The 288,358-nt window shown below is 39.8% G+C and overlaps 1 protein-coding gene across 2 annotated transcripts; it reads left to right on the plus strand.

Annotated features, from left to right (window-relative positions):
- Positions 1 to 31,294: 31,294 nt before the first annotated feature.
- LOC133423643 (cadherin-18) lies at positions 31,295 to 192,762 on the plus strand. 2 transcript variants are annotated; one of them, XM_061713908.1, is made up of 12 exons: positions 31,295 to 31,462; positions 71,054 to 71,622; positions 96,146 to 96,440; positions 101,054 to 101,173; positions 122,184 to 122,351; positions 124,036 to 124,223; positions 125,816 to 126,072; positions 143,982 to 144,118; positions 152,413 to 152,534; positions 158,425 to 158,542; positions 176,025 to 176,276; positions 191,943 to 192,762. In XM_061713908.1, the coding sequence occupies exons 2-12, from the start codon at positions 71,389 to 71,391 to the stop codon at positions 192,446 to 192,448; spliced, it is 2,397 nt and encodes a 798-aa protein (XP_061569892.1). In that variant the 5' UTR covers positions 31,295 to 31,462; positions 71,054 to 71,388; the 3' UTR covers positions 192,449 to 192,762. The 2 variants fall into 2 exon arrangements, with proteins under 2 accessions (XP_061569892.1, XP_061569894.1); XM_061713910.1 differs by having other exon boundaries at positions 125,819 to 126,072.
- The last annotated feature ends 95,596 nt before the right edge of the window (positions 192,763 to 288,358 follow it).

The raw sequence follows: 288,358 nt of genomic DNA on the forward strand, positions 1-288,358 counted from the left end.
TTTATATATATATATATATATATATATATATATATATATATATATATATATATATATATATATATCGCTAAAATTTAACTCTTGTCATCGAAAAGAGATGAATAAATCATGTTAGCTCAGTTTGCCCTTCACATAGAAAGCTTGCCTGTGTAGAAGTGTTGTGAAATAACCTTTTCCCCAAACCGTGGCTATGACCTGAAGAAATCCAGTCCCGCCTACATGGTAACCTGGGGGGTAACGACCTCTTCCTTTGTAGGGCAGCATGTTTCCCAGCACCTGTGGTGCATAAGACCATGCAGGGATATAAGCATTGATCTGGTTGCATGTAAATGCATCTGACACAGGAGTTCACAACCAAGACACTGTAAATAAACATGAACTGTTTGTCCTTGTAGACAACCTTCAGTTTGTCAACCTTCAGTTTGTAAGTGTGAGATTTGGGACCTGAATTTCTTAGAAAAAAAAAAAAAAAGGGGTCAGGGACATGCATTCAATATGATCCTTAGGTTACATGTGGATCCTGAGTATTTCTGACAGAGTGAGGAGACATAACAACCTTCTTGAACCCACTTGCCTGAAAGAGCTTTTGCATCGACTGAGATGCAAGGCCATTTATTTGACCTCAAACCTTTGCATCAACTTCATGTCAAAATTCTCTTTTGTTTGTTGGTGTTTAAACTGACACACGGTCTTGTGGGTTTATCTGGAATCATTTACAGAACATTCATACAATTTGATTTGATTTGATTTATTTATTTGCACAACATGAAAACGGTACAAAGTTAAAATGAATATAAAAGCATGAAAATATGTGCAGGTGAGAAAGGAAGCCCTAAATGGGCTTATTCAAAGTTCTCACCAAGATAATACATTACATTATAATAACAGCAAGTACAAAAACAGCGTTCAGATAAGATGAATACAATCATGTGAACAAGAAAGTAACATTTCAACTGTGAACCTTAAGGACATAAGATCAATCCATACCAGGTTATATAATTAGAGTATTCAAAATATTTGGTAAAATCCACTTTTGATGTGAGTTATTACAATGTGTAGCATACATCCTAAAAAGGAAATTACAAGGAAATGCAATACCTTTATTCCCTTCTTTTTCAGGAGCTTTGTCAGATCAGTCGGATGATCATTTGGCTTCTTTTGCAGCCAGAGGGTTTGTACACCTTGTCAGTCAGTTTGTGCGATGTCCTTGTTCAGTTACGATGCATTCGGCTTTTTTCAAGTGTCTTCATTATGCACAAACAACTCCACTTTAGTCTGGGCTGTCCAAAGTGCTTTGTTCCTGAAGTCTTGTTATTCAAGGTGTAAATGTGCAAAACCAAATCTAAACCATCTGAATTGTGCTTAGTTTTTTCCTTAATGTATTGTATTGAACTAAACCGATCAAATTACTCGAGTCAAAAATGTTCTATATAAAGTGAGGAGGTGTGGTCAACACCCATGTACAGGTTTTCAGGAAGCTTGACACACATTTTAAAATTGAATGCATCCAGAGCCAGGGTTTTTTCCAATCAAAGTAGAGATTTTTCTCCAATTTGTATTATAAAAGGTAAGTAGAGGACCGTTTTTCTAAAGATTTTTAGGCTTCAGGTGTAGAAAACCCAACTGCAGGAGATCAGGAGGTTATTTATTATAAAGGTCAAACCATCACATGAAGCAGGATATGCCCCCACTCACCCCAAAAAAATCTAGAACAAAAGCTCAAACAAAACTGAAAAAAAGGAAAGGAATGAAGAGCACAAGGAAACAGTCTTGACGTATTCATGACAAGGCAGCAAAACAGAAGGACTGGGAAAATAAAAAAAAGGATAATTAATAGGCGACTGGGTCTGATATGACACAGGCGTGACCAATCAACGTAAAACATACATAACACAGTAGAACTGCAACGAAAGGAATACAAGGGGAAATAAAATAATTTAACAGAAGAATTAAAAAAAAATAATCAAGAAAATGTACGTAAAGTCAGTCGTGGTTTAGTGGACATGTGGTCCGAGTATTGTCCAGTCTGACCCTAGGGTGAACTTGCTGGGAAATCCAATCCTCTTGAGTGTTGTCCACTTCTGTATAATCTTTCCCTCTGCAGAATGATAAACAAATGGCTTGGTTTTGGTCTTAAAAACATTTTTTAGATTATAGGCAGCACCTTTTTCTTCTCTACCATCATCGCTGATGTCTTGCTTCCTTGACATTATGTTAATACACACCTAAATGCTTTTTGCACAGAGGTGATGACCCTTGCTGGCGATCAATTAACCAAATACGTGTGATTATCTGTACTTTGCTCCTGGTAACGCTCTTTATTTTTTCAACGCTATACATGACTGTTACATTTTGTTCAGTCAACAATGATGTTGTTTAATAAATCATGTTTTCTGGTCCATATGAAGTGGTGACCAGATGATTCCTTATATGTCCCGATACATAAAACTTCACAACTGAAAGAGCGTGTACTTCGGTCTTCACGTGTAAATCCACAGGTGGACCAACCAAGAGGACAAGTGTCAGTGTCAGTAACCTGATTTACTGAGACTGTTTGTCAGGATAGGTGAGAAGCTTATCCCACCGGATTCTTGCCGCCGTTCTGAAGCATGCTGGCTGAAGGCTGTATTTAGCAGCAGACGCTGACATGCTTGACCTCAACCAGTGAGACAGAAGCTGGATTACCTGGTGATACCATCCTGATTCTCTAATCCCAGATCTGTCTCGCAAAGATTAGTGCTCAGGAAATCAATCACATGCCGGGCTGACAAGTGACACGCCTTAACTGCCCACACAGCAGCCCCTCCTCCACTTTTCTTTCTTGAACTTCTCTGCGACTAACTCTTAGTAAATAGCTGCTGGAGTTTTAAGGCCTTTAAAATATTCATTGAGCTATTTCCAGCTTACCCAAACAGTGGTCTCATTAGAAAATGATTTATCCCACAAGCAGGAAAGGGGGGAAGTTGTTTGTGGACCTCCATCAGAATGAGAACACAGCGTGCGTGTCAATTTTTTTTCCCAATCTTCATCAAGTTTACCTATAATTCTAATTATTAAATGACATAAAAGCTCAAGTGCTGAAATGAAACTACTCTTTTCAGTGTGCCTGGGTCCGTGACCTCAACCAGACGGCTAATATCAGCTTTTCCCTGAGCAGCTTAAGAACACTGAAAGGTGCTTTCACACCTCAGATCATGGGCTCTGGGCTGAATCACGTCATAAGCTAATTAATATCAAACATTATTAAACTTGATTTGGTTCATTTTGACACAAAAAGAGAAAAATCACCCACACTGCATTTTACACAGCTATCTACACCACGGTATCAAAAAACTATGGATACAACAAGAACAATAAAAAAACAGGAAGAAAATCTGTGTTGTGGAATATATCAGTACGATCCTTGCCTTATGTTATAAGCCAAAGCCAAACATACTGAATGTAAATTTCCTGTTTTACTACTTAATATTACTTGTATTTCCTTTACCACTCTTGCTACATATTTCCCTTTGATGATGATTCGTGGCTGTGAATGGAGGGGAATGTTTTAACACGCTGGCGTCTCAGACTTCTGATTGTTCCAACACTCCATTACTCCAACAATTTCCCATTGCTCCAACATCCTGTGGTCCAAACAGACTACCGCAAACTAGTTTCTCTCACCTGCAGCTCTCACTTCATGTATTTATTTATTTTTACATATTGATGGAATGCCTCCTGATAAAATCACCACAAATATGCAAGTTATTCACCCACACATCTTGAAAGGTCTTTGCACAGCGCCAGTTGTGATTTTGCAACATATGTCTAATGTAGATAGTTGTATGTTGTTTTCAATGATGCAGGGGATATTTCTTAAATATTTGGCCAAAAAGAACACATACTTATAAAGAAATGTGTGACTATTTTCTTCTTCAGGATATTCAGCAAGGCAAGCTGAGGTCATCAAGGAAATAGAGCCAGGCCCCTCTGAATTGTTCGGACCAATGGGATGTCGGGTTGTGGGCTTTGTATATTCACAATAACAGACTGTCCTACCAGTGGTATAGCGGATCAATGAGCATTTCTTAGACTGCTAAGTGTTTGCAGTAAAGGGATGTTTGAACAAGGACATGGCACCCTCAAGTCATCAAAGGCTCAGAAATGAAACAGAACAGGATTTTGTGTGCATTAATCATCATACAGAACTCTCTCTTATACGATTTAGCTCAGTTTAATCAGTACTTCAAGTCATGTGACACACTTTTGGTCCTGGTTTTATTTAATTGATGCTAGAGTTCAACATCTGATTTGAATAAAGAACATTTGCTTTGGTCCCTGCACCCAAATGCAGTTACTGTGTTCACACCTGACAAAATGTACCGCATGGGGACACAAGTTTGTATTGAGTGGACTTAAACTTGTAGGTATGAAATAACTGGTGAGTTGGATCATTTTAAAACAATGTATAATATATCTTAAATTCAGTTTGATGTTCTTGAGCTCAGGACAAGATCGTAATGGTTTATGTGTTATGTTTCCAGGTGTGGTTGAGGAATTAGAGGTATTTTTGCTTTTGCACACCAGTAATACAGTGAGAGTCAACACTTAATCGTATGTTTGTATGAAGATATATGCTTAGTTTTGTTAACATTTTCTCAGAAACCTCAGCTTTACAAGACTTTAGAGTCTGCTTTAGTGTAATAAAACATGTATGCCATGTCCAAAACAACACAGTCTTCCTCTACAATGTATAATATAGTTGCACTGATCCACAGTGAAAAATGTTGCACTTTCACAGACAAGAGTTGGAAAAAGTTGGAAAAACCGCTTCACTTTCTGGGTCTGAGATCTTTCAATACCCGTGTCGCCCTTTGCAAACTGATGTTGCATTATGTAAACCATGAGAAAAGTGATATCGCACAATAACATGCTCAAAAGCACTTAAAGAAAAGTGATATCGCACAATAACATGCTCAAAAGCACTTACAAGGAGACATGAGGGAGTGGAAGGTGGCTTTAACATTTGTCATGCCGCAAAACCAAGCCCAGGTCACTTTCCACCAAATGTTATCCAAGGACTTTTCCACCTGAATGTCTCTTGTAAGTGGTTAACAATACATGGTGTGTGTTAAATTTTAATAGTCATTAAATATTCATAAAAACGCGGTTACACTGTGACACTGAGTTCCACGGATGTTGCTCTTTACAAAACAGCAGGCCAAGTGAAGCATTACCTTCTCTGAACCTTTACTGGGACTCTACAGTCTTTTGGACATTTGGACAAACGTACCCAAGGCACGTTTCCTTGTGAGACTGGGCTGTTTAAGGACATGCTGTGTGGAAGCACAGAATCTGTAGCTGCACCTGCATACAGATGAAGATGTGAGCAGTATCACTCCTCAGTGAGAGCACTTCCTGGCTCCAAGATTTTTCTTAAAAAATATATATTTATTCTACACTTATTTTTTTATTTTGTTGCTGCCAAATTAAACCTGATTTACATAGCAATTCTGATGTAAATAGTATGTATAATGATCTTTTTAGGTCATATCTGCTTTGATCCAGAGTTCCTCTAAAAATTTACCAAAACAGAGTAACAGATTCTTCTTCTTCGTCGACAGAAAAATGCTCTTTTCTCTGTTTGGTGTAAGAGCACAGAAAAATGCTCTTTTCTCTGTATTTGGTGTAAATGCTGGCTGACATATCAGTGTCTGATCTGGTGAGTGCCCTTGCAAATTGAATCTGCAGTCCATCTGGCCCTACATTTCCTGATAACGTTGTGCTTAACAAACTCTGCTCCTCTTCGCTGGCCAGCAAAGCCAGTTCTCCCACTGAGCTCCCTGGTTAAATTCCTCCGTTTGTGGTGTTTTAATGAGATCGTTGGCACAAGGCGGCTGATTTGCAGTTCTCTCTGTATTCTGACAAAGACACACTGAATGGCTTGAAATCGGTGGTGATTGTCATGACTATCATGGGTTTTCCTAACCTCTATTATTTTAGTAATCAATATATTTCCCTTTTAATGTGTTTTTTTCAGAGCATTTATTATCTTTGTTTAGTATCACTTTAAAGCAGCACTATGTAACTTTTCCACCTTAATATAATATTTCTAGAGTCATTGTGATGGTACATGTAAGAGAATAAGATAAATGTAAAATTGTGCAGGGCTGATCCGCAAAACATTCAGTTATTCACAGGTTATAAAGTATTTTTTTATTTTGTCAGTAAGTATGTTGGACTACTAATTTATGACGAAGTCCCTCTAAAAAACGTGACAGGAAAAAGGTGCAGTAGAACAAAACCAGAGCGTATATTGTAATTTGGGGCGTATTATCTCGCTGAAACAGGACTAATAAAACCAAGTTGAAATTAGTGATTTTCAACTTCGTCATATTATATTGTTTAGCCAAAAATAGATACATTACCTCTTCGCTATCCATCCTGCAAACGGCCGCTGAAAACAGAAAAGTAGTTTTGAAAGTCCGTCCCGTCTTTTCTCATTTATTATCAAAACAAATGCACGTGACGGGGACAGGAGTTTTCCGGCAGTACGCGCTGGTGCTCATGGGAAATGTAGTGTTCTTTCTTGTAAAGCACTACCGCTTTTTGTCCAAAGGAGCCGCCAAACTCAACAAAAGCTGAAAGTTACATTGTGCTGCTTTAAGCATACCACCATCTGTTTATCATTAATGTTGTACATCAGAATACAGGTTCATCTCCAAAGCAGGGTATGACTTTGTCTGACCCTTTAGGATCTCACTGTTACAGAGTCCGGGTTTACTGTCGTCTCACTATCCCTTATGCTCCCATGCAGTACGTTTAAAACTCACTGAAAACTACAAAAAATCTAAGCCAACTTAGCCAATGAGCAAGTCTGTAGAAATCTACTGTTACTTGCCCCAATTAATGTGAGAAATATTAATAAATCATACAAAAACAAAACATATCAGTGCCTGTGTTCTTTGTTATATTAAATCATACTTTGTACCAGCTCTGGTGACTGAGCATTAACCATGACTCTGCACTGACATGTCCAAAATCTCCCCCTACTAAATTATGTAGTGCAGAAGTTCAGGGTTATTGTGTAGAAGAGTTCATTGTAAGTAACACTATAAGCTGTATTTTTGTCAGTGTTGTATAAATAGAAGAAATGTATTGGATCCACGTTCACTAATGTAGTGACCATTGATTGTACCGTACATACAATACATCACGGGATACATTGCACTGTATAGGATAGAACATTTTTTACCACATATTCTAACAGCACATCAAAATGTTGACCATACCTAGAGCTTCAAATGAGAAAAGCCATCTTTCAGACAAGACCCACATGACTTAGCATTGACCGTGACTTAAACCTGCATCCTGGAACACTGCGCTCCAGCTCAGCTTTAGTTTTGTTCTGTCCTAAGTAAGACTTCAGGGAGCATTTCCTCATCTGGATTTGTGAGATTATGAGTTTGTTCAGAAGGTTTCGAGATCACATGAAAATCTTAGGGTGATCTGCTTGTTTAAACATTTATTTTTCACCATTTTCAGTTTTTTCTGTTATCATTCATATAATAAAGGGAAGTGGTATTAAGTATTAAGTGTACTTTTTGACTTATAAAATGAACCTCTTCTTGTATGTGGCTGAACACGGATTAATGTAATTTCAATGTACATGCTTTGAAATGAACATAACTCTCAATTCAATGCTTGCATATGACTCCCTGTCCGCTTGGTCTGTCACGTGCAAATTGTCATTAGCAGAGCAGAGTGGATGTTACTTCTGAAATGAAAAGTTGTTCCATAAAAAAAAATATATTACAATAAATAATATTTTGGATCCATTCACATGCACACAACACACATTCACCGCCTTTGTATGAATAAAAAAAACAATTTTTGCAGACGTTTTTCACTGTTCAAAATGGTTATGGCTTTGTGATTAAAAGAAAAGCTGATGAATCATATTACTTACTTACTTAGTTAGGCCCGTCGCTCCCAGTGGAGCATAGGCCACCGACGACTCTTTTCCATTTAACAACATTTTGGGCTGTCCTTTCTGCCTCCCCCCCAGCTGATTCCATGGCTCTTGAGTTCTGCTTCAGTGTCCCGTCTCCAGCTGTTTTTGGGCCGTCCTCTCTTTCTCTTCCCCTGGGGGTTCCAAGTCAGGCCCTGGCGTGTAGTAGTAGCTGCCGGTTTCCTCAGGGTGTGTCCGATCCATCCCCACTTTCGCATCAGTATTTGTTTCTCTACTGGCTCCTGTCTTCCCCTCTGCCACAGTTCCTCGTTTCTGATTTTGTCTGGCCACCTGATTCTGAAGATGCGCCTCAGACAGCAGTTGATGAAGGTTTGAATCTTCTGCAACATCCTTTTTGGACGTTGATGAATCATATGGTGTGTGTTTTAATGGCATGAAAACATTCTCGCTGGTAACAGCAACAGTTACTCTAACAGTACCAGTATCCAAAAGTATTACAATTTCCGTTGGGTAAATCTAAACAAAGAGTGGATACAAAACTTAACTCAAATTTTACACAGTACATGATCTCAGTTATTCGGGACCAACAGTTTAAAAGGTTAAACATCAAACTCAAAGAAAATTCACTTGTAGATTCCTGAGGCTGAAAGAAGAAAATTAGCCTGTGACTAAAATCTTGTATATTTAGTCTTTTATAATGTTCATCATGCCAACTTTAGTTATAAAAGCACTTTAAAAACAGCATAAACTGACCATGATGCTGAACCGAACCATATAAACCATATAAACCAGTATCCAGGTCCTCAGTCCCCACAGCCTCGCATATTTTAGATGATATTCCTCTGCTCCAAGCGACCTGATTAAAATGATTGGGGCACCATCAGCTTCTCATCAAGGTCTGCATGTATGTCGATGACTGTTAGTTTGAGCCTGAGGTGTTGAATCAGGGAAATGTAGGAGCTGAAGACCTGGATTGAAGAACACTGAGGCCCCATTTACACATAGCCGGGTATTTACAAAAACGGATATTTTTTGAAAAATTCCATCGTTTACACGAACCCGCATAAATATGCTGTTAAGGGGTGCTATGAGCAGCCAAACCTGCAGGGGGCAGTGTAACGAGAAGCGTAAAGTCATGCTAGCCAATCAAGGTCCTGGAAAAAAATGTCAACAAATGACACGTGTGAAGCCTGAATAATATGGTTCCGCGTTAAATCGACGGCGTAGCCTACGTACGGTGCGCGTTGCCGCATACCCTACGGCGTAGGCTCTGGGTTGGTGTAACGCGGAACCATAAATCAGCCTGGACTGCCAGTTACTTCCAAGACGGAACGAGAGTCTTTTGTTTGGAGTGACAGAGAAGTGGAGTTACTTCTAAGTGTGACTTTAGAATATAAAACAGGTAAAATACAAGAAAATATTGACGGTGGCCAAACAAATTGTAAACACAGGTCGCGCACATGACGCTGGTGACGTTTCTGTTGCATAATGTGACGTTCTGAAGCCTAAATCTCCGTTTTCCTCTGTTTAGACGCAAACGTGAAAACGGAGTTTTTGAAAATCTCCACTTTGGCCGGAGTTTTCAGAAATTATCTCTCCGTTTTCGTGTAAATGGGGCCTGAGATGGAGTGATATAGCTTCAAGACCTGTCTATCACAAATGGACAAATAATAATACATAGGTTTTATCTAGTGCTTTTCTAGGTAAATTTTAATCTAGGTACCCAAAGGCGGTCGTATTATTCATTCCCTCCTTACATATGTAGCCTGAACTACCCCCGAGGCTCAGGTTCATGTGGAGGTCGGAAGGAGGAGCACTTTAATGCTAAACATTAACTGTCAAGCTAAAGGCCAGGGATTTGGTCCTATCCCAAACAATCCCTTCAAAGTGACTCGTCAACTTTGGTTTAAGTCAGTTTAGAGGGATTTATGCATTAAAAATTACTTATAGTTTGGTTTAATGCAAAGCATTATGTGTTCCTGATGCCTTAAAGCAATGTAATAATGAACTGTATCACATGGCTTTGAAACAATGTGGAAAAAAGCCCTAAGACCAGAAGACTGATTAGCACAGAGTCACTTTGCTCCGAATGTGAAACTGCAAAGCTGTTAAGAGTTTTCCAAGCTGATTCATATTAGAGTTTTGCCCCTGTTTGCTTTGGTCTGAGATCGTAATGATCTAGTACAAGATGAGATTGATTGTATGTCCAGCACCTTTAAATATACACTTTTATATGCTAAAGGACCTCGACACTGAGAAACACGGACGCCGATGTTCTAATTTTAAAATTGAATCTGCTCATATTCATTGGTCATTTCTGTTCAGGGTCATTACTGTTTCCTGTTCAGGGTCATTAGTCATTCCTGTTAAGGGTCATGGGTGCAGTAGCCTCAAAACCAGCATGCACTGGACAAAGGTTTAAGAAACTGCTACACAAACACATGTCTCTGTTTTTGGGTAGGGGACTGTTCCTGTATAAGCTTGTACAAGTGCATTTAATTAATACAGCGTTTCGTCATGGCAGAGCTGCTCAGTTGGTGTAAATAATCTAATAATCTAATTACTCAAGCCTGTTTTTCAACCAAATTTAATGTGGGAAACGTTGTAAATGAATTAATTGAAATAGAAATGGCAAAGACTTTTGTTTCATGATTCATAACAATCACGGGTGAAAAAAAGTAATATTCATGGAAAGATATGTCATTTTCAATCAAAATAATATATTTGATACTTTCTCTCTGTTTATTGATGAAGCAACAACATTTCAGTAACATTTCTTATTAACTCTTTAAACTACATCTGTAACTGCTACTACCTTGTAAGCCTTCCCTCCCTGTGGCCCTGTAGTCTTTGAGAGTAGACAGTTTGAGTGGCACAGGTGTCTCCACACTGCTCCCTCTTCAAGTGAATGACATGCGACAGCGTTGATTTCCACTGAACAGTTTTGGTTCAGGCTTCAGGCACCTTTCAACTCGTCTCGTCTACTGCAAATCCATTTCAGACACTTAGGTGGTATTGCTGAAGCAAACGTGCTTGTCACTTCATGTCTTATCAAACGCTTTTGACTCAGCATAATGGGCGATAAGCTGTTGAAGCCGCAACAGAAATGTGTCTTGCATGAATGCTTATGATGCATTTGAAATAACCATCTGAGAGCATATTGAAGATACCCATAATGATCCTTTGGACTTCAAGGCAAAAAAAGTCTTATTCTCATTGGTCCACTGACTATACACTATTTAACACGTGAGTTACAGGAACAAATGTAAATTCCCCTAACACAAAACTTTATATTAATATTATTTGTTGCATACAATGCAGAAGATGTCATTAAAGTGTCATATATTTAAATGAGTAGTTCTCTGAAAAAGAGAAGTTTGTTGGCACAAGAATGGAACGTTTACTGCAGTCACGTGGAAATTGTGCAAATATTGCATATATACAACTAAACTAAAACCGCTAAACCACGTGGCTAAACAATTCTTCAAATGTCCTGCCAAAACATGGGGTTTCTCCAATGTACACTCAAGAAGTTTACAATTTTATTGACTGCACTAAAGAATTTGGCACACATATTATATATAACAAAAGTTCCAACTAAAAAGAATGGACAGCCACTTGACTAACTTAAAGATATGCAAAAACAAAGCATTCAATTTCTTTGTCATTACTGTACAAAAAGGTTATGGTCATGTAGTATTGTAAAGTATGGTCTATGCTTCTACTAAGTGACAACATACTGTATGTCTGCTGTAGAAGGAAACTGTACTCCTTAAGGTCCACTGTGTTGTGACATGCACCTCCAAAGAAAGGTTACTGTGTGTCGGGTATTCAGGGACAACAAATGTGATTAGACCACTTCATAGCAAGACATTTCCGTCTATGTATTTCCCAACTACAAAATTTTCTTTATAGCTTGCAGCACTCTTGTCCCACCTGGCTTGAAATGTCAGTAAAAATGACAGTACTACACCCAGTGACAGAACTTTGATAATACAAAACTATCAGTGCTTTAAGAATCCAAACACCCTTAGGTGATATTCATTGACAAACTGTGTATACACCCACGTATTGCTCCATATAAATATGAATGATTTTTTTCTGTCATTCTTCCTTAAATATGTTCCTGAATGGCTTTCCACTACATGAGGAAAGTCTGACCAACATCATTCAAAACTTTTCCCTCTCAGCCTTCTTGAAACTTCCCCTTCCCGTAATGTTGAGCTAAAAAGACCATGCTTTTCTATATAAATCATTATGGACAAGAAAGTAATTGCAATTTCAACTGGCAATGAGGTACACAAATCAACTTTATAGAATCACCAGTAAAATCTGATTGAAAACAGCTCCAAAGGTTGGGTGACATTACCAACAAATTAGGTTTTACAAAGGTCTTTTCTTCCCACTGTGGTACTATGGCTCAAATCATAGTGTCCTAATGTAATGAATATCAAATGGTTGGCAACCCAACGCTTCACTACATGATATCTCTCCTTTTTTCCTTCATGTTTATTCAAATTGACTTTCCCATTGAAAGTCTGTCTGCACCATGCCACCACATAGCTAAAAACTGCTCTAAAGCTCAGCTGTGCCTATGCACTTGCACCGCAACATAACTTATGTGTACAAGTTCAGAAGATAATTGGCTTCTTTGGGGAGATTCTCTGGATTATATAAGTTTAAAGGCAGGGTGAGCTTTTTTTAGATGACTTCACGTCAGAATATAGCAAGCTACCCACTCCCTCCCCTCCCTCCGGTGCTCCCTGTGAAAACAAGGTTCATCATGAAACGTGCACAAGCACAAACCCTTTCTCCAGCTCTGTTTTCATTGAGTTTATGGAGCCTGGGCTGTATATGGGAAAAAAAGTGTAATCATGAGACGGCAGCTCGTAAACAGTGAGGAGATTATCACTTTTGGTTTGACAAAAATTGCCCTGAGTAAGAGGTCACATGGAATTGCTTACCCCTCCCTTAAATGTGACAGCAGCATATGGTGGTGGTTCATATGAAGGTTACAGTTGGTGGTGTTATACCATGAGATGAGGTTTTTTTTTTTGCATAAAAGAGAAAAAAATGGAAAAGGTATGTCCTGAGGAAAAGACGTTTTTCATTTCTTTCAATTGTCCGTCTGATTAGCTGGAACTGACCCGTGCTAGACAGTGAAAGACAGATGGTTCACCCAATCACATGCCAAGCTGTAGTTTTTGAGAGTGGCTGACTTGTTTCCAAACAGTTTTCAGTGGCAACGTCCCAGATGGTTCTGTCTGTTTAATAAACCATCTGGGATGTAAGGCTAGCGGGGATGGTTTATTTGGTCATGAATGCCCGACTCTGTTTTGTGTACTGGGTTGCCCAATCCATGACCTTATGTTCATCCAACGATAAAAAAAAGTCGTGTGAAGTTCATTCAGCTTCTATTATAAAGCTTTACAGTGTGTATCCGGGCATCAGCTGGTCTTTGTAGATTACAAAATTACAGATTACAAAAAGTAAATAAATAGATAAGATAAAATACAACTTCAAAAGAAAACAGAATATGTCATATTACACTTTTTCACTTTATACTTTACAAAATAATGAGTAAATATAGTAGGTAGGTGCTGCGACTCAAACAACCTTCAGTAACTGAACATCAGCAGGTGTGAGCACATCTCTAATAGCAGAGTTTGGTTTATTGCATCCATGTTTGTTGACACAGTTGAAGCAGTTGTTACTGCCCACCTATGGGACGGGGCATGCAATGATTAATACGGGATATGTGACCCAATAATGTTGAAATAGCTGAATTGGATATTGAATGATGAAAAAGACTCATGAGAATGTGGGGAAAAATGAATTTTGGTTATGGTTTCCCCAACAGGTCACAATCTCTGATCTGATCTTAATCTACCTCTTCTTCCACTATTAATGTGAACGTTACATTCAGTAAAGAAAAGCAAGAGACGTTATTATTTCTATGCTATCATCTTAAGTGCTTTATCTTTGTCTATTATTCCCATTTTATGCCAAATGAATGCAGACCACCAGTCAAGAACAAGAAGTTCACAGAGTTTTTCCACATTTCCATGATCTGCTGCAGTTTAATAACAGCAGTTTTGTACATAAACAGTGTATCAGTGTATATGAAAAATGCAGGTATTGATATCAGAACTAAGACTGAAACAGGAGGCTTTGGAAGTTTCTGGTGATGAAGCCATTTACACTGAATTTGGAGTCCATAATTTCCACAGGGTGAAATATTATTCATAAGAGGAAAACATTCGAGGCAGCTGGCCATCTTGCCAGGAGTGGATACTCAGTAAGTTCACCACTAGCTTGAGATAATGCATGCTCAGAAAAATTGCAATAAATGAATAAGCAAACAAGAGCTCCAGCTCAGTGTCTACAGGCTTCACTGAGTATGAGCACAAACAATTCCAAAGAAACAAAATTTGCCAGGGTTGTTTGGAAGGGTTGCCAAGAGAAAACCTCCCAGCCTATGAACATCCTGCATTTGAAAAAACTGCAAGACTGAAATAATGTCCTTTGCACAGATGACGGCCCCCAATTCAGCAGAATTGGTTGAAACCAGACACTGCTCAAACGTGGCAGAAATTGGGTCATTCAACAGGACAACAATCCCAAGCATAACGGTAACACCTTAACAGGATGTTTAATGATAAAGATCTTAAGAGGGTTGTGCATGAATGAAAGCCTGCAGACATCAATAAAGAGACGCTACGCTGTAAAGAACGAGTGGGCTAAAAGACAAAGGCTATCAACTATCCCCCCATCTTTACTGGCTTCCTGTTGTAGGTAGGTAGGTAGGTAGGTAGGTAGGTAAATAGGTAGGTAGGTAGGTAGGTAGGTAGGTAGGTAGACAGGCAGACAGACAGACAGACAAACAGACAGATGCACCAGTTGTTAACCATTATTTGCCATGTAGTCGCTCATCCAGCTACGATCACGGCTGATTCAGTACCCTGTGGTCTCCGTCCCTGCATTGATATTAATTTATAAGTTCTGACTTGGATTCATCTAGATCTGCAAAAGGCGGATGTAATATTGATCACAACATTTATTCAACGGGCAGAGTGATTCACGAGCAGATGACAAATAACATTGTTAAAGAAAAAGCACTTTTGCTGGTATTCAAATTTAGGGAGCCATTTCATTTTCATTTGGAGCAGTCAGAAATGTCAATAACAACAATGTCTCTATGGTATTAAGTGAAGAAAGGGGTATCATGGAGGAAAAACGGGATGCTCTGGTTTTGTGTTTTTGTGTGAGTGTATTACTAAGGGTCCCACACTTGTTAGGTAGCATGTTAGGTATTACACAATTAACTTATAGCAGTACCATTATAGTTTTACCTACTAACGTTTTCAGGCACTTACTGATTTGAAGCTACAAGTGTCTTGGCACCAACAATCCTGTCATTGTGTGGATGTTTTGTACACTGGTATCCAGAGTACCCACAAGTACCCAGATGACACACTCACAATGGGCAGGATGGTCGGTGGGGATGTCTGGATCATGAACTCGTTATGTTCATCATCTTGTCCAAGAGTGAAAGTGTTGGGGCACTCATTTGTCAGGTTTTCAGTCAAAAAGAGGACAGGCGTTCATCTTCGATGCATACGCTGGTACAACTCCAATTTAATCTTCCATAACAATAAAGAAATTAGACGCATGACACTGAAAAGTCTAATCTTGGTGACGCAGGCAAAGAAGAAAGATGCAATTGTTTGAGTTAGGGAGAAGGAGGTTGTTGTCGGAGTAAAACATAGTTTATGTAAGTAGTGTGATCTATGCTTCTTTGAAGCAGCTATACATGTAACCTACAGGACCAGCATCATAGTTGCCTCTACACAGCGCTGCAGGTTCTTCTTTGTGGTGCAAAGCTTCCTCTTGTTCACTCCCTTGATGTACCTCAGACAAGGGAACATAGCAAATGACGCATGGGTTATGTGACATAGACAATAAATATTAAAATGATTAAGGAAAGGTAGCAGGTGGGAAATGCCACCAAGCAGACAGGTCAGGCAGTACATGTACATATCAGGCTACGGCATATGCTATAGCGCAGGGCATATAGTGTAGAAGAAGAACCGGACAAACCCCTTATGACGTCTGCCACCGGTTTTCTGAAGAGTGTTTTTAAAGCCCTGTGGGCAGAATAAGACCCTGAAGCTGATTAAACCAGACCGACTGTAGCACAATAACTGCAAGTTAGTTATTTTTCGCTTGGCGGACTTAGCTTATGCTAGCTTAGGATGCTAATTAATGTTACTTTACCTTCATTCTGATCCAAAATGTCTAATAATGCATGCCCATCTACTGAGTGCTGCCAGAGCTGAAACAAGGACTAGCTGCATCTTTATCCACAGCTCACAAGTCAAAACAGTGCAGGTTGCTAGGTATTAAAATGATCCCAGCATTGATTATGCCAACTGTTGTTCAAAAAAACCATACTGCTCACTACGCTGTTCCCATGGGAACCCCGGGACCTTTCTGTAGCATGAGCTCCTAGCTCCTGCCTTCTTACCCCACGCCGGCCCCTGAATGTCTCACCAGCCTGCCCAGGCCCGACGCCGCCCCTCATGAACCCTTTTTAACCCGTGTCCTCTGAATATGTAATTCCTGAATCAAGCTCTCATTAGTTGTTGTGGTACCAGAGATGAGATATCCGTGCATGTGAAGACACAAAGTTTTGGGGCACTGCCAGGGGCAGAGGAGACAGTGTTGGAGAATTTCCAAGATTAATCTCCAAAATGTGTGGTTTTTGGCCTGTTGTTGCACCTATATCTTGGCTGTAAATGCCCCATCTTTCACTCTCACATTTTCCTGATTGAAAAAAAATGAGCCGCCGTCGGCCTGCAGAGTCACATGAACATGCTTCGAAGAGCTGCACATTTCTCATGGTGTGTAGTTCACTATGTGCAATATTAAATCATATATTCACAGCTATATTTTAGTCAGAGGCTGAGAAGGTTTTTTTCTTAAATCTTAAGTGAGAGTTTTAGGTCAAATATAACTATTAGATTTCTCACTTTGAGTGGGAAAATAAAGCAAAATTCCAAACATTTTTCAAGGAGAAATCAATATTCGGCCTGTTCACACGACCCAGCAATGATTAAAGTAATAGTTGCATCCTACTTTGATGGGTAAGACATTAATAAAACCATAGAGAGAAGCTTTGTATATAACGTTTTGACAATAATGTACGAAGAAAGCTTATTGGGAAGATGGACCCTTTCAGAAAATACAGTGTTCCCATGAGGGAGTAATATCTCCTCCCCAGCATGTGCTTTCATAAAGCATTATGATGTTCTACAATCTGAAGATGGTGCCATTCCTCAACTTTCTCTTCCACAAGTCCATAAAGTCTCAGAGTGAATACTGCTTTATTAAGTCAGTGCTGAATAAAACACTGAAAAAAATGCTGATAAAAAAATGAAGTTTTGATGGGGTTGTTCCTGTGGGACTAGGATGCCAGTGGGAACTGTTCAGTGTCCTCTTCAACGATGGTGTTTGCGATGTTACCGCAGTGGGAGAAGGGAGCTTCAGTGGGAGGGAGACGCTGGCCTGGCTGCAGCTCGTGGAGGAAGCAGGGTTCGCCGAGCAGCTAGTGCCCCCGAGTCACGTCATAAAGTTTGTAATACAGCCAGTTCCTGCTCCTCGAACTCCTGTTGCTGCTCCTGATGCTGGCTAACTTCAGTGGGGTGGCTTTAAATGAACTGCAAAGTAGTTCACAAAACGGATCATTTCGGTTTTGTGAACATAAACTTTATTCTTTTAAAAAGGTGAAAAAGTCACCGATAGGAAGCCTGAGGGGTTCAGTGGTGGAGTTGCAAAATGTAATTCCCATTCATCCCGGAACATCTTGCATTTTACTGAGCATTTTTCCGTTTTCAGACATTTCTTTCAATTCCACTTGCGCTTTGAGTATCTTTAGGAGTATAAAACACCAGGAATAAAAAGGTAAGGGTTTGAAAAACATAATCGCTGAGGTTGAGAGGGATTTCCTTCCAACCTCCCCCGCTACACTGTTACAGATCTCCACGTTTTGACTTTCACCACCATCATCATCTGCAAAATACCCAAACATGCTGCACAAAAGGAACTTTCAAGTGAAATGCATTCCTTTCGAATCCATGCTTTCCGTCATGAAAGGGTTGTGAGACGGTGTTCCTATCAGTAAGAAGAGGAAACATTTCCTTTCCGAGATCAAGCTTTCAGGATGGTCCATGTGCAGAAGACCTACAGATGAAATCGGAGTACTGTGTACCACCAGATGCTTCGTCTTTCTGCACTTCAATTAATTGGTCAAAACAAATTGGATACAGATGTTCATCTATTTTCATGCATTTTATTTACCCCTACATTTCATATTTAAAAGAGCCATAAAAAAAATTCAGAGGCAAATTATTTAATAAACATTTTCTCATTCTGAAATCGTCTCCACTTAAAATGAGACATATTCCACAGATTATAACCGTATGTCTCAGTCTCTTTCAAGTTCTTCCATTCCTGCGATTTGGACATGACTCGTGCCACCCTCGGTGAGCAGATGTGTAGCAGAAGCATCCCCTAATTGTCACTGACAATGGCAGTGTCATAACACGCAGATTTGAGTTTGGCAGGACTTGAAAACCTCCTCCACCAAGAGAAATTAAAATGGAACAGGGGGAGGACAGGAAGGGCTTTTCAGGAATATTCGCTTTACGCGTTAAGGGTGAACTCATCAAGAAAAGCTTTTTTTGTTTCCAAGGATGAAATGAGGTTTATTCAAAACCACCTAATGCATGAATGCTTCTGGTATCATGTGCTCTAGTGCATGAATGTGTTTAGCTTGCTGTGCAGCATGGGAGGTATGGCAGGTTTTGTCAGTGAGGTGTATCATCCTCTTTTCCTCTAAAAAAAGAGATAAGCATTGATGAATACCACCATTTACTTGAATTATATCACTGCAAATGCAACGCCGGGGTGTTTACTGTCCCAGCGCTTTGCATTACAAGACACAGTAGGTGATGTAATTCACGATGCCCCCCTCTCATAACTCACCCCGTACATTCTTCCTTGCCTCGCTTCCTCCCTTCATGTCTCCCCACCGGAGATGTGAGTGGAAAAGGAAAGGGAGGGATGAGGGAAGATGAGTTGTAGGAGGCATTTAGACAAAAAATAAGACACTGCTACCATGGAGATGTCATTATAAACTGACACACAACATGTGGCGCAGCTGCATCATCTGTCTTTGGTTTCGTGGCTGCCAGCATTTTATGATCTCTGTCAGCAGAGCATCGCAGTTTCATGACAACTTGCAGATTTACTTTTAAGTTAGTTCATAACGTAGCATGAAAGAAATATAGAAAATAGTTCAAAAACTGACTCAAGAGATTCTTTTTTGTCTGAATCAGTCCAACATATGGATGCTTTTGTTTTATTGCTGATTTTTCTCCTGTCATGTATAGGCAGTTATGAAAACAGCCCAAGATTCTCCAACAGAGAGACATTACTCTATTTTCTTACATCCAAATAATGATTCAAATAAGTTAGCGGGAGCTTGACATTGTTTCCCGGTCCTTGGTGGTTTGAGCACATGTGTTACCCGTCAGCTTTGTCAATGTCAGCTGTATTTAGCACATATAAAAGGCTTTTGACCACCCAAAGTGCTTTACAGTAACAACATTATCATCAATAAAAACAATAAACATTAAAACAAGACAAATAAAGCTGCTCAGCCAAAAGCCAAGGTGAACAAATGGGTTTTAAGACGCGTTTTAAAAATGGACAGCTTATTGGCAGACCGCACCGAGAAGGGAAACATGTTCCACAGTGCGACGGCCAAAAGCTGGATCTCCTCTGGTCCTTATGAGGGATGGAGGAACGTCCAGGACCATCTGGTCGCTGACCCAAGGGCTCTGGAGGGTTGGTGCACCTTAACAAGGTCAGATAAATGATCTGGGGCCAGTCCATTTACAGACTTCAAAACAAATTTAAGGATCTTAAAATCAATCCGGAAGCCAGTGAAGTGAGGAAAGAGGCAGCGTTTTGCGTTTCTTTGTCCCAGTTATGAGACGAGCTCCCGTGTTGTGAACAAGCTGCGGTTGAGTTCAAACTGGCCGATGATGTACAGGGACTCGCAGTTATCCAAGCGCATGGGTAGCTTTCGCCAGATCAACGCGTCTAAGTTAAGGTTTGACTTTGACTAGAAGCCGTAAGAAACCTGTGAATAAACTTAATTGAACTGAATTGGTGTTCAAGTGAAGTGAAGATTCCTCCACAAAGATGTAGAAACTGATAACAAAAGGAAAACAACAGATTCAACTTATTGCTGTTAAATGTGACTCTTATTTTTCACATGACGCTTCTCCATTTCACCTTCTGCTCGCCGCTGCTCACTTTGGCAGCAGATGAGATCCCCTCATTCAAAGCTGCTGAGTCTATAAATGCTGTCTGGCCTCCAAAATGTTACACATACTGTACAGACACCTGTGTCTCCCTTTACAAATTGTAACATCAGTGCATTTATATTTACAGTAAACAGTTAGAGAAGTGGATTTTATGTTTTTAATAAAATGCCTGTAGGATGGATGGACAGTGGGGTGGCACCGTGGGCTGCCAAACAAGAAAACTCTAAGACCCAGCATGGGCACTGTCTCATCTCTCAGGTTAACGTTTTGTTGTGGTGGTTTAGGGTTAGAGTCATGCAAACATGATAACGGTTATATATTGTGGTTTGTAGTCAAAAACGACATGGTTGAGAAGCTTTAATATTAATCCATCCATGGTAGAAGTTGAAGCATCAGATTTCATGAACTGTGAACAGACAGCTCATCAGTTCATTTCTGTGCCTTTGAACAAATATAGATGAAAACATATGTGTAATGAATAATCACTTGTCTGGATTGTCTGGATTGAGTATGAGAGTGACTGATTTGTTTATTAGTTGTCTTGTTTGCCCATTTTGTAAGTATTTCTGCCTGTTACTCCTGGCTGTCTTTGTTTTTTCCATCAGAACCGCTGGGATATTTCATGTCCAAACTGGTTTGGTACAGTATTTCTCCGACTTGTCGCTGTGTGAGCTGGATTTGAATAGCTGCCTCTAAACTACCTGATGTGGAAACAGTCTCTTCACATAATTAAGTAAAATACACAGAATCTTAACTGGGAATGTGAAACCCATGAGCGTTTCCGTTACGACAAAGATTCATGCATTAAAACTGTTGACAAATAAATGAAAAAGCAATATCCTTCCAAAGATCAATGCATTGTTTGGAGGATTTAGTCAATCCCTTAGCCTCTCACTGGAAGTTTTTTGTACAGCCTGCTCTGTGGCTCTGCACACTGTTGTGCATCAGACAGCAGCTTTTGAGAGGCAGCATATTCGTCACGGCGACGTTTGATGCAAGCTAATGAGGAAACAATGCAGATTTGTCAGTTAAAACAAAGATTCGGTTGATTCCTGAGCAGCAATTTGTTTTGCGTAGGTAAGAGCTCCTGACGAGGAATGCTCCGAGTGTTCGCCGCAGAGAGGAAGAGGAGTAGCTACATGGATTTTTAATGGCGGGGCGGCGTGCAACCTTGATGCTCGTCAGCCATATATAAATTAGACGCGTTGCAAGAGGCAAACAAATTCCCAGTCCTCCCCCGGTGATGTGTGTCTCCCGGCTCTAGCGTAGCCTGCTGCCTCTGCCATTTGTTTGTGTCCACAGCAGCGCCCGTGCACACTCACACTCACCCACACCAGCAGCTTGAAATGAGATTCACTCAAGTGCATAATCCCTCAGTTCTGCTTCGCTGTGATTAATTGACCAAATATCTCTTATATATGGATGGTCCACAGAAGCCGGTTTCATAATTAAAAAGGAGAAAAAAAAAAAAGAAAAGCTGCCGCACAACAATGTCCTCGCAAGTTAATCGCTTGCAATCTTGTCCAAGGAGGACATTGTAATCTCGGAGTATCGTTAGAGGCTCTTCACCAATTAGCCCCACTGGCAAAATGATTTACTGACATGTCATTAAAAAACCGTCAGGGAAATGGACATCATGCAGAGAAATGGCCCTGTAGATCAATATCTGAATAAGCTCTGAAGCACTGTGCAGCTTGTCGTTTATTTAGTTTCACAGTCAAGAAAGTTCTCTAAGGTCTCATTAGTGAAATCATGCACTTCATATCAGTGTCGAGCAGCTTTACAGGCTTCTGTTTTATCACAGATTTACATTATTGGGGCTGTTTATGCTACATGCTTTACCTAGAGCTGAAGGTGCCAAAGCCAGACTGAAATTAAAAGCTGTGTTTGATGATAAACAGTGCAGAAAGAAAAACTTTTTTTCCCCCTGAAGCGCCAGTTTCAGGCATTTGACAGGATGCCAACTATCATGCAGCCACAGAGGTTGTCAGGTGTTTGCGCGAGGTCGTGTCTTCTGTTTATACAAGATGCTCCCAGTGTGACACGAGCGCGTTTATTTATGCAACACCTCTCAATGATACCTGGAAAACCTTTGATCGCCTTGACGTGCAGTGAGGAGAATAATAACGGAGCTCCGGACTACCTGAATATGTGACTTAAAGGAGTAAATAAACCGGTCGATCTGTAATTTCCAGCATGTGCAGCTTTCAACAGGCAGCTGACGGAGGGAATTGTATACAATTAGAGTTTCCAGCGGATTCGGGGAAGACAGAGGAGAACCTTGTTGATTTCTAAAAGTTGACACGATTTCCTGAAGTCTTAATGAAATTGCTGTGACATGCTTTGGTAAACATGCCACAGAAGATACAGAAAAAAAAGCTTCTTTTAAAGTATATTTTACTCCTGTGGTACGAGCAGCACTCACTCTTCAGAAAACCTGTAGGTGACATCACAGGGGGGTTGTCCAGTCCTACTTGTACAGTCTATGCCAGAAAATGCACATGCGAGTGTCTGGAAATGGTTGTGCATGAGCATGGGCGTGCTGATACCACATATATTGCACTTTTTGTGCTGAAACCTTGATTTTACGATGCAGAATTAACTAGTGTCGGGACAGTATTATAAATTGACATAAATGCTGCAGGAACCGGGCAGACCTCTGGGTTGGTGTTTGAATTTGAATCCATTTACTTGCTATAATGTCAGTGAAACTACTGTAGACATGACTTATCTAAGCTGTGTACTGATACCGCATAATTTCATGGGAAAAGTATCAAATTTGGCCTGAATATAAGGCTCTTTTTCTTGCATTTCAGAGCTGAGAGTGAACATACCTGTCTACGGTTTCAAGGAGAGTCGTTACTTTGTTTAACATACTGAGCACATCCACTTTAGAGGGCTTTACATGCTGTGTGCCAGCTCTGGATGTGGACCAGACACAGTTGTGTTGGCAGGGAGAACTAGGCTTGGATGAGAGTTAAAGCTGCAGGCAGTGTGCTGAGGAGTTGCTGACGCCTTCGAGACCCCTGTCTCTCCATGTTCACTTCCTCCTTACGCTCATCCTGCCGCTTGCCTCCTCATCTCTAAAGCCTAATTTGTCTCCTCAGCAAGCACGCTCTTTAGTTTAAAGACCTGCAGCCCCGTCTTCCTTGTCCCCATGTCCATGACGCATCGGCCTCCCGTTCTCCTCATCTCTCCGCCGCGGCCTAATTGATGGCTGAGCACTAACAAGTTGCCCTCCCTCAGTCTCACCATCGTGTCCTGGTCCCCGGTGGCCTCAATCTCTCACTCTTGTGCTCAGACTCTACTTCCACTCGTCCATTTCGCCGCCATGTTCATTATTCATTTAGTTTCCCTTTGGACGGCGAGAGAGCAAAAGCCTAGCTGTATTCGTAAGCAGACTCAACAGCTGGCCCAAGGGTACCTGTGTGACGTGAATCCACTTTCAGAGGAGCAGGAGGGAGGGAGCAGTGACAGACTGACAGGAGGGGAAAAAAACGGAAAATTACAATAATTATTTTAAAAAAAGCCCTGGCAATGTGATGAAGAAGAGTTTCAAAACAGACTAATGAGGCTTTGAAAGCAGAAAAGTGTGTGCAAGCTGAGAAGTGCTGGCTAGTGAGAGTGACTCTGTTCTGAAGCCAAAAAAAGGATTGTCACCACAGTAGGAAGTGACAGGATTCACAGAACCAGGTATGGACCCGTGTTGCCTGGCAGCCGACGGTTTGAAACAAATCTTGTCTTATTGTGTTTTTCTTTCATGTATTATCATTATTCTTTTCTTTGAATATTTTAATAATCGCTGTAAATTTGATGATGAAAGGTTGAGTAAAGCTTAATCAATGGCTGCGCTTGTCCTCCTGATATTTGCTGCAACAGAACACTGAACATCACAATTGCTCATCGTGTGATCAATACCAAGTGTTCATCCACCGAGAGTCATTATTTGACTATAATTTCATATTGACTCTCAATAGCTGTTGAACTTTTTACCGTGCACATCTGGTGTTTCTCCTTTCAGTTTTATACGCAATACGATCAAATAAATGCCATCTCAGAACTTAACCTACTTTAGTAATAAATTGCCATGGTAAAAGCCTCTCTGCCAGACATTTCATTAACCCAGTTGCCAGAGCTAAATGACTGGAATTTGTCCTTTCTAAAAAAGCATGCACTTATTTAATTTCAATGGGGTTTTTTTCCAGCAAACTCTCTTCTGCAGCATTTACAAATACAAGCCCTTTCCAGTGCCAGCCTGTGCCTTATTAGGATCCAGCAAATGCATTCGCATATGAGAGGGGAGGAGTGGAGGGAATGAGTTGTCAGATCCAGATTTGACTTGATTGTGTCCGTTTTTCTATTACTTTCATCTTGAACAGTGTGTTTCTATGACTCCCATCTTACTTTTATTGCTATTCACTTCTCAGTAAGGTTAAAGCGCCCAAAAGACTTAAAATGAGAAGACATTTAATCTGATGTGCTAACAAGGAGGACATTGCCAAAGGCATTTGTACCAAGTATGCACTACCCAGTTACTGCTAACCAAATACAGCTGATTAATTCATCATTAAGCACATTCAAAATAAATGAAATAAGTTGTATTTTGTTTTATTACTGAAACACTTGGATGTGTTGATGGTGAGCAAAAAAGACCTCCGTAATGATGACGGGTTGTGGAGTGATTGTTTAGCCCAAGGTCAGGCAGTACAATGCTCAGAAAAAATGTAACAAAGACGCAAAAACCTCAAAGATATATCTCAGACTTTGCAGACATCAGTTAGCATGTTAAAGTTTGTTGGAAAACGACTGAACAGCTAAGGTTTGTTGATGGAGAACATGGCAGCACAGCTGAGAGTCGCAAAACTACATAAATTCTGGGACTATGAGGTCCTGAGATGTAGCTTACTGAAGTTCTGGATGTCCTTTTGGACTGGCCAAAGTGGAGATGTCTGGACATAATGCAGGCCCACCTACAGTGCATATGGTTCCAAAACACAGCATATCAGCACAAATGCATCTTCCCAACTGTCAAGCACGGTGGTGGAGGGATGGTGATTTGGGGTTTTGCAGCCACATGGATTATTCAAGCCTTAAGTTTCCCTGTACAGTATATCAGAGTACTGTAGAGTCAAACGTGAGGCCGTCTGTCTAACTTACATCCGGTTTTGAGGAGAGTGCTCTGTTTGTGGGGAACGCTCTACCAAATTTCACCATACAAATTTAATGAGGTGATTCTTATGTACAGTGACAATAAAGGCTCATTCTATTCTAAAGCAGCTAGAAGCTTTGCAATGGGACAATGATCCAAGCAAATCTGAAACAGAATGACTAAAAAAAACAAGGAATATACCGTATTTTCTGGACTATAAGCCACTACTTTTTTCATAGTATAAAACGTGCGGTTTATACAAAGGTGCCGCTATTCTGTGGATTTTTCTTCCACCTCGAGGCGCTCTAACCGGAATTAGAATCAAAACTAAGACAAAATAAATGCAAAGAAGAATACGCTACTTCTTTAGCAGATAGAAGTAGGTAAAAGCAGATTTCAAACAGATAAATAGATAAATAAATACCGGTTATTTTCTCTTGGTTCTGTCCCGTTTTAATCTGCAAAGTTGCTGCCATGTTAAAAGACACTGTTAGGAAAGGATCTATTTAGGTACAAACATGTACATCATTTACAGTTCAAAATCGTTCTGTACATGTCGTAAATATCTAATCTAACAACATAAATATCTGCGGCTTGCATATCTTTTTTTTTTTAAATAGAGCGGGTGCGGCTTATATGCAGGTGCGGCTTATAGTCCAGAAAATATGGTATATATTTCAAGGTGTTGCAGTGACCTCAACACCTCAACCCAAGTGGAATGATGCTCCTGAGAGGGCTGTGCATAAATTAATGGCTTGAAAAGCTCAATGAACTGAAGTCCCGTTGTAAAGAGAAGTGAGCCACAGGTCTTCCACTGTGATCCGGGGTACAGATAACAAACAGGAAATTACTATATCAAGTTATTGATGCTAAAAGTGGTTCTACAAGCTGCATTTAGTTATTCACACTGTTTATTCCTTTTGCCTTGTTTGTTTTTGTTAAATTTATACTGACATGGTTTAATATGCACTTGAAGTTATACTGACCTGATTCTGAGACTTGATGAGAACAAAATCTGTTGTTATATTGTTATATCTGTAAAACCTTACAGCGGAAGAAGGGATGGACTCTCTTTTTGACATGGTTTAATGGTATCTACAACTATTTCTCTGTAGTTACACATTATTCGCATATCAGAGACAATGTGAGGTTCAATTTCTTACCCAGGAAAGTGCGGGGGGAGCTGGGAAATTAACCGTCGACCTTGCAGCTATAGAAAGACCACTTTAGCTGCTGATTCACGGCCACCAGCGACTTCAGCTCAACACATGGAGGAAGAGCAATCGTCCACAAGTATATCCCCTGTCAGATTCAGCCTAAATTTCAGTAATTTATCCAGAAAATGATACCTTGGAGTTTGATAGGTATTTTTTCTTTTCGTTATCTTGTAAATCTTGTCAGAATTCAGGTTAGAAAAGAGTATGGCTTGGCTTAAAATAACCCCTTTCAAAAATGTAACGCAGGTGAGTTTTATTCAGAAACAGTTTTGTTTTGTCTGACTTTCCTTTGTATTTAGAGATGTTTAAGTCCCAAAAGTGTTGAAAAACAAAACGAGAAGAGGATGTGAACTTCTCCAGGTAGCGTTTCTAAGTGTGAGTCTGCATGTTCAATCCTCAGTCAGATCATGGCCAGACAGCCATCATCTAAAAGCCTCCGGGGGACGGAGCCGGTGACGGGCTGTCAGGGAGACGACATGTGCAGACATTTGAGAAGGAAAGTGTTTCCACGGATGCGTGTAGTTGCAAATACGGTTTTGAATTTCACAACACACCTCAAAGCAATAAAACTCCAGATTCAAAACAAGATGTTTTCCTTTATTGAAAGTCGCAGGGCATTACTCCTGGATCTCCAGGTGAAAAATCATTGATTCATACATTTAAAGGGGACCTATTATGGCATCTAATACCTATTTTAAACAGGCCTTGAATGTCTTAAAAACAAGCTTTTGATTTTTTTTGCTAAATAAATTAGAAATTCAGCCTCTGAGCCATGTCTTTATCATCCCGGTCTCTAACCTCATTATCTATGCAGGAGTCTGAGTGGGCGGGGCTATGATAATGACGCACTGTGCTGATTGGCTGCCTGAATGATGCGATACACCGCTACGAAAAAAATGGCGGAAGCTCCGGCCGGCGGAGTTAGTTGTGGGCGTGGTTTCACGCATCGGAGGCCGACCTATGTAAATTGCATTTTGGTTACGTAACGACAGGAGCAGAATCTGAACAGCTCGTAGAAGCAACATGACACTGGACGGCTCATCCGGGCGGCTGTACAGACACTGCAGAATATAGTTGCTTTCCTCCTTCTCTGAGTTGGCAGGCTGAGGGGAGACCACTTTATATATGTTAAAGCAAGAAAAAACGTGTTTTTTATAATAGGTCCCCTTTAAGTTTACAAACTGCTAGGAGACACAAGGTAAACTTTGTCATATTATGTTAATTCACTAATTGAATATGTCCAGTTTAAATATGTTACAAGGTTAAGTCCACAGTCTATAATCGTAAAGTTTTGTCGTGCAAATCATTTCTGATAGATTCCGGCTAGATGGCACTCCTTGCAGGATGTTTCCTGAAAAGGCTAAAAAGGTGTTCACACTTCTCTGCCCAGTCAAAGCTCACATTTTTCATCTGGGGCTTGGCAAAGAAAAGCAAATTAAACTTCATGAATCTCCATACTTCCACTGCTTAGATGTTGACCTCACTGTCTTCTGAACTCGCTGGAGTAATTGGTGGCTGTGCTGATCGGTTGCTGATAGCAAAGCTGAGTTTCCGGGTGATGAAAGTGGCGCTCAGCTGTTAGCGACCCAAAGATCCCAAGCAGGAACCTAAAAGATACTTAATGTTTTTAAAAAGGTCATATTCTTAGAGCCTGCCTTCTTCTTCTGCCTTTAAAAGTGAAATCCTGATTTTCATCTTCATTAAATGTGAGAAATGTAGCTGTCATTGCTGCAAGCTCATGTGCTTACATGCAGATGGACTCAGGACCCCCCCGTGGATTCAAGAATGACTTTGACTGAGGAGCAAAATAACAGACAGAGACAGTCATTATTTTTATTTGAACTTGAAATTACTGAAGCATAAACATCTCCTCGCTTTTGAAATACCATAAAGTGGAGTTCCTTACCTTCCTAAAGGCTTTGTTAACAACATCCGCTCCTGTGTTCTGTGTTTTCCTAGTAAGCAAGGCTTGCTGTAAATATTTCACAAAATCACCTTTGTCATGTGTTTCACTGCTATTGTTAGGCAGATAAATACTAAAATAGTTTTATGCTATTTTGTCAGAACTATCAACACACAAAGAGAGAAGTTAAATAAATAAAAACTGTAAAGACCTTGAAAATGAATAAAAGCAGCATCACGTTTAGTCTGGAGCTTCAAAAGTTCTGAATGATTTCCTGCTCAGGATTAGATGCAGAGTCTTATCCTGCATTTAAACATAAAACTACATTTCAACATAAAAACCTAGAACTTAATTGTGCACTGTTGTGCTGCCATAATTGTATTTGCAGGAGAAGAATGTTTGCCACAAGAGAGGAAAAACAAAATGTTTTCTAAAAATCAAAAGCCAAATAATTTCACAAAACCTTTAAAAGGCACACTATGTAACAATACCACTCAAGACCAGCGGGGGCAGGGGTGAAAAATGCATCAGCTAGTCTCCAGCATGTACAATGAAGCAAACCTCCTTCAGCTGCTTCACGTTTGACTATAGACCCTAGACCAACCCGTTCCCAGAACCCCTTGCTGCAATGTGTTATTATAATTAACAGTGCAACAAGCCTCATGATCTTTAAAATAAGTATGATTATGTTCTTTGATGTTCATCACAGCTCAGAAGTTCAATGAAAGTGATGGCTGTGAGCCATTCGGCATCATATACTGCAATGCAGCTGTAACGCCTCGTATTCTGCATACATGTATGGTGTAATATAATTCTAATGAATAGAAATACATAAAAAGTCACACCCCCCTTCAGTGATCACAGATATACAAGCTAGCTGTGGATACTATCACTGCTTTGGAACTGGGCCCTAGTGGACACTTGATGACCTTCGGAAGTAAAAACTGAATATTGACCCGTGAATGGGACCAACTGATACCACAGGGCTCGCCAGAGCATCCCCACTCATCGTGGCATAAAACTGATTCTACACACTCGCAATCTCTTTGTTGATTTTTAAATATCATAACGTGCAAATCCTACGTATGGTAGCTTTAGAAAGTAAATTCAAGTAAACTCGTATTTCAAGGCATTTATCTATTTGAAGATTTGAAGATTTTATTTCGAACATGCATGTTAAAAAAAAAAAAGAATACAAAAAAGTAAAAAAAATAATAAACAAATACATATATATGTGTTTGTAGACAGAAGGCAAGACAGCACTTGGGCAGACCTCACGGATCCACCAACATGTTCGAAACGGAGTAGGATTGAAGTAAACACTTATTGAGTCCTAGTCCTGAATCTTACATACATTCTTACATATAACCAGAGTTTCAATAAGCTTACTTATAAAACATGCATAACCAAACACCCCTACTTCAATAACTATTCAATATAGTGATATAATACTCAATTATATGTACACTGATAAAAAATATTGTGCTTGATCTACTTAAAAAAATAAGTCAACTTTTTGCATGAGATTATTATGTAGATCAATAAAAACTAATCTTTGTATAAACTACTTAATTTTGTGTATGTAAATAATACATTTTGCAAGTACAGTCAAATTAATTGTGTTAAGTTTACTTTGTTTATCAAAATTAAGTTGACTTTACTTGCAAATGAATTTTGTACATACTAAAAATTAAGTAGTTTATACAAAGACTTGATCTACATAAAAATCTCATGCAAAAAAGTTGCCTTAATTTTTTTTTTTAGGTAGATCAAGCAAGATATTTTTTACTGTGGTGTTCTACTTAAACAAATAAAGCATGTTTCATCTAAACGTTGGTCAATCTGCTCAATAGATTAAAATTGTTCAAGGAAAGGTAAATACAACAAGATCATTGCTTGTTGTTTGTGTGTAAATGAAAAGATTGCCTGGGATTACATAAATACTGCTTGTTAAGGAAAAAAATGCACAATGTCTTGTTTTTTGAACATATGCAGATTAAGTTCAAAACTAGATGTATTCATGTAAAGCAACAAACTTAATTTTTAATTGTTAATATCACAGATTTAAACATGTTATATTTACATGCGCTTAGATTTATTTTTTTCAGTGTACATTCTTACATATAACCAGAGTTTCAATAAGCTTACACACATAACCAAGCACCCTTACTTAATTATTGTTCAATATAGTGATAAAATACTCAATTTATATGTATATATAAATATAATCAAAAACAAAACAAATCAAAGCAAACAAAAGAAAACTAAACCAACGCCCAGCATGTAGTTGTGCTTCTATATCTATAGCTGCTGCTTCTCCATTGCAGGTGTTTTGTATTCAATGGGACACTCTGGCAGGGGGGAGGGGGGGGTGCATATATGTGTGTGTAGGAAAACGAGAATGGGATAACATATCACTTCCTGATCACTATCTTATATAATCACGTGTTAACAGAGAAAGACAGGAGCAGAGGATGAGAGGGAGATAAGGAGAGAGGTGGAGGTATGGAGGAGGGAAGGGGGGGGAGGTATGGAGGAGGTATGGAGGAGGGTCCGAGCGCCGCGGTCACTGACTGACGGGGGATCCGACCAATGAGGCGCCTCTGCCGGCCGGAGCCGCCGCAGTAGCCGGGTGGGAGGAGAGGGAAGCCGGGGAGAGAGAGATGCGCACTGGCTCTGGAGAGAGAGGGAGAGAGACGGATCTCCTGGAGCCGCGCGGAGAAGCTTCGCCCCGGAGAGGATGGCAGGGGCTGGAGGAACCTGAGAGACACGGAATCTAAATCTAAACCAGCTCTGTTGTCGCCCTCCGTCAGCTGTCATGCGCGTCCAGGAGGGGCAGGAGAGCAGGTAAGAAGAGGGGATAAATGTATAACTTTGCCCTGCTTATTGGCTTTCCTTGTGTTAACCTGCTGCAAGTTCCCGTTTGCGTCTGTGCGCGTGTTGAACTTGGACTGGACCGTCTGGGGCGCAAGGAACTTGCGCCCCAGACGGTCCAGTCCAAGTTCAACACGGCAATCCGGCGCTTCCAAGCGGCGACTTTGGCCGTGCGCTCCCGTGCGTTGTTGCGCACGGCGCCTCGGCGGAGTTGGGAGTGATGGGAGTGATGGGAGTGATGGGAGTGACGGACAGCGCTGGGTAACGGAGTGGGAGTTTGTGGCGACCCGATCCTCCCGATGCCGCACCAGGGGAAGCTCGGAAATGTACGCGCACTGCAGGAAAACAGCAGTCCAGTCACTGACTGCAGCCCTTTTTTCTGCAAATCGGTGTCTCTCCCCCGTCTCTCCGGGCTCCCTCTGTAGATGGACAGCCAGTGGAAAGTCTGGTTTTTTTTTTTTTGTTCTTGAACGAATGCCTCATGTCATCTGAATTCCTCTGAAACACTGGGACAGTTGTCTGCGTGTGTGTGTGTGTGTGTGTGTGTGTGTGTGTGTGTGTGGGTGTGTGTTTGCTGGGTGTGTGTGGGTGTACGTGCGTACGTTTGTGGACAGATCTAAAGCAAGTGCCACTTTCCTCAGCTGTCCCCGTTAATGTTGCATTGATTGGGTTCCGCTCAGCACAGGCACATTGGTATGGCTGACTGTAGTTTCAATTACACATTTAAAGGTTCTCGCAGTCCCAGACTCTCAAGGAAAAAGAGGTGCATTGGAATCCAATAGCATGAGGGATTTAAGGAGGATGGGGTAGGATTTTTGGCAGAATGTACAAACAACTGGGCTGCCACTTGTCTAAATACTACAGAACATATGCTGATCTTCTTTACATGTAGTACTGCAAAAACATTGGGAAAAAGGTGCATTTTCTTCCCATCAATAAGGCCTTATGGCATCTGTAGCAGTTCCTACTCAGTAATAACAGTTACGGCCTTACCCATATGGGCTGGATGAGGACAACAACAAATGAGCCTATCATCTTCATTACTGGTGCATCTGTTGGCTATTTGTTAGATAATTAGTTAATATATAACACGTCAAATAAATATAAAAATAATGTTTAGAATGCTCATTATAAAGAAAAGATAATAAAATAAGCAAAACTTTGAATTGATGAGTTTTTTTCACCCATTTGGACACAATAATACAATATTGGCTGTACAGCCTGAGATGACAACAATATCGGTAAATAATGGCAAAACTTAACAAAAATGAAGGCATAGAATGTACAGTAAGCTGGTAAGAGGCAGCCAGGTGCAGGTAATCACCAGCTCTTAATTAACTGATCATCAGCAGGTGTCCAGCAAAGCATTGAGGATAGCTGCCTATCTTCCCATGAGGGGATGTTCCAGAAAACTTTACTCCAGGTAAATGCAATGCCCAGGTGTGTTTTGTATGGAAGAGTTTCCATGTTCTATATTAACCAGGGGTAGGCAACCCTGGTCCTCGAGTGCCACGTTCCTGCATGTCTTAGATGCTACCCTGCTTCAGCACACCGTGATACAAGTAGCTGTGTCATCAATAGAGTTGTCCAGACCTTGATGATAAGCTAATGAGGACCGTTAATTAGAATCAGGTGTGTTGAAGCCGGGAAACATCTAAGGCCCCATTTACACGTAGCAAAAACTGTGATGTTTTCATGCGTTTTGGCCGTTCGTTTACACGAAAACGAAGCTCAAAGTCACCAAAAACGATCAGTTCTGAAAACTCCGGCCAAAGTGGAGATTTGCAAAAATCCCGTCTTCACGTTTGCTTGTAAACAAAGATAAATGGTCATTTAGGCTTCAGAACGTCACATTATCCGACAGAAACGTCACCAGCGTCATGTGTGCGACCTGTGTTTACAATTTGTTTGGCCACCATCAATATTTTCTTGTATTTTACCTGTTTTATATTCTAAAGTAACTCGCTTCTCTGCAACTCCAAACGAAAGAGTCTTGGAAGTAGCTGGAAGTCACACGTGTCATTTGTTGACGTTTTTTTCCAGGATTCCAATTGGCTAGCATGACCTTATCTTCTCGTTACACTGCCCCCTGTAGGTTTGGCTGCTCATAGCACCTTAACAGCGTATTTATGCTGGTTTGTGTAAATTATATTTTTCAAAACGTAGAGGGGGAAATATCCGTTTTTGTAAATACCCGGCTATGTGTAAATGTGGCCAAAAACATGCAGGACAGTGGCCGTCAAGGACCAGGACTGCATACCCCTGATATAGACAGAAGAGGTCACAGTAACGCTGAGGTTTACAAAAGCCAACATTTACACAGAAACACGTCATACCAACCATCAAACACGGCGGTGGAGGGATGACCATTTGGGGTTGTTTTGCAGCCACATAAACGAGAACACGACCATAAAGTCCTCTGTATACTGGAGTATTCTGGAGGGAAATTTAAGGCCATCTGTCGGACAGCTAAAACCTGGTTGAAACTGGGTCATGCCACAGTACACTGAGCAGAAGCAAGGCAGCAAATCTATATCATCGTAAAAAGAATCAAGGTTGTGTTCAAGTTCAGACCTCACTGCAACTGCTTTTTGGAGACTGTGCATACATGTCAAGCTACTGCTCCTAAAGGTAGATCTACATGCAACTCAGTCAGGGGTGTACTTTGTATTTACTTTAATTATTTTCTTTTTGACTTTGTTTCTGTTAAATACATAGTACTGTGAAAAGGATACAAGTTATTCATCTGAGGTGGTTTTTTTAGCCTAACACTATGACCTGCTGCAGTAAGATGGATTGTATTATCCTTTTCCAGACAAAAAAAATACAGGATTAATAGAGGGGGTAACTTATACACTGGTCTCTATTTTCAATGAGCTCCACAGAGTTTCTCATGAAAATTTTGAATTTACCATCACAGCTACAGAAAGTATTAAGTCATCCATGTTAAATTGAAAACCAGCCTCTGGTAGCTTTTTAAAAGCTGTCTTGCCATCATCCCTCCCATGGATGCTGTTAAAAGCTAAATGAGACAGCTGACTTACTCTGGTTCTAAGGATGTTTAAGATCTTGCTGCCTGATTTTGAGATGCACTGGTCAGCTGCCCAATTTAGTCTGGCAAGTGGAACATACTCTAATAGCAGCTCACAGTTGAAGCGTAAGAGGAGAAGGTGTAGATGGACACTATGCTGTGACTGCAATGGATGATTTTATATTAATTAATTTGACTGCACGTTTATTAATTAAACAACTTTTTGGTTTTGGAATCAGATGGGTAGTGAGGCAGAAAGAGGCCTTGAAAATACTCAGCAATCTTACCAAAGGGAAAAGAAATATAAAATGGATTGCTTTTATAATAAGGCTCCAGTTCACCACAAATGTCAACTCTATGCACTTTACAGAGAAAGTAGACAAGTTAAATTCAAGTGCTTTCAAATACAGTCCAAGTCACTCCAATATCACTCCAGTTTTAAGTTCATCCCACTTTGATTTAAACTTGTTATTTCAGTTGCATTATAAGATAGTTTAGCACCATCCAATTCATTAAAACTTTGAAATTCTAATAAAAAAAAAAGTTGTTTTACTAAGAAAACCACTGGATGGCATTTAACTTTCACTTTGATTGAGTTATGCTTCATGAGCATACACAGTGAGGACGAACCCTCTTTTGGCAGCATGAGACAACAGAACTGGGTTCAGAAAGGGTGTTGATCTTGACCAGTTTGGGCGTGAGAATACTGAACAAAGACACTGACAACCACAAAAAACACTGGATGACAGATACCAAAAATGGTAAAACAAAGTTAGGGACAACATTAATGCTATATATCTGTAAAAAGGTATAACAAGAGCACTGTGAGAAAAGTTCCCAGTGCATCCAGCTGCGTAAATGAAAGAAAATTGCAGAGGGTCTCCAGGGTCTCCCCAATGTTTTCTGCAGCGCTTTGAGACAGAAAGCTGGTAATTTCATACTATGATGTAGCCAAACGAATGCAGACCTAGACACATGTTTGTTTGTTGTTGTTTTATGTGAATTAAAGAAGGACAAATACTGCTCAAGACATAAAATATTATAAAATGGTAGTACTGGATGTCAGTATGTCATGCAGAGTAGCTTTTCTAAAGTTCAAAGGCGATAATTTACCATTTTAGAAACAACAAATTCAAACTAATCCAGGCCTTCATGTCTTTTAGACTTACCTGCACTCCAACTAACTGTTTTCATCAGGCTTCATGGACAAGTATAGTTCAGTATCATCTGCATAACAACGGATATTTATGTTGTGCTGTGTAATAATATCACCTTACAAGAATGTATATAAAGTGAAAAGCATCAACATTTGTACAGAAACCTTAACACCATGGATAACTGATTTTTTGTTTATGTTAATGTGTTTACATGAAAGAAAAAATAAATAAATTAGAGATAAATATGAATTAAACAATAAAAGGTCAAATGTGACTTAAAATAACCCGACAGAATAATAATTTACCCAGGGAAAATCAGATCATAGCTTCCTTCTTCCATTGTTGATTTGTAGAAAAAGATGCATAAAACCATTACAGACACAGACTACCACCTGTTTTGCACCTACGATGAACTGCAGATGTTCTGAAATGACACAGAGACCCCATTGACATTCTTTGTTGATACAGTGTCGTGCACATTGTGTAAATTAGTGCGTGTTTGTGTAGTCTCATAGATTCATGCCTGACAAGGTTTCAGGGTTAATTGCCTCATTATTAATGTCATTGAAGACAGCAGTTCAGTGTAGAATTTGTTTATTCTGCAAGCTTACCTCAGTCTTTCAATTAAAAGCTGTATGTGATGCAGGTATTTTTGATAATCGCATGGAGACTTAACTGTTAATCTCTCAAATCCATGTTTGACACAAACACAAAGATTACCCGAAGGCTTGTGTTAAATGAAGTGTGAACAAAATTGTGCATGTTTCTGTCAACACATTACACTTCGCTCACAGCAGAGCAGACATCTTAAATGTTGCTTATAGCCCAGCCTGGCTGGAATTTGCAGCAGCACAAAATTGTTGTGTGTCAGCAGATGCAGTTTTAGGTCACACATTTGATTCAATTCCAAGAAAAATACAGCCAACTGACTTCGGCCTCTTTGCTTCCAGCTACCAGCACAGACCATTGCTAATTTCTGTTTGCATGTCTTTCAAGCGTCAGTTGTAAATTTCCAAACATAAATGTCCAAGACTTTGTAACTGCTCATTGAATCCACTGTTTGTTTTCACCTGTAAAAAGTAATAACCATGTTGTTCTGGTAGAATTGGAAATTCAAACTTTCATTAATTAACGATAATTAATACTATTTCTTTTTTTTATTAAACAAAAATGTAGGCTGAAATAATCATATGGGCAATACCAAGTACAGTGATCATAGAAGGTGTGCCGTCGTGTATAAAAGCAGATGTTTTTGGAAGTTTTCGGATCAGTTGATAATGTGAAATAGAAAAGACATAAGGAAGCATCTTAGAGAAGAAACCATAGGTGCACACAAGTTTCAAAATAATTAAAACCATATAAAACCATTTCCAAAATGGAAAAAAAAAGATTAACAGTCAGAGAAGGCATTCATAGCTTTTAAAGTGAAGTTAGTAGTGAAGTGGAATTTGTTTGGAAGGGTTGTCAGCAGAATAAATAGGAGTTTTTTTTCCTTTTTTTCTGGATTTAATGCCCAAGACCAAAAATCAAACAATATTTCAGCAAAAGTACCTCATCCCCAATGTCAAGCACAGCAGTGGTAAAGTAGACCTTTGGGGTTGTTTTTTCAGTCAGAGGACATGGACACCTTGCAGTTATCAAGTCCACTATACTCCTCTGCATGTTGCATGTGTATTGTACAGTCAAATTTAAGGCTATAGTCTCGGTAGCTTAAGCTTGGTCCAAAGTTTGGTTCATGCTACAGGATAATAAAATACACCAGCAAACCTTTCTGAAAATGAAAGAGAAAATGTACAACATGAGGTTTTAAAGTGCCGAATATGAGTCTGTGCAAAGTTGACCTAGGATGTGCGTTAATGTAACGCATAAGATCAGGAATGGAGTCTTTCAGTTAAAATAACGTAGAGTGGGGTGGGGGGGCAGTCCGTGGTAGATGGGGGAGAGGGGGGTCTGGGGCCTTGTTGATGAGGCCAGCTCCAGTCGGGAAAAAACTGTTTTTGTGGCGTGAGGTTTTGGTCCTGATGGACCGCAGCCTCCTGCCAGAGGGAAGAGTCTGGAATAGATTGTGTCCGGGGTGGGAGGGATCTGCTGCAATCTTCCCTGCACGCTTCAGGGTCCTGGAGGCGTGCAGGTCCTGGAGAGATGGAAGGTTGCAGCCAATCACCTTCTCTGCAGAGCGGATGACACGCTGCAGCTGCTCCTGTCCTTAACAGTGGCAGCAGCGTACCAGACGGTGATGGAGGAGGTGAGGATGGACTCAATGATGGCAGTGTAGAACTGCACCATCATTTTCTTTGGCAGGTTGAATTTCTTCAGCTGCCGCAGGAAGTACATCCTCTGCTGTGCTTTTTTGATGAGGGAGGTGATGTTCAGCTCCCACTTGAGGTCCTGGGTTATGATGGTCCCCAGGAAGCGGAAGGAGTCCACAGTGTCTGCTGGGGAGTCACACAAGTGGATGGGTGCCGGCGGGGCTGTGTTCTTCTTGTAGTCCACAATCATCTCCACGGTCTTTAGAGCGTTGAGCTCTAGGTTGTTCCGACCGCACCAGGTCACCAACCATGTTTACAGCATCGTCTACAGACCTGGCGGCTCTGTAGGCGAACTGCAGGGGATCCAGTAGTGGGTCGGTGATTTTCTTGAGGTGTGGCAGCACAAGGCGCTCAAAAGATTTCATTACCACAGAGGTCAGGGCGACGGGTCTGTAGTCGTTAAGTCCTGTGGTCCTTGTTTTTTTGGGGACAGGTATGATGGTGGAGGTTTTGAAGCAGGCAGGCACGTGGCATGTCTCCAGAGAGGTGTTGAAGATGTCCGTGAACACCGGAGACAGCTGATCGGCACAGTGCTTCAGGGTGGATGGGGGGACAGAGTCCGGTCCTGCTGCTTTGTGGGGGTTTACTCTTTTAAATATCTTGTTAACGTCCCTCTCCAGGATAGAGAGGGGCGTCGCTGTGGTGTGGGGGGATGAGGCTGGGGCCTCTGGGGTGTGAAGTGGTGGAGAAGCTCCAGCCCCTGATGGGGACTATATCTGACGTATTCACATTACAGGCTACTGATTGGTCGGGGGGCGGGGCCGTCAGATGTTTGAATCAGGAAGCGGGAGTCAGCGCGAGAGCGACTCGCGGCTCGCAGCGATTTTATTATAAAGCGCAATTAAAAAAGGGATGTAGACGGGCTGTTTTTTTCTCAGCCGCTCGCGGCTCCAGCTGATTTCTCATCTGCGCCGACATGAACAAAGGGCTTGCGCAATCGCGGACGTCACAGCCGCTTCACCCCAACCTGCCCACGTCTCACCTGGCTGTGGAAAAACAAACAAGGACAAAACGGGTGGACCTGGATGAGGCGTGACGAGCCGTGTCGGGCTGAATAGGTACTAGTGGAAAAGCGCCATTGGTCTTTCAAACCAACAGTAGAACTCGTTCAGGTCGTTGGCTAGGCGTCGGTCGTTGATGGACGGGGAGGCCCTTCCAAACTGAGCTGGCATTGTTTTCTGAGAAGTGTTGTTAAAGTTTCTCAGAGTACAGTCGTTTAGCTACTCCCACCTCCTTGCTAAACATGTACTTTGCCTTTTTGAGTACAATTGAATCAACGGGATGCCTAGTAGAGTACAATTGAATCAACGGGATGCCTAGTATGTTGTATTTGCCTAATATAATGATATTAATAAAAGTCAAATTATTATATATATATATATTTTTTTTACAGAAAACACAAAAGTAAAAGACTGACAGAAAATCCACTAATTATGGAACTACCGTAATCATCCTAAAGTAATCACAACCGTTTTTGTTTATCCTCTGAAAACCCTGGAGACATCAGGCTTGTGTTGGAAGCTCACAAAAAAAAACAAAGAACTACATCAATCCTTCTGAATAAACTGTCTTTACATGGTGCCAAAACCATCTAAAAGCAAACAAGGTGCATCCAGGTTTCATGGTCCATGTGGAAATGGCTCACCCCTGGTGGCTACTATAAGACCAATATATTTCCAATCACATCTCCAGAAAACTATGAGAATACCGTATTACTTTTCAGACAGCACAGTCAAAAGCCTTTTTCTAAAGATGAATCATGCTTTCCTTCAAACATGGTCAGCTAGGGAACTAAAGTGGTCATTGACTGGCTCTGTCAGCCAGCTTGGACATACAATATACAGGTTTCATTCCACTTAGAATGACATCTAAGGACTTATGTTGACGAGACTTGTCAGTGATGCCATCTTTCATCTAAATCCAGATGTGACAAGTTGAAATAATCCCCTGCTTCAAATGCAGTAGTGTGATGTTATTGTGTGGCTTACGGAGATAAATGATGCATGGACTTTTGGCGCTACATTTCTTAGACATGCTACCCTGATGGGAATGTGTGCTGCACTCAGACAAAAATGAGTTCTCAAATCGAGCATCAAATGTGCACTAAACTTGGCACTTTAGATTGCTGGCAGGAGCAGCAGTAATTCATTTGGAATTAGTTGGAGAGGAAGCAGATAGCTAGGACAGAACAGCTGACGGAGGGGAAAAGGAGCACCACCTAGGAAGAGTTACATTATCTTCCAATGGGCACAGCCGTCGTTTTGACATTTTTTTCATGTAAAGTGACTCCGTTGCATTTCATATACAGTTTTTCTCATCGGCTGCCTGGTAGCAGCTGCTAGTGTGAGTATGATTTGGGATATAGTCAGTTTTTCTGTTATCGTTTTGCAATGTCAGAGGAGAATGAATTTGGAACACCTTCTTTGCCTTTCCATTAACTCGTCAAGATTTATTTGCGCTCATATGGGGTTTTCTGTAGTTTTTATGCCATGTCACCACACATTTCCTGTATAACTTATTCCAGTGTTACACTTTAATTGCGGAGCCAATCCCACTCATTACCATGTCAACAAGAAAAGCTGATATTGCAGATATGTGCTGAATAAGCTCCCCAGTAAAAATCACTCCATAGTGTCAACATAATGCTTATGCTAGGCAGTTAGCTCAGTCCAACAGCTCATGTGCCAAGTCTTCTCCACCTGCCATCTCAAAAAAATAAAGTGGCACTGGATAAAGCACAGATGTAATTAGTTGCTGATGTGATACCTTCATTTTTTGACAAATCTGTGTATTTCTGATGTTACTATTCAAACAATTAATCTTTTGCGCTGTAGAACGTCAAACTATTATTTGACTTATTTGGCTGCAATTATTTTTACAACCCTTTTAATGCTGCTGCTCAGCAGTCATTGCTTCTCTAAGACCATTGCTTATGTCTTTTCCTCTTGGCATTGTGTTAACACATACATTAATTATCCAGATAAGCTTTTGAATGTTTGCTTTTATGAAGGTCTTCAACCTCCTGATAATGATTTCATCAGTGGATGATGACTAGCAGCACCTGGCTGCAACTTATCCTATGGAAGCAGTGAGGGTGGTACTTAGTATCATTTCCTTGTTGTTGTTGTTATTTTTATTATATGATTTTTTTAATGACAATGGCGTTGTGAAAAAGCTGTATTTTGGTGTTTGTCTGCAGGTTGTATTTTTCTAATAAAGTTGGCACAAAAAGTAAGGCAATTGGTGTTTGGTAGGTCATTTTTTTGTTGTTACCATGCTTCTTGGCAATTAATCTTATACTGCTGGAAAGCCTGTTTATTTCCCTTTTAAATGGTAACACATTTGTCAGGAACATGCATTTGTGGGATGTGCAGCAGAGCTGAGTATGTGGGTTGCACCCGTGAAAAAATTACCAAATCTTCTCTGCCAATGCCAAACAGCTTATTTTGCTGTTGCTATTTACTCTTATTTTGAGCTTCTGGTACCCAGTTGCTGCCAATCAGGTGCCAGTCAAGCACCTGTACATGTGGGGGAACAAAAACGAGGCTCATCATTATTGGGGGCAATCTCACTGCAGAGAGAGATGGAGATGGGATTGTGCAACCAGTGGCAATCCTGTATCTGCACAGTCTGGGACCAAACTCTATCCTCCGAGATGACGACACTCACCCCCACAGAGCGGGATTTATCAGAGACGCCCTCCAGAGGGGAGAGGATGGCGTGGCCTGCCAGCAGTCCTGACCTCAACCCACTGAACACTTGTGGATCAGTTTGGGCGTTTGTCCGTGCCAGAGTGACCAACACAACCACGTTGGCTGACTGGAGAATGGGATGCCATCCCACAGCAGTGTGAGACCAGAAGGAGGAGGAGGTGCCAGGCTGTTGTGGCTGCGTATGGTTCCTCCACACCACTCAGGCTTCTGCTTGTTAAATACATACATTTTTAAAAACTGACAATATGTTTTTGTTTCTTTAAACTTCAAATCATCCAATCCACCAAACACCAAACACCAGTCAAAGTTGTTTGGCATTGGCAGAGAAGACTTGGAACATTTTTCCCAGGTGCAACCCACACACTCAGCTCTGCTGCTCATCGCACAAATGTATGTTCCTGACAAATGTCTCACCATTTAAAAAGGGAAATAAGCAGGCTTTCCTATATAATATATATTAGGTATGAGATTTATTGCCCGGAAACAATGTTACAAACACAATTTCCTTAGTTTCGTCAAACAGACTTTCTCACAAACATATACAAGAAAAACAATGTAGGGTTATAAAAGGGGGTACTGACATTTGCACAACTGTATCATTGTAACTGTTGTCATAATTTAAACAGTGAGGCATCTTCATGGAGGTGATTATGAGATGAAATAATGTCTAAAGTAGACCTTTTCATCGGTTGAATCTCATGCAAATGTGATGAATCATCATTTTAAGATGTTTTCTCTGTAACTGTTGCAGCTGGGCTTTTTTGAATAGCCACCTTTCCGACAATGAGTAACACAAGCTTGCATGCATGAAAGAAACTAGAGAATGGTATCTGCCGCATGAATAAATCAATTTCTTTTTCAACAAAACTAGTCCTTCTTTCCTCTTAAACTTGGAAGAAGACAAGAAGTCAATCAGCACAACAAAGCCACACTCACTTGGTCAATACTATTAAGAAGAGAAAGCACCAGAACTTAGAGCTATAACTCATTTTTTTTGGCCCGTTGCCATCCAGCATATGCTTTTTTTTTAGTTCCATTACTTACAGCGGGCCACAGAACAGTATGCAGCATGCTGACATTATTGCACTATGGGTTTCTTGAGTATGGGTGAGAGCAACATTAGAATGATTCATCTCCTACTCTCTCTGTCAGTGACGAATGGCCGACAAAGCATTTCCTTTAAGAGCCCTCAGCACTAAAAAAGGAAGTTTGATCGTGGGCAAGCATCCACAGTGGGCTGTTTCGTTATGGCTTTGTGCTTCTGACCTCGAGAACACACAAATTGCAAACTTGTTTACAGTACTTTAAATAAAACCTTGAAAACACTTTTAAAGGTTTGCAATCCTTCATATCTGTGAACAGCTTGCTCTTTGGGGACATTTTCATCAATGAATATTACATTTTAGTGGAAGACTTGGAGATTCTGTTCTCAAAATTTGTAAAACTTGGTCTAAGTTGCAGTCACAGCGCTCTGCTGCTTTCACAAAACCTCTTTTTGCCTCTCAACAAAAGTTGGCAACACATTTCCATTAAGGATTGCATTGAATGAAGGGCTCGTCTTTTGCAGAGACTTTTCTTGAGGCTCATTTGGCATATTGCTGTAGATGGGAATTGTATTAAAATACAAAACCGAAAGCGAGCTTAAGAAAGCAGTTTCTTTTAGATGAGAAAAATTGCAGTGCATTTGGATGTAAACGAGAGTATTCTGTCTGCATATTTGTTTGGTGTGTTATTGGAAGAATGACTTTGCAGACTACAACAACAGAGCCTTGATTGCCAATATGCAGTATGAATAGTTAATGCACTACTAGGGGGTTTGGATTTTCATCTCACATTTGTGAGTGTTTGCTTAGAGACTTTCCCGTTTTTTAAATAGCTCTAAAGAATGAACTGTCATTATGTAATCAATGCATGCTTCTGCCTGGGATCCTGAGGGGCTGCCTCCAAGTATTTTATTTTAATTTTTCTTAAAAGTGTTGGTGTGATAGGTATGATTTTTGGTTTGTCTGTGTTTCGCCTTCTATTGGAAAGCTGTCATTTATTAACCTGGTTGCTTCTAGTATGGCCTTTCCCCCCAATCAGATTTACATTCTGTGCTGCAGGCATTTCATTTACACGTTTGCACTCACAAATCACACAGAACTGGGGCCTGTTTCCAAAAAGGACTTTCAACAAACTCAGAGTCGAAAAACTAACTCGGAATCAACAAACGTAACGGAAAAGTTCCAGGATAGATGTTCAGAGTTGGTTCAGTCAACTTTGAGCATGTTGACTCTGAGTTACCGCCACTATAAAAAGCTATCATCAATGGCGTTCCGATACTGTGATTCACCAAGCCAACGCATGGTAAGATGAGGGAGTCCTCATATTTCAGCCAGTGGAACTGAATATACAGTATAAGGTTAGTCATAATGAAACAGCATATATTCAGGCAAAAGAGCAACACAGCTGCAGTGAAAGGTAGGAGAGAATACTACAGAGGGAGTGAATGTGTGGGCGAATTAAAATATTTAACGACTGTTTTGCATGAATACAAATTAATGTAAATGTACTTATCAATATTCACTATCAAGTAGGTGCAATCCTGGGAGCAAAGTTAAAAAACATTAAAGCGGTCAAAGTTTAAGTAGGCTATAAAAAAATATTTTAGATGAGTAATTCAAATATACAGTATAACACAAAAAAAACACTGGGGAGGAACGGAAAACATTAGAAGATAAAATCATTCCAAGAGCCTAATGGGAAATATGAGTGCAGTCAATACATCCAGGCACCACGGTAAATCCTGAAGGGAAATTTCTTTACTCGCACAACGAAAGCAGGATACTAATTATTTCTTTTTTTTTTTTTTACAACTTTCCCCGAAACTATGGGGTGAGCATGTAGGTGATTGAGTGAGTAGTATGTATGTGTGCAAGGTGAAATCAAGGCTCTACCTGAACTGCAACTAGAGTGGAGGAGGGAGGGCACAACCCCGCCACCCGAGAGACCAGAAGCCGACAGGGAAGAAACCCGAACCCAGGCCACCAGCCGAACCCACGGAGTGCCAGAAGAAGAAACCCCTCACCAGCGAGGCCCGCCCCCTCCCAGCGGCGACAGGGGGAAGCCCCGGGCGGAGCCCCCATGACCAGGGGAGGAGGCAGCCAGGAAACCCACAGTGATGGACCAGGACCCAGCCGAGCACCAGCCACCCGGCATGGGCCGATCGCAGGGCCAAGAGGTCCACGCCCTCCAGGGCCACAACCCCCACCCGGCGAGAGGCCAGCCCACCCGGAGAGACGGGGCCACCCCGATGAAAGCAGGAACCCCAGAGCCAAAGGTTGAGGGGTGCAAGGGTGAGGGGAAGCGGAGACGGGCCCAGAGAGAGGGAACCCCCCAACAAGGAGCCACCCAGACAAGCCCAACAGCAAAGAGTCCCAGTTTCAAATCTCCCCCTGGATGCCTGGCACAGCCCTGACGCCAAATAGAAATGTATGTTTGTGTGTGTGTTAGTTAGTGTATGTGTAAAAAGGAAAAAAAAGTAATAATAATTTGAATGAGGCTGGTTTGTCCGTTTGTGAGTGGGACCCCTAGAATAGGCTACGTTCAGTATCCACAGTATCATTAAGAAAAGGGACATTTGCAGATGAACAATGGTTTATACAATTAATAACCCAATGTATTTGTGTGAAGGATGAACATATGTGATATTTGTGATGCACAGAAGGACAAATGCAACATGATCGTTCAGACGTCTCCATAATGCACGTTATAAGATGGATTGTCTGATTAAACTGAGCTTGTTTCAGCTTCATGAAAGGAAGAGACAGAAAGTAACTGGGTATGTTGAAGTAAACCTGCTCTGGACCAGCTTTACTTGGCAATCAGTTACCGCGGTAACAGATCAGAGGTTGAGATACCTAGGTTTCTGAACTTTCGTGGGCGAGGTAAAGTAGCATCGCTTTGCGAGTTCAGGTTCAACGTATTCAGCGTTTTAACATAACCAGCTTTGTGAAACGGACCCCGGAGGCGTAGACATTCGGCATCATGCTGTAAATAGTGAACAGTTTTCTATTTAAAGCATATCAATAGACAAAGTTTGGATTAACCTTAACTATACGAAGAATGACAATGTTCCTACGGTGTGAATTCATCCATCCTTGAGCAGAAGTACAACTAGACTTGAGAGCCCCTGCACTTTCAGCCCCGGAGATATCGGAGTGGGATACGGAGTCCAACTCAAAAGCCATGTAGTATCCTGACAGAGCGGAAAGGCGAGTCACGTCAGGTAGTTGTCAGTGTCACAGTGCAAAGAGAAACCCTGATGTGTGGCACTGATAAAGCATTAGTGTTCTCCATGCCTGCCAGACCCGCTCACCCTTCACGCACATCGCTGGGATGTTAATTGGACCATGCCGATGCTTTATGAGAGGGAGAGTGAGAGGAGGCGGAGGGGGTGATGGACAGGGCTTCCATACTGATTTGCAGATCTGCGGTGGATGAGGGGCGAGCCGCGAGGGGTTGTCTGCTGAAGTTAAGGCGACAAATAGAATTTTAATACTGCTTGAATATTTCAGCAAAAGAAGAGATCCAACAGCGAGTTTTATAAACAAGCAAAGGTTGACCTGAATATGCTGAAATTTAAATTCCTGCAGTCCAGCCAGAGGGTTTACATGTGGAATTAAACGCGTTTGGATCCGTGCATTTCAGCCTTTCAGATCATCCGGCTCTTTATTTTGATGCCTTTACACTTTACATAAGGAAATATGGTTCCATTCATTCACTCGACCCCATTACTGCTGTTGTTGTTTGAGTTCCCCTTGGTTGTGTTGTGTGTAATCAGATTGTGTTTCCTACAATTGTGATTGAACCATTAACTTTACAACGTCTTAAAACTGCATCACCCAATGGGCTTTACTCGGGTGTTGTTTCCAAACCGTCAGATCGCATTCCAAAGATTCAAATTGCTCCCCGTGTGTTAGAAAGCAGAAACAAGCCAGCAACCCTCTGCCAAAAACCTGATTCTGAAGTCCCCATAAAAATCTTCTTCCATTTCACTCTGTTATGTGGGCCATGTTTAAGTGTAGATGAAGTCCAAGCAGTCAAACAAGGACAGAACGTCTTTTTAAGTTACTGTGTTCCTTACGTCATTTTAGAGTCTTTTTTAATTCTTAAACTTTGGAGATTTATCCTGATTTACCAATTTAGCTGTTCCTGATTCATCAGTTTCACCAAGTCTGTAATCAGGCCGATTATTAATGATTATTCTTTCCCTAATTAAGCAGAAGGTCTCGCTGATTGAAGGTCGGTTAAGCAATACTGCCTGCTTTTAAACCCACAACACGTTTCGGGGGAATGGTCACCAGATATCAGCAAAGCAAAATTAGGATTATAAAATTGATAATCAGCTAAACTGATTTCCTAAAAACTGGCATTTGTATCAGCCATGGAAAATTACTAAAGATAAAAACATGTCCGTTTTATTGTTTCTTTGAAGAATTAAGTAGAAGTAGGAATTAAATAGAAACATTTCCCAGTTCCACAGTGTTTTGCATTATTCAGTTTGACAGTCTCACACTTTGTTGCCGCTGCCTCCTGTTTAATTCAAATACATTTATTGTAAATACTTTTAGATGTAAAAGTACTTCCAGCCAAACCTATTGACTTTCCAAGAACTCTCTCTCGTGACATTGGTTTGCTATCTCTCCACAGTCCAGAACGTACTAAACTGCGGGGTTAATGAATTGATTTAATAAATCACATTCAACAATACAATAATATACACCTAATACAATAATTATACACAATAATTATACACCTGAAGACATGAGCATCAGCTCTTGTAGGTATGTTTTCTATCTTCTGAAAAGTCTTTGAATAATGAAGAAATTAATCTTTTGATCCATGAACGAGTGCAGCTTTTGTAGCAGGGATTATCTAGAGGGTAGCATTGATCAGATCTCTCTGGAGAGAAGTCCAAAACGGCAGCTGCACTGAGGACAATAGATTCAACATACCTTGATATATTGGATTTTGTATGAGTCACAAGCAAAACCTTTTTTTTTTCCTTTGGTCAAGTCCATATATTTTCCAGAAGTTTCTAAGGCATCAAAAATCCCAACACAGCAAAAAAACTTGTCTTTTGTTTCCGTTTAACTCGGACTGAGGTTTTGTGTTCTACTTAGTTTAAGCTTGCAGGAAACCGTGACATCAAAGAAGCGGTTCAGAGTGGAAGTAACCAGCTCTGTGGCGTTTATAGCTGCCCAAAATCACATCAGCCTACATGGCTGTACCTCAGAAGTGGGAAGTATAAAGTAAGATTCAGTTTTAGGAGAGGCATTGAGAGGGGAGTGTCTGACTCTGCCCCCTAAAACCATCTAATTTGAACAGAGCGTTGAAGGCATGGTTAAAAAGGCAGCTTTGGTACTGTCTCTCTGGTATTTTTACAGACACATGTCCATCAGTTTCAATTCTACGGAAGAGTATTAGGGCCACTTAAAAAAATAAAAAGAATTCTGAGAAAAAAGTCAGAATTCTGAGAAAAAAGTCAGAATTCTGACTTTAATCTCAGAATTCTGAGAAAAAAGTCAGAATTCTGAGAAAAAAAGTCAGAATTCTGAGAAAAAAAGTCAGAATTCTGACTTTAATCTCAGAATTCTGACTTTTTTTTTTTTTTTTTTTTTTTACTTTTTTTTTTTTTTTTTTTGGGGCAGCACGGTGGCTTAGTGGTTAGCACTGTTGCCTCACAGCAAGAAGGCCCCCGGTTCGACTCCCAGGCCCGGCAGGGGCCTTTCTGTGTGGAGTTTGCATGTTCTCCCCGTGCTTGCGTGGGTTCTCTCCGGGTACTCCGGCTTCCTCCCACAGTCCAAAAACATGCACGCTAGGTTAATTGGTGATTCTAAATTGCCCGTAGGTGTGAGCGTGAGTGTGGTTGTGAGCATGGTTTGTGTGTTTATATGTGGCCCTGTGATGGACTGGTGACCTGTCCAGGGTGTAACCCCTGCCTCTCACCTGAAATGAGCTGGGATAAGCTCCAGCAGACCCCCGTGACCCCGCAAGGGATAAAGCGGGTATAGATAATGGATGGATTCTGACTTTTTTCTCAGAATTCTGAGATTAAAGTCAGAATTCTGACTTTTTTCTCAGAATTCTGACTTTTTTCTCAGAATTAATATTATTTTTTTTTAGTGGCCTAGACTTTTTTCTCAGAATTCTGAGATTAAAGTCAAAATTCTGAGAAAAAAGTCAGAATTCTGACTTTTTTCTCAGAATTCTGAGAAAAAAGAATTCTCAGAATTTGTTTTTTTTAGTGGCCTAGAATTCTGACTTTTTTCCCAGAATTCTGAGATTAAAGTCAGAATTCTGACTTTTTTCTCAGAATTTTTTTTATTTTTTTTAAGTGGCCCTAATACTCTTCCGTACAATTCAATGGAGTATTGGATTATATGTAGAAAATGTCTTGCTGGAGTAATTGAACAAAATTAAATCTTAAGCAGTGTCCTAAAAGCTCCCTGCCAGCAAGGGGGTCGCATGAATGATTTAAGTTGCTTTGAAAAATTACCAAAATCCAAATAACGTGCATATAGTCAATGTAAAACATCTGTTTAAGATCTCTTATCAATCCCATGAATTAACATAGTGCCTAAGTCAGTCTGTAGCATAAGACAGAAACTACTTAACCCGACTGTCATAGATTTAACAGTGCTGAAACCCTTGTACTGAACAAAAGCAAGAAAAAAGAGCAGACACAGCCAATTGAACTGCCTACTTCACTTCACTAATCTTTCTTCTATTGTCTCTGTTGCACGCATGGCCAACTTGTTCTTTGTTTTGACGATGAGGTTACATATTTGTCTGTTGCAGCTTCTAAAACCCCCCACGAGTGTCAAAAGGCTCTTGAAAAGCAGTGCAGCAAGCATCTCCGAAACCCCCAAATCTCCAGCACTTTATCCACTCATGTGGGAATCCACCTGGCAGCAAAAAAAGCAAGCTTATCTCTGTATGAAATGCTAATGTGAATAGCCTCAGCCCTACTTTGCGGATGAGAGCACAAAGGCTTTCTCCTTGTTGTAAAACCCACCTGCTCTGCGTGTTTTAGCATGTGTGAAACGGTGAACGCTGCCAAGCCCCAATAGCCTCAGCCTGAATTTAGACTTCCCAAACACAAGGAGGACCAAGTGCTGCAGGTGATATGAATATATTACCAACCCAAATCCACCTTGTGCCTTTGTCTTTTGTTGTGTTTGGCAGAGACAGACCCAAATCCCAGCACCGTGACATTCATTCAAGCAATGCTGAAATGTGTAATGCACTGATTAGTGTATTGATAGAAAATTTGCCAACCATTATATCACTGATTAATCAGTCCCCTATGAATCTAGTTCAACACGTGCTGCTTTAAAGTTTGATTAGCTTGTGTGATTCTATTTTACTGCAAAAGGACTATGCATTTGGGTTCACTTTGTAAACAAATGAAGGTTATTTAGCCATTAATTATTTTTGTGTGTTGTGTTGCTTCCTTTGTGTTCAATCTAAGCCTTTCTTTATGATACACAGAGCAATTTTCTGCCGTGTGGATGCTTTAAAAAGGTCTCTATGGCACATTGCTGTCACATTTTCCTGAGGCATTAATTAAATGTATGGCATGTTTTGCCACAGAGACACAGTCTCACTGTCTTTTAAATCATGTACTCATCGCTGTTTATAGCATCTAGTTTGTAAAGTTTGAGTCAAATTATTTCCGACTGCAATGCAAAAATAAATGACACCCAGAATAGATGTACTTCCTTGTTTCTTGAAAAAGTTTCTTAGGCTGCTGTACAGTCAGTACGTTTACATGCAGCAGTTCAATCGGATTTCTGATCGTATAAGACATCGTTCGGACTTTTAAACTGCATCTAAACACCTCAATCCGATCTACTTCCGACCTATTTCGGACATTTAATGATCCGATGGCAACACCTAGATAACTCGTTCACAGTCGGAATTTTAACGCCATGTATACGGAGACATCGGATATTGCAGTCTGCGCATGCTCGAGAATTTCCTCTGGGGCATTCAACCGGAAGGGAAAGGAGACGGCACGTTAATAGTTGTTTAAACACCTTTAAAAAGATTGCGAAAGAGATGGCAGAAGCGGCTTCATCAGGACACCGGAGCAGATCAAAATAAAGTAGAAAAACATACGGAGGGCGTACATTGGCGCCAAACAAAACAACAGTCAACCGGGTCGTCTGGATGTCTTTATCTGATACGATCAGAAATCCGATCTCTTTGATGCATGTAAACGTACTGACTGACATACAACCACACAAGACTTGACTCACCAGATTTTACTTTCAGGAGTGTAAATAGGTTTCCTTAAAGCCACAGGTTACTGAACATTGCGGTGGTGTTTCTAATGTGGGATCCCTTCACAAGCATTAGGCATATAGTGATGTTAGCCTCCTGTTATCACATGGTCTAACATCTAAATGAAGTACACTTTATTGTTACACTTTATCTAAAAACTACTTTAACTGTGTAGGCCTAAGCTCAGCTCCACTGAGGTCTGCAGTAGAGGATGGTGGATTTCCTGTTCCGCTTTCTGCCACTGTTTCTGAAAGGGACATTTCATGTTTACTGTGCTTGGTTATTTATGCCATTAACTAGATATTTAAATTATTATCAGCATCAATATTATCAATAATAACTGCTAAGTAGCCGATTCATTTTTTATTTAGCATGCTTCAAAATGATTAGCTAGAGTTACAAAGAGCAGTTTATTCAGGCTTCAAATAAGAAACTCAGGTCAACCCCAAACTATGATTGACAAGTTTGAATTGTTAATGTGTTGTGTCATACAGAGCAGTGTACGATAATGACCCCAGTATAAGACAATCCTGAATAGGGATGCAAATTATTGATTAATTCATTAATCATTAGATGGTTGATCTTGTCAATGGTCAGAGACAATTTTTCAATAAAATGTCCTTGTTTCAGTAGGGTCTATAAGAATACAAAGTAAGTATAGCTTATATACTGAATAAAAATGTATGCATTCCTAAATAAATGATTTATTTTGGTAGTAGCGATAGACAATGGCATTTATGTAGTTTTGTCATGATTCAAAGACTGTAGCAGGGCACAAATGTAGGAGTAGAGGCATCAGGAACGGTTTAAAGTAATTCAGTGACACAAAAGGCACTGCAATGCAGGAAGACCAAGAGAAGAAACCAAGAACCCAGAAACCCACATGGAAAATGAAAAGTACACATATAGAATAAAACAGTACAGACCAGCAGAAAGGAAGGGAAAGATAAGAGGAGATTTACTCACGTACTGACGAGACACAGGTGCATACAATCAGGACATAATTATAACTAAAACACAAGGACACAGATTTTCAAAATAAAACAGGAACAAACATAAACCAAAACCATGACAAGTTTAATGAAATAACTATAAAAATTAAATAAGATATGTAAGCTACTTTAATATGAAAATAAATTGTGGAGTGGCTCATCTGTTGCATTTGAAACATGAACTTAACCAAAGAAATTCTGAATAGAAAGCCAAACAGAATAAGTTGCGTTTCCATAACACTTCTTCGCAAATGTAAAGCAAAACACTGAATTTGTGACAAAGTTACTGCTGTGGGGGGTCAGCGTTATTAATTAATGTGACCGCTAGTACCACTGCTGCGAAAATAGTCAACTGAGGATGAAGGCAGTGGATTATCATTCAAATGAATGAAAATAAAATCCTAAACTAACACAACAACAGGTTGTTTTTCATGTGGGATATGAGTCTTAAAGTGGGATTTGAAGAAGTACAGAGGCCTTGGGGAGGAGAGTACCAGAGTCTTGGGGCAGGGTGGCTGAAAACTTTACACCCCATAATGCACTTGCTCCATCTGGCACGGCTGTGTGCTATTTAGGTGGTGACTTAAACTTGTTGAGCTGCTGTACTTAACGTAGCACCACATAATGTACACAGCTTCTTTGCCATAACTAATTAATTTGAAATGGTACCACACTACACTTTGTTTTGACCGCTTCATTTAAGCGAGCTGGGTTTCTTCTTCTGGGCTTGGTGTGAGAATTTCGTGCTGCATTTAAGCCTAGGCGCTCTCTACTGGTGACACCAATAGTGGAAAAGGCAATTAACTGACAATTGATTTCAGCTAATCGAGCAATTAATCTTAGTTGATAAAGTGCTTATATCCCTAATTCTGAATGTTGGAATATTTTTAAAATGCTGCCTATTGATATAGAAAGAAGAGAAGTAGGTAAATTGCGGTAAAACATCACTGCAATGAAACGTTGAGACACATTGGCATTACTTGTCCAATAAATATTAGAGGACCCATCTTTTTCAAACTTTTTTTCTAGGGATAAAATACCATCTTATATTTGGGTCAATACAGTACTACAACCATCGTAGTCCATCTCTCATCATGTGCACTGAGCATACCTGTACTTTAAAAAAAATAAAAAAATATTGTCCTCTGGTGGCTGGATTTTTTTCGTTGAAAGATAAATGTTTGCTGTGCAGCTCAGATTGTAAAGCAGTAGAATTGGCTGACTTGCATCAGACTCGTTCCTGAGGCCTCCCAGAACGAATGGACTATTTTGCATCATTTAAAAGAAATGAGAGGGTCCAAGTATTCTCAGAAAGTCTTCATTTTATGATATCAACCTTAATATTGATCTAAATCTACCGTTTTGAGGTTATTTTCATGTGTATACCATTGTTACTTTTTGTTTTGTCTTTTTCATTAATTACTTATTTTATTAGAACAAATATTCAAAACTTTTCTAAGGCCTTTTGGCCCCTCACGCTTGTGGCCCTTGTACACCATTGCCCGTCTTAAAAACAGGCCTTCCAAGCTCATAAGCGATTCAACATTGACCTACGGAGTCAGTGTGAACGTGTGTGGTATTTTCTTGTTTTGACGTGGCCCGGCAATTGGCCTGACCTGTGTGGGCAGACATACCCCCACCTTTCACCTGAAGACCCTGGTTAGAATGAAGGGAGTACAGATAATGGATGGATAGAAATGTTGTCACTTTTAAATGAGAAAAAAAACCCAGTTTTGATCAAACCCACTTCCTTTTCTACCATAAGCGCAGCACGTATTAGCCTTCAGAGCTAATTGACAGCTACTCATACAGAGGACCAGCATGGCTTTCAGTGATTGGACCCTGCCTGAGGCCTGTATAGGGAACCCCAGCATGAGACTGGGGCTGGAAACAAGTAGACAAAGCTGTCTTGAACATGCATTTTTTATGTGGTGTCAAATGTCAAACTTTTTTTTTTTTTTGTTAAAAATGTGCTGTAGTCTAAACTGTCCTTTACCAATACTGTACATACAGAAAACTGCTTGGACTAGAACTGTTTAAAATCAGCTTGTCTTTTTTTAATTGTATCCATTAGCTCTACATAGACCAAGTACATACATACACCAAGCTAATTAACATCTCATGATGTTACACGAACAACCGATGATGTTTCTCAAACAATATAGAAGCTGCTGATTTAAGAAGAGGAGGATGGTTGCTACATTTCTGAATGGGAAAAATAACTATTTTAAGTTAAATATAGCAAAACATGTAAATTTGCTTATGCTTTATTATATGTCCTTCAACTCCACTCTTTAAAGGGAAATGTATTCTATTCTTTTCCCAGTTAGTTTAGCTCAAAGACTGTTTTCAGAGAAAAACCTGCAAATCAAAGCAGCCTAGGATGCTTAGTTCCACCTGTACTGATTATACCTCATTACATACACAACTTGATATGATTGTAATAATGCAAGAGTCTTTGCGGGTTTGTTTTGCTGTATGTTTGCGATAGTGAAGAACCATGAGTGCCATTTCTCTCAGTGGCATATTAAGACATATAATCATGACACTGTCTTGGGTTTATGCCGTTGAGAACTTTCACGTTCTAAAAGCGGGCTCACATTATCATATTGAGATCTGTTGCAGCCCGTAACATGTGCCCCCCAAAAAACCCAAAACAAGCATATATTTGGTGACTGCAGTTTATATATACTGCTACTAAGTTTTGATTAACAGAATAAAGATACTTAAGGAAAGCCATTAGAAGGACTGGTTGATACGAGCCAAAATATCACTATATGAGTTGGAATTATGTCATGTTGTGCTGCACTCCTGGGAAGTCTGCCTCTTTTTTCAAAACTGTGTATATCTTATATCAACACGCCAGAGATGCTTCACATAGCCCTAATTGAATAAAACGATAGGATGGGATAAACTGTCCAGGGTGCTCCCCTGCCTTTTGCCCAAAAGCAGACACGCACAAGACAAAAAAGACAAAAAGAAAACTCATAACCATTTATCAGCCTCTGTTAATAACTGCCTTTGAAACCTTTAGTATCATTATAGTCCTATTAGTAGACAAAAACTCAATGTTATACTCTTATTCATCAGCAAATGAATGAGCTAATTATTCTGTAGAGAATATTTATTCACTGGTTGACACTATCATATAGTAAGACTACTTGTTACACTTTCTCAAATGTGAAGTTGTATTGCTTGTCACTTTTTTGTGTTTCTCTCTTCCATTCATATTTGTAGATGGTTTTATTAGCATTCATTTAACGACTTTATTTTGACTGTCACAAAAGCAATTTGTGTCAAGTGTTTTGTTTTGTTCAAATTTGAGCTTCATTGGTGAGATCATCAGCACCTTAAATCAGCAGTGATAGTTGTCAGATGAGTTGTCGCCCTCCATACCGGCATATTTCCGTCCTCTGTGTCGTCTCCACGGCCACTCCTGTGAATGTTGGGCAGCAGCGCTGCACCCGGTGTGGAGAGAGAGAGAGATGATGCAAGTTAAAAAAAAACTGTGTTATCTTTTTCCCTTGCAGTGGCCAGCAGATGGGAGCTGTCTGCTCCATCCTGGCACTCCCGCCGGATGATGAGAGCCCAAGAATCCAGCCATTAAACACACAACAGATGGGGAATTTTCAGTCTTCTACCAAGTTCTCATTAGCCAGCCAAACGAACATATAGTGGGGTTGAGGAGCGTAGGCATGTTTTCTAATTTGACACCAGGAAAAAAAGCCAAAAGAAAAAACAGTAACAACAGCTACAACAACGAAAAAAAAAAAGAGTTTGCTGAGGTAATTAAAACTGTTAAATTAGAACATAAACAGAGGGAGATGAAAACATCAGACGCTTCCTGCTCTAATTTTTCCGTCCTTTTTGCTGTCGAGCTGTGTGATTTGCGGTGGCTGGAGGTAATCAAAGCTGTGGGGTTAGTACAGATGGCGTTTTGAGGCTCGTGTACTGGAAGGACAAGTTGCTGTTGACTTTGAGAGAGCTGGAGGGAGGAGATGACTGACACCAACGTCCTCACACGAGTTGATGGGAGCCATTACTGCAATGGGTCTAATTACCTTCATACTTAATCTGTGATTAAAAACCTGCTGCTTATTTTTGTTTCAAAAGGACTCACGCGTTGAAAAAAAGAGTTTGGCATTTGCATTTCTATGTTGTTGCATGTGGAGTTCAGGGCAAGAAACACATAGAATGCACAAAATATGTGATTAATTGCAATTACGTTGTTTTTCTTCTCACTCTGACACACAACGCTTAAGCTGCATTTATACGTGGTAGTTTTCATATTTTTTCCACAGGTCACAACTTTGTTTTAAATGCTACTTAGACTGTTTTGATGTCTGCAGCCTGAAAGATTAATCACTGCCAGAAGAAAGAGAGAGAGGGTTCTCCAATCTTCAGATCTTGATATGATAGGAAGACAGGGTTCAGGAATTGATATGCATAGAGCCGTCTCATGATTATTAGATGATCTTGAAGATGTTTCGTGCCAACCTGTGTTTGGTTATTTAATGTGATTAAAGTCATATTTTTGCAGGTATTGGAATATGAGCTCAAGATAACTTGGGGAGGAAAATTCTAAAAAATTGCTTCTGTAAAACTGTTGTGTTTTGGTGGTAGCTGCAACTGTATATTTAGGGTTTGGTTTAGTATTTGTCTTTTATTTGCTTGCTTCTCATACAGACTTACTGGCTGTGGTGACGAGAGAGCTGGGCTTAAAGCACTCTGTGGTCAAACCTTGTGGGTAGTTAAAAAAAGAACAGAGATTGCAAATACAAGTAGCTAAAATGTGTCCTCCATATGGACTGGACTGTCCCTTATAGTACGAAGTTCAGTTACCTTGGCAGCTGCTTGTCAACATTGAGATAAGCCAATTTTATTGGTCCAGGCATTGGAGGCTTCACTGATGAGGTGTTTCATTGTTCGTGGCTAACTTGGAGAAGGCTCACCAGACCCAGGACATTGTGAAGAAATTATAGCTGGCCAGAGAACGTCTCAGTGTCTGCCTGAAAGAGCAGGAGAAGGTCGCCATAGAGAGGGAGGTCTGGGCCTTTCTGTTAGGCTGCTCCCCCTGCAACCCAAACCCAAATAAAAGGTTAATGTATGTATGTATGGAGTTTTGCTTTTAGTTTCATTCTTGTTTTGTCAACTCAAGCCAGATCGCAATGTCTTAAAATATGTTTGATTGACTGCAGAAACATAAAACTTGGGGTTGAGAATGAAAGTGTACCTGCAGTCATCTGTTGAGCCAACAGGATCAGAGCCAGTCACTCAAAGACCTGTTTAGACCTTCCATTAACACATGTCCTAAGAAATCGGAACACAAGTGGCCAGCTTTTAGCATGTCTTTACAACTGGCATTAAAATGTGTCATCAGTTCGATCTGACTTTCCACTCTATACGCAAATGAAGACACACATCAATTCTGCTTGTAAACACTACATGCATTGTTTATTTTAAAGTCCAGAGGCAGTGTTTGTCAAATATTAACAAGCTGTCTTCTGAGGTGTCTATCAATTGTTGCTTTTTGGCATCTTCTTTCACTTCTGTGGTTGGTTGATTTAAATGTTTAGTTTTTTTTCCCCTCATTTGATTTCAGCAGCTATCTCCCTGGTAATTTATGAAGTGTTCTTGTAGCAAGGCTAGTGCTACAGGGGTCTCTCGACAGGACAGAGGACACAGGGTTTAGTGCAGGAACTCCTTCATTCAATCACACCGCCACACGTGCACCAGCAGAACCTTCTCCCAGCAGCCCTCTTGCTGGTGTGCAGCCACTTCTTATGTAGCCAGGCAGGGTGGAGAGGTTGATTGGGCACAGGTGTGCCCAATCGGCTGAGTGGCTGCTCCTCCACCCTGCCCTACAGTTCTCAAATAACGTTCCCCTCAAGGTGTGCCCCTGAAAAATCTCAGTTTTGAGAGCTAGGTAGCCCTTCCCTTCCACCTACCCCTCTATTACAAAGTGAATTGGGACACAACTATTGGCGCTTTTGCATTAGTACCACCTTAGCTCGGCTCGTCGCGGCTCGTCGCGGCTCTTCCCGTTTGTCCCCGTCTGTTTTCGCACTGCCAGGGGAGAAGTGGGCAGGTTGGGGTGAAGCTGCTGTGACGTACTCGATTGCGCAACCGCTTTGTTCATGTCGGCGCTGATGAGAAATCAGCTGGAGCCGCGAGTGGCTAAGAGTAAAACAGCCCGTCTACATCCCTTTTTTAATTCTCTCGTCAGTCACCAGGTTTATGAACATCTGCACCTCAGAGTTGGATCACCAAACAGACGTTTTGCGCTTTATAATTAAATCGCCGCGAGCCGCGGGTCGCTCTCGCTCTGACTCCCGCTTCATGATTCAAACGTCTGACGGCCCCGCCCCCCGACCAATCAGAGGCGCGGAGGGTGGTGACGGCCCCGCCCCCCGACCAATCGGTGGCGAGGAGGGTGGTGACCTCAGAAATAGTCCCGGCTCAGCCCGCTATAGAACCTCGCTGAAATGGTTACAGAAAAAAGTATCGACTTGGAGCGGCTCTACCCGTCTCAGCCCTAGTGCGAAAGCGCAAAATGGGGCCGTGGCGGGTAGAACCGAGGAGAAGCGATACTAGTGCAAAAGCGGCATATTTCTACATGCAAATACAGGAAATAGAGAGGAAGAGCTAAGTAGTAGGGGCTGAGTTGAGTTTGACCCAAAGAAGCTAAACCTTCTCCTCCAATCTTTTCTTCTCAGACCACATTCAGAGGTGGTTTTAATAGTAATATGGTCCTGACTCTCATTAAATGACTATAGTTATTGAATTGAAATTCTTTCACCACAAATCCAATGTCCAGTGTCTCCAGAGTCCTTTGCCAACGTTGGATTTACAGAGTGGTGGGTCACAAACAGTAACCATGATGACCTGTGAAACTACAGTACCTGGACAGATAGTATGGTCAAAGTTCAACAGCACAAACTTCAACATTCGGTCACAGATAAGCTGAATTTTTTTTTCAGCTGCTCCATTCGTCCTCTGCATCCCCGATGTGTTTTCCTGCGTAGCTCTGCTGGGATCTTTGCTGGTCTGTCTGCTAGGCCGGCCGGCGTCAGCTCGATCTACTGTTCTGAAGTAAACAATCGGATCGGCATGGACTAGTCGCGCTACGATACAGGTTGTAGTAGAATCACAGCGAGCATTATGTGGGAGCATTGAGTATAGTGCCAAAGCTTTGCGTCCATCTTTCAGTTTGTGATAATACCTGTTTTTCTTTTATCTGGTTTTGCATATTCTAACTAATCTAGTACAAAATGAAAAGTGAAGCTTGTGAAACATATTGTTGCACATCATAAAAAAACAACTGTTATTGTGGTTTGGACAGATTGAAAAGATGTTTGTTTAAAGTCTGGTTCCATGATAATGTTCATGTGTCAGTGAATGTAATTTGGGATTTTGCAGACACGTTATTAGGGCCACTTACCATCCATTCTGTTACTCACAGCTGGCAGTGTTTCATTTTCTGCAGTGTGACCGACGCTGTGTTTGTTGGCATGTAGAATGGAGAAGTGAGATCTGATCAGCACAGGTCATTTGAGCCGCATGCAGGGACGCATTCTGATGCTCAACTGGCGTGTACTTGTTAGTTCATGCGTGATGTGTGTTAAAGCCGGATTTGAACAGATCCTTCATTGAGACTTGGTGGTGCTGACAAACCCATGAAAAGATCATAGATCTTACAAATGTTAGCTTAAACCAGATGGGAAATGCACTTAGAGCTACTTCGTGTAGAAGAATTAACCATCTAAACAGAACATTCAGTTTAAATTCCTTTTGTTTTTTTTAGTAAGATGACATTGTGGAAGTGCTGCGGTCTGCTGAGCTAAAAGTCTAAATTTCTGGCATTTTTCTCCAAGCTGTTTGTTTACTTTGCATTTGTGGTCCCTCCAGGGTACGCCACATATTCAGAGTACTGAAGCTGATCAAACTAATCTCCTTTCTTTCACTAAGAATGAGCTAGGTCACAATAACACCCAAATGTTTCACACAGCGCTGGTATTTCGAGATCAATCAAAATTTCCAGCTCTTATTCATTCAAGTATTATAATTTGCCAGTGAAGCAGCAAAAGATGTGTTATGCACCATTAAGTATAATAACAAATATCTATAATGATTGGCGAAAAGGCAGTTTTGGACCAATAGTATCTATACAGTAATGGAAGGTTAACTGAACTAAATATGAAATAAAACATTACATTTATCCATTAAAAAGGTGCTAGGTGATGCCTAACAATTTGGCAAGAACAAGATGAATGTTGGCACTGCGATGGCGACCTCTCTGTGGTGCATCCCTGCCTTTTGTCTGAGGGCAGCTGGGGAAGGCACAGCAGACCTCTGTTACCCTCAGTACGGAGATGAAGCCATAGATGTATGGATGAATGATGGGTGAATTGTAAAAAGGTTTTCTCCTTCTGCTAAACGCAGCAAACTAGCACGTTATCGGCTGAAAGATATGACGTAAGAGAATACAATGGTGTGACAAACATTCATAGCAATCGAAAGAACAGCTAAAAAACGGCAAAAACATTACTTCTTTTTCTACAGATAATCTTTGGTGTTTCACGATCATAAATTATTTCCGGTGCAAAGAACGACTTTCTTCTAATCCCATAACATAGCTTTCTCAATTTGCGGTGAGACGTAGCAATGGCCAGGTTGGGTAACCCCCCTTGGCACTCCATCCCGTGATGTTTTACACTTATGTTGCCCTGACGGCAGAAGTAATCTAGCCTGTGTTACCTTTGACAGCACATAGTGTATTCATACAAGCTAACCGCAAACCGAGGATGAATAAGCTTTTTCTCATGTTTTTGAGAAGGTAAAAGGACATTTTCTCTCCAACAGTAATATGACCACCATGGCATCAGTCATCAGTCCCTTCTGTTCTTTCTATTTTTGACATTAAGGAAATGCCACACCAGTACTAACTCTTGTTTTACTTTTTGCTAATTCCAGTGTTTTTTTTTGTACTTCCTCTGTTCAAGTACAGATGTTCAATCCTTATCAGTTTTTAGTGCCTTCTTGGTCATTGGCAGAGGTGGACAGAGTACTCGACCCCAGTACTTGAGTAAGAGTACAAATACTACTGGTCAAAATTTACTCCGTTACAAGTAAAAGTAGCTCAGTCAAAATATTACTCAAGTAAGAGTAGAAAAGTACTTGCTTTTAAAGGTACTTAAGTATCCAAAAGTAAATGCTTTTAAATTTACTTTAAGTAAAAGTAAGAGTAAGAGTAAGAGTAAATTTCTTATTTTCCACATTAATAAATTACATTATATTTTTTCTAAATTAATTTAAGGATCTTTTAACTCTTGTTTCTGAGAATTAACTCTTTGAAACCAGCTGCACTGATGTGCTGCTTTTAGAACCACAATGTTATATAAAACCTGAAGAAGAAAAAAGAGCAGACCTGAAAGTAACGAGTACTTTTCAGCCTTCCTAGAAATTTACTCGAGTAAAAGTAAAAATATTTTTCTTGGAAATGTATTCAAGTAAGAGTAATAAGTACCAAAGAAATCTAATACTCAAGTAAAGTACAAATCCTCTGGATATGTACTTAAGTACAGTACTCAAGTAAATTTACTCCGTTACTGTCCACCACTGGTCATTGGGTTCATTCTACCAACAGCAGTAGCCCTTTCACTACCACTTGCAACATTGGTCACATGACCTGACTATACATGAAAGGCATTCACCTTGATTAGCATGGATAAACAGAAAGGCCATCTAGTTTCCCTCAGGCCGAGTAAAATATTTGCAGTTTTCACAGTGCCCTACCTTCCAGAAATGGCAAATATTTTTCTCTCAGAATCAAACAATAAATCTGATTTTAACCAATAAAAAGAAATATACTCCTTGAATCGATCACTTACTCCGACTTCACAAATGCTAATCAAAACTTACCTGAAATTTTTGTGAAATGTAACTTGCATAGAACAAAATATACCCAAAATGACTGTGTGGTATGAAACAATGAAATATTACACCTCAGTTTGGTTTGAAGAAAAGCATCACTCAGAGAACTATGTATTTCAGCCGCAGAGACACGACATGTCCTACACTGCAAAAACAGCCCTGCTTGAAATTAGCATAATATTTAAATTTTTTCTTATTATGAGCAAAAATATCTTAGCCAATGGAGTAAGACAGATTTTCTTGACTAGAACTCTTAAAGCCAGCAAAATAGTCTGAAAACAGTCTTGTTTTTTCTTGAAACAAGGTTTTTTAACTTTCTAAGAAATTAGTTTTGCAGTGTATAGAACAAAGCTGATATCAACTTGCCACTGATCACATGCTTGAGCAAAGAAGTTAAAATCCAAAGTGACTAACCTTTACACGAGCATGTTAAATGGATAAAGTCCACCTGTAGAACATCCTGTTTTTGATATGTACTGAAGATTTCTGGAAAATAAACTGAAGACAGTGTTTGTAGCAAGTCCTTCTCACTGATGACAAAATGCATCCTGATATTGAAAGCTGTAACTTTAACTGTAACTTTAAAGTAGCAGATTCTGTCCTTTTTCCTCTTGGGACATATTTTACTCGTGATTCGGAGAACAGAGTTTTGTAACAGACCAGACCACTCTCTATCCGCCGGTGCGGAATACATCTCTAAACTCACTGTCCATTACAGCATATGTTTAAACGTGTTTCTGGAGAGTGCTTTCTGCTTCAGCAGAAACCACAGGAACATTAAATAAATTCATGTCCGTGCCTTAGGAACATTTCACAGTAGCATTTAAGTTTGATTTCACATAAACACACATTGCAATGCAACTATTTCTTCCCCTCTTGCTGCCGTTTGTGGTTTCACGTACTCACTTCAGCCCTCTTGTTTACTTGTTTGGCTCCGTCAAACATCGCTGGAGACCATCAGCAACATAAACGCCTCATAAATGGTTTGAAAATGCTTGTTTGTTTTTTTAGGGTGAGCTGAAATAAGTCAAGAGGCTCTTTGGCTGTGGTCATCTCTTTCTCCAGCAGGTCATTTTTGTTCTGAGGATGGAACTGTGTTTTGACCCGCCTCTCCACTGTTTGGTGTTTGACATCAACAGAAAGCTGAAACTGTGAAATCGAATGCGGTGAACGAGCTCTCAACAGGAGGGCAAAACATCAACTATTATCGGAAGGCAACATGAGCTTATTCTTCTTTCAACAAGACTGAATTGTTTTTTTCAACATTTATCCCTTTCTTGTTGTCTGCCATTTTATTTTATCTATCATCCTCATAAAGACTTTCATTTCTTGCAATAACGGGTACCTTGGCGCCTCCTAAGAACTCATTAAATTTAAGTTGTTTACATGGCAAGTGAAATCCTTGTGGTTGTGGTTGCATAAAAAGATAAGGACAGATCGGAGCCATTACTGTTTGTCTAATGGTTCCCACCAGTTGGATAGACCATCTTTGAGTGAGGCGTTGGGGTGGGGAGATAGAGAAAGAGGTAGAAATACGATCTTGGAACAGAGTTTTTGGGGAAAATGTGAACACTGTTTTAAAAGTGTGCATACCCATTATATGGACAGATATAGATTGATCAGGTTTTGGGCTGTTTTAGATGCTGTTAAAGATACTCTGGCTTTAAGATACACCAATTTCACTTTTGTTTGCAAATTTCCATTTCGGATATCATATTCAAAAACATTTATTGTTATACTGGGTGAAATGGTCCTTCCATCCCGAGACTAGCCAGTGAATAATGTGTTCAGAAAAAGGAAAGAAAAAAATCCGACCTCTCTGACAGCTTTAATCCAAAAACTCTGACCAATCTGTTTTTTGCGCACCAAATGGCACGGATTGGTCAGAGGACCAGAGAATTGGCAGGGGGGAAAGAACCAATCAGATACCTTCATTTTAAGTCCCGCCCACGCCCCCCTCTGTCCCATGCGCGCACTCGTCACGTCGAAAATCTTGCTGGAAAACTTCACACACTCGAGTCACGTTTGCTGAAGAATGGTGCAGAAAATGAGAAAACGCAGCCAAAAATACCACCTCCCCAGTATGGGGGTCCGTGGGGATGGAGGCGTCTCCATCCCGGCGAGGGCGGAGAGCGCCGGTGCGGGTGGCGGTACGGGTGGCGGTGCGCTGCGGTACCGTGCAGGCTCTGTTGCCACGGCTACGGCGTAGCCTACGGCGTAGGGTACGCGGCGGCGCGCACAATTCTGCGTTGGTGCGGAACCATAAATCAGCCTTCAGTGTTGGCTCTGTGCTGTTCTGAACTTCTCTTGCTCATTTTGCTGGGACGTCCGGTCCCTCCGCAGAGACACAACTTTTGCGGTATGCGTTCATTGTTGTGTCTAAAAATGTTGCGCAGTGCCCACCCAATCAGAAACGGTACAGATATTCTGTGATATTTTTTTATATTTATAAAAAAATAGAATTATAAAAAAATAAAGGATCCCCATAACTTTGATTGGGTGGGCAGGACGCACGTTTGGGTGGGCACAGCCCACCCCTACCCCCCTCTAAAACCGGCCTCGCTTACAGGTGAATGAGACATGGGGTAGTTTTGTTGAAAATGTGCTGTCCAAAATGTCCTGGAAAACTCGACTCCTGCCAATGCGCGTTCCCCAAAGTTTGTGGGGGCGTGGCTTTGGACGGAGCGGAGCTTAGAGGGGGTGCCACTTTCAAATCTTGCTAGCTCTCCAACATTACAGACTATACCTTTAATTAACAAAGTAAGATGGCAGAAGCTGTCGGCTGTGTGCTCTGATAGCTTTGGTCTCACCCTCTCAATGTTTGTTAGCTTCATAACACTGAGCATGCTCAGCAGGTTGATGCTATTTTAAGTGTTGGATTAAGTTTGTTGTCTCAAATGTTTTTGTTCTTGTACTCAAAAACACTAGTACACTAGTACTAAATTATTGTTTTAGCCTCACAGGCAGTACGTCACTATTTTGTCATTTTTGGATATTTCAGTACTGTAGCCGTTGAGCTAATAAATGTACTGCCTTCTCTCAATAAATACAGTATTTTGCAAGGCTCTGCATTTGATGCACTTACGAAACGCAACAAATATCAGTCAGTAACAGTCGATATTATCTACCACTATTGACCGATATCAGTCTGGGGTGATCAAACAACTGGACAATTCTGATTACCAGCCAATTAATCGGTGCATCTCTGTTTTGTCATATTGCAGTATGATGGAGGAAAGTGAAAGCTTCGTGATAGTGAAAGCTTCACTAAACGTTTATAACTAAATGGCTCTCAGTAAAATGCATCAAAACTGAAGCAAATTTGTAATATGTGCATGCCCCTTAGCAGTTAACAAAGACGTGTAAGGAAAACGAACTAATACACAACAAAACTTTTTAGAATAATAAAAGAATATTTACATCCTTCACTGCTATCACATATGACTTATATTTAAGGGTTTCCCTTTCCACTGATTTCTCGTCAAACTCATTTAAATACAGACTTTATTGCCAGTGACACATTTAAAGGGTAATTATATATACACACTGAAATAAAAGAAACAGAAAATAGGATAAAAAAGTTGCAAGGGAGAATTAAGCGAGTCAGTTAATTCATCTAATAGCAGTGGTGGTCGAGCCTCCCACAAGCTTGAACTCAATAATTTTACACTCGCTCTTGAAGTGCGAGCCACGTGGGAGCCAGAGGCTCCAAGCAGCCGCCTGGCAGCGCTTCCTGCCGGGGATTCCCCCGGCCTCCATCCCACAGCGAGAGAGCTGCTGCGGGTGGTCGGTTGTCTCTGCAGCTTCTCCACCTCCCCAGTTAGACGGGATGCTGAGGAAGAGGTCCAGTTCTGCAGTGAACATCCACCTTTGAACTGTGCTCTGAACACAGCTCTCCATTATGCTGCAGAAACGTCTGTGCTGTTGGAAGATAAAATGGCCTCACTCTCTGAGGATGGAGACAATGAGTGTGAGGAACATCTGGGCTTTTTTTCTCAAGATTCAGAAATGATTGCCGTTTCTTTCTTGCCCCCATTTTCTATCATTACTTTCTTTAGTCTCTTCGCCACCTCTGCCATGATGTCCTCTGTAGCTCTGTGAGCTAGTTTCATCGTGGATGCTGCGATATGCAACTGTCACAACACACGACCCGGACAGGAGTCGGGTCGGCACTCCAGCTGGTTTCTGTGGCGATTGGAGACCCTGAGAGCTAGATGACACTTCCTAAAATAAATCTGATATTCCTTAAAATTAAATTGAAACACATATTTTAGTGTGAAAACAACAACAAAAGAAATCTCCTGATTTAAGGCATTAAGCAGTGAAATGTTTCAATTGTCATTTTGTCCCATTCTTCTTGAAAACATGTCTTAAGGCACTTTTCTTGTTTTTCAAAACTTCCTGCACATTCTCTGCTGGGGACACATCAGAGCTGCATCCTCTGTGGTGAAAAATGCATGGACGTCCCTTGAAAGCACGTCATCTTAAAAACGGCACATGTTGATGTAAAATCTCAGTGTGTTATTCTGCGCTCATGCTGCCGTTGCACAAGCTTTTCCAAAGGCACCAATAAAACAGTACAATCACAGAAACTGGCTTTCGGACGTGTGACTGACAACAGTTTGGATGGTTTCTTTCAGTTTCAGTTTTATTTACTGACATCAACACACAAATCCATCTGTATAATATGTTCATAATACCTCTGTGTATATTTTGCTCACTCACCTGGATATACATGTATGTACCAATATTGCACTTGTTTGGTTTCACATGTACATATGTTCCCATCTGTTAATGCCGTAAATCCTACTTGGACATACCTTATATGTACCACATTATTAATGCTCATGCACTAACTGCAGACTGCACTTCTGGTTATGCTGAACTACTTTCCGTTGCTCTGTACCTGCACATGGGTCATGACAATAGAGTTGAATCTAATCTAATCTAATCTAATTTTGGATCCAAAGCACACTGAGTTTTTTCCTCCCAAATAATCATATTAATATAATAATATTGAGTCATCCGTCACAGAATGTGCTCCTCCTGTCTGATGGTCCATCTCAGATGCCGCAGAGCAGGGGAGAGACGACTTTGTTCTGCACACTTTTATTGTGACTGGCGACTGCCGTTACCAAACCGTGTTCTGTCATTACGGTCTTCTTTAATTTGTGCCGCCAAGTCCAGAAATGTTAGCTCCAAAGCTAACCGCTCCCTCTTGCACCGTAAATTTTTAGTTTTCATTGGTAAATGTACGTTTTTGTTGTGGCGCTTAATTCATCACACGTTTGTTGGTAAATGTTTCATTGCCTGTCTCCTCTTTTTTTTAAGGATCTTTATTTCATGGATGCTGTTTTTTGTGGCAAATCATCATGCTTGTCATCTGTTGTCATCACATGTGTTGCAGCCCTTAAATTGCCCCCCAATTTTTTTTTTTTATGTTTTTTTTTATTGGCTTTGTCTCGAACACAACAAAACCCAATCAAATTAAAAGCATCAAAATATATTAAAAAAAAGCAAAACAATTTAACAATCTCATTCGAAAATAAAACACACAGCAAAACAATGTGTTCGAGAGGGAACAGGAGGAAGCAGAATGCTTATTTAGTCCTGTCCCTTCCTCACAATATCATATCATATATAACCTATAAAAATTAAAAATTAAAATAATGAAAAATGAAATGAAAAATGAAATAAAGCTGAGAAGAAAAAACATAAAAACTCTTGAGTTCATACTGATTCCAAGGAAATAAAAGCCAAAGTAAATGTAGCATTCATTTTTCTTAATTTGCTTCATCCACGTCATCCCAACATTTTCTGATCTGGTGTTGTAATTTAAAGAAAAGAAAAAAGAAGACCATCACCGAGCGTGTCCTTCAAAATAGTGACAGTAGAATTAGGATCTTCATAACTAAAATATTAATTAGGCGGAATACAGTAATCAAGCTGTGGAAGAATAACTACGCCATCAAAAAATAAAAAATTTAATGAGCATATGAATGTATTATTCTTGTACACATCCTGCCAAAAAAAATCTGTTGCTGCCACTGTGCATAACCCATCCTGTTAAACTGTGCACATTTCCAAACCAGCCGTGGGCAGAGGCCTGCTCAGTACAATATCATCATCATAAAAAGCGAGAAATTATTTTCGTTGACAGAGCCAGATGCTGTTGATTTCATGGCTCCCTGAAATGTATTTTGCTTCGAATCAGCATGATAATCAGACAATTAGGAAACTGATTGAAGAGAGCCCCGGGAGGCTAAAGTGAAACCACTGGAAAAGATATTTTCATTCTGGAAAGTGAAAGTATGCAATGGAAAAGGTTTTTCAATGTTTTTGTATTGTATTATTAAATCAGGAAAAGGAACCTGGAGGAAAATGATCTGAAGCAAAACCACTCCACCATCATAATTCTCTGGGGATCATGATATCCTGTTGTCAGTCGGCAAAACGGAGCAGGGAAAGCAGAATTTGGGCGTAGCTCTACCTATGTAGATGAGAGCCGTCTCTCAGAATTACACGTTTAGTACGTGGCTGAGTATTTATCCTCCGCTGCTTTAATCCGAGTCAGTGTGGAACAGACTTCCGTTTTCCTCTCCCTGCCGCGGCTGGCAGTCGGTATTACCTCGTACAACCGCTGCAGAACATAACCAACAACCAGGAGCTCATTCACTTCTACTGCATATCATTTGCTGGAAGATATCCCAAACACGGGGATTAGTCAATGGTTTTTGAGAACATCTTTATCCATATGCATGTAAAAATATTCATCTCCATTAAAAAAAAAAACTAATTCAGTGATTATTCATCAAAGTATGTGACAGTCAAGTTGCATTAGTGCCTCTTTTAAGCATTCCTCTCTTATGCTGTCACATTCATTGTAATAGATAGGCGGTAGCAGACTTTGAAGTCTGTCAGCTCCTATATACAGTTAAATATCACATACATGTATTTATCCTCTTAATAATCCCTCAAAAAGCTGCTATTCTGCTGCAGCACTTGAATGGTAGAGTAACCATCTGCTGTGAGGAAGCTATTTAGGACTGTGGTTCATCCTATTAATGGTAGGAGGCACAAGCCTCTCTTTTTCTTTGCAACCCCTTTCAGAGTGTTGACTCAAATGTCTCTCAGAGGTTCCTTTGTGAAAAAGGGACTTTTTTTTCCATTTTTTCCCCATGTATTAAAGTGCTATAACTATTTAATGATTATGAAGCACTTTGGTGGAATCATTTAGAAAATAAAAACCTCCATGTGCATGCGTGTACCTTCTCTCTCTGATGTGTGGACCTCCGTCATTGTTGCATACTCTTTTGTCCATTCCCAGTGGTTACATAGTGTGGATTTAGTCTAGTATTTTTACCTGCAGGTCCTGTATCCTGGGACCAAACTTCAATAGATGATTGGACTTCCTCAGTTTGTCATCAATGTCTGCACAAGTCTGTTGATGACCCTATACTTTGCGCCAGGTCTGACAAACCAGGGAAAAATCCAAAAACATGCAGGGGATGGAGTCCCGAGGACCAGGGTCAGCTTCATAGCCACTTATCTTCTGTCTGGGGTTGCAGGCGCCTGTTGAAGCCTGTCCTGGCTTTGGGGGAAAGCTCCAAGTACACACTTTGCCAGTCCATCTCAGGGCCATATTACCCTGATTTGTGTAAAAGTGCATAAGGCGCATGTAAAACCATATAGCTCGATAAACGAGCAAGACATTTACAATAACATGTGATTAAATATCAATATATACCATAGAAATGTATTGGATAGTTGAAATAAATACAAAAAATCTACATGTATAAATGTTGGAATGAATAAAGATGTACATTATCTAACCCTTCAAATTAATTGAGAACAATAATGTTTTATCTGGACAAGATAAGTGCTCCAATACCAAGAATCTAAAAGGTTTTAAAACTGAATATTTGATTTGATGAGTTTAGTTTTTTTCTGCATTTCTGGCACTTTGATTTCAGTCTTTTAAGCCAAGGGACCCTCAGGCTCATTTTTAAGGAAGCAACTTATAATATTTGACAGTTGTTTTGCCTCTCAACACACAAAGCTTGCCAAGCGTATATTTAAACTGAAATCACTTTTCCAAGGTTATGTAAAGATTTGCCCAATGTTTTTACAACTATATGAACCCTCCTGTTTTCTTCTTATTTTTTTCTTTGTTAAGGCATCAAATGGAACATGTCACATAAAAGTAGGTTTAAAACAACTGCAAGTCAAAAATGAATCAAAAAGATAAATACAACTCAGCACTGATTTCATGCTTCAATAGTTCCTAAATGACATCACTAACTTTATATTCCACATTTGGATGAGACAGTTTTTTCTCCCTCACACCTTAAATTGCAACTGTAATGCACACATTCTTTTAAAGGGACTGCAAGGGTTCACAGAGCTCTGCTTGAATTTAAAAACGTTAACAGTGCTTCCAAGGAGTCATTTTTACTTGCAGTACTGTACATAACATATATTTTGATGTAATAACATACAAAAAAAAAAAAACACTTTTTTTTTATTCCCCTGCTTTCTGAAAACCACCTTCGGCCATACATCTTAGGGACTTCATCTCAGTCCTTATCTCGGTAAATGCATTTCTTTTTCCTTCACACACTTATTATTCACCATCCGCGAGGCACAATCTAAGCCCTGTAGTGTGCCTGAGTTGTGTTGAAGCATCCAAAACCAAGCTTTTCACCTATCCTTAATGAACTCAAGCCATCCTTTGTGTCACAGGGCTAATGCTGCGCAGCTGTGATTCATGTCTCAGACCTCGCAGGGCAGCGCCAGTCACCAAGCAACCCTGACCTTCGAGGGATGGATAACCTTTAATAGCAGTGTTACTCCAAAAGTAGACAATATGTATTTTAATCATCTGCATGATGGGGAAAAAAAATATGGTTGGAATATTGTAGTGAGATTTCACGATGCCTTTGCACTTTATTACAGTCAGCCTTTTTGAAGTACATGTCCTCATCTAGAAGGATTTATGAGTTGCAATTTAATTGCAGGGAATTAGTGAACATTTAGCCTCTAATATCCATCAAATTAATCTCCAACTCTGCTTCTCTTTTCCTCTGCTCTCTCCTGCAGGACTTCCAGAATGGCTTCCGGGATTAACCTCTGGTCTTGGTAGAACTACCCAGAAGTTCACGTCTGTTTGCACAGCATCTCAGCCTCTGGGAAATTCCATAATGTAAATGCAACTGGCCCCTTTTTTTAATTTAGGCTTAGCACCATGAACCATAAAGGATCTCCCAGGACCGTTTCTGCCACAGTTTGGATTTGATTCAGCTTTTTTCTTTTTCGCTGGGACCGTTTCACGGGTCTGCAGCGGTGGCCTTTGGTGGCAGCTGCTGCAGCAGCGGCCGAAGGTGGACCTTGGTGCCTTGGAACACAGGGATACTTTCACAAAAGCACACACCATCATGAGGATATCCACCACCACTTGTCTCTGTCCATTTTTGGTCTGCCTCTGCTTCATCCAGAGGTGCTACGGGACGAGCCACCATGTCCCCACCAAAGTGCCCTCCAAGATCAACCAGACCAAACTGGCCAACGGGGAGACAGAGGTGCACCACAGGCCCAAGCGGGGCTGGATCTGGAACCAATTCTTTGTTTTAGAAGAACAAATGGGACCAGATGCACAATATGTGGGAAAGGTAAGAATGTATTAAACTGACCGAAACTGTTAATGTCACAGTTCAGTCATCCAGCCATCAGTCATTTTTCATTGATCCTACCTATGCCTCACTCAGCCTGTCAGCCACACCCACCACATCACTTCACTCTACTCACCTGTGCACACACCTTTGCCAAATTGTTCATTGCCATGCAAGGCTTTCCAGTGTTCTCCTGTCTCTCTTTCCGGTACCAACCTAGCCTGTCCCTGATTCCCTGTTTTGTCTGCATGCTGGTAATTTGACCTAGCCTTCTGTCCCTGACCAAGAGCTTTGCCTCTCCTTTCCTCATTCCTGTTTGCCGGTTTCTAAACCGTTTGCCTGTCTGCCAGAGTCTAAGGGAAAAGGTTGAACTTTTTGCCACTGTCTTCTGAGTCCTTTGTACTGCGATTAGGTCCAATCACCACCTGTTACAGTACAATCTGGCCAGACAGGACCACGCTCACCACAGACTAGGTTTGACAGGATTGAGAACGCGCTCATGCAACATCAGCAGAGAATAGAGGAGGCTTATGCCAAATGAGCTGCAGAGGCCAATGCCTTTGCAGTCCTCTCCACCCAGTTGCGTCAGCTGATGTCCACTTGCCTTCCTGCAGTTCCAGTCCCCACACCGGAACCTACTCCTGCATCTCAGCTACAACCCAGGATGATCTCCGAGTGGGAACCCGTGAGCGCTATGATGGAAATCCTGAACTCTGCGGTTCATTCCTGACCTCCTGTTCCTTACTCTTCAGCCATAGACGTTCGCCACTGAAGCCAGGGTGGCATACGTAACCGGCAACCTGACCAAGGGAGCCCTATTCTGGGGAAAAGCATAATGGGTGAAGTGGACTCCCGCCTGTGCATCATTCCAGGCCTTTTCTGAAAAACTACTCAAGGATTTCGGGTTGGGCGCTTCTGGATGCCGTCTGTGATCTGCTCTCCCTGCGCCAAGGGAATCAGTCAGTGGCTGACTTGTCCATCGACTTCCGGACCAGGGCCCGTCAGAACGACTGGAACTCTGTGCGCTGCTTTTCTGCATGGTCTGTCAGACTACATCAAGGATGAACCTTCTTATCCCTTTGGCTTACCGATAGACTATCTGTTAAAAAAAAAACACTATATATTTTATATCAAAAATGCATATATATATATATATATATATATATATATATATATATATATATATATATATATATATATATATATATATATATATATATATATATATATATATATATATATGCTTTAGGTTCCAACATGGTACAACAACATGGTATTAACCATTAATATATGTGCAGTAAAGGGAAAAAAAAGTGACTTTATAAAGACAATTTTTTGTTTTATATCAATCTTTTGATCTTCCACAATGTAATGAATTTATAGGAAAAAACCAAGTTGAGGGCTTTTATCAGCAATTTTTAGGTGAGATAAAAAAAGACATTAGATTAATTACAGATCTTAATCTCTCAATTTCTTTTTTTTTTTTAATCGCTTGACAGTTGTAGTCCTTCTACGTTTTCTGCTGGCCCACATTACAGGAGGACACCCGGGAGTATGTCAGAGCTTGCCAGACCTGCAACCAGAACAAATCATTGTACCAAGCTCCTTCAGGCGTCCTGCAGCCTTTCCCGGTGCCACATCACCACTGGTCCCACATTTCAGTGGACTTTGTGACAGGCCTGCCACCATCGGATGGGAAGTTGGCTATTCTTACCACTGTGGACCGCTTCTCAAAGATGGCCGGTTTTGTGTCTTTGCCCATGCTCATCTAAAGAGACCAGCTCCTCCTATTGACGTGGTCTCGGAGAGAGGGCCCCAGTTTTCATCAGTGTTTTGGCGAGAGTTTTGCAGCCTCTTGGGAGCCACCGCCAGTTTGTCAGCCGGGTACCACCCTCAATCTAATGGCCAAACTGAAAGGATCAACCAAGAAATGGGGACAGCCCCATCCTCTTGGTCCCAGCATCTATTGTGGGTGGAATATGCCCACAACACCCTGACCGGCTCTGCCACCGATTTTTCTCCTTTCCTGTGTGCCTACGGTTATCAGTCTCTTCCCAGCCCTGGAAGGGGAAACGTCTTGCCCTTCGGTTCAAGCCTTCATTCATCCCGGTCGTCGGACCTGGGCCCGTGCTAGAGCCTCCCTCGTGAAGGCGGCAGAGCGATACTCCTCAGCAGCCAACCGCTGTTGCCTCTCAAGTTCCAGAGTACCAGGTGAGCCGGAGGGTTTGGCTCTCCACCCGTGACCTTCCTCTGCATGTGGAATCCAACAAGCTGGCTCCCAAGTTTGTTGGGCCCTTAGCCAACGAGAAGTTCATCAGCCCTGTGGCAGTCCGGCTTAAGCTCCCTTGGTCTATGCAGGTGTACCCGTCATTCCATGTGTCCAAGGTCAAGCCGGTCAGCGAGAGCCCGCTGGTACCTGCTGCTCCACCCCTACCCACCCCTCACTTCATTGAAGGGGGACTCATCTATGCTGTGAACAGATTCCCTGATTCATCTGCCTCCTGGTAATTTGGCCTAGCCTTTCGTCCCTGGCCAAGAACCTCTCCTGATTCCTGTTTGCCAGTTTCTGAACCGTTTGCCTGTCTGCCAGGGTCTAAGTAAATCATTGAACTTTTTACAACTATCTTCTGAGTCATTTATACTGCAATTGGTTCCATACACCACCCGTTACAGTTAAAAGGATTCTTTTCATCCCAGGGAACTTGCTTTTCAACAGCTTACTTAGCACTTTCCTTTCTCCTCTTGTTTATTGAGGAATAGTTTACAAAAGAACAAGCTGTTCTGCTGTTGTGGAGTACAGGTTGGCTTTCTTTCCCTTTTTTTTTTAAACCTTCTGATGTGGAAATTCAGGTCTCATTATGACTGTATGTGTATGTGCATGTGCTATTTCCCCTGACATCATTGCTATAAAGGCCGCTCCTCTGCGATACTGTCCAAAAATGTTTTATTCTCTGTAATTAAGAAGTGCCTCTCAGCATGTCTGCCACTTTGGGAAGCCAGCTATTCAGCAGTGGATTAAGTCTGAAATTGAGAATTGCCCTCTCCATAAAGCTATCTTTGAACAAAAATATTCGATTTGGTCTCGCTCTGTAAAATAAACCCAGATCTGATCTTCTAGAGTAGGATAAACCACCACATTTAGAAACTGGACACCAACACAACTGGGACCATGTACGCCAGGGGGCTTCGTCTCATAACCACATCTCTTTGGATGCAACAGACGTATTGTTTCAGAATGAATGGTGCTCCTCAAATGAAAAAGATACTGTAGTAGCGGGTGTCCTACCCACTTGTGCAGGGTACAACGCAGTACAGTTCTTGGCTGTTGGTGGTGACTTTTCTTTTAGCTCCACACAAAGCCATGGGGAGTTGGTTAAGTCCTCCGCTAGCAGATTGCATGCCCTTATCTCCTGAAATGTGAAAATGTGTTTCTCCACTGCAGTGATCATTATTCTAGTCACTCAGGCACTGACTAATCCTCAACTGCACTCAGAGAAAGAGAATGGGAAAGGCAGAACGGTCCTCTGACTACACATATGTCTGTATTCAAACAAGCATTTGACGGGAAAAAAGAAAGAAAAGAGGGATGATACGCTTGGACAAAAGTTGAGAGAAAAACACAACAGCAAACAGTACCTTCCACTCCAAATCTGTGCTTATTGAATTAAAGTGAGGTTTTAGTTGCACGTCAAATTATGAGTCTGACAGAGGGATGATTTTAAGTGGGTCTCATTTGCTGCAAAGACTAAATGTGATTTTCCACAATGCAACTTCTTGTATTGATGAGGCATTGTAGCCTGGCCAGCCAACTGAGTTTAAGTTTGATTTCCAGAGAGGAAACTGCCTTTGGACACCACTGGATAGGCATGAAACCTATTAGAGAAATGTGAATTATGCGGAGCATCGACCAAACTAATGTTGATAAAATCATGGTAAATGACGAGTAGGAACACTGGAGAAAGGCTATTGGTCCGGTACATTCAGTACCAATGGAATTGGTTGTCACTGTGTAGGTTACCAGACACATTTTTTCAAAGGGGGTGTGGCTTCATGTCCTGAAAAAGGTTTTTGCACAATATTAAAAGCAGTTAGTAGCCTCAGTTTCATGGGGCATTAACTGCATGAAAAAAAAATGTGGTTATTCTTACATTTAAATTGTTCCTCTGCTTTGAAGTTAATGTTTGTCAGCTACGGTGGCTGTTCCGAGCCACGACTACCTCAAGGGTTTAGTTTTTTCCATGTGTGTTTTCTGCATGTCAATGTGTGTGTGATGAGTGCAGCTGATGAAAGAAAAATAAACAGCTAATCCTGGATGATAATAAAGCACTGAGAAGACACATAAACATTATTAAGGAATCAATTTGACATGCATATTTAAAGTGATGAGGTCTCCAGATGGTAAGCACAAAGAAACATTTAATTATGTGGGTTGGGACCAGCGTGCAGTGTCCTAATGTGTCCAGGAGACAGAATGACCCTTAATTAGACGAAAACAGCAGAGGCAAAGGAGGATTAATGCACTTGGCACGTACTGTGCTGTATTGTTTTCCATTTTTATTTATTTTTGCCTTTGCTTGATTAAAAACTCCGGACATTAGTGAGCAGCAAATCTAACATCGGCAACGATCTAGATGATAATTGGGTCGGCAGAAGATGTAAAGTTTGAAACAGACACTCTGTGATAGGATAAAACTGTAAAATGTGCACAAACGAGTCAGCTTGACTCTTTGTCAACAAGAGAAATTATCAAGCATCAACTGAGACAAGCTGGACATCTTGTTAGTACTTTTTACCGATACTCTCACATGGAAGAAAGTAACTTTTTTTAAAGAATAGAAGCGGACAGTCTGTCAAGAACATTTTAATCCCACTAAGGTATTCCATAATCCCTAGTGACACCTTTCTGGGGGGGCAGATGCATTTAGAAATGACAGCTTTGTGCGTGACTGAAACACAAATGGTTGCTGGGGGACGGGGGTTGTCCAGATACTAGACAGGAGACACCCCATTCTCCCAGTGGGAGGTGGGAATGTCTTCATGTCAGTCAGCCCAGCGTGGTGCTTTGAAGTTGTCAGACAGATTGGATGGTAATTTCAGAATTTGATGAAAATCCGTGGCCATCAGGCTGCTGCTGAAACATACAGAAAAACAGTGTTACTGTATGTGACAAAATGGGTGCTTGAGCCCAAACTGGGAAGATAGCCTTTGTCTTTTCTTGCATTTGTTTGCAGTCTGAAGGGCCAACTTGAACAAAACGGTGCATGGATGTTTTATTCATATTTCTAAAAATGAATTGTGCTGTGACAGAATCAGGCAACAGTCTTTTTACAGTACAAAATTCAACTGGAAGAAAAGGAAAAAAAAAGCCTTTTACTCGTTTTGAAATGTTTGCAACAGCTCCCTGCATATGAGAATGTTATCAGTCCAATATGATTATATACACACACACACACACACACACACATACATACATATACATATATGTATTTTTTTAATTATCAATTTAAGTGTTAGACGAAATAACTCGAGTTGCAGCAATCAATTGGTCAGTTCTCTCCATTATCTGTTTGCATATCATCTGTTTGGATATCACCTGATTAAAACCACAGCTGGCGAGCCGGTCGTTGACTAATTAGCTCACACGGCCATCTCCCATTTACTTCACGGAGCGTGAAAGGTGCAGGCAGAACATGGTTGACCAAGTCTGGTACTGCAAGCCCTCGGTGGCATCAGCAGCTTCACACCATCCTATGAAAAGCTGAACGATGTCCATTATCCTCCATGACTGCCCACATTTCCTGCATCTTTAGTGGCCAATCATAGCAGACTATGCTGCCTCCTGCACTTCCTCTAGTGTATTCCAGTAAAATATGTTCATCCCTGAACAGAAAAAGTTGATTGTCTGTAAACATTTATATTTTTTTTATTATTCATTTGGGGTTGACAAATGTTTGCAAAAAAACAGAACTGACTAATTTGATGTATCGTTGCAGCAATAAACGTGAGCAGGAAAAGCACAGTGTTTAATCCACCTTGCTGAGCATGCCCAGTGCTGTCTAAGTGGCTGAAAAAGCCGTTAAAGCACACAGCCTGCTCCGTGCTGTTGATTTTAGTTCCCAGGAAGAAAATCTGAATGGCTCAGCAACTTGGACCTTTAGGAACATTTTAAATAACCAGAAAAAAAGCAGTTAATTGAGCCATTTCTTTAAAGGTCTGATCTGCCAATACCGATTTTGGCTGACACCAATTTCCTTTCTTCGCATCAACTAAATACTTTAACTTCATCAACAGCGAGCGCTAGCTACTAGATTTATGTTTAGCCTCTCCCCTTTTTATGTTTCTTTTTTAAATGTTACACAGGGTGATGTTTGAAGTGCGGGATTGAGTCTTAAATATCTCAGCTGTTGCTTAACTGAATCATTATTATTTTCAACCTTCAGATCGCTGAAATAACTTTCTTTATTGATGAATACATGATTTCCAGTGACTGTGTCACCATGACTTATCGATGGCCTCGTTTTTAACAGCTTTCTTTTTTCTGAGGACCAAATTGTCACTGGAATTGTAAATAAATACAAAATGTGTTAGAAGGTAATCTAATCCTTTTTATACTACACTAGATTTAGCAGACAAAAGTGCCTTACAACAGAAATAATTCTATACATGAATTTGTACATTTTCATTTTTATTGAAAATTACATTATTTAATGGTGCATTTTGTAATTCTTTTTTAAAAGTAAAAAAAAAAAGAAAATACTTGACTAAATCATTGAAATAATTCTTGATTAATTCGCTATCAGATTTCATAAATCTATATTTTTATTTCCCAATTCATTAATGATATAAATAATACTTTAACACCGTTCCAGCGACGCTCTTCTATACTGTATCTTTAGGATAGTAAATACAACACACATTGATGCCTTTACAAGCTTCATCCTATAACACAGAAACACTTCATGTCTCTTCACAAGAACACAGACCGGCCTCGTCCTCTCCTCCCACGAGGCGTTTGCAGTCGACACTGTTCTCCCACATTCTTCCTCAGTGGTGAAACAGGTCACCAGCGGCCACAAGGGCAGAGTCGTGCTTCTCTACATTCAAGAAGGTGTTGAAAACTCCTCTTCCAACAACTCTTCTGTCGTGAACTGCACTCTCCCTTTCCCTTCCCCAGCTGCACCTGGATGTCGTCTTACGGCACTTAGCTGCACTTATCTAAACCGTTTTATCTGCACCTACTTTGTGATCTGCTATGTTACTGTCGCTGTATTTCTCTGCTGAAGGTTGCGATGGATAAAAGCATCTGCTAAAACTGTTTAGATGAACAGAGAACCATGTCTGTGAGGTTAATTGGCGGTAGAGAGGTTAGTGGACTCTTCTAAAGGTGCACTTGCAACCCAATATGAGCTGTGCATCAACCTCATCTGTGACAGTGTTATAAAAAGTTTGTTTGAGCTATGGGGGGAAATAATACAAAAAGATGATTTCAGATTGCTCATTTGGTGTGGATGTCCACTTAAAATGCAAGAATATTGTCACAATTTGGAGACTGTAGCCGGACCCAAATGTAAGAGAGGAGGCGTCAGGAATGGATGAAAAAAGTAATTTATTAAATAAAAAGCGCTGCAAGGCACATACCAGAGAACAAGCCAAAATGAACTATACTTGGAACTCAAAATAAATCAAATACCCAGAAACCCACACGGAAGACCAAACAAGGAGACACCAAGGGAGCAAGGATGGCAAAGCAACAAGAACCAGACAGTACAGACCAGCCGGGAGGAAAGGGAAAGACAAGACAAGACTACATTTGCTGCAGGACTGATGGGACACAGGTCCAAACAATCAGGCCAGATGGGAACTGGGGAAGTCAAACTAATAACTAAAACGCAAGGATACAGACTTTCAAAATAACACAAGGACAAAAGTAAACCCAAAACCAAGACAAATATTGCACGTTTGACTGAACTACAGGACTGAATGTATAAGCTTGCATAGACAATAAAGCAACACCACATCAACATTTTATTACTTTTTGAAGTTGGTGACTTCATAAACTAATACTTATTGTGAAGGAATTGGCGACAGAGGCCGGGGACAGGTTTTCAGCTGGAATCAAATCTTCAAATCTTACTGTCCACCAACTCTTCAGGGAAATATCTCTTCAAGGAAAGAGCTGACAGACGCTGGACTTATTTCACCACTAACTTAGTATATCTGTTTTGTTTACAATGTGTTTTTGCTGAAGTCAGCCTGCTGCATCTGCAAATGATGCCGATGAAGAACCGGAACAATGAGGGGAATGATGCGGTAGAGCTTCACAGAGGAGGTGAACAGCAAAGAGGCAACTTATTCTCTGTGTTGTCAAAATAGCAGTTCCCATAATACACTAATGAAATACGAATAACACAAATATAAAATATATTGAGCGATACAGCCGTGAACAATTGATGGCCACCAAAAGTCTAATGCATTTGTAGCATCGTTGCAGCAGCTATATTTATTGTGCGGACACATAAAACCAAGAAAGGTCAATACATCAACCTCAACATTGTTTGAGGCCATTTCAAATCAACAGTCTTTGTTTGGACGGTCTCATCAATATGTGATTTGTTCACAGTGCATCTGCATTCACTTCATAAAAGAAGCTGAGCACTTTAACTGATTCAAAAGCTGCAGAGAAAATGGCATATTTGCTGTCTTTGAAGGCATGCATCATTTTCAGAGTGCCTTCCTCTGTTTTTTCTTGGAGGGAATGTTCAGTATCACCACAATTTAGACTCTTGAGATCCTTTTCTTCCCCTTAGTGTCTTGGTTGAAACGTCCTAAAGCTGATCTGCTGACAGTTTTACTTCCATCTCATTCAAATATTATATTTTAGCAGCAGTTGGAGGCAGAGCCACTATACATTAATGTCAAGAGATGCTTCCAGACCTCTAATAATCTCATTACCGTGCATCAAGAAGCCAACCATCCTGCGAGGAAGACAACAACTCATTCTGCTTCTCCCAGCAGATGTCAAAATAAAGGACAACTATTAGGGCGGATCTCGGTGATGTGCATCGGCGGCATGTATTCAGCATGCCCCTCATCACTTCCTCTTGATGTATGGTCATTAGGCGGGCGTTCCATCATCACGGTTTACTGTGACTGTTACAAATCAATCACAGAGAACGGGGCCGCTCAGGGGAGCTGATTGGGAGGGAGCGCGGCCAAAATGTGGTGATAATCAGACAATCAAGCACACCCGCATGAGACGTGATTAAGTCCTAAGAGTGTAGAGTCGAGATTTAATCAAAAACAAACCCACCCAACCCCACCCCCCTTAAAATATGAAGTCAAGCCTCTGAATCATCAAGAAAAAGAATCACTCCTCCGTCGCTTTTCTCGTCTACCAATGTGGACGCCATTGGAGTAAAAGCTTCGCCGCCCGACGCTCACCTTCAACTCTCATTTAGGAATTCATGCAAACCTTAGGAAGAAGGTTTGCGTTCAGCATCAAAAGCATTGAGATTTCGGAAAACACATGAAGGAAATGTCACAATGTTCATCTGGTGCTCTTCTGATCACAAGAAATGGCATCAAACAAGAGCACACAGTTGACACAGATTAGCCTCGCAGTCATCCCTGTAGCCCGGCTGCATCTGGGTCATAAAGTAAGACGGAACTGAGGACGTGTGCAGGTTTAACTGCTGGAAAATTAATTTGAAATCATCACAGGATAAATCAGAACAAATGTTGCCAACTTAATTACCCATTTTATGTAAATCCTGCTCGATCTCCGTCTCTCGCAGGAGAATATGAAGCTAGCGTTCATTTTTTTTTTTCCCCTGTCTTTTTCTAGACTCTTCTTAATGAGTGGACATATGAGTGTTACAGCAGCAGCCTTTCAAGCAAGTACAAAGCAAAGAGGCTAAGCGAGGCACATACATTATGTGGATCTGTAAGCTGAATTCAGCTAAGTCATTACAAAGGGCATTTACCAGTAATGCAGTCCAACAACCAGCATTCATTATGGGGATCTGTACAATGAAACAGGACAAACCCGGTGCAGATGAGAGGTAAAGGGGTATAATCCATCAAGGTTGAGCTGCATAGCAACTGATATTATATGTGGATGGCGCCCAGTAAACCATATCACCCTGAGTACTATCGAATTAGCACGGTTTTTGTCTCGTCTTCTGCCCTGTTGCCACAAAGTCGATATTTCCCATTCTTCATTTAAGATCACAGTGAGACTTCAAGTGTCTTGATGCAACCAAAAGGAGCTGTTTTGTCTGTTTAAATTGTATCCACTTCTGCACCTTTTCACCGTTTACCGCAGATGCAGGGGGATGAATTGCTCAGCAGACAAATGATCAGGAAAGGTATAACTGGCACTGTGCTGATATATAAAATAAAATAAAATTTTGCAACAATAGATCTTGTTTTGCTGGCGCATGAACAGAGACTCGTGTATCTGCTGCAGTTGGAGACTGTTTGTGCCTGTTCTCTGGTGAATGTTTGTCAGACATTGTGTTGTATTTTTCTGATTCGTTGGCGATGAGAAAGCTGCATTAGTAAGCGGCAGAAGTTATTGGTAATAGAATCAATTTTACCTGATACTGATGCTCTGATCTGGATTAAAAGAGTGGTGGAAAGTCTCAGGTTGGAAAACACTTCACTGTTAAAACAAGTCAGTGGCTGATTTACCCACAGTTAATAGTTAGAGTAACTTTTAAAATAAATTCGCATGGGATGTGGTTCTGGTTGTACTGAATTAATTCCTATGCTGTCACATAGTAATGCATAGGTATTTTGTTGCCACGGTAACAAGCCCCACATGAATGAATAAAGTCATTCTTGACAGTAATTTTCTTTAAATCACAGCTTCATGAAATGTCAATATGTTGTAGTCCACAGCGGGGCGAGTCGTGGAACATTTGAATGATGTCTCTGCGATAACTTGTTGCCTAGCAACAAACGTCCAAAGTCAAATTGACATTTTTTAAATATTTAAAGTTCAAAATCTAAAAAAATTTAAAAATGAACAAAATGAGGTTGTACGGTCCTTAAGTCCAAATCGGCCCGTGTGTTTGAACGTTTGAATGATGTCTCTACGATAAAGTATGGCAGAGCAAAAAATACCATTTCTTCCACTGGCCTTTCCACGGTAACACTTTTGAATGAGAAAAGTAATAGCCATCGAGGCACGATGGAGACGCACGCACTGATGTATCCCATGCCTGGGTGCACATTGCGGTTTGGGATCGCATTGACGGATGAAAAAAAGTGCGGACGAAGAAAAAGGATTCCTTTTATGGATACTAATTTATTGCCTGCATTTTTCAGTTGTTTCCTCGTTTTTTCTGGCGTGTTTCTTTTTTGGGGGATTTTTTTCTTCCATATTAGAGCGGAGTCAAGCTATATACCAGTTTTTGGAAACTTAAGCTTGCTAGCAAAATGCTACAAAATGCTAGCAAAATGGTTCTTTGGGCCATTTTGCACAATTGCAATATGGGCCTGCCACTACTTGGCATGCCCATAAAAGGGGAAAAACAACGGAGGTTGTTAACATTGATGAAATATTTATCTTTTAAGCAGGAAATGAAAGGAATGGAAGTGAAAAGCACAGAAACAAGGCAAGGACGTTTAGTTGTGTTGTACATTTCATACGACAAAAAGACATTAAGATTTAAAGGATTAGGGAAAAATTAATTAAATGAGCAAAAACGAAAAAATGCAGATTAAAATGTCAAAAATTGTGAGTTTTGGAGATTTTGTACTCAGTGCCAAATTTATTATGATTATCACTGCAAATCCAGGTTCATTTTCTTCAAAAGCCAGGAGGTTAAAAGGACCAAAATCCTCAAGGAGTGACCTTTTTGGATAAGCTATATCTCAAGAAATGTCCTTCGTTTGCTGCTATGCTGTCATAAGTCTGTACCAACTGTCAGATAAATATATACTGCCAATAGATGCAAAATGAGAAAGTGGCTGCCTCCCGGATCAGTATGACAGTTGCAGGGAAGCAGTCGGCTCATTCGGCCTCTGCTGAGGGCAGAGTACATACCCAGTCTGAGCTAATAGTGGCGACCTGAAGGCACTGTTCGCCAAGTTCAAACAGTCTTGTTTTCAAGAAAATCACCTGGAGTACACTCACAAAGTTGAAATGACTTTGGTTCGATTTTAGGGGAACTTGTGCTCAACATTTTTTTCAGAAGCTTTCAAGCTATTTATTCTGATGTCGCCACAAATGCATATTCCAGTCTGACTCAAAACTGTTCTAGTTCATGTCGTCCTGCTCCCTAGCCAAGGTTTATACTCATAGCCATTTAGTAATAGATGATTTCACATCAGAGTATTCTTCTAAGCTTTTATTTATCAGTGTGCCACACTGTGCTTTAAGAATTGTCATTTGTGACAGTGAATGAGTGACATCTTTATGTCAGTATGTACCTTTATTAACAACACAACAAATATCAAGCCTTTGTTTATTTTACAGAAGAGAGCAGTAAGGATCATACATAAAAAGCAGGCAAGAGAACACACCAATGGACTTTTCATTAATGCAGGATTAATTAAACTTAAAGACATTGTTGAGTTACAGACTTTATTAGTTATGTTCAAGGCAAAAGCAGAATATTGCCTGAAAATATACAACGTTTTTTTGTTTTTAGTTCAGAAGATAAGAACCATAGGAGGAAATTTGATTTTAAACATCCGTTTGCACGCACCACTTTAAAACAAATGTGTATTTCAGTATGTGGTGTAAAATTATGGAACTCCTTGGCAGCTGATTTGAAGGATTGTAGAAATATTCACCAGTTCAAAAAATTGTACAAAGACCATACAATTAGACAATATGAATTTAACAGGTAAAATATATTTTGTTGTTTCTGTTTTTATATTGTTGGTGAGTTAGTGTGTATGTTTTCTGTTTTTTGTTTTTTCATTATTCCTTTTTTTGGTATTATATAAGTATTGATTGTTGAACAGACGGACAGACCATCTTTATATGAATTGTTTTATTTTTTTTTTTGAGAAAGGGGCTTGGCATATAAGGCTTTCTTCTTCTTGCCCCTTTTCCATCATGGAATGGAACATATGTGAACTATTCCCATGATATGGAATAAATAAAAAAATGAAAAATGAAATGAAATGAAATTAACAATACAGCTCAATTATTTCGTTTTTTAGAGATACATTTTGAATGTGCTTCTTTTTCTTCCCTCAAATATCATCCCTTCTTGTTGTGGGCAACTGTCAACCGGCAGTTGACGACCGGTAGGAACAGTAAAATGTCCGGGTGTGAGTACCAATTACCATCTGAGCGCAAACAATTTAAGTCTAAGTACACAGAGCTGGAGCGGCAGGAACACATGGCCGTCATTTGGGTTGGTATATGACAGGAATTTTAAAAAGGCATTCCCTTAGGGCTTTGAGTGCTTTCACTGTGATGTTTTCGGGCTTCTGACGGCGCTGATTGCTCTTAACTCCTCAGAAATGCATTTCCCACTGCAAGCCATATGTTAGTCCTTTCACTAGTCTTTAATAAAGTCAGTCATTGTAAAGAAAGATAAACACAATCCGTTGTTTTGATGCCCTGTGGATGAAATGGATTTCTCAAAGTCTTTGTTGAGAGATGACAATTGTGCCGTCTCAGAGGTTATATATCACCGCCACCATAAAACCCGCAGCTTCTCTGATCAGCTTGTGTGAAAGATTCAGACACATTGCCATGTATTATTTACTGCAAGGCTTTTACACTGCAATGATTTTCTGTCTTCTACTGTAGAATCGTCCTGATTACACTTCTGCTGATTTAAACTAACTTTGCAGCTGTCTGCATTGTCTGCACAGAAAATCCTATGGATTTTCTTCTTTTGGAACGAATCAAAAGAAAACTGCAGAATATTACTGAAAAAAATAATTCATGGAAGGCGTTGTCTAAAATATAAATGATTCCTTCAATATTGAACAAAAACAGTGAGTAATCTATCCTTTATTTAATCTAGCTAGCTGTACATCATAAATAAATAGTTTTTCACTCTTCTTTTAACAATTCTGAATGAACTAAAAGTAATTTATAAATTCGGTTTCTGTCTTTAACTGAAAAATATGTTTTTTCTTCTCAATTTGGAGAAAAAAAACAAACATCTAAAGACCATAGCATGAGAGCTATTCCGTTATATGTTTCTCCTATGTTGTATTTTCAATGAATTTGTGTTTGTTTTGCATCATTAGTTCAGTCTGTCTTATTGTTTCAGTCTATTTGAGTTGCAGCTATATGTAGCTATATGCTTTTATTTTGAAAGGTGGTGGGCAATTAGGGCACAGCTGATGTTACTTAATTGATCAGAGCACAGTGGGAAGTCGGTGGGAATCAGGGACGGATTATGGTTTTAAACAGCTTCAGTATCAGCCTTAGGACAGAATCAGAGCCAACATTTTAACATCTTGCTGTATTGTTTCGGAAGAGGTTTATTAAATGCCACAAAACGTCATTGCCTGTCTGGACAATCGCCACATTCCGTCCTGTGGTTCTTATCCCATCTGCGTTAGAAACACTTCCCTGGTGCCTCTCAGTGGCCGTTTGAATTAGTTTGTTGGAGACAAATAGCCGCTACACATAGTTTTCACAAACTTCTCTAACTATAACTTCAGTCTTACAGACTCGTTTTCAGACAAGTCTGGGTCATGATTGCTGTGGAGTTCCCCTGAAAGGACCAGTACAGGACTGTCTCAGAAAATTAGAATATTGTGATAAAGTTCTTTATTTTCTGTAATGCAATTAAAAAAACAAAAATGTCATACATTCTGGATTCATTACAAGTCAACTGAAATATTGCAAACCTTTTATTATTTTAATATTGCTGATTATGGCTTACAGTTTAAGATTAAGATTCCCAGAATATTCAAATTTTTTGAGATAGGATATTTGAGTTTTCTTAAGCTGTAAGCCATGATCAGCAATATTAAAATAATAAAAGGCTTGCAATATTTCACTTGATTTGTAATGAATCCAGAATGTATGACATTTTTGCATTACAGAAAATAAAGGACTTTATCACAATATTCTAATTTTCTGAGACAGTCCTGTATGAGTCAGATGAAGGCAGGCTCCACCAGCCCCCTGTATGAAAACAGCTCTTGAATGAAGTGTACTCTCTTTTTACCATGTTCACACTGCCAGGCCAAATCAGATTTATGTATTTATTTTCAGCAAATCCAGATTATATAGATGGATTTTCAGACGTCTAAACAGCCAAAAACATCACCAAATGCAATATTGTCCCAAATCATATTCAAAGCCCTGAAGGATGTGGTTTCAAATGTGATTTTTGCAGATGGATTTCAGTCTAAATGGTCTGTCCACTCAAATCGGATTTCAAACAATCTTTCACATCATTTACGATCCAACACAAACGATGACATCTACTGCCGTGACAGAAGTGAAGGGTAAAACCTCCATGAGCTGGCCTTCGCCGTGATTAGTTAATAGCGAACCCACCGGAACCAGACACCCTGCTGGACTGTCGTAGCATCAGTCCCTCGATGATTCCTGTAAGCCAAGATATGGACCTGCGGTAACTTGTAATAACCACAGAGGACGTCTGAGATTTGAAACCCGTCCCAGTACGCCATGTGTGTTATTTGTAAAGTAAAAGTTCCACTGTCATCACTGTCAGTGATGTGCGGACCAGAATCTTAAAAAATAAAAATCCTCTCATTGCCTTTTTCTTTCCCGGTGTAATTGTGGCAGTTGCGATCCATCGTGAAATATTATACCACAACGTCAGCCTATATCCACCTCAGATAGTGTAAAGATCTGATATTTTTAGATAATAATTGCTTAAGTCTAGAGGCGTACCTAATTGTTTAATTCGTATTTTAGCCTATTGGTATACAAACCAAAAAATGCAAGTAAAGTGGGGGAGCACTTTATCTATCCCTTTCAGGGTGTCTAATGGTGTCAGACAGGGGGGGATTTTATCACCTGCCCTTTTTAATTTATATATGGACGGCCTGTCAAAGCAGCTGAGTGGCTGCAGCACAGGTTGTATGATTGGAGATAAGTTGATAAATCATTTTATGTACGCTGATGACCTCACCATACTTTCCCCCTGTAGTAGTGGGCTCCAACAGCTGCTCAATATATGCTCCAACTACGGCATAGATTTTAATATTACTTTTAATGCTAAGAAGAGCATGGTCTTAATCTGTAGAACAAAGGGTGATCTGGAACTCACGTTTCCTTCTTTTTACCTGTCTGGTCAGCCTATGTGTGTCTCTAAAAATACAAAATATCTTGGGCATATTATTACTGATACCCTAGAGGACGACGAAGATATGTCAAGACAGAGGAGACTGCTTTACGTTCAAGCAAATATGCTTGTTCGTAAATTCCACCATTGCACTCCGGATGTCAAGGTGAATCTGTTTAGAAGCTACTGCACCCCTCTATACACAGCCCCACTGTGGGTGAAGTTCAAGAAAGAAAGCCTACGTAAACTGCAAGTAGCGTACAATGACTGTCTTCGCATACTGCTAAACAAGCCGAGGAGCACCAGAGCCAGCCAGCTCTTTGTGACTCTGGGTCTCACCACCTTCATGGCTCTGTTAAGGAACCTCACATACAAGTTCATGTGCAGACTGGACCGCTCATTGAACTGCCTAATCAATCAAATGACAGACCCTGGGCTGAGTGCAATAAGGTTCACATCCTCCATCAGAGGACACTGGCTGGAGTGCCTCTCATGAGACTGTGTTTCTTTGTTTTTTTTTTGTTTTTTTGTTTTTTTTTGCCTTTTTCTCTTACCTTTTATACATGTTTTTATATTTGATGTAGTGTATGTTGTTGTCTTTATACCCTGTGGGACATTTGAGCCTGTAATAAAGTTTATATATATATATATATAATAAACTTTGAGCTTCACACAGACACGAGTTAAATAAGTGTACTTTCTCGGTTCTTTTGTTCTTGGGAATTGAGAAACGGCCACGAGGTCCAGATCAGCAGAACAACGACATGGAGACTTGTTTGGCTGCATCACGCAGTGAAACCTTTTTTATCTTTCATCAGGCTCAAGGCCTCTCTGACAGCACAAAACCTTTAGGACTTTAACGAAAGCTCCGGTTACGTTTAAGTTTACTGTTACCATGGCAACTTTTTGATTTTGTCACTTCTCAAAATGTCACGTGTCATCACTGAAATATAACTCTTGACTGTCGGATCAGATGCTTTTAAATCAATGTTCAAATGTAATGTTTAATACAAGGTAATGTTTTCAAAAAATGCGAGGCCTCGATGTCACCTCCAGGATCAACGTCTGTAAATTACAGTAAAACACAGACTTTGCTTATCCAGTGCAAATGCACCGAAGTAGATAGAGATGTCGGTGTGTAATCTGAGAATCACTGCAGGTCCAGAACTAGTTTTAGTCCAGTGTGAATGAACTGTGGTGGGTCTCGAGTGCCCAAGTAGAGCGCAGACAGACCAACTCAGAGACGGTTTAACTTCTCAAGTTTATTTTTTCTCCACCCAGGAACCGACGATACAGCAGCATTTTCAGTCACATCAGCTTTTCCCCCTAAATCCAAACCCTGTCACTTATATACACAAGTCTCTCAAACAACTAAACCATTCTATACAACATGGGTCCAAAACTAGTCAACTGTGTATGGTCCAATTAATTTACAACTTCATATGCGTATTAACTAACTAAAGAGTAAAAAATATTCTTAAAATGTCTCAAAAGAAAAATCAAACTGAGAAACACAAATACCTACTGAAAAAGAAGATCCCTCAAATTAGAAACTGTGAAGCTAAAATGTAATGTGAGGGATGAAGTGACAAGTGATGAGAACAACAGATCACCCACTTGGTCACAGTGAATAGTACGTTTGAATCTAATCGATCCAACCTTTTTGTTTTCTCTGTTTTGTCTGATAAATGCTGTGACTCCATCAAGAACATCATATTTAGATTACTAAAACTCTGATTTGGGCAGTGTGAGCACATGCAGCGGAAATCAAATGAAGAATTCCAGTATAAATGACTTATTTAAAGGAATTAAAGAGACCCTATGTTAGCTTTTTAAATGTTTCCTACCATCAAGAAGTAGACTACCTTTATTTACTAACAAATGACTGATAGCAGAAACATATGTCATTGAGAAATGCAATGAAGCTATTAAAGTGAGTTGTAAGTTCTAGAAAAGACGAATTAGTTCATAATTATAGATTAAGCTGTCTCATCCTGTTTAAACCACATTTGTACATATTTTTTAAAATCTTTAACTACAGTGCTATTAAACAAAGAAAATAAGAAAGCAGAAAGGGTTTGATGATACTTTATTACATGAACCTTGTTGGGATTGTGAGCTTCTGTTTTGAATCACATTGACGGGACTGGGAGAACTCCATCACAGCCTGCTGAGGAAAGGTCCTGTCAGAAACTTTGGAGAGTTATGCTTCTATTATGTTAAGAAAACAAAAGTAACTCATTTATTATTTATGAATGAACCATACTTACGCTACTCTTACTCAAACAAAATTATTCAAGCATACCTTTTTGAAGTTCTACTTTGTAGGTCGTTTCAGGGCACATTTCTAACATGAGAGGGAGAATTTACAACTAAATATTACGAAGCTCTTGGTGGTATTTATAGGAATTTTAACTATACACATGCTTATGATCAGTGGTATCTCAAAAGGTCAGAATCACATTAATGATTTAAAATTGAAATGTACTGTGTGGCTCACATGCTGCTAAATGCTGCACACGTCTGTGATGACATGTCACTGTGGGCCATCACAGATTGTTTTGGAGGCTCAAGCACGATGGTGAAGACCGACTCCTGTCAAGCAGGAAACTCGGCCCGCTTTTAAACATTCGGCAGTGATAATGTTTCACTTTCAGCCTGAAACTTCTGCACTTTCAGCCTGTGATGTTTGCGTATCACAACCTGTTGGCACTTTTATCACCCATATATCTTAGAAGCCGATAGTCACCAGATGCATCATTGCTTCACTTTTTGCACTGCATGATTTATTGGCTCTTGCAAAGGAAGTCAATGGCTAAATTAGCTCTTTGACCGGAGGCAAAATTACATTTATGAGGTGGAGAGGAGGGTTAAGGTTCCGCTGGACAGAAGTTGATATATATGCTCAAAGATGATGTAGGAGTGGACTGCTGTGAAGTAATAACTACAATTTTCTGCATTTAAATCATGAATTTATTGATAAGAATTGATTATTTAAGAGTATCCAGCAGTAAAATACAGTATTTCTAACTGTATTTCTCTTACACATAATTTAAAGAAAGGAGTCATGAACCAAACTATATCCACAAGTTATTACGCTCCACATATAATGCCACTCATCAGCAAATCGGTTATCTAGTTTTTCTGTTTTACACTATTTAGATTGTGTTTCATATAAATGAGATCCAGTAATTACTGAACTACTCGATTCCTCAGGTTTATTGAATGCTTACAGACTTGATATTTTCAAAGGAACGGACGGACATTCCTGCTAACTTTCTGATTGGATGGGAAATGCATTTCATAGATCAGGTTTTGATTCAATGAGTAATAAATATGTCCATCATCTGCTGTCCGTTTATGTAAATGCTTGGACATTTTAAACTACTATTGGGGAATTCCTTCTTGTTTTAATGTACGCTGGTATTGCTGTAATCATACTAATTAAATTAACTTTTTTACAGCAAATTTGTCTGAATGTACTTATTATATTGGATTTATGGTGGCCAAAAAAAAGAATCGATATATGGTTCACATCGACAGTCAGAGTAGTTTTCAACCACACCTTCAAACTCATTTCATTCACTGGAGGTTCAGCTAACTTTTGCCGAGGTAACTAGCCTAGTGTGTTGGACTTTCTTCCAACGCTGATCGTTTAATAGGTGTGATCCTGTGATATATTCATGCAGAAAAGCAGGCACTTCTTACTGTTCACATGTTTTTTTTGCTATTACTGAATTGTTGGATCTAACAGCAGATGTGTCTTATATAGATTTACCAGAACAATGTTAATATTGTCATTAATTGTATGAGAAATCCCAGAAAAAAACACACACAAACATGCAATGAGGCTTTCTCAATACTGGCTATAGACTAATACTCTTGGTGCATGGGATAGTAGCCTATGATGATGAATGCCCTCTATATTTAGCTTACTGTGAGAGAAGAGCAGTGTCCCACTTCTGATAAGGCTTTGATACTTCCCAACACAGAGTTGTAGCTGTGAGGTGAGTTATTAACATTGCGCTCATTTGAAAAACACTATCACATAAGCTACAAAAATAAGGCATGATAATGTTTATGACTCATAAATTCAATTTATATCTGAACCTTGATGAATCCCACTTTGCCGTGTTATAGCCAGCAGACCTAATATCAGGTGCTTGTTATGTTCCATCAGTTTTAAGTGCTTTTGCCCGTACAGATGCAACGGCATGGCACGCTTCGTAGTAATTCAGCTGTAATGTTTCTTTGAGAGCCTCATTGCCTCAGCACGCATTCCCCTTGATGGGTTGTGGTGATACAAATTTAGACTATGCACTTCTCGGTGCTGAGTATTCTACTTCTTTGTAGCCAAATGCTTTTGATTATGTCCATGCATCCCCCTGATCTTAAAGGAATACTCAAGCATTTTGAGTTTCTTTGTCATCAACTCCAGAGTTTGATCAAATGGTCTATACACCACCAGCTCATCTTAGCATAGTTACTTAAAGTGATTACTACACTGAGCCTAATAGACTAAGTAAAGATTCAAATAAATCAAATATGTTCTTATGTACATGTTGTGACATGTACATTTTCCTTGTGTAGAAATAGCTGCAGCTGCATCACTGGATGCTCAGAGGAGAGAACATATACCCTCATATCAAACCAATTCCCCAAATGCTCTTTTAAAAGTAGCCTACACCAGTTTGGGAGAAGTCTGTCCCTTTCAAGGCCAAATGTCACGTAAAAAGTAAAAAGTCTGTGTCATCTTCGGCTTGGAAAGCTCTGCCTCTTCTACCCCCAGTGCAAATGTTACACCTGTAGACTCATCTCTGGCTCAGTAAATGAGTCAGCTACGGCTGTAACGCTGATTTATTACTTCAAAATTGAAGCCATTTAACGTAGATACAAAATGTCGAAGCATAACATTTTGAATCATTGTTTTTATTTTGTTATTTTCTTTCACTCTACATCTTGGATATTGGTAAAAACTTTCAGTACTCACATAGACGTGGCTATCATGTTATCTATGCTTTTTGTCTGAATGTAAACTATTGTAGGAGAAAGAGAAACTCATTATCTCCAAACTCAGTATGATTTATTTATTCAATGCAAAAATGTGTATCTGAAGTTCTCCAGCGACTTGAATAAATCTTGTTTGAAACGAGACTGTGGTGTGCTTTGGAATTCAAAGTTGTTTTCATGGCTCATAGCTGGAGCATCTACAAATATGAAATAGAAAAATGCCACCAGTATGCAGCTAAGAATTCACAAACTTCAAAAATGGACTTTTCTGTAATACTCAACTGTGACATTTCCCCTGGGAAAGAAGAGAAAAAAAGCCCCAAAAATGTGTTTCCTAAAATGTTTTATTCATGTGTAGAAATGAAATTGTTTAAAATGATGAAGTTGGGCGCATTGTGAAATGTATTTATACATATTCAAACTGTAACCCAGCTGAGTTATTGGCATGAAAGTCTTAATCCTCTTGGTATCAATTATGACTGAACCAATGGGTTGGTTCCCACTTAGTTCTCTGAGTTCCGATCAGAAAAAAGGCAAGGCTCTTCCATCTTTAACCATCTTGTAAGGATTTCCTCCAAACCTTTAATCTCCAAAGATGCATTTCTTCAGGGACGCTTGAGTATAGTTAAGCCTGCAAGAGGAATATTGAATAATGTGATGTCTGAGTTAGATATTGGCGTTTTCTGAGAGTGGAGTCGAGCCGAAAGACCACCGTTGGAGAGAAGTGCAGTCCAAAGCTTTGGACTTGTATCACTTTATCCAAATATGCCTGCCTTTGAGATTCCTTCTTAAAAATGACATGCTTAAATTAAAATGACTATATCTCAGCAACTGCATGTCTGCACTTGTCTCTGTGCATTAATGTTGTTATGTAATGTTGCTATAACCTGAATTCTCAAATGCTGGAATCAATGCAGCTGGGGGCTCATCTCGGTTTTCAGTAGAAAACTCCATCCTCTTGTTCAACATGTTTATTTAAAGGGGACCTATTATGGTATCTAATACCTATTTTAAACAGACCTTGAATGTCTTAAAAACAAGCTTTTGATTGTTTTTGCTAAATAAATGAGACATTCAGCCTCTGAGCCATGTCTTAATCTTCCTATTCTCTAACCTCATTATCTATGCGGGATTCTGAGTGGGCGGGGCTATGATAATGAGGCTCTGTGCTGATTGGCTGCCTGAATGACGCGATACACCACTACGGAAAAATGGCGGAAGCTCCAGCCGGTGGAGTTAGTTGTGGACGTGGTTTCACGCATCGGAGGCCAACCGATGTAAATCGCGCCCCTTGTTATGTAACGATGGGAGCAGAATCTGAACGGCTCGTAGATCCACATCACACTGGATCTTCCGGGCGGCTGTACAGACACTGCAGAATTTGGTTACTTTCCTCCTTCTCTGAGTTGGCAGGCTGAGGGGAGACCACTTTATATATGTTAAAGCAAGAGAAAACATGTTTTTCATAATAGGTCCCCTTTAAGTGCAATTGTCCTTTATTGTCTTAAAGCCACTCTATGCATCTGTATATCTTCTGACCACATGGGGGCAGTATATAAAAAGAAGGCCATACATCAGCCTCTGTGTCCAGTCATCATCATTCACTTTCTTGTGAAATGGGTTTGGCACCCTTCTTGTTAAGGCTTTTCCACCAGTAGCGAAAGTACCCATCCAGTCACTCTGGAACAGGCAGATTTTCTATTTTCCTGTTACAGAAAATAGCTTTAAGGATATAGATCTGACTATTATAAACCAACAAATAATCTCTTTATTAAATATAATACTCTAAAAGTCCATGATATAGCCGAGCAGAAACCCGCTATGACCTGAGGGGGAAACTTATGTTTGAGATGACTACAGCAAGAACTAATATTATATTATATTATATATATATATTATATTATATATATATTATATTAGAAACAATATTAAAAAGAGATGTACATCAATTAAGGCTAGAGAAATTTGGAATAGTTGTGACAACAACCTAAAAATGTGCAGTTCTATCTTCAAGTTTAAGGAAATGTTTAAAGAAAATACTGTAAATAAATATAAAACACTATAATTATAAAGTATATTATCAAAAACATTCTAGAATGTGAAACGTAATTTTATATTTTGTCTTACTTATGTCTTCTTTATGTATTGTTTGTTTCCACGGAGTAAAGTTAATGTCTCAGATTTAAGCTGATCATAAGATAAAAAGGGTAGGCACTATAATCTACGGCTTCAGCCTACAGCTTTTCGGCAAAAGAAATGTTTATTTTACCTTTTCATCTTGTTTTGTAAAAAAGTGTGTACAAGCTGAAATAAAAGATGAATTCATTCATTCATTCATTCATTCATTCATTCATTCATTCATTCATTCATTCATTCATTCATTCATTCATTCATTCAAGTGTCCAAAAGCCACTATTCAAATAACCAAGATGGCTTCCTATGTGGTTGTTGCTGTCCCGGTTGTCCCGCTCTGCTCTTGTTACTCGACTCGTTACTCAGATTGGTCGTATTGCTACACAACGGCCTCCTAGGGGCAGGGAGTGCCTGTTATTCTGGAAATCAGATTCAAATGAAGGGGAACCAATCAAATAATTAGTATGGTTGGCCAGGCTGCACATAAAACACAACTAAGTGAAGTGTAACTCCAGTAGTACAGAGTGGTTTCAGAAGATGTGCTGGACTGTCAACACCCTCGTTTGTTAACACTAAGATCTATCTATCTAGATCTATTTGCCACTTTCCGGTCAGAAGTGGCATTGCTCTATGGAGTGGCTTTAAAGTTGATTGGTTGGTGCGATGCATGTGTCTATCATGCTCTTCATTACAAAAACCGGCTTGAGTGATCTGTGTTCTTACGAAGAGGATACAAATGCAGCCCAGCCTCATACCCCCATATGGACCTGAGATGGATCTCTTTGGTTGATTAATTCAGTAATCAAAAGGGAGAAATGACCACCACACTTCCCATCCCCATGGCTCATGTGGCTCAATCTTCGGTGTGTTTATTAATGCAAGATGTGAGGAATTTAATGATTGTCTCGGTCTTATGATTACATTAGATTGATTTTTAAGATGACATTACAGCGTTATTACTGAGATACTAAATCGATGTGCCTCTTTATATCTTTCACACGTAGCTATTCTTTACAGCAGTGCACTGTGTTTATTGTAGATTTGAAACCTTGAAACAAATCAGCCATGAGAAGAGGTGTCGGCAGCCTTCTGTTCTCTGTTTTCTTACACCCTCTGTCTGGTTTCTCCTGCAGCTTCACTCAAACTCGGATAAAGGCGATGGATCTGTCAGGTATATTCTGAGCGGAGAAGGAGCTGGGACTATATTCATCATCGACGAAGTGACAGGAGATATTCACGCTACTAAGAGCCTGGATCGGGAACGGAAAACACATTATGTCCTGCATGCACAAGCCTTGGACCGCTACACAGAGGAGGCCCTGGAACCAAAGTCGGAATTCATCATCAAAGTGCAAGACATCAATGACAACGCGCCTAAATTTCCAGATGGACCCTTTGTAGCTCTGGTGCCCGAGATGTCTGACGTGGGTGAGTAGCGCTTTAACGGTGCCTTCAAGTGGTTGTCAGCAGGGGTAGGACTTTTCTTGAATAATTTGAAACTCGGGTGCTGTATTTCTTGCTTTCTTAGATATTAGTCGTGCCTATAATCCCATTTTTGCCTGAGGTAAACAGAAGAAATATCAATGCGGAGACCTTTGACTTTCCGCTCAGCGTGTGATCTGAAAAGACTCATAGCTAAATGCCGCAGCGAAAGAGATAGTATTAGTATGAAGAAGTGCAATCAAACATTTATTACCCTGTGCTGAATTCTGGCTTGACCTCTGAAATAATGTCCTGCTGTATGTTTGATCTTCTTAAGCCAGCCAAGTCCTCTTTTTCCAGTTTTTTTTTTCCTCTGGTTGCTGTGATGGTTTCCTTCCCAGATGGGCTGGACTTCATAAAGCACTCAATAGTGTCTCGAAAGCAATTCCCGCCATCTGGACTGTGGAGTCCTTTACATCACAAAGGAGCGTAAAGCCTCCACCCACCTCCGCTGAGACAGCTACTCCTGGCGTGCCCGACATCACGTGACAAACATCTATGTTTTATTTCTTTGTTCTCTCGTTCTGTTTTTAGCTCAGATGAACAAAGGCCGCACTTTTCCCGAGTCCAGCGGATCCTGCCTCACGGCGCAGTAGCTTAAAAGGATGTGTAGGTTGTCCTAACAGCGACCCGACTGCCGTCAGAGTGATTTTCCTTCAAGATATATTATCGGATAGCAGTCCTGTGGCAGTGACAGTTTGTTGCAAACCTCTCGTCTATTTCTGTCTGTACAAAATCACCACCTGAGAAGGAGAAGACATATTTTGGGCTTAAAACAAACAGCTTGAACAAACCTCTGAAGAGATGGGGAAGGATTAAATATGCAGTCCTCGTTAGACTTGAAAAGACTTTCTTTAAAGGAAAAAAAGAAACAGTTAATATCTCCCAGGTTGCATTTGTGCATATTAATGAAAAGACAGGACTGGCACCGACACACACACACACACGCACGCACGCACGCACGCACGCACGCACGCACGCACGCACGCACGCACGCACGCACGCGCACACACACACATACACACACACTTTACCTCATTAGTGCACTTGTTTTGAACTCAACTATGTCGCTTGTACGTTGCATAATTGCCACATAATGAATTCTACACCTTGAGGTTCAACTTCAGTGAGATCAATGTTTGGCTTCTCGGGAAGGAAACGATTTTTTGATATCATTGAACAACAGCAGATGATGTTGATTATTTGATCTTCAAATCTTAGTGAATGTAATGCAAATATTCTTGCAGGACCAATGTCTTTATTGTCGTTTTCCATTTTGGCCTAACGAGACTAGTTAAGTTAAAGTTTTGCTGCAAACTTTATTACAGGTTGCTCAACGAGAATCAATCAACATTGACCAAGAGAAGAGATCAAGAACTGTGAAGGGGAAAATGATTATCCGTTTTTTTTTTGTTTTTTTTTGCCCACCTCCTCTTTTGCTCATGTCCATTAAAGTATTTCCTCTCGGGTTGGGCGTCCGCAGCGTCAAATCGGCCGTAACAATCAACTGTCCTCACACTTGAGAGCGTTAATCCCTTCAACATTTGTCAATACTGAGGCTCCTGAGTATAAGAAGGGGGCTGTGTGGCGGCTAATTGGTTGTGCTGTTCTTTTTCCTGTCTTAATTGATTAGCTGGGCACAAGCCAGGTCGTCCAGCTGCCCCGTCCTTCCTGCTCGCTGGTACAATCATGGGTTTTGATTCGGCGTGGAAGGGACGTTACCTTTCCCAAATGAGCTACCTTTAAATGTGAAAATGTGAAAACTTGCAAGAGTTTTTTCGAACATTTACCTTCTCAGAAAATAAAAAAAAAAGAAAGAAATAATTGAAACCCAGATGCATTTGTGGGAGCTTGTTTAGGTTAGTAGTAATTAAATGCATGTTTTGGAAGTACTGTTGAAAAGAACTACACAAAATAATATCTGTCTGTTATACACACACAAGGAAAACATCAAGGCTTGAGTGGAAAAAAAAAAGTACATTTTTATTTTACCTTCCGGCACCCATCATAAAAAAGGTTGTCTTTCAAGTTCCTGCTTCCACATTTCATTCAGACATTTGGTTTTGATTTCATGATGGCAGACCTTTCCAATAAAACAGCTCCTTCCTAATGACATGTTTTATCTCGGCCAGATGAGATTTTACTTTCACTGATGAAGTCTTGCTGATACTTGACTCCTATGCAGAGTTTTGTTTGATTTTTTTCTTGTTCAAATCAGATGAAAATTGACGGAAATGGCTTTGACTCATGCAAAGAAAAGAAGAAAACCTGTTATCTGTTTCACAGACCAACCTTTAACTTTTAAAAGTGAATTCTTTTTTGTGGCACTAGATCCCCTGAGATCAGGAGAGACGGATGGATTGAAAGTTAAAGTAGGTGACAAATGAAACTGTAAAAATCCTCTGAAAGAATGATCACTTTGTTGCTAAATCAGGTGCATATTTGAATTTGCATCTAATCCAGAGTGGTTTTCTAGAAAAGGGTCATTTTTGAGTAGACCTTAATCTCAGACTGAACCCACGTCAAGATACAGTCGCGGTCTCCAGATTAAATGGTAAATAGTAAACATCCTGGACATTTAACCTGATCTTGATCACATGATCACAGGCCATGTAAGGGCTCATTACCTTGTCCCAAGTCAATCAACCCTGAATAAGTAGCCCCTAATTATAATTAACAATCATCGATTTGTTGCTGGTTTTTCAAACCAGGCTGTAAATATGTCTGCTATTTCTGCTGCCATGATTTTGACATGAGGCTCAGTGGAGGCTGACTCACTTCTGAGTCCTCCCCTAGTGGCCAACGGTGGAATTGCAGCTTCTTTCTTCTCCATGGGACTCATCCTGGGAGGAACGTTGCCCTTTTGGTTCAAACATGGCTGGAGCCAGTAAAGGACGGCTCCAAGGAGGATGAGATTAATGACTTTAAGAGATTCAAGGTTGTTTAATGAGTTTTGACATCATAAGTAATGTGGTAAACACAGAATAATGTAATTATCTTTGAAGATTCCCAGCAGTGTTGGTTTCCTTGTAAATTGTATTATTATTTTACAATAATATTGGGGGAATGTAGACACACAGATGCTTAAGTTTAATGAGAACATTCAGACCTTTTAATGTCGTCACTTCAATAGCTTTTAGAACAGTGTGTTAAACACATCTAGTTCTTAAATGCTTGAACTGAAAGTGTATTGCAAACAAAGCCAAGCACTGATCAGTTTTTCCAGAGAGTATGAGCACATTAACACTCAATAAATATATGCAACATGAGTATGATACTCCAGTTTCAACCACACACAAACACAAACCAAAGTTGCTATTCCTGCTAAGATTCATAATTGATTAGGCTATAGAGGGAAATATTAATCACACAAGGTCAAACTGTTTCCTCATGTGTCATTAGCATCAGTTAAATCATATACAGTACTAGTAGTATCTGCTGTAGAATCGAACAAAGTCCAAATAATTCCTGTAGAGCTTGTCAGTGCAAGGCTGACAGTATCTCAGAGTGCTCAAGCCTGCTGTGAGGAACACGCTTCATTATAGCTGACATCACACTCGGCTCCACCTCGTCTCCAAGGAAAGAGAAATCATATCTGGGAAGATTCAGTGGAGTTTTCCCAAAGTGTTTAATTTCCAAAAGACTACAACAAAGCTAACGCCCAAAAGACGCCCATATCTACATTCATACAACAATGCTCTTATGTACACCAGCATATTTAATAATCCCGTCCTGCAATTATGATGCACTCATCATGCAATTATTATGGGTCAACGAAGCCTGTAATACCATTTGAGCAACACTTGAAGTGTTAAATTGAACATCAGCTTTTACAATGAATTGCTGAACAAGAGTGAGCATCAGTTTAAGTTTTCAAATCATCTGTATTTGTTTTTGTCATCTTAAGCAGTTTCAAACAAAGTCCAGTTACTGTAATACATCCCGTCTCAGGATAGAAGCTGTCCTTGCATGTAGCACAACTCCAGCTTTTATGCATCAGCTGGGTTTTTGTTTCCACTCGTGTGACTTATATTGTGCTTATATAATGTAACCAGGTAACGTAGCATGCACACACATATTTGTTTTTCAGGGGAATTTGTCCTACTTGTGACCTGAGATGGGGAATAAGGTTTGAACCCAAATGCAGATGCAATCTAAGAACAGAAATTCAGGTTTACATAAGAAGCTGAATAATAAAACTAAGATCAATACTTTCTTTCAGAACCTATTAACCATAGCATGAGAAATTGATTATGTGTATCAACACGCTTGCTTATTAACTTAGCATTTTTTTTAAATAAAGTAACTCTTCTCACAGCTCCAAACATTTGTCCAGCATTTCAGTTTTCCCTCCATGTCCATCCCTGGATCTCACATTGAGATTCTGTGCACAGCATTCCTCCTTGCATCTAAGTGTACCAGGCATGGTTGCTAGGAGATATCCGACGTAAAGACACTGCACAATTGTACATCAGTGTGCTTGCCGTAAATTTGAATGCCTCTTACAGAGAAAGCAGCTATCAAGGAAATCATTCTTGCTGTGTTCATTTGTTTTTCAGGCACCTCTGTGTTGCAAGTCACAGCCAATGATGCCGACGACCCCACCTATGGGAACAGCGCCAAAATAGTCTACAGTATCCTACAAGGACAGCCATATTTCTCTGTCGACCCCAAAACAGGTGTGGTATCGCTGCATGCTTGACAAAGAATGTTTCCGAATCAGCACCCATTTACTCGCAAGTATCATAACCTGAACCATAAACTGGAGTGATGACTCGTTGATCTCCTGAAATGATGGATGCGTCATGCTTCAGAAGTCTTCTTGCAGTGAACATACTGTTTTTATTGCAGCATATCTGACAACATAAAAGCCAAAAACAACCGCACTCATGCACCTGCTACATTATCAGATCCCTTTGTGGACCATACGTAAATCCTCTGGGCTTTAAAAGGAGACATTCATAGAGATGTCCTCACAAAGTCATTGTTTCCTGCCTTTAGAAAGCAGGTAGTGCTCCGTATTTCAAGGTCCATCTTTTGTTTGAAAGGCCTCTTCTAGACTCTATTAAATGTTTATAAGCTTAGGTACCAGAGTTATAACTTTTACATAACCCTTTTACATAACCTGTCTTTATCGCACAAAGTTGTGTTTCCTGTAGGTGCTGATGTGTCATCGGTCTAGGATGCTTGGCTCCTCTTCTGCTGCTGCTGCTGCTGCTGTCGGTTAACATCAACACAAAACTCTCTTTTAAGAATGCGTTCATTGCCATCTGCAGCAACCATTTATCCATGCGAGGTTGTGCTAGCCGTGCAAAACATAAAGTCTGTGCTGAAATAAGCAAATACATTCCTGAACATTTGAATTAACATCAAGGGGTAGAGGCAGGTGGGAATTGATGGGAGTCTTCCACTGCGGTGGGGCAAGGCTGAAACAATGCTGATTTTCTTGTACAATAACTAAGCCCTCTCATGAAGTATTGCAAATAATCTGAAAGAGATCAGTATTTTGACTGTGAAGAATGTTTAGTGTCCAGTGATCTCCTTTTTATTATCTCATGAGCAGTGCGTTCTTGGACTGATCAGATGGCCTTCTTTGCCGGCGCTGACTCGGCATCCTGTCTGCATTGTAATTGGGCGTGGGGCGTGCAGAGGATAGGGATGTGATCTAAGGCCCAGCCGGCTGCAATCTCCACACAGAGCTTTTTCCACCCACACATATTAATTCATACAAGTGTGCTGTTGTTTTTTCGCCACCGGCAAACCACCCACTTCTATAAAATTAGGACAAAGACCCCCAGTGGTCAATGGAAAACATGCACAGAGAGGGAGTTGGACTTGCATGTTGTCTTCCGTATGCCAAACCTAGCTTTTAAAGCAGTTTTGCTGGCTTGCTGCCACATTGGAGCACCCCGCCGGGGAGATGAGGCTGCTCCAGCAGCTGTCTCGTGGTGCATTAGCTTGTTTACACCCCCTCGTATACACATGTACCTGGATCCCATTAAGCTTCAACTGCAGAGACGCCGTCATGGGAAAGTAGCAGAAGGATTAAGAGAACAGAAACACGCACGCACTTGCAGGAGTAAATCTATTTTGACCCCGGTTTGCCAGCCTGCTACACTAGTAGCAGATTACCTCCGCTGGTCTTGAACAGAGAGGATCATTTAAGGACAGAAGGTGATAATGGCTTTTGACAGGCACATATGGTGAAGCAATACGTGAAAAGGACGGTCCAGGACTTGACCCAAATCCTCAGCAGGAGACGAGGCGTACAGTTTTACCCGTGTCTTCTTCCTGGATTAGCCGGTTTGATAACATCATCTCTGCTGGGAAATTGTATCAAAAGGTAGACTGACCAGCTTCGGAGAGCAATATGCTTTCTAGTGGTGACATAAGACACTGTCTTAGAAAAAGCAAATATGAATGTTATTTCTAGCTAAAGACACTAAAATATCTACGCATTCTTAGAGATTTCAACTGCTAAAAACAAAAGGAAGAAAAAAAAATCTTGATATGCAGAAGCTGCTCCTGCATAGAAAGAGTCCATGTCTTTCACATATTTTAAATATGACATGGTTATTTAAATCCTTGATACATTAAAGAGTAAAAAAGTAACTAAACCATAAAACATGAAGTGATACATTTATGGTAAAAATATTTGATCGTAAGAAAGGGCACATATTTAACTTTTCCTGATTTCCAAAAGGTTAAATATTCTCTGGAACTGACTAAATTAATATAGTAGTCCAGCTATCATTGTAAGAGGTTCATGATTGATTAAAAAAATTAAAGTTTTGAAAGAACTTTCCACGATTATAAAAGAAACAACAAAAAAACACAGCACTTTCCTGCTTACGCAAGCACTAATTGCATATGCAGGTTAGTCCTCCATTTATCCCCATGAGGGCTCAGCCTGCCTGCCTTGGATGTGATGCAGTTAAAAAAGAAACATCTTCCGCTTGTCTATGATTGATTGGTTTAGGAGGCTGAAAAGGGAGCTCACTGGAGCACAGAGAAATAAAGTAGTTTTGAAGAACTTTTGAATTGCAGTCAAATAAAAAAAGGATTATTGTGGTGTGTGATCAATAAAAAAAGGGATCAAATTTGCATAATTGTGGGACCTTTACAGTTTGAAACATTTTTTGATTATTTCGACATGAAATTACTGTAAAATGAGTATAAGTTAAATGTAAATTAATAATAAACATGTTTTATAATTATTTTAAAAGAAAAATTTGATATGACATTTGATTTTCAATGAAGACATGTTGAGCCCAGTTGCTGCAAAAACAAGCAAAGATTAAAGCTGCAAGCAGCGCTGAACGGGGCCCTCGCACCCTTGTGCACGTTCAGGCTGCAGTGGAAGCTTGTATGACTTGTATGTAGATTCTTCAGGCCTGGACATTTAACGGATGACACCAGTCACGACTCTCTCTGTCAAGCCATTCAAACGTTATGGCAGAAAGTAGGAACTATCAGATATCGACCAATCAGAAGAAGGGGCAGGGCTAATTCATGCCAATGAAGGTCAAGTACTCAATACCTAGTCAGATGACACCACCCACGACTCTTTATGTCAAACCATTCAAAAGTTATGGCAGAAAGTAGGAACTATCACATATGGACAAATCAGATGAAGGGTGGGTGCGCTTTTTGGCGTCTATCGTCGCCACGGTAACGCTTTTGACTGAGAAAAAAGTAATGCGCATCGTCGCAGGACCGAGAGGCACATTTTCATGTATAGCACACCTGGGTGCACGTTACGGTTCAGGCAAAGAAGCTGCCAAAGAAATGGAATAAATTGCGGCAAAATTACACGATTAATTCAAAAATGGCCGACTTCCTGTTCGGTTTCGGTGCATGTACGTCAAACCGTATTGTGGGGCTTGAGGCACAAAGTGTTCCAGGGGGCGCTGTTGAGCCATTTTGCCATGCCCATTAATGCAAACCATTAAATATCACATTTTTCGCCAGGCCTGGCTTGCGTGCAAAATTTGGTGACTTTTGGGCACGTTTAGGGGGGCAAAAAGGCCCTCATTTCGTCGAAAAAAAAAAAACGAAAAAAAAATAAAAAATAAAAATTCCTACAGATACAATAGGGCCCCTCGCACTGTCAGTGCTCGGGCCCTAAAAATAAATCAAAATGTATAATCACACACCACCTTGTTCATCTGCAGTCTTCAAATTATCATTAGTCAGGTCTTTGAAATCATCTTCCTTTCATAGCTCTTTCTAAAGACACAACTGTGTAAGTTCACTGAGCCTCATTGTTCTGTTTGTAAGATATGGAGGCAGAATAAAAGGGTCAGAGTTCACGCAGAGCCGCTGGCATGTTATTTTTGGGCTACATTACGTCTTCCTGATTATGCACAGGTGAATAATAGTAGCATAACAAGCACGGCTGCCTGCTTGCGTTAACACCACCTGACCTCTGGGTTCTGCAAGAGATCAGCCTCTTGTGCTGTGTTGCAGGACTAAACACACTGTAGAACAGGAAAAGGCATCATAAACAGTACAACTTAATGGATCTGGAGATGAATGGAAGTTACATTTTAAACACTTTTGAAATAATTTGACAATGAAATTCTCTGGTGTCTAAAATGGCTAGTGGAATCCAAGGTTGTTGAGACCATCATGTCGGTCACAGTCAATCATTTAGCAGATGCTTTTATACAAAGCGGCATAGAAGTGAGGAGCAACCAGCAAGATGCAGCACAAATGCATTTGTTAGAAATCCTAACAAAAAGGGCAAACTCACATAAAAATAAAAATAAATCTGTTTACACTTGGTGTTAACATCCATTCTGAATGGTCCCATCACAACTAGATAGCTCTAACCATGTTTGCTCACACCTGAAACCTTTGAAGCAAATTGTGGAAATATCGTAGGTGCAAATAGGCTGTTCCACGTGGTACGATGCTGGTACCATCTCGCTTGTCTTGTGAGCAAAGCTTGCCTAATATAATAATCTGAGTGCCTCAAATCCTAGGACTCTATTATCTAACCTATTAAAATGCAACTCGAATTGACGTATTGATGCAACAAGGCAACACAAATCAAAATGTAAAAGAAAGTTTTATCCTGGCATCAAACTTTAAAATTGGCATCCAAAGTTAAACTTTTCTCCCGAATCATGACCAGGATCCTGTTCTCCTTTGCCAATTTTCAGAACCATTAAAAATCACCACAGAGCAGTTCATTTTCAGGTTTAGTTTGTCCACCTCAACCCATACTGATGACACAACCCTCATCTTCCCCGCATGAGGTCATAGCCACAACACAAGAGGGCAACATCCTACAGTCTGTCCATATCATTTTTGACGTCTTACCCAAGATTAAGCAGATCAAAGTCAATCATGCAATGAGCCAATAAAACATGGAGAAGTCCATGACATCCTGGTTGTTGGCTGTTGTGGTACCTGCTATTTTTTCCCCCCCACACTTAAATATGTTGGTCCAATTAGTACATGATTATGTTTAGACAGAGGAAATCAGTTATCTAGGTGGAGGCATTAGGTGGAGGCATTGTGTTTACAGTGCTCAAAAAAAATAAATAAAAAATCTTGCCACATGTGGGCCATACCGCCTCTGAATGCGGTTTAAGTTAGCAGCCAGGCAGTAATATAACAGGACAGACCACGAGAGAGGAGCACGAGGAACAGATGCTGGAATGCTAGCATTGGCTAATATGATGGGGCGTTGGACGATGAGGGAGTGGAACTCGCACACCGTGCAGAGGCAGTCAGTCACCGGTGCGCTGAAGCAGACAATCAATCAAAGAAGATGCACCAGGAGGACGGGGGACAGTCGTACAGCGCGAGGACGACATGTAAATAAGTCGTAATGTGGATTAACTTAGAGAACGCAAAAACTAAACATAAGTCAAGCAATGGTTTCATAATCCGACACTATGCTCTTCCAAGTCTAAAGACATTAAATTGACATATATACTCAACTGAGTTCAATGGAGTGGATATAGTTATGTAGCCTACGCCCTGTGATGGACCCATTTGACCCTGAACAGAATCAAGCAGGAATTTAAAAAGTAAGGAGTGAGTTGGCAGAATGGAAATAATCGAACAGGAGCAAAGCATTTAAACGGATAAAAATGAATTTTCATTAACCCTTTCTTTCGTCACGTCTTTCACATGCCACACAGCAAAGAATAATAAAATGATATTCTGGTCAGTTTAGAGTAAATATTTCCCATGGTGAAATTGTAGCAGAACTGTCGCAGAATCGTTAACCTCTAACGAGAGAGAAACGCTGCTCTGTCCGTCTGCGCTGTCAGTCTTCCCTTTCTGCACTTCAACGTTATCAGCCTGGAATACGTTTCACTGAGAGAAAATTAAGGTCTGGTGTGACAGCACACACAAAATTGTCAATTACATGTTTCTCACAGTCAGTAAATGACGGCTGCCCGCCCTGTCGGAAAACCATGTCCAGCTAAACAGCTGCTTCTCTGCAAACGATTTTCTCTGTTCAGCCGAATGCTGTCGAGACAGGGAGCTAACGTCAAGCGCTTTGGCTAACACACTTAGTTCATCCTAATGCATCAGTCTGGCATTTAATAACCTTCAATCTCACTTATACTACTTTTAAAGTTTGGCATTAGTCTGAAGGCTAAGTAGGTTCAATTGACATGTGCAAGCATTTCTTAAGCTCAGTCAGTGATGTCACTTGATTATGCTAACACTTAGCTTTATACACATACAGGCTCCCGTGTAAATGATGGACTATTTACTTCATGCTGGTTCAGTTCAACCCCCTGCTGCATGCACTGGCTATGAACTATGATTTTCACATGAGTTTTACTCATGCTGAAACATGTTCAAATCGGGAAAGATGAATCATAACTTTAAATATTCAAAACAGAGTACAAAGATTTGTTTCTTTGCACAGAAGCAAAAGCTCAAGCAAATAGGAACAACACACTTTTACTTAAATGATCATCTGAAAAAAAAAGAAGAGATTTACATCTGCACTTGAGATTGTCAAGACTTTTATTTTTGTAAGATGTCTGTATAATGCCAAGTACTTAATTGTTTAATCAGATTTGCTTTTACAGATTTATACATCCAGAGGTGTTTTTGTGAGATGCATTCGCAGCTTCTATGTGTCAGATAACATTGCTGATTTATCCATACGGATAATCTCCTTTGTTCTGGCATCGATACAAATATAGTACTGTGGGTATTAACAATCATACTCGGTATACAGAAAGAAGAGTGGGAAGCAGAAACGATTATTAGGCAGCAAATGTCATGACAGTTATCTTCTCTACAGCCCCATAGACTCGTGTTGACACACTATTAAGGTTATTACAGCACACATTTGGACAATTGTTTGCTCTTCACCTACTGCAGGTGATTATTTTCATTTAATCTGAGAAAAACGGCTTCAGTCAAAGTTTGCAGCACTGAGCAAAGTTAACAAAACGCTGGGAAAGAACTTGTCAATATCATTTCGAGACGTAGGCCATGTGTTTGACATATTTTGCCTCAGACTCCAGTCGGTTCCCACGTGGACTCAGAATATACCAAATTAGTAGCTTGTCATGTGGCTCTTCATCACAATCAATCACTGTGGTGAATAATGTTTTTCAGAGGAAACAAAGGTTTTAAAAATGTCAGGATCACATAAACACGATTTATCACTCCCCAGTATTTAGCGTAATACAGTTCTTTACATCCAAAATTTTGATTATTTCACTTCTTTAAGAAGCATCAGTTTTGTTCAGAACTTTCATATTTGATCCATATCACCCTGTTGCTTAATAAGTGATTTAAGATAAATATAAATTTGGGGTGTCATATTATCGCGTTAATTGCGATTAATTAATTACGATTAATTAATTACATGCATATTTAGCGCATAATGTTTTTTAATCGCTTAATCTATTTTTTAATCTTATACTTTACTTTTTCTGTTTGCGAGGTGAGTGATATGTGTTCTTTGTGGAAAGGACTTTGCTGACCACCAAAGCAGCTCAAGTTTAGCTACCACATAAACGCATAAACTGCTAGGACTGCATCTGCTAAAGTCTGTTAAAAAAATAAATACATGTACATTACTTTATAAAGCCACTTTTCTCAGCAATTTTTAGGTTAGATTAAAAAAGAGATTGATTAGATTAATTAATTCCAGATCTTAATTAATTAATCGCTTGATAGCACTAATGTAAATATTATCACCAAAACTCAATAATGACTTAAAAAAAAAAAAGTTGATTACAACAACATGAACTATTGCTGTTGGACATTGGATATTTTGTATAGAATAACCTTAATTCGTCCAGCAAGGGGACATTTGCACAGTTTAAGGTAGAGAAAGGGCATAGCAGAAAGATAGAATAAGATAGATTAAGATAGAATAAAAACAGTCGGTATAAAAAGGAAAGGAGGAACAGACTGTACATTAAACTGTTCATTTTAACTATATTCGAAATAGAGAAGTAAACTACCTATTTTAAGAATTATATATCACATTGTTTGAGGCGTGTATTGAACCTAATATTGCATATATAGTTTAAATTGCATGATTATATTTGTTGTGTATGAGTGTATTTTGTGCAATCTACTGCGAACAGTGCTGGTTGTAAAGTCTAACAGCTTGAATTCAGTCATACCAGCACATACTGGACTACAAGAGTTCATAAATAAAACAGGGAATCATTTTTCCCAACTGGAAGTTAAAAGCAAAGGTATTGTTTGAATTTTGTGTAAAAAAATATTTACTTTGTTGCGTAGAGGTAGGTCACATCCTGGACAGGTTGCCAGTCCATCATAGGACTAGAGACAACCAACTGTGCATTTGCACGGCCAACTTAGAATCCCCAATCAAGGTTTGGACGATTTACCATATATACAGGCAATGTAAGTAGGGGGAGAAGATACAAATCCAGGTGGGATTGTAACCTGGAAACCTTCCAGCTGTGATGTGACACTCCTGACTTCTGCACTCTCATTTAGCTCTTATGGGCAATTTGAAGTTAAAAATGAAACTGCAAAACAGAAAGTGATAAAAACTGAGAGCACATTTCAGGAGAGCGCTTTAAAAGCACTCGTCAACTGAACTTCAAGGACCAATTAAATGATGTTCCATTGTGGAAACTCCAGAGTGCAGCCCTAAGCTGAACTTTGATTTTGACTTTGGTCCAGACAGTTGTGCTTTTATCACCATGTTGTCATCCCTGTCAAACACTTTTTGTTATGATGCACCCAAAACACATTTTGTCACACATATCTGTTATCCTAATATGTTGGAGTTGCTGAGGCTCAGGAGGTACAGCAGTCCTCTGCCAACTCTAAGCCTGGAGGTTTGATTCTGGTCTCGCAGTCCATACATCAACGTAACCTACAGCAAGACAGTCAACAGTTATTTGCCCCCGATGCACTTGTCTTTGTGAGAGAAAAGGCACTGCTTAGTCAGAAAATGAAAAGCTTTATAGACTATGAGAGTGTTGTACAGATGGGGGAATGTGGCTCGTTTAAAAGCTCTTTCAGTGGTCAGCCTGACCCGACAAGTGCTGTATAAATACAGTCCATTTGTCATTTCTATTTGGCTTGTAATGAAAACAGCATTTTACAAAATGAACTCTTGACGTTACTTTTCTTCATGAAGTCCTCAGAATGTTTTTTGAATGTCCAGGGCTGGTTGACATTGTGTGCATATACACACACACATATATATATACACACACACACATATATATATATATATAGGACGGCGGCTTGGTGGTTAGTACTGTTGCCTCAAAGCAAGAAGGTTCCCGGTTCAAGGGAGTCTTTCTGTGTGGAGTTTGCATGTTCTCCCCGTGCTTGCGTGAGTTCCCTCCGGTTACACCGGCTTCCTCCCACAGTCCAAAAACATGTGTAGTAGGTTAATTGATGATTATAAATTGCCCGTAGGTGTGAGCGTGAGTGTGCATGGTTTGTGTGTATATATGTGGTCCTGTGATGGACTGACGACCTGTCCAGGGTGTAACCCCTGCCTCTCACCTGAAAATTAGCTGAGATAGGCTCAGCAGACCCCCATGACCCTGCAAAAGCAGGTTGACAGACTTCACTTTAGGCTTATTTTATGATTCAGGAGTTGATGATCCATATGTCTGAAAGCTAAAACCAAATGCTTGACATGTCAGCGGATAGCAACACTGGCAAAGTTAAGCACATAAGACGGTATACTCACAGCTGAATGAGTGATGAGACACAGGTGTGAGCAATCAAGAGAAAGGAGAAGGAAATAAAACCTGAACTTAACAAAGGAGAAATAAGACTTCACAAAAGAGGACAACTGGGAAAAAGTAATAATCATAAAATTAAAGCTGCAAGCAGCAATGAACAAGCCCTCGCGCGTGCAATTTTCACCAATAAAAGTCAAGGACTCAAAACCGAGTCCGATGACACCACCCATGACTCTTTATGTCAAACCATTGAAAAGTTATGGCAGAAAGTAGGAACTATCAGATATCAACGAATCAGATGAAGGAGCGGGGCTAATTTGCACCAATTATGGTCAAGGATTCAAAACCATGTCCGATGACACCACCCACGAGTCTTTATGTCAAACCATTCAAAAGTTATTGCCGAAAATAAGAATGATCAAATATGGACCAATCAGATGAAGGAGGGGCACGCTTTTTGGCATCTATCGTCGCCACAGTAACGCTTTGGACTGAGAAAAGTAATGCGCATTGTTGTAGGATTGAGACGCACATTTTGATGTATAACACACCTGGGTGCACCTTACGGTTCGGGCCGCATTAACGGCCGAAGAAATGGCATAAATTGCGCCAAAATTACACAATTATTTCAAACAACTTCCTGTTCGATTTCGGTCATGGCGCCAAGAGACTTTTCTTTAAGTTGCGAAATGCTACAGGTGTGTACCGATTTTCGTGCATGTATGTCAAACCGTATTGTGGGGCTTGAGGCACAAAGTTTTCTAGGGGGCGCTGTTGAGCCATTAGGCCACGGCCATTAATGCAAACCATTAAATATAAAATTTTTCGCCAGGCCTGGCTTGCATGCAAAAAAGAAGAAAAACAATTCCTACAGATACTCTCAGTGCTCGGGTCCTAAAAAAACCATCAGGAAACCTAATACCATAAACCCAGAAGCATGACTGCTTCATCTTTGACACATTGTTACTTAGAAGGGATTTTGATTGTCTTGCATTGGCGCTGTGTCCTGACTTAGTCCGCCAATAACCTCAAGTGGCTAATTAATGGCCGATAATCACTAACATGTAAGTAAAAAACAGCAAACTGTTGAAACAACAACAACAATCTTGACTATGAGATTAGGTACGGTTTAGAGGAGCAGGTGAGGTTGATTGCAGGAGGGTGATTAGGCCGAGGGACTGGCTCCATCAGTCATGCTGGCATGTGCCACGAACATGATCAGACAGGAAAATACTGCAGCAAAGCAGCACGTTCTACTACTGTAAATGAAAACTGAATAGTAACTCCACTAAAGCAGCACAATGGCTTTCATGAAGTTTCCACGTGTTGCCTGGCAACTTCATAGTAACAGCAGTATTCCAGGAAATACATAGATCATGTTAATTATTTAACTTCAGAAATGCTTGTAAGCTGATATTTAACTTTTAGCCTTTACATCTGAATGAGGCTACACATTTTCTATTGCCTTTTGAAAAAGATGGCTAGATATTTTTCTCTCCTTTTAGCAGATCCAGGATACATGTTTTTCTTTTTTCTTCTCCAGGTTCTACGGAAAGCTATGCAAACCGATCTGCTGAGCTCAGATGTATATTGGGTTTTTGGTAAATTCCATGCTTGACAGTTTAAAATCTCCATCTACAGAACTGACTGATGCTAGAATACCATTATATCATGGGTATATTAATTAAAATGTCAAATTATTTTCTTTTTATTGTTTTCAAGTACATAAATAATTACCTGTAGTTTCCAATACCAGCCACAAACCCAGCAAGGTGTTGCTTGAGAAGATTTGAACGACTAGATTCTTTTGTTTGGGTATTCCGGGGACTTTTTTATCTTTAATTCAACAACAGAGGTTTTTTGAGGCAGACTAAACTGAACTGCTAAATAATTGCAAACAGTTCCAGTGAAGAAAAAAAAAAAAAGTACAGTCGCTTCAGTGGATTTACTTGATTACAAGGTCCGTATATCTCGTAAATGCAAGGTTGCAAATTTACTGAGATGTGTCTATATTTCAGAAATGGGACATCTGCGATTTATCCTTCTTATAGCTGGGTCACAACTCCTGTCTTTGCTTTTTTTCCTGTGCATCTGTCACTTACTCACAAAGACACAGAGGCTTTTCCTCTCAATTCTCACACTTGAATGCTCCTTAACTGCACTTCACATTTGTGCTTGTTCGCACACACGCACGCACGCACGCACGCACGCACGCACGCACGCACGCACACAAGCACACAAGCACACACGCACACGCACACAAACCGCACTGCCGAACCTCTTAGTCCCCTTTGAATCCTAAATAGGCTAATTTCTCTGCTGATCTGGGATTTGGGAGTGTTTGAGTTTATTGGAGGGGCTGACACAGATCAAGACGTTTATTTCCAGTTAGCAGAATAAGTCTTATACTCTGGTTCAATCTAGGAAAGGAAAGAAAAAGATGGTGTCTCTTTTCCAGTTCTTTATGATGTCACCTTGAGGTGGCCAATCATACACAATATGATCACTAATATTGTGAGAGAGATGGTTCCATAGAATTGGTAATGTAATGGTTGTTGTAGCTGCTGTTGTCTACCTTTTTGTTCCCCCTCACTTTCTGTAACAGTGCAGACACTCAGGGATAACGTTTTATTGGATGGGCCCAAAACCCAAAAGATTGCTGAAGCTGGAGATTGAAGAGCGCTTTAGTAATCTCCTATAATCCTTTTTGTTCACCCAAGAGATTGTTCTCCTTTAGAAGTTTCCAGCCAGACAAAGAGGTGGATAGTGTGATGGTATCAGCTCTAATAGACTGGGGAGGTTGAGGAAAAGGCTAACCACCGCACTGTGTCAAACTGGCCCAGGTTTAAGGAAGTCTGCTCTTTCTCAATTATTTTCTGAATTAACTGACGAGCTCTGCAGAGATTTACCGGAGACTGTGTGAGGTATTTTAGCTCAGAGACGGTCACAAAAGGGAGTTCAGGGGTGCGATCTTTCTGTGAAAGTACTAACAAACATTTCGGATTTCCAGAGAATACCGCTGCAGACTCTTATTCTATTGTTTAAGAATATCACTGAAGAATGAATGTGGCTATGTGATTGTCCATTTGTGCTGTTCTCCCTGTCTGTGGGTAACACCGTGATTCCCAAAGTCGAATAAAAGAAAGAAGCAGGAAAAAAAACCAAAAACTCATAACTTTGGTGCATGCCTGTTTTGCTTGTGAAATATTGCTCAGGAACCATGTGCTTTTATGAGTGAATAGGTAATATGAAACTCGAAAGGTCAGATCGTCTGTCTCCGTGCGGTTTTACTAGGAGGTTTGGCCATTTGCCAAGTGCTGTATGTCTCAAGGACGCCAGATTAGGTAGTGCTAAGGCTGCAGATAATAACAAAGGAATTATAAAGTTTTGTCGAGCTCGCACCATTACAGAAAAGTGTTCGGCAGCACTTTGATTAGTTTTGGAACAAAGAAAAACAGCAGATCCCTGGTGAGATGTGACATTTGAAAAGAACATCTTGATGAAAAAGAAAAAATAATGTTTGTATGTCGAAGAAATATGTAGTTCAATAAATATTTTCACTCCCTGTTGAAAGCCTAAAAATGTGTATGATTATATATTAATCCATTATCATTCCCTTTGTGTCACATACTGCAGTTTTATCAGAGCTAGTAATGTTTACAAAGCTGCACCCGCATCCTTGAGCGTCAGTGCTGTGATGCATCTGCGAGGACAAAGTGTGTTGCTTAAACCATGAGCCAGTGACAAAATCCACATTAGGAGGAAGAAAAGGCAGTGCTGACCTTCAACTTGGAGAACATGAGTTCAATCCCTTCCTCTACTTCACGTTTGCCTTGAACATGCCTTGAATGCGTTGAGATATTTTATTCATCATATTCTCATTCACTTTGAAAACTCGTCCTTTTGGCACTGAAACCACTTTGTTTAGCTTTAAGCAACAATATATTGGCTATGATTGAGTAAAGATGAGTCTGATATTTTTTAATTAGAAATAAGATATCAGTCATAACTAGGGCTGTTCGATTAATCGATTTTAAATCGTAATTGCGATTATGTAATTAGAACGATGTTAAAACGTGAAAATCGTAAAATCGATTTATTTTTTTAAATTTATTTTTTAAAATGTTTTTTCCCTTGTCTGCACACATATTAATGATTGATGGAAATACCTCTCAATACCTGCGACAAGTGCCCCATGGGAGAGGCTCTTTAGTGTAGGAGGGGGCGTTGGAACATGCCACCGGTAGACCGGCTCGTGTTCCTTTCAAAAAACTTGCAAATGTGAATAGCAAATGTAATGACTGACATTACACACCTCTACCTCCTTCATGGGTTGCATTATTATTTAGCATGCAAAGACCCAGTTTAGTTTAATTAGAAAATGTCTTGTTTTATTTAATTGGAAATATAACTTACTGTATGTTTGCAAGTGCTGATTTTTTTTTTCAGAGATAAAACTTTATATTTTATTATATTTTTTAAAACTTTTTTTCAACTTATTTTACAGAGTTTTGCACTTTATTCATTTATTTTTGGTTTAATAAAAGCAAAGTTTGCACTTAAAGCCCAATGGGGCAAATGTTCAATAAAAAAACAGCATATTTGAAATAATTTCTTTGCCTTTTGTCAATTCACAAAATAATCGTAATCGTAATCGAAAATCGGATTTTGAGAGAAAATAATCGAGATTTTATTTTTGGGCAAAATCGAACAGCCCTAATCATAACCTTTTTCTTTTTCTTAAATTCTTCGTCGCTATTAATTGTTTGTGGTAATTTTGCAAATCTGGGCCCAACTTGGCTCATATCTGCAGGTTTCTTTGGCCCACATATGGTCTTGCCTGATAGGATTGACTAAAGGGGAGCGTGGCTGCCTAAAATCAGCAAGATAACAACTACAAATGGCTTAACTCTTTGAACCTTTGGGCCACGCACTTGTCACAACACTTGGTGTATCCATGTCAAATTAACCTATTAAATATAATTAAATAAAGACATGGTGAAGGCCAAGTTTTGCTGAATACATGAACTTTGAGACACGTCTCGCTCACGTAGCCAGTGCCTTAACTATGCTGACTGGTATTTGTCAACGCTGCTACAAACAGAGCTCACATTAAATTATTTTAATGTTCATCTTTATTTGCATTGCTTTTTTTTTAGATTCATATTAAAAGAGCTACTGTGAATGTCTGTTATGCAGCACGTTGAATGTTATCAAAGACTTGCAACCAATGTAAGAGGAAATAAAGTTGTCCTTTCATCGCTGCTTCCATTTGTGAATGTGTGAAAGTATTTGGCTTTTACACTTCATTTAGTGACCACAGTGGCCATGCTAGCAGATGTCTCCTCCAAGGACCACTGCAGCCAGAGTTACGCCTCCATTTTTAGTTTAATTTGTTTTTTCCATTAGTTTTTTCTCTACTAGGTTGCCACAGCACTTAACAAAAGTGATCATAATTGTGGTTACAATAATCCCACCTTTTCCCTTGATGTAACCAGCTTTTGCACCTAGTCCAGCAGGGTTTTGGACCCTGAGTAGTATCAGTTTTTCTGGAACTGAATGTCTTCTAATTTGTAAGTCAAAATGAAGAACTGGTTCTAATTTGGATACCGACTACAAACAAGTGCTGAAACCATTTAGGTGAAAATAGCTCAATAAGTAATGAGACAACTCGTGTTTAATCAGGCACGTGTTCTTACACTGTGGGAGACAGCTGGGATGTAGAAAATTCAGCAGTACTATTTCTGCTTTGCATAAAAAAAAAATAGATCAAAGTTATACGGTTTTATTTTTCCTGCAACATGAACACTTTTAGAGTGTTCAAACGCTGCGTGTGTACACCTTGGCAAAGATTTGAGTGACACCATAATAGAGGGGGAAAACATCACTTAGTCGGTATCACACTTGACTGAGGTGCTTGAGCTAAAAATGATCAAACCGAATGAAAAAAACATCCATAATAAATCCATGCAAAAATAAAAACACTCACGGACAGAGGAGCTTACATGTATTTTTTCCCCTTTCAGTTCCCAGGAAATCCCAGTTGCGTAAATACTGTTGCTCATTATGTGGAGCTCAGTGGTATCTTTGTTTCTCAAACACCTGTATATCAATGCCACCTTTCAATTCAGCCAGAACTTAAAAGGAACAAAAGCTATCCCTGTCTTTAAAGTTGCAAAATATAAAATAGTGTAAACATGGGTAAACGTACTACTGCTTTTAAATCAATGAGTAGAAATCTACTGTTTAACAACAACATGAAATATGCAGAGGGATTACAGTGTAAATGGAGCCGTTTCAAACATTTTATACAGTGCCAGAGAGGAACCTACCTGGGAGCCAAAGTAAATTTATTTGCTTTGATATTATTTGAAATGAGGCCTGCCTCGCTTGCTGCCCCACTTTACGGTTGTTCTTTTTCCAAGCAAAGGTAAAACGCACCGAGTGACTCCATGAAAGCGGTAGGCACTATCAGGGTTGAACAGAATCAACAACCTACTGTATTAAAAAAAAGGCTTTAATTCAAGATTTTCCTGTATCCCACATTATTCAGGATGTGGTTTGTTACCTTGATGTTTTTAAACGGGTAGGAATTATCATTTTTATTGAAAAAAAAATCTCAACAGATGAGCCAGTGGAGTGTTAGGAAAGTGGAGGGAATCACTGAGTTATGGATTATTCATACAGATGCGGAAGCAGCAGTAGAAACTCTATTCTTAGCTCACTCCCAGAAACACCTTCACCTTGGCAAGTTTATATTCCAAAAGGTTGCATTGCGATTGCAAAATTGCCTTATATTTGTTGAATCTTGAATGCATTTTTCCGCAGAGACCAACTCCTTTGACGACCTTATTTTCGTTGCACACCAGGTCTCTCATGCCGCTGAGGATATATTTAGACCTTTTTTTTTTTTTTATTCACTCTTGTTAAACTCAGGTTCAAGAGCGGTTGCTGGGACCTCGGCCACCGTTGTATGTGACAGATGATGTGTAACCTGAAGATCCCCTGGATCCTCACACTGTTTGCTGCCCTGCTCCTTGACCCAGTTTTAATATTATTCAGCCTGAGGCGAAAAGATTACTTTCTGTCTATCGAGTCCTGAAGAAAAGAAAAGGGTAAATGACCTATTGTGTAACACAGCCGGGGCTACCTCTTTTGAAGAAAAAGAAAGGAAATAATAAAGCTGCTTCCATTAACTCCTGAATATGTTTTAATGAAATTCAAAGTACCTGAGCCAGAAAACTGGTAAATGTAATTTAGTTTCTTAGTCATCTGCATCAATGCTTAACAAAGCACTTCATACATTTGACGAAAAAGTGATGACTCAGTAAAAAAGTAAACAAACAAAAAAATTTATTCATTTATAATTTTATATTTCAAATATAGTTGCTTCCAAACAAACAAGTTTTATTATAATTAGAAGAAAAGACAATATGGGAATATGGGGTTTTCATGTCTCATAGCAGATTTAGATGTAAGTGAAACCGTGTACCATCCTCATATTCATTAGCATCCTCGTGCATTAAACCCATAATTGTTTTTAGCTGTGAACATTTAAACTGAAATTGTAAACTGTAATCATTTAACAGACACAAAATAATCTGTTTTTGTCTGATCTGGTATTAAATCAAAAAGACACCCAAATCAGGCAGGAATAGTAATTAGAGTCCTTAATTAATAAAAAAACAAACAAAACCCAACACAATCAAGACAGGTCCAGCATGTAAAGGGGGAGGGAGACAGGAGAATGAGGTTGTGGACAAAGTGGTACGAGAGAAGAGCAAAAAACAGAAGGACAAACAATGAACTGCTAGGAGTATTGCGTGTACTTGTACTTGTATAGACACAAGTGGGAACAATCAAGGGAGACAAGCAGCAGTGAAGGCAGGCACAAATACAAACACAGAGAGAAGCAAAAGTAAAAACAAGACAGAACATAAAGAAACCGAGAGCAACTGAAGACTGACATTAAAAGTTTAGTTTCAGTCTGCTCAGAAAACATATTTTTTTATTTTATGTTCTACTCTTAGACAGCAGCTTTTGGAAACAGTTGGGAAACCTTTGTTCCCAAAGAACATGCATGGTAAAACAACAAAAGGAGTGCTTGATCTTCATCACATCACATCAAATTTGTATGCCATGTTTTGATTAACTGAATACATTTTGCTGAATAAGGTTGGCCAAGGGTTGCGCAACGTACCACAGTAAAGTGTAGCTTTGAGACTTTTTTTATTCCCCATAAAAAGGATTAAAATGTGATCTAATTAAGCATCATGATACATATGAAACATGCCATGAGCACAGGAACCACTTGAGAAAATAATCAATTTTCAGTGGGTTTTTATGATGCCTTTTCTTTTTTTTTTTTGTATTCTCTACGGCCATCTTATCAACCGTTGCTTGTTGTAATTTTCACTCACAAACAGGAGTGAACAACAGCAAAAAGCCTATTTCACCCTCTGATCAATGCCACGCCATCTACTCCCAGGTCTCGCTGCTCCAAGACAACTATTGTATAGTATTACAGGGTTCACAAGTTCGAAAGAACGAAAGGTCAATGTTAGCCAGAGGGTCTTTGCTCGAGGGAACGGGCACAATTTACAACAAACACGGATGTAACGGCTGGAACATATTAAATCAGCCTCCGTGTGCTGGTGGGGCTGCAGGAACTAAGATGACAAATTAACCTGTTAACTCAGGTGGACACACACATAAAACAAACATGAATTGAAATATATATTACGAGCACGCAAACACAAAGATAAAAGATGCAGAGTGCAAAAACATAGGAAATGTTTTAACAGAAGCTCCAAAATGAAACATTCATGACACTCTCTACTCTTCAACATCACTGTATACAGTCACAAAGACAGAGCATGTGAATCCCTTTTAATTTAATTAGTGTGTTAAAGGTAATGACTGGTCAAACCCGTTTTTGATATCAATGACTTCCGGCAAGTGCTTTCGGCAGCTCTGGATCAGATTTATTCAGAATTCAGGAGCAATTTTACTCTTTATAGAGCTGTTTCAGTTCAGACACATTAAGGATGTCTGGTGGGAACACCAGCCCTCGCGAGTGCTGCTCTCTATGGGGTTTGAGGTCTGAACCCTCATAGGGGAAACCCTTTTTCTAATGCTATTTTATGGGGAATTCTTTAGTTAGGGTGTTTTTTGTTTTTTTTGTTTTGCTTAACCCATCTTCTACTAAGGTTCACCCACTGGCAAACTGCCACCCTGACTACCTCATTACTTTGGGAAATTTAGTAAGCTTTGGATCTCAATTTCCCTTCTATCTTGGTGCAGATGTTAATGTAGCCAGACAAGCCCAAATCATGATACTTCGCGTGAGCGTGAGTGTGGTTGTGAGCATGGTTTGTGTGTTTACATGTGGCCCTGTGATGGACTGGTGACCTGTCCAGGGTGTAACCCCCGCCTCTCACCTGAAAATAGCTGGGATAGGCTCCAGCAGACCCCCGTGACCCCGCAAGGGATAAAGCGGGTATAGATAATGGATGGATTCTGACTTTTTTCTCAGAATTCTGAGATTAAAGTCAGAATTCTGACTTTTTTCTCAGAATTCTGAGATTAAAGTCAGAATTCTGAGAAAAAAAAATTCAGAATTCTGACTTTAATCTCAGAATTCTGACTTTTTTTCTCAGAATTCTGACTTTTTTCTCAGAATTCTGAGATTAAAGTCAGAATTCTGACTTTTTTCTCAGAATTCTGACTTTTTTCTCAGAATTCTGAGATTAATCTCAGAATTCTGAGTGGCTAAGTGGCCCTAATACTCTTCCATAAACATCAGTGCAAATGTCTCAGAGGATTAAAATGCAAAGTGAAAACCTAACTGCCTGAGTATCTAAATCAAAAAACATCATGTGGCCTTGTGTGTTCAGACATGAAGTCACCTGTGTGTATGCGTATGGGCAGAGGCCTCGCTCTGTCTCTAGGCAGAGAGAGACTCTTGAGAGCAGTGTGGCATTCTGGCTTGGACGCCCTGATAGTTCAATGGCTTACATGCGGCAATCTAATGAATGGAGATGTTTGCCAGTTCCAGTGTTGTCTCCGAGTCTTAAATTACTCATGGCTCACAGGTTCGTTTTTGCCTCATTGAGAATTCTGTCTTGTGCCTTTGGAGTCATCTTGACTGGGCGCCCACTTGTAGTAAGATTAGTCACAGTAGTAACCGATGTGACTGATGGATGCCTCAACACTTAAGAAGACTTTATATCCCTTTCCAGCCTTACACAGATCAACTACTATTGAACATCTTTATAGATCTACTTTTATCATGGTTCACATGTTTGCTAGAGAACCGAGTTAAAACGCCAGTACAACTCAATATTGCCCCAAGGACTTTTCACTTTTCAGCTTTACTGTTTGTCGTGGCTAGTTCAAGAAGCAAACGATTAGGGGTTATATAAATAAATACATGGACACAAATCCAGATTCCACTGCCTGAATGCTAGCCTGTCTGAAATAACTGGTAAAAATGTAGCTCCTCATAATTTCTGCTTCCTCAATGTAACAATACAATACTTTGGACATGTGTACAAAAGCAGCTGTTACACGTTTTCTAGAGAGTGGGCTGATAAATCATCCAACACCCAGCAACACAGAGAACATGCTGTCCCTGTCTTTTAAGGTTCTTACTGTATGCAGGTAGGGTTTCTCAATAGAGAGCAAAGCTGCAGTCGTATATCACGGAGTTAGCATTGTGAAAGTTCATGGCTGCATTTGCTGCGCCGCCGTAGGAATAAATGTGACAGAGTGGCTGTCTTCCAATGCTGCATTCTGCACTGACCCAAGGTTGCATAGTCATTTTAAATGTAATGACGAGTGAGGAAAAGCCGTGTCAACGGTGACGGACTCGAAGAATCAAAAGATGAAAGAGGTACATTGTAAGGGTGTTGTGGTGTGATATACTGTAATGCCTTGGGATTTTTTTACTTCCTCTGGTCTGGCCTGGTCTAAATATATCTGGATGTCTCGAGTGTCTACCAAATCAAAAACTCAAAGACTTTCACCTCCTCAATTCATTTTGGGGCAGCCTCATTTTGAAAATGTGCAATTGAGTCATGCATTAGGATTTTTAAGGTATTCTGACATCAGAGACCCAGAACTATCCACTTTCACCATCTTTATTTCCACCCGATTTTATGTCTTGGTGCATTTGCTGTAATTCAGTAATGGGTAGCGAAAAGCTGTAGCACTATCTTCAAGAGTGTCACGCACACTGCAGAAAAGGAAGGGGGACTTTTGTTAAAATTACATCTCCACTCTCCTGAACCCGCTGCTGTAAAAACATAAAAATGTAAAAATGTAAAAAGTTTTTCTCATTTTATTTTTGTGTTATTAATGTATGACCAAAACATGTTTCAGACATTTCAATTACACCTCAGGATGTTTTCCCAACTTTTGGAAAACACATGATGTGACTTTTCCTAAATAAAGCCATAGATTATTTTTCTCTTTGAAATATTTTCTTTTTCTTCCACTCGTGCAGGAATCATCAGGACTGCCTTATCCAACATGGACCGGGAAGCCAGAGAGCACTACACTGTTGTCATCCAAGCCAAAGACATGGCCGGCCAGGTCGGAGGTCTCTCTGGCTCCACCACCATCAACATCACGCTCACAGACGTCAACGACAACCCGCCCAAGTTTCCACAGAGTACGTAAAAACAAATTGATTAACATTATGATGGTGAACAGCTATGCCTAAAAATAATGGTTAAAGTATTGTGTATTGAGCTGCACTCAAAATGGAAATGATTATGAATGAATAAAGTGCATTACATGTTAGAAATCGAAAGCTAGCACAATGTGTTTAACAGTATTCTATTTGAAACCTTTGCCTGGAAAAAGTTTTAGTTTTTAGTTGTTTCTGGTGGGGAGGGGGGATTTCTGTGATACTTAAATAACCAACTATGATTTTAAGGTCTTTCTACTCCTCTATGATGCCTTGCCGATTGTGAATACAATCAAAGCTGCACTTTTAGCTTTGAGTAGAAGGCCTCTACTACAGTTGCCTGAGGCAGTTACGTAACCTAAAAAACATTTATGAAAAGAATTACATAACAGGCTTTCATTATGAAGTGGAAAGAAAGCATTTTTTTTTTACGTTATTCTCACAGTGGGGAAGAAAATGGACCTGAAAGGCAAGCACATTTCCCTTTAAAGAATCACTTTTTCACAATATTTCTGCTTGAAAGAAGCATAAAAACTTCAACATTTGCAGAAAAGGTGCTAACTATAACAGCTCTCATTTTGATGTATGTTTGACTCAGTCTTGTGATATTGTGGTCATTTTCCAGAATTAGCTAAATGGGAGGAACATTCATCAAAAATTACCTGTTTTGCAATCTGAGTTTTTACTCATTTTGATGATAAATTCAAGTAATGATAAAGCTCTGATTCTTTGGATTTGAAAGTGTCTCATCAAGTGTAATCCCCGTCGGCTCTGAGTTTTCATTTGTTCTGCAGCTTAAAAAATAAAACCAAGAACAATTTGAAAACCATCAACAGTTTGTGAATAATGATCTGCCTCGGCGCTGGATCTGCTCCAATGCCGTGCTATCAGCCACAGTTTAGCATTTAATGTCAGTTGAGGCTCTGCAGAATATTCTTTTAATGGCATTCCCTCAGGAACAAATGGCGACTTAGACCCCGTCCACACGTAGCCGGATATCTGCGGATATCTGCTAAACCGGAGATATTTTCCTCCGTTTTGACCTGTCATCCACACGAAAACGCAAATAAACGAAGGTTTAAAAAAACTCCGGGCAAAGTGAAGATTTTTGAAAACTCCGTTTATGTAGATGCGTGTGGACACACATAACCGGAGATTTGCGTTTTCGAACGTCACATTATGCGCCAAAACAACAACAAATCTGCTCTGACATGCGCCTTTTGTTTACTACAGATGATCCAGCATCTGTTCTCCAAGCTATTTATTAAATAAATGGTCTCTGCTCTTGACCACCACTTACTGCGTTACACCGACACAGAGGCTCCGCCGGTACGCGGCGACGCGCACCCTAGGTGTAGGGCCCGCGGCTCCGCAGAGCCCGCAGAGACGCAGAGCCGCGGAGGTGCAGATGATCTACAGGTTAGAATGCTTATGAAGTGGTCGAAAACGCAGATCTTCGGTTACGTGTGGATGCAAATTTTTTTATAAACGGAGGAGGGAAATATTCGTTTTTAAAAATACCCGGCTACGTGTGGACGGGGTCAGAGTCAAAATGCTTAGCTAAGCCCTTTGAGGAGAATATCCAGGCGGCTGTGGGGGGCAGAGGAGGCTGTGCTTAAATGGCTCTTGGCTTTTTTTTCCTGAGTGCGTCAATGTTCATCCACAGAAAATTACGAGCTCTTTGTCCCTGAATCGGCTCAAGTTGGAAAACCAGTGGGGAAGATCAAAGCCAACGATGACGACCTCGGCATCAACGCAGACATCAAGTATGGCATCATTAACCCTGAGGGCGCAAATATGTTCTCCATATCCACAGACAGAGACACGAGAGAGGGAATTATCAGCCTCAAAAAGGTAAGCACATCCTTACTGTAATGCAGAGATGGAGTCTGTCTTTGGAGGACTATTTAAGCTATCACTTTAACATATATTTTCAAGGAAATATCAAGCTGGGAATTGTCATTAGCAGCAGGCGGCATATGTTTCAACATGTTTACTTTTTTTCCCTTTATGGGTTCACACTTTGTATGCCTTCCACAGCTATTTTAGTTTTTCTCTTGTTTATTTAACTCTTTCATATTACCATTTGTACATGCACGAACATGAACTGTATCAAAAACAAACAAAAGCATCTGCTTTCTCCTGAGAAACCCAAGCTCTACCCATGCAGGAAGATATTTTGCATTTACTGTATTTATCACCGTCAGTTTTTTTTCACCTGCTATTTTCCTCTTTTTTGTTTAGAAAACCTCTTCTTACTATAAAACGCATGAAAGAACAAAGAGCATTTGAACAAATCAAAAGACTTAAGAACAATGTCCCGTTGACAGACAAGACCAAATTGGAAGTGTTTGGTCTGAATGCCCTCAGCCATATTTGACCAAAACAAACAGCATTTCATCAGAAACACCTCTTGAACAGCCAAGCGATGGAAGAGGAGAGATGATTTGACTTTTCTGTATACCAGAGTAATATAGAGGCAAAAGTGAGGTAATCTGTCCAACAGCTAAAGCTTTCTAAAACGGGATCGTACACCAGGACAATGATGTGAAGCACACCAGCAAATCAACATCAGACTGACGTAAAACAAAAAAATCCCCCAAAAAAATCAAGGTATAGCTAAATGACCTCAATAAACTACAGCAAAATTGTAAAGAATCTCATCTTTGCCACTTAAAATAGATCTAAACCCTGAGGATCGCCCACGTAATCTTTTTTCCTTGTATTTTTATTAAATATGAACTGTGACAAAAGTAATTATGGTGTTTTACTGAGGTTGTATGTGCCTCATGCTAAAACCCACTACAACCACATTTTAGAGATGAAAAGAAGTCGTATAATGTCAGTTGTTAGGGGTAGAATTGACATGTAGAACCATGTAGGAATCTGTGTTTTTAATAGTGTAAGACCAAAGAAATAAAAGGCAAAGTTCATTAAGGCTACGCTATGTAGCTGTTCCACTTCTGACAACATGAATACCAATAGATCTGCTCTGTTGCCGAGAGACACTGACAATTTTGCCTGAATGACTGGAGAGGGTTGTGTCTTGAAATACCACTTTGTGGCGTCTCAGTCCAGAAACCGACACGTGAGCAAAGTGGTGATATTCTTCCCCCACAGAGGCCAGAGTTGGTACACAGTGACTATAAAGTGAGGAGAAACTTAGCACAGGTAATCAGCCCAAGGGGCTCTCCATGAGCAAGTCAAAGATCAATACATCCAACCATGAATGAATAAGGTAAAATAAACATGAAATGGAGAAGTGGATGGTGGAACAGTTTGGTGTCAGACTGACTGAAACGAAGGATGGCAGACAGTATGCTCAGACTGAATGGAGCAATCAGCAGAACTGCTTTTTACTGCAAAGAAAAGTAAAAATATCCCCTGTGAGTGTAGCAGGTACTACTGCCGTACTAATCTTGCAACCTTGTGCCATCTTTTTCCAGCAGCCACTGAACTATGAGAAGAAGAATATCTACACACTTCAGATTGAGGGAACGAATACGCACGTGGATACTCGTTTTTCCTATCTTGGCTCTTTCAAAGACACGGCTAACCTGAAAATCACAGTGGGGGATGTTGACGAAGCCCCCGTCTTTTCCATGGATTATTACATTTTGGATGTTTATGAGAACTCACCAAGTGGAACAGAAGTGGGTGCGGTTACAGCTCGAGATCCAGACAGCAAGAACAGTCCTGTCAGGTAAGAAACTCCAACGTTATGCGTGTCAGAGATGCTCACGTGTCACTTTTTTGTCCAAGTCAGATCTCAGGTGAAGTGAGCATCCATAGAGCGTTATATCGCTGTTTCTGCGGATTTCAAAGCATCAGTGTTATCACTTTTGACATCTTATACTCTAATACCGCTTTGCTTCTGAAGCCACTGTTCTGGTAACCTGAGGAGCCCATGGCGGTTTGAGGTAAATGATGAATCTGTAACCTGAAGTCTTCCTGTTGGTTAGCATCAGCAGAGACAACAGAATGGGAATATTCAAGTCACACAGATTTGCTGTCACTGTAAAGAGGAAACTTTCTTTTGATTTTGAACAACTGTGAAGCACATTGTCAATGATTTTGTTTTGTTTTGTTTTTAATCTAGTGACAAAGGCCAGTCTAATCAAATAACTTCCTGTTTGCCACAGAGGGGACTGTGGTTTTGACCTTTACTAACAGTCCATGGAACAAGTTTTAACTTTAGAAAATATTCAGTGACTAATCTATCAGGTTCAGACGTTGCAGTTGTTAGTTTTGTGTTTTTTTGGATTGGCAAGTATTTACATCCATCCACCGACAGATTTGATTTTTAAAAAAATAAAAACAGTAACACAATAAGTTGTGCAACACTAACATTCAACTTCCTGTTTTGAGGAGGCAGTTGAAGAGATGGGTTGTAGGATTACGCCTGTACATCCACAGTGATGGACACAATTGTCAAATTCATTGTCTTACATGACCAGCCCCTGTTGGTCTTAGTAAATATTGGACTGCACAGATTTGTGAGATAACTTTATCACAAAAGGCACCGCACTTGAACATGGAGGTGGTCATTGTTCTTGTTGTGTGCGGTTGTGCCAGTGAGGTTAATTCTGATGATAGGGAAGGGAATTGCTTTCAGAATCACTGGAGATCATGGTGGAAAAAGAAATACTGAAGATTGTTCACTTGTTTTAAATGGTAATTTGAAGTTGAGTGGAGTTGTGAGTCTTATGAGGATGAGTTTCACTCAATCCTCAAGTCACTGGTGTCTGTAACTTGAATGCAGCTTACTGTAAGTCTCCATCTATGATGAATGTACAGAAATGATTATCAATAATAGAAGATTCTAGAGTTGAAACAACCTCAGGTCTATTATTTGATGGTTAGAAAATCATTTGTGAGTAACTAAAACAATGTGAATAAAAGTGGTTTGTGTTGGAACGGAAGATGTTTGCTGCCAATGCTTAAAGTCAATGGATGGAAAAGGAGAGTTCACCACCTCTCCTTTTAACACTTGACTTTTTTCATAAATAAATAAGTACCAATCTATTTGTGAAAGCAGAGATGACCATTGACAGTAGTTTGTACAAATCAATACCTGATTTGTGCAAACTTATGCAACACAGCAGAGAGCAGACTGAGATTCCTGTACAAACGGTCCTCTACACGTTCTTGTGAACACACAGGGTTTTTTCTTCCCCCTCTCTAAACACAAAGAAAGAAAGAGCTTGCTATTATTTTAAAGCTTATTTTCAGTCTCAGAACACTTCAGGCTGACTTGCAGAAAATGAAATGATGCCACTTTGTCAACCTTTATTTTTTTTAAGAAGCATATCAAGCTGTGCCAGATGTATTTCTAAAAAGAAACCTGAGTTCTGTGGCTGTTTGGATTACCCGACTCTTCTTCCCATGCAGGCTGGTTCAATTATGTATGTATTGATCTGGCTTGAATAATATTCTGAGATTCTGTTTTACTATCAATACCATATGACGCACGGGTGTTAGGGCCTTTGGATCTGCCCATGAAGCGTCAAGTCGACTGATGTCTGTCTCAGATGGTTCTGTTCTTTTGGGGGGTGAAGAAAGCGTATATCTACTTTATTTACTTTTTAAAATAAGAATATGAAGTTGATTCTTCAGCTTGCGCATACATGCTTCAGTGAATACCTCCACCAGTGAATTAATAATAAATATGAAGCATTTAAACACCTGCCTTTCACCCAAACAGAACTAGGATAGACTCCAGCAGGTCCTGCAACGCTGAACAGGGAATAAACGGGTTTAGATAATGCATGGATGGAGCAGATGGTGAAAAACAGTAATCACAGTACAATTTACAGGAAAAGTAAACACGTTCAGTATAAATCCAAATTAATTCAGTCTGCTGAGGTGAAATATAATGTAAAATCCATACTTTAACTTTATGAAAGACCTTTTTTGACAGACTTTTTCTAATGAGGTACAAAACCTGAACAAGTTTACTCAAGATCGTCTGCGTTCGTAGTGTATATGGTTTATTTTTTTGGGTGTTTATTTTGTCCACAATCTTTAGAAATATCCTTAGGCAATACAAATGCTTAGGACATGTGTATGCACTCTGAATACAGTACACACTTGTGTATTGTTAGGAAAAAATTAAAAAATCTAAAATCACACCAGCCTTGGGCAGTGTTCGGAGCAGATGCTTTGTTTCATGAAGTGACAGTCTGGTAACTGCACTGCCTGTTTCCAGTTGAGTTCTCTCCATTTTCTTGACCAAAATGATGGAGTAGTCAAGAACATGACAGTCCTCAAGAGATTAAATGCTACTAATATACCAGGAAGGAGCAACCTCGTGCTACTGCTGCATGTAATGGGATCATATTTGAAAGTTTTGCTGTGGGCTGCAGGGCCGAGGAGTTTTCTAAACTGCAGTAAACACAGATATTTGAGCTGAAGTGTCCACTGTGTTGGTGGATGATACATTGCTATCGACTTATTGAGAAGCACATTCAATTTTCGTTAAGCACGAGTCCAGCTGATAGTTGTATCTAATAATATGTGGCAATAGAAAAATAAATAGAGCACCGTTAACCTGCACTGGTGTCGACTCGCAGTCATCCAGGTCATGGTTACTATTAAAAGCCTTGAAATAAGGCAACTGGATTTCTTTTTCTTTGGTTTCTGAAGATGTTTCACCTTCAATCCTGAGGATTTAAAAAAAATGTCTTTAAGAATTAAAGCCCAAGAAGTCCAGTTGTTTCAAGCCTTTGAGAGTCACCATTGACCTTGTTCAGAGTGTGGACATTCTTTTGTCTGGTACCTCTGCTGTCCGTCTCACTTAATGCATGTAAGCTATCACCTATCTATCCCTCTTTGCATGCTTATCTAACACCAGTCCAGGCAGGGCTGCAGCCTGAGCAGAGAATCCTAGACTTCCTTTCCCCTGTACACTTTGGTGTCCTGCTTTGCTGCAGCAAAGTAAACCATGCACATCCAAAATTGATGCTTACAGCATCCCCTCTGCCTTCAAAACCAGCGCCGCTGAATCCTGATCAAGCGCCACAATGTTACGAGTTGGGAATGAGAACGTGTTGTGATTCTCACCCCAGCTGCTTGAACCTCTGGGGTCCAACAAGACCAAATCATCTTCAAATAGTAAAGGTGCGGTCTTAAGCTGTCCAAACTGGAAAACCTTCAGGCCCCAAGCTATACTTTCTGTCCATAAAGGTGACGAGAGTCCAAAACCCACCAGATATGGCAATGCAGATTTCATATTCAGGGAACTTCATAATCTTTCTCCTTACAGTATGTATGACTGCATTACTACATTGCAATCACGCATCAAGTGGAAAAATGTGCAATAACTTGGATATAAATACCTCAGTTGAAACTCCCTCAAAATATTAGTACTGACAAGCACTAACATGTATTGAAACAAACAAAAGGATGTCTATTGTGCATTTGTAAAACAGGTTGCTAAGGCACCTACAAATCTGTGTGCAGCAACAAGTCTGCTGTGACTGTTTGGCAACCCAGAAAGCCCCCTGGAGCCCTGTTTGGTATTCTGTGGCACATGTGGCACACGCTGAGGGCAGAAAGAGTGTGACAGCCAGTGTCACCATCAGTCGATTCCAGTCAAGCATGTGTGTTTGTGCTTCCGAACTGTTTCAGCATCCATCGTAAATCGTAGAGCTATTTAATAGCTTTGAGTTGATTCACAAGTGGAAAGCATCAATAAACCAGTCATTTTCCAAAGCTCTTAAGCAATCAATGTTTTTCACACACTGTTCAAATTTGCTTGAGTGCATGATTGAAGGTATACTATATCAGTTTACCTTTATTTCTGACAGGTAGTCCTAAAAAACAACCTGACAGGCCATGTAGGCCAGGCAGGGTGAGACTTCTTCTCAGCGTTTGTATTTGCCAGAAAGGGAACAAACAGAGCATAAACTTCCAAAGATGCAACATTCTTTTCCCACTTTCTCTGCAGTCAGACCCTTCTTTAGAAACTAACCATCAATTTGTAGTTTCCAGTCCAGCAGTTTAGGTGATTTCAGGGAGGTTTACTCACTTTAATGAGACAACATATTTTTAGACTTACACTTTTGTACGGCCTTTAATGTTTTCCATGATTGCGTCTGGTCCTAATGCAATCGAGCACAGTACAATGCATAAACACATCTTTTGTTGACACAGATGGGGCACCAGAGACGTTGCAGAGCAGTCACCATACTGTACCTTGCTCTGTTGCAAACACGCTGCTCAGGCTGTGTTTATGTGTTGACACACTAACATGATTTATAACACACCTTTGGATTGGTAAAACCTCGGTTTCCTAAGCAGCAAAAGGACTCTGCTAACTGCGATATTTGCATAACTAATGGGAAGACCACATGAAGTCAAAACACAAATTGTGGCCATGTAAACGCATTTATCTTGTTCTGCTTTCTTGTGTGTGGGCTTTCTAAAATCAACACAAAGAACCTTTTTTTTCTCAATTTTTAGGGCAGGGAGTTGTAAGGCTGTCGCTTTCCAACTGGTATTTGATCAGTAGTTCAGTTATGTTGTTGAAAAGTCATATTTGAACTATAATTAACCCACTCCGATTTTAAAGTCACCTTGATTCCCTGTTAAAGTGTATTAGATGGTTTCTGGAATATTTTTATTTGGCACTCTAAAAATAAAAGATAAAAGCAATCGAGGCGACAGCCTTGAGCAGACAATTATGACCGCAAACCATCCGAAAAGTGGCGTGTAGAAATATTTTGGGTTCTACATCATAGCTGGCAAAGTCAAAGTGACAGAAAACGATGATGTTTGACTCTGACCTTTCCAGACTCAAACAAACTGCAGCTAATTTTGGTTTAATTTAGGTTTTCATCAAATAGCTGCCTGCTGGAAACAAATCTGGAGCTTTTAGTTTGAAAAAAAGAGAATATATTATTGGGTGACAAGATGGAATACCACCTGCAATATATTCTGTACATCAATACAAAACCTCAGAGGTCAGTTTTGAAAGCATAATTACCTACTTACGTAGCACGTGTGATTGGTCTATGGTTTAAGGCTGAAAAGACATTCTGAATGTGTGTAATTCAGGCTCTGGCCCCTGATGTCTACCAGTATCCATCCTCCCTCTACAGCATGTCATAATACAAGTGAATACTCCGGATGTGGCATATAAGCCGGCAGTTAAAGAAGAAGGGAGGTGCTGTTCTTTTTTTCAAACATTCGGCTTATGTAAATGTTCAGCGAAGCCTATAGCGGCAGCTATTTTCAAGTCGACTTATATCAAAACAGCAACATTAGATATTCAACCTAATTTTGTGAGATCCGATTTTCATTCAGAAAATAATAATAATAGCTGGAGGGTTCCCTTTAAGAATGGACGTTAAGTTGCCTTTACATCACTGTTAAGAATGACTTGTTTGATCTCTTGCTTGCTCACTCCGTCCTTTTCTGCTTCTCTCTTCCTTATTTCCATCAGTCTTTCGGTCTTCTCTGCCTCATGTTCTTAGAGGTTGAGGGAAATAGCTTAATCTTAAAGCCATTGTTGAGCGTAGTCAGTGATAGTCGAGTAAAGGTCCTTCAGTGTGGCCCCAAAAAACTGCTGGGGTTGTGTGTTATGTTGCCTTGCTGTTGCTGGCTATACTATGAGCAGGAGATGATGTACAGGCCTCTAATGTCCACTTCTTCTCTTTCATATCCTCCATCATTGTGTATACAAACCCAGTAAACAGAAAATCAGCACCCATCGAAGCACTTTCTACGTTTAAGCGATCGTCCTACTTCAGTCAACACCTTCTTTTCCTTATTGGTGGCATGCAAAGAGTGAAAGTAGCGCATTACCACCACCAAGTGGTGTGGAGTGTTACGTTGGAAGCATCGAGGAAAGGGACCTCCCTGATGCAGCTCCAGCTTCCTAAGTTATATTTTGGACTACTGCAAATGGAAACGCGGCTGACAATAGTGCCAAAAGGGGACTGCCACATCTCATGAGAGATGTCTAGTGTTACTTTGGGTTGACTCATTATACATGCAAGACTCTGAGAATTTGGTAACGATTCTTAAAAACAACTAAAAATCCCTTCAAATGAAACTGAAATGATCTTTTGTGTGAAATGTGAGCATATGTTTTAAAGTCACACTATGCAGCAATACCACTTGTGACCACTTGGGGTCATTTAGAGCTGCTGTGTTGACAAATGAGCCTCCTGTGTGAACGAGTGAGAAAAGTTCAGTCTCTCTTATTATGTTTTTTAGTTGTTTCTTACGCCAGTGGGTGACACATGTAATCTCTTGTGATGTGGCCCCCTTGTGGTCAGAAGTGGTATTGCTCCGGCTTTAACAAGCTTTAAGAAGTTTACAATGATTTCACACATTCTTAATACTAGGGTTGATGAACGATAATTAAACATTTGTAATGCTTTTTAAATTAAAAAAATATATATTTTCCTCTCCGTTTCTGTTTTTGTGAGACTCATTAGCAGTCTTTTCATTTATAACAGCAATTGCACACAACAGTTGGTTATTACCGTCTGTTTTGTATGAAATGAGCTCTGCAGTCCTTAATGAATGATATTCAATTTAAAAGAGAGAAGACGAGGGATAATGATCGATTCTCTGATTCATGAAACAATCTTAACACACTGTGAAGGATTTGTAGTAAACAAGGAGGTAATCTACATATGAAAGAGCTTCTCTCTGTCCTTGCGGGATGCCTCGTACCGCACACTGTCCACTTGTTTATGTGGTGTGCACTGAAAGAATGGATTCCAGCATCAGCCGCTTGAAAGTTAAACTGTGCCACAGCTGATTATGTCAGATCTGAATGTGAAATGCAGCAGGGATGAGTACTTGGCTCTCTTTGATCATCAGATCTCTGCCCGTGCATGCAGTGAAATTAACATGTTATTAAAGTGGCATTTGGAATTATGAGAAATGGTGTGAAATTGACATCTAAATAACCAAACGAGGTTTCATGAGTCATTTCCTCCTAATTATCAGAAGCACTTATGTAAAATATTTGGCCTGGTTGCTGTGGAGCCCTGCAAGTCAATGCCATCCTCAGCTTTAACGACTTTTTTATTTTTTAATGACTGCCTTCACAATTAAACACATGCAATAAAAATTAAACTAAGAAAAGGAATGAGTTTTAAATAGATGAGTAGGAAATGCAAGAAAAGATGAGCAAATATAACACTTGATTACACTAAAGCTGCAACAGAGATCCTCCACCAACAACATTCAAGCTTTGCTGATGTGGTTGTTTAGTCTTCTGGTCTCTGGTGGCGCTTGTTAAAGCCTTATGAACATTGTGTGGATAGACAATAGCAAATTTCAATCTGTGTATTTTTATCTGCAGGAGGTAAGCCGCTAATGAGTGAATATAAAATCCACATGCATCCACCGTCAGTTATATTTGGTTTATTTGTTTAGCTTTTGCTTTGCTAAGAGGTGTTTTTGCTGCCACATCTTATGCAAATGTGCTGCTCAGATACAGACGAGCCTCAAGCAAAGTTAATTTTCTGTTGATTTGTTGGTCTGGAAGGGAGAAAAAAACCTTAAGAATGTTCATGAGATCTGTGGTTTGTGTAAAATGGGTCAAATATATCCGAGCTGTCTGGGCCCCACCATTACCAGGACTAAAGGGGGTATTCTACAGCCCAAGTTGGTAGGTAGTGCTTTCAAAAGTACCTGGTGTGGGGCTTCCTGCACTGAAAACTGACAGGTTGAGTACTTCCAGCTTCTCATTTCCACCTTTGCTGTCTTCAGTTACTTTCACAAAGAAATTTTGGGGTAAAGACGTGCGTGAGGTCCCCTCTCTACTCCACCTCCGCCCCCCTGCTGTGCCCTTCACAGTGATCCTACGAAGGCAGAACATCCACACTGTGTTTTCATGGTTCATGGCCAGTTTTTAGTGTCTCTGGTCTGTTTCTGTGCTTTATTCAGTTGTTTCTGAATACCCACAGCACTGAATAAATGCTATGATAAATGATAGACACTACAGCAGTAGTGAGTGTTTCTACTGCAGCCAGTCCTTCGTCAACCACAATTTCATCCTTTATGCAGAGTAGGAATGGGCGATATTTTACCGTTCACAATATACCGTCAAAAAAATTCCCCACGGTAAGAATTTGTCATCTCTGTAAAAACATTAAATTCCTGTTGATGATCTTTTTGTGCAAAGCCGGATTTATGGTTCTGCGTTAAATCGACGCACAACGTACGTGTGCGTGAAAGAAAGAAAGAAAGAAAGAAAGAAAGAAAGAAAGAAAGAAAGAAAGAAAGAAAGAAAGAAAGAAAGAAAGAAAGAAAGAAAGATTCCTGTTGATACGTGTTTGTGTAACAAACATGGCGGATCTGAGAGCGAGGAGCTTGAGTCATTCCAGTTTTGCAGTACAGGTGGACTCATTTAATTGGTGTAGTTTAGTAGCATTTAGTATTGTTTTAGAGCAGTGTTTTGGGGGTTCCAAAGACTGAATGTGGTGATTAGGGGTGGGTATTGGGAAGGACCTCACGATACGATACGCAACACGATACTTGAGCCACGATACGATACAAATTGCGATATCCCGATTATGCGATATATCCCGATATATCGCGATATTCTACATAGTTCACCGAAAAATTTTAAAATGCATTACACATCTTAAAATCCAAGTTGTATATATGTACATCAGATGATAGTGATAATGCATTGAACAGACTGAGTCAAAACAATGTAATTCAAACTTTCCATTTTGATTATGCAACATATTTGCATGAAAAAACACACTGAAACACAATGAAAAGTGCAGTGTGTGCATTATTCTTAGATACAAAATACTCAAAATAAAATGCAGTGTCTCACCCACACTGAAATTGAAATCACAAAAATACAGTACAGCTAGGGGTGGGCAAAAATATTGATACGGCAATATATCGCAATACATACATTGAATATCGATATCGTATCGGGAGACTATGTATCGCGATATATTGCCGTATCAATATTTTTGCCCACCCCTAGTGGTGATAGATTTATAGTTAAAAAGGTGGAGTTGAATTGGTATTTTTTTATCGTCATTTTTATCGTTATCGGGATAAATGCCAGAAATTATCGTGATACATTTTTTAGTCCATACCGCCCATTCCTAATGCAGAGTTTGTTGACTGCAGCGTCAAACAGCGCTCACTTTGACACTATTACACCATTGTTACAGCCCTTTTACTGTTACCTGTTTGGCAGACGAAATGTTGTTCCTTTCCACCTCCTTGCATTTCAAACAATGAGATTAAGTAAAGACACAATAAAAGTACAACGACCCGAGTTTGTGAATGGGGCTCCTGTAATCTCAGGTTTAATCCCTGCCTCATTATAATTTTTTTATCCTAATCTGTGCAGCCCCATTATGTTATCATTTGTAAACAAGATATATTCAGTCAGCCTGTCATGAATGTTTAAATGAACTACAGTGGATGAGTGGGCTAGACGATGAATACAGAGAAGGAGCAGCAGTCGTAGCGATGAAGCAGCGAATCATGGAAATAATTTGATTGTTTCATAATAGTTACATCCTAAAACACTCACGCATGCCTTTGTGTGACTGCAGCTGAAATGCACGTCTTTATTTTTACTGTCACGTCACTGCCCTGTTTCTGAAAGGCTGCTAACTCAGACAGTCATGTAGCCCACTGGGAAGAAAGGAAAATAAACAGTAACCAGTGCTGCAGGTAGCACAGGCCTCGGGTTGAAATTGGATTTATTTTCACACCTCTTTGCAAAGACATGATGTTGGGGATGGTGCATGGATAATATTCGAAGTAATCTCCATAGAGACCATGCATGAAGGAGATTTGGTCTGACTGATGCATCAACCTTTTAACTTAAAAAAAACCTTTTTGTGGTCTGTGGTTTTGTGGTTTTCGGTCTTTAGAGCAGCTTCAACCTGACCACATGGCTGCACATGTGGACTAGTGGCTGTGGCGATGTCATCAGACAACGCCATGTTTGTCAAGTTACCGGCTGCTGGTTCATTCGTAGTCTTAAAGGGGACATATTATGGCATTTAATGTATATTTTAAACAGGCCTTGAATGTCTTAAAAACAATCTAAAGCTTGTTTTTCCTACATAAATCGGCCATGTCTGTAGTTTTACCGCTTCTAAAGCCTTTTTCTGTGCTTCATTTTAGGGGAGGGGAGGCTATGATAATGAGGTTCTGCGCTGATTGGCTGCTTGAATGACGTGTAGGAGGGGAGGAGAATAAGCCTCGCTCCGCCGGCTGCGTCGTACACAAAACGTGTCCCGTGCGAGAAGCTTCTGCGACAAAATCAATTCCATTGCTTTATTTTTTTTTGTATTAGACTGTCCTAACTGGCCGCGAGTTTAACAGTTTCAGTGTGGACAGAGAGCGTCCGATGTAACGCAGCTCGACATGATAGTCGGACACTCTCATTCAGTTACACAGTGTAAACGGATCTTAAAGCCTGATTTAAGGTTCTGCGTTAAATCGACGCGTACCCTACGCCGTAGGCTCTGCGTTGGTGTAACGCGGAATCATAAATCAACCTTTAGTCACCTCGTCTTCACACTAATTCACACAGGAAGATTTCTCATCATTTCATATGTTACAAGACAAATTAATCATGTTAACTGTAAATAAATCACAACACTGAATTTTCACAACTTTATTGTTAAAAAAATTTTAACAATAAGTTGTATATTGTATATAAATAGTTGTATATAAATAACATTTATGCACTATTGCTGGCTCAAGGAAGGGCCGTGCATTTTCTGAAGGTGTCGTTGAACAGCTTCAGGTGCTTGGAAGATCTGAAACCAGACAGAAAAAATGTATTACTAATTTACCTAACGAGTGAGTGGCTCCGTTAGGGAACACTGGAGCCGGGCCGGTCCGTGAGCAGCTCCGGCAGCTCCATATGTGGCCCCGGTGCTCCGAAGCTAAGCTAAATACTTAGCCCATGCAAAAACAAACTTGTAGACAAATACAAAAAACATAAAAAATAACGTCACTTACCGCTGACTTTTGTGCAGTTGCCGGGTCCGTACTGCTGGTACTGATCCTTTTATGAGGGTAAATGTCGATGCAAAACCTCATTTTAACTCTCCCTCGTTGTTCAGTCACCGCTTCTGAACAATGGCTGAAGCTCCAGCCGGCTGAGCTGGTTGTGGGCGTGGTTTCAGCAGTGGAGGACGACCTATGGAAATCTGCTCCTGTCGTTACGTAACGACGGGAGCAGATTCTAAACGGCTCAAAAAAGTCATATGACACTGGAAGATTCATTCGGGCGGGGGATCCAGACCCTGCAGATTTTCGTGGCATTTCATCTTTTCTGTGTTGGCAGACTGAGGGGAAACCACTTTATATATGTTAAAACAAGAAAAAACTTGTTTTTCATAATAGGTCCCCTTTAATGAAGAGCATTTCTCTAAATATTGTAGAGTTGTCCCTTAAATCAGAAACAGAAACTGAAAATAAAAATGTCTAATGAGTTTTATGACTGCACAGAGAAATGGTCCAGATTTATACTTGGTGGGAATAAACTGGATGCAAATACTTAGTATTCAACACAGAATAATATCCTGAGAGTAAATAGTAAGAGAAGGAAAACGCCACACATATATTATGTTTCTCAATTCTGTCTGAAAACAGAGGTGTAAAGTTTAGGCTCATTTCCTTCGCTGTAAACTGTAAACTAAATTTACATATTTCTGCTCTCTTAATCCTGGACATCACGATGCTCAGCCAGTTGCTCAGCCTTTTGTATTTGAGCTGCTATAAATCATTTCAAGTGAGTTTTTACCAGTGTGAACGTGGGGTAAGGGATTTATGGATGGTATCACATCTGTTGGTATTCAAAAGAAAATCCCCTGCTTCCACGCAGCTAATTCAAATGAATGGATGGCCATCAATTTATTTTCAAGATCCCAACAAGTCTGTTGATGACACATTCATTCTGTTCAGTGTGTTATGGTGGGGAAGAAATGTAAAAACTAGGCCACGTTATTAGTATAGCACATTTCAGCAAAAAGGTAATTCAAGGTGCTTTATATGAGTGTTTCCCAACCCTGGTCCTCGAGCCCCCCTCCCTGTCCTGCATGTTTTACATGTTTCCCTGCACCAACACACCTGATTCTAATTAATGATCCTAATTAGCTTGTCATCAAGGTCTGCACAACTCTGTTGATGACACAGGTACTTGTATCACGGTTTGCTGAAGCAGGTATTATGCTTTACATAATAAAAAAATAGAGAGATGCAAACAAAAGATTGAGTTACAGCAAGAGTTACAGTGCTGAATTTAAATTCAGAATGGTTGAAATAATTCAGTCAATGACTACGTTTACATGCAGTCAAAATTCGGGTTATTGCTAATATTCCGGTTACTGAAACATTCGGAATATTCCGTTTACATGCGTGAGCAAACAGGGTTATCCCTGTATACATGGTAATTAATCATTTGGGATATCTGGATCAAACCAGCCACGCGCGGAGAACATCATGACGCAAATCCTGTCATTTCCGCTTCTTCTTCCTGTATCTAAATTCAAAACAAATGCTGCTTCGCGCAACTTTTCGCTCACCTTCTTGTAAATCTCGCTATCCCCGTACTTTCTACCGTCTACAAATGCCAAAATGTTCATATCCTTCATTACATTTATGAAGTGATTAGTTTCCTCCTCACTCCAAAAGTGTGGCGTGGTCTTGCGTTTCTCCGTGTTTAGAAGAACTTCCTGGACTCAAAAGACCAGGATTCCTTGCGAACAGAGCATGTGCAGAAAACAAATTAATGTTCCGTTTGATGGGGATATTCCCTCTGGCGTTTACATAACCGAATATTAAGGTTTTAAAAGGAGTAACCCAGGGGTCATATTCGGGTTTTTAAAAACCTGAATATGAGCAAATTGGGGTTATTCAAAGGGGTTATTGGTGTTTACATGGCCGTGCAAATTCAGGTTATTGCCAATATTCAGGTTTTAAAAGGGTTATTGACTGCATGTAAACGCAGTCAATGCAGCTGTGAACAAAGAAGTATTTAATCTTGATTTAAACGTTAAGGAACTGAAGTTTGCTCCAGCTGATTTCTGCTTCCCGATGTTTCGTTCTGAATGAATAAAGCGGCCCTCAAGGACCGGAGTTGGGCGACCCTGCTTTATGCCTTCTTGTGATTGGCTAGAGTTTGTTCAAGTTTGGGGGGCCGGCTGACCCTGGGCCACGCTAATCTACGTTTTTCTAGCTAGGCTCATTATGTTGATCAGGAATGGAAGCATTTTGAAACTTTTTATTTTATATGAACTTAGCATTTTGGAGGAATTGTTTATTCACCAATCTCTATAGATTGCACAGCTCACCAGTCCAGCATTTTCATTCTTCAACCTCCAGATGGCTAATATGCATAAGCAACAACACTTAGCACATGTCTAATTACAGCTCGTTAACTAGGCACCAAGACTATTTCTCAACCTCCATTTCCTCACTTACATTAACACGCTTCTCACACCTACCTCCTCACAATGGATTACATATGTTTCAGGGTCGTACCTCTATAAGACAATCCATCTGCTTCTCTGCCTTGGTCATCTCTTAATCTCTGCGTGTTTGAGTGTTTGAGTCTGAGCTTTGCCGAGCTCCTGCACCAATTTCTTTACATCTTCTTAGAAATGCACTCTGGCTCTGGTGCCGGCGGGATGGGATGAAAGTAAAACAGTGAGCCAAGTGCGACAGGAAGACAGGACGCTGATCTGTGACCACAGATGTTTGCTCTGCAGTTTCTGTTTCAATGTTGCACCCTGAGCTGGGAGGAAGGCAAGAAATAGATGCTAGTAAAACCTCCTCACGTATTGTTTCCTGTGTTATATGTTCTGTAGGGGACATTCATAACAGCACATATTGGACAACATACTGTATATTTCCAATATCGATCTGCGCGGGACCATCATCAGCCAACGGATATATCAGTCTAGACAAAGTGATACTTTATGGATGTAGCCACAATTATTCAGGTTTAATATCATCTGCCGACTAAAGTCCTTCAATCATTTTCTACTTTTATGGTGCTTGGTCAAATAAATCAGCATAGGATTATGTCATACTGTTTAAAGTTTAGTCGATTTATCATCAATTCATATTACTGTGGGAGTTTCTTTTCTAATATATACAAACCATCAAATAAAAAGCTTCCGTCTGCAGCCCTCACAGTTGTAGTCATGCTTTGAATACACATTGAATACAACATTGAATACATCTTCCGTAAGTATCCTAAGAAAAGATTTTCTACTTGAAATGACGGTAACAATGGTAACTAAAGTAAAAGACATAAAAAAGCTAATTATTTCCATTTAAACTAAGCCCTTGCTTTAATATCCCTTCGCAGACAATTTCCATCTCATGTCAATTTTCATTTTTCAACTAAGAGTGAAGTACGCCGGGGAATGAATGCTGGATTTAAGGTGTAAATAGGTCATTAAGAAATGAATTAGGGAATACCGAGTCAATGCTCATTTTGTGCTTGAACTCTTGAGAGGAGCCGCTGAGTCGGTTTCTGCTTTATATTCCACGGGCTGCTCCGCTGTAGCTTGATAACACAGCTGTCATTACAAGCCTGCGAACACCGCCAAAAGAACACTGTTTTTAGTTTTATTAAATATTGAAAAGTATATCTCTTGAAGCATTTATTTGAGAACCAGAAGTACATTCAAAATCTGTAGGAATTATTCAGTTCATGTGGTAAAAAATAGAGTGCGTCCTCTTTCAATTGTGCAACTTTGTTAACTAAATCTACTTAATCTAAGGGTTACTCTTGCTAATTAGATTACAGTTGTACAGTACGGTATGTACTTGTCTGTGGCTTTTCATGGAATTTTCCAGCGTCAATAATGAAGTGCTGAGATCAGGGTTGTCTATGAGACATCAAGGACACACAAACTCTAACACATGAAAGTTGAAAGACTTTGAAGGCACATCCTGACAAGCCAATTTGAAAATATGGTCAGGAGTAGTTAAAAGACAACATATCCACTGCTGACATGCAAAAATGTTGTTGCTCATTTCATTAATTTGAGTTCATTTGGATTTTTCTCAGCCAGTAGCTCTATGCTAGTAGAAATGAGGGGCATGTATTTGTATCATGCACACATTTCCATGTTGTAGGGACTCTTTCTTCTTTAAAAGTCAAAATGTATGCAAATCTTATCCCCATTCATACTGATCAAGCATCACAGTCATTTAATAGTGATCGTTACTCAGAAGTTCTCTGGGTCTTTGAACATTGACCAGCCTAAATCTTGTATTTGCTGTGAGCTCTGGTGAGCACCTCCCCCTCCCACTACTCCATGCTCACTCTGTTGTTACCGACACCTTCCAAAACGAATCAAACATGTCATTTCCTGCCCCCACGATGACAATTTGAGGATGTTTCTTTTTGAACATCTCTGGAAGCTCCTGGTTAGACCGCCCTTTCAAAACTTTTATGTGTTGTTTAAGGAATCATGCACCTGAAAACTGACTATATAACAATTTTAAACCTCTGAAGGTCCCATAAAAGCATAATATGTCCCCTTTAAATCCACTAAAAAAACAAGTTAATTGGTGCTATGACCTAAAATTAGAATCACATTTAACTGAATATTTAACTTGATTACAATCATTGAGTAACTTTTATTCTTTTCTGCTGTCAATCAGCTCAGCTTTTAAAATTATGATTTTTTTTGTAATGAAACATAGTTTTGTCAAATAAGTGAAGGGAAATGGACGCAGATTAACTGTTTGTGGTCATTTGATCAAAGCATGCATGGCATGAATTAAATGAAAAAAAGTCTTGAGAAAAGGTTCACATTTTTTTTTTATGTTAAAAGCAAAATAGCGAGCTTAAAAAAGGAAAAAATAACTCTCAAAAACTCTCACGAGATATTTGCACAGCACTGTAATATGGCGACCACACTGTCGTGCAGTGCAGAGTGACTAGGGCTGATTTCAGACACAAACGTCTCTTTTGCCACACACTGTTCGTACTTAGTGACCTGTGTGCTGGAGGCGTTGGAAGAGACACCGTTGGCTGAAACTGTTTTTACGTTACACTCGTCTTTGTTCAGTCTCATCTTTAGAAAAAAGCCAAAATCTGTCCAAATGTGAGACGCGTTTGACTTCTTCATGTTGCTTTCACGTCACAGACTGGACAAGCGGAGTTATGTGACTACGCATGCAGCACCATGATTTTAAGTGACTCCTACATGAACACACACAGTGGGGAAAGTATTAAGAGAATTAAAGAAAATTATTTAAATATTTGCCTTGGGCAAAATTACATCAGTAATGGCTTCTCAAAGTCGGTTTCGATTAATTTTCGATTAATTGCTGGCTCAAATGAGTGTAGCACACATATTTTCTTGATATGGAGTGGATGCTGTTACAGATGCTCTAAATCATAAAATGTTGTCACACTATAGCTTAATGAATGCACAAAGAAGAAAGATGGAAACAAAAAAAACAAAAACAAAAAAAAAAACACTTGAATTCTGAAGTTAACTTTGATTTTTATTTAATCCCAGACACCACAGACTTCTAAATCATTTACCTCACACTTTGCTTTTCCTTCCCAATGCTCTTAAAAGACTTCTGGCAATGATGAAGTGGGAAAAAAACACTTTGGCTTTTTGGTTTTTGGCATTAATTGGTCAATTTGTCCCGTGAACATGTCTTAAAGTGTTCAGAAATATGGAGTCATCATGGTCTCATTTTTATTTCAAACTTTTCTTCACATTCTCAGAAGTAGTCAGGACCGCAGGAAGGTCAGCCACATACCAGGAAGTTGAGTGCTCCGTCGCTCACTGAATACGGTCGACACGTTTGCCATGCCGTAAATGAATGGTTGGAGGTAAAAGCTGCCAAACCTCTTTCAGCAGCAGCGATGACTTCAAGCAGGCGTTGTCGGTAGATGAGGACGAGGACTGCACAGCGTACAGGGGGGATTTGTAACATTTCATCTCTATCTAACTGCTTCCACTCACATTTATGGGATGTCTGGTCTGAACAGCACTTTTGAGGTCATTCCACAGCATTTCTGTGGAAGATAAAGTCTCGGCTATAACTAGGCCATTCCAAAAATTAGATTTTCCTCCCACTGAAACCCTGCTTGTTGTGCTTAGGCTCATTGTCACGGAGATGTTTTCTCCCAAAATCTTGGAAGTGCAGTTTTTTGTTTGTTCAAGTAGTCAATGTTCTTTTAGTCACTATTATTAAATGTCTTATTCTACATTCAAAATGCTGGGGCTAAGTCTTATTTGAGTCAAAAGGGACCCTTTCCAAACAAATGAGAGTCTTGGCAGATGTTTAGTTGCTCATAAATTTGTAGTTATGAATTAGACTTTCTCTGTATTCAGTTCAATTCAAAGCTCATTGTGTGATTTGATCTGCTGCAAAAAGTATCCTTTGCATTTCTGTCATACATCCCCTTTGCTACTCATCCAAAATCCAAATGCGTTTCCATTTAAATTGTTTGTATTTTTTGTTTTTTGAAGGATTAATCCTCTGAACAATTTTTAAAAGTTGTGTTAATGGTCTATTCCGACCATCTCTTCGGCATATGGATGAATTTATGAGCTACTTAAATGCATACATAAAGATTATACTGTACCTTTTTTTTCCTAATAGATACTACTTGGACAGCAAGGAGGGTGAAGTGAGGTACTTCAGAATACATGAAAGCAGCGGAGTGATACGGACGACGCAGCCTCTGGACCGGGAGGACATGGCTTGGCACAACATCACTGTAATGGCCTCGGAGGTTGGTAGGTACCCAGGCTACTTTCCACGCACTTGATCGTTGGCAAACACACAAGCAAACACTCTGCACCTGCATTCGCACCTGTTCATACTAATATCAAATGCATCGTCAACAAAGAGCCTTGCAAAATATTTACATGACATGAACAAAGATGTAGTGGCCAAGATATTGAGGTTTTATTAACTTCCTGCATTCATGATGTCCCTAAAATAAACAAAATGTCATTGAATTTTAATTACTTGGACTCATTTTATTTTTCCTGCACACTTATATTTTTCCAGATATACATGTAATTTCTTTGTGTGAGTTAAATTGGTGTATTGGTGGGAGCAAGCGTGCATTGCTCACACTGCACCGAACTGTAGTAAAAACATGAAATGCTGCCGGGCTGAAAAAGGGAATTATGAGGTTGATCTTTCTTTCCACACTGTACTTAGCCCCAAGCTAATACCCATTATAGAAGAGAATCGCATTCAAATCAGGGGTGCTATTCGTGCCATCACAACATAATTTACACAGAAACAAATACTAGATGATTTTATAAAAAAAAAAAGGCAAGTGCTATGACTCAGCAGTTTTTTCCCTCTTTGCAGCTGATAACAAAACACCCTGAGGAAATCATATAGTCAGAAGTAGCTGAGGATCAGATTCATAGAGGGTAAAATTGGAGTAAAAATCAATATCGACAAAAGAAAGGTTTAATAAAAAGAAATCAGTACACGAATCCTCCCCTCGCATGCCCCTTTTACCCGCTGAATAAAATTTGCAGCACATTGTAATTGCAGAATAGTAGGCATTCAGCATTTTAATTAACTCATTTGATCCTACACGTGTCAGCAGTATGTATTTGGAAGGAAAGTGCTTGAGCTGAGTGTAAAGACTCCACTGTGACTGTTAAAACCAGCTGTACAAAAGCAGTAACACAGAAATTTGTAGGCTCCTCCTAAGAAGAATTCCTGCTCAGTGGACGGACGGCAGATATCATTCAAGTCATTTTTAAATCACACAATGAATGATGCAATATATACATGCAGCACAGTACATGAACAGTGACAAATCTTAGTTTTAAGACTGTAAGGACCATTTCCATCCGAACAAAAAACAAATCCAACAGCTAAATCAAATCAAATCTTCAAAAAAAAAAAGAGAGGATTCTATTCATATTCCAATTTTTAAAAATCCCTCAATTATCTAATCCCAGGTGTCTGTGACAAATCATATTTGTTTTAGATTGCTCAGATTGTTTCTTTTCACGGTAATGGTGTTAAAAAGCAGTCATTACTGGAAATCCATCAAGTCGTTCCTGAGATATGCCCTTGCATGAACATGAACGCAGAGCAACTGTACCGCATGAAGGAACGTAACACATAAACAGGTACAGCACAAAACAGATACGTCAAAGTAGTTAATGTGTGTGGTGGTACATTAAATGGATTTCCAGTGTTGACGGCAGGATGTTCCTCATTTACTGGGGCTTTTAACATGTATTCTTAATTTTCTTATTAATAATTCTGCTTTTATTTTGATGCTAAATTCATTCAGATAAACCATGTAGCTGCTGAGACACGATACAAATTTTATGTGATTCAAATCAAAATAAACCTTTAAATAGAAAAGCAAATTGACCGTCAGTCACTATCAAGAAAAACACTTAAAATGTACAAAGGTTTATGAAGTAACCAACAGTATTCAGTTTATCTTCGAACAATCTCTACAATCAGAAGAAGACTGAAGTTATCTTTGAATAAATTCAAATCAGTTAAAAATAATCCTTTTCACTGAAATCAAAATAAAAAGATGTTTTTTTATATAAAGAAAACTAGATAAAAACAAACTATCAATGCAAAATTAAAAACTAAATAGAATTGCGGGTCACATTAACTTTGTTTTCAATTCTGTTTCATGCCTTGTTTCTTTTTGCATTTTCTTTTCTAATTCCTCAAAGAAAATAAATTATTTTTGTACTTATACTGCATCCATTGTTTTTATCAATATCTGTAAGTCAATACCTCAAAAACTAAAACTAGAAGTATTGATGTGCTTGTTAAACTTACACACACACACACACACACACTGAGAAACGAAGTAAAAATAAAATATATAATAAAAAATAAAACAACCAAAACTTCATGATATATTTGAATGAAAATGTGAACTATGTCCGGATGCATGTCCTATAATTAACTTCAGAGTCAACTCATTCCCAATTGTTGCACTGCCCTACGCTGAAAAGAAATTAAATCAACAAAAGCCCTTTAACTTCAAGAGCTGCTATCAGGTAACGTGGGTAATTTTTAATCACCATTTAGCAAATCTCCCTGCCAACATACAGGAGTTCTGCATGCTAATGTGTCCCTATCTCCTCACAACTCTTTAGTATTCAAGTACAGTTAAACGATAAGATGCTGTCAAAAGACTAAGATACATTTCTACCACTTTAGATGAGCAAAGACTTGCGGTGTCATAGAAAAAGACAAAGAACCCAACGTTGTTCAATGTAAACAGCCATGCAGAGGGTTTTAAAGCTTTTTAAAAGGCAGCTAGAAAATTAGACAATGAATCATTGAATTTCAGTGCATTTCTATTGGATCACCTTGGTACTCGACATTGAAAGGCATAAAGATCTGAATTATCATATCAAAGAACGCCAAATAATAAAAAAGAAAAGAAAAAAGACCACAAATGAGTCCTGTCGTACAAATTAAAATGCACAACCATTAATTGAACAGAAGTTATGTGAATCTGTGTGACTTTTTTTCTATGATCAATCAAGATTTTGCTGAGCAAGCGTATCATTGTTCTTCTCTGCAATCAAACCCGATAAAAAAACTTCTCATTCCTGCACAATCCCAGGTGAAACCACTCCATCATGGACAAAGGTGCTTCAGAGGTCGAAGGGAAACGTTAGCTGTTATTATGGATCCAGAGAAAGTTTCTCCATCCTCCAAGCTGTTTTAAGTTGTCACCAAAAAAAAAGGGATCGATCCATGTCCACCAAAATTAAAACAGGAATTAACAACTAAAGGGTCAAAATGATTATTGAGCACTATATTTGCACATAATAGTCAGCACTGGTTTAGCTTGAAGTGTCTTTTGAAAGTCTTTGTGAGTATTAATAATATTTAATATTTACTTTTCTGCACCCAGTCATCTATAAGGTTCCATCTGCAATTATTTTCAACCACAAAACATATATTAGTTTTCCTACTTTTTTTATACAGGTTTCTTATGCAGTCCATAGGGCAAATAACACATTACATGCTCAAACTTCCTTCAAGTACGAGAGGCGTGCACCTTTCATGTCTGTAGAGTGAAGCAAATGCATTACAACACCATCCTTTGTTGAGACCTATGGGGTTTAGGGGTATGTGGGTTGGGGGATTTTTTTTTTTTGGGGGGGGGGGGGGGGGGGGGGGATTTGGTATAGAGGTGTCTAGAAGTGTATGACAAAACAATCATGTTTGTTCTGTTTTGTTAATAACTGCTCTCTTAATGCTTCAATAAGGTCTTAATCACAAATATCAAATACTCTGTAAAACACAATGAATGTGTCAATGATGGTAACATTTGGAGTAATGCAAATATTTATCCAAGTTTTGACAAGTGCTGTGTCAAAGGAATCAAAACTATGGAAAATGTTTGGTTTTCTGCATAAATTTAAAGGGGACCTATTATGGCATTTAATGTATATTTTAAAGCGGACCTATTATGGCATTTAATGTATATTTTAAACAGGCCTTGAATGTCTTAAAAACAATCTAAAGCTTGTTTTTTTCTACATAAATCAGAAATTCAGCCTGTGGGCCATGTATCTAGTTTTACCGCTTCTAACCTCATTATCTGTGCTGGATTCTGAGGGGAGGGGAGGCTATGATAATGAGGCTCTGTGCTGATTGGCTGCCTGAATGACGTGTATCAGGGGAGGGAACAAAGCCTCTCCTGGCAGAAGAGCAGCGGCTGCGTACACTATTAAAGCGATGCGAGCGAGGCGTCAGCGACAAAATCAATTCCATTGCTTTATTTTCTATTGGACTGTCCTAACTGGCCGCGAGTTTAACGGTTTCAGTGTGGACAGAGAGCGTCCGATGTCAAGCACCTCGACACGATAGTCGGACGGCATTTAGTTACACGCTGTAAACGGATCTTAAGCCTGAATTACGGTTCTGCGTTAAATCGACGCATACCCTACGCCGTAAGCTCTGCATTGGTGCAACGCGGAACCATAAATCAGCCTTTAGTTACCTGAAGAGGGATCCGGGTCACCTCGTCTTTACACTAATTCACACAGGAAGATTTAATTGAATTCTAAACAGGTACAACACAGTTATTTACTCCGGTTCCTCATCATTTCATTTCTTATGTTACAAGACAAATGAATCATGTTAACTGTAAATAAATCACAACACTGAATGTTCACAAATGGCAACTTTATTGTTAAAAAAAACCAAAACATACGTTTTATATAAAGAACATGTATGCACTATTGCTGGCTCAACGAAGGACCGTGTCTTCTGAAGGTGTCGTTGAACAGCTTCAGGTGCATTACTTGGAAGATCTGAAACCATGAACAGAAGAAAAATGTATTACTAATAGAGCTCCGGTGTTACCTAACACTCCGTTAGGTAACACCGGAGCACCGGAGCTACTCACTGGTCCGGTCCGGTGAGCAGCTCTGGTGCTCCGGAGCTAAATACTTAGCCCATGCAAAGATCATACTTGTAGACAAATATAAATAACTTAAAAAAATAACGTCGCTTACCGCTGACTTGTGTGCAGTTGCCGGGTCCGTACTGTTGGTACTGATCCTTTTATGAGGGTAAATGTCAATGCAAAACCTAATTTTTACTGTCCCCTCCTTGTTGAAACAGCCAGAACAATGGCGGACGCTCTGGCCAGCGGAGTTAGTTGTGGGCGTGGTTTCACGTAGCGGAGGAGGACCTGTGGAAATCTGCTCCTGTCGTTACGTAACGACAGGAGCAGAATCTGAACGGCTCGTAGAAGTCACATGACACTGGAAGGATCCTCCGGGCGGGGTGAACAGACACTGCAGAATTTGGTTGCTTTCTTCCTTCTCTGTGTTGGCAGGCTGAGGGGAGACCACTTTATGTATGTTAAAGCAAGAAAAAACGTGTTTTTCATAATAGGTCCCCTTTAAGTCACAATAATAGATAAACAAGTCCTTAAGATGATAACACATGTGATCATTTCTACTGAGACACCCACTGAAAACTCACAATGCTGGAGGGAAAAGCTGATCCACAAACTAATTACTCCAAAACCAGTTAATTGAAGTTAGTACTTTGCACAGCTGGAGTCCAAGTAATGACATGAGTTTGAATGTCTGCTTACAGCTACTTTAACGGATAAAAAGACACCCAAACATCTTAAATTTGCTGTCCAGTAGAAACATCTGCTGCATGCCTCATTACATGGAATCTTTGAAGACTTACGAGTGAAAGTACTTTCTAGAAATTCAAACTAATCCCAAAGCGCTTTGGTATCCATTACTCGAAACCGAGATAAACTGTCTATAAATGGAGTTTACTACTGTGAAGTGGGACCACAAAATGACTCCAAAGATACAAGACGGACTCTTCAGTGAGGTGAAGAAGAATCCATGAAGAAGTAAAGGCTTGAAGACATCACTGGAACTGTTCATGAACCTACAGTACCATGCCTAAGGTCATTGAACAGACTGGATGTCCATGGAGGAAGTGCCCCCCTCCTCCCACATTTTACAGTAGAAAAAGGGAAATATACTATGGTTATAAAGACCATAGATTTACATGAATGTATTGCTGAAGTACAGGTTTTTCAGCAGTGTAGTATGAGCTCAACGCTCATACTACAAATACATGTAAGACAAGCAACCAACTAAGAGTAACACCACAGATAGACATGAGCCTACAAACGCAATACTACACTGATGCTCCAATCACAATGCAACTCACATGCCAATGTAACACCACATGTTAACTATCATCATTTCCATCACATATGGCCTGTCTGAGGACTACATGCAAAACTATTACAGCATAGGACTGAACAATCAAACAGGCCTACTGAATGATCTGATGTGAAGGTAGGGAACAGCACATTCATAAAAAAGCAATGTGTGGCGGCTGGTGCAAAAACTTTTTGGGAGTACGCAATTGACCTTGGCATACATAGGGGTGTATCGGTACACAGAAGTCATGGTACAAGCTTGGTACAATGGGTAAAAAAGAAAATAACATTTTGGTCCTTTAATTTTGAAAAATGTCACCATCCAACAATGGCTTATTGGTCATAAGTTTTAGTGAAGCGGTTAATTTATGCTGCAGAGGAAAAATAAAACTGAACATAAAGTAGGAGTTTAACATTTCAACAAGTCAACTGTTATTTTCTTCCTGGTTTGGGTTCAGTTTAGTTTATACATTAGAGAAGAACAACATTAATATTTCCATTGTTCTGTCTGGTATTTATATTATTTGAAAAGATAACGTTCCTTTCTTTCAGATATTTGATAATATACAAAATCAACAAATATTATTTCAGAAGCAAGTGTGATTTAAGCTATTTAAAACAAACTTAAAAATCTGGTTATGTATGTCGGTTTGCTGATCGCAGATTCGTTGCTGATAACTGAGTTTCTGGGAAGCACACGACTGTATCCCTTTACGAATCTAATTCAAACCAATTAAAAGAGATCCTCAAGTCACGTGCTTATCAAAGAGCTTACACTGGATTCTGTTTGACCGGCGCCCCATACTAAATAAAATGAAAGAAATTAACATTTTGGGACCAAATACATATTTAAACCACATTTAATTACTATTGACAGTCACCCACAAACTGTAATAACATCTTCTTTTAATAATTATATGCATCTTACAGCATGTTTTCTATTTTCTTTTTCTTTTATTCTTCTTCTCTTGATTTGATGGGGGCGGCGCCCTAGCGCCCTCTATTGACCAACCGCCACTGATAGGTAGGCTGTTAGATTTAAGGTTAAGTTGTTCTGTTGTATCCAGCAATAAAGCGTATTACTATTATTAATGAGGTAAACAGCTCCAACTTTTCTCTCTCTCTCTCTCTCTTTACTGCTATCCATGGTACTGATTAGTGATGTGCTACAACAGTTATAACCGCTTTAATAATCTGGGCTTTAATAACTCATTAGCCACAGTGCGCATTTTATGCACCAACACGCACGCACGCACACACTTGAGGCCTACCTTAGAAGATCTTCATTCTTCACTCTTTCTTTTCTTTAGCTAAGAAAGGCAAGACAAACAAACTTGCCTTGCCTGGTGCCCCTGGCGCTCCTCCGGTTCAGTATATGGATAATCCGGCCTAGAGTTTGCCATCACTGTAATTTATGGAGAAAATGTTTAGTGGACCGATGAACAAAACTTGAATTGCTTACCGAAGCATGTTCAGGGTAGAACATCAAAACAAGGTGGAGAGAGTATCGTGATTCAGGCTTGCTTTTTTTAACTTTATACGCTGGACTATTTGCAGTCACTGAGGTGACAACGAATTATTTACTTTAATATCCTAGAGCAGTGTCTCCCAACCTGGGGTCCGGGCCCCCCCTGGGGGGGCGCCAGAGATCTCTGGAGGGGGCGCAAAACTTTGTCTGCTTTGAAATTATACAGTTGTAAAAATTATATTTGCGAATGAGTCCTTCATAAGACGTTGTTAGGAATTATTTATGAATGTCTTGAATATTTTTTGTGTTTTTTATACACTGGTGACAAACAGGAAATGATTTCATTCCATATTATTATATCATTACTCAACATTTAATCTACTCCGACAGGTTGTTAAAGGAAAAATGTAAAAAAATGTTGGTCTCATATTAAAAGAGATATTTTTCAGAAATATTTTTATGTCCTTTTGTGCGTATTTTATACATTGGTGACATTGGAGAAAAACAAAGGAGTAAACCAAAGAGAAATGTATCAAAAAAACGTAATTAATGTTCATTTTTTCAATTAAAGACTATTTTGGTGCTAGTACGTACGGGTCGGGGGGCCTGGCTGGTCTTAGACACAAGTAGGGGGGGCTCCAAGGAAAAAAGGTTGGGAAACACTGTCCTAGAGGATGATTTCAGGGTGGTAGTATGCCAGCTTTTAGTATATTCCAACGCATAAGATTCCAGAAATCTGCTTTCTGGCCCCTTCAAGGTCTAGATCTTTCTTACTTTAAGGTAAACTTTAATGTTTAATGGTGTATGTTTTGCTCTTTTGACAAAAAGAGCATATGTTCCAGTCTAAAATCTTACGTTCTTGTCTCCTTGTCCCTCCACTCTAGACAACCCGAGCCTCGCCACGCCTGTTCCCGTCACCATTCAGGTCCTGGACATGAATGACAACCCACCAGAAATCCCCACCGACGAGGAGGTGATCGTGTGCGAGAGCTCCAAGCAAGGCCAGGTGAGTGTCTGCAAGAAGGCTCAGCACCAATTTGTGTTTCCCATCTTTATCACTGTCCTCAGTCATTCAAAACTTCCAAGAGCTCAAAGGACCGAGTAGAGAAAGTGTGGAGGGCCGTCCATTAACCACCGTCATTCCCCCGACTGCATGCACCGAGTGCTGAACTTTTGTTTCCTCAGCATTTCGGGTTGCTCAGCAGAGCGGAGCTGTAACGACTGCGAAGGCGCTGCAGAGAGCTGTTTAATCATCCCTTATTCAAAATGAGTATCTCGGCAGCAAACCATGACAGCTCTAAATCGAAGCTCATTCCAGTTTGCTCTCAGTAGTCTTTGATTCACTCAAATTAAGACTCTCTTTTTTTTTTGCGATATAGAGCAATCAGCAGCATGGAAATGGCTGAAAGGCTGGTTCTGCAAAGGATGATAAAGTAAAGACTGGAAAGACAAAACTAAATACATTTTTAATAGTCGAAAGCCAGTGGAAGAAAAGTTTTTCGAATTAAACTTTGTTTTAATTTGAATTAAGGTTACGCCTTGGGGTTCTTTGCTCAGGGGATTAAGAGGAAAGAATTACAATGTGATGAAGGAGAAAGTGAGACACCACCAATCAGCAGACAACGTACGTAAAAGGAGCTCAGCTCATCATCAATGCTTCAGAAAGTGCTCTTTTATATATCCAGCCACTGCTATCAAACATTTTTCAGTGATTTACATGAATTTGAAGTTAAATGGTTATCACAATGTCAACATTATTCATTCTTATTAGACCTTAACATTTTTAATAACTGCCTGTAGCATTTGTTTAATTAGAAGTCACATTTGTAATGCAGACACCCATGACCCAAGTTGTGACTAACTATTATCAGAATAAATTAAAAAGGCCTTTCACCTAAAGAGACCTTGAAGAGGAGGAAGTAAGTAGATAATGAATTGATGGATAATAAAAACAAGTTTGAGCAATTAGAGGATAAAAAAGAACACGTGTAGTTTTTATAGATGACTAAAAAGAAAAGTGTTTATGTGATTAAACCAAATTGAATCATATTTTGGTTAAAAAAGATTCATATATGGGGCATTTATTGCAATTTATTAAACACAATTATATAATGTTTCAGAGCTAATTAGTGCTGTAAAAATAAAAAGTTAACCTTGATTATCAAGGAAATGAATCCCGAGCTCCTACGGCACCCTTTGACCGCTCCGTAAACACGACGCAGGCAGATGAGAAAACGTACAGTAGCTTGGTGTTGTGAACGAATGCACAACTTGTAAATCCCTCCGGAAGTGTCGACAGGAGCGCCGTTACTTCCAGCGCCTGCACAGAGCTTTCATTCTAGCCTGAAACATCACCCGAAGGTCAGCACCTGAGGTCTGAGCACCTGATCCTCACACGAGTCAGCAGATCGTCAGGCAACACGGGAGCAGGCGTTCAGCTGCTAACTGAATACGTGACAGATAAACTCACCTGGTTACAAAGTGGACTGCAATGGACTGCAGGCCAATGGTGATGGTATACAGGCGGCAGAAAGATGGCCGCCTGTGACACAACCTTCAAGACGTTGCATTTCGTGTTGATTTATGATCAAAGGCTTTATTTTATGCCGCAAAATACTGCGGCCTCCTTTAGGAATAGCAAGCAATCCAATAAGAGTTTTGTTTTTATTCTAAAGGTCTATGTACTTGGAAAAAATGAATGTTTTATTATAAAGTGTTGGTGTGTATTGTGTAAATTTATCCGGCAGGAGTTTATGGAGGTCACAGTTAAATTGGAATTTTGGTTGCATGTCAAACAGAGACATGGCATTAGGGTTAGGGTACTTGCAGTGCTGAAGGGCAATTATAAAAATTCACAGACCTACTTTAGTATTGCTCCCTCTGATGCACATCTGCTTTTTATCCTGATCTCTATATTTTTTGGGGCAGTTTTCTCTCTCATTAAAAAAAAAAAATCAAACCTGTTACTCTTAAAGTCAAAAAATGTCATATATTACTTTGATTTAATATTTTTGTGAAAATCCTTGTTGTATTTTCAAATAAAGCAAAAATATTTTCATGAAATAAAATATGTAAAATTAATGAAATACAAAGTTTATAGGTAGTTAGATCAATATTTGGAATTATTTTACAGCACTATCTGATTTATTTCCCATTATAGGGAGGAAAAAATGTTGAAAATGGACCAAATCTTTGCCAGATATGAGGTGGGTTTGGTGGAAGGCAAACGTCAGTGTGTAAAGTTCGGGACTAACACCTGAAACCTGACTGGACAAACATAAGTCTCTTTAAAGACTAGTGTAAGGAGTGACTGTAGCTAATGGCAGCGTAATGACTAAACGGAAAATCTATTGGAGCCAGACATTTTATGGAGTCAGCACTCGGTGGTCATTCAGCACTAACAACTCTGTGCACTCGGGGAATCGGAGTTTCCTCATTCAAGCTTGAAGGTAAATGCTTGACAGAGGCATTGTTTCATGAGGATAATTACTGCATATCCATCCACTGGTAGTTGTTTATCAGCCACATTCATTATAAGAGCAAAAACAAAAAAAGCAGTTTGATGAATAGATGTTAAAAAAAAATATACATATATGTTGCATTTGAATGACATTAAATGTCATGTCATTTGCTTATATACATCCATTCTTACCTTTTCAGGCTGGCAACACTTCATAAAAATGTTAAGTCAGGGGAAATATAGGTGTAAGCAGCATATGCTGCTTTAGAGGCAGCATTTTTCCCATGGATGCCCATGAATTATTCAACAAGATCATGCAAAACCACAATTTGCACATTAAACGTGATTTATGCTAACAACAACGTATATACAGGACTTGTTTGTGTCACCATCAGACACTTTTCTGTTGCCCTGTAGCTTGCAGTGCTGAACTTCTTTTTGTTTACATCCTTTATGTACTTCAGAGACGCCAGCACAACAAATAAAGCTCATCTTATGTGAGTTGGAGCGGATAAATGTTGAGCAACAGTAACTTTCACTAACATTACAGGAATGGATCTGTCCAGTTTGAACATAAAGAAGAAGCAGTATCAGGAACTGCAGTGCTTAAGCTCTGTTCGTTAAGGTCCACATCACGCAGCAACAACTCCGGAGCGGTACTTGTCATCCGCGGCGGCGGTTTCGCAGCTGGAGTCCACAGATACAGCTGTGTTTCTCGTTCCCCCATTCACACAAACACTCTCACACTGCGCTGCTTCTGTTATATATTCCCTTCTTTATAGAGGAACTCTTTTTGTTTCGTGCAAGCATACCCCGACCAGTGTAGCTGGGGTCAGTGTGGGGGTTCAGTGTCCTGGCCGAGAACACTTGGGACAGGACACTGAAACCCTGAAGCATCTTTGAACGGGTGTAGTGTGAGTACCAGACCGTCCCGCCTGCAGTCCTGCCTCCCCAGTAAAGACGTAAAAAGAGAACAACAGCGACACTGTACTGCTGCACACCTTCGTATGTGTTTGCAGGAGGAACGAGACACATTCCCATCATTTCTTGAGTGTTGTGAGAAGGAAAAGCAACATTTAAAAGCGGTAAACATTTTTTGGGAACGTTTTGCAGGCCTGAAATACTGGAAAAAGCAAAAACACCTGGGCCTGTGTTGAAAAAAAATCGATTTTCCGATTCTAAATCGATTCTCATATGAATTCATAAAAATCGATTTGTATGTCTAAAGATCGATTTTTTTTTCATCATTACATTACAACTTTTAGTATTTTTTTGTTTATGCCCAAAAAAAGGAATGTTTTGTTGGACACGAGAATAACTGGTGCCATGTTTTTGCCTTTAAATATGTTTAATGTTAATTATGTTATAATTGCATAAATTGTCTATACTTCATTACTTTATATACTGTTATGGGGTTACATTTGCATAAAATGCTAAAAACCAAATTCCAAAATTAAAAACCGAAATAGACAATAGAAAATGCAAAAAATTTAAACGGAATGTGGGAAAAAATAAAACCGATTTCATCCGTCTCTGTTTCCTCCCTGGATCCGTTTGATAATTCTGACCCACATGATGTTTCTGAAAGCAGTTCTATCAGCATTCTGGGAGCTGATTGGTCCTTACAGCATCATTAGCTGCCAATACTTGCTGTTGAATCTCAATATAATACTAGTATTAATATGTTGCATAACTAGAGTCATATAATTCATTCAGCTCAAAAAACTGTTTTAATAACATTTACCCAAATCAATATCGGACTCGAATCGAATCGGATCGAATCAAATCTTCATAATCGATTCTGAATCTTAAGAATCAGAATCGAATCAATTCTTGACATTTGAATCGATCCCCAGCCCTAAAAACACGGCTTAATACTGTCTGCAATTCAACTTTTTTCTGATCTGGGGTTGCATTTATTTATCTACAATTGATGAAAATTAACCCCTGATATAAATTCACTATTAAAGCAGTGTAATTCAGTGCATTTCTCCCCAAAATAAGAATATATTATACATCTGTAGATTATTTTTCGAGCTTTGAAGGTTGTTATTTCAAGGGTTACGGTGCTGAGGGTAAAAATGTTAGATCTTTGCAGTGACATGTTTTTTCTCCTGTCAATCAGCAAACCGACACCACTGAATACATGTGTTTTAAAGTAAATCAATGAATAAAACCCTAAAACACAAACATAACTTGGTAAACAACTTTGCAATCACTCAGGGAGGCATGTTTAAGCCAGCAGCCAATAGTATTGCATCATTTGGTTCATAAGGATCCCATTGTCCTGATTTCAAAGTATATTCAAATGGCACTCTGCAGGAAAACAAAACATAATCATTTGACTTCCGGCGCCACCCTGCCAACCGTGGCCTCTGCATGAGTAAACTCAGGCACGCACAAATTACTATAGTTATACTAAAAAGGTTTAGATGACAAAGTTTCAGACTTATGTCATCTAAAACAACAAGAGCTTTGATTTGCTACTGAAAATAAGACATCGTCCCGGTGACAAGGGTTATCAGATGATTTCTGTGGGCCTCGTATAAGTTTGCAAACTGACAGCTGGTTTACCCTGAGAGCATGCCAGCTTCACCCTGGCACGAGCTGAAAACGCCAAATCAGGTGCTCTGCACAGGTATAGGTGGAGAAGACAGAAGCCAGTTAGTCCAGTTCCAGTTATGTCAAACACATCACATACATCAAAAATTAAATAATTTCTTTGCTGAATCATGCAGTTAAGTGAAGCAAGTGTTTGTATCTGGTAAAGAGACTACATAACTCTGTGCAGAAGTCACCCACCTTGTTTAATCCTTTGTTATTGCTGTTGCTTTTAAACATAATCATGTGATGACTGGGATTAGGTACAAGGGAAACAACCTCAGACAAGCAATGTGAAACACTTATCACCTTTTTATTATTGATTTCACAAAAATGTAACTAAGAAGGGAGACAATGACATGAGTGAGTCCCCCCTTCTTCTAAAGATTTAAGGGTTTCACATTGCGGCAAATCACCAGCCCCTTCATGAATTGATCATCAGCAGTTGTCCAGACCTCTAAAAAAGCAGATTTTGTGTCTGAAGCTTCCAGATGTCTAATAATGTAATGCCACAAGGAAAAGGCATAAGTAATAGTCGTAGACAAGAAAATGTTGCCGCTGATCAGAGACCGGTAAAGGGATGCAGGAAAAGAAAAGTCATCACTGCTAGAGATGGCTCTACAAGCGACTAGCATGGGGGTACTTGCTATAGCTGACACAATCTTTCTCTTTTTGACTTCAGTTTTATCAAATAAATGATGGAACGAAGTTATACTGCATGTTGTTGTTTGTCTGAGGTTATTTTTGACTATAACCCACAGGAACAAATGTTTTTCCATGACTGTAGAGGATTTTCTGTCTTTGGGAAGGTATGAATTTGTTTTGCATCCTCCAGCTGATCCAGACTGTGACGGCGGTGGACAAGGACGACTTTGCCAATGGACAGCGATTTTCTTTCGCTCCGCCAAGCCACCTGCCAATGAATCCCAACTTCACCTTAAAGGACAATGAAGGTAATTGAACTGATCAACATGTTTGTCTGCATTTGTTGTGAGTTTTGCTCTCCACCTGGAAAGATTCCCACCCTGCTCACATTTTTCAAAATCAAATAAGTTGTGCTCGTTTTCCCGTGTCTCTGAGGTGCAATCACAGTCATGTGTGTACGGAGAGCATGCTAAGACTTAGACACCACTGGGACCGCTTTGATTCCGGTCTGCATGAAACATAAGGGTCATAAAGCTTTGGCATGTTTGTGCTGTTTGTGTTGTCAAATGGATTATCCACTCAGGCGCCCTCTTTTTCCACTCTCTTTCTCACTGCCTCTCCTATATTATATTGTGGCTGCCCATGGCCAGCCTTTGGTGTTACCATAGCAACTGTTTCAGTGGCAGGTGAATACTTAGCCCTGGGGTGGTCTCCAATCACAGGGGCTTCATAAGCCCTCAGACACAAGATCTCACAGTCGCCTGCTGAGAAGAAGAGTTCGCAGCACTACGGATGATTCTTAGAGCCGCATAAAAACAGAGGGAAAGGTCACATGACGGAGATTAAAAAAGGAGAAAAAAAATCAGTGTGATAATGAGAGAAAGGTCTTTTAAGCTCTTTGTCCAATTACTTCCCAACTCAAGCTACCCGCTGCCGACTTTCACCACACTGAGGTGCAGAAGGAAGTTTTCTAAAGATCATCCTCACCTCTGGTCCATCTCCAGTCCTAAAAAGGAAGATCAATCAACCCAAAGCACAGCTGAACTCCATCAAAGACACACATCTTGGGGAAGGCACTTCAAAGAAACATACATGTTCACGAGTGGTTAATTACAGTCACCAGTTTTACACTATAATAACCCAGAGCGCAGCTCAAGTCAGCCACTGATATTTTTTAATATAAAGCCATGAGTGTACGATGTAAGAGCTCCAATTCCTCAAAGAAACAAACAGGTACCTTGTGCAAATTGAGAATAATGAAATATTCAAAGCTTTGTGTAAAGCCTCTGGCTACAATTAGACTCTCCTTTTCTCAAATACTCGAGGATTTGTGTATCGGCATTTCACTATAGTCATTGTTATGATTGTGTTGTGAAACACCTACTAAATATATTTCTTTTCTTCACTCGTTCCACGGTTTTACCAACAAACATAACCACCACCGTTGCAAGCAAACATCTCTCGCTGATTTGCCGTATGCTGTGTGAAGGAATGACAATGTGGCCGAGGAAAGCTGAAGAAAACACTGCAGCAATCTGCACAAGGTGTTACAATGAATTCTTCTCTTTGAATTTTGGCCGGTTCTTGGATTTCTTTCTTCAAGCTAAAATGCCAGGATCGATGCCCCCCCCTCTCATGTGATGGCTAGATTTCAAAATCTTGTGCCCATTTTTGTTAAGCCACTTTACTGAGATATGAGAAATACTGTCAATATTCTAGCACAATTGTTGCTTTTTTTTTAAGAAGAAAAAACCTAACAGCAGTCATTCACTAAAAATCTTTTGCAGCATTTTAATGACGTTCCTCTTTCAAAATGAGAGTTTCTCTGGTCCTCACTGGACAGTTTGTTTCCATTTTTCTTGTGAACAAGCTCAGTGTTGGTACAACGGGGGAAAAAAGGTCTCGTCATAAGATAGACCAACCAGTTCTGTGATCCGTCATTGTCGGGGAGACACTTTTCAGTTAAAAGAAATAAAGTAAAGCTTCAGTTACTTGTCATGCATCTCCTAAACTTTTTTCCTACTAAACACGTCTTTCAACTCCTGCTTTGTAAAGATAAATAATCATTGTATAAAAAGGTAAACCAAAACAGTTTGTTTTTTCTTTTAGTTTATGATGAAATGAAATTGTGACCCGTCACTGGACGGGTCACTCTGGGTGAAACAATTGGACTTGCAATGCAATTTGCATTGTTAGATTCAAGATTTTCACTAAACCGCTACACAAAATCACCAGCTTTTGTTTAGTGTGAACACACCTTGGTCATGCGGATGATGAAATGTGTCGTGTGGCAAAGAGATGAAACATGACACTGTTAGATTTTACGTTGTTGTATTGTGACTCTGTAATACACCACAGTATGTTTAAAGCTAGGTGTCCTTGGAAAGTCTGGTTTGTAACGCTGGACCTAAAGTTCCTGTCCACCTCGGTCTTGTCTGTGGGTATGTGGCCTTTCACATCTGTAAAACACGGTGAACTGTTTTGTAAACCATGACTAGATTTTTCAATTAAAATACCCACAAGTTTGAAAATATTCCTCATGCCTCCAAAATGGGTCCCTAAGAAACCGTGTGATATATTTCTCAAAACGTTTTGAGAAAGGATCCTCGTTTATTTCAAGGATTAATAGCAGAATGTTTTTTTCTGTTTCTGTTCTGTATTTATGCCACCTTTCAATTTGTGTTTTATCTGCTGCTGCATATATTGTTTCTTCCTTTTCTTAGTTTAACAACCCCATGGGATTGTATCGCTGATTATCAGTTATTGAAACTATTCCTTCTTGAATTATTTGCAAGCTAGAACTTAATAGAAAGGAGGAAAAATTGTCGAGGAAATCATGTGAATTTTAGGTAGAAGATTTTTGGAAGGGTTCAGGGGATGAGCCTTATCTAAGCATATATGGAACAAAAAAAAGAGTTATTTTTTTTAAACCCACTCTCATATTACTTAGAGACGCAGCATCTTCCTCAAAGAGACCATTTTAGACATGTTTGGCACTTTATGTACTTTCTTTAACATTTAAATTCTGAATTTATGTATTGACTTAATCTTTTCTGGCAGTTCTAATTATTCCCACCAAGCACACACAAAACATAATCTGCAGAGAGCAGTAGCACAGCATCTATCCCTGCACTGCCCTGCATTGCAACAAAAAGAAAAGCTTCCCCAGCTGATCTAGTTTGGTGATTTTTCAGTCTTAAAGTTAAGTAAGTTGTGAATTTCTTAAGGGTTGTTTGCCCATTTGCAAGTAAATCGTACGGTAATTTTTCTTGCTTTAATTATTGCTTCCTCTTCATAGACAGAGATGTATTTTACTGAGTTATAAATGACCCCTCCCCCCCGACGGACCCGGTACCGGGTCCAGCAGCTGTACGCACCAGTTCATGTGTGGAAAAAGTTACTCAAGTGCTGTCAGGGTGTTTTCTTTCAACTGTTTCTCAAACAAGAATCCCTGAAGCCAATATGTCAAAACTCCAAGTACGTTTTATCAACAAAGTATTTGATTCATAACAACTTCAAAATACATATGCAACCAAGATGGCGGCCCCAACAGGAGCAACACGCGCAACAAAACGCAACAGAACGCAAGATCAACTTTCTCCACCCCAACGTAGTGGGTATCGTATGAAACTAGAAAAGCTACACTTTCAGATGATACTGCACATAATCTTTTCTGGGCCGACCACTTCATGCCGATCTCAAAACAAACCGAAAGGCAAAATTCACATTTCACAGCCCGCACATCAGATCACACAGAACATCAGCCTATCCCAAAACTATTCCGACCAAAAGCAGTATATTTTATTTCCTTACCGTTTCGTTGTCATGTCAGTCTATCCACACCGTTCTTTGACCAGATTCACAGTTTAATCCTTCATAGTAGTGAAACTGCTTCATCCACCGTCATTTCATATCCTGCCGATCGCGGCCATTTTGTTGACTCCTCATGGCTTTTGGGAATTTACCTAAACTTTGTTGACATTCTACATGTCGCGAGCTTTAAATATGGCATTTACCATTTAAGATACAGGTATTTCAAGCAAATCTCCACAATTTTGAAGATCTCAGAAGTATCTGAACAGTTGGCCATGCCCTGTGAGAAATGAAAGCGATTGAAGTTTGACAGTTTGATAAATTCTTAAAACAAAAGAAAAGACTGGTGAGCTCAACAACAGCAAACAGGCTGGAGGACCACACAAGATAACTAAAGTGTATCATCGAAGAATTGTTTCCTTGGTGAAGAAAAACCCTTCAAATCATTGATAGAAGTTAAGTATTCTTACGCCAAAGAAATAACCCTAGTATCGTCAAAATGTACACTGAATGTTAATGTGTAAGGTTTACAACAATGTGCAAAAAAAAGCCATAACACTGAAGAACAAGTAAGCCACGTTAGACTTAGGAAGAAGAAAAAAAACTTCATGTTCTGAAATCAGATCATTTTTCCAAGGTAAACCTGTATCAGAATGATGGGGAAAGAGAAGTATGGGGGAGGAAAGGAGCAGTTCACAATCCCATGGACAACACATCACTTGTCAAACATGGTTGAGTAAGCGTTATGGTGTGGGCCTCTTTTCTGTTTCCAGACAGAGGTAGCAACACGAATTCGGAGGTGTACAGGTTTATACTTTCTGCTCAAATCCAACCAAATGTTACAAAACCAATAGGATAATACTTCACAGTACAAATTGATCCTAAACAGACCCCTGAAAGCAACTTGAAGTTTGGTGAAGGCTAAGAAATGGAATATTCGTCTTTGGCCAAGCCTTTCGCCTGATCTCAACCCAGAAATGCAACTTTAAAATCACCGAAGACCAAACTGAAGGCCGAAAGAGCCAAAAAACAAGCAGCAACTGGTGGTGACTGCAGTGAAGGTCTGGAAAAGCATCTCCAAAGAGGAAATTCAGACTCTGGCCATGTCCATGGGCACCACATTCCTGGCAATCCTTAAGTACACCAAATTTTCATCTAAGTATTTAAATGCTTCTTATCTAGGTAGATACCAGGCACCCCCTGCATGGACAGTTCCACCTCTCCAGACAACCAAAGAAACAGCAAGGACCAACATCTGGAAAGATGAGTGGAACCAACCAACACACGAGCCCATGACCAGCGGACACGACCTGCCATGGCCGACCTGGAAGACTCTCAACAGACTCAGAGTGGAGCAGGGGAGATGCAGAGCACTCATGAAAGCATGGAGCTACCAGACAGAAGACACATGCAGCAGCAGTGCAGACCATGCCCCATCTACTGGACTGTTACGATGCCCCCCAGTGCAGCCCCCGGGGCCTGGCAGAACCCACCCCAACAGCTGGGACCTGCGCCAGATACTGGCTGAACGACATCTGGGATTGCAATGGACTCGAAAAGAAAAAGAATCATTGTTATATTTAGAATTTTTATTTTATCAAAATACCCTTGTTTTTTCAGTGAGTTGTCTTTTACATTTTCGATTTTGTAAATGGATGTTTTTTCATAAATAGTAAATGTCATTCTTGTGAAACTTCTCAATCAAAACTGAAAGTCTACACTTTGATCAAATCTGGATTTTTTTTTATTTCAAGGCCATTGTGGTGGTAAATAAAGGCCAAAAATTATTTAAAAAAAAAACAAACAACAAATGACAACAGTTTTTGTCTCAAAACATCCGATTAAAATTATATGCAAAGATTCTTCCTCCACCATCATGAATCACACGTCACTTTCTCTAAATTCTCCATTCTCCTCTTATCTGTGGATGCTTCTGTGTGATAATTTAAGCTGCTGAACTCAGACTTTGTTGCCTCAGTCAGCTACAGTCACTTGGAGGCAGCATCTGAGCACGGACTTAAAAAGGAGTGGTCTCAAAATAATATAGCTTCTTACTTCCAACGTGCTTTATGAAGTTAACTGCTGTGCTCACACTATCTGGCTGCCAGAGACATGCACAATGCACCATACTGTTGACTCCTCTGTCTGATAATTGAAGTAAGCTCTTCACACTCAAAGCAGCTTCTTTCTTTGCTGTTGTTGCAGACTAACATTCAGTAGCTGCTCTGTGCCAAGGCCTAAAACCCCCTTCTGTTGTTGTGCAGCTGATGAAAATCCCTCTCAGTCACTCACACCACTAACTCTCTCATGACCTCCTTTCCTCCTTACTTACAGTTTGCTCACAAAGAATCTTCCTGCAGTTTGGATCGTTGTGGTTCTGTGTGGAGTTTCGTGTGTAGGTTTGAAACGGTGATTGTTTTATAACCACATTTGAGTGAAATAGCCAGCTATATCTGCAGATTACTTATTCTTCTATTCACCGGTCAGTCATAACTCATTAGCTTAATTGTTACAGCTTCTTCAGGATTCCTTAGGAAATGATCCGATCGTCTAAAGCACCGTCCAACTTGATGCAGAAATTTTCAGTCCTTTATCTCATCAGATTAGTTCAAACCTATTATCTGGCTATTAATAGTTCTTTTTTAATGCAGGGACTTGTAACAGCAACAGATCCTTCTTAGAAAATCAGTCAAGTGGTTGAGTCATTCTTTCACTAAAAATGGAATTTGAAATCTTAGTAAACCCTGTTGTCATGCAGATGTGTCGCTGCGGGTAAATTGCTTGATGCTCTGCAGAAAGTGCAGGTCAACTCCTACAACATTACAGGCTCCATTAAAACTGAAAAAACAAGAGGGATGTTCTGCTCAGCGGCGCTTCGAAAGCACTTTGTGACAAACTGTTCTCTTAAAGTCCCCATAAATTCATTTAACTCAACTAAAGCTGTACTTGATTGCCTTTTTGATCTTGTTATCTGCCTTATTTGATGACATTTTCTTCTAAAAAGGCAATTAAACCAAGGCTGTGATTTCTAAATAAGCCTCATAGTTAAAGAGATTGATTTCTGAAGGCATATTGCTCCTGTGTGCATACAGAAGACTGTATAAATACAACACAATCATCTATGCTGAGATAATCACTCATTTGTGGGACTCTTAATTAGCATTTATGTCATATACATTCCTTTCCCACTGGGTAGTCATACTTATGGATTTCCAACAGCCGGCTGCCACATACTACCACATCACCTAACATATGATATAACATAATGATTATTATGTTTCATACAAAATTTAAATTAATAAACTAATATCGTCATGCATAATATTTATGTGTACCATAAATATGCTATTTCCAGCATCTGATGGACCCTTAAAGGGTACATATTATGGCATCTAATACCTATTTTAAAAAGGCCTTGAATGTCTTAAAAACAAGCTTTTGATTGTTTTTGCTAAATAAATTAGAAATTCAGCTTCTGAGCCATGTCTTTATCTTCCAATTCTCTAACTTCATTATCTATGCAGGATTCTGAGTGGGCGGGGCTATGATAATGAGACACTGTGCTGATTGGCTGCCTGAATGACGCGATACACCGCTATGAAAAAATGGCGGAAGCTCCGGCCGGCGGAGTTAGTTGTGGTTTCACGCATCGGAGGCCAATCTATGTAAATCGCTCCCGTCGTTACGTAACGACAGAAGCAGAATCTGAACGGCTCGTAGAAGCCACATCAGACTGGATGGATCATCCGGGCGGCTGTACAGACACTGCAGAATTTGGTTGCTTTCCTCCTTCTCTGAGTTGGCAGGCTGAGGGGAGACCACTTTATATATGTTAAAGCAAGAGAAAACGTGTTTTTCATGATAGGTCCCCTTTAAAGTAGCCGTCAGCAGGATCTTTGCAAGAGGCTGCAGCAGAGTTCAAACTCGATCTGAACGATTCAGCAATTTCAAACATCATATTTGTAAGTTAGCCAGATTTTAAAATGTATAGTATGTATTTCTATCATATATTATGCAGTATGTCTGGTGACAGCTGAAAACAGAGCTCCTCACTTGTTATGCAGAACCACATTGTGTCCTTATGCTACAGTGATACCTATAAGTACGCATCTGGTAATCCAATAATTTTAGAGCTTATTTGAATAACAGAGACCTTATTTTCATGTTCAGCAAACCAATTGGAGTTGACCACCTAAAGGTCATGGCTGAAATAAAGACTCAGACCTGGAAAACATTGGAAAAAAAATAAATAAATAAAAAAGGTGAGTTCTCCTGTCTCTGAGCATCTCAACCATGGTCTTTTAGTTTTTAAGTGTAATGGTCAAAGAAATGGCCACTGTTCAACCCCAAATGAAACTTCCATCCCAAGGAAAAGGGGATTTTTCTGAATGAACATATTTTGGAATGAACCAGAAAGCGTGCAAAGCGTGCTGCAATCCAGTTGTTGAGACAACTGGCAATATCACAAACTATTACTGACATTTAAAAGTGCCAAAAGCCACTGTAAAACAAATTTAACAGTGTGCTGCATTTCTTAGCCTATTAGATTTGACCTCAAAATGATGCACAAAACCCATGATTATCTCAGTTATGCCAAAAACACCCTTTGACACAACCTGACAGAGAGATGAATCTTTTTTTCAGCCGACCAACTCACAGAAGTGCCTCATCATTACTGTGGATGTTTTTTACGAGTTTAGTCTCACTGACTCAACTAATCCCTGTTGAATGTAGGGGCTTTTTTTTTTTTAAAGGAATTATGAAATATTCCTTTTGATGTGTTTTTACTCTGCTTTAAATCCCTGTTATTTCTAACAGAATGATGTTCGTGTTTGGGCCATTTGTCAAACTTCAAAGCTGCCTATATTTTTAACAACATGTTCATGTATCGTCTTTCAGTTCGTTTTGTTATGGGTCTCGATTTGTCCCGTAAGCCGCTATGAAGTCATAAAACTTTGGCAGTTTGTTGGCTAATTACAGATGCGAACCCGGCTTTACTCCATGGGCTATACTGTGTAGTAACTGCAAGCCTCATTAGCATAATATGCAAATGCAATGCCAAAATACGTTAAGAACAAATGCTTTGTTAGTTTTGTTGAGATAAAGACTTCGAACTAGTGTCAAAGCCCTACGTGATGTGGGAAAGCCATGTGACCTCTAAAAGTGGACCTATTATGGCATCTAATACCTATTTTAAACAGGCCTTGAATGTCTTAAAAACAAGCTTTTGATTGTTTTTATAAATTAGAAATTCAGCCTCTGAGCCATGTCTTTATCTTCCCATTCTCTAACCTCATTATCTATGTGGGATTCTGAGTGGGCGGGGCTATGATAATGAGGCTCTGTGCTGATTGGTTGCCTGAATGACGCGATACACCACTACGGAAAAATGGCGGAAGCTCCGGCCGGCTGCGTTAGTTATTGTTGTTCCGGCCAGAGTTAGTTGTGGGCGTGGTTTCACGCATCGGAGGCCAACCTATGTAAATCGCATTTTGGTTACGTAATGATGGGAGCAGAATCTGGCTCATCCGGGCGGCTGTACACTGCTGACACTGCAGAATTTGGTTGCTTTCCTCCTTCTCTGAGTTGGCAGACTGAGGGGAGACCACTTTATGTTAAAGCAAGAAAAGTTCCAGGCATGTCCCACCAGGAGGAGACCCCGGGGAAGACCCAGGACACGCTGGAGAGACTTTGTCTCTCTGCTGGCCTGGGAACGTCTCGGACTCCCCTCGGAAGAGCTGGAGGAAGTGTCTGGGGTGAGGGAAGTCTGGGAAGTCTGGGTCTGCTGCTGCCGCAACCCAGTAACGGATGAGCGGAAGAAAATGGATGGATGGATGGATGGACTTTGAGATTTAAATTTGTGATTTTAATCTCTGATAGGTGCCAAATATTCTTATTTTCAAATTTAATTTATGCACAAACATACCATGTGTAGCATTGTTGATGTTAATGTTCGCCTCGAGGAGATTTCAGGATGTCGAGAAAGAGAAAATGCAGTTATTTGATGTGACAGAAGATGATGCTGAAGAGAGATGGAAACAAATAATCCACTAAACCACTAAAGATAAAGTTTTATAAAGAAATATGTTAAATTCTCTGCTTTATAACCTGTTTATCTCTTTGTTAAAGCACAATGTTATGCAAATTACTTGAATAGCCAGAATTAGATGGTTGAGATGAAATCATCACATCAGCTCCCTTTCACATGCCTGATATATGACAGAATTTGTTATAAAATATTTTATTTTTTTTTGTATTTAAACATTTGATTTCATGCAGGCTGAACTAACTATGCAGGACAAATGTTAACATTGTTGCATACCTCCTGTTTCCACCAGTTGAACGGTAAATCAGCTGATTATTTGCATGTTGCGACCCTGCTTCATATTCCGACCCACAGTGGAATTGGCCACGATGTCAACTACCAGTAGTTTATTTGAGTACAAATTGACGTGTGACTTCATAGCATACATGTTTTTATTAGAGGACATATAGCCATCTAGAGGGCCTACGATGTGCAGCCAAACTTGGTTGAAGATCATTATCATATAGCTCTCACGAGTCAGTCCTCACAAAGACTTTCTGAGGATGTGCTGAAGTGTCTGGTACCAGGATTTCAACAATAGATCCCTTTAGCCACGTGGGTTGTGGGGCTGAGTCTCTATGGACATGGCTTTCTTCCCACAGATGCCATCAGAGCCCTTCAGATTGATACCTGGGGAGTTTGGAGGCCGTGTGAATGCCTCAAACTCTTTGTTGTGGTATTAGAACCTTTCCTAGGCAGTTTTTACAGGACCTCCTGTACTGCCGTCCCGCTGTTTGCGGCTACTGTTACAGACGAGCATTAGGGCCGTGTGCAAAGTTACTGGTCTACAAAAATGTTTAGGTAGGTTGAATCGATTAAATCAATTGAATTCAGGTTTTCACAGATGAATATTTCACTGCTACAATATGATATGTTTATGGCATGCATTCATAAAGTCATATGCTGCATTTTTATAATCTTCAGTGTGGAGGATCCAGTCCAAAGCAAAGAGAGATTAGTGAAAGAACTAGAGCTCGATTTTTTTTTTCTGCCTAACAAGCAGCGGAAGGATTAGAAAGCAAACACCAGAAAAGAATACTTCCAGCAATACTAAACCACAGCGAGAAGAGAAGATCATGAAGAGAAAAAAGAAATACATAATCAGGGAAGTGTGTGTACCTGATGAAAAAAAAAATGGTGAGAAGCAGGTGAGTGGAGAAGAAGAAAACAACATGTTACAAACACTGATTATTTCAAAATAAAACAGAAAGACACAAACTAAAACCTGAAACCATGAAATAAAGCAAAAAAATAATCTGATGAAATAGCAGTCAGTAAACTGTAAGGAGGCGACTACAATTATAAATTCATTTGAAAAGATATATGCCTTCAACATACTTTAAAGTAAGACCACTTCATTTCAAGTGTTTAATTTAATTTAATTTTAATGTGTGAACTAAAACAAGCATGGTGCATCATACATCATCTAAAACCCCGCTACAGTGCATAGTCGTGACATTTTCAACCAGTTAAAACATGACGAACACCAAATTTAAGCTGTGACTCAGTATATATACTCTCCTTCAAAAATAGCAGCACCATTGTACTTTATGTTACATTCCAAGTTCCAGCTGGGGAGAAGCTGATTCCTACCAGCAACACCTGCACACACCCACCAAAGTTCACAAGGAACACGGCTAAGTGCATGTGTAGGCAAGTATGAAGTCTGTGGAGATGTGGTTGCGTCGTGTGTCTGCCGGTAGATTTATTTTTAGTAGTTTTCTTGTGTCAAGTGTTTATTCTCTACATACAGTCAACTGTCTGTTAAATGTACTGGTGTAGCATATTCACCAAACTAAAAGGGTAATGTAAACAAGGTGCGACCTAAGAGACCACCACTCAGTACCCCAAAAATAATGTTCTGGGCTTATGCAAGGTTTTTTGTTTTTTTTTAGGGGTTCAAATCAACAAACATTGGTCCATTACTGAATAGCTAACAACTATGATTTCTTCATTATTGCAATTGCTGATATAGTTACAAATGACTGAGGTTAGAAAGGCTATGCCAGTAAAGTCAGAGATGAGGGCAATAGGTTAGATAAAGTTTCTTAAATGTCACATGTGTGTCTTTTCCTTTCACAATTGGAGTGTCCATTAATGAATGTTGTGTACATGGAGCTTTAATTCTTTGAAGGATTTCCCAGCGGGAAAGCCATGTCTGGGCGTTCAGGAAAACTTGGACTCCTTGGTGTTCCTGCACGACCACGTATGTGAATGGTACTGTATTTCCTTTCCCATGATGGTATACGTTACTAATCCATCAGGTGATTACGCCTCCACGAAAGACAGGTGTTATTTAGGTTTCTTTAAAGGATCAATGTTAATGGTTGTAGCTGTGGGCAGGAAGGATTGCGGGTTGTGCTGCAGTGGATCTGCGGAAGTCTCTGACTGAAGACACTGTTGTTGGATCACTGTCTTGCAAAGAGGACTCTTAGTGTTGTCCATGATGTTTTACATTTCATGCGGCATCCCTCTGCACAGCTCTCGAGGCTCCAGGACAGAGCCAGCCTTCTTCACCAGTTTGATCAGTTTTTTCTTTTTTTTTTTTTAATTCACCAGCTCTGATGCTACCACCCCAACAGATGACTGCAGATGAAATTGCATTCTCCACAGCGAACGTCTAGGAGAAATGCAATAGGGGTGCTGCAATTACCATATGATGAACCAATTGAGACCAAAACCTGAAATTCTGTATACTGATTTAAGATTTTCGTTGTTACAATAATTAAAGTGCCAATGGACTGACTTTTCAAAATATCTACTGCATAGCCAATCAAATTTAAAATTGTTACATCTATGAATGACCAACGTACATGAAACATCACAGGGTGATTCATAATGGCATGAGAAGTGCCAAATCTGAAACCAAATGGACAGTGGGGTGTTGCAATGTGGGTGTTGTAGGGTTTCCCTGGAGTTAAACTTTATAGAGAAAAATCCTCTTACTTTCTCTACTTCTGTATATTTTGTCAAATCAAATGGCTTAATAATCACAATTGGATTCCCTCTGTGTTTATTACACTTACACTTTCAAAAGAAGAGCAGTGAAGCAAGCTTTCCTATGGCGCTTGTGCCTGTGGTCACAAAAGATTTGCTTTGTATTCTCTCCGCACACCTTTGATGTAACATTTCCCGAAGAAATGTGATTTGCTAATCCATCTCATAGAGTCAACGGTAATTCAAGTCCTGGCCATTAAGGGCTTCATGGCTGATATTTTCTGATACATAAGCTCAAATGTGAAGAGACCCAACTCATTTGATCTTTCTGACATCCTTTCAGTGTCTGCCAGGTTTGGTAAAATGTAGTCCAGGGGAGGTGTTGTTAAAGCCGGTCAACCGTGGGCGCCTACTGCTGCGAATCTGCATGAACCCTGATGATCACTGCTTCTGGCTCTTCTAGTTTCTTTTTTTTTAATATACTGCTGTAAAATCTTTATTTCACAAAGTGGAGACAGTAGAACACATACAGTACATGATGCAAAAGTAAGGCGAGTGATGACATCACGTAACGTGATTGATGACATCACCTTAATGCTTGTGGAAAAGTGTTGAACCTTTTTCCAATTTCCCAGTCCCAGCCCATGGACTTGATACGGGGAGGAAGCCACGAGGTTGTGTCAAGCCTCCCATGTAATGCATACTGATGTGTGGATCTTTTTCATGTGATATGAAACCAGACTGCAGTCAAATAGGAAAATGTATTGCTAGTGATCTGCAAAATGGTATGACCAAACAGTTCCAAAATCCAGTTCTGAGAGGCACATTTACCGCCACTTCTTGGCTGGTCACCTGTCCTGCACCGGGGGTAATGCCACTTTGTGGTGTTGTGTGTCAGTTGTCACACCAGTCCGTGCAAGCTCAGTGTGTGTTTCCTTGTTTGTGGCTGCAGATGGTCCATCTCACTTTGCCGTTAATCAACAAGCACACTGCTCCTCTCAAACCACCTGCGACAAGATGTGGGTTCATGTGAAATTACCATGCCATAATTGATGTGAGGTTCCTCACTGTGGTCTGTACAAGGACCTGAGTTGCTGTGTTCCAGTGCTTCATCGTGTAAAGACCGTGACGGCGAGCCTCACATACACAGACCTTGATTGTTCCTTTTTGGCTCCGTCTTTCCTCTCACCTCATTCTGTTTTGCTCAGACATACACCTCCTCTTCTCTTCAAATCCCTGTCTCTCTTCCTTGCTATTTGCATCTCTCACTCCGCAGTCTCGCAAAAACCCCCCACCCATCTGCTTGCCGATACGGTAATGCAGCGAGTCTGACTTAATAAAGCTTGAAGTACGGGTTGTCATTCCAACTGTCGATCATGATAATTATTCATAGATGGAGCAGAGATTGCAGTGGGAGGCTCGGTCTCATAGCAGCAGCTCGATAGTACAGGACGGAGGTGTTTTTACTGGCCAGAAAGAAAAGGTTGTCCTTGTGCACGATTCAGCATTTTCAGGACTTATGATGTGAGCATATTCTGGCGTGCAGTGAGTCACGTCCCTGTTTTGGGTTAGTCAGTGGTTGTGAAGCCCAAAGTTGTTCCTAATTTACCCAGCTATAGTGTCATTGCTGTTTACTATCCATGGTGTCAGTTTTCATGTATTCTTATCAATATTATGTCATTATCTTCCAACATTTCTACTTCTAGTGATGTACAGTACAGTGCTTTAAAAGTGCCATTTAAGTATTTTTAATATGCATTTAACTGCAACTGTAATTCCAAAGAGATGGAAGGCTGTATAAAATTTAGATAACAAACTTACCCTAACCGCTAACCCTAACTCACAAAACCATAAGTTGTTCCAAATAGAATATTTAAACATATTAAATATTAGAAATTAGACAAATTCATGAGAATGATGAGCTCAGATTGAAGTTGATGGTTGCAACATGTTTCAAAAAGGTTGGGGCATGGCTAACAAAAGGCCGGGCATTTTTAGTACAACTTACAACATCTTGGAATTAATGAAGATCACTGGAAACGAGCCAGTGATTGGAAATAAAACAAGCATCTTAGCTTTTACACAGAAGTAAAAATGGACAGTAGTTTGCCATTTAAAAAGATTTATAAATTGCATATTTACTCTGAGGAACATTATTCTGAAATTACTTCACAAAGACTTTGAATATATCACCATCTACAAGCAGAATTCCATCAAAATATTCCAACAATATGGACAAATCTTTTTAAATGGTAGTAATATTGAGAAAGGCTGCACTTAATCAAAAACAGGCAGTATTGTGTAATCCCAATCACTGCATGGACTCAGGATTGCTCCCATAAATCGCTGTTTTCCAACACAAATGCAGATTAAAGCTCTATCACATAAAGAAGTAGTCATAGGTCATCATGACCCAGACATCCTCCAAACTTCTCTGGAGCAAAGCTGATTTAAAATTAATTGAGGCAAAGAGGAAAAGTGTTCAGTGGCCAGATTTATTCAAATTTGAAATTATTTTTGGAAGTCATGGATGCCGTGTCCTCTGGACTTTGATGGACCATTCGACTTCTTACCAGCACTCCGTCCTGCATCTGTGATGGTACGAGGCTGAATAAGTGCCTACAGAAGGGCCAACTTTCACACAGGGAAAGGAAAATACAAACCTAAAAGTAACTCGTGCTGCCATCTAGACAACATGTCTATACAGGGAAGCCTTCCATTTTTCAGCAACACAATGCCAAACAGCTTAAAAAAGAAATGGCTTTGTAACGGAAGAACTGTACTGCCGGCAGTCAAGAACTTTCACAAGCATAAAAAGGACAAACAGAACAAATAAGAGACTAATTAGATTAGAGCAAGAGATTAGAACAATCTCCATAAACTGCTCTTCTCAGATGTAAATGGATTGTCGAAATATACAAGAACTTTTGTTCTTAAAGATGCATCTCCTTCGGTCTTGGAGGCTTTGTTGGTTAACAAAGTCCGACAAAATCTTCAGGTTGGCAGCAGAATTATCTTTAAGTACAAAAAAAAAGGACAAACGCCCGGTATACTTCTTTCAGGCCTTGAGAATAGATATGATAAGTGCATACGAGATCAACTGATTGCATTATTTTTTGTCATATTTTCACAGTGTCCTAACTATTCTGGGATTGGAGTCTTGTATTTATTTGCATAAACTGCTGCACTGTTTTACTAAACAAGTATTTTTTTTTCAGTCATAAGAATCCAGAACTGATTGACTAAAACTGGAAGCACATTGACAATTGTGTCTGATGCCAGTCAGCAACCAGTAGCCATGGCGTGTTGGGTCATCGTGCTTAACGTCTTGACCAGCTTTGCACTTGAGTTGTGTGCAGACCTATCCGACGTTAGCTGTTGTTATAACAAACAAACAAATGTGAAACTGGAATTTCCTTCCCTGCTGCAAGAGCACACAGTGAATCTTAAAGACAACTTCTCTTTGCAAGTTTAACCAACCAGTTGTAGGTTCAGCTAATATGCAAAGCTTTTTAGCCACAAGTCATTGTGCAAAGCTGGCTGGAACAATAAGGGCTGTTTAAATAATTCAGAATTTGATTACGCCACTAAATTTGGTCTTGGGCTATTCATGATCAATAAAAGAAAACATGGATGTATAAACACAAAATCAACAACATGAATTTTTCATTGGAGCATAGAATATATTATGCTCTCATTTTGATTCATGAAAAGTAAACCAGAAAGCAGTATGTAAATATAAAGTCTATATCTCTGCATGTACAAACATTTATTAACACATGTTTCAACTTTTGGGTTTAATGGCAACTTTACATTTGCAGACTGCAAAAACTTAAAAGCCTCTCTGACCGATGCTACTGTCAGAGAGTAGTGGACACTGGTATCAGTGCAAAAGGGAAACTTTCATGGCTTTCATGGCCAAACTGCAAATTTTAACACCAATTAAATAATTCACGAGTATTTTTATGTTGTATACAAATGTCATCCCTTAGACCAAGTAATATATGCTCTGGTGTTGCCTAGTGGGTTTTAAGGGTATTTGAGTTTGATTTGTGTCCCTACGTATGCTTGGACAGCACCACAAAGCTGTATGAGTAATTAAAAAAGAGGCACACCCCACAGAAGAGTGAGAACTCCCCCTGCTACACGAGCTGCTGTGATCAGGGGTGTAAATTCATGGTGGAACAGGTGACGCTGGTGATGAATCCCTGTGATAGTGTCAAAGTAAGCCAGATATTCATTAAAACCTTAAAAAAGCCTGTGTAAACAAAAAGGCATGATTTGTCTCCTCATACCGAAGAAAATGTTCTTTTAATATGAACTAGACTGGAGTGAATTCCGGCCATTAGAGATAATAAATGTAATTTTAAGGTAAATGTTTTTCTGGTTCAGTAATGAAAACAAATTCACATCTGCTAATTTTAACTTTGGCTTGTTTTCCTCATCTTATTTGCTTAATCTTGTTATAAATGATCCATCTAAAGAGTAATCTCACTTGTATTGCGTTTGTTTGTTTGTTTCCACCACAAAAGCATCCTTTTATATTTCTGATTATTTACAAGATAGCTTATTAACAGAAGTGCATCCAAAGAGTTCAAGGTGAAGCATTCTTTTGCAGCGATTTAATGAAAATAAAGGAACTGACCATCTTTGAAATTAATCAGTCTTGACACAAAGGAAACAAAATGAAAAATTAGCTTCTGATCAGACTTCAGAAATAATACAATTATACGTATGTATCCCACTCACAATGGGAAGTGTTGTGGATTTTTCTTTTGTTCGGCAGACTATTGTTATCCATGTACAGGTAATTGCATGCTTCACTGAAGAGGCACACTGAGAAGAAAGAGGCATGCTGAGAAGAAAAAGGACACCATTAATTAGTCTTTTTTAGCTAACAGGGTGCAAGTTTCCATAATAATTAGTTTGTTTTTCTCTTTTTTTCTTCGCCCCAGACAGCACAGCCAGCATCATTGCCAGGCGGCGCCGTTTCAACCACCTGACACAGGAGCTGTACGAGCTGCCCATCGTGGTCTGGGACGGTGGGGAGCCGTCGCTGAGTGGCACCAGCACCTTGACCCTGCGGGTTTGCCCGTGCCAGCGCCGCGGCAGGATCCGGATATGCCAGGGAGAAGCTTTCCTCTCCTCCGCGGGCCTCAGCACGGGGGCTCTGATCGCCATCCTGCTGTGCATAGTCATCCTGCTGGGTAGGTTTGGACAGCCGCCGTGGGGACTGCAGCAGGGGGGGAAACGCACGGGGGCGAATATCCCGGGGCCATGGACCATAGAGGAGCAGGGGAGAGTGGAAGGGCTTGAGAGGGTATGACAAGGGCAGAGAAGGAGAGACAGAGGAGCAGACATGCGAGAACACAGGGAGAATTTGGAATGAGAAAGTTCATGAGGAAAGAAGTGAAACAAAAAAGAATATACGGTACGGTTTGATTACATGCGGATGGTGATATGAAAGACAGAAGGTGAGCATGATTCAGAAGTGAAGGGCATACATCTGAAAGAATACTATAGGAACTTTTTAATGTTTAGGTATTTTCACCAATTTCACCTCTTTTCTATCCCTACTTCATTAGTTTAGTGTTGCAAAGGGACTGGAAACTCCCAGCTGTCATTGAACGAGGGGTGCCTTACACCCTGGAGAGGTTACCCATGTTATAGCGCTTAAAATCAGATCTGAATGTGACCTATAAATCTCATTTGTTGGCAAATGGCTATTTAGTCAACTCAGCCTCCTGCTGTACTCTGAATGCCCATTCATTAGGCGAGCCAGTATTCCTACCTCGTTATCATTTGTTTGCATATTTTAAAACCTCAAACTGCATCATATTGAATTCATACTTTCATTTAAATTCAATCATTTTCAGGTGATATGGATTTCTGTAATGAGGGACCATGCTGCTTGAGTGGATGTATGTTTAATATTAAGGTTTGCACCAGGCCTCTGGTAAATGAGCCAAAACGGATAAGTAAAAAAAAAAACTTATATAAATAATAAATATAAACTTATATAAAATTGCACATGAAACTACCGGGAGTCAATTATCTTTCTGTTCCTCCACGTTAAAGAACTGACGCCAAGCTGGAGTTTCCAGAACCTTAAAGTGTCAAGATCTCAGAGATGTGAGAGTCATCTCATTTGTGTTTTCTCCTCTCGTCTCTTCTCTCTCCTCCCGCTGTACACGAGAGATCACACTAAGCAAAACAACTCCTATAAATTCCAGATACACATCTGTGAAAGAGAGGAGTGAGAAGCACTATAATCAAGGTTGCATAGACATATCCTCTTTGGCTGTCCTTTAAAGAGAGCTCTGAAGCAGGATTGTTCTCTTTCTTAATTGCCTGTCATTTCAACTCATTTTGCCTTGTGTTTTTCATCACCTCATCTGCTTTTATCTCTGGTTGGAGAGACGTGGGGACAAGGAGAGGAGCTAAGGACAGGGGAGAAAAGGGCAAAAACAAAGCAATGTCTGAGTGAGACTGACAAGTCGAAGTCTTTTAGACTGGCCCAGGAAAAACTTGACAGATTTTTCAAAAGTTTGATGGAGAGATGAACAGGCAGTGACTGTCCTTGGATAGTGCGGGTCCTTCCTGGATCACTAAGTAGGCCAGAGATGTTGCTCTGTGCTGTGCTCAGACACAACTCCGAGCAGTGGAGAACAGCACTGTAAATATGATGGCAACACCACTGACGCGGTGGCTTTTTCAGTTTTTCTAGTCAAACACAGCTGTTTGAATTTCTGGATTACACTGCTATGTTTGATTATCACAGGGAACTGCTGCATTAGCGTCACGTGCATGAGGCATACATTCCCATACACATGCAACAGCTTCCTTCTTCCCATTGTGCTGTGCTTGTAGCATTCACACAAGCCGAAGAAGCAGACGTCAACGCCTCATTACGGCCTGCACTCCCTCAATCTGCATGAAATATGTATTAGGCCCCCTGGTGTTTAAGACGAGGAAGTAGAGTTCTTTATGGATGTGTTGGCTCCATGGTTATGCTAATAATGCTAACAACGGCAACAACAACTCGTTGCTGCCACGGGAAAGAGACTTATTCTCTGGTTTCCAACTAAAAACCTTCACTGGTACCCTGAACAGTTCCACTACCAGGCAAACAACTAAAACAACTTCAATTTCCAAAAGCCTGCTAGTTATTTGCACTGCGTTAGCCAGAGCTGGATGCTAGCAGGGTGTATAAGTTACTGTTCATCCTCTCTGAAATGCACACAAGTTGATATTTTTCAAGACACACGAGACACATCCTCCTTCATAAAAGCCGAAAGGAGGAGTCTTGTAGCTGTCAGAGATTAAACAGGTTGTCCTAGGATTAAAGGACTGATGGATGACTCTGTAGGAACGAGGAATAAGGGCCGATCTTGGTTGGGAAAGGTTCCCGAATGTAAGTCCATCCTAAAGTACACAGAGATTCACTATCAAGAGGATCTGGGGGTGATGGGATGGGACACCTCATCTGCAGGGCCGGCCAACCCGGTTGCCTTCACCCTTCCTGGCGTGGTGAATTTTTTTAGCCCCTTTTTTTGTGAATGAAACAATTTTTCAACTATTTGACTCGAACCTGAGTTGAATTAGATGCATATTTTTGAATGCCATGAACACGTGGTAAAACAAATTATTATCCAGCAATTAACTTTAATAAAAAATTAAAAATTTAACTGAATAAAATAAGTATCTGAGTATGGGGTGCTCAGTGAGTATGGAGTCCGGGGCCCTCTATTAAGGGCTGTCCGGTCTCTGTATGATCGGAGCAGGAGTCTGGTTCGCATTGCCGGCAGTAGATCAGACTTGTTCCCGGTGCATGTTGGACTCCGGCAGGGCTGCCCTTTGTCACCGGTCCTGTTCATAATTTTTATGGACAGGATTTCTAGGCGTAGCCAGGGGCCGGAGGGGATCCGGTTTGGGAACCTCAGGATTTCATCTCTGCTTTTTGCTGATGACGTTGTCCTGTTGGCTTCTTCAGACCGGGACCTCCAGCATGTGCTGGGGCGGTTTGAGGCCGAGTGTGACGCGGCAGGGATGAGAATCAGCACCTCCAAAACCGAGGCCATGGTTCTCCATCGGGAAAGGGTGGCATGCCTTCTCCGGGTGGGTGGAGAAGTCCTGCCTCAGGTGGAGGAGTTCAAGTATCTCGGGTCTTGTTCACGAGTGAGGGAACGATGGAGCGTGAGATTGACAGACGAATCGGCGCAGCGTCCGCAGTTATGCGATCGATGTACCAGACCGTCGTGGTGAAGAAGGAGCTGAGTCGAAAGGCGAAGCTCTCGATTTACCGGTCAATCTACGCACCTACCCTCACCTATTGTCATGAACTTTGGGTAGTGACCGAAAAGACAAGATCGCAGATACAAGTGGCCGAGATGAGTTTCCTCCGCAGGGTGGCTGGACGCTCCCTTAGAGATAGGGTGAGGAGTTCGGTCACCCGGGAGGAGTTTGGAGTCGAGCCGCTACTCCTTCACATTGAGAGGAGTCAGCTGAGGTGGCTTGGACATCTGTACCGGATCCTCCTGGACGCCTCCCTAGGGAGGTGTTCCGGGCATGTCCCTCCTCCCTAGGGAGGTGTTCCAGGCATGTCCCACCGGGAGGAGACCCCGGGGAAGACCCAGGACACGCTGGAGAGACTATGTCTCTCGGCTGGCCTGGGAACGTCTCGGACTCCCCTCGGAAGAGCTGGAGGAAGTGTCTGGGGTGAAGGAAGTCTTGGCATCCCTGTTGAGACTGCTGCCCCCGCGACCCGGGAACGGATAAGCGGAAGAAGATGGATGGAAAATAAGTATCTTTCTTAAACATAAACCTGTCCTGCTTAACTTAAAATTGTATACTGTAAACTAATATAAAACAATACAAGGAAAGCAGAACATCCATTCTGTAATAGTGCACATTTTTAGTGCAATAACAAAAGTGCAAACAGAAAGTCTAGAAAACTTGTCAACATATTTGTGCCTCAAAGGCCATGACTGTAGGCTACAATTGGAGTACAACATAAAAAAATAACTCATGAACTCAACAGCTCAATGCCAGATTATGTGGAGATATCTTACTTTTTCCTCTTGTATTTCTTCTGAGCTCTTAAGATCTCAAGCATCAGTACCTCGACCAATAGGATGAGCGTATTCTGTATCGTGATACTCATGTGTGAATATGCTGTCAGCTCATTGGTCACCTAGCAGGAAAGGGCCTGGGACGTTTACCGTAAGTTTTCATATAAACTGCCCTGTTATTCATTTTCCATTGGCAATTCATTACTATTTTTTGACTCTCACAGCAATATGGGACAAAGTGCGACCCTTTTCAGCTCAATACTTTAGTTTATAAATACGGGATGATTCCGTTTTTCAAGGGGCGGTTGGCAACCCTAGGTACAGGCGAAGTATCAGCATTCAAGATGTCTATAATCTTTATGGAGGATTCAAGACCTCCTCTGCATAGTTAGCTAGCAAAGGCATCAAAAGTAGAAAAGTAATTACCCTATTAATTCCCCTGACCCTCATCAGTCTGATTTAAATCTTATTGTGAATTTGCAGGCTTCTCGCAAATGTTTGACTAACTTTGAGGCAAAACAATTGGCGCCTTTGATAAACATTTGTGGTTGCTGGAGTCCATAGAGGGAGGTTGTTCTTTTTTTTTTGACTGGATTGGAACAATGGTTACTGAACAAATAGTATTTTAATTGCCAAAATGATTGTGATTTACAGCACGCAACATAATATTATTATTTACTTTTTCAAAATATCCCGTCCAACGCATGCTTGACATTGGATGCTGTGACAAGAGGAGCCCTGGACAAGCATGGAGAGATGTAGTGACAACCATCACAGTTACAACTCTGGCTGAATTCACATGTGAAGGATGTGTGATCCACCGTGAATAGAAAAGGCCGTCAGAAATACCCTGAAAACAGAAAAGGCTCTTTTCAATGTTACCAGCCAATCACAGCACCTCGAAAAGGTTTTCTGCAGCCAGGAGGAATCTAAGCCATGTTACTAGGGCACGCTGTCCCTGCAGTGATGGCAAATGATTATGTATAAAACTTGCTAAAATGACTATGTCACTTTGCATTTGAAAAGTGGACAGTCAGTGTAACAGGTTAAATAAAAAAGAGAAGTGAACAGTGGAAAACATCTGAAGTATAACACAAATTGGAAGCAAAAGATCAAATGAAAGTCATTAAATTTACAAGCGTAAACGATCACCTGTCACCAGGGAGCCGTGTTACAGTTTCTTCCTCAGTAAAGCCAACTGCATCAGAACATTATTAGTGGAAACTGTCTGACGCAGTTTTTCTTCTCCTCTTCTCTCATTACCGATTGTCTGTGGACATTAGTGCATGAAGGTTTTGCATATTCATAGCGACTGTCTGCCTTTTCTATGCCAAAGCCTCTGGCTGATGCAAACAAAAGGCCATCATGACTGTTTGGAGAAAACATTTTAGTTGGTGACACGTCTTGAATAACTAAACATCAGGACAATGCGGTTTCTCGTTAGACAGAGGTGACAGGAACTGATAACTGCAGCGACTGTTATCGTTTTACTTTCCTGTGTTGCAGTGCGTAAATGCACTTTTCAGATGCAGTTTCAGCGTCTCACACATCTTGAAGCTCAGCTGCTGGACATGTAGAAGCTTCACCCCGAGAGTTGTGAAACATTGTCAGTGGGACCAAGTTAAGAAAAAAATAATTGATTCCAGCCTTTTCAGAGCACTGTCATTTATTCTTCCTCCGCCCTCAACATCTTTGCCAGGATTCACCCTTTTCGCAGTATGCAGAAAAAACAGTGGAGTGTGGGAGCCCTCTGGAAATAGCCCTCAAGACATATCCTAAGAACAGTTTATTGTCCTCTCTGTAGCAACATCATATATGGGCGTTGTTTAATTTTTAATTCCTCTTCAGAGAGAATGACTTGGCAGCAAGATCTACAAAGTGAAGCTTTTGCTGGGTTTGTTTAAGATAATGAGAACAGACGGAGTTAGTCTGTGGATTTTTTTTTCTTTTTTAAGATTCTGAACAGTCTGTTCCGTCTGAATTTAAAAGACAAACTCACATTAAAACTGCATTTCAGCCACAATACACATTTTGTCTTTTAGATACAGACCACATGTCCATGCTATGGATACATGGGCATATAAAATACAAACATTTTATGCAGTTAAAGAGCGTGTCAAGTTCTAAAGTTTTACCCATCACTGCACCACTAAAAGTTAAATAGCAAAACCGGAGAAATGGCGTTTGAAAAACTAGGTGCAGATCATGGTTTATTTATTTATAAAACCAACTTTAGCAGCAAAAACTCAACTTTAGCATCCTTTAACATCTTTTCGTATATTTCTCACAGCATTTAAGCCATGTTGAGTCAATGATGTGTGCTGTGCTCTGGCCAAACATCTCCACTTCCTGTTTGACGACTTTTCAAAGCCTTGTGGCTTGTTCAGATGTGACTTTGCAAACCTGAGCTAAATCTAGATTAATTAGTGAAACCAAAACACAGAGCATCATTGGCTGACACTTAAACCACAAACCAATACTAATTGACATTATATAAGTTTAACAACTTTCAGTCTTGTGTAATTATAAGACAGGACGACAATTCCCAGGTCAAGTTAGGCCACGTTTACACATAGCCGGGTATTTACAAAGATATTTCCCCCTCTACGTTTTAAAAAATACATCAGATTGTTTTCAAAATCTCTTCATTTACATGAACCTGCATGAATACGCTGTTAAGGGGTGCTATGAGCAGCCAAACCTACAGGGGGCAGTGTAACGAGAAGCATAAAGTCATGCTAGCCAATTGGAATCCTGAAAAAAAAACATAATCAAATGACGCGAGTAACTGCAGTGGCCAAACAAATTGTAAACACAGGTTGCACACATGACGCTGGTGACGTTTCTGTCTTATAATGTGACGTTCTGAAGCCTAAATGTCCGTTTCCCTCTGTTTACAAGCAAACGTGAAGACAGTGTTTTTGCAAATCTCCACTTTGGCCAGAGTTTTCGGAAATGATCGTTTTTGGTGACTTTGAGCTTCGTTTTCGTGTAAACGAACGGCCAAAACGCATGAAAACTCCACAGTTTTTGCTACGTGTAAACGGGGTCTTAAGTAGCCACCATCATCTGTACAGGAGGAGCCTCCTCAGAACGGGCATCAAAATCTAGAACACCTTTCTTACACTCACCTCTATTTCACCCCATGATCATCCATCAGCACCTACTTACCAAGTCATTACCCTATTTTCTCATTGGTACACATTCTACCCTGTGGGGCCCATTAGTAGGCCCATCAGTTTTGTTTTGTTGCTTGTTTTGACTGTTTTAATTTTGAACATAGTAATTGCTGCCTGTGGAGAGGCCGTAGAGCTCTTGGGTTTTATCCAAGCATTCCAGTCTGACTGGTGAACCTGCATGGGGTCGGCTGCTGGGAAGATTGGCAACTATCATCAATGTTCTTCACTTGAATAACCTTTCCTGACCAGAGAGTGACAGACTCTTGCAATTCTTCCTAGATAGTTCTGCACCATCAATTGCTTATCTAAGATCATTTTGTTGGGTCTTCCTTGACGTTGAGGCTAAATGCTCCAGAGCAGTGAAGGGGGTCTTGCTTCTTGTTGATCACTTAAGTGCGTTTGACAAAGCGCACCTATCTGCTACTGAACCTCTTAATGCCTGTAGAAGCAGTAAAGCTATACTGAGATCATCACACGTTGCTTCTGTCTTTGGGTCTAGTTTTCTGTGAATTAAATAATGGCCCTCATTGTTTCTCTGAAAATACATTGTTTAAAAAAAGTAAGTACATAAATTAAAGAACATACACTTTGTTCTTCCCATGTATATATTTGATAAATGTTCCTGATTTATGTGTTTCTTTAGATTTGTTGTCAAAGATTATGAACCACTGTCATCTTAATGCATAATTTGAAACATTTTATAAATACTTACAGATGTTGACAGACGTTTATGTATAAATAGGAAAAAAACAACGGAATAATAATTACCCTTAACATACCACCAAATGCGTGTCTACAGAAATGTAATACAGCAAAATCTAATAAAATTAAAACTAAAAATGTGGACTTGCCCTGCAGCAGAAAACATTAAACATGTTTTGAATGTTTGGTAATGGGAGACTAATGTGTGATGATAATGATTCCACCTCGAAACCTCATTAAGAAAAAGGAAGTCATGGTGGGATTTTCATTGCTTGTAAAAGGAAAGTGTCACGGCTTCAGTGTATCGCTCAGACGTGCTTCATACCTTTCATTTCCCTCTCATCTTTGCTTGTCGCTGTGATTTGTTTATGGCTGATTGTGTTGCGTTTGCCTGATTAATGTGCGTGTTTTACCACTGTGCTCTCTAATAAGCCACCTTAATTAAGTTTGCAGCAGACCAAAGTGGGATGCCATATACGTCTGGGCTGCATTGGTGCTTAATAGCTTCTGCACATTACTTGGATGGTGTTAATAAGCAGTTTCAATTACTAATACTAGCTTTTTTAAGAGAAAATGATACGATATTGTCAAATTAATTGGTTAAAGTGAAGAAATTATTATTTTTTAAATATACCCAGAAGAAAACAAATTATTATATCTCTATTTTATGGCATTTGTATAAAAAATCTTTAAAATTCTCCTGTCAGATAAGTAGTATCAATATTGCACCTATGTGAGATAAATGACCACTATTAGATCAAGATTATTTTATCATAACTCAAGTTCTTCGACAAAAACATAAAAAAATGTAGATGATAACAGGAATGATAACAGGAATGATAACAGGAATGAACGATTTTCTTTGCTTCTTCCACGTGTTACAAATGTTAGCCTGACATCCATCCACATCATTTCACGTTGTAAAAATTCTTTCAAGACATGGTTTCGGTATTCCTCATATTCCTCATATTCATATTCCTGGTGCTCATATTGGAGCTTCCAAGAGGTGCCATGCAGAATTGCAAATTTCTCAGGTCAGAAAGGTTTTTACTGCAAAACCAAACAAACATTAATTCACAAGCATTCCTCCTGCATTGCACGCCATTTTCAATGCTTTTTGTTTGTACTCGCGTGGTTGTAGCCCTGCATGTTTCATTTCTCTGATTGTTGGGTGCCTATCCAGTGGTGTCATATAAGGCCATTTGTTCTGCCTCCATTTGTTCTGCCTCCTGGAAGCCAAAGTCAAATCCTAAGGCTCCATACTTATTGTTTGTATCAAAGAGGACAATATTTAGGATGGCTTGCCATGCTCCAAAGATGCACAGGTGTCACAGTCTATAGCCAGATATGGTTCGATGGTGACTCATCCGTGGGATTTTGCTTTGTGTGTGGGGAACCATCAATGTGACAGTTTGGTAGCCACAACTAATCAATAAAGAAAATGTACACGCCTGTTTGAAAAGGAGCCCAAACCAGAAAGTCTTGATTGATATATCCAGACATCAAACTACAGCATCAGTATGTAGTGAGACAGTTCTGTGTCTCTGTCCAATACTGAGTAAGAAAGTAAAATGCACAACAAAAGGAGAAGTCGAGGTGTAATTGAAATGAAGTTTGTTTTGGATTTCCCATTAGAGGAATTTTCTAATTTAACTTTGACAAATGTATACATTTTCTTGTTACAACTTGACGGAGCTCATTTCAGGTGGTTCAACATTTCTCTTTTTCAGTCCGCCTGTGCAACATTTTGTGCTGTGGACCAACATAAATATTAGAAGCAACGTTGTGTGTTATGACTCACAATCATTCAGTAAATAACAAAAATCTAAATAATAATACATTCTATTTATCAGGTGCTCCTCGAGATGCTCAAGGTCGCTGTACAAGCGGTAAAAAAAAACAGAACAGAATACAACAAATGCAAAATAAATGAATGATAGCAAGCACAACTAAAAACTGTGATTGAAGAGAATATGCCAGTCCGAGTGAATGAGTTTTGAGCTGGGATTTATAGACGGAGAGAGACGGACGGGGGTCCGAGCGGCTGGAAGCTCTCGACCCCTCATGGGGGTGAAAGAAGGGGGTGAAGGTACAGGAACTTATACAAGATACAGGATTTGATGGGAAGCCAGTGGAGCGACTTCCTGCCATGGCGTATTCTGTTTAGTAAATAGTTTACATGCATTCACTGATTATTTATGAGACAGAGATGAAAGCTTTCTACCCACAGTCTTCTAGGTGAAATGAAACATTACAATGACTCATTGATTCACTCAAAACCTTTTAGTTGTGGTTAGTAACGTTTTCAGTGAGGGAGCTGCAAGCCGCCAGACATGCCTGGTCCTGTTTGTCCCAGGAATCCGTTATCAAAGCAGTCAGTGGGTTGTGTGTTTCCTAAACTCATAAACTGCATACAGTGCTACAGCCTGGCCACCGGAGGTGCTATTGAGCCTGAAAAATACTAAATGTTTGTATTCCACATCTCTTTTTTTAACCTTTGTCTGCATCGATTATCCAAATCAGGAGGCATGAGTTGAGTTAATTAACCAATAGTTCAGTTGATTTGCCATCACTGATGACTTTTGTAGAGAGATCAGTGTTGCTCTGCACTGATATTTTAAAAACACAACGATAACAAATCAAGGAAACTGCCTGAGGATAAACTCTTCAGATGCAAATGAGGTCTGAACTCCAAAGTCACAAGGAATAAAATCATATATAAACGGAACTCTTAATTATACAATGTATTTAAGTGGTTTAGTCATGACTTACATAACCAAGCATGGTGACCACAATAATTTAACATCTTCAGTGGTTTCTACTATAGCACATTTATCTGCAGACCTGCATAACGCTCCCTGGTATGAATAAGTGATATGTTGGGCAGCGATTAGACCTCAGCCTGTGTTAGAGGTGTCTGAAGAAGACCTGAACGAGCCGCGCACGATGTGTACTGTAATGTAATTTGGTGTTTATAATGCATAGAGAAACATTAAAAGTAGCAAGCAGTCTGACACAGAAAAACACCAGTAACTAATAAAAAGCTGCATTATCTTAGTGTCTGAGCAGCATCCATTATATTCAAGTTGTTTACCTCCAAACCTCTGAGATGCAAAATGCAGGTAGTCAAGGAAATAAGTAGTGAAATAAAGTCCAGCTCCAAGATGTGTCTGAGGCAGAATATAAATAAGCAAAACTGAATTCTTTATTTCCTAGCTCTGCTCAGTGATTGACCCAACTCACCTCACATATTTTCACATTCCTGCATTATGTAATTGGGTGCTTTAAACAAGTCGAGTGATAAGCGCTGATCCAGGAGAAAAAAAAAAAACAGTTTCGCCCCCTCTAACCCCAATTTGCCAATGCCAGTTCACCAGGTGGATGAAGGTTTTGTGTGTTGACCAATAACATGCAACTCAGGAGGCATCTCTTTAAAAACGCATGGAACCACATAAAATGAAATTTCTATTCTTGGGATTATCATATCTTTTTGAGGTACAATCAAAGCATTTAATTTTGAATCAAACCAAAAGTTTTTTGGGTTTTTTTAGTTGGCTTTTACTTTTAATATTCAAGTGCAATCCAGTCAGTGCTTGAGGCGTTGTTAGAAATAAAATCATAGTCATTCCTTTTCCGTCTAGTTTTAAAAGTTAGATTATATATCCTTCAGATGAAAAGGTATAAATAAGCAATGTTATGATTTTATTCTAGATTAATTCCAGTATAGTACGACTGCTCATACCTGTGCAGGTCCGGACTGCTATTTGGATCTGTACTGGTACAATTATACAGTTTTTCTATAGGAGACGACTATGGATCAGCACAGTGTGTTTCTTTCCTACTGTAAGGTTGCCCTATCTATCGCTAGCACTGACACATATCCAAGTATCCTTGGGCGGGACTCTGACCCCCCACATTGCCCCAATATTGCAAGAACCCATCCACTACTTAGTTACAAGCCAGTGTCCCCATTGTGCTGGTCAGAAATGTCAGGACTATCAAGAGTAAGACTGTTTTTTTGGACACATACCTCAGGACTGGCCAAAAAGAGATAAACATTTAATGAATATCCTGCTAGTGGCCTGTAAAAAGACAATTACAAGGGAATACTTATCACAGGAGAGCCCAACTTTACAGGTATGGATGGAAATTACAATGGACATTTATAAAATGGAGAAGATAACGGCATTTATTAATCATAAATTGGAAAAATTCACGTCATACTGGGAAAACTGGGTCAACTACATCAAGCCCCATAGGCCTGATCTTATTTTCTCAAGTCAATGACTGTGCTATGTTGAAAAGATCACTGTCTTTCTTTTCTTTGTTTGGACATAAAACAAAAACATTATTTCGACATTTAGGACAGGCAACAGATGTATGATGTATGCATACATGATGTACCGGATGTGAATGTCTAATGCTGAATGTCAATAAAAATAAAAAATAGAGAAATGTCAGGAAGAGGGAAGGGTGCCCGTCATAAAACTCTCGCCAGACAAAATACATAAAAGGAACAGTTTTCAGTTGATAATCGAATCGTTGAATCAAATAGCATGTTTTATTAGAATAATCAATAAATGTAATTGTGTTAAAATAATGCAACTGCCTCTCGGTGGTGATGAACCTGTGGAACAAGAAGAACTTGAAAAGCTTCTGGCATGTTTCTAAGTCACCAGTAGGAGAGCACTTTGACACCAGGATGGGGAACATCCCGCTGCAGCCGTGGTTACGCCGCAGGGTCCACGGCTGCAGCAGAATCACATCACTGGGTCACTGCAGGAGCATAAATCACATTTGAGGTGATAAATCTTCAATCACATAAGGTGTTTTAAAGGGTCAAAGGGGCCACAGTTTGTCAGTATTGGCATATGAGAAAAACATATAAACATGACGACACACTGGGCTCGGTCACACAAATAACATCCACATACCGTGTCACACAGACAAGGAAGCCTCATTTAAAGCTACTGAAGGCAGGTCATTTGATTTAAGAGCAGGTGTCATGCTTTTTTATTGCACTTTTCTGTTGTTTTGTTATTAGTAGTATTTAGTTTTAGAGAAAATACATTATTTATTGTGAAATTGTTCAAATTTCAGCAGCTGTCATCCCTGGTGTGTCTTTTGAAATTGCATTAATCTTAGATTATTCTAACATCTGACTTATTGTCAGATTGCTCCTTGTTTTAAAATCGTTTACTTATAAATACAAAATGGAAAACAATATTATATTTGCCTCTTTTGCCTTTTTTTTTCCAACTTTACTAATCCCAAATTCCTGGCGGCGGTCTGGCAGGTCAGTTTGACTGTGATCTCAACTAGAAAAGAGACTTTATATTTTGTATTTGGTTCAGATTGTAAGTCCTCACCAAACCCTAAAGCTCTGCTTTGGCCCACTTATTAAGTTTAAATGCAGTTGTTCTTTTTTCCTACATTTCTTGCCCTCAACTACATTGGAAGAAAAAAAAAAGAACAGAGTTTTCCATCTGACTTAAAGACTCAGGCTCGATGTGAATGCAGTATAAGCCTGCTTTGATCTTCTCTTTGAGACCACTTTATAGTTTGTTTACAACAGGCTTTAGCCACCACAATATCCGTACCAAAATTCATTGCTTGAGTAAATATTTTAGATTAGCCGAGTGTATAATTGCATCCTTGAGGTTATAAAAGCTGCATCCTGCAACCACTTCTATCCAAACACCACCGCCTTTCAATTTCATACCTTATAATAAGTGTAAGATGTCTCATCCTGGAACGCTGCTTTGACAGAGTATTATGTTGCTGTTTTATCAGGTTTTAAAAAGAGGCTTTTCATTGGGTAGATTTCCCTTTTTGTTCTTGTGGACGTTTGTGGTCTTTCTTGTGTTAACACACATTATTGGGTCCATTGTGAGACGATGAGAAGTCTGATCTCTCACTCATCTCTGCTGGTGCAGCATAAGAACTCATTTTCTGTGGGGCAGTGATGGAAAGGCATTCCTTCCTCGCTGCTGCTATTTTGTTAAATTAATGTTCATTTTAAAGTCTAGTGCGGGGTTATCATTAACTGAAAAATGCATATATCATTAGTTGTTGGAACAAGGCCTGAGCTCTGTCATGTCATCAAATATTAATTGACTTCATTTACATTTGGAAAAGTTATTTCAGACTGTAAGCTGCAGATCAGGCTCTATATTTCTTTAATGCCCATTCTTACCATACATTCAAAAATTCAGTCTTTTTCCTGAACTGATGTATTGCATGTTGTTGAATGTCAGCATTTTAAAGTGTGTTTAACACAAGTCAGTTTCAGTTCAATTCAAATTTCATCCGGTTCATTTGTATCGCTCCAAGTCACAACAGAAGTAACCTTTACACAGAAAGTAAACAAGTCTAAAGCAAGTCCAATTAAATACTGTTCAATTCATTCCAATTATGATCCAACTACAGTCCAGTTAAGTGGAAATTGTTCATAATCCATTTATTACCCAATTCATTCCAAAGCAGTCAGTATAATTGTACTGACAGTTTTTAAAAACAGCCCAGCTTTGGAAACCAGTGCACTTCACAGGAATTATTCTATTTAGAATAAAGATTTGATTCCGTACAACCATGTAATGCTTGCCTCACTTGAGCATTGTGATGCAAAACAAATAAATATGTGGCTTTGGTCCACATTGCTGGTAGCAAGGCAGATTTATTTCAGGTAGAAGGTGAACTTTCCGAACTGCCTTTTCACCTATTGGGTTCATAACTTTTGTGGACAGAAGAGTGGTTCCGGTTTGGTGGTGTCAGGATTTCATCTCTGCTGGCATTATCGAGCAGGGATCTTTGGCTCTCACTGCAGCCAAGCGTGAAGCGGCAGAGATGAGCCTATTCCCATCAACAATATGAGAATACAATAATAGAAGATGACGGCTCCTCCTCAGGGTTGCTGGATTTTTAGGGTGAGAATTTCGGTCATTCAGGAGGGATTCAGAGTAGAGCTACTGCTCCTCCCCATTTGCACCTGGTTACGGTGGTTCAGGCTTCTGGTTATGATTCTTTCTCTCCAGCCTTATTTGGACTGGAGATATTATATTTCTATTACTAGGAAATCCCAAGCTACCCCAGGGAGAGCTGGAGGAGTTAGCATGGAGAATAAGGTCCGGGGCTGTGCTTGGGCTGCTGCCCCTACGACCTGAACCTGTGGTTGTGGGTGGATGTGTGGGTGGAAGGATGTCTGGATAGCTATGTAAAAACAAAAAACAAAAAAAAGTCCTTTTTGTCATCATAGACCAGGGGTCGGCAACCCAAAATGTTGAAAGAGCCATATTGGACCAAAAACACAAAAAACAAATATGTCTGGAGCCGCAAAAAATGAAAAGTCTTGTCTGTATAAACCTTAGAATGAAGACAACACATGTTGCATGTATCTATATTAGTTATAACTGGGGGAAGATTTTTTTTCATTATGCACTTCGAGAAAAAGGTTGAAATGTCGAGAAAAAAGTCTAAATGTCAAGATTAATGTTGAAGTATAATCTTGAGAAAAAAGTCGAAATGTCGAGAAAAAAGTGAAAATTTTGAAAAAAAAAGTCAAAATGTCAAGATTAATGTTGAAGTACAATCTTGAGAAAAGTCGAAATGTTGAGAAAAAAGTTGAAATGTTGAGAAAAAATTCAAAATTTTGAGAAAAAAGTTGAAATGTCGAGATTAAAAAGGAAAGGAAAACGGAAGAAAAAAAGAGAAAAAAATTTAAAAAATAAAAGAAAAAAGAAGAAAAAAAAGGAAAAAAAAGAAAAAAAAAGAAAAAAAGGTCAAACATTTTTGAAAAAGTTCCAGGGAGCCACTAAGGCGGTGCTAAAGAGCAGCATGCGGCTCTAGAGCCGCGGGTTGCCGACCCCTGTCATAGACTGTCGTATCCTCAGTTCTTAAACTACCCTGTTCTTTTGTCTTTCAGCAATCGTGGTTCTCTTCATTACCCTGAGGAGAAGCAAGAAAGAGCCCCTCATCATCTCCGAAGAAGACGTTAGAGAAAACGTGGTGACGTACGATGACGAGGGCGGCGGTGAGGAGGACACAGAGGCCTTTGACATCATCGCCCTTCGAAACCCAGCTGCAGCAGAGGAGCTCAAGTTCCGACGGGACATTCGCCCGGATGCGAGGCATCACTGCAGCCTGTCGCACGGCCACATGAGCCCGTCCATGGAGCTGGACGAGGTGGATGTGCACGAGTTCATCAAGCAGAGACTGGTGGAGGCCGACCTGGACACCAGCGTGCCGCCCTACGACTCCCTTCAGACCTATGCGTTTGAAGGTCAGGGCTCACCCACAGGAACCATCAGTCCACTAGACTCTCTGGGCGTACAGTCAGAGCAGGAATATAACTATCTGGATAACTGGGGACCTGAGTTCCAGAAACTAGCAGAACTCTACGGAGAAGCAGAGTTGGATGTGGCAACCTAGTCTGTGATTTCACTCCCGTTCAAACCAAATCTGTTTGGAACCCGTTTTTCAGATTTTTCCGTGAATGATATGGACACACAGAAGCTTTCAAACGGTTTGAGTGGTTTTCAACATTTACTGTTGAATCAAGAAGACTGCTCACCTTTTTGTTTTTCTTTTTTTTTCCATTTTGTTGCGTTGGATGAAGGATCGTTCATCTGGAAATACTGGATTTTGAGATGAAAGAACAAATATGGGGAAAAAAGAAAAATATTTCCCTTGGTGTATATTTTTTAATGCTCAATAAAGTCCTGAAATCCATTTGGGTGGATATGTGAAAAAGTTGTAGATTTGTCTTATTTCTCTAAAACTGGACGTTACGCACAGCAAATTAGCGTTGTTCCAAATCATAAATGGGACTGACGGAAGTGTGCAGCGCTGTGGTTGGAATCTGAAACCTTTTTAGATTCACAAGCAAAAGTGCAACCAGCTCTTCCCCACGCTTTAGTGCTTTATCTCTCCATAGGGTAAAATCACAACTTCTAAATGATAATGTTCTTGAGTAATTTGTTTTGTCACAAGATGGATGAATCCACTTCAATTGAGAAAGGTCATTTTAGGTATCGGGGTCCATGTTGGACCGATACTGGACACTGGCAAGAGAACAGGAAGTGTTTATCGCCTTTGCTAACTCAAGGGTTGATGGAATAATAAGTTAATTTCCAAAATGTAAGAGTATCCCTTTATTTTTATATATATATATATATATATATATATATATATATATATATATATATATATATATATATATATATATATATATATATATATATAAAAAGGACAGCTTATTGGGTGTGCTCTGATAAACTGGTCTATTTGATAAAACTAACCACAGGCTATGGTGTGTAAAGACGACAGATGAAATATAAATAAAAACCTTCTTAAGAGGTTTTGGTGCAGCAGGTATTGCACAAGAACATCTACTTAGAAATTCCAGGTGGTGCTTTAAATTTTGGAGTCAATTAAGGATAAACCTTGCAATCAATTTTCAAGCGTTCTCATTTAAGTTCCCATAAATTGACAATATGGTCCTCCTCTTAACACTGATGCAAATTTCGGGAAAACCGTTCATGCAGAAAAAAAAAAACGTGAAATGCAAAATTAAGACTTTTTTCAGGAATAAATAATGTTATTTATATGAAAATAGAGAAAAGCACAAAAAGGGAACAGGGCACCAGTACACGATAAAGCTAGTGATAAATCTCAATGGGGAATTGTAACAAACAAAAAGGACACAAACTGATTTAACTTTAAAGGGGACACATGACCTTTTTTTAAGAAGTTGACATGAATTTTTGAAGTGTTGGTGTTTATGTTATGTTTGAAATACCACAGAGAAACAGTAAAAGACCTACCTTTTTGACCAAGTATAGTGTGCCTCTTTTGAAAATGGTGTTACAACTTTGAATGGCCTCATTTCAAGTTATATAAAATAGTCTGTGAAGTCAAGAGGAGGTAAAAATGGGGAGGCTCAGCCATTATTCTTTAATCTGGATCTGTGATGTCACAAAACCCTGCTGATCTGAATTGCTCATCAGTTACATAATATTAGACCTAAACCAAAAATAAAGGTTGCAGGGTTGAGTTATGTCTAAGGTTTCAGACTTTTTCTTTCTTATGTCTCCTTTAACTTAGCATTTTAATACGCATACAGAGTATCATAGAATATCAACTTTAATGCCAGAAAGTATATGAGAAATATAATTGTGCTACACTTCTGTTACCACCAAGAATGAACTACAAAGATTGGTATAAAGTATAACATTTCTAATCAATTATGATTATTTGGAATACTGTTTAAGTAATATACAAGGTTAATTCTCACAAAGCCAACACTGCATTGTTATCCAAGTTTTCATTCTCAAAAATCAGCAAAATTGTTCTTTTATAAGTGTTTTTAGCATCTGTGTAAAGTTACACTGGAACATTGTAATTGACATTCTTGCCACACCATCCTTTAAATATTAGTTTAGTCTTTATAATAAGAGCATCTTGTCCGTAACTCGCATCAGATAAATCTTATTCAGTATACTTAACTGTTATCTCTTTTTGCCACAAAGATCCCTTTAATGAACAAATAATCTCTCTCAATACACTAACACCTTGAGCAGTAAAGATATGTAGCCTGTTTGCTTTCATACAGGACTCTTTTTGATAAGTTGATGGACTGCAGAAGTGACAAACGTCTCATCGGGTACCACAATTCTCCAGCTCTTCGGTGTCTGGCAAACAGCTGAAAAATTGTGGAAATAAAAAAAACATGAAGGATTTACAGGAATCTTATGTTATCTCTACCCACCCCTGACTCGTCTTTCCTGTCATGCTCTTGTTCAGCGCCCCCCCCCTTCTCCCAGAAATGCTGACGATAATCTTTAAAAAAAGGCGGATGATAAATATTTTAGGCTCTCTACTCATTCAGTTTGACATCATGAGCATAATAATCCTCTGTCTCATCCTTTCTCCTGGTTTTCTTGCTCGTTATTTCCCTCTGCTCACAGGATGACTGTTGGATTAAAGCGGGAAGACAGGACAAGAGATTTCTCCGGCAGAGCTGAGGAGCCGGAGGCTGGCCCTTGGCAAAGGTCAGACACAGTAAGTTAGCTGGAGGCAAGTTTCCAAAGCTGACAGTTACTGGCCATTTCTCTCCCTACGTTTCTATTATGTTACTTTATGCAGTTGCGTACATAAAAGTGCATTGTTTTTAGTTTCCTTTGAATGGAATTGACATTACGATCAGGTGAAGCCAGCCACAGTCACAACTCTCCGTATCATCCATTTCTCTCTACTCGTCTATCTTCCCCCGTTGTTTACACAGTCATTCTCTCCTGATGCAGTTGCCAAGGGAAACACGGCTCACCACGCCGTACCGGCTCTAAAAGCATTACGATTTATTTCCTGTCAACAAACCTGCACTTGCCCTGAAAGACTGTTTCCAAACAAAGTAAAGGACATAGTGGGTTTAACCACGTTAAACCACACTTATGTTGAACAAAAGAAAGTCACATGACCAATTAAAGTCTGGTGCACTGGTTGCACCTGTGGTTCAACCTGGAGCCGACATTAACCAGCAAAATGAGATCAAGCTGTGTCCAAAATCACCTCCTACACACTACATGATGCAGGGAGACAATGAATGAACCTTTGGAAACTACTAGCGTTATTCTGGGCCATCCGCAGTCGAGCACAGATAAAGTGTAAAGGGTTACCACGGGTAACTCTCTTTGTGGCATCGGTTTTGTTACTACAAATTGTTGAGCGGACTGTACTGCACTTTTTGGAGTTCGGAGGGATTCTAGATGTAGCAGACGTGTCTTCAGAAACAAGACACACGTTCACATGTACTCCTATTAATTTACAGTAAATAGTAATAATTACAGTCCAAGAATAATCAATACAATAAGTACTTGGTGTTGATGGGTTACAGATGAAAATCAAGTGAGCTCCCTTTCTTTCTTTTTCTTCTTTTTTTTTTTTTCATGAAAATTACGTCAACAATTACAGTGTCAGGTTTTACAAACTTCACAACGCAATTATTCACATATCAATGTCCTTATTGTCCAGTGGTGATGGTGGTGTCCTCTTGCTGCGCTCTATAATTTGTCAATTTTTCCCAATTTTTCCTGAAATTGTGTCTCCTGTAATCGTAGTTTATATGTCATTTTTTCTATTACAAATATTTCTCCCGTAGTGCTCAGCCACGGCCCCACGGTCGCTGGTTCTGCTTTATACCCTAACCTTGTTATTGCTTTTTTACCTGCCGATGGCAGAACTTTAACAAAATATTCATCCTCTTTTTGTATTAAATCGCGTGTCAAATTTCCCAAATAAAGTATCTTACAAGATTTGTGAATCTAGTATCCTATTATTTTTCTTAAACCCCGCCATATTTTATCCCAATATCCTATTATCTTCTGGCAAGACCAGAAAATATGCATATGGGCCACATCCACGTGTCTACAAAGTCTCCCACATGGCTGCTTTTTACATACAGTTTCCTTGCTAATGTTTGGAGTTTTTCCAATTGAATTCCCTCCAGATCCTGGAGCTAATGGCCACGCACTGCGTTTTACAAATATTAAACCATTCCTCCTCAGGTATCAATTCTCTCAACTCTTTTTCCCATTTTTCTTCGATATAAAGAGAGGAAGTCTTCCCGCATGACAGCAAACCTTTGTACAGGGTTGAGATTACTTTACATGTTTTTCCTTCATAAGCTTTCAAAAACACATCAATAGTCAGTGTCAGTTTTTGTTTCCTTCTCATAAAAATCCCTAATTTAGTGAGCTCCCTTTCAACACTTTGATGACATGAGGATTCAATATACATCCTTTATGTTTTACAGTGAACTATTTATTCAGGGTAAATGTGGGACAGAGTTTAATGTGGGCTGTATTGAGTCTGTAGGGTTCATGTTAACGATAGAGACAGAGATTAACTGTGTGTGACGCTACAGTCACAATGATGACCACGGTAACTGGCAGTGCAGCCAGCCCTGTTCTTAATTAACCAAACTGTAAAATTATACCTTCACCTTTTATTGATGTCACTCTCTTATCATGCAAGAAACCTTTTTTTTCCTTTTGAACATGGTCTGAGCCGCAGATCTGACGAACATAAACGGAGAAAATTAGAATGCGTTTGTAAATTTCAGAATGTGCTACTGAAATTGTGTAACCAATTTCCGCGGTGCAGACTGAAAGTGGCCCCGCTTATTTCTCAACCCGTTACAAAAACAGTATGTGGCTTTCATGTAATGGACAAACTACTTCACAGGCTGTGGTGAATAGACAAATTCATCCATCCATCCATTATTTATACCTGATTATTCCTGCTCAGGGAGTCTGTCGGAGCTCTCTTCAGGGGAAATGCAAGAGTACGCCCTGGACAGGTCACCAGTCCGTCGCACGGCTAACAACCACACATGCACACACACTCACTCCTAAAGGCAATTTAGAAATCACCAATTAATTTCATACACATGTTTTTGGCCTGTGGGAGGAAGCCGGGGGACTACAAAACAGTACTAAGAGTCGAACGTGGTTAGGAATGAAAGCTCACATTGTCTGTAGAATGATGCAAAACTGAAATAATGATGAATCATTTGCTTAAAGCTTTAACTTTCATTTCTCAAGAGGAGAGACTATAACTTTGTATGTTCAGACGATAATGCAAGACTCAGTACTTGTCTCACAATTACCTTATGAAAACAAGAATATAGTTATTTTGCTCTTTAGTAGGATATTGTCTGCATGCATCACAGTCATGCACAAAGTCCTATGTTTGATTGATTGTTTTCTTAAACTATGCCATTTTTTTTTTCAGCATAAATAAAGCTGAATAGAAAGAAACTGTGGGCAATGTACAGTACATGTTCAAGTACATCCTCACTGCTTTCATAAGGTTTAAGAGGGGATGTTGCACCCATTTGGGACTTAAGTAGATGCTGACACTCCTTTCTTCTTAATCCAGAACAGTTTTGAAACTCAACAGATAATATTCTCTGTTTCAGTCCTCATACAGTTTTAATTCATCGTAAAAAAAAGAGGGAGAGAGAGAGAAGAAGGGGAAAAAAGGATATTAGACTGTTTGGATGTGCTGCAATTTCTCATTGTATAAAAATGAAGAAAAACTGGAAAAAATGACAATCGCTAATATTGCTTATTTAGAGTATGAATTGGGTCAACTTTGTCACATGGGAGCACATTCTTGTCTTTTTTGACTCAAGTCCATATTGTTTCCACTCCAAATTTTAAAACATCAAACTTCATATTATCCACAAAGAGATATTTATACTGTTGATGTCCAAGTCCATGAACAGCCCAAGGACAGGAAACCATTCATGTCCTTTAAATGATTTAGTGGCACAATTAGCAAATTTTACTATGTATAATTAAGGGATACTCAATTTGAAAGCGTTGACTTTGACCCTTAATGGACGGCTGTGCTGCCAGACTAATGACATCAACACAATCAACGTAATTTCCTCAGCTGACGCAGCATTGTTCTTTACTGCACAGCTCGCCCCAATACATGCAGTTTGTGTAAAAGAGAAATGAAGAGAATAAATCTTTTTCAGTGGACTGGATTGATGAGTATTGATTCAGGCATCTGTGACAGGTAACACTAATATTCTGGCAATTACTTACATATGACAAGAGAAATCAATTCGCATGTTAATTGATTAAAAAATAGAGTAAATTTTCATAAGATGGGCATAAAAAAGCTGGGATAAGTACTGGACACCAAACAAGATAAAACACAAAACGAAAATAGAAATGGATTGAACCATCACTTTCTGAATATAGATTTGTTTTTTATAGGACCACAATCAATCAAAGCTCTCCCCATGTGTTCCTGAGATAAGAAAAGGGTAATGTCTCACAAGCCGAATGAAAGTGTTTGTTGCAGGAAATCGTTCCCTCTGTTTTATCTTCAGACAATAGAAGCATAATGGACTATCTAAGGAAATGCTAGTCCTATTCTGAGTGGTGATGTTTGTAGTGATGCTTTCCTGCCTCATCACCCTTAACTCCCTCTCATCTTCTACAAGAGTAGGCATTCATCATATCTGTGCAGCTTGTTTACAGGGTAAATGTTTGCATGCCAAAACTGCTTTAATTATACTTTGCATATGAGGTCAAAGCTGGCTATGGAAACATATCATTACAGTGTATGCAGTGTATATTTGTAGCTCTTTCTTTCTTTTTCTCCTTAGGTGGTCAGTTGTGCAGGTAACGCCTTCAGGGGCAGCACATCCGGCCAGTGTTACTTCTCATTGTGATTGAGGTCAGATGTTTTATACCTAGAGTGAAAATTAATGGGAAAGAGCTTTGCATATTATAAATGTTCATGACTCTGGAGTCTGTGAAGGTGGACGGGAAATAAAAGATCAAAGAGATGAAAAATCTTTTAAAATTCAAGCTCCTGATCATTAAAGTTGTTTTACTCAAAAGGTTCGTACTGGAGGGGTTTGTTTTCTTGTTCAAAGAATGCTTTGTAGAAGCTGGAATTTCAACTCAGTGTTGCAAAATGACTTATCAGTGTCAAATATTTTTCCGTTAATGTTTACAACAGATGGAAAGATGTATGCTTTGGATTTCAAGCTTTAAAAAAAAAATCCACTCGCTTCTATTGAGTTTCTTAATTTCGATTTATACAGCTTTTACATGCCTTAACTGTTTTGAAGAAAATAAGGCTGAAAAAGTATTAATTAGTCAAAGGTAATTTTAAGTCTAATTCAAACCTCATCAGCGGCATTCCTTAAAAATCAAGAATCAGCTTCAATCTAGTATTTACTTGTAATAATGTACCCAACAATTAGTCATAACATGCACATATTATATACAAATGCATACAAATCATCCTCTCTAGTGCAGGCATGTCTTGTTCCAGTAGCCCATGTCATTATCAGCTTGCTTTGTCCGCTTTGTCTCTCGCTCATGGTTTTGTGGCCAAGCTATATGGCTGTCACCTTGCCCTGACCCAGATACAAACATTAAAACTTGGGTCTCCCCTACCAAAAGGCAGTGACACCATCCACCCACAGCCCTAGTCAAGGTTGGAGTTACCACCACCGGTGGTGGAGAATGAAAGAGCAAAGATCCTGTGGGACTTCCAGATCCAGGCCGATTAACTGCTGATGGCTAACCAACCAGACATTGTGGTCTCCGGAAGAGAGAAAAGTGACAGCAATATCAGGAAGAAGGAACATGAGAAACTGGAGAAGTATCAAGGGTAGAAGGAGGAGATGAAGACAGCATCGATGCTAGTAGTAGTTGGAGCACTTGGAGCTGTGTCCTCCCAGCTTGCAGAGTGGGCAAAGTTGGGGATGTTGCTATATAGCTATTGGTAAGGCGTGGTCTTTTTGCACCATACCTAAACTGAGTATTATCTCTGAATAATTGAACTTTTGTTTGGTTAACTGCCTAAGGTGTTTTATTTTAAACAAAAAAAGCAAAAAAAAAACTTCAGACATAGAGCAACAGTAATTTTGTGGCTTCCTCTGTGGTGTTCTAATAAACTAATGCAGAAAGCCAGTTTATTCAATGGCCTACCACTGAACATAATTCCTAATGACATGATCGAATAAACAACAAAGGGCTTAAAAAACATGGTTCAGAGCAACACAACTGCTGAGACCGATGACCTAGATAGCTTTGAAAAGTGGGGAGTGAGGACAGGTTGCTGCTCATCATTGTGTGACTAATGCTAAAATCCTCTTCTCAATGTGACAATGACTCATGTGCCTAATGCACATGTAGTTAACCTCAAATTTTCAGTCTTAAGTTGTAATTTACTATGTTAGCTTCAATATACTGCAGTAATTGCTCTATTTACAAAGAGACAGTTCGTTATGGACACTAAATTACCTGTTGCTTAACAATTACAAACATCTATTTACACTTAAGCAACTCATTTTGCCACAAAAGGCAGTGGGAAAATAACAAGACAAAACAAAAAAGAAGTGAATGTTCCATGTGATATTTTGTTCACTGTACAAGGAAAAACATCTACGATACATCAAGATTGAAGCAATTTCTTGCCCAAGGTTAATTATACAAATTTAACACTATGTTAAAATTGGACAGTATTTGTCTGTTATACACACACACCGGGTGATAACATCAACTTCCCCCAGAGATTAGGTACCAAGCCCCAGTAGCAGAAGAGCTGAATGCTGTTAACTGACCTGAGAGATATGGTCATGGCAAAGATGAGAGCTTCTCAACCCCGACAACAACTAGCGTGAGTGAAGTATCACCAGAAAGTCTCTTAGCTGTCGTGAATGCAGCAATAAGTACGATCCCCAATGCGTCCATCACTGAAACCAATGAGATTATAAACAGTACAGCAAAAGTGATCTCAGAGATGCTTGGCCAACAATTGGTAATGTGAAACCATGGCAAAGGAGGTTGGAAGCCAAAATCTAGGCAACATGGAGGGAGGTAAACCAATTGTCAAAACTCCAGAAAAGTGCAACCAGAAAAGAGGTACCCAAGAAATGGTCAGATGCCCCTACCTGAGTGTACTCCCAGTGGCCGGGTGTTACTCGGGGGTCATGTTCTGGGTCTCTGGAAAGTGCCTAGAGACAACTTGTATTGTAATAGACGCTATATAAATAAAACTGAATTGACTTAACACAAGCTAATTACCCACCAAGGCTGGAAACTAAACAACACTAGAAAGGTGTATGGGAGAAAGAAGCATCACATGACAGTGAAGCACAGTGGTTAAGAGATCTAAGAGTAGACCACAGCTCCCTCCCTGAATAAGGTCCGGTAACCGTTGCATTGGCCGATATCCAAGACAGAGTCTCAGGTATGAAGAACTGGACAACACCTAGCCCGGACAGGATTCACCCCTCCTGGTTAAAGAAGCCAACTTCACTCAGTGTGTGCCTAGCAGCACAAATGAACCATCCTGAATGGCTGACCAAGGAGTGAACAGTTCTGATTGTGAAAGATCCCCAGAAGGGAACAGTCCCATCCAGCTATCGGTCGATAACCTGTCTCTCCACAACATAGACGCTCCTGTCAGGCATCATAGCGGCTTAGATAAGTGGGCTCTTGGGTCAATACAAAGAATACCAGAGGAGCCAACCACCAGCTGCTGGTTGATACAAGAGTCACCTGAGACTGCAGAACCAGACAGACAAACCTGTCCACTGCCTGGATTGATTACCTGAGATACTATGATTCAATGCTGCATACATGATTCCTAGAATGCCTGAAGCTATAAAAGGGCAACAACACTCTGAGAACCTTGGTTGCAAATTCAATGAGGCTGTGTTAGACCACCCTTGAGGCCAACTTTGAGCCAGTTGCCAAAGTCTCCATCAAATGTGGCATATACCAAGGAGATGCTCTGCCCCTGCTGCTGTTTTGCATCGAGCTGATCTCCCTCAGCCAATTAATCAACGAGAGCAGCTATGGATACTGACCTGAGACTGAGGCAACCATCAGTCACCTCCTCTACATTGCTGACATCAAGCTGTACGCCCACTAATCCACAAGATCTGCAGCAGGGAGCCATGCATATTTGCCAATTTAACACTGATTATCTTCCACTCAATAAGAGCCAACTATTGATGGATTTTTGTTCATAAACATTGCCCTGTAGTCCCACTTACATCTCCAGTAAACATCTTTAAAGTCTGAGTAAATCAAAAATAAATGTCTTCAGTTGTTATTTACAATCATCATAAAAAAATTAATCACCTTGTAAACAGGTAAGAAAAACATGAAAACTATATTACTGTAAATATGAATAAAACGGGGAAGCAAATCATAAAATATGCATGAGAAGTACTTGGGTATATTGCAAACAGCGATGTACATTATTTGGTAAGTATGCATTACCAATGATGTGTCACTAGATTAAAAGTAGGAAGAATGGAAGGCCATAGAGCAGCGGTTCATTAACTAGCCTCTGTTGTGTGAAGGGAATGTTCTCAAGCTGGCAGGTGTTAAATGGTCACTACAGTTGTTGTTGGTGATCTGCAGCTCACCATTAGTTTTTGCTCATCACAAGGCAAATAAACATACCTCCATTTTTAGTACATACACCATCCAGAACCCTGATAAAAGTTCTTCAGCTTTTTCCATCTTTAAATGAATTCACTTTTTCTGCATCTCGTTATTCACAGTGAATTTGAATAAACAGCCAAAGCTGTTCTGCACATTTTTGGCACCCAGAAAAGACTGCATAGTTAGTGAGTTAGGAGCCAGATATGTAGCTATAGATGCCAGAGCAAGCTATTAAAATGCTAATCTTTCTTCAGTGTTAAGATGAACATCATTTTAAAAGCGAGCAATATTTTCTTCCTGGAGTCATGTTTCTGCACCCAAAATTCAGAAAAAAGAAATGAAAAAGAAGTGAGGGGTCTAAATTCAGTTCAGCACAATTAATACATTTTTGAGTTTGCTTCAGATGTGTTTTAATTTGGTTTAAATATTTTTCAAATCCCTTAGGTCTACTACTAAATCTCAATTTCATTCCACACTGAAATTATTCTTTCAACTGAAAAGGACAATTTTATTATTATTCTTTTCATGCCAGTCCTGTAACTGAGCCATAACTGCGAAAATAATCCCACATCAGGCCCTGCTCTGGCCCGGTCTTTCATGTTTAGCTGTTTCTGGAGGTTCCCAGAGAAACCAAACAGAAAAAAAAACCCAAAAACAAAGACAACCTAAACTCTCTGGAGACTCTAATCCAGACACTGATGCACTTGAAAAAAACTTCACAACATAAAGGATAGTAAGGAACTAGAGAAGGAGGCAGTTATTCTCTTTGGAGACAGGGACTAATGCTGTGTAACTAGTGACTTTGCTAAACAATACTTGAATCTTACTTTCAACATCAGGATTTCACTCACTAATTAGTCCCTGACGTGAATGCGTGTCTACATCCGCAATCCAGTCAAATCTGGAAATCCTCTGTTGGAGTGTGTAGACACCAATTCATCTATTAAATTCCTGCGCTTCCTGAGTCCCCAGTTGTATTGGTGTTTTGAAGAAGTCATTGAAGAAGTTTGGAAACAGCTACTCTTCCTTTGAGGTTAGAGTTTGCAAGTTTTTTTTTTTTTTTTGTATGTCTTTCTTCTACTTTGAGTATGATGCACCTTTTTAATTTGGCCTCTTTTTAGATGCAATTGTTGCTCTAGATTTAGGTTTTTGTTTTGCTGCTATATTTGCATTTTAACCCATATGTGGGGTTTTTTGCACCCCTTTGCCCCCAGATTGGATTGCATTTTAACAGTTTCTCCATCTTCACCATCACATTTTGCTGCATGTGTGTAGTGCAAAGCTCTACCACCAGTTTAAAACAAAGAATGAACACCATGCAGAAGAGTTACAGGTCTGTTTACAGTCAATCAATCAATCAACCAACCAACCAATCAATCAAACTTTATTTATAAAGCACTTTTCATACATATATGTAGCACAAAGTGCTTTACATGTTTAAAAATTGTATAATTTAAAAAGTTAAAACAGGGCCAAACCCCTCCCGCCCCTCACACAAACCCCACACACAACAGATGCATCATAATCATTAAAATGTGGAGTTTAGAAAAAAAAGAAAAGCCATCGGAGCCATCTTCATCCCTGGATGCGGTCAGTTAGCCTCACAGGGCTCGGATGAAGCTCTGGGAGTTGTTGTTTCCGCTCTGGTATTACCCATTTCAAATATGATTTCAGTCACAACAATATGAGGACGATGACGATGAACTGACAGATTTTAAAATCAGTATAAATACAAGGTACGGCCTAGGATTTGCATTGTATGACAGTATCATAACTTAACATAGTTAGGTTAGGTTCTAACCAGGCTTGTTTGTTCTGCCCAATCCAAAATTCTCTTTGGAGACAGGCATATTTGGACTAAGTCAGCATCTGCGGAAATGGCATTGCCCGGAGACCCCGCCCCTTAAATAAAAAACTAAAACGTGAACTGTGAAATAGAATGAATTGTGGTTCAAACAGAGTCATTCATTAAATGAATCAATAAAAAACTGGCCTTGAAAAATTTTGTACCTCAACTGCATATTTTTGTTGCACAACCTTTTTGATTCAAATATTATGCATTGTTACTTTTGTCAGTTTCAAGTTGCTTTAATGACTATTGCAGGTTTTTTCCGTTTCCCTAAAAACGTAGGATATCAACGAATCTATATGTCTATTTATAGGACTGAGACTGAGGTGATTCCTTTTCTGTCTTGATCAAATCAGCTTTACCAGCTTTACCATTACAACATAGGACTAGGTAAACAAGTAGCGCATCAATACACTTGTGAATATGAAAGGCAGAAATATTGCTCAAAAGGGAAGGGAGTCCAAGTGGAATTTCAGCCTAGTTTGAATGAAAATAAAAAAGGTTTGGTCATGAGCCCATTTATTTCCAGTGAGGGACAGCAAGAGTCTCTTGTGTTCATCAGTGACAGGGTTGCTTCAGATGTTAGGTATACTCATTTGTCTTTGAAATAATTGGAAATTAAGGAAGATAATGAGGCCTTTTTAGGGGCACTGATGAGTGTTTCTGACAATCAGCTGAATGAAGGACAGAATATGTAAAACTCTTTGATTTGCTTTCTCAAGACAAAAACTGTTTCAGCTATTTCACACAGATGGTGGTAAAACAAAAAAAGGAGGCCACTGCAGTATTTTACTTCTAATAATTATGAAAAAAAAAAAGAATTGTCTTTTCATTCAGCTTAGGATATACTGGATGACAGGCTCTTGAATTAATAAGCAGGATTTCTGCTGCGAAAATATAGCAATTTGTTTCAGAAAAAAACAACTATTCATGAAAAAATAGAATGTGTGAATATGCTGTGAAACAGCAAGACAGTAGTTCTGTTTATACATGCAAATCAGTCCATATGTGCAAATCAGGCTGCTGAGCCGTGTGGGCCGTTAGGCGGAGGAAAAAAAATCGCCTTTTACAATGGAGAAGATGAGTCCTGTTCCTTTCCCTTGGATATGATCATTTTTTTGGCAAGACCAAACATGAATACATTCATAGTATAATTAAATTCAAGAATCAAGTGCATTAAAAAAGGCTACTTGAATAATTTATGTGATAAATAACAAAAAACTGTGAAATTGCATTTTATACAAAACTCTATACGATGTAGAGACAATTGTGTGAAAACAAGCATCGTATCATTCAATTCCAAAGTTTTACAAATCTGTAAAGAATTGGTCTTTAAATTAGTTAAATACAAGTTAATGTGAAAAAAAATACAGTACATTCTACATTGTGATATTTAATGAACACAGAACCCTAATTACTACAAACAAAGTTGATACTAATCAAATTCACTTGATTAACTGATATCAGAAAGTCTTGCCATCTTTCAAACACACACACGCACGCATGCACGCACGCACACGCACACAAAGCAGAATTCATCTATTTGCTTTTGATTCAGTTAAGACACCTCATTCGTGCCTTTAAACATTTTCAAGGAGGAAGAACATAAGCAATGTTCTTGGTGAAGCATTTGTTGCTGCCTATCAATTTGGGAAGGGTAATAGGGCAATTTCTAAGCAATTTGGAGTCCAGCATTCTACAGTGAGAAAGATTATTCACAAGTGGAAAACACTCAATGCCATCACCAATCTTACCAAGAAAGGAAATAGTTCACCTCAAGGTCAAACCATGCAATCCAGAGAGAGGTTCGAAAAATACCATATCTCAGACTTTACGGGCTTCAGTGAGCATTGTAAATGTTAAAGTTCGTCAAAGTGCAATTAGTGAAAGACAGAACAGTGTGGCGTGTTCAAGAGGGTTTCCAACAACTCTTCTCTCTTAGAAAGTGAACATGTTGGGGCAGCTTATGTTTTTAAAGTTTCGTCTAAGACCTCGGAACAAGTCTCCTTTGGGAGAACAAGACCAAAGTGAAGATGTTTGAACATAAAGCACAGTGACACCAGCAAAAACCACAGGTGGCAAGTCAACACAAACACTTAAGCAGCAGTCGAAGATAAGTGATGAGTTGGGATTGTTTTAGGCATACAGCAGTGGCCAATGAGTGTCAAATAAGATCCTAAGAATGGCTGAAATTGTGAGGACAACAATCCCAAACACAAAGGAAATCTAGAACAGAATTCTTGATAAAGAAAACAATCAAGGTGTTGCAATGGCTGAAACAAAGTCCAGACCCTTAACCAATGGGAATGCTGCAGTAAGACCTCAAGGAGTTCTGTATAAATGTATGCCTTCAAATCATAATGAACAGAGGCAAAATTCCTATACGATGTGAGGTACCAAATTATAAAAGTTGTTATATATGATATGTATATCATTAAATGTCCCAAATATGTATTTGAAATTAATTTATATATTTGTATCTCTTCAAAGTCTGCGCATGGGTGTGATTTGGGACTTGTGGAGGACCCAATAGTCACTGGGTGACAAGGGGAGTCCTTTATTTCAACAAAAAGCAAAGTACCACACAGTTACAGACTAGCAAGGAAAAGCGTGACAAGACACTATTATAGTCACAGGGACTGATGAGGAACAGGTGCGATCAATCAGGAACAATGAGAACAAAGGAAGTCAAAACAGAACTCAAAACAAGGAATCAGTTTTCAAGCTAAAACAGGATGTAAACCAAATGAGAGAAAATATAAGTAATAAGAGATATTATTTTATTGGATTACAATAGGAAACTTCAAATAAAACAAAGTAATCAAAGGTATTCAAAGAAAATAGAAGACTAAGAGAATTAAGAAAACCAACAACCCCAATATCAGAATTCCCAAATCATAACATTGGTTGGTTGTGGGTTGTTTTCAGAAGATAAGATCTCTACATCTGGAATCATCCAAGCAGAATTAAGCAAGTATTGTATTCCTACATAAAACAGTTGTCCATAGTTATGCTTGGTACATTCCCAAGAGTCATTTAATTGGTCTGAAGGATCAAAAATGAATTTGATTTGATACAGAGACTTGGGATTACATGAATTGAGTAGGGAATTCCACTGGAATGTGATTTATGAGGCTGAAACTTCAAAGTTGGGCTGCAGAAAGTGAATTTGTTTTTCTTTCTTTTTTTTGCTCTTCTTGGATGGTGAGCTCAGTGAATTTTTATCAGTGTGGACTTTCTTATACTGCTTGGATTTGTGGAGTCTTAGTGCTCAGCTGGTTTAAGCATTTTACTTGTAGCAGCTGGTCGGTAGTGCCGGTTAGACATGACATAATTTTACATTGTGCTAACTTTTGGAATTCTGTTTTGTTGAGCTGGAAATTATCTTCACAGGGTTAAGGGGAACCCTTCCCCCTCCTTGTTCGGCTTGCTGCATGTTTATATTTTATCATTTTTGCATAATTAAAATTGTTGGCATACATCAGCCTCATCAGACCCCCAGTAGGAAGAGGTTCATCTAACAACCAAAAATAAAGCACGAAATAAGTCATTTTTTCATATGATTCTATGTTATTGAACCAATAGTGATGAATATGATGTTACATTTCTGCCAGGAGATTATCTTAAATATCACAGAACATAACTTTAAATTGCATTTGACCTTCACTATGGTTAATAATGGCGGCATAACAGCATTTAATTAAAGAACAGCATTCATAGCATCAATTGAAGTATAAAGAAACATGAAGAATCCCTTTCGGTAACAATTCCCCCTAAGCAGTGTTTGAGCTGCGGTGAAATTATTAGTAGAGCTGAAAAGTATCAGATATGTACAGAGGGATCTTTACAAAACTGCTGTGAGAAGCAGCATGTCACCTGTGTTTGTTGCACTTCCGTGATTATGCATATTTATTGGTCTTCAGATTATCCTGTATTATTCTTGATCTACTGATAAACAGTCATGCAGAGAGGAACCGCAGGGAGGGTGGTTCTGCAGCTGCCGTCTGCCTCTCCTGCAGTATGTGAGTGTTTACCTTACTTACTTGCGTTTTGTGCTTTCTTACTGACTCCAAAAATCAAGAACTATGTTGAGAACGGACATACAGTTCTCAAGCGACCATCAGACAGGTAAGAATTAGTGGGCGAATGTTGGCACACAGAAGGGTGAAGGGATCTTTAATGTATACATCACACAAAAATAAATTCTTCTCCATGAATATAAGGAAAATAGTTTAAATCTGACACAGCAGATGGAATAAATACAATGACAAACAGCTCTGAGATTTCCTTTTGCAAAATTTGACAACATCATAACTGGCTCCCCAGTTTCCATGTCCAAGGCTCTGGAGAAATATCTGAATTCCATATATGTGGATGACATATCCAAATCACATGGCAGCACTGAACATGTCCCAGTTACTCAAAAACTAAATTATGTGCAGACTGCAGATTGGTTTCCTCACAGAACAGCCATGTCCCAGCGGACTAGACAATTCTGCAAGGAAAGTTGAGTTAATATAATGTTTCAGAGGGAATAAACAAACACAAACCCTGCTGCACGACACTTTTCATTATCCCTCCCACTAGATTCCCTGGGCAACGCCAATATCTGCAAGAGATACTAATAAAAGGGCAAAAAAGGGCCTATTGATAATGACAACATTTATACTCTCCAGGTGCCATTGCTTGACTTCATAATGGGCCGGTAGTACTAACAGATAAACAAGAAAATCCATGGTAATCTTGTTGATGAGAGGTTTCTCAAGTTCACAACGATAGAAATGGTCTTGCATTAATATTGTACGTTTTTAATCCTTAATTGGTTTCTGCAAACCATTTAGCTTCTCATTTACCCGTTTGTACAAACACTCACAGTCGAGCACTTCCATATATACACAGCAAGGCTATGTTTGTGCAGTCAGATCCTGATGAGCATGTAAGGAGACAATATGGGTAGCATTTTCCTGGCCAAGGACAAGTCAACACAAGACAGATCTTCGATTTGGAGGGCAACCTACTCTACACTCTTTATAGTGCACAATGAGCCCAGACAAAAGACTGATTAAACACCATAAACTTAGCGCTTGGTGAACTATGAACTAAACCCACAAAGAGAAGTAAATGGGCAATTATCTTTGAAATGGTCAAAGTCATTGAGGAATGATCAGTGGTGAAAGATCAAAGGGCCCAGTGAGATCTGAACAAAGCAGGGGAGTCTTTATGATCTCCCCTAAAGATATCAGCAACCCAAAAATGAGTCAGATCCACTGAGAAAGCCTAAAATACATGTTACAAATTAGAACAGAAAGAACATTTTACCACAATTAAGCATATGAATGCCTTTGAATTTACTAGTTTACTGCATTGATTTAGCATATGTACAACACCATAGTCATAGTCAGCCATAGTCAGCATGTGAACTGATCACATTTTATAGCATGGTAATTACTAATTACTGTCCTGAACAAAAGGTATTCTTGTTGTAGCTCCAATAAGTTGAGCTGAAAGAATCAAATATATTTTACAGCTCATGATACAGCCCCTGGTAATGACACAGCCAGGGAAACATCTAAAACCTGCAGGATAGGAGATCTTGAGGACTGGGGTTGAAGACCACTCCTTTAGATGTTTCCCTGCTTTAATGCTTCCTGTTACAAATGAATGTCATTAACAGACTTGTGCAGACCTTGTTGACAAGCTGATGACGACCATTAGTTTAAAGCAAGGAAACATTTAAAACATGCAGGACAGCAGCCCTCGAGGACGGGAATTGCCCACCCTTGATCTTAGTGTCCAAGAAAGTCACCAAAAGTGTCTTTAAAAAAGACAATTGACTTTTGGAGTTGCCCAGTCATTGCCCTAGGCTTTAAATCCATGAAGATTTTTGTGGAATGAGTTCAAGAGAGTTGTTGACATGAGACTTCCTACAAATATCTTTGAGTTATTTGCAATAGTGAGTAAAAATGTCAAGGTAAGGAATAAACCTCAGATCCTCTGGTAGACAGTAAACACTATGGGCCTGATTTACTAAAGGTTTGCGTGCGTAAAAACCTGTGCAAACTTGACAGCACCCGCAAACCAATGTGCAAGCTGATCTACTAACAGCGTGCAAAGACGACTGCATCTCTGAAATGCGCAAAATTGCACACGCAATTCAGTTAGTACTTTTGCCCTGATGAATAATCAATATGGGGCGTACCCGGCAGAAATCCTACATACTGGGAGGGGAAGATGCAAATTGCTCCATTTACCACGCGCAATGAGATTTACCAAGCCTGAAAGTAATTGCGCGTATTGTGATTGCGTCTGTATTTAATACGTTCGAAAGGAAGGTGCTAATCTGCTGCTGCTGTTATTGTGGCAAGGAGGCGACATCCAAAATCAAAGAATACGCAGAGAGAGTCTTTATTCTGCTGCATGCTATTTTAAAAATGGTTGCACAAGTTTTATTAAAGGCCACTTTTTCTTTAGTTCTTCGCCTTATATCTTGCCACCTTCTCTTATTGTGCCCCCCTCCACTCGCCCACAAGCAGGCCAAGCCTTTGTGCCAAAACTTTGTATTTTATTGATTACTTATCTTATTGAACGTGAAATCATCCTTCGTAAATTACATTTAATTAAAACCCGTGCTTATTAATCACAAAACACAGGTTAAACATCATGACCAAATCCGCTCCGACCCGCTGTGTCAGGATCAGCGCAGAGACTGCAGCTTCGCCTGAATTATGGTTCTGCGTTAAATCGACGGCGTAGCCGACGCGTAGGGTCGCGGTGCGGTGTGCGTCACCGCGTACCCTACGCCGTCGGTTCTGCGTTGGTGTGACGCGGAACCATAAATCAGCCTTTAGTGTGCACTCTGTGCTGTTCTGAACACTTCTCTTCTCTTCTTGCCATATGATGGTCCCGTCTGTCACACATTTACTGTCAGTGTTTGCTATATAATATATAATATTTGCAATATACTGTGGACATCTGAATAAAACTTAACTCATAAATAGATGAATCAAAGCGCTCTCCAGCTCTGTGTCTGATTGTCTTTTTCTCCTCAGATCATGCCGAGCACCGCCGGGTCACGCAAACCCGACCAATTAAATATTAAAATCAAATTTGGTCCTGTGGTCCGTTTTTCTATTTCGTATTTTTGATCTGTGCCTAAAATTGAAATATGAAAAACCAGACGTTTTTCCGTTTTTTGTGTTACCAACTGCATTTATTCTATCGCAGGTTTTCTCCGATATTGCGTTTCTTTTGGTAATGTTTAAATTTCTTTGCTGTAGTTCATGAATGTGTTTATTTGCCTCTTCCACTAATATCTCTAACTCCAACTCGTCAAATTTCATTTTGCGCTTGTGACTTGTGACTGTGCATTCCATCCACTATCCATGGCGCAGAGTTTGCGCTCGCAAACCTTAAGACGCGCAACACCTCATTTAAATACTGCTGTTTGCACCTGTTATCAATTGCGCACGCAATCTTAGTTGATCACCCGCAAACCACGCAACAACTGCACGCGCAAACTTTTTCAGTGCACACGCAATTTAGTACTCTTTATTTAGGATCTTAGTAAATCGGGCCCTATGAGTAAGAGCTGCATTTGTGCAATTTTTATAATCTTCATAAACCTAATCAAACTGTTTTTTGGTTGTAACTTGAAAATTGAACTTGAAGAGTGAAGAATATAAAGTTGAATAAAAAATAAAAAAAGCTCTCCCAAACTCACCCTAAACTTGTATCTTTTGTATGCAGAAACTCATGTTCTCCACCTCTGCAGCAGCCAATAGGATGACTTTGTCCCTTGTTCATACTGACAGTAAACACTGCAGAATGATAGTTGATCCTTTCTCTATCAGTGTCTAACACTGTTCTTAGCCAGCTAGTGTGTAAGGGCACTTATCCCAAAAGGACACCTTGTACTGGAGCTCATAAATACCAGGGGGCTTTGACAGAATATTACTAGTTTATGGTCTGGGAGGAGAGTAGTTGCTTTTTTCCCCTCATCAAGTGCTCAATATGGCAAGTAAAAGAATAATTTAATACAAGGCCCAGGTGTTTGTGTTGAGACTCAATCCAGAAGGCCTGGAAAATGGCAATTGATAGAGTATTTACCAGCTTTGATTTTTCCCAAACACCTTTAACTTTTGTGTTGTTGGCATTTGTGGAAGTTTTTTGTCAAACAAGGATTGCTGGGCAGTGTTCAACACTAGACATAAAGCCTGTGAACATTAGCATTGTTGTTTTGATGTAGATAATTAATATATTAAAAGAGGGCTGGGAATTCAGAAACAGTTATTTGGAGATTTGCCTGACAAATTGTTTTCTATTAAAATCTATGTGCTACAAAATGTACAAATGAAGATTAAAAAACAGTATATCTTTCTTCTTGTACTGCAAAAGATACTATGTTACAGTCTTTCATAAATGACCTGGTAATGTACTACAAAAGCGTCAAAACGTCAAAACTGGTGATTTGAGGCGTTTTGTTTATAGTCTTCATCCAAATAGTTTTTTATTTTACTTTATTTTTTAAAAAGGACAGCAATCATCTAAATAGTAAATAGGCCTATATTTATGATGTATATGAATCTGGTGTATAGATTTAAGTTGGTAGTAAGATCTGTTTTCTAAAGAAATGCATTGCAGATATAGTGATGTAACCTAAAAAAATAAATAAAAATGCCAGGAAAATAGCTTTAGATTTTTCTTGGTTATTTCATGTGATTTATTGGGTTTCCTTGCTGTAGATTTCAAGTTATGTTGTTGTTCAACCCATAAGCCTCTTCCCTGGTCTGATGACTTCATTAAAAAGCTAGGACATCTCTGCTGTTGCATGATAAGACACCTCCACTGTGGCATGGAGACCTCCCACTCACAATCTCCAACAATTCTACATGTCGGAGAAAATCCATCTTCCACTGAGCACCATCAAATTCACTGAGACAAGTGCATTCAGCTCTATTCAAAGATCAAAGACAGGCAAATTGTGACAAAATGGATTGGAATGTGCAAAATACAGAAATTTCACTTCAGAGTTGGAAAATATGATTGAGCAGAGTTGATGGAGCACTTATAGTGAACCTCTCTTGGCTATGGACCTTTCATCAAAGAAGTGCTGCTCAGAATCACCACCAAGACGGGGGGAGCTCACAAGCGTTTCTGCACTCATTTCATGTGGGTTTAATCAAATCTCTTGTGGCTGAAATAGTAGCACAGTGTCAATTCCAGTTCTGAAATAATAAAAAAACGACTTTGCAGCAATGTAAAGAATCAGGATGCCAGTAGCATGGTGTTTTTAACGTGTTTCAGTCATGTCTTCTACTTCTACTTCCTGACCTTTAATTCTAAATCTGTGGGTATCTCTGGTGACTGGGTTGCATGTGGAGAGGCTGGGCATTACCAGCTTTGTGGTTAGAGGATGAGGAAACACCACCCGAGTAACAGCTATCAAAGATTGCTGATAATCAATAAGGCTTCAATGCATTAAACAAAGTATTAAAATGGAGGAAAATGTACTTAAATGTTACTTACTCCACCCAAATCTTTCTTTTTTGCAGATTATGGCATCTATGACAACATAAATAGTCCAAGTGAATGTATTTAAATCAAAATACATTAGGAAATTGAGAAATGTTAGCGTCTACTAAGACACTAAATAAGATCTGTAACTTGTCCAACGCGTTTGCTTGCAAATTTAATTGTACAACAAGCCTCATCATTCAGCATCAGCGTCTGATCTTGATACTTCTCTTGAGCATCGGCGTTCTTTTGGCCCGGTTATTGTTTCATGTGTTACTCCGGCCAGCCCTCATTAAAATATTTTATGATCTGTTAAAGTCTGTTTAAAAGGCAACACACTGGCAGCCAGGCCACTGAGGACAAATGAAACCCGCCTCCTCACGGGTCTAACTCAACAGTAAACTGAGCTGAAGTGCTTCCCAGTGAGGGAGTAGTGATTCACATGCTGGCAAAGCAAATTTATCACTGTGGCCATGGACAGTTGGTCATTCATGTATTATTCCTGGATACAATGAAATTGCTGTAAAGTGTTCCATGATTAATTACCTCACTTTGACAAAATAACGGCAAAGGTTGTGGTAAAATGATAAAATTTCCACATGTATTTTAAAAAGGTCACCGTTTTTTGAATAAACCATCCTGGAGGAGTGATATGAAACCTCTGAATACCTCCGTACTGAGACACAAACCTAATTCTCTCTTCTTTTCTTACTATATTTCTCCGTCTGTCTTTGTTGGATTGATACACTTTCATTTGGCTTAATTATGGAGATTCAGCCGCTTTAACAGTTACAACATTTGGCTGGGCTGACAGCTATCACGTTTTGCCACCTGTGCCGTGTAAATAGCATCCACGTTACACAGCTAATGTTCAGAGAAATAAACAATTCAATGAACATCAAATATAACAACAATGCAAAAACAGTCCAACTTAATTATATGTAGAGCTTCATTCTGGATGTTTGATTTCACTCTCAATTACTGAGCTGTCTTTGCTTGGGTTTCCGCTCGTCTCTTGAAACACAAAACCACATATTCAGTTACGCTGCATTCAAGAGAATTTGAGACCATCTGCTTCACAAACTTATCATCAAACGGGTCTAAAGCTTGAAGTCATGATGGGCAGCCTGAAGCAGGATGAAGCTCTGTGACTTTAGAGTAGCAGATTATATCTTCATTTAAAGGAGACCTATTATGAAAAACAGGTTTTTTCTTGCTTTAACATATATAAAGTGGTCTCCCCTCAGCCTGCCAACTCAGAGAGGGAGGAAAGTAACCAAATTCTGCAGGGTCGGTACAGCCGCTCGGATGAGCCGTCCAGTGTGATGTGGCTTCTACGAGCCGTTCAGATTCTGCTCCCGTCGTTACGTAACGACGGGAGCGATTTGCATCGGTTGGTGAATGCGTGAAACCACGCCCACAACTAACTCTGGCCGGAACAACAACAACTAACTCCGCCGGCCGGAGCTTCTGCCATTTTTTCGTAGTGGTGTATCGTGATGGCGTCTGTTCGAGCTAGACATGCAAATTGCTCTGTTGTTGGTTGTAAAAACCAACACAAATGTCTGTATTCTGTCCCAGCTCCAGAAGACCAGAGGAGGCTTTGGTTGAGTTTTATTTTTGATAGCAACGTGCCGGCTACGTTGCCTGCTAATTTGTTTGTGTGTGCTAACCACTTTACTTGGGCTTTGTGCCCTCCCCTGCTACACGTCATTCAGGCAGCCAATCAGCACAGTGCTTCATTATCATAGCCCCGCCCACTCGGAATCCTGCATAGATAATGAGGTTAGAGAATGGGAAGATAAAGACAGGGCTCAGAGACTGAATTTCTAATTTATTTAGCAAAAAAAAAAAAAAAAGCTTGTTTTTAAGACATTCAAGGCCTGTTTAAAATATGTATTAGATGCCATAATAGGTTTCCTTTAAAAAAAAAAAAACTATTTCGGGGGCAATTAGGGCTTTAGTGTCTTGCCTAAGGACACTTGCACACACGTGGTGGAGCTGGAGGTCAAACCTCCTTAATGTGAAAGTATCCACAGTGATTAACAAAGTAATCATATACATTTACTCTTAATGGGTACCTATCATTTATGTAATAGCCCAAGTGAAATAATAAAAAAAATGGTGAATACCTTGCTTCCATTTCCATTCCTCATCATATTTACCTATTCATTTTTTATTTCTTATTCTTTGAACGTCGTAATTTGGGATGATAAAGTGCTAGTAAAGATGTAAGGTAGTAATGTCACGGAGTGGCTGAGGACCCAGATTCAAGAGATGAGGAGGCAGGAGTTCCACAAAAACTTGATTTATTGAAAAACAAGTGCTGCTGAGCAGGATTTCAAAAACACAAGAGCTTAACTATGAAAAATCCCAAACTTGACCTGAGACATGGGAGGGAAAGACAAGACAAGATACACAGAAGGCTTGACTAGACACAGGTGCAGACAATGAAGGAACAAGGGAAGTCAAGACATAACTTAAAACACAAGGACATGGGAATTTCAGAATGAAACAGAACGTAAATACAAAAACCGTGCCAAAATCTCAAGACTGTGAGAAAAAGCCAGAACTGTGCATCCATGACTGTGCAGAGGATCTCCATGTTATCAACCAATGAGTGAGAAAAATATTGAAATGTTAAAAAACATTGTTCGTCAAAGAATGACTGAAATGGAATGTCTTATTTCATTCACTACAGTACATGTGATTGAATGATTCAAGGAAATGGGATGGTTTGCAGCACATAAACGGCATAAGCTGTCAGACATCACTGAAGCTGAAAACTTTGTCCAATCCTAAAATACAGAGTTGCAATCACAAAACTTCCCTGGGTAAAAAAGCAGCCTCTTTTTAATCTTGTCTGGAGATGACATCTACGTCTCTTGGCTAAGAGGCATCTCTGGTGGATTGTTACATTGCTGAAACGTGTGATGTCGACAGTCAAATCAGTATTTTATATATTTTTTAGCAAGAAATGGGTGCGATATGCTCTGGACTAAAGATTAAAAGGACCATCCAGACCATTATCAGCACCAAGTCCAAAACCCCGGCTCTGCAGAGGGATGGGATTGTATTGGTGCACTCAGAAAAGGTCACTGAGACTTGAGAGCAATATTCGGCTTTCAAGACAACATCTTTTCCAGGGACGTGAATACATTTCTTCCCTCCCGGCAGGACGATACAAAACCTGATTCTACACACATTATACAAGCATGGCTGAGGAGGAAGAGGGTGGAGGTACTGGACCGCTCCTAATATGATAATGTAGCAAGGATTTTAAAATTGAGGAAGAAAAAAAATGCAACATTGACCTCTTTCCTGAAATTTAGGACAGAATGACAACAGAAATGGTTTATCACTTAATCAAATGGAAACTTTACAAAGTGGTACAAGCTTTACTGTCCCAACGTTTGGAATAATATGCACATAAGAAATTTAAAAAATTGATATTAACAAATGAAATGAAGTTGATAAAACCATTGAGTATCTTGGGGTAAGGAAAGAATTCAAGAAGTCAAAGTATCACTGCATTCATTTTTAGTCTACGGTTTTTATTTCATTCCAACTGTTTCTGATTTGGGGGTTATCTATAAAGATGTAAACACAAAGTCTGAAACATTCCATGTCCCATTTCAACTTGTAGTAAATTAAACATGTTAGATTTTCTTGTAACAGTAAGGTACTGAAAAAAGGAACCACCTTAGGTCGAAGTAGAGACGCCCCTATGCAAGCAAAACTTTTCATGATATTTTCTTCAAACTGAAAGTTTGCTGCAAACCTTGAAATCGCTTGTACAGTTATTAAGTGAAAGTTCAGCATCAATCACATAAAAGCATATTGAGAAAAGCTTTCCAGCGTTCCATTGTTGTATGATTAAAAACTCCCTCTGTTAATAATCAGTCCAAATATGTACATGCATTGAGAATGAACTGAGAAAAACAAACCAACAAAAGTGAGTTTTTACGTCTATTTGTGTTGTAATTTTTAAATGCTTTATTTGCCCTTGTTATTTCTTTTTCAGGGCAGAGGTTTTCACACTTCATTATTTTGGACAAGCTGTTCAATCTCTCCTGGCTGGGCCATTGCCGTGATTAGGTGGCCGTGTTGTACGTGTGATTGTATGGACATGATGCCTCATTAGACTTCCAGCTCCCCGGCTTGCCACAGTCCTATCCTGACACAATAGTCCGTCTTATTATGTCTGTCACTGGCGTGCCTGACCACCCCACTGAGAGCTCCGGCAGCCATAGTCAAGCTGTTCTGGTTCATAATCGATGGACACCTTCTGCGGATTGTAGCATCTGCTGACAGGCTGCAGGTGACGTCTAGTGCAGTCATCACCCACAGCAGAGCTTGTTTTTTTTCATTTTCTGCAATACCTGCCTCCTTGAACTCTCTGTGCTCTCTTTTTTCCTTTTTTCAGGGCTTTAAATTGTCAAAGTGTTTCACCAACTACACTTGACAACACAAAGCTTTCCCCCCATTATCACGTTTCCTCCAGACCACTTTGCTATGCTCCTTCTCTTGAGTTTCATGTTTTCTGTCTGCCCTTCTACTTAAATCCAGTCCGTCTTTCTGTCAGGATATATAGCCATCTCCTTTAATACGCACACATTATTCTGTGGTATATTAATTTATTTCACCTGATCTAAATTTCTGCTCTAATTGAAACCGCTTGATGAGTTTGTAAAGATGTAGCGTTCCCCCTTGATTCAAAGAAATCCAAGTAAACATAAACTCATCACCTAGAATGTCCTCATATCTCATTGGTCAGACACATGTGACACATGTGACCAGATCACATTCAGTTAATTTGTCACTGGATGGTATTTTAAATCTGATACCAGCCACAGATGTGTGTTAGAACCCAAAAGATCAATCTCACAACTGATAGTCAGCACTTCTTTCAGCTAAAACGGCACATGTTCATTCATAGTCTCATACAGTTTCAGAGATGTATTTCGGGCCCAACCCACTGTACCATGACTGCAAGTGTTCAAATACGCAGTGAAAGCCATCATTTTCAATGACTGGAAGGAATAAATCATCCGGAACGGTGAATTTTACAATTTTGTCTATTATTTCTTATTTCTGCGGCTTTTGGATTTCTGGGGGAAATTTCTGTCATTTCCGACTACTGCACTTCCTCCATCCTTTCTCTTAACTCCTGTATGTCCTATATCAACTGAAAGGCTGGCTCCTTAAGTACATAATAACGTCCATGGTGTCATACTTCTGATCACATGGTTTACTCTTAGCAACATTCCACCACATCTGGAAACGGCAGCCTTGCGATAATGAGCATCCCTGAGTACAATAATGTCATATTGCCCACATGTTCAATTATTAACAAGACCATACCAATACTTTTATTTTCAGGATAATTGGTGTGCATTTATGATACCGGGATCAAATTCTGAACAATCATTTGTCACATACGCAATTGTACAACAATAGGTGGTAAATGTTAAAAAGGGAAAAAAAACTATTCTATGCAGAGAAGGATAAACACTTAAAGGAGCTTGAGGCTCCTTTTAAGAAATGAGACTCTCTAGCGCCACCCTTCACCACGACGGCCGTTGGGGGTACTGCAGCCAACAGTGAAGCCGGCACGGGAGAACGGGGAGAACGCACATGCAGCGTCATGTGACGTCACATCCGCCGGACAGCGCGGGAAATTCGGGACCGAATTGCAGCACATTTTGCAGCACACAGCCTGTTCAAGGCAAAGGAGAGATACACTAGAGGGCTCACTCTTTTGGGTTTGGAACGCTTCATTTGACATTATTACTAGAAAACTTAAAATGTATACGGATTTTTTTCATAAATCTTGCCACAATCCGGCCTCAAGCTCCTTTAAAAAGAATATTATAGATTATAAAATATAATATTTTGACACAGCATGAGTAAACTACCCAAAATAAACTTGCAATTGATGGGAACAGATAAAGTATTACAGTCATTTTTACGGTTATATATGAAAAATAGTTGCATGAAAAATGAACCCCAGGGTTCAGCATGTATGAGAAAGTCCACATAAGGGAACTTCAAGATGCAATGAAGTGTCAGCAGCGACGAAAATATGTTTGTCATTCTCATGCCACATTCAGTATTTTGAAGGCCTGGGGAAAAAGCTCCTCCTCGCCCCTTCAGGCCTGGCATACGGATGTGGAGGAGTTTCCCGAAATGAAGCCACTAAAAAGTTGAATATGTATGTGGGCTGCGTCTTTTTGATCAACCGTACCCTGTACCTGCATCAATGACATATTCGGCACAACGCACCTGTGTTATCACACTTCCAATCTGACTCCAGCCTCAGTTTGTCATCAAAGAAAGGTCAAAGTTGAGTCTCTGTCAAATCCAAACACATGCACAGGTGGAAAACATCTCCAAGCACACATTCTATAATTCCATTTAAAAGCACAAGACCCATGGAAATGTTTTCTAACCCTTGCAGCACCCTTTTCTGATTACCCAATAGCTAAACTAGTAACCTCAGTTACATGTTCATGAGCCGGTACTTCGCACTGTTTTGTTGTTTATCGTAGAATCTGATTCTGCTTGTTTCCGGACTTTTCTTCTAGATATGTTTGTGTGAATTCTCTTCATTGGAGTTCCTGAACCCGATTTGAAATGCATTATTTTACTGGGTCAAGGCATTTTCTCAATTTTTAGGCTCTTGTATTTTTTCTTCCAATGCTTTGCAGTCCTTGATATTCTAACTTAGAGTCAGGATTTGTTTCTGGAGAGCATTGTTGTTTGTGATTTTTGCTTCCATGTTGAACAGACAATGCATGTCAGCTGTAGCTGGGAACCCTTCATTGCAACTTCTACTGTGGCCTGACATGTAGTCTACTTCCCCAGAAGTGTGTAACCACACATGAGATGATGAAGCCCACAACAAATGTGATTGGTCCAGCAATGTTGTATTTCCTGCTACTACTTCTTCAACGTTTATGAGACGGGTAGAAATATAGCTACATTGTCAGTAAAAGTTACTGCTGCCCATTATTTATCAGCTCCAACTCCAGTAACATCTGAAGTAAGTAAACAAAGGGAAGCTCACCACTGCAAGCTACCGTGCTGCAGAAAATTACCCCCATCACCAGCAAGGATTTGCTAGTGTAGTTAGAGAGCAATGCAAACAGCAGTGGACATGAATAAATGCCTGTATAGAAGCCAATTTAGGGGAATGTGTGTGGCTGCTATGAAGCCAAACCTATACATGTACTGGTTCTGTTCCATCAACATTTTTCTTTTAAAACTTTCCTAATCTTCATGTTTTTATGTTTGACTAGTCTGTTTTATTTTTTTCACCTTTTTTTGTTTTTTGCTTTTTTGTATATACGTTTTTTGTCTTGGTGTTGATTTCTTCCACGTTTTTTTTTTTAAATTGTTGGGAAAAGAAAAGAAAAAAAAAGACATCCTCAGAAAAATAACCCTTTCTATTGGTGTCCTGTCAAACTGGTCTGAACTGGTTTGTACATGCAAACACCAAACGTCCAGCACTTGAGTGTCAAGCCCATCAGGCACAAATGCACAAACACTCCTGCTCCGTAACGTTCTGGGCCAATACAAACTCAATTTTCAAAACTCATACTTCTAGAACATTAAAAGTGATTACTCAATTGTGACTTCATTCAATACTTTTTATGATAGCTGTAAAATACTCCAGTGTAGTTAATTTCATGTTAATAATATGAATCATAATAATCCATGTCTGGTAATGTAACACACAAGATGACAATGTAGTAATATGACAGAATTAAAGCTGCAAGCAGCGATGAACGGGCCCTCGCACCCTTGTGCACGTTTAGGCGCTCTGCAGTGGAAGCGCTTGTATGACTTGCATGTAGATTCTTCAGGCCTGGACGTTTAGCGGATGACACCAGCCACGACTCTCTATATCAAACCATTCAAAAGTTATGGCAGAAAGTAGGAACTCTCAGATGCCGACCAATCAGAAGAAGGGGCGGGGCTAATTCATGCCAATGAAGGTCAAGTACTCAAAACCGAGTCAGATGGCACCACCCACATGTCTTTATGTCAAACCACTCAAAAGTTATGGCAAGAAAGTAGAAACTATCAAATATGGACCAATCAGATGAAGGGGGGGCGCGCTTTTTGGCGTCTAGCGTCGCCAAAGTAACACTTTTGAATTAGAAAAGCAAAAGTGCATCGTCGCAGGATGGAGACGCACATTTTGATGTATAACACACCTGGGTGCACGTTACGGTTCGGGCGAAGAAGCGGCCGAAGAAATGGCATAAATTGCGCCAAAATTACACGATTAATTCAAAATGGTCGACTTCCTGTTTGATTTTCGTGCATGTACGTCAAACCGTATTGTGGGGCTTGAGGCACAAAGTTTTCTAGGGGGCGCTGTTGAGCCATTAGGCCACGCCCATTAATGCAAACCATTAAATATCAAATTTTTCGCCAGGCCTGGCTAGTGTGCAAAAATTTGGTGACTTTTGGGCCACGTTTAGGGGGGCAAAAAGGCCCTCATTTCGTCGGAAAAATAAAAACGAGGAAAAAAAAAATAATTCTACAGATACAATAGGGCCTTCGCACTGTAAGTGCTCGGGCCCTAATTAGTGATATCATATTTAATAAAACCAATGAATAGTAGTTTTAAAGGTCTGGGTTTTAGGCCTTTGGCATCCATGAGATTTTATCCTCCAAACTGGAAAGCTGCCTGATGCCCTGCTTGGACAATCCTTTGAGAATTTAAACTTTAAGTACTGTATATTTCAGCATGGAATGCACCATGGGGACATGCTTTTCTTTTTTTTGACATAAGTGAGAAAGGTCAGTGACCATGCTATATTTTTTTCCCATGTGTGAGGCTAAAGTGATGAAACAACTCAGGCTGACACTGGCTACATACAGTGAAGTAAAAACAAAGCAAAAACAAAAAAAACAGTCTCACACTTCAGTTCAGGGATTAAGCTATCAGTATCTCCATCCATCTTTCCATTAACCGTAGCTTACCCAGGTTTGGGGCTAAAGGTCAGCAGAGGAGCCCAGATCTCCCTCTCCCCACTCACCCTCTCCAGCTCTATTGGACGGACACCAAGGCTATAGCCAGCCCAGAAACCCCCACAGGGGTCGTCCAGGAGGCATCATAACCAGACGGCCAAATCACATGACCTAACCCTAACCCCCTCCATGTGGAGGAGCCGTGCCTCCACTCTGATTATCTCCTGGATGACTGAACATCTCACCTTCTCTCTTATGGGGGCTCCAGCAACCCTGCAGCAGAAAGCTGCTTGTATTCACAATCACATTTGTAGTCAATAGCCACAATTTATGACAATAGTGATAGTAGGACATTAGATCTATATATACAGGAAAAATAAATCAATGATCAGTTCTTCACATTGTCTTAAAATTAGGTAAGTAAATGTATATGAACACACGCACACAACATATTACACTGCATCATTAGTTAATCAGGTGCTGCTAAACAAATCCACTTGATGAATTGATCAGGAGCAGGTTTACGGACCTCTACAAAAGCAGAGGTTTTGGCAGTTTTCTGGTCTGAGCCGTAAGATGTCTGTTCACAAAATGTCAAATAGGTAAGAGACCAACAATGGTCTTAGATAAGACATTATTGCTGTCCGTCAATCTTGGAAAGGTTATAAGGTCATTCGAAAATACAGTGAAAAAGAATATTCACTGGTGGAAAATATTCTCGGTGGTTGCCAATCTTCCCAGGAGCAAACTTCCAGGCTAGTTCACCCTGAGGTCAGATCAGGCAATGCTCACAGAAATTTCAAAAAGAATACCAAAGAGCTGTGTCTTAGACTCTACTGGCCTCAGTTGGCAAGTTAAATGTTAAAGTTCATGATGGCCCAATTAAAAAACAAAAAACAAAAACCTGCACACACACACACACACACACACACACACACACACACACACACACACACACACACACACACACACACACACACACACACACACACACACACACACACACACACACACACACACACACACACACACACACACACACACACACACATATAGTTTTGGTGGGCTGCCATAATTTTCAAAGCGGGGGTCGGGCACAGAGCCATTGCAGGGGGGCGCGGTATGAATGTATAAAAAAATGGATGCTTGGACACTGTTAGCATAACCAGAAGCAGATAAAGAGAAGTTATCCCTTCGGCAGTGAGAAACGAAAAGAAAAACACAGGAGGAGCAAGAAAAAAGCATAAAAAAGAGGTACGTCGTGCAGAAAATACAGAATAGTTCAGTCCGTACTGCTAATGTTGAGTTTCGCACAAAAGACACCTCCAATCAACTTTTTTACTCAGCTAACAGGCTGAAGATAAAATAGCTATCGTGGACAAAACTCATTCTTCAGATATCAAAGCAAAAACTTTCTAATGAAGCAAAGCACATCACAGCTTAGGCTTTGAAAGTTTCATCTGAGCAAATCCTAGACTTTTGGAACAATCTTCTTTGAACACACAGACCAAAATGGAGATGCTTTATCATTATGCACTCCATCATTTTTTGGCAAAAACCAATGACTGAATATCAGCACATTTTGTGCAGTCTGTCAAGAGCTGTGGTGGAAGGTTTGTGATTTTTTTTTGGGTTTGTTTTGCTGTTGTCAGGGTTTTTGGGGTTTGTTTTGTTCCTGTTTTATTTTGAAAGACCGTGTCTTTGTGTTTATTTATTAGTTTGACTAACCCTGTTCCTATCTGCCCTGCATCTTTACACCAGTGTCTTGTCAAGCCCTGTGAGCATATACAGTATGTTTTTTAATAAACCACTTTTGTTTGGTACTCCTGCAGCCTCAGTCTTCTGCATTTGGGTCCTACAGTTCCTGGTATCGTGACAGCTACCACAGAACCTGAATATTTTCAGTCACTGAGTTCCAGAAACTCAGAGTTTTGTGGAGTCCAACATGAGGCCATCTATTCAACAGCCTAAACTTGACTGAAATTGGATCATGCAATGGTTTGATCCAAAGCACACTTGTAAGTCTACAACAGGCTGACAAAGATTTTGGAACTTGCAAAAGTCCAGACTTCAACTTTACTTTAAAACTGAACTGTACTGTTTACTTCAGGTTTTTAGTGGGTTTAAAGCTGTTGACTCATAAACCACATTTTTTCTTTTTTACATTCATGTGATGATATATTTACTCAAATTTAGGACAGAGTAAAGAAGATGTTTCACATTATTTACTTGCCCTGGATCGTGCAGGATATACTCTTTTTCGAAACTCTATGAACTAAGTAGGTCAGCTGTCATCTGCTGTACTGTATGTTTGCACAACTTGCCATAGGTTGAACAAACTCAACATCCCTTTTCTGCTGAATTTCAACAAGTAAGCAGCACCAGTGGAGAAAACAAACTAGGGAAATGTGGTTATAAGGCAGATGTTATCAAATATCAAACACCTGCTCCAGACTACATAATACAATCACCCAAGGTTAAACAAAGTGTTGATTAATGTGTTCTTAATTGGTTTGAACACCAGAGAAAGTAAATTATAGCAAAATCCTCCAACACTCCATCATGTTCAGCTGAACTCAGATTTGTTGTGACACACCCCTGCCGACGCAGCCTTTGGCAAGATGACAGATTGCCACGACTCCACATAACAAACAAGCAACATGATCCCCCCCAAAAAAACAAAAATGCAACTTGAAAGCCTTGAAATCCTTAAGAAGAAAAAACCCTTCACTTGCAAAGGAATTAATTGTATATCATATATCAGGAAATTATGCAGATCAGAATTAGTGCTGCATAAAGGCACTCTAAGTAGGTGTATCATGATGGGCACGGTGCCTGTGATTGTAATATTACTTTACAAAGTAATAGAGGATATGTTGTTGCATGTGGAGCAATGAAGTGACATTGCAAATGATCATACAATGCATCAATCCTTTTGGCACGACATGGCATGTGTATTCATGCTTGAAGGCTCTTCGCCTGGACACTTTCTGTGTCAGGGAAGTGCACTCATTGTAGTACATGCCGACATGAACGTGAGTTTACAAAGACAACTGATGTTCAGTATTACAAACGGATTATACTGAGGACTTCTTTAACACACAGCATCAATTTCTTCCATTGTTAAACCTTGTGTGTTGTTCCTGAGGAAAAATACCACAAATTAAGCTTTCAACATTAAAGTCAGCATGACTGCTTAATTTTCTGTGAAGAAAAGTAAAGAACATATTTTAACTTATTGCTTACTGTTTGAGTCAGTGGGATCCAGAGGTAACATGTGGGAGCTCTTGCTGAGCTCAACTAGCCACAGTGACAATGAAATAAAGAGGTTTATCATTAAGTCCACTCTGTCCACCTCTTTTTTTTTTAAGTCCTACTGAGTTATTGAGAGTTCCTGCATATTTAAGACATAGACCACAGCTATATTCACCATTTTATTCCCAAATCTCCTTGTAATTTTTCCTCTCTCAATACAAATATTGAAAGGAGTGAAAAAGTGGATAACGATAATAGTGATAATGGCAAATCATTTCAGAAAAAAATAAGTCGTCATGTAAAAAGATAGCAAGCCCCCTGTTGGACTCTGGTCTTTACACTTTTAAAAGGGGAACAGAGCATTTGTTTTGGTGTCTAACCTGAACCATAAGTCTGATGAGGTGAGTCAGCTGGAGCAGAATGCTGTTTTGTCTGTGCTACAGAGAACTGCACAGACAAACACAATCTACATTTTTTTGTAATGAAAAAGTAGTAACCTACTCCCTTATCTGGTATTGGAAGCTGTGTTTCATTGGAAGTTTACACTAGCGCTCTCTCGCTTTGTGGGATTCACCTCCTCTCGGTGACATCAGCCCATTCTTTGGACTCTCTGGCTGTAACTCCATTGGGGATTCCCCCATAGCTCCAGATAATTGGCTTACGAAAATATCCAACAGCAGTCGGGGATGGTTTTTGGTGACAAGCGGTAAGCTTCTTTGAGTTTCCCACACATGGCGACCAAGTGTTGGTGGAAAACAAGTCACTGATTTTTCCTCCTGACCAGTCTCTCAGCTCAATCTGAAATTAAAATAAATCAACTGAGCGATACAGACAGTGTCAACATGACTGACATGCCAGCTCAGGGGTCGGCAACCCGCGGCTCCCTAGTGGCTCCCTTTTCAAATATTGTTTGACCTTTTTTTTCTTTTTTTTCCTTTCTTCTTTTTTTCCTTTTCTCAACATTTCGACTTTTTTCTCGAAATTTTGACTTTTTTCTCGAAATTCTTACTTTTTTTTCGACATTTCGACTTTTTTCTCAACATTTGACTTTTTTCTCAACATTTCAATTTTTTTCTCATCATTTTCACTTTTTTCTCAACATTTCAACTTTTTTCTCAACATTTTACTTTTTTCTCAACATTTTGACTTTTTTTCTAAACATTTGACTTTTCTCAACATTTTGACTTTTTTGTCGACATTTTGACTTTTCTCGTCATTTTGACTTATTTCTCGACATTTCTACTTTTTTCTCGACATTTCGACTTTTTTCTCGACATTTTGACTTTTTTTCTCGACATTTCGACTTTTTTCTTGACATTTTGACTTTTTTTTCTCAACATTTTGACTTTTCTCGACATTTCAACTTTTTTCTTGACATTTTGACCTTTTTTTCTCGACATTTCGACCTTTTTCTCAACATTTCGACTTTTTTCTCAAAGTGCATAGTGAAAGAAACAATCTTCACCCAGTTATAACTAATATAGAAACATGCAGCATGTGTTGCCTTCATTCCAAGGCTTATAGAAGACTTTTATTTTTTGCGGCTCCAGACATGTTTGTTTTTTGTATTTTTGGTCCAATATGACTGTTTCAACATTTTGGGTTGCTGACCCCTGTGCCAGCTGAATACCTCATCAGCCGGTGTAACTTCCCCTTCATTTCAATTTTTGAAGGTTCACCGAATGCTATGATGACAAACTGGGACAAAGTGATGTTACAATACTTGCGTAACCGTCCCCACCCTTCATCACAGTACTTTCGGTGGCTCTTTCATCCCGCAGCAGATCTTTGTGTTTAACATGGCATCAACATGTTCATATCGGTCGCTGGGTCACATTTGAGTCACACCTAGACACTGCTCAGTGTTGCACAAGATCCAGGCAGAGTGAATTCAATTGCCTAATTAATGAGAGTATGTGCTGATAGTGATGACACCTCCAGATTGGCAGTCTTATCGGGCAGACGTGAGCTTATTCGCAATTGAAGTTGATACACCATCAAACAGTGCACATATTGGTGAGGCCTTCCTGTGGACTTTGTGTCATTATCCTGTTGGTTCTGCATGTGTACGCTCTTAGCTCCCTGTCTTACCTCTTTGAGCACACTCCGTGATTAATGAGTCATTAAGTCTCGGGGGTGGGACATCTCAGCTCGTGGCAGCGACATTAACTGTGTGTACTTGCACTTCCAGCCCTCCTCCACCCAGCGTCTGCCATAACACAGTCTCCAATAGCTGCCCAGGCCAAGCAATCCGTCAGAATAGCCAGTCTGCTGTAGACGTCTCAGCCAATTACCGACTTGAAGAGGGCTGTTAAATTAAAGAAGAAAACAATAACAAAAAAATGCATACCACTCCCTAGAGCTAGTAACTAAATTAATATCTACCATTGGTTGCGTGAAGAGCAAAGTCTATCCATCTCACTCTCTTCTCACTAATAATGGCACCCAGTGTCTTGTGGTAATAGCCTCTCTATGCCATGCAGCGAGCAGTTCACATATTAATGAAAGTTTCCATTTGCATGCACAAGCAGCTTCTGAGGGTCTATCAAGGAAAATTGCTTCATCTGGAATGAGTGTGACCTCACCAGTGGCTTGGTATTGTAAATAAGCCATTATGCATCTAAGGCATAATTATGATGTTAATGTCAGGATGTTGCTGGGGCTCTACTGGCCCCGTCCAGACATGCACCCGAAACTAATTGATTAATTTAACATGTTTTTTAATTTGCACATGCTGGTGGATGGAGAGGTCGCTCTGCTGAAAATTCTGCTGTAGGCACCAGTGAAAAAAACAAGGCCTCTGTGAATTGGGCTCTTCTGAGTTCGGCCCACAGATGCTGGTATGAATGTGGACATGAGAGGTCTAGAATAGTCTGGGAGCCGAGGGGGTGAACCCGGTTTCGTCGGTAAAAGTTTTTTTTTTTTGGGGGGGGGGGGACCCTAGACACCCTAGACACCCTAGACACCCCCACACACTGTAGGCAATCACGCATGTTTGAATAAGTACATTTTATGGTTTTGATTTGAATATTTTTTGCATGAAATCTCTTAAACCATATTTTTGGGGGAATGTTCTGTGGATTTTTTGTGTACAAGTTGCTCAAGATGGAAGGCCTGAAGGCCAGTTCCCCCAATCCACTTTGTAGAAAGCATATCTTATGCATTTGATTTGATTTCTGTACATACATTTTCATAATGTCCCAATATCTCACCAGGATGTTGGTGTTTGGTACATGAAGGGGTTAATATTTAAACATGCATAACACTGTACATATCCACTTTTGATTGAAAAAGTGGATATTGATTAATTTAGATCAAGATTAATCAAAATTTAATGAATTTAGATCAAGCTTTTTACATGAAATGCCATAAAAGTCTATTTTGGGTGGATTTTTAGTGTTTCGGTCATTAAGGGGTTAATAACAAAAAATGCTCAAGGGATATCACTGGGCACCCTCTGGAATTCTTAATAGATGACCCCAAGCTACAAGAATCAGTTGAGAAAAAAACTTTTACCGACGAAACCGGGTTCAGCCAAAAATCAGCCTTTGACTACCGGACTAGAAGCCTTTTCAAAGCTTTTGGCTATCAGCATTTCTGGTATTTAACTTTGACTTGATGTAGGACGTGTTTATAGGACAATAAAAACATTGACTATTTTACTGAAAGTCATTATGTCAAAACAAAGATGGTGGATATAATCTGCTTTTATTTTAGATGATTTTACTGGTGGGTGTCCTTAAAAGAACTCATTGTAATCAGTGGAACAATGGAACCAGACTGCGATGATCCATCTGCCTCAACTAGCTGAATATCCAGAGCAACAAACACAAAGATGAACCTGTGCTTGATCTTACGCTGCAATCATGTTCCACGTCAGGGACATGTGTCGGTTAAACTCAAAGTGATGTCGTTTTAAAGCAAACCATGATGTTTCATCTAACTTTAACCGAATAAATTGCGATGAAAAATTAACAGTAGCTGCTTGGGAAATTAATCTTTAAAATATGACAGTAGATGAGAAATTAACTCAGGCTTCCAGGATTATAATTGTGTGCAACTCCGCCTCCAAATCATCCATCCTACTAATACTGACTGTTCTTACTTTTACAGCCACAAATCCCTTTTTCATGGCAGTTTCACAGAGCTTCTTAACAGTATGTGTAATTCCTTTTTGTCCATGTCTACTAACAGTCAATACTTTGGAAATGCCTGTCACTAAATTTGAAATTGGTATGTCCTGCCTGTAGCGGATTTAAGGGCAGAGGAGACTAAGAGACTCAACGAGGTAATGATGAAAGAGAAAATGAGAGACCAAGAAAGAGCAAATCAGTTTAATTAAAGCAGCGTGTAACCTCTGGGCCATTAGGAGGAGTTTAAATGACAATAGTTCCTTTGGGCCTTTGTTTTTAAAGAAAGCGATTACTTTTTTCCTAACTGTAACCTAGTGATATTGATCCCTAAACCTAAACTGAGAGTGGAATGAAGAGTTCAGGCTGAAATATGCTTCTGCGTCACACCAACGCAGAGCACACGCCGCAGCCGTGACGCCGTGCTGAACCCTTCAGACTTCTCCGTCTCTCCATTTGGTCGCGGTGCAGTACCCCCCGCGACCACTAGTTAGCGATCTTTTTCTGAATGGTTTATCCGACTTTTTCCAGTCACAGTAAATCAAAGAAATAAGGACAACTATTGTGCAAAAAACAAAAACAAAAAAAATCACACATAAACGAAGAAAAGAGCCCTGGAAGTTCACTACTGCTTCAAACCGGAAACCGGAAATGCTTCGCTTTCAAACGAACCAATCACAGCCCTCTCGGTCTGCGTGTGGTCTGCGTCTCCTCGACGCGTAGTTACAATTTTCGGGAGGTGCACGTCAGAGACGGCGCAGGTGACGGCGTGTCGTCTGCGTCGATCCAAACCACACGCCGTAGGCACGGCGCCATTTTGACGCAGAAGCATAATTCAGCCTTTAAGAGGCACCCAGCCTCATAATATCAAAGTAATTGTAGAGCTACGTTTTCCTTCTTCTTTCAATGAAGGAACAGAAACTCAGCTAAGACCTCAAACACCAGGGATCACACCTGTCTGTTTTAGGCTACAACACGTATCCAGATGGTTTTGAGTGTTGTTTTTTTTTTTGCTTTATTTTGGATATGAGATCCTTCTAATTAGAGTGGCAAAAGAGTTTATACAGACGGCAAGAACTCTTTTGTCCCCCTGGCCATAAGACTGTACAACTCCTCACTGGGGGGAGGGTCATGATCAACCCACACTCAGATCCACATTAGAACTGTTTTCCACATTTTTTTACTTTTAATATACACTTTGACACTTTCATTGAGGCTCTTTCCATCCATCCATCCATCCATCCGTCCGTTCATCCATCCGCCTCTTCAAAGTACACCCGGAAACACAGTGACATCCCAATTTGAAATAATCCAACATCAAGACAATCCATTTTAATTTAACTTCTGGTACAGGTGTTATGAAAGAATGTTATCCCTTTCTTTATCCAGCATTATCCATTAAGAAGATTTGCTGAGGTGCACCCTGTTTCATGCAAGGTAAGAATGTTACTGCACATCCAGACTATTTTGATCCTATTACAGGCTTGTGGCTTTTCAACAAAAAACCTTTTGCTGGATTAACCTGAGTGATACCCGAATAAGTGAAGAGGAAGGATGGAGGGATGCCAGGGTGTTTTACATGTGTTCTGGGGAGCAGCGAAAGGCTGAGTCATTGAATTATCAGGTAAGTGTCAAAGTGAGGGAACGCATCAGGAGGAAAAAAGCCAGATTTCCCTCCATCGACGTTGCTGTAATCAGCCTGCCATCCCAGCGTGTGTGTTTAAGAGTGTCATCAGTAATAAGAAGTCAACAGCTTCATCCATTGATCTATTCTGTCACTGCTGTAAATAGTAAATAATCTAAGCACACCATTAAAAATGATCACATATGTTGGTTTTATTTAGTCCTCTTAGTTTTCTTTTCAGGAATATGTTTGTAAAGCAGAGAGAACGCATATATTTGCAAATTGTTTCAAGTTGGACCTTTGTAGTTATGGAGCTACATATGACTGATGAAGTTTGTTAGAGGATTATCAAGAAATGTAGCAAATTTGGAAAACGACATGACTGAAATTGGAACGACAAGAAAATCATGGAGGTGCTTTCTACTCATGCTCAGGACATCATTCCTCTGGTTGATGAGTTTGAATGGTGGACAGTGTTATTTTAATGGTATTTAAAGTAGATCTGGTTTGTTTTCATGTGTTTTGGGCTTTTCCAAAGTGCAACAATGAATGTAATGTCATTGTAAGCTCAGAAGAAAAGAAGTACAAGGTGTATTTCTCTCCCAAATAAACCCTGTGTTCCAGAGTCTTATAATCTCTGTGGTGCAAGGCTTTACTTCAGCACTTCAACTAACTACATCATTGCTTTGACAGCCGTCCAGACAGAGACATTAGCTAATCTTCTGTGTTGTCTTTCTTGCAGTTGACAACGTTCATACTCCTGGTCAGATCTGGCTTGATCATGAACATGGCTGGGCTTTCTGGATTTGTCATTGTTGGAAGACTGGCAACAGGACTTGTGTGTGTTCATGAGGCATCCCAACCGGTCACAGAGAGCCTAATGGCGCTTTTCCACAAGTACCTACTCAGCCCGACTTTACTCGCCTTGCCTTGTCTCCACTCCACTCAACTTGCCCTTATTTCTTTTCCATACCCAGATCAGAAGTAGTCGGGTTGGAGCAAAGCTGCTGTGACGTACTTGATTGTGCGACACAAGCGAAGAAGTAAGACGCCAAAGACGGAGAACATGGATGAGTTGATATATCTGCTGCTTGCTCTGTGGCTTGTGTTCAATATAAAATTAAAACAACGGAGGGAGAAAAGGCTTCAAGCGGCGAGGCGAAACACCATTGAGAATAGGGATGTTAATAATTAATCGATTTTCGATTAATTGCCGTTATTGCCGTTTTTTTTATCCCGGTTTTGTCCCCATTTTATCACCCAGTGCTCCTACCTAACAGTCCTGTGCATTGTCATCCTCTACCAACCCCGGGAGTTCCTGCACTGAGCTCAGGTCTCCTCCTTAACCTGAGGAGTGAGCAGGCCGCATCTTTTCCCCAGACAGGGTGGAGCTTCTCCGGCCGGACGTAGCGCGTGGAAGGATCACGTTATTCCGGCCGGATCCTCCCCACCCCATCTGGCGCCCCGGTTGGCCAGAGGGGGCATGTATAGCCCAGGACTGTGTGCATGTTTTTGTGAGGGTAGCTCCCATTAGCTACCCAGGGGAACACGGGGAGAACATACAAACTCCACACAGAAAGAGAACTAACAGAACTAACACGCACTTCAGCGCCCACAGCGTCCCCGGCGGGAATCAAACCCAGGACCTTCTTGGCTCTGCGTTGTTGTAACGCGGAACCATAAATCAGCCTTCACCCGGTACATACATAGGTTTCTCTAAACATCTGTCCCCGCTACAGTTTTAACTAAAAGAAAATGTGCTCCAATACAGCAGGTCTCATAATTTTATTTTGAACACTGCCAAAACTCTAACTTAAAACGTAACTAGAACTTAAAATTTGCTTGACACAAATGACACTATTATGGCTGCTGCTACTACTAATAGCCTTGAAGTGCACTTTATATTATATTCCTTGTGGTACAAAAATGTCTTTTTGTTACTTTTGTATCAAATAAATATTTGATTAAGGAATACATTAAAATATCCTTTGTATTTTATATAAGCAAAAAAAATTATGTTTGTATCTCAGATGGGGGAAAAACGCCGCTTATCAACTAATCGTTGATCGATCGATAAGGTTATCAACTATCAATTAATGAAATAATCGATAATTTGCATCCCTAATTGAGAAGCACAGGAGAGTGCTGGAAGCCATGCAGTCCTACCAGGCTGATTGGCCAACCGCCTGACCAATCGGTGGCATGTAGTGTGATGACATCAGATACAGCCGACTCAGACGCTTAGAACCTCAGCTGAATAGATATAGAAAAAGTATCTACTTGGCACGGCTAGACCCCTAGTGGGAAAGCGCCAAACTGAGGCGAGTCGAGTCGAGTCGGGCTGAGTAGGTACAAGTGGAAAAGTGCCATTAGATTCGCTAATCAGGAAAAGCACTGAAGACAGCATCACCTAATTTTAAAGGAAGTTGCATTATTCATAATAATTTATTTGTTTCACGTTCTTCAGTAATAATAAACTCATTGGGAGAGTGATATCTGCAAATCTAATGTAGACATACCCTCAATAAGCTAGAAATGGCCATCTGCTGTCCGCTTTCATGGTCTGAACAACCCCTGTGTTGCAAAGTGGAAAATAAACAATTGAGATGCATCCAAAGCATTATTTCTGAGTTTTTATTTATATTTTGCAGGAACTTGTTTATTTGTGGAGTTGAGATTTCTTCCAGGCCTTATTTCACACCTAGTTGTATGTGCAGTTGTTACCTTTACCAGTCTACCCAGACGACTTGATTCACTTTGCCAATTTCAAGGGTAAATATATTTAGTTTCTCTCTTTTACAGAATGTTTGCTTTGAGTTTTTTTTACGCTCTTAAAGTCTGTTTGTTTCATCATCTGCCTGCTGAGTGTGACTTTGTAACTGGTTCCTTCAAATCAAGCCATTATTGGCCTTTCTGTTGTCCTAAAGGTATATTTTTTCTTTTTAATAACTATGTTTACGTCCAAATATTGATGTTGTATCATCTGCATTTTTTAGGTGCTGCTTCTGAACTGTTTTGATTGAAGAATACTTGTGAAAATTATCCGAACAAAAGAAATATTCACTGAAATTTTATGGGATGGAAGTTTGCTGATGTCGTATAATGCTGCGACTCTTAATGGCTTTTCTACTCATGGTGAACGACTGAAATAATCTACAGCATGAACATGCCACCCCATTAAGATTTTTCAACCGTCACGGATTCGATTTCATGCAGTCGGAAGTGAAATTAACACGATATCCTGTCACAAACATTTGTAGTCAACTTGAAGAGTGTGTTCTGTGACTGTTGTGACAAGCATGGGTAAAACAACACATCCTAACAGGAAGAAGACCACAGGAGAATAATGGTTTACAAGCCAGTGAAAATGGAGATTATGGGTCCGAATTCAGAATCCTCGCCAACAATTAAATGTGTGAGAATGCAAAGCAGCTAATCTGATGTCTGTGGCAAATGAGGTGAGACAAAGTGCTCAGAAACTGCCTTTGTGTTCTGAACAAGGTGATAATACCTGCACACGCTTCTCCTGCGTTTACTGGCTATGCAGGCAGGCAGGTATGCTAATGAGAGGGGTATGTGAGGAGTTTAAACAATTGTTCATCCAAGCTCTTCTCCCCCGAGGAGGGTGTGCTGCAGAGTTCTGTTTGACTTCTTCTGAGATGTTATTTTATTTATTTATTTCTCCCGAACAGTGCTGCAGTCAAGTAATTAAATGCAAAAATGGGATTACCGCAGTGAACTCCAATCCCTGTTTCCAAGTGATTCCAACAACAAGATAGGGGCCTCCTAAAGCCAGGGATAAAGAAAACTCTATGGCACTGCAGTCTGAATTACTTAAGATTAGGATGTGCACACTTTTTTGGAAATAATTATCTCCCACAGCTTTGTCATTTATCCTCAAGCGCAACTGCAGTGCACTTCCTTCTGAAGCGATGCCCAAAATGTGTCCTGACCACAGAAAATTACAGTAATGGGGGGTCACTTTTATGCTAAGACTGCACTGTCAAAACCAGAACCTACTGGTGTTGCAGATCGAGAGGGAATTATAGCACTGACACGTCCTGTTTTTCCCTCCACTATTGTCCCTAATAACCTTCACATACTGCAGATGAGGATAAGAGTATAATTCGAAATTGGTATAACATTCTTTTATTAGAAAGCTATTTCTTGCCGTACATCAAAGACAGCCAGGACCTCCTGAGACCAAGTATTAGATGAGATTGATAAGAATTGTGTCTTTTGTGTATCCTTTCAAGGTTATCCAGTCTCTAAATTCTCCTTTTATTAGAACAGAATGTAAATGATAGTTTCCAGATGTAAAAAGTCTTATCTTTTAATGCTGGAATAATGTAGGACATGCTCAATTCATCAAACACCTTAAACAGGGTGATGTGAAAATTTGTCTTGCCTTTGATCAGGTAATTTGATCAAATTTACCTCCTGAGAGTTATCTTATGTCATGTGCACAAGGCATTATCCTCGCTTTCAAATACTGTATACCAAATACTGAACCACGGATAGTATTTTAGTCTTTTACAACTTCAGAACAGGAAAAAATATATAAAACTTGTTTCATTGTGCTTTTATTTGTGTAACAAATACAAACCAAACCTCTTATGGGCAACACCAAGTACCCCTTTCTTGTTTCCATAAGATTCAGCAGCCGTTAAAATGATAATCAGCAGGTGGGCAAACCTTTGTAAAAGCAGCTCTTTTTGATAGTTTGATGGTCTGGAGAATTCAGGTGTCTCCTAACATCATGCCAAGAGGGAAAGTTTAATGTTCTCTAATAATAATACAAATGATTACCAACAAATAACATAATTGAGGTTTTGGAATTGCCTATCAAAAAAACTGTGTGGTTACTCAAGAAATGTTGTGAACATGAACAGACCAACATTTCTCCAATGTGAGAGAACACTAAAGTCCTAAAGGAAATTAAAGCTGCAAGCAGCGATGAACGGGCCCTCGCACTCTTGTGCACGTTCAGGCGTGTTGCAGTGGAAGCGCTTGTATGACTTGCATGTAGATTCTTCAGGCCTGGACATTTAGTGGATGAAACCACCCACGACTCTCTATATCAAACCATTCAAAAGTTACTGCAGAAAGTAGGAACTATCAGTTATCACCCAATCAGAAGAAGGGGCGGGGCTAATTCATGCCAATGAAGGTCAAGTACTCAAAACAGAGTCTGATGACACCACCCACGACTCTCTATGTCAAACCATTCAAAGGTTATGGCAGAAAGTAGGAACTATCAAATATGGACCAATCAGATGATGGGGGGGGTGCGCTTTTTGGAGTCTATCGTCGCCACGGTAACGCTTTTGACTGAGAAAAGTAATGCGCATCTTTGCAGGATTGAGACGCACATTTGGATGTATAACACACATTGGTGTACGTTACGGTTCGGGCAAAGAAGTGGCCGAAGAAACGGCATAAATTGCGGCAAAATTACACGATTAATTCAAAATGGCCGACTTCCTGTTCGGTTTCGGACATGGCGCCAAGAGACTTTTCTTTAAGTTGCGACATGATACAGGTGTGTACCGATTTTCATGCATGTACGTCAAACCGTATTGTGGGGCTTGAGGCACAAAGTTTTCTAGGGGGCGCTGTTGAGCCATTTTGCCACGCTTATTAATGCAAACCATGAAATATCAAATTTATCGCCAGGCCTGGCTTTTGGGGCATGTTTAGGGGGCAAAAAGGCCTTAATTTCGTCGGAAGAAGGAGGAAAAAAAAAAGAGGAAAAGAAAAATTCCTACAGATACAATAAGGCGTTTGCACTGTAAGTGCTCGGACCCTAATTACAACTTAAAGGGACTGGTGTTAATGGTGGCTCAACAAAGCTCTAATGTGGTACTTAGGATTGCTCCGGAGTTTGTTTTTGTTACTTGCAGTCTCTTTTGACTTCATTTTTTCAGAACAATAATGGGTTGTTGTTTCTGTAGATGTTAGTGGTTGTGTGTCTAAGATCTTGTAGTCCACCTGACAGTCCAGTACTGTGTGCTGGACTGTCAGGTGGACATGATTATTGCTGTGTATGGTCTGCCTATGCCTGAGCGTGACTTCCTGTGCCCTGCAAGTGTTTTCAACAACGTCTAAGATGGTCAGCATGCAGTCGATGTTTGTATAAAGCAACTGGTGTTTCTGTTGGGACTCTATATATGCTCCTATGTTTCCTGTCACACTTCTGCTATTTCACTGTCACACATTTAGGCTAGTGGACATAATCCAGTCTCACCTGGGTTTCCTTCTATTTCTCAGTTATATAGGGGGCAATTTAAGGATGCTCTGGTATTAAGGGAGCTGTACCAGCCAGAATACAAATGCCAACTCTCCCTATAAATACACAATATCCACACAAACCCTCTGTTATCCAAAAGTTTAAGGTCAACAGGGGCTATACTTTTGAGCAGCTAAGAAGGGAAATAACAAATGTATTCAGATGAAAGCCCCACCCCCCCATGCAAGGGAGAGGTGTGAAGTCATTCAAGCATATAATCAGTAATCAAAATCTATGCTGGCTGTAATAGCCTTTGCCTGCTGGTAGATTGAATTTGAATGTGCCATAATGACTGCGTTTGGAAAGCCTTTCACAGTGCTTAATCACCTTGGATAATTAAAGCTACACTCCAGAAATGTAAAGACATTTGTCTGGTGGAAGGCGACGCAGTAGATCTCCAGTCTTAAAATGGTAATTACTGCTTTTCCTACAGATACATATCTATGATGAGTGATCAGACCGTATGAGCATCGATGGTAAAAACTTTTCTTTCACCCTTTGAATGATTTCTACTTTGACAGTTTTATTCAGGGAGTTTCATAATGTTTGTATATTTTCCAGCTTATTTAAGAATTTTGCAAAAATGTATTGTTCGGGATATTTCAAGATCTGATCATCAACTTTTATTTTTTTTTTTCATTTTGGAAAAAGAATCTAAATGATATGTCGGCTGGGACTGTATCAGCATCGTTACTGATTGCTGTTTTGTTCATTTCCATTTGCCTATTATCAAGTGCATAAATTCTGACTTATCCCTGACGGAAACATGATTGCTTTCCCTGTCTCGTCTCTCGTTAATTGATGAATTGCAGTCGGTGTTATTGCAAGTTTTATTTTTGTGCAACAGTTATAAAATATCACACAGTCACAAAATATCTCACAGGGGTTTGAGTTTCCTCCTAAGCTCTTTCTAAACATTAGAGAGTCCAAAAAAATAAGTGGGTGTCTGTTATTGCTGTTCCTGGAACTGCTAATTATTTGTTCAACGCCTCAGTTCACGTCACCAACACAGAGGAGGGCAGTTACCACAGGAATTATTAGTTTTCCATTTTTAAAGCATAATCATCTTAAACTAGGTTTGAATATTTCCTGAAGTTCAACACGTCTTGACAGGAATAGCAGTGATATTTGATATCTGACTGTCTAAACCTTTGCTGTCTTGATAGAGTTTCATTCTGCACTTTGTTCATTGCTATTGGATTATTTGAGTTTTTTGCTACTTTGGGGCATATTGTGGGCTGTGGGCGCTGAAGTGCGTGTTAGTTCCCCCATGACTTCAGCGCCCACACCCTGGGTGGGGTTGGTGAAAGGGCCTTTCTGTGTGGAGTTTGCATGTTCTCCCTGTGTTCCCTTGGGTAGCAATGTGAGCTACCCTCACAGCCAGAGAAGCCCCACCCTGTCTGGTGAAAAGAAGCGGCCTGCTCACTCCTCAGTTTAAGGAGGAGACCTGAGCTCAATGCGGGGCCCTCCCGGGGTTGGTAGAGGATGGCATAACCCAGGACTGTAGCTTAAGTAGAGCACTGGGTGATGAAAAAAAATCGGGGATAAAAATATTTTTAAAAATGAAAGCTGCAAGCAGCGATGAGTGCCCTCGCACATGAAATTTTCACCAATAAAGGTCAAGGACTAAGTCCGATGACACCACCCATGACTTTATGTCAAACCATTCAAAAGTTATGGCAGAAAATAGGAACTATGAAATATTGACCAATCAGAAGAAGGGGCGGAGATAATTCAGGCCAATTAATGTCAAGGACTCAAAACCGAGTCTGTTGACACCACCCACGACTCTTTTTGTCAAACCAATCAAAAGATATGGCAGAAATTAGGAACTATCAAATATGGACCAATCAGATGAAGGGGGGGCGCGCTTTTGGCATCTATCGTCGCCACGGTAACGCTTTTGACTGAGAAAAGTAATGTCCATCGTTGCAGGATGGAGACGCACATTTTGATGTTTAACACACCTGGGTGCATGTTATGGTTCGGGCGAAGAAACGGCTGAAGAAATGGCATAAATTGCGCAAAATTACACGATTAACTCAAAATGGCCGACTTCCTGTTTGGTTTCGGCCATGGCGCCAAGAGACTTTTCTTTAAGTTGCAACATGATACAGGTGTGTACCGATTTTCGTGCATGTACGTTAAACCGTATTGTGGGGCTTGAGGCACAACATTTTCTAGGGGGTGCTGTTGAGCCGTTTTGCCACGCCCATTAATGCAAATCATCAAATATCAAATTTTTCACCAGGCCTGGCTTGCTTGCAAAACTTGGTGACTTTTAGGGCACGTTTAAGGGGGCAAAAAGGCTCTCATTTCGTCGGAAAAATACAAACGAGAACGAGAACAATTCCTACAGATACAATAGGGCCTTCGCACTGTCAGTGCTTGGGCCCTAATAAAAGATTATATTGTATCAATGGTCAACATAAAACTATAAAGAATTGAAATGTGCTTTGTATCTGCTGGAATTAAATTAGATACTGCAAAGGTAATGGGTGCCATCATTGGGGTTTTTTGTTTTGAGGTCTAAAAGATACAGCTCACAAAGCTCACACGTTATGTGACATCAAACTCAAAACTCTTACCATTATTCTCATTTTTAAACTAATCTCCAAGAACCAATCTCCCATGTTGCACTCTGTTTTCACAGTGTTTCAGTACAGTTTACCGTGTTTCATTTTATCCGTTTTAGCTACAATAGTTGCTTCTCAGGCCTCCTGAGGCCTCCTTCATATTACACAAGTCTGAACACAGGTCTGCTTTTTTAGTCAAATACAAGGCTTTCTGCAGGAGATCCAAAGCTTGGTGAAACTGATCCACTCAACAGGCCAATGATCCAAAGCAAACAAACAAATCCACCTCAGAAAAATAAAAGAATCAAGGTTTTGGAATTTGGATTTACAGAGCTTCGCAAAAGTAAATACCCAATAGCCTCAATGAACTGAAGCGATGACGTAAAGAATCAGAATTCTGCCACAATGATGTGAGAGGCTGATTTAACTGTGTTTAGTCAACATTAATTACACAAAGGCACTGACTGTGATTATTAAAGTTTTGACACACCTACATACATTAAAACATATTTTGGCTTGAAGATCAATTGTTTTTTGCCCTACAACACAGACATCAGTTTTTGTGAAGATGGGTCATTCATCAAGTCAAACTCACTGTTTCCTTGGTTTAAATGTTTTTCCAGCTCTTTTTTTATCACTTCTTTCCTTAGTTCACCTTCATTCACTGTCCCTATAATTTTCCATTCCTCCATCCATTATCTGTCCTCACTTCTTCCTATTCAGGGTCAGGGAGGTCCGCTGGGGGCCTATCCCAGTTTGTCTTTTGGGTGAAAAGCAGGACTACGGCTCTGGACAGGTGTCCAATTTACAACTTTTAAATCTAGCACGGCACTCGAGGCAAGCAATTATTTTACATGCTGTTTTCTGCGAAATGGAAAAGATTTGAAGAAACTTCAGCCTCTGTGCGCCAAGGTCAGCTTAAACCAGCACGAGGGCTGCTTTCTGGAGGGCCCTACCGCCGTGCTCCGTCCAATAAATGCTTGAATTAAAAACTCATTCAGCCGGCAACAATTGCATCCTCCCATGCTATCAGTTGCTTGATGTGATGAGTGACCCTGCGGTTGTCACCCTTGCCACGGAGCCCATCGATCCCACCAACAATTGCAGCGGTCAAGAGAGAGAGGCCAACAGTTTGTGTCCTAATGCTGTTGTGTTTATTGCCATTGCCTCCCTCAGAGGGGTGCTTTAATGAGCGATGGGGACAATAAGGCCCCAACACACATACACACACACACACACACACACACACAGAGACCCAAACACACACACACACACCGACTGCCAGGAGCTGGTGATCACACTGTGTGAGTCACCAGGGAGAAGAAAAGCCATTGTAGTCACTGGGTAATGAAGATGTGGCAGAGATCAAGCCGAAAGGCAGAGAGGCTAACTGTAAGTCACAAGGGCTCTGAAAAATCGGTGGCCCATTCAATTCAGAGGTGGGGGTGGTTTTTAGTGGAGTGTTCAGTGGGCTGTGTCTCTGCTACGCTTTCAAGCTTAAGGAAAAAACAAAACTGCGTACTTATGAGCTCTAATAAAACATCCCAGTGTCACAGGATAACAGGTGTTGCAGACAGAATCGCTAACACCGTAATCTGATTATATCAGTACATCATGCTGTAATAAAGCTTAAAAGCAAATCAAACTGATCCCATCAGGCTGTGGTAGGATAAAATAATTTAGATGTAAAATAGTAAAGTCACTAGTGTGGATTTAATTGAGAGCAAAGGAACCAGATGCAGACTCGCAGACAGAGCCAGGAAAAGACGTACAAAAAGGATTGGATTCCTGAACTGCAAATAAAAAAAACATGAATAAATCTTATAAGGTAATCAAAGAGACATCATCATCTGTGTCACTCTTTTCCAAGGTATGAACAGGTTGTACAGTCAAAAAGCTGTGAAAGATCTGCAAAGACATAGAAATCAAAATAAACTTAAGAGAATTGGACGAAGTTTGTAACAGATTTTGGCAAAGAGAGAAAGAAATGTTAAAAAAGAGAATAAAACACATTTGCACGCCTTGTTTAGAGTTGTTTCTTCCAGACAGGTTAAAATGTTTTCTTAAACCAGTCTGAAAAACAAACCTTAATCAAGATCGACTTGTGAGACAGATTGAAGGTAATCACGAAAAACCTTTAGACAGCTTTTAGCAGAGCCAGGCCAATGTCAAGTGGAACATTTCAGTTTGTACACGAGCTGCACATAAAGGCTGAAATTTTCAGTAGATAAGCCACCATCTTTCTAGTATGTTGTCCAACGGAGAGAGTAAGTCAACATATTTATGTGATTTGAAGTCCATGGTAAAAGGGGCATCCCATCTTCATACAAAGTGGATGTATGAGGGGAAGACTGGCGCTCCGTGGTTCGGCAGACAATCAGAGTTGCATTAACAAATTACACTCTGGTGAACAATTTACATATCTAATTAGGACAACTATATTTAATCGTGCCAGTTATGCAGACACAAGGACTGTTCGTTGAGAGTATGACACAGATGCAGGCTGAAGGATGAGAACATTCAAATCAATAGTTATAATGAAACTGTTTTCATCTTCAAACAAACAAAAGCAAACTAAAACAGAAAAACCAATTGAAACAAGTTCTTCTAAATAATAAATGGAAGTTAAAAAAACATGTAGAAAACCACATAATTACAAAGGAAAATAAAATACAGGCACATGGATATAGATTAAACCTTTAAACTGACTAAACAGAGACAAGGAATCACAAGAAAAGTAAGATTAAACTAATACATTCAGAAGGTTTCTACAGAGCCCCTCTGGTGAAATTTGAAAAAAAATAAAAGTTATTAATGCGTGGCCACGCATTAATAACTCGTGGCCACGAGATAATCAATGCGTGGCCACGAGATAATCAATGCATGGCCACGCATTATGTATCTCGTGCCCACGCATTATTTTACTAGTGGATGGCATTATAACCTACTGTCTGTACTTCCTGGATGCAACTTCCTTGGTGGGATGGTTATTCATCATTAATAACGGTAATTATAGTCTATTTATATTAAAGAGCAAGAGTATTGTCATGGCGAGTGTAGTAATAACATGTGACATTTGAAAAAAATAAAATAATGGCCAGGCATTAATAACTCGTGGCCACGCATTGATTATCTCGTGGCCATGCATTGATTATCATGCGGCCACAAGTTATTAATGCGTGGCCACGAGTTATTAATGCGTGGCCACGCATTATTTTATTTTTTTCAAATGTCACCAGAGGGGCTCCGTAGGTTTCAACAAAACATTGAAAAAAAAATACATACACTTTTTACTCATTCCTTAGGAATAACATCAATTTTAGTAGAATTCTGCGTCACATCCTGTATAAACCTCAGTGGGCACGTTAAAGTACACAAAGAAGTACAACATGTCTCAGAAGGGACAGGAAATGTGATAGAACTAGCAGCTCTGGTTTGAAAACATTCCAAGAAGTTTGGACATGTAATAGCTTAGTACACGAACAGTTAATGTATGTGATAACAGCGTTAGACGTTGGGTAAAACACCAAAAATGGTCTGATGATCATCAATTTTCAATTTCAGTGTGCTCATTGCGCTGAGTGCAGTCTGGTCATGGCTCAGGCTCGAGTGTAATATACAGTCTGGATGCATTCAACCCTGCAGTGCACGGAAGGCTCAACCTGCAGACAGATGCACAGACGCTAATTTGAGGGGGAACAGGTGTCTAATTCCAACGATTTAAACAGGAAAGTTGAGTTGAATTGGGAAATTTCACAATCATGGATGGGAACAGAAAAGCTGCAAGGCTGATTTATAATCAGCCGTTTGCTAAATAATTTCATTACAAACACACTTGAGTGTAATGTATGAGGTTATTAAGGCAGATACTGGTGTCTGTTTCTGTGATTAACCAATTAAACATGTGTGAATAATTAATTTCCTGTGTAGCAAGGGTTTATTCTTTCACACGAGTTAACGAGGCTTTTCTACGAGTCGTGCGCTCTTCTCCGTTAGACAACCGGCTAGCTGGCCGAAAGGACACATGTTGATTTGGAAGTTGTCGAGATTAATTAATCCATCAGTCAGATGGATCGGTCTACTTGCTGCACATTAGACAGGATTTTAAAGGGCAGTGAAAAGGCAAGATGGTCTCACGTAAACAGGTTTGCAAAGTTCAAGTATTTAAAGCAGCCTGTTGTGAGGAATTTGTAAAAAGGTCTTTCTCTCATAAAACTCTCATCCTTACATGCAAATGAAGTCGGATGATATTCTGTACATTTTAAACAAACAAAATGAATGTTCACATTTGAATTTGCTTCAAATCTGAAAGAAATGTGCACGTATATTCCTCGCTGAGTATTTTGAAGCCAACCTTTGCAAGTCATGTATTGCATGTGTTTCCATGCGTGAGGAAAAAAGGTGAGGGAACTTATTTTGCAACGGTTGAGGAAGTGATACTTGCAGGTGGGGACACCAGAGCAACACTGCTACCATATTAATGTCACACTTTCTTTCCTCTGTTCTTACATGTTCTTTTGATTATGTGGATCAGTAAGTAAAGTATGTGAAGTTTTAAGCATTTACCAGAATATCTTGCTTTTGGAACCAAGAAATCAAAAAAATCTGAACTTCATCTTCTTTCTGTCCCTCCCTAGATCATATCACTTCCATGTGGGGGGCTTGATTAATTTCGGTGTGAATGAGAGAAGGTATTGACGTTTTTTTTCCCCCTTGAGAATCACAGACTGTTATTGGATTTTTGTGACAGTGAGTCTCCAAGAATCCGTTGTGACAGGCTTCCTATCCATCACAAACACCACTGCAGCATGTAGACTGACATTTCCATGGCGTCTGGAGGTGATGCTGCTGTGACTTATCTACAAAATCCTAACATTGATGTTCGCAAGGCTGCAGTTAACAGTTAAACAAATTAAATCTCATTGTGTGCCGTTTTTCCCAAAATCTTATTTCCATTTTGTCCCTCGGCCGTCTTACTATGCTCTGAATTTGCACAAGATGGCAAGACAAAAAATAAAGGATTAAAATTGATTTACAGAAATGTTGTTTTGCCCGATATGTGTGCTTCTGTTGCCAACCATTCAGAGTGTAGGCTTTTGGCTAAACTATGTTGCCGACTGAAGGATGCAGCATTCATGATGACAATAACTCGAAATGTTACCAATCAAATCGTAAAGGACTGATTCGGGAGCAGAATGTTTTCAGGCCCCAAGTGCTTCAGAAACTGTATTCAGTGTTGGAGCATGGCCAGTTGAAGAATACCCACCGCTAAGTACTCTTTGGAGCAGTTGTGACTGCATACCGCTGTCTGGCTTAATAAGAGAGAACAGCAAGGGATTATTACACAGAAGTATCTGGATGTATCTGTGCACTGTGTCAGAAATGTTCTTGAGTAAACCGCGGTTCAGTCACAGGTATAGACCATCATTTCTAATAACCAGCAAAAAACAGGTACAGACAAAACCCAGGAATGCAAACAGAAATGAGAATGTAGTCATCTGCAAAGGATGCGTTTGTGTATAAGATACTGAGGGAGTTAATGTATAAGGTGATGCAGGTATGCAAAAAATATACAGGAAGTAAAAAGGGTAGTGGGGATCCATTAAAAACCGAAGGAAATGTCAGTACTAAAACAACAAAACCACAAACGTAAAAACTCGAGACGAGGGCACCGTGTTTCCAAGAATATCATCCACTTAAGACGGACTTTATGCCTTACAAGTCATTATTTTTCAGAGCAGCTGAAACTGAAGGCTTGAAAAGCTTACGTGTTACTCCGCATGCAAACACACTCACACATAATTTTCGCCTGCTAACGCCACATGCATGCAAGGCAGCAGCTAATAATAACCAGGTGTAACATGCAGGAAAGAAAAAAGTGGAAAAAAAACAAGATGATGAAGAAGAAGATCCGCCACGAATGCTTTTCTCCCAGCTTTATTCAACAAAGGATACAGTGGGGCAAAAAAGTATTTAGTCAGCCACCAATTGTGCAAGTTCTCCCACTTAATAAGATGAGAGAGGCCTGTAATTTTTATCATAGGTAACTTCAACTATGAGAGACAGAATGAGGGGAAAGAATCCAGGAAATCACATTGTAGGATTTTTACTGAATAAATTGGTAAATTCCTGGGTAAAATAAGTATTTGGTCACCTACAAACAAGCAAGATTTCTGGCTTTCACAGACCTGTAACTTCCTCTTTAAGAGGCTCCACTGTCCCCCACTCGTTACCTGTATTAATGGGCCTGTTTTAACTGGTTATCAGTATAAAAGACACTTGTTTTAACTGGTTATCAGTATAAAAGACACCTGTTTTAACTGGTTATCAGTATAAAAGACACCTGTTTTAACTGGTTATCAGTATAAAAGACACCTGTCCACAACCTCAAACAGTCACACTCCAAACTCCACTATGGCCAAGACCAAAGAGCTGTCAACAAAATTGTAGACCTGCACCAGGCTGGGAAGACTGAATCTGCAGCTTGGTGTGAAGAAATCAACTGTGGGAGCAATTATTAGAAAATTATTAGAACAATTACAAGACCACTGATAATAATGTCCCTCGATCTGGGGCTCCACGCAAGATCTCACCCCGTGAGGTAAAAATGATCACAAGAACGGTGAGTAAAGATCCCAGAACCACACGGGGACCTAGTGAAAGACCTGCAGAGAGCTGGGACCAGAGTAACAAAGAAACCATCAGTAACACACTACGATCAGGGACTCAGATCCTGCATCCTGCATGTACTGGCTTATGCCCTGCTAAAGCCAGTACATGTCCAGGCCCGTCTGAAGTTTGCTAGAGAGCATTTGGATGATGCAGAAGAGGATTAGGAGAATGTTATATGGTCAGATGAAACCAAAATAGAACTTTTTGGTAGAAACACAACTTGTCGTGTTTGGAAGAGAAAGAAAGCTGAGTTGCATCCAAAGAACACCAAACCTACTGTGAAGTACGGGGGTGGAAACATCATGATTTGGGATGTTTTTCTGCAAAGGGACCAGGACGACTGATCCGTGTAAGGAAAGAATGGATGGGGCCATGTATGGTGAGATTTTGAGTGAAAACCTCCTTCCATCAGCAGGGCATTGAGGATGAAACGTGGTGGCTGGGTCTTTCAGCATGACAATGATCCCAAACACATCGTAGGAGTGGCTTTGTAAGAAACATTTCAAGGTCCTGGAGTGGCCTAGCCAGTCTCCAGATCTCAACCCCATAGAAAATCTTTGGAGGGAGTTGAAAGTCCGTGTTGCCCAGCGATAGCCCCAAAACATCACTGCTCTAGAGGAGGAATGGAGGAATGGGCCAAAATACCAGCAACAGTGTGTGAAAACCTTGTGAAGACTTACAGAAAACGTTTCACCCCTGTCATTGCAAACAAAGGGTATATAACAAAGTATTGAGATTAACTTTTGTTATTGTCCAAATATTTATTTTCCACTATAATTTGCAAATAAATTCTTTAAAAATGAGACAATGTGATTTTCTTGTTTTGTTTTTTTTTTCATTTTGTCTCTCATAGTTGAGATATACTGTACCTTGGTGAAAATTACAGGCCTCTCTCATCTTTTTAAGTGGGAGAACTAACTAAATACGTTTTTGCCCCACTGTATGTGTACGTGAGCTGTGTACAAAGATCTGCCATGAACACGAAGAAAAAGAGTTAAACTGCGGTCATTTTTACACATGTTCATGAGGCATTACCTGAATCTGTCACAAGTTCAGACTAATTAGAGGGTGTGGACACAAATATCCTGGACCAGCTTCAAATTTGTCCTTAATGACTGGATCTGAATCCCTCCAAGGATCTACTTAAATGCAAGATCAAAATGGGGTATTAGTGGCTTGGATCTAAATCCAAACACTACCAAATGAATTTCATGAAAGTCATAGTTCATTTTGCTTGTTCTTTTTGCATATTCTATTATGTTAAAAGGTGGGCAAGATAAGCTTTATGCTTCAAGCCCATACCTTTTCGGTCAAAATAATCACCATGTTGACCAAAGAAAAACCTGTAAATGCTTATTATCTTGCTTATTGATTTTCATGCTTATAATTGACCGAAATAAAGATTAACTAACTAACTAACTAAAGAGTCGTCTGGACCGTTAAGTCTTAGCTGGTACTACCTAAATCACGGCATTTCGATTTTAACCCACAGCTGCACTCAAAGATGAGAGATTTTGATTTCAGTGTTACAACAAGCACATGTTCAGCAGATTCCCAGTTAATGGGTCTGGAAACTGGGAGTGTTCTACACTGTCAACCCTGCGGAGTTCCTGTCCATCAAAAACTAACCAATAGCATTTTTCCCCAAGCATCTAATCAAGCACTGGATTGTGCTTCAACTATAATTGGTCACATTTATTAACACTTTAAAGGCCACCTTAAAGAGAAACAAAGGAACCATTGTAGTTTTTACTCTGAAGGACCACTGATAGATGTATTGATGACTTTTACAATACTGTCCAAGATTTATTTTCATTTGGCCTCTTGGTCGTTCCTTATATCGTTTTGTCTTCCATCATTGCATTTGTGAGGCTATTTGTCACCTCTGGCATGATGTCCAACGCAGGTCTGTGAGGTACATGTAGCTCCAAAGCTGTTGATGTATGACACAGTTGTCGTAGGAGATAACCAGGATGGACTACAAAGATACTTAGGGTGGGTTTTCTTGCCAGAAAAAGACAATGCTTCTTTAAAGTACTCAAATATTACTTAAAAAGAAATTAAAACTCATATTTCAACATGAAATTACTTTTTTGTTTTTAAATTAAACTGAGACATGAAAAGGAATCACAATAGCCTCTGTGAGCTGAAATGTGCTACAACCAGAATGGGCCTAAATGAGGGTTAAACATTCACAAAACCAGCATTGCAGGATCAGATATTTGTCCCTTTGTGTAAAATAAATGACTTTCTTGTATCCAGTTTAAGATAACAGGGAAAAATAAACATGAAGTTTTTCTTTTTGACACAGCAACTGATCAAACCAACCTTCCGTTGCAAGTTAAAACACACGTCATATGACTGTCCTATGTCATAAGCGTTTAAGCCTGGGATAAACTCAATATAAGAAAGGGACAGGGACAGTCTGATCATTGGAAGTGGGACAACCATTTTAAATTTCTGTGCAGATTTGGATCAATTACCCTTTGATATGTGAATGCGTTTGTCTTTTAAAAGCAGAATGTGATCGCACATTCTGTCGTTGCCTCGTTGCAGCAGCTAAAAACATTAAAAACATGAAAGGCCATTTGTAGAGAATGAAGACCTGTTTATTCAGGCATGCACAGCCATTTTCAACTCAATACTGCACTTTTGTTTTTACTATTTCACATTCCTCAGGGGTTCTGCCGTTGCTCAAAGTTTGGAAAAATGGCCTTGTATATATTGATTAACCTCAATAAAGAAACAGTTTTACTTTGTTCTGAGCTTTTTCTCGACTCTCTCTTTCTGAAACAATCAGGATGTCTTTTAAATGTCATCGTCACATAGAGTTTAATCTAACTGAACTGTGTACACTGAGAAAGTCAACATTACAACTGAAGTTCAGACGTCTGCTGATTTTTAATAGCTTGAATAAAGATATCTTTCACAATAAATGGCTTATGTGTGGCAAACACCAGCTCAAGCTGTGCATGTTTTCAAATAATTAACAGCAGAATGATTATCTACAAAAACCTTTCCTCTTTTTGTTGCTTAAACTTCATGGCATCCTCACATAATCCTTCCCTGATGGAGGCTCGCACCCACACAAGCACCATCTCTCAGTTTATGCTTGTTTTATTAAATGTTTCTGAAACGGAGCTGCTCGTGAAATTAGGTTTAGGGATAAACGGGGAACGGAAGCAAGTTGCATTCAGTGCAGTCACAGTCAAGTTGTTTTTAGCGACTTGCCATAGTGGTTGAGTGAGGGGAGTGTCATCTTTGCCATCGCATCGTATTCAAAACGGAGGTTATGAGGTGTCATGGTGTCTGCTAAATACATTAACTCTGTGACTGAGCAAAGAGTGTCATGCACATCTGCAATGCTACCTCCTATAATAACTTTCTAATTAAAAAGTGGCACGCACAATTAGAGCTCAAAATTCATGATCCAATAAAGTCAGAGCATCATGCATGATATTATCTTCCTCTAAAGTGAAAGGGCAAAGGACACATATATTATCTGTGGCAGAGTAATTATGATGATGAGAACAGGGCAGCGTTTTAACACAGCTCAGATGGCCGGGCATTAATTTTAGAAATGATATATGATGTTAAGAAAAAAAGGCCCCAAAGAAGAAGATTAAATAATCATCAAGAATTGTTTAGAGTAAGAGAATTGGCTCTAGATTTAAATTTCAGTGTGCTCTGAAGTTACTTTGTTTTTATTGACTTACTGTACAGTACAGATCAGATAGTAGTATCACGGTTTTAGGATATTCCTGTTATTTGTGTCCACCTGCAGTTTTGGTGTTGGTTTACTGGCACTCTTTGCTCTCGGACTCCTGTTTTGTGTTTGTTTGAGTTTCACGAGTTTCTTGAAAGTCTGATTCCTTGCATGTTAACTTCAGGATTGACTTCCTCCTCGATTGCTTAAACCTGTGCCTTGTCTGCCACTGTAACTGTACACATCCTGCCTTTCATTTACTTTCGCATTACATTTGTTGTTAGGCCATAGAAGATTTTGAATTAGCAGTGCCTTCAAATACACAATACTTTGAAATAAAGCACAGATTTGTACCCCCTCCCAATAATATGCCTCCTTTTAAAATGTCTTCAAGTGTTCTCTTATCCACTTCTGACTGTCTACAATAACATGCACAAGAACTCATTTTCAAAAGGCTTTGGTTTCAGTGTCTAAATTGAGGAAGAGTTATAAGGTGGATTTCCAAATTCTGAATTTGTGATAAGGGCACCACAGCAGGGGGCCGGTGTTTCCAATGAAAGGTGTTTTTTCTTTTGATGAGTCGAACTCTCTGAGTTCTCTCTCCTTAACTCTGAACCTCGTCCTGCGAGACTTCTCTTCAAATCAAAGAAAAAGAAGATCTAGACTTTAAAAAAATCTTTCGTTTTGGACAAATAATTGTAACTGCTGCTAAAAAATAGTCAACAAAAGAAGAATGCAGCGGATGATCATTCAAATTATTATTCAAAGGCAAAGTCCCTATGTAATGCAATAAGATTTAATGATTAAATAGTGTTATAGTTCAACAACAACATATAAATGAGGCCATAAACGGCAGATACCTAGATTTTGATGAGTCCTCGAGAGCAGCTGTTCATCATGTTTGAGATGTTTCCCTGCTTCAACACACCTGATACTAATTAATGGTCGTTATCAGCTCGTCATCAAGGTCTGGACAAGTCTGTTAATGACACAGTCATTTGTATCAGGGTGTGGGGAAGCAGGGAAACATCTAAATCATGCTGGATAGGTGCTGGTTGGTGACCCCTGCCTTAGATTGACCATTACACTTTTGCGATAAACTAGATTATCAATTATTGATCTGAAAAACCACCTTCTAACAGTCTTAAAATGTTTTTGATACTTTTTCGAATTATAAGCTGTCCATTACAGGTTTTTCTTTGCTATATTTAGGTTTAGTGCAAATCAAGACCTAATGGAAACGGCTATAGTGTGACACTATGTAAGTCTAATTTGACATTTTTTATGTTGCACTTAAAAATAACTATGATTTTGAAGAGCCGAGCATGTTGGGAAATACTTTTAAAAGTGACCTCCACTCAAAAGGACCAACACACTCCCTGCTAAAGCTGTTCCTAAACAGCCCTGTATATATTCGTTCTGCAGTATTATATTGATGTATGTCACCGCCTCCTTCCTTTCTCATCCTGAAGAAGGATTCTGACCTTCCATTGTAAAGCTCCACCCCCCACCTGGGCCATATTCACTGGTGCACCTCTAAGAAGCATTACACACGGTCTCCAGCCATTTCACACTGGGTTTAAGGTGTTTTTCTGCTATCAGCAAACATTTCAGATGTACCTGCTGCTGATTCTTCCCTGTGGTGTTTACTGCTTGTATTGAAAATAGAAAAGTATTAACTTCTCCACTCATGATATATGCTTTGTTTGCCATGACTAGAGTGCACGCTCTCACGTCCCCCTTCGCTCCCAGCCTTCTCTAATTTGTTTATTATAATGATTTAAACAAAATTACATAAACCAATTATGGACACAAAAACTTCTTGGAAGTACCTGCTGCGAGACTTGGCTTCTGCAACAATTACATGTTGATCACATTCTAACCTGAGGGCAGACACAGCATGATCTGAGACCTTAAACATTCCCTTTTACAATTCAGCTGTTTGGTCTATCTGTCGAACGACAGACAACATAATTTCATTCAGTAGCAGTGCATGCAAAAACTGATGAATTATGCAAATGTAGCTTCTAAGAACGTGTGATTAGAAGATAAAACACTGTTAGTACAACTTTGATACATCAAATACTCAGTCTTCCTGCCAGTCAGTAACAAGGGGACTGTGAGTAGACTTCAGTAACCCTCTCTGCTCTGCTCAATAACTCCTCTGTCACTATCTGTATCAGCCTCATGCGCACCGTAAACCCCCATTCATCCATTATCTTTACCAGCTTATTCCCGTTTAGGGTCACGGGGATCTGCTGGAGCCTATCCCATCTATCTTTAGCCAAAAGGCAGGGGTACACCTTGGTTGGGTTGCAAGTCCATCACACAGCACACTGCAAGTCTTCTTCAATAATTTAATATGCCATCTGTAATTTCTGTCTATACTTACTGTAGTGCTCACCTCCCAGTCTGACTGGACTACCATTTCAAAACATGCCATCCTATTGTTATAGCATGCTCCGGTACTGAAAATCACCTTTTGCCTTTTTGCTACACTCAAATATATGATGGCAATCCTTACGGTGTTGAGGTTAGAGGTTATCAGCAAATTATGATGCAAAATTAATGCCACAATTGCTGGACTCTTCTCTGATTCTCTTCATACCACAACTTAATTTCTAGTACTTTTCCGTGTCAGAGCTATAATCATGGCAGGCTCATTAAAGCTCTGTTATGTTGTTTATTTACATTTTCCATCCTTCCCTAATTCTTTTTTTTTAAACACATACTGGCTGAGCTGTTGTCATATTGCTGTAAAAAATTATTTTTCTTGAAGTTTAAAGGAGCTTGAGGCCGGATTGTGGCAAGATTTATGAAAAAAATCCATATACATTTTAAGTTTTCTAGTAATAATGTCAGATGAAGCGTTCCAAACCCAAAAGAATGAGCCCTCTAGTGTATCTCTCCTTTGCCTTGAACAGGCTGTGTGCTGCAAAATGTGCTGCAATTCTGTCCCGAATTTCCCGCGCTGGGCTGCGGATGTGACGTGCATGCACGTTCTCCCCGTTCTCCCGTGCCGGCTTCACTGTTGGCTGCAGTACCCCCAACGGCCGTTGTGGTGAAGGGTGGCGCTAGAGAGTCTCATTTCTTAAAAGGAGCCTCAAGCTCCTTTAACAATAAGGTCTTCCTTGCTCCTGTCATTTGTCCTCTTGGCAAAACAATGTCCCTTCAGGCCCCCTGATAGCTCAGTGGGTTGAACATCCACTGTTTACTGAGGCTATTGCCCTTGTGCAGGCAGTGCAGGTTCGAGTCCCGGCCTACTGCTCTGTCCTGTGTGTCTTTCCCCTCTCTATACCCATTTCCTGTCAAACTTCTTTGAATAAAAGCCACTAGTACCAAAGGTTCTTTAAGAAAAAAAAGTCACTTCAAACACAATGGCTTACAAGCTGCAATGGAGAGGCAGTAATGATTTCATTCAATTGTTGCAAGATTACCCAGAAATGTGCCATGCACAATCCCTCAAAAGTAATCATGAAAATCTTTCCAGCATTTGGCTCTTTCATTTCTTTGGCCACAATTTGGAAATTCACAACCACATAGAATTGACAGTGATTAAGTAACACATTATGTACCTTTGTAAAACAGCCCGACTCTTTTCTGGACAGCTGTCCAGTGTTGTGCCCGACCAATATACCCATCTGAACTCGGAATTTATAAATGATTATGTATTCATGATTGGGTGAACATTTTCAGAACAGTAAAGGCCGAAAGCTATAGTCAGTTTTATGAACCCTGCTGCCAACTTCTGGTCATCTCGGCCCGGCCCGAGATAGCAAGTTTATGACCCCAAGAGGGGGGGTCAAAACAGATCAAAGCCAGCAAGGAAAGTTTCTGCCAGGGAAACAGACTCCCTGGGGATTTACGACACCCCCTGGGGGGGAGCCGGATGCAGCGGAGCCCGAAAACCAGACGTCAAAATGGTACTGCTTCTTTGAACCCCCCTTTTCCGCTTCAATGTGCCTCTTTGAACAGGCCGCTGTTGCCTGAACTACAACCCCCAGCATGCCTTGCGTGGGGGGGGGGTGGCGCCTACAAGCGGCGCGCATCCAATCGCAATGAGGCCCCGATGACGTCACCGCAGCGCGCGTAGGATCAAAACCCCTGCCGCTGCTCCTTTTTCTCGCTCTTCTCAACTACATCTCGTCCTGGAACAGCTGGATCTTCTTGGCTCTGGGCCAAAGATCCCACCTCTCTCTCCCCCCGGGCTGGGGGGAGGCAGGAGGCCCGCACCGGACCGGGCCCTGCGGGGTCCGGCCGTTGAAGCCGCGGTCCCCCGGGAGGCTCCGATTTCTCACTAAACTCTGTTCCTCTTTAAGTTCACAGATCCAAGCTTCCGACGCCCACGCGCTCCCGGCAACCAGATCGGGACACAGCTGCGACTCAGACTGAACCCCCCCTCCCCGCTCCGAGCCCCTGTCTGCCAACCGGCGCAGGGATCGGGGACGGACGGCCGGCGTCTCGCCCGGCGTGAGCTCTCCCGGGGCCCGGACGGCCGCGCATCGGCGACCGGCGCAGAGAGGGAAGCACGGCGGAGAGACCGGTCCCCCCGCCGCGCCTAGGAATGCGTGTGAGCCTCCGTTTTGGTCCGGAACCACGGCCCGGCACGAGGCGGCCCCGCCGCTGTCTAATCCGTTTCAGGGGAAGGGACGGGACGCGATAGCCTGACTGCGAAACCCCAGCAGGACCGCGAACCCAGTCGACAAACCCGCAGGCACCCGATTCCGGATCCCAGAGGAGACGTGAGCCCGCGTAGCAGTGATCAGTAGGATTTAAGAGTGTTCAGAACTGTGTGTGAGATTGTGAGACCTGGGTTATCAGTAACTTAAGAGTGTTACAGAGCTAAATCTGTGTTCAGAGCTGAGATTACATCATCATTGTTATCATTATCATGTTTGATTATTTGGTAGTCGTTGTTTTCTGCCGTAGGCACGTTTAAATGCTGCATTCGCCATCCGGTCCGATTGCACGTGGCCCAGAGGGCGCGTCCATCTTTAAAAGACCACAGGAGCCCCGTTTGAACTGTAGATGTTCTGTATCTTCGTTATTATTGCTTGATTTCTTTTTTTTTTTCATTCCATGCATTTAACGTTTATGTTTCATTTTATTGATTGTTGTTTTTCTTGTTAGTTAATGGTTTTATAATAATGTCGTGTGCCATCAGATTTATTCGGGTATTTATTTACATCCCTTTTGATACCCGTATGTAAATAAATTCTGATTGATTTCTTTATGAGTGGTTGTTATTTCATGCAAGATTTGGTCACAAGTTGATTTGTTTAAGCAGAGCCTAGTGTTCGGACATCACACCTTCACTGTTATTCTGTAAGATTTGCTGTTCTGCAGGATAATTCAAAAATCATATGAGACTGATTTTCTGCTGTTTTAGTTATCGAATTTCTCCGGATTTAAGGCCATCGGAGTGGTGCCCCGACGAGAATTATTATCATATTGGTCATTCAATTTGATAAATAGTCCACTTTATTAATTATTAATAATTATCATTAGCCTTGATAACTGGACAGCCAAGCTACCCGAGACGCACAACACCAGCAACTATAACTCCTGCCCTCCTGCAACTCCCTGCCTTAAGATTTCAGACCAAGACTTCTCCTGGAGAAATAGTTTCTTGTTCACTTGTACGAGTCCTTGCTGTAATACTGTTTTCAAGCACTAAAAGTGACAGATGGGCTTGTCGGCTCCAAAAACCAAGGCATTACACTGTAACAAGGACAACTGTACTGGGATTACATTTTTATGGTTATAACGCTGATTACGGGGCATGCTGATACTATGAATCTTTTTCTGCTTGATCAAGATAAGGAAATGACTCCACCCATACGGATCACACACTGGCATAGGGTATTAAGAGCCTAGGGGGCACCCAAAAATTAGTGATGACATATTTGAACTACAATAGCAATGTCCTCTCCTTCTCCCCATGGTGTCCCCTCCCCCATCTCCCAGTAATATATCCTAGTATGTTTCAATCCCAAGTTTGACAAACACTTGTGTTTGGAAAAAAGAAGAGACATCATATATCATAATGCTCCCATCACTTGCAGGTAAGTCGATGTTTAAAATAAAAATTGTTAAATGTTCTGGTTCATGTTCTGGGTCTCTTCAAAGCGCCTAGAGATAACTTCTACTGTAATACACGCTATATAAATAAAATTTAATTGAATTAAATGTGTAACATTGAGCCCTTGTATGCATTCATAAATGCTCACGCCAGGTAACACTAGCATTGACAACTTGTAACATTAGCTGCTACTAGCCAAGTTCAGACTTTAATGTTATGTTGCAAGTATTTGATGCTGGCTAACTACTTATTTTACATTGCAGATTTGAATATGAGTTATTGGAGAGAGTTCATCATGTTCAGAGTTGCTTTCAATTAGCAATTGGTGCATAAGAGGGCAATCCTCCTGACTTCAGCTTCCTTTCTGAGCAAGCTAAACTTGGGGTTTACTATTGGCAGCTTATTGATTTAACCATCAGAAGTTGTCAGCAGAGTATTAGCCAAGTTTACTTTGCATATTGTTCTGTGTATGATTAATGAGGAGAATGTGTCGTGAGAAAAGTTACACTACAGGGGAGGCTTTCACAAAAGAGTAAAAAATAGTTCCTGGAAAAATGAACTTTGAAGAAATCTTAGTGTTAGGGCACCCAAATGGCTAAGGCCGGCCCTGTGGCTGAAGTTTGGAAAAAGGTTGGAGACAAAATGTCAGTGGTTTCAAACATTTTGCAAGCCAACAAAGTTGAGAAGCTTGACAATGTTAAGACCGGTGGGCCCAAAGGTAAAATACCAAAGAGGCAGAAGTTGAAAACAGTGTCCTTTTTATTTATACACAAAACGCTGCTAAAGCAGTATAAGAAAAAAAAAAACTGAAAGTAAACGCAATGTAAGCAACATAAAAGTAACAGAGGAGCACAGCAGAGGATCACAGCAGGATGGCGTGACAAAACTAAGATACACGTTGAGAGGGGAAGGAAGACAGGCAGAACAAAAGAAGTAAAATAAGACAGGGAATTATGCTTTCAAAAATAAGTGGAAGTAAAAAAAATAGATCAGGTTCAGAAGAAGTACAAAAGAAATGGGGCACAAGTAAATGAGACCAAAACTGAATGAAGCAAGGGGATTGAGCAAGATAATAAAAAAGAAAAGAAAAAGCTGTAAACTTACAACATCAAGTTGGTTAAAGTAAATCTTTTGTTCCTGGTCCATTTTGCCATTAAACTGGTTTACTGATTGTTTAAGTTCAGTTGGCGGTGTTTTCTAAAACTTTTAACATTGTGATGTTACTTTACATTCCTGAAAAGCAATTGTCGGCTGGGCGCGCTTTTAGTGGCAGTTCATGCTTCAATGAAAAACTGTGCACGCTGCAAAGGGCCACGTTAGCCAGATATCCATTCCTCTGGGATAAACCTTGCTCTCATGATACCTGTAAGGTCATTTTTGAAGACATGTTACCTTGTTGTTGCTAATACCTACAAAGAAATATACCCCATCTCTCAGCATGTTCTGTACACCGTAACCGACTTCTGCTACACACTGTGGGGTGTTGTGTCTTTCTTCTTTTTAAAAAGAGGGAAACATGGAGCCTGGGGCCTCTGGCCTTGTTATTTTGACAGAACTAAATCAACCTTGCTGATATGAGTGTGCAGCATGACTTTCAAAACCAGTAATCAGTCATCACGTTCCTTTTACATCGAAGGCAAGTGCAGCGTATAACTCTCTCACGCACAGCATCACACCTTTAAAATAAAATCTATTCCCAAAGCCCTCAAGAGAGTCACAGAGATTTTTTTTTCTAAACCCAACTGATTTTCAGCAAGGTCAAAGTGGTCACTGCTTTCAATACCGATTGAAAGAAAAAAAGATCTCGAAGGTATTACACTTCTGATGCTCAATCTCCTCACACCATGGTTTCTTGTCTTGCTTTCAGCTGCCTAGTTGGAAGTAGAGAACGGACTCAGTTTGAAATTATCATCTAGGTGGAGGATAATGTGAAACTCATGGGAGTCCTGCTGAAGCCAGGAGACACAAATCACAAATCAGCCATCAGTGGGAATGTCCTGTTCTTTCATCTTTTCAGCTGAGCTACATTTGTACTGAACAAAAAAAGAGCAGAAATGAGCCAGCAAATCCACAATAATCATGTTCAGCTTTGAACGCAGCTCTAGGTAGTATTTTTAAAATTTAGTCAAATTAGCAAACATGCAAACTGTGCACTTGGATCCTGACAAATGGGCAGTGTGTAACAGTATCTGAGAGTGGGAAGACACTGCTACAGATGGTATTAGAGTTTCATCTATCGAGGAATCAAAAAGAGGCCTTCTTAGATTACAATTCACAATTGAAACTGAATCAAAGAGTGAATATTTTTCAGTCAGGCACTGTGATAAACAAAGATGCAATTATCGGTCAAAGAGCCTGCCTTTTCATCACTGAGTCCATATAGACCCTCGCCACTTCAGATGGTTTAGACAACAAAAAGAAGCAGAAAGAAAGCAACTTATCGACCAACTCTGTTTAACGTAATAAAGAGGCCATTGATTTTTGATTAATTCCAAAGTGGGACGGGGAGAACGAGTGGAAGTGCTTTAGCTTAGCTGATTGCAAGACACAAGTCAAAAGGACTGCTGTTATCTTGTTCCAAATTAAAGAAGGGGCTCGATAATTTGTCCGTGAAGTCATCGCTCTGATTGAACTTTCACTAAGCCTACTCTAACAGTTTAAAGTTATCTGGGGTGGATTTTCCCTTTCAAGTGCTGAGAAGGTGTTCTTATCCCAGGTGAATTACAATTACAGAGTAGGTCGGGTTACAATGTCTTGCTCCGAGACTCCACTGAAGAGTAACTGGTGATCGGTCTGCTATCGTGGAGATTAAACCTCCGACCTTTCACATTTGTGTTTTATCTCTCTTGGCGCTAAAACTTCCTGCAGAGGGACGAGCAAAGCAGATCAGCTTACAGCTAAAGAACTTCATTCAACCTTTTATGTTCATCCCATCTTTGACTCTCACCATCCATTAGAAGCGTTTCCCACATAATGAGGTTATACTTGTGGTGGGAGGGTGAAACAACACGCTGCCCTACTTTCACCCTCGCAATCACGTTCACGTCCTTGTCCAGTCTGCCAGTCAGTGAACACAGTCAAGTTTCAGCCCCCCCTTGATCAAATAACCATTGGGAAAAAATAGTAGGTGCACTCGTGCTATGGTTGTTACAGTAATTCCCTGATACAACTGTATTTAATTCATTCTTTTAAAAAGGGTCATGGAGTCCATTGAGTATTTCACTATTCATTAGACGATTTAAGGCAAGGCAAGTTTATTGTATAGCACAATTCAACACAAGGTAATTCAAAGTGCTTTACATTAGAGCCCTGCGCGGGACTGTTTTTTTCATCCCGCTCCCGCCCGTTCCCGCTGCATTTCTGACCATTACCGCCCGCACCTGCAACGTATGTGTTCCACTCCCACCCGCGCCTGCAGTGTTTATATCCACTCCCGCCCACTCCCGCAAAACTCTGAGAAATCATGCCCGCACAATGATAGAGATGCAAGAGAAATCTATCTGATTTAATGTTAACATGATCATTGTGGAGTTTGATGGATAATTGGCAGTTCATTGGCACCTAACCGAAAGTTAGATGCAAATCCATCATTGTCATCATCGCACGCCTTTTCGCCTTTCGCGCACGCATCAATTATGTGATTGAGGTTATAGCAACGAGAGTAGCTGTGAGTGGCTCAAACACTAGTAAATAATGAACGAAACAAATTAATTTAACAAATGAATCGCTTGGCCATTATATTGCTGTGGAGGGAGAGAATGCTGCTGACCGACTGCGGTCCCAATCCCCGCGTCTCTCTTCCAAGATGCACCACAGACACTAAACGCAGTTTCTCCAAATATCTGACTTGCCTTGCTTTGTCTTTGTTTTTTTAAAGACCTTGTTTGAGGTTTATTTTCCACGTCATTGATTTCGACCTTGTCGCTAGACTACGTCCCGATCCCGCAGTGGTTTTTTTTTGGCCACCCGCTCCCGCCCGCAGGAGAGTTCAAACCGCTCCCGCAAGATTTGTGTTGGGTCCCGCGGGACCCGGCGGGACCCAATCCCAATGCAGCCCTCTACTTTACATTAACATTAAAAGTGGCAAGACACAATAAAACAGTAAATAACAAATAAAATGAAATAAAACGATAAGAAAAGAGGTAAAATAATAAAAAGCACAAGCTGTTAAAAAGTAAGGGCAGTAGAGTACAGCAGGTACATCTCATTCTTAAAATGGCAAGAATTACGTTTCCATACGGTCAAAACGTACAAAAACCGGGTCAAATACAGTATTACAAAAGTAATCTGTAACAATTCGTACGTTGAATTAAACCAATTTGACACTTCTTGGCCACAATGCCTGTTTCCAGGTCTTATTTCACACAAGTGACGAGAATTAAGTTTCTATACGGTCAATACGTACAAAGACCGGGTCAAATACAGTATTACGAAAGGAATCTGTGCCGATTTAAGATTTAAATAAAATATAAGTGTATTGCCAAATTTGTTTTATATACAATCATACTATACTGTCCTCCTTTAAGTGTGATGACTAAAGGCTGAATTATGCTTCTGCGTCAAAATGGCGCCGTGCCTACGGCGTGTGGTTTGGGTCGACGCAGAGGACACGCCGTCACCTGCGCCGTCACCTGCGCCGTCACTGACGTGCACCTCCCGAAAATTGTAACTACGCGTCGAGGAGACGCAGACCACACGCAGACAGAGAGGGCTGTGATTGGTTCGCTTGGAAGCAACGCATTTCCGGTTTACGGTTTGAATCAGTAGTGAACTTTCAGCGCTCTTTTCTTCGTTTATGTGTGATTTTTTTTGTTTTTGTTTTTTGCACAATAGTTGTCCTTATTTCTTTGATTTACTGTGACCGGAAAAAGTCGGATAAACCATTCAGAAAAAGATTGCTAACTAGTGGCCGCGGGGGGTACTGCACCGCGACCAAATGGAGAGACGGAGAAGTCCGAAGGGTTCACGACGGCGTCACGGCTGTGGCGTGTGCTCTGCGTTGGTTTGACGCAGAAGCATATTTCAGCCTTTAAAGTAGACAGCAAGCCAAACTCCATTTACAAATGACATGAGAGTCTATGGAGCCAAATCAAGGCCAAAAGTTTTGCTAATTTGAAAACAAAATTTGAACCTGAAAATAGTTTTTTACAGTTTCAATTTTATTTTTTTCAGTATCAGATCTTTTTTACGTTTCCTGAAGGCAACATGACTGAGGAACGTCCCCCGCCTTCTCTGTTCTGCTGTCACTCATGATGCCACGCCCCTCTCAGTTGATGCCACGCCCCCCACGCCAGATCGGGGCCAAAAGTCTGAACCTGAAAAAAAATTTTGAAACTGAAAAAAAAGAAGTGAAACTGAAAAAAAGATTTGAAACTGAAATAAAAAGATTTGAAACTGAAAAAAAGATCTGATACTGAAAAAAATAAAATTTAAACTGTAAAAAACTATTTTCAGGTTCAAATTTTATTTTCAAATTAGCAAAACTTTTGGCCTTGATTTGGCTCCATAAGAGTCAGGATATAGCCTTCAGCTCCAGAATTTAATGGAGACTCAAGAGGCATACAGATGCAAAATTGGAGTGAAACTGTAACATAAGAAAAAAGTAAAATCACTGTTTGCCATACATGTTAAAATCAGTAAAGAAAAACAAAGTACACAGGTATTTTCAGCTTTACATTACATTAAACAAGAGATAATGAATAAAGGTAATCCAAATTAGCTTACAAACTGGCCGAAAGTTAGACTGACCGAATGAAATAACATTTCAGAGTCACACACTAAAATGGAAATAAAACATTATTTTCTTTCACAAAGTCATGAAAATACTCATAGACATAGACAATACTCATAGACAAAACTCACAGACAATGCTTTCAACAGCACCACACAGCTGGATGACGACGGAAGAACTTTCCTGATTTGCTTTGCTCAACATGTGCCTTTCTCTGCCTACTTCCTGTTTCTCCTACTTCCCATAGACAGGTGGTTGTCAAAATAAAAGCATGCAACAAATAAAAGGCATTACAGGGTGCTACCTGCCACTATAAACAACAAAAATGCCTGGAGGGCAGAATACATACATTAGGCTCCTTGGGATAACACATGTATTAATTTCATTAGCAGGCAAAATATTTAATTTATCGTTATATACCCAAACATTGTGTTTGCACAGGAACCAGCTGCATAATTACTCTTTCATGACTTATTAATTGCATAAACAAACGCATCTCCAAACAGCTGCTTACTGAACGCTATCAAACACATCCAGCACAAGCTATGTTCTTGCTCCTCACTACCTTTTCTTAATTGGTATTCTTGGCTCCAATTGTCCTTTGGTCAGGCCCCAGATTCCAATCTACAATCAGCCCATGACTTTGTGCTCTGGATATAGTTGCTTTCCATGAAAGAAAGGTATATGTGTCTGCCAGCAAGGTCGGGGTTACACCCAGTCCTCTTTCCCTCCTAACACAGCAATGCCAGGTGGCAGCTGAATACAAACTAAATCTTTCCAACTCTTTCCTTAGCATGGAAAAGAGATGTAATTGTTTACTCTGCAAGCACAGTGGAATAGCTTGGAGGGTTGATTCTTATTATGTTGCAAGTGCCGGAGCAAAGACGGAGAGAGGGGAACACTGTTTGCCCTGGTTCCCCAGAGGGAGCTCTATTCAACAGCATCCTGATGGATGCTCATGCTTTTGTTCTCGGGGTTTTCCACAGGCTAACAACAACACTTTTCTACCGTAGAGCTGCCATCTACATCTAATATCTCTGTTTTTCTTCTTTTGTTTCTTTTATCTTATTTAAATGTGATAAAAAATACCTGACAGACTTGATCTTATTCCAACAGTTAGAGCCATGTGTGGCATCTGAATTTACTTTGTTGGATGTTGAAATTTCAAAAGAAGTTTTGTGATTCATTGTGCTGAAAGGGTTGGCCATTAGTAGTTTGTTGGAATAACTTGTCATAAACTGTTTCACAGAACCGCTGTTGGTTCTACAGATGTGTGCTGGACTTTTGTCATTGCTGTTGTTTATACATGTCAGTTGTTTTGTCACTCTGCAATTATATCCCCAAATGATAGGTGGTGGTGCAGGTTATTTTCTGCAGCGCTGCAGCTTATAAATTCTAAGCTTTCTTTTGTTTACTAACATTTATGAAAATTAGACATGAGAATGGGGGACAAAAACGTAGATCTTAAGTGAGCTGGAGCTGATAAAAGTTGAGAAACAGTCATTTTTACTGGCACGCTAGCAATCTCTTTCTAACTAGGTTGAAAACAACCAATGTGTTTTGACTCACATCAACTCAGTGCTTAGTAAGTTTCTGCGGAGGCGATGATGTAGGGCTCGCCACCATTGCATGTAATCGTTGCTGATTCAATGCAGAAAAATAAACTACACTTTAAGGAAGTTAATGCAATGATGTGGGCATTTGGATAAAAAACCTTGTTTGTTGTTGGGGTTTTTGGCTCCGTGACTGCAGTTACGTTTTAATGTTAAACAAACCTCTATGCCAAATGTTATCTAATTCCAAAACATATAATGTTTAACAAAGCGATACTTGGTTTTGTCTATGTTTTTAAAGGATAGGCCAACAGCCACATTTTGGGAACTGGCTTATTTGCCCAAATTTTGTTTAACAAAGACCCCACTAGCCCATGCTAGCCTGGTCAATGGAAGTTTATTGTTACACCTCACCAAAGTGACAAAATAAACTTGCAAACAACTCCAAAATGTCATTATTTCATACATGGTATGACTCTTGCATTTACTTTATGCAGAAGTAATGATGTGAAAATTAGATGCAACAATCGTTCAAACAGAAGCGTGAGGAGATATATTCTCATTTTGGCAAAGCAGGCCTCTGGCTGCAGTGATTGTGCGCAGCACCCCAAAACCCTGCTGTAACATCTGTCAACAATGTCTCCAGCGAGTACATGGTGTTGCTGTTAGCATCCAGCTCTTTCTGCTGGGACCAGCTCATCATCAGCTCCTCAGTCGTTGATCATCATCTCCATAACAACAACAAAACACTTTCTATATTATGCTGCTGGAATCATCTACTGTAGCTCAGACTTTGTGACTTATTTCTTTTTAGTTTTCCCTCAGCCACCAGCCATTGTGAAAAACTACCTAGCCCCCAGGGGAAATCTGATCCACTCCAGCATTGCCTTTTTGGAGGAACACAGACATCAAACAGATCCAACCTGTTACTGTATGAGTTTAATAGATTTTGGAAGCTTATTGTAAATTATGGCCTATAGGTTATAGAGGTAGCTGACTGATCCATCTCTCTCTGTCTGTACCGGGTTACAATACTAGTGCAGGGAATCACTGGTGGTGCTGCTCCAAATTATAGTTCCTATATGTGTAAGGTTGATGTAAATGTAGAAGTCACCACCTGTAAATTAGAACATTTTGGAGTTTGTAGGAAGTTTATTTGTCAGTTACACTAGTTCTAGGGACTATGCCAGTCCAGCAGGGGTTTTATTTACCCTCTTATCAAACCAAGTTAAAAATGAAATTTAGAGATAGTAAGAGCTTTTCTCAAGGATTTTAAAAAATTTGTGAGTTTTTAATGAAATGTCTGTACCATTCTTTGGTGAAAATGCTACAAGGAAACAGTACAAAAGCTATCTTTGCAGCCATGTCTTCACACTATTATTCAAAGCTGCTGGTCTGAGGCGTTGGATTGAGACACTCATGAACTCATGTTGATGGCAAATCCAACATTATGGTGTCAAAGAACCCTGCAGATGTGAAGGACTCACTAAATGACATATTTTAAGATTCAGGTGTCCTCAAACAAAGTGACAGGGTTTTGTTATGTCAGATGATTTGGTAGTAACTTACTGTAAGACACCCAGATACTGTATGTGCTCTCATGCAAAGAAAATAGAGTAATTTATTTTTTATTACATGCTCCATTTTAAAAGAACATAAGAGTTCTTCTAAGGTAAACTGATTATTTTGAATTAACCCTCTCAGTGAGTGTGTGTCTGAGTGACTGTCTATATGTGGCCTTGCAATGGACTGCCAACATAAATGGATGGATCCATGGATAAGGAAAGAGAAATGCACATTTATCAGGAAACAAATGCGTATTGCACAATGCTGACAACAGTTTGGGGCTTTTGGCAATTTAAAAAATATCCTGTTACTTGCATATTCTCTCGTCTAACAGCAATTTCTTCATCTGTTGACATTCTGCTTTTGCTGAAGGAGCAACTACAACCACCCACGTGCTGTTCAAACGAATTATCATCAAGTATAGTCTTCCTTCACCGTGGCTCTCCCTGGAGAAGGACTAGAAGACCTTCCTCAGATTTGGGTCAGGTGAGGAACACACATTTCTCTGAGCCGTTTGTTGGCTATTTAGGTATAAAAACTATTGTCTACTTGAACGTTTTCCTGTCCAGATGTAAAAACTCAGCAAGTTTGATCATTCATTTTCCACCCCAAATGGCCCAAACAGTTCTCTTTTAATGACAATAGTATCAGTCCTGAACCTGGTTGGTGTCCAGTAGTTGTCCTTATATGGGTCCAACCATCTGCTACATCTGTCCATAAAATCTTTGACAGATCTGTCTTCAGAAGTATTTCTTGGGCAAATCTTGATGCTTGAACTTTACAATTCAATAATTGCAACATTTGACCTGAACAGCATTACACAAGCGTTCAGGTTTATATGGGGTTTAAAACAGACTCAGAAATAATCACAAGCTTAGGATTGTGGACGCACTATTGTGAAAAATACTTAGAGGGGTTATAGTGTTGAGTTGAAACCACAGTGCTGAAGCATGAAGCCATAATCTAAAAAAGATTCCTGTCCAGCAGTTGGCACCATGCTGATACAGTCCAGTGGAAATATCTTTAAGGTTTAAAGAGACTATTTGAAATTTCCAGGCCTCCTTACATCCAATGCTTTTACACCCAGAATTGGCTCTTAAATTGCTTTGATTTCCTCCAAACCCGCACAGATGTTATCAGAATAGAGTGAAACACTCAAAACATGTGATTATCTATGTGGTGTATTATTGTATTTGATTTAAAAAATATGTTGTTTTTCTATCGTCAATGGAAATGTGCCTCTTTTAGGCAAATTTCTGTTTTCACATCCAGCCATTGAGCTCAGCACAAAGATCCTCATTCTACCCTGTCATTGAGCGGCTTGTGAACTTAATGACCCGACAATTTTCTGCTCAAGCAGGAACATTTTTCATCAGCACATTGGGCTCAAAGGCACATGTCAACAACATGCCCATGATTCAGCATTATAAGATTGGAGCGAACACGCAGAGTAAGCAGGTGGTGTCACCAACAGGATGTCATGTACTCTTACAACTCACAAACACGGCATTGAGTGGAAGTAAAACAACAGCCTGAAGCACTTAGTGGAATAAAAAAAAGGTAGTTTTGTAGAATTGTGGCAAAAAACTAAGTGACCAAATGGGAATTTGTTCACTTAGTACCTTTTGTCTTTAGAATTCCCATTGCAGCATTATTAGTGTGTGTTTAGAGGATTGTATTAGGAAAAAAAAATTACTTGACAGTATAATTTCCCATCTTTTTAAAACCAATTCCAATCACCTGGTATAGCCAGCTTAAAAGTAAATCGGACACGAGACAGTTGTGAGGTGAACATAGGGCTGTGCGATTAATCGATTATAAATCTAAATCGGATTTATTAATCAAGACGATGTTAAAAAAGGAAAATCGGAAAATCGATTTTCCTTTTTTGCAGCTGGCTGCATTACAGACAGAGCTCGTCTAGTCATCTTTGTTTGGTCAAGAAAATTGTAAATGTTGTCACTTTACTAAACTCAAGGAGGATTTACAGTATCTTTCAATTGCACTTCATTCCCAATAGGGAAATTTGTTTGCTATTTTTCTTTAAAAATAAAGATAAAATATTTGAAACAATTTATTCCATTGTCTTTTGTAGTTTTACCCAAAAAATCGAAATCGAAAATCGGGTTTTGAGAGAAAAAAAATCAGGATTTTATTTTTGACCAAAATCGCCCAGCCCTAGGTGAACATGAGCAGCTCCGTAAACAAGCACTGGCTTCTTGAGTGTGAAGCAGTACAATATTAAAGTTTTCCAACAAAAGAGAAAAAAAACCTGCTCTCAAATACGATAAAACTGAAAATCCTGTACAGTTATAAATAATGCAAATTCCCCACAAAGAGGCTAACAACGGCAACTTTTTACAAGTGAAAGATTGCACTTTGATGACTTTTGTAGTGTTTCACCATTTTTAAATCATCTCTTTTGATAAAATATGAATGAAAGTGATATACATATATATATTACAGATAAGGATAGAGGACAGAGTCTCTGTTAAAATCATATTCATCAATAGGCAGGGAAGAGTGAAGACAGGCTCCAACCAAAAATATTTCATTAAGCCCAGAAAACTAGCCTGCCCTAGCAGGATCCATATTGGCTGATTAGAAAGTCTGATAGCTTGACTTTGACATTTAACAATAATTTCTGCTATTTCTATTCTCCAGAGAACACAATTCGACCTTTAAATACTCAATTGAACCTGCGAGAAAAGATAAAAATCAGTCATGTGTTGAGCAAGACAATGTAATATGACAGCTGCCGAGGAAGAGGAACATCATTAGTTCCTTGTGGTATGTCAGGGAAATTTGTCCATGGCCTGATAGCCCCGTTGTCAGAAAGGCAATATCACTGAACAGATGACACTACATTATAGCAGCACATAGAAGGAATTCATTAACATAGTCTTATTATCATCTCAACTCGGAAAGTGAGGAAAGAGGAGAACATTACGCTCATCCCAGATCGGTAACTCGGTGACAGAGTACCCTTTAACTGCTTGTGAATCCCTCGATCTCTACTGTCGTTTCATAAATGGCATCATTTGTCCAACGTGCCATGTATGGCAGAAGCAACACGGTGCCCTGGCTGCACCGGCATTGGTTCTGTCAAGGCCTTCAGAGAAGTACCCCGTGACATTTTGAAGTTGTTGTTCAGTCTTCGTTTTGCATTTGTTTTCCGTGGATGTTTTGCAGGCAAGCAGTGGAAGTGACGTTCATGAAGAAATATATGTTGGAATATTCAAGTGATTGCCATCGACGTGTGGCTGGTAACAAAGATGAGACATAGATCCATGGTCCTGGGGTTTGTATTCACATTCCAACAGCGTGTCTCCCTCACCGTTTGTAACAGAATGAGGGCAACAGTGCTTTCAACAAGTGCTTTCCTAGATGGAGCCATGCTGTGGCATCATGCTGCTATCTGTCTGCTTCTGTTGTTTTTTTTTTTCTCCAAGGTGAAGGTGCTGGTTACTGAGCTCAGGGGTAGAAGATATGAATGAGTTCAGCGTCTGCAGAGTCAGGACTCTGCCTTATTTGCCAAACCAATCCGCGTTCATCTTTCTCAGCAGCTGCTTTTAGAGGAAAGGGTTTCCTATTCGTGCTCAGGAAATAGCTCTGCGATCAGAGAGCAAAGATTTGTTTATCTAAAAATTTCATACACTGCACAACAGGGTGTTGTCTGTATGACTCTTGTAATTCTTTGGCAAAGGTAATTCTGTCAACAAGAGAGGAACACGTTTTTGAAGGGAGTTGAATACTTCACGGTTGTGCAACTAATTATGGAGTTAAATTTAGAAACATGAAAAAGGGAAATCTGGCTTTTTATCTGAAATGTATGAATTATGTAAGTCAAGTCTTAGTGGCAACTCAGATGAAGTAACTGAAAAAGACAGTTCACAATCATCTTTTCCAGTAAAACCACTATGGCACTTTAACACAGCGCTCATTCACACACTATATGACTCACAATATGGACTGCTATAAGTTTTCTCAGGATGATGGTTCTTTGTATCTCTCTTTAATGGGTCAATTAATCAATGGAGTCCAAACACACCAGGGGGGAACCAATTACGATGTCAGTGCAGAGAACAGATCCCCTCTCTGAATGATGACCACCATTACACTCGCAAAAACACCGAAGCAACACTTGACGTGTCTGCATGGGGCACTTGAAGAATGTACATGGCTGATGCCTTCATCATACCACTAAACAACCAATCAACCTTTTTCCTTCCAGGTAGACAAGAAATCAGAGTGTTTGACACAGTTTTGCCCCCGTATGTTATGTCATCGGTCACCTGATTCTTGTGTGAAAAGAAAAGAAAAGAAAGAAACTTTTCAATGCTTTCAAATATCTGGTTGTTTGTTAATTTGATGGACACTCAGTTTTTGTTCATTTAAGCTATTAAGAGGATCTAAGACACACTTTACATTGAGTTGGCTGACAAACTTCGTCCACATTCCCATACAAGTCTATCTGGTGCACTTCTATTGCACACATCAGTAACTCTTTCGCTCTCACCCTTCTCTACCAACCAGGAGCACTTGCACTCCTCACACTTGGTCACCTACTGTACCTCCCTCACTTGGCATCACACATGTAAACCACATCTTTCGGTTACATGTCCTCTTTAGATGTTACGCACTCTTTCCCCGCATCATACTTTCAAGTCATGCGTATTGCAGCTAAAAATCAGATACATAAATGAAAAATATATTGGAAATTGGTCTCTTCCGCCGGGTACTGTACATGTAATCTTACCAATGAAACATTGACAAACAGGCCAAGAAATAATCTGGACAGGTGTGACCAGGAGAAAGTTTCCCACAAAGACCGACTGGGTTCAGTCGGAAGAAAACTGAACTGAGTGGGATTAATTAATCAAACACTCAAACGGCAGCTGCCAGCAACTGAAATGGAGGTTCTTTTTGTCATCGCATCCATCCATCCAGAGAGGTGGGTTATTTTCATATAAATTGTAACAGTGGCCACGGTTACATGATGTTTTTTTAATTTGCAATTAATTATTCCAAATTTAATAATTCAGAATTAAATTATTTTCCTTCGAGTTTACATGGAAATAGTAATTCCGAATTGAGCTTTACATGGAAAACACGTTTGATCGGCTTTATCCAATTCCGCTTAAGGTCTGGGGGTTGGGAAGGGTTCTGATTGGATAGGGGTTACGTCTCCCGGAAATTACGTCTACCGGAAGAAAAACAAACTTAGCTGCTTAGCCGCTACAACTTTGAAAAGCTCACAATTTTTATGTTTCCTGCAATCTGTTCTTTTACTTATTTCCAGGTCCTTCAAGCTATTTATTAAATAAATGGTCTCTGCTCTTGACCACCGTTTACTGCGTGCTGCCATCTTGAAACTTTGTTTCGAAAACAAGCCCAGCGCGGAATATAAGCGTCATGGAGACAGACGGGCGAGGGAACGAGCAGAAAGAAAGACCGGAATTAATTTAAAGCGGAATGAGTGTATACATGATCGCGGAATTGTTCTATTCGGATTTAAAATCGGAATAAACCAGCCACTTACTTTGGAATTAAGTTTAATTCGGAAACCACTCAATGAGACTGTAGATAATATAATAGAAAATATCCTCATCAAGGAAAAAAAAAATAATAAAAATACAAAATACAACCAAAGCAATTTATTTAATAATAGCCACGTACTAAATGGTACACTTACAGACCATAAAACTACATCACTGACATGAGGGAGCAAGAGAATCAGGTGTTAATTATTCAGACTGGAAAAAACACACATTTTTCCACCTGCGTCTGTTCAATTGAGGACATGCATGAAGAGAGCAGGTAATTACTCAGACAATGCCACAGTTCATCAGTGTGTATTGGTGACTGTTGTAGTCTGACCAACCATCCCAGTTCTTTTCCTCTTCTCGGCTGGTTCCTCTAGATTACACCCTGGTTCCAGGCCTCAGTGCCAACGGACACAGAAAATACTGGCTCTGGAAGCCAATAGATACAGCCGGTTGGAGAACCAAAAGATTTGGCCTCGGTGGACAAAAGGGCGTGGAGTGGAGTAGGACTGCAGGTAAACGGCTGTTATCAGCTTGAGGCAAAAACAATGACCCTGAAGAAGAATTATTTGTGGCACAGGTCTTAAACAGCATGATATATCATAAGCTCCAGATTTTGGCTGAGTATATAGCTCACATCCAAAAATAATACTATTTAGAACAGCAAGACTTTATTTGTTTTAAGTATTGTTGCTTCACAGCTAAAAAATCCCAGTTTGAATCCCTGCTGGGGATCTATCTGTGTGGAGTTGGCACTTCTCCCTGTCCTTGCGTTCATGTTACTGGTAATCCTGCACTTTCTGTTGCAGAGTGTGTGGATGTGAGTCCATCACAGAGCCACACAACCCAACTACCCTGTTGAGAGCAGACAGTTTACCGCACCAGGCACGGGCCGTTGTGCCAAAAACAGATCCTGAACTGAACTCAAAACACAAATCCAGAAAACACATAATTGTGAGGAACCTTTGCCACCTTTCAGCTGCTATGATGAACGATTTCCAACAACAATGGATGCAATTATTTTATGAACTGTTTGTCATGAATTGTCTCCACGCAGCTTCGTCCACAGCTGTCAGCAAAAACAAGGACTAAACAACAGGAGCTTGTCAGCACAGGACCAGTTCTCACAACGGGAAATGCTTTTGGAGTGGAAAGTAAATATGAAGCAAATGAAGTAGGACCTGATATGGGAAGTACATTGTGTGCTCATTTATCTATGCTGACTATTTTCACATTGATAAAAGCTACATGTAGATGTGTATCTCAATAAATTAGCCCACGTAAGATGCTTCTGACATCATCCCTGGTTCAGGAGTGGTTTGACACCAGCAGTGTGACGGGTGTGGCTCGTGTCCTGGATACATCCGTGTGGTGGCCCCACTCCTTGTGAATCCCCCCCGCTTTGAATAGCTTTTTCTTTAAAATCCTCTGAAGGCTGTGGTTATCCCTGTTGCTCGTTGCCAGATTTTTTCCCTCTACTTAACTTTCCCTTAATATGCCTGGATACAGTGCTCTGTGAACAGCCAGCTTCTTCAGCAATGACCTTTTGGGTTACCTTCCTTGTTTGAAGATGTTAATGACCGTCTTCTGGACAACTGTCACGTCAGTCCTCCCCATGAATGTATGGCCTACTGACCAGGCTGAGAGACCATTTAAAGGAAACCTTTTGTGTTTACAGGTAATTAGCAGATTAAAAGTCCACACCATGAGGTGACGATATTAAACTTCTAATTTCCCCAGATTCTGGTTTTTGAATTTTCACTATCTGATCGAAATGAAAATAAATAAACGCTTGACATGGATCACTGTGTGTAATGAATCAAGTATTACTTTCTGAAATGAATGACTGAAATGGACCAACTTCTAAATGATCTTCGGCTGTATTGGACACAAAGTGGCGAGTGTATCTCAACACATTCCCAAAATCGATAAAGAAGTTGACTGATATGAAAAATTGGATTAAAGAAAGCAAAGCTCTAGTCTGGCCACCCACAACTATTCGCTTCCTATCTGGGTCTCTGGTATCTATTTAAGACTGAGTGACGCCTAATGTCACCACATACAACAGCCTTTTACACTAACTGGAGCCTCCAAGGATATGACTGTTGTAAACCACACACAAAGAATTGAAATTGAAAATGTGAGGCTATAAATGCTTGTATGGCTCTTTCAAAACCACAAAGAAATTAATTGGGCTTTACATTGGTCAACGTCTTATCCGGGACAAGTTGGCTTTGACAGCAGAACTGATTCGTCAGTCAAATTTTAATGAGTTTACGAAAGTGACTTCAACATTTTTGACAAACAAGAAAACAACCCCAAAAGGGCCAAGAGAGACTACTCAAAATCTTCCATCTGGTTAGAGCTAGAAAACAGAGAAAGTGGAGGTTCTTCACATCTTCAACAGTTTAACAAGGGCTGTAGTAAACTGGACTTTTACCCAGTAAATATATTTGGGTATCAGCTCCTAATCAAATCCCTGAGTAACAGACTGCAAACAAACCTCAAATCAGTGAGAAAGGAACTGCTTTAAACTTTTACCTTCTGGTAGGAAGAACAGACCTCCACAAGGAAGAGCCATTATGACAAATTATTTGAATCAAAATCAACTGTTAAGTTTAAAATATCTAACTCAATTTTCAATGTGTATAATTTGGGAAGAGACTTTGCTTAAAACTTTGCATTCTTTAATTTCATCTTCAATTAGGACTTGAATTGAATAATTCTAGAAATTCAAAACTGATTGCAAAACCTAATCATATCACTGCCTAACTTTAAGATTAGCAGTCTATAACTGTAAGACCCACTGTGGCCCACTTAAAATCTACACATTATGGAAATAAACACAGTAAGTATCCTCCAACATGCCTCCAATTTATTTTGTAAAAAGTATAGGCACAGAAACTCCCTCACAGGACGCCTGTATATTACAGCCACATGAGTTAAACCTTTTCTTGAGGTGGTAAATGCAACCAAAGTAAAATGTCCTTCATAGCGTGTCTGGTAGAGACTTGAATACACCAGAGCAGTTCCTCCGGCCACTGTGGCTCTGATCCTACAACATCCTGGGGTGTGGCTAACAAGCAGGACAAGTTGGTCATCCTCATTAGCTCCACTGTGGACATCACTGAGGGAACACTCTGTGACACGTTTCACCAAAGCCACAGTCAATGTTAAAACTTCTTAAATCTGCTGTACGCTGACAGATCTTTCTCTTCACGCACACGCACATCTGCCAAATGGTAATTCACTTGGAAGACTGGATAACTCTGCTTCTGCATGGAGAGCAATTTCCATCTTTAGTCACAGAAATTTCTATAGATGAAAAAGCTTAAGCTCTTCAGAAATCAGTTAGCAGCTTTTCTTTTCAGGTTGCCATTATTGGAATATAAATCTGAAAAACGAAAGGCCTTTAAGGTTTTGACTAGTTTACAGGAATGCACTGAATGTCATTCATCCTCTAATTATTATCATATAAATACTGGAGGATTAGTTCCAATTGAATCTGAGTTGATTGTATTGCTCTTAATTGACAATTCCCTTATAAATAGAAACATCCTGCAACTTGCCCGGAAGAGTAAAATAAGGGATGCTATGCTTTATATTCTTTTCCAGTCCCTTTTACTTCTGTATCTTTTTTTCACCTGGCGAAGGACTTTTTGAGATTGCTAACCAGAGAAATTGATGAGGCAAGAGTCATTTGACCATGCAAAAGTGGTAAGTGGCTGAACCCAGGAGCGAGGAGTACAAATACAGTCATTTGCAAAAGTTAGTGCTTCCTCTTTGACAGATGTCTTCCTAGGAGTGGATGTCCCAGAAAAATTACCCAAAAAAGGTCAGACCGTGTAATACTCAGAGAAATTCAAGCCACCCAAGAGCCATATCTTGTACCCTCCAGGCCTCACTGCATGTTCAGTATTAAAATCCATGACCAGGCAATTAAAAAAAAAGACTGAACATGTACTGTTTGGTGGGAAAGACTGTTAGAGCAATGTCCCTGCAGCCTCAAAACAGCATGGAAGCATGACTTTGGTTTGCAAAACTACATCTGCATCATGAGAGGAAAATAGTTGGGGGAAAACACAGCACAGAATTCTAGTAGAAACAAACACTGCCAAGCACAGAGGGGGAGGGGTCATGGTTGGGGTTTGTTTTTCAACCACAAGTCCCGTAACTCTCAGTTACGGAGCCGACCAGGAGCCGTATGTAAGAGCAATAATAAAACGAATCATAAAATTCACGCCGCTCAACAGTATTTTGAAAGTGACTGCAGTACCAGTTTTGGCCATTTCTTACACACGGCTCCTTTAAATCCATTTTAGTTTAAGAGGTATATGTGAGGCCACCGCTAAAGCTTGGTGGGAATTGAGTCATCAGCACAATAATTATCCAGTGCACCACAGCAAATTTGCATCAGAAATCACTGAGAAATAAAAGAATCAACCTTTTTGAGTGACAAAAGTCCAGATCTTAATAGACTTAATAGATGTGCTGTGGTGTGAACTTTGGAGGACGTATATATATATACACACATACACACATACACACATACACACATACACACATACACACATACATACATACATACATACATACATACATACATACATACATACATACATACATACATACATACTAGGGTTGCACGGTATACCGGTACCAGTATAGTACCGCGGTACTAGAGTTTTGAAAACGGTACTATACCAGCATTTAAAAACAAACGGTACTTTTATATATTTTTTCTATGCAAACGAATTGGTAAATTGGAGCCTGTCTCTTTAAGCACGGCAAGGTCCGCGAGTGTGACGTAGTTGCAGAAGCAGAGCCGCCTCCCCCTCCCACTCGCATGCGGAGGAGAGAGAAACGAGAAGTCGCGTGTTATTAGACAGACAGAGCGGGTTGAAATAAAATTTAAATAAAAAGAGATGGCAGCTGCAGAAAAGCCCGTACTTTTGGACAAAATGGGGGCCCGAAGTACGGTGTGGAAATATTTCGGGTTCAAACCGAGCGATAAGGGCGAACCACTGAACCAGACGCACCGCAGTGCAAGCGCTGCTACAACGCGTGTCTCGCAAAAGGAGGCAACACTTCAAACTTGTCCAAACGTTTAAAGGACAACCACGCGGACTTGTTCCACGACTTCAGTCAAGAACGACAGCTGATAACTTTGTTCACCAGTTCACTGCACTGTCATGTCAATGAAAGAAGTACAGAGCCTCTCCCAGCCCGTAGTAAACCTACAGTAGCCTATACAGAGAGTTAAAACATGTCCATGGTTAATAAATGCAATTTTTAAAATATTAAAAAAAAAAAATTACATTCTTAAAATATTTAAATAAATTCCACACACTAGAATATAACTTTAATATATTTTTTATATTTTAATATTATTTAATGTTTCATATATATTATAAACCATTAAGGCAATGAATTATATTAATTAATATTATATATTAAAACACACTTTTGTAAAACATTCCACTAGCCTACAATATCTAATCCTATCCTAGAGGACTGTCTCAGAAAATTAGAATATTGTGATAAAGTTCTTTATTTTCTGTAATGCAATTAAAAAAACAAAAAATGTCATACATTCTGGATTCATTACAAATCAACTGAAATATTGCAAGCCTTTTATTATTTTAATATTGCTGATTATGGCTTACAGTTTAAGATTAAGATTCCCAGAATATTCAAAATTTTTGAGATAGGATATTTGAGTTTTCTTAAGCTGTAAGTCATGATCAGCAATATTAAAATAATAAAAGGCTTGCAATATTTCAGTTGATTTGTAATGAATCCAGAATGTATGACATTTTTGTTTTTGTAATTGCATTACAGAAAATCACAATATTCTAATTTTCTGAGACAGTCCTGTAGATAATAGAATGATCCTCAATTTATTTTTCTAGTTATGCCCATTTAATGTTTCATGTGGCCTATAGTTTCAAAACACAAACCTTTTGAACAATGAGAACAAGTAAAATAAAGCAATGGAATTCAAATTAAAATGACCATGTTAATTAAAATACTGTACCCCCTCCCTCCCCCAATTACAGAAGTCCAGTGCTCCTGGCTCAGAGAGGGTGACACCACCCACTCAGAAGCAGGAGTTTTTGCTGCTACAGTATTTTATTTAACATTGTGACTTTCATTTGAATGGCATTGCTTTATTTTACTTGTTCACACTGTTCTAAAAGTTTGAACATTTTAATATCCCATGCCAATTATTTATTTTATTTATTGTTGTTATTGTTCCCAAAGTCTGCTTTAAAATAAAGGAAAATATTGACATTGAGAGAGTTCCACCTTTTTACAAAAAGTATCGAAAAGTATCGAAAAGTATCGAAATACATATTGGTATCGGTATCGAAACAGAAATTTGGTATCGTGACAACCCTAATACATACATACATACATACATACATACACACACAAGAAAAATAAAGTAAAATAAGTAAATCAGATTTTGAAGAGTACTTTTTGCTCAGGTGCGTAGTTGGTGAAGATTCTTATTTCATCAGATTTTAACGTAGCATTGGAAAACCAAAAAACTGCTTAAATGCTTTTAAGGGTTAAACAAAGTGCACTAAGTTTAGCACGTGACTGTATGTGGAGTCCATAGCAAGTGTCTGCATATTTCACATTAGCTGTAATTATAGTAACATTGAGCCAATTATGAACTACCTGAAAACATGTGGTGATTCATTAAAACTACATATTGTAGGAGGTTTTGATCCAATGAGCTATTCTTTTAAATCCAGCCATAGTTGTACAAAGAAAACAATCTCATGAGAATGGCTGAACTCTTGATTGGTTGGCAGTCTAGCTCGCTTTTTATACGCTTCTAATTTGCACCCGTCTCCTTTATAAATGGAAACACGTGAAGTATTGCAGCGGATTTCACTATCACCAGTGTTTCATTTAACACAGAGGTTGGGGAGAAATTCATTAATCAAAAAGGATCCTGACATAATACCAGTGCCATGTTAATAGGGTCACTGTCAGGGACTGTCAAGGTAGAAGGAAGAGGGCCAACACCAGTGAATTAAAGGACCTTTTATCCTTCTTTTCTTTTGCTGAGGTTTTATAAAAGTATAAAAAAAAGTTATATCTTTGACCTAGTTTTCACCAGAGAACAAAAGATGAAAGGTTGAGCAAAACTAGGCACAGGTGGCAAAAGTCAAACTCTTCAGTGCACACAAATCAGAGAGCTAAGCTCCGTCTGCTTTAAGAAGAAGTTTCTCATCCTCTGGTGCTCGCTCTGATATGCTGACTCACAGGTATTGCAAGTGACAGCAACTCAATAGTAAGAAAAAGGAAAGTGAGAGTGAGTGAAGATTTGGTAAATCATGGAAAAACTGTCACGATGCCTCAAGTACGGCAAAATTGAGCACTTCAGATGCCGACATTGCGCTGCAGTATTTATAAGCAGCTTTTAAGATGAAAAAAATAATGTTACTGAGTTCTTGTTTTTTTTCCCCCCAGGAAGCCTTCCAATGACATCAAGTATTAAAAACAGCTAAAATTCATCATGCCATCTGTCATGCTAATTATATGAAAACAACACTGAAGCTGTTTGGAAGCAGAGAATCAGCTCTTGTAATTGAAGCGAGTAATTACAGCCTTCAGCTTCTTCAAAGGTTATGTAGATTCAGTATCAAGTGTGACTAGCAACACTTTCAACCGGAAAAAAACATCACTTGCCTGTTACTGGATTCACTGACCTCAGGTGTACGCAGACACCAGTCTTATGGAGTAATACGAACGGCAATATTGGGGTCGTTTGTCTAATTACTTATGCTGTTGTGTTTTTTGAATGGTTGTTTTTTAGCATTTGACCACAGGCCTCAAGTTTTTGCGGTTTTTAAAGTCTTTCATACGCGACCCAGATAAATTCATTCACAACAGATCTCTGTTTCAACCACTTATTTGATATGAATCTTCCCAAGTTTATACAGAAGTTGTTTACTGTTTATAAAGTATTGTGTTTACCTACTCACAGAAAAAAAAAAAAGTGGTGGAAATGCGCATTTTTTGAAGTTCCCAATCGGCCAGCAGAAAAATGAAAAGAAGAAAAAACATGTAAACAACGGATGCTAGTTGCTTTTTTTTTTTTTTTTTTTTTTTAAACATACACCGCATACGTAGCGATTGAGATTAAAAGAAACACTGCAGACCTTTATATTGGTGGAATGTGACAAGACCTGAACCGACTCGCAAAATGTCTGTTCAAAATGCTTAAATGATTTGTGGTCCCATGATTTAAGTTCACGTGAGAGGGCTGAACATAATTTCCTGCTTTTTGAATACCCTATCAGCAGAGACCACCCACCATGTAGCCCCTCTCCTACTACAGGGCCATTTTTTAGCCCTGTAAAAGGTTCCTGAAGGCCACATTACAGGGTTGTTCCTGGTAATGGAAACATGGCCAACCAGCCTGGCTCTCAAAAAATCTACCCGTAAGTCCCGCCAGTGGAAATGCGCCTTAAGACATCTAACCTTAGCTGTCTCTTTGTTGTGCTTGTTCTTCATGCTATCTATCACTGTCACTTCCCCAAAAAGGTTTTAAATCAAGTGCTGTAAAGGGATGTTTCGACTCAGGCTCGGCTAGGGGCTGCGGTTCGCAATGTAAAAAAGATGCCTAGAAGTAAAAATGGAGTTGGGTTCTATCACAAAAATAAAATGTAAAGAATAACAAAACCAAGTCGATCAAAACTGGGAGTTGAACCTCTAATGAACAAATCAACACAGAGTGGATAGTTTCAAGTTATAGGTATTAATCAGTTCAATAAAACAAGATGAGGTACAGTAGTATTGGAATGAACAAATTGAGGATGATTGTCTCTTGCTTTCTTTTTGACTATGTCACCAACTCCAGCAGAGCAGCTTCAGCTTCATTTGAAGAAGTTAACATGAGACTTTGTTTGTCTCAAATTAGATTTTTGACTTTGGTTTTTCAATATGCTTTGTACTTGATGAACCATATACAGCTAAGTGACACAAAGTAAAATAAAAAGCACATTTACGTATGCCATAAGGCACAGGATGTAATGTTGCCAAGTCTCAATAATACAGGACAAAAAGTCATAAAAGGAGTAAAAAGGAGTTCTTTTTTGAGGGCTTTTCTGTTTAAATGGCTGAAATCGAAGCTCTGTAATCTGGATCAGCCACTCCTGAACGATTGTGTACTCCTGCTGCTGGGGGAAACCATTCCTATCAGGGATAATTACCTTGGCACAACACCGGCAAGCTGCAAATGCTATTGGCCATTTCACACTCTTATTATGTTCCAATGACCACATTCATTCTCAGAAAGTGAAAAAAAAGAGCCTTTTTTTTCATTTCTGTCTCTTACAAAGATACCAAAGTGTAGGCCCATATCTGCAGTTTTCTGTGGCCCAGTTCATGAACTTTGAGAAACATCTGGCCTGCACAGGTTTTGTTGGTAACCAAACCACATAAATTAGAAAAGCAGAGGCAGCATTCTTTTTTTTTTCTGGTTCGCTTTTTTAAAACTTTAAAATGACAATCAAATAACAACTTCATTTTTAAAATCCATTTCTTTGTTTTTAAGAATTTGTTTTTGTCACTAGTGACTTTTATTTGACAATATGTAGATAGGAAAACGTGAAGGAGAAAGAAATGCAGCAAAGGATTGCAGGATTGGGACTTGCTCTTGTTGCTTCTAAATATTGGGCGCCCATGCAGCCCTTTGATCTACATGGTCCAGACAAGGATGAGTGTGAAATGGCCAAAAGATACATGGAGCCTGTCATTACTTTGAAGACATCTCAAAGTATGTGTGTTTGATATGAATTAACAAATGTAACGTTGCTTGGTTTTATTTTGAAAGGTCATTTTCCAAATCTTCCACCTGTCAGTGTTCCTTCTGGCTTGTGGGACTCGTGGACTTGTGAAATGTCATCAGGCTTTTTCAGTACAAATCAGAGTGGTTGACATCATCAAATAGTATGATGTCACTCCAAAAATAGAAAGACCAACATTTAACCTCTATTGTCATCATTTTCCTCATCTGTACTCTGATTTTGTTGTCCTAGCAACAATTGTCTCGGTCATCTCTTGGTCTAAACGTACTTTATATTTTACTTTGTGTCATTTACTATTGACCTTTACTGCTTGTGTCAGCTGAATGTGAGCTACGGTCAGATTTTCAGGTACCTGGAGTCTCACATTGGCTCAAGCAAGCGTCAGATACATTTACATTAAAAAAAAATATTCTGAAAAGTTAAATGAAGTAGGAAACATTTGCTGAAACCAAATCAGAAACCCCTTGGCTACCATGCACACTTATCGGTTGTTTTCTTCAAACATTGACAGATGCCTGGATGAGGACATTTGGCCGGGATATCCGTTTGGATGTCTTCTGGCTACATTTGAAGTCCAAAAATATTGGCTGTTTTCCGCAGAGACATTTGCTATCAGACTGTTGCTGAAGGGGTCCCAAGCAGCAACTGACAAAACTCACTTGTTGGGAAAATGTTTGAACAAATGACCCAAACTGTCTGTTGTCTGGTGAGGTCTCTGTTTCCTACCAGATGTTATTGACTTCTCTTTATTGTTGTCAGCATGAAAAAGCACAGAGGAGCATTTTTCAAATACGATCCATAATTTGTGCACTTTCTCAACCTTCATAATCTTTCATCTGGCAGCTTTGACGCGTCAACAGCAGAGTCTATTTGTACCTTTTTGTGATACAGTCTCTCTACTCATGCATGAACAAATACAAGACTTTTGAGAAAAGACGAGAAATGTCTTAAAATATGCTTTTTTTTTTTAAAGTCTACAGTTGAATTTGGAGCATAGATGAGGTTTAACAACACAACTCTGGGAAATCTTGCCAGCTGGAGCTAATGCTAAGCAGCAGTCCTTTTCACAAATTGCCAGCAACCTGCTGAGCATTGTACTGGGATGAATACTGAACAAATTTCACCTTCACAAATTATGCATTAGCTCAAAAAGAGCTTCTCTCAGAACAACTGGTTTCCCCTTTATTAGAGCGGTAAACAAATGAGATTCCGTATGGAGATTTACTGTCATGTGTGGGATCATTTTTCAACAGCGGGGCCTTGAGGGCTCGGCCGCCCACACACACCGAGTCTGGTCATTGATTACAGAGAAGCATTCATGATCAGCACGTCATGATGCTGCATGAGGATCCCTGCAGCTGGATGTTAATCACACTTTATGTCACTGTGTCCTGTAGATTTTGCTAACATGAAGACTTTGAGGAAAAACAAAGCTTTGAAGCTGTGTTTTTCTGCTCAGTCTCTACTGTATTGCATTTGAGTAAGACGTGAAATTACAACTGGTTAAAGCGATTTTTTTTGACACAGCAGGCCCAGGGGTGAAATACGGGAAGACGGTCAATGGTGGAGACCTGAACAGGCAAGAAGAAACAAAGCTTGCAGACCAGAGGATTTTTTTCATAAATCCTGCCTCAAGCTCCTTTAAATGTCACAACATACCGTGAGGTCCAGGTGGGGCAGTCTGTGTCTGAGGAGCCTCTTCATCATCAACATCAGAACCATTTTCCTCACTAGGTGAGGAACCTGAAGTAATAAAAATAACCATCACATTCATAGTTTGCTCATGTACGGAAGAGTATTAGGGCCACTTAAAAAAAATAAAAAGAATTCTGAGAAAAAAGTCAGAATTCTGACTTTAATCTCAGAATTCTGAGAAAAAAGTCAGAATTCTGGGCCACTTAAAAAAAAAATAATAATAATTCTGAGAAAAAAGTCAGAATTCTGAGAAAAAAGTCAGAATTCTGACTTTAATCTCAGAATTCTGAGAAAAAAGTCAGAATTCTGAGAAAAAAGTCAGAATTCTGAGAAAAAAGTCAGAATTCTAACTTTTTTTCTCAGAATTCTGACTTTAATCTCAGAATTCTGAGAAAAAAGTCAGAATTCTGACTTTAATCTCAGAATCCTGAGAAAAAAGTCAGAATCCATCCATTATCTATACCCGCTTTATCCCTTGCGGGGTCACGGGGGTCTGCTGGAGCCTATCCCAGCTCATTTCAGGTGAGAGGCAGGGGTTACACCCTGGACAGGTCACCAGTCCATCACAGGGCCACATATAAACACACAAACCATGCTCACAATCACACTCACGCTCACACCTACGGGCAATTTAGAATCACCAATTAACCTAATATGCATGTTTTTGGACTGTGGGAGGAAGCCGGAGTAACCGGAGAAAACCCACGCAAGCACGGGGAGAACATGCAAACTCCACACAGAAAGGCCCCTGCTGGGCCTGGGAGTCGAACCGGGGACCTTCTTGCTGTGAGGCAACAGTGCTAACCACTAAGCCACCGTGCTGCCCCCCCCCCAAAAAAAAGTCAGGATTCTGACTTTTTTCTCAGAATTCTGAGATTAAAGTCAGAATTCTGAGAAAAAACTCAGAATTCTGACTTTTTTCTCAGAATTCTGACTTTTTTCTCAGAATTCTGAGATTAAAGTCAGAATTCTGACTTTTTTCTCAGAATTCTGACTTTTTTCTCAGAATTCTGAGATTAAAGTCAGAATTCTGACTTTTTTCTCAGAATTCTGAGATTAAAGTCAGAATTCTGACTTTTTTCTCAGAATTCTTTTTATTTTTTTTAAGTGGCCCTAATACTCTTCCGTACTCACGAACACACTGTTGTTACATATTTTCCCTTATATTTTATGTTCGATATTGAGATCCAAATAATATTGTATTACGCTAAAGTGTGGGTTTTTCTCTGTATTAGCAAATGATTATCATACACTGAGCAAAAGTGGATCACCTTTTTTAAATTAAATCAAAAAACAAAAAACTTAAGGTAACTCTTCATGGAAGACTCATAAAAGGAAGCAAGATAATTTGAATTTGACATACCATTGAGAGGTGAGGCAGGTGGAGCTCTAGACACTCCTGGTTCTGCATCGTCGATGACTGGCTGGACAGCTGCAGTTGAAACTGAAGTGTCTGAATACACAGAGACCATCAGTAGGTTCGGAGGATTTACTATATATCAGTCATCAGTCATTTATTCACACCCATTGAGAAGCAGTAATACAAAAAATAAAAAACATAATACATAAAGATGTGTGGGAAAGGGATACCCCAAATAAGCTACTTAAAGCTTTTGGAAGGGGCCAAAACAATTACAAATTTTGTCATCTAGGTCATATTTATACACACACCAGGCTGTGCAGGGGGAGCTGTGGCTGGCTCCGACTTTTCTTTTTTGGTGAAGAAGCTTTTAATATCTCCGCTTTTCTTCATTGTTTGGTTCTTATCCCCAAGGGAAATGATATGATATGATGCTATGGGTGTCTAGTCAGGACAGAAGGCAGGAAAATCCTTTAGACGTTTTATTGTGGCTTTATGGCATAGATGCACACAGGCAACTTCAGGTGGTAAATTATCATATGAATAACTGTTAGACTTACAACAACAACATATTCGCTAACAGTCACTAAATGTCTTAAATACAAACAATTAAATACTTACTTGTGGTCATGGACACAGAAAAACTGGGAAACCAACTCAACTAGTTGATGTCTCAGTCTGCTGCGTCACCTGAAATACAGCGCAAAGACGGAGTGAAGAGAGCGGACAAGTCCAGACTTGTCTGGCAAAGGGCGAGCACAGGTAGGAGAGATAGAGCAGGTTATATGCAAGGGGAGGGGGAGAGTGGGGTGTATAGACCCCTTTCCGTGTTTGTAAACAAGCAAGCTGCGCGCGCATTGTTGCGGCAGAAAGACGGAGTTCATCACAGTTTACACCAGCCGATTGACGGAAAAAGATCGTGGAAATTACGTTACTAAACTAACTTTGGCGGATGGAAAGCAACTTCCTTCCCGGAGGAAGATATCACAAAGTGGCCCGATGTCCAATGGCCGGATATTCATCCGTATTTGGTTGAGAAACCTAGTGTTTACACTCAGGAGAAGCTGCGACACTGTCAGCAGCTGTCACAGCTGAAGTTTGTAAAGAATTATGACAGTCAACTGAATGTATTTTATACACTAGACATTTTAAGTTATTATATTATTTCATATTTATTTATCTTATTATTTTTGTTAATTTACTGTGTCCCCTTTGTTTCTTAATGAGTTTCATTAAGCATTGCCTTTGAATGAAAGCCATGTCATGTGTACCTTTGTCTGTGCTGGCTGAATGAAGTTGATAGTTATTTAAAAAAATAAAAATAAATAAAAATTATATGAGCTTTATTGTCCATCCTGCATCTCACATTATCACCATTAATTTACAGAAACCTATTCCCACTAATATGATAAAAAGAAAAACATTAAAAGGCATATAATGCAAAATACTGTTTTTTAAAACTTAGTTCATTATTTTTAGGTAAATTCATTATTTTTATTTGAGGGTTTGTGGGGATTAATATATCTATAATATACCTGAGTTTGATATACAACACATATAGTGAATATATGTATATTTGTGCAGCATATTTACAGCTGTGGAAGTTGGATGTTTGTAGCTTTAAAAAGAGAAAATCAATACATTTACACAATCAGTGAGGAAAAAACAAATAACTCCGGTAGTTTATTAGCAAAACTTTAATAGTCAAGTAAATCATTAATGGCTGATATTCAATTCAGTCGCAGCTCCAAATCACTGATGAGAAAATAAAAAAATGTCAAGACTTGATGTTATTATTCAGAACCCTTATTTCTTAGATTTTTTCAGAACAACACTTTTGCTAAGGTTTGTGAGACTAGCACACACAATAACAATATCATCTAGAAGGCCAGCCTGTGACAGTGGAATTCTTGTCTGCAAAATTCTGAAGTTCTTCCATCTCCCTATAACACGTTCGACATGTATCCTGACACGTGACAGTTGTCTTGATGTGTCGACCTCCTGTGCAGAAAGTTGCCGTTTGCCTTTGGTGAAAGCTGGAATGCGAAGGGTGGCACCCTGAGCTGCAACCTTAATTTCATTAACACTATCAAAAGATAATCCTGTAGAGAGAGCTTCTTGCTGAATATTTTTACACTTCCTGCAATTTTGGTGCACAACCAGTCAAAGAGCACAGATGTTATTCTAGTGATAAACAACAGTTGTACCATGTTGCACTTATTATTTGAGTATGAAAATGTAGACTTCTTCAGCTCCTCTTTAAGTCTCTCATTTTCATCTCGCAGCTGTTGATACTTTTCCTGCAGGTTGACGTGGTCACTCTTCAGCTCGGTGTACCTCAGGTTCAGGTCATTGTATTCTGTCCTCGTGACTGGGATGTCCTCTTCAGCTTTAGCAGAAAAGAGAACAGTTGAGAATTGAAGACAAGATGGATGGATGGATGGATGGATGGATGGATGGATGGATGGATGGATGGATGGATGGATGGAGAGGTGTATAGAGAACACAAGAGGGGCATTGGAATCAGTAGAGGACAGTTGTGAATAGGAGAGGAGAAAAGGACAGGGACAAGGAGATTTTATTTGTCACATACATAGACCTAAGATTAATTGCAACTGTGTTAGTCTACACTGTGCATAAATATGGGTTGTAAAGAAAAGAATGGATGTGGAGATCAGCATAGGGGGAGAATACTCAACATGGTTGAACCATTATATATATTATATTGAACCAATGAGACATGAAATGACACAACAGTGGCTACACTTACTAGGACTGTGATCCATGCCGGTGACTTCCTCTGGAGTTCCAGGAGCAGGAGCAGGTTGATTTGGTGAAGCAACCAGAAGTCTTTCACTCCATTTCTTTTTTCTTTGGTACCTTCACATAAAAAAACTCAAATGAACAAAAATACTGATCTCAAGCTGTAATACAATACATTCCCATCTTAATTATCGGTTATGGTTTGCTTAATACCAAAATAAGTAAACCCTTAATATTCATGAGTTAATCATGTCATTAGGTTAAGCTAAAAACACAAACAACTAGGTCTCATTTATTGTATTTTACCTTTTGATCTTTGCATCAGGGTTTTGGTTTTGTTTAGTGTATGAAAAAATAGAGGGCACAAAATCAGGACTGTCGTGGTCCAGTGACATCTCACCTGTAAAAAGAAAGAAACACATTAGCCAAATAACACCAGATAACCACTTTTCAAGTTTCTTAAGTGTTCTGAGATGCTCAAATCAGAGAAAAGACAACCAGGGCACACATCCTAAACAACAATGATGCTAGAGCGTTAAAGCTGTTAAGTTACGTGGAGCTGCTGTACACCCATGGATCTATAATATTAATAATATTAATAATATTAATAATTATTATTA

The sequence above is a fragment of the Cololabis saira genome, chromosome 22 (assembly GCF_033807715.1).
Source record: "Cololabis saira isolate AMF1-May2022 chromosome 22, fColSai1.1, whole genome shotgun sequence".
In the NCBI taxonomy this organism is placed as follows: domain Eukaryota; kingdom Metazoa; phylum Chordata; class Actinopteri; order Beloniformes; family Belonidae; genus Cololabis; species Cololabis saira.

Bases quoted from the DNA above. Each gene is read 5' to 3' on its own strand.
- LOC133423643 (XM_061713908.1), top strand. From the start codon at position 71,389: ATGAGGATATCCACCACCACTTGTCTCTGTCCATTTTTGGTCTGCCTC. The intron at 71,623-96,145 runs GTAAGAATGTAT...TTTCTCCTGCAG, and splicing joins ATGCACAATATGTGGGAAAG to CTTCACTCAAACTCGGATAA. The intron at 101,174-122,183 runs GTGTGGTATCGC...CCACTCGTGCAG, and splicing joins CTCTGTCGACCCCAAAACAG to GAATCATCAGGACTGCCTTA.